Source organism: Corvus cornix, chromosome 1 (assembly GCF_000738735.6).
Source record: "Corvus cornix cornix isolate S_Up_H32 chromosome 1, ASM73873v5, whole genome shotgun sequence".
NCBI classification, from domain to species: Eukaryota; Metazoa; Chordata; class Aves; order Passeriformes; family Corvidae; genus Corvus; species Corvus cornix.
The window spans coordinates 102,555,802-102,789,400 of NC_046332.1; the positions used below are offsets into that span (position 1 = coordinate 102,555,802).

The window sequence follows — 233,599 nt, forward strand, 5'->3', positions numbered from 1 at the left end:
ATTCTTTGGGGTAATTGGAAACAAACTGAGGAGTAGGGACCACTTTACCTGGGCCTCTCTTCTTCCCCTCTGAGCTCCAGCAAGACTTGCTGAAAGCCAGGACTTGCAGTCTGTTATATCCTTCTGAAACAGGTGCCTGATGGGTTGTACAGCCTTGGTGAGACCAGGCTGCTGCCAGTGCCTGCACTAAGCTGTGCCCATCACCTCCCCAAGAGGGAAATTTCCAGTTTGAGCTGATGGCTTCAACTTCCACCAGGACAAGCAGTCCAGCATTTTAACAGTTCCATCCAGAAATGGGGCTGAAATGCATTTCCTTGGGGTGCCCAGTGCTATGGGGGACTTGGCTTTACTCTTAAAACCTTACTTGGCTCTTACTCTTCCAAAAAATCTTGTTGGAGTAGTGTTGGCGATTGAATCATGAACCCAGACTGGCAAGGAATCTGAATCGTTTATGCAAAGGAGTGAGTTGCTTTTATACACTTTTCTAAGGCACAGTATTTCCTTATGTGGCCTGACCTATCCCATGTTGCCACATTAGCAACACCTTTCCATAGGGGTCTGCCCTGTGACACCTCTTCCCCCCAGGGCCCAGTGGAGATAAGCCTCCGTGTGCTGCCATGTGCCCCTTTGTTCTGCCATGTGCCTCTGCAGGCAGGTTTTACAGCTCACAACCCAATTCTATCTTAAAATTCTCCATAGAGTAACCCCTTTTCTGTACCCCCTTCAGAGCCCCAGATATTGGAGTGGCCATCTCCTTGAAGAGGTCGAGCACTTCAGTGTGGTAGCTCCAGTGTTGTTACAGTGGGGATTCTGTAACACGATGCATCAAACAAGGAGGCCCGTGGAAGAGAAATATATATGGACTGATTCTTGATAGCTGTTTCAGAGGGATGTTTATTTCTCCAGCCGCATGGCCGGGGCTCTGCCAAGGAACTGAGGCAATCACGGGACCCGAGGGTCCTTGCCCGCGCAGGGGAACACAAAACATCCAATGGGGAACGAGGCTGACCAGGGGCAGGGAAGCCCCGTGCCTCCCCTGAGGGCCCCTCTCCCAGGGCTACATGGCAGGGGGGAAGGCCCCAACACAGTGTAGTCAGTCCCCCATGGGATGGAGGGCAGAGTGGACATTTTTCTCTGGATGGAAGAGAAGGGATAATTCCTGCATGTACCCATTAAGATAAAGGGACTATTTACTTACAAATGAAGTGGCTGATCTGGAAGCCTGAGGCAGTCTCTGATCAGATAACTTAGATTGGACAAGTTTGACTTCTCAGGACCACTGGTGCCCTCACTTCTCTGTAAGCATCCCATCCTAAAAATCCAGGTCATAAAGCTGAAGGCAGTTCTTAGTCCTACTCCCTATTTCAAACCCCTTGTGTTTTATGCAGTTACAAAGCCATACATTGGTCTCCCTATCTCTGCAGGTAAAGACCGCAGGATTGTTTAACATCTTTGTCAGCAACGTGGACAGTGGCATTGGGTGCACTCTCACCAACCCCTGTTGTGCAGTCAACATGCTGGAGGGAAGGGAAGCCATCCAGAGGGACCTGGGCAGGGCTTGGGAGCTGGGCCTGTGCAAACTTCATGAAGTTCAACAAGGCCAAGTGCAAGGTCCTGCATGTGGGTCAAGAAAGTCACAAGCAAAAATACAGATTGGAGGAGGAACAGATCACGAGCACCCCTGAGCAGAAGGACTTGGGGCTGCTGGTGAATGAAAAGTTCAGCATGAAAAAGTGCACCTGCAGCCCAGAAGGCCGATTGTATCCTGGACTGCATCAAAAGCAGTGTGGGCAGCAGGGTGAGGGAGGGGATTATCTCCCTCTGCTCTGCTCTGCTCTGCTCTGCTCTGCTCTGCTCTGATGAGACTCCGGCTGGAGTGCTGTGTCCAGGTCTGGGCCTCCAACATGAGAAAGATGTGAACCTATTAGAGCAAGTCCAGAGGCAGGTCACTAAGGTGATCACAGGGCTGGCACACCTCTCCTATGAAAACAGGCTGAGAGATTTGGGCCTGGAAGAGAAGGCTCTAGTGAGACCTTACAGCACCCTCCAGTACATAAAGGGGGCTGCAATAGAGCTGGAGAGGGACTTTTCACAAGGGCATGTAGTGATAAGACAAGGGGGAATGGCTGTAAGCTAAACTAGGGCAGGTTTAGTTTAGATATTACGAAGAAACTCTTTTCTGTGAGGGTGGTAAGGCACTGGGACAGAGTGCCCAGAGAAGCTGTGGACTCCCCATCCCTAGAGGTGTTCAAGGCTATGTTGGATGGGGCTCTGAGAAACCTGGTCTAGTGGAAGATGCCCCTGCCCATGGCAGGGATATTGGAGCTAAGTGATCTTTAAGGTTCCTTCCAACCCAAACCATTCTGTGATTCTGTGATTATGAGGAAAAGCTTTTGTATTTATGTCATTATACTTTGGCTGGTGCTGTCTGACTTTCATAATGGCTTCAGTCACACTGTTACTGCAATGTGCTGAATTTATGCAGAAGTGGAAGTTGAATGCAATTCTAAAAGCATTTTAGGACCACTTAATTAATTAAGCCTCTCAGCACTCTTCTTTTTATATAAGAGGCAGAGGTTAAGTGAATTTCCAGAGGTCAATTAGCAAGTGAGCTGCATAGCAAGGATCAGAACAGAAACTCCTGCTTTAGCAGGAACCATTTAGTTGCAAGTCAGAAGTAGGTCCCTTCCCCATGCAAGCTGGTGAACTGCAGGCAAAGGACAGGGCAAAGCAAGAGGCAAATGAACTGTGAAATGCACTGTGTGGCAGTTAGTTCCATGTTATTTGTTGTCATACATTTCAATCTAGAAAAAGTTCTAGTGATTTCTTTGAAGGTGGGAGGCTGGAAGAGTAGCACAGGTCCTTTCTACCTAGACAGTATTTTCTTCCCCCAAGGTTTTATTATATCCTCTGTGTAGGATCGGTCATGTGCAGATACGTAATTTAGTGTGGTATCTTGGCATATAGTGGCGTGTGGTCCATCCATTCAGGCTGTTCATTAAGCCTGCCAGCTCTTCCAAATCTCACAGGAGCTTCTGGTCTTTGCCACGGGGTGCATTTCTGAAACCAGACAACTGAAAAACCCTGGACTGTGCATAGAAGCTTGTCAGAGGCCAGTCACAGACAAGGCTTTGACTAGCTACTGTCAAGCTTAACTGCTTTGGGGTGATACAAATATTCACCAGCTCGTGCCCAGTCCATCCTTCTGCCCCTCACAGCCACCCCTCCGCTCCTCAGTCATGCAGCAAAACATCAGCGCCAAGGCTCCATCCCCCATTACCATCCACCAGGACATGGAGCAGAGCTGCCTGTGCTGCTTTTAGGGCAGGGAGAGCTGTGTGTTAACATGTTGGGAACTGCATCCAGGGCCTGGAAATGCTTCAGCTTTCAGTGTTGGTGTTAGCAAGATGAACTGCAATGGCTGGTGGGGAGCCCTTGTCTCCCTGTTGCTGGATGTGCAGTGCCTCCAGGGAGGCTGCTCTACCACACTGGTCCCACAGCTTGGCTGCCAAGGAAGTGCCTCGAGCTCAGTGGATCTTCTCAGTAGATCTTGCCTCTACTGTTCAGCATTAAGAGAACCACACAGTGATTCCTTATTAAGAAAATATGTCCCTAGACCAATTTGTGGATAGGCAAGAATCCTATCCACAGATGAGGAGGTGGGAGGGAAGCAAGGGAGTACTGGTGTATAGCAATCATCTCAGCACATGGGAATTGGTCTTTTCTACATCTCTGTGGACTTCATATTGTTGGTTAGTGGAGCAGCTTTCAGACTTGCCAGAAGAGCTTATTTTCCTGACAGCTATTATTTGTCTCTATATACAAGAAAAAAACAAGGCAAAAACATCTGCTCTTGCAAATGAATGTGATGAATTGCACAGCCATCCAAAGGCTTTTCTCATGGTCTTGGTCACACCTCATTTGGTTTTAGTCACATCTGAACTCCTGCCCTGCACACCAAGCATTCACCTCCCTGCCCATAGGGAGAGGACAGGAGAGGCAGACGGGCTGCCTCAGTGCCACTGTCTTCATGCCTCACCTCTCTTCCCTGAGACAGTTCAGGTTCTGATGCTGTGACTCTTTGGAGAGATGCACAGATTGTTAGAAAATAGGGAAAAGGCCTCTGGTGCCTGCCAGGTTTGTGCTACAGGTTTGTGGGAAGGCAAACCAAAGCTGGCACTCCAGAGCTCCCCAGAACCCTCCCTCATGGGAGCTGTGGGAGTTGCAGTTCCCACCTGGGCTGCGTTGGGCATTGGCTCCTGGGCCAAGGCAGGGACATGAACTTTAGTAATTGGGCCATCACCCCAGGAAGATGGGTTCATCATCCACGTGCCCCAAATTCCTTGGGTGCTAAACATCCACTGGAGATCAGGCCATGGAGATCAAACAGTTAATAAGAGTGAGTCCCTCTGTCTGTGCCCAAACATCCACAAGGAGCAAAAGTGCCCTGGGGTCCCCAAGATGTGTCAGTGCAAAAACCTAGAGGATACAGAGAGGGTTTGTCCACCTGGTGCTCAAGGCACTGATGTCTGTCCTAAAACCAGCCACAGCAGCTCAGGCCAGAGGGTTCCTGATACAAGCAGACTTGAGATAATTTGAGAGTGTGAAATTCAGATGTGCCCTTGTACTGGGGACGGGCCAGATCTGGCTCCAGCCCCATCTCAGAGCATGAAGGTGAGATGTCTGTCCTGACACACACCTGCCCACTCAAAGAGAATCCAAGCCCTGCCTTTGGACCCCATCTCAGGGCATGAAGGTGAGATGTCTGTCCTGACACACACCTGCCCACCCAAAGAGAATCCAAGCCCTGCCTTTGGACCCCATCTGCATTTATTTCAGTGTTCACAGCACATCATGGTGATCATTTCCCCAACCTAACACCCAGGGCCAGAAGCACCACATCTCATAGGATCCAAGCCATGGCCCTGAACCTTCCTCTTCCCCAGAGTGTGTCCCACAAGCCCCCATCAGCTGTATCACCAGGCGTGGTGTGAAGGAACATTTTATTCAGGACAGCCCCTCCCTTTGCAGGCTGGGCGTTTACACCGCAGGAGTGGCAGCAGAGCGAGGCAGGGCGGCTGCACCGGCAGACACCCACAGAGCCTCCCCCGGACACAGCGCTCAGCCGCACTTGCCCAGGCACTCGAGGAGCTCCATGCGGATGGCGATGCGCACGTGCCAGCCCAGCGGGATCAGGCGGATGTAGCGGGCCACGATGGGCGGCCGCAGCAGGTTCTGCACCGAGGATGAGCGGTCCGAGTTGCCATAGAAAACCTGTGAAGGGAGGGGTGGGTGGCTGGTTAGGGGGCTGGAAATTCTGTCCCACGAGTTTTAGGTGCCTGTGCAGAGCAGAGGAGGAGGAGGCTCCTTCCCCTCTACCCTCTAAACAAAATACTTTTAAAAATAGCCAGATGTAGACATTTTTGTCACACTGATTCAGTTTTCTAAGTAGGTCATTTTCCCCCATCGTTCCTGAACTTTTTATGGTTGGGCCAGAAAATCTTACCCCATTCTCCTCCCATTCTCTCACCTTCACCTTCCTGTAGCAAGGCACTGCTTGTTTGGAGTGAGCATGGCTGACTTTGGCTCTTTGAAGTTCATGAGCCAGGCTCCTACACATGCCAATATAGATTAAAAAATGTATTTGAGGGCCCTTTCTTCATTCCTTGGCCTGGATGTCACATCTGCTGCCATGACCTGTTTTCTTGGTAAAGTTCAGCATCTCCCTAGGGCTGCAGGAACTTCAGCAAAGCCAGCAGAACCTCCCATGCTAGGACAGTGCCATCCCCACAGATCAGCATTGAAGACACCTGGGAGGCAGCAGCTATGGCATCCCCAAGCCCAGCTGGGCTGCACAGGGATCACAGGCACCTCTAAGATCTCCCCAATGCAATTTTTTGCTTCAAATCAACCAGTAAGAAGTGCAGCGTGACAATGGTTTGGTGGGTTGTGACTTAACTAGTTGCAGATTTTGTCTGAGGGGTCTTTCTGCACCAGGATCATGCACTATCCCTGGACACAGCAATAAAAAGAATCCCCAGGCAGTGCCCAAGCAGGAATGGGGCTGTGTGGCCACAGCTGAGAAAGGGGTTTTATCATGGAGGTAATGCCTCCTCTGCAATGCCAGCTAATGCCTCTGAGCTTAATCTGGACTTCAGTATGATAATTAGAAAACACAAATAATGCATTTTGTCCTTCTGCGCTGGTCAGCATGACACTCACTCTCACAGGGGGAATGGCCCCTCTCTGCGCTGCTCCCTGACGCAGGGTGAGCACTGAGACCCATCCACCCTGCTGCTCCCGCAGGATCTCCCTTTTGGGGCACCTCCCACAGAGACCTGGTGTGTTCATGTCACCAAACACGTCACCCCTCCACCAGTGGCCAAAGAGCAAAGTCCACTGACCCGGTTGTTCCCAGTCTGGTCCTTGTAGTACACCCAGTTGAGGTTTTCATCGGTGCGGTACTGTATGCTGTACTTGGTCATCCACTCGTCGGCGTCACAGCGACCTTGCGTGAGGATCCCCGAAATCACCTTCACCTCCTTCAGGTCGACCTGCAGCCACTGTGCATTGTCCTGGTACTTGGAGAGCCACGCACACCTGGGGGGACACCACCAGCCCCGCTCTGTCCTGAACAGTGCCCTCCCGGGCAGACCCTCCTGCCCCCATACTGCCAGGTTTCCCCAGTCCCCACACCCACAGCCCGTGGGGCCCCTCAGGGAGGCACTTTTGAACTCACCCAAAGCCTTGGCCGTTGAGGCGGGCCTTGTTGGCTGTCCAGGAGGAGTACCAGCCCGTGTACTGCTCAGGGTTGGAGCAGCTGATCTGGTCGGGGGTGACGGCACCAGACTCAAAGCCCAGGGGCTTATGGTAGGGACACTCTGCAGAACAAGGGAAAAAACACCTTAAGGGACAGAAATGGCTCTGTTTCCTGGGTGTGTTTGCACACGTTGTCAACTCTTCCTGGGGTTTCACTGCTCTCTCTTCTCCCTGATTAGGATGCTGGGAATGCTCTTATCCCAGACCACAACCTGCCCTGGGGCCACAGGGTCTTCATTTCTAACCTTCACTCGTGTTAATTTCTAACTCTTCTTTCTCTCTCAAACTTACTAGACTTGTTCTGCCTGCAACATTTTGGGGGAAAGGCTTTATTCAGATGTTGCAGTCTGAATCTCCTTCTTGTAAGCATGTGGAAGAAGAGCCTGACTGGATGCATCAACCTGGATCCAGCCTCCAGGCTGTCAGCTTTTGCCTGGTCCTTGAGTAATGCTGGGCACTTCTTTGCTCGCAGAGCTTTACCTCCTTCTGTTCCTCCAATCACTGTCTTGACTTATGGCTCTACTTGCATGGCAGAATTGCTGAGCCAGCTCTGGTCATCTCTCCACAAGCACCCTCAGATCTGCATTTTCTGCTATGGGGACCTTCTTTGTGTCTGGAGGTGGCCTTGCCTTGTGGAAACTTGCAGGTGCCAGTGAGGTGTAATGTTCAGCCCTGCTGAGAGCTCAGGGATTTCCATCTCAGTTTTTGACTGCAGATCTTCAGGGTAACAATCCTGCCCCCACAGCTGTCTTCTGCAATAGCGAGAAATTCAACACGACTACCACTGGCTGCAAAACTACTGGAGAAAGAAATATTCATTCATCATTAAAACTTTCTGTGGTGGGTCACCGCACAGTGCTCTGGAAGGCAAGACTTTAGTGATGCTGAGCACCTGCATGCTACCTGGACCTAGTTGCAGGGGTTTTTGTTACAATCTTTTTTTATGTGATCAGGTTATAATTGTGTATCAAGATATACAGAAAGAAGGCACTCACAAGTGTCACATGGGGATTTCCTAGGCAAACATCTGTATCATGGGCAGCTTTCTGATTTTGCAGCCTGTGGAGCCTCTGCAGTCTCCAGTTTAGCATAGGCTGTTTCATGGGTCTCAGCAATAAAGGAGCAAGCAAAGTTCTGCGCAGCTTCACTTGTGGATAAGAGGTTTCCTTGCCTTAGCCATGCCTGAACAACCACCATGGTGCTCTGTGTTAAAAACAATCAACATATGGGGAGCATCAGTGGGTGCCCAGAACCTGGCATGACTGTGGCCTCCCCAGTGCAACTCCCCAGCACTGCAGCCATGTGGTCAATGTCTCATTAGCAAGCTCTACTAGGTCAATATTGCATGCATCAATATCTCATTAACATATCTTGCTTAGTTGGAACCTCATTAATACGTTTTTCCCCATGAAAACATACAGCCACTGTCCTGCCTTCCTCCAGGCATGGAAATATCATGCTTTCCCACCACATTAAAAGCCTTGCTCTCCTTGTGCAAGAGGGTACCCCGTGTGTTTACTAGTTGTCAGGCTTATCTCAAACACCACCCAACTTTACTTTTAGCAACACTAATCTGCAGACCACACAACGGTAATGCAATTAGCAGGTCACCTTCTGGTGAGTCTGTTTGTGCCATGCATAGGGACCTGCCAAAACAGATGCCTGGTGCCTGCCCAGCTAAAGCAGCTGAGCCATTTAACACTGTTACTGCCAAGCCAGAGAAAAGTCATTCAGTGTTTGCGAGGCTGGCTGCTCCCCTTGGCCATGCTAGAGGCAGCTCTGCATGGCTGCTCTGCAAACTGTCCCCGGGTAGCAGGGAATGCCAGGCCACACCACACTGGCTGGGCTGGGCTGGGCAAGGGGAGTGCAAAGCCCCTGTCTGGGGACAGGGACAGCTGGGAGTTACAGTGGAAACGTTCCTCATTCAGGAGAACAAGGAAAATGCCTTCATTACTCAGCTACATAATGCTAATGTAAGAGACACCCCCTCACGCCTGGCCAGGATATCCAGCATGACTCCTCGTTCACATGTCCCTTGGCTATGGACAGATCAACCAAACCTACCACCTTCCCTTCCCTTCCCTTCCCTTCCAAAAATATGCTGCAAAGAGGGAATAAATTGTTTTTCTTGATCCCTGCAGAGTCTAGGAGATGTCACAGGCTAAACTGCAGCAAGGGAGGATGAGCCTAGGTGGTACAAAAGGTTTCCTACAGCAAATCCTACACATGGCAGTAGCTGCCCCAGGCAGTTTCTGGAAGCACCAGCACCGAGATCTCCAGGGAGAGAAAGGCAAATGTCCACTGTTACTGGCCAGCAAGGACCACCCTGGGTGACCTCCCTAAGTCCAGGCATGGGGGCTGCCTCTGCCTGATGGCGCAGGGTCACCCCCTCACCTCACAGTGGTTCAGCTCCACCAGCCCGGATTTGGAACGTGCCAGCTCTGCCAAGCCGGGTGCAGAGGGGAAGCTGCTGAAGGGCACCAGACAAACATGGCTAAAGGCTCCCTCCGTTACCTGGCATGCACTCCAAGCCGTTAGACCCGCTGGACCACACCGAGTTAGGGCCTCCTTGGCAATCGCATTTGCAAGCCTTGCTGTGCCACAGCTCCAGTCTCTCATCCTAAAGGAAAGGTAAAAAATGAGTAATAAATCAATGTAGTCATCAAGAGTAGTGTCACGAGGCCAAATGTGAATTCTGAACCTTAGACAAATGCTTGTGCCTGTCTGGACTGCTGCACCTTGTCTGAGACCCTTTCCTGTTGCCAGCTCAGCAGGAAGCACAGAATGACCTGGATCCCTTGGATTCAGAGGTCAGAGCATGTGCCTGAGCTTGAAGGCCCAGGTGCCATCCTTCCCACCCCAAGGCACCAGGGCTGGGCAGTGTCAGACCCCCAGCATTTACCTGGCAGCCAAACTATCCAGAGAGACTTACCTCTCCCGGGGAAAGGGCCATCACAACTGGGCAGTGAGCATGGAGGGAAGAAGAGAGAGGGAGAGAAAGATCAGAAACAAAGATGCTGTAAGCAAACATCAGGAAATACAATCAACATTTACTCCTGAGGTAGGGACAAATAAATAGCAGAAGGACTGACGAATCTACCATATTTCCCCAAGCTTCTCTTGCCAGGAGAAGGCAAGAGAACATGGGCAGGAGCAGGGGACTGCATGTGCCCATGTTTGTGCTACTCCTCCACTGGGTTTTCCTTCAGATGCTTGTGGCATCTCCTCTTCCCAATCAGATACACCTGAATCACCCTGAGGAGAAACACATGTTGGACCTCTCAGTCTCTGCTTTACAGCTAATTTTGCCCATATCGATTTTTTTCTGTCTTTCTGCTCCACAGTCTCCCTGTCACATTTTCCCCTTAAAATCTGTAAGCTGATGAACTTCAAGGGTGAAATCCTAGCCTGCCACAGCAGATTGCAAGTGTCTTTGGAGGAGACAGGACACCTCACAAGGTGCTGGGCCTGAGATCACTCCCTCTGGATGTGAGGGAGAAAAAAAGAAGTGTAAATAGGTCTTCCTAATCTATCTCACAGAAAAGACTCCTTTTTTTCCTTTCTTAGGGAAAGCTAGTCATTGTGGCTATGGAGGAATAGACGCTATTTTTGCAACATCTGACCTGTTTTATCTCCTGCCTGCAATGGCTTTTTTATGAGCACTTTCCTTACTGAAAAGGCTCTTCTGGCTTCACAGTGAGGTCCAAAGCAGAGTATGTAAATAGCTTTTAGACTGGGAGAATATTTCCCAAACAGCTAGGAAAATAAATATTAAAAAAGTAATACCATGACTGCTGCTAACTCATCAAAACAAGTCAAATGTCAGACATCAGGTTTTCAAAGCCTGTAGGGCCAGAGGTTTTGTGAATACGAAAAGAGGATTTTTTCACCAATAAATTAGACTCTGAATTATTCACTGAAATCTAGTTATGATTTATTCATTCATACACTGTCACTTTGCTGAGCCTAGGAAGCTACATCTAATGCTGGGAATTTACATCTCACATTTCTATAGCAAGTTTCATCTCAAAAGACTCACAAACACAGAGCAATTATAATCAGCTGAAATATAAACTATATACAAAGTTTATTACTGAAATGCAACTGCTCCTTGGTTGTGACAATGAGTCTAAATGTATCAAGAGTCTAAAAGAAAGGCCCCCAAAAACAAAATGATAAAGACATTTTTAAAAATTCCTTTCTCTAACACAGGGATGGTCTCCTGTGCTTCAGAATCCCAGAGCAGCATTTCTGCCATCAGGAACTTACCACATTAACCCAAGGCATTGGCCCTGGAAGAAGAAGTAAACGTCAGTCTACAATAAAAAGATGTGGCTTCTAGTCATGCCCAAGAGGGAAGCAGGGGGCACCCAGAGCCCAATATGTTCAGGAGGAAAACATGCTTGCACATCTCCAGACATCTTGGAAAGCATAGTCTGGGGATCCCACACAACACTGCACTACACCTTTCCCAGCACAAATGTTACCAAGCCAAGCCCTGGGACTCCATTGTGCAATGAGAAAATCAAGGTAGAGGGGCAAACCCAAGGACACCCCTGTGCTGTGCCACATGGGGCAAAGAGGTTTGACTTAAATGAGTGTGAAAGTGGTTTAAGTTAATGCTGTCTGTCAATACAATAGAAATCAGGATTTTATCACTTAAGAAAACTGTGCCAATAAAAGCAATGCAGTGCCTGCCTCTCCTGCCTGCCCTGTTCTCTGTTTGATGCCAGTGCTGGAGGGGCATTGGCACCTGGGGCATGAGATCCAGGCTGGCAGGTGTCTCTCCTGCCCCTCTGACCCATAGAGCGGTGTCCTTTCCCAGCAGGACAGGTGCCCTGCTCCAGGAGCACCAGCTGCAAGGGCTTCCTTACCCTGACATCTGGGATCCCAGCTCCCCAGCCAGCACAGCCTGCTGTGTTCCCATTGCCCAGCAATCCCTGGCTCACGGGGCTGCAGGCTCGGTTCCTTCCATCTGTTTAACCACTTTATTTTCATCTTTAGGAGACTGATTTTGTGGAGAAAAGTTTTTTGTGTTGTTTTGGGTTTTTCTTTTGGTGGTATAATACACTTTGGCCTGGAACAGGGGCTGGAAAAGGCCACTATGATCATCAAGTCCAGCCATTAACCTGAGGAAGTTAAGTAAGTAGTGTGGTGAGGCCTATTCTTGAGCACCGCATGCCTGGGGTGAGGAAAGGGGATGTGAGTTACCAGGATGATATAGAGTATTGCTCTGTGGCCATGCTGAGCCCTTCAGTAGGCCACCCCTTTGAGAGCCAAGATCAAAATTTAATATGCCATTGACACATGCAGCTGGAAACTCAACAGCTGTGAGTGAAACAACAGGAAAAAATGAACAGATTTCAGGTGGGTGGATGTGTGGTAGCATCCATTCAACCACCAGGAATAAATTGACCTCCCCAGGTCACCCAGCGTTGCGTGGGTGGCTGCACTTGGCCAGTGGTGCCTGCTCCTGAGCTATGAGAGTGGCTTCAAGGGCTTTTAGCCTCATCTCCCAGGGGACACAACTGCAAATTAAGCAAGGGAGGGAATTTCAAGCACAAAAGCCCTTTTGTCAATGCAATGTTTCATTGGGTCAGCCCCACAACACACAGTGGTGCAAAGGCAGCGCCAGGGCACAGGTGCTGGCGTGCTGCCCCTCTGGCTGTCCCAGCTGGGCTGGGCACCTGCACCCCTCACAGCAAAACTTGCTGATTAAAACACCTCAAACAGGAGCTCAGCTTCGCCTTTTTCAGCTCGGACAGGTGAACTGCTAAGGGCTCACTCCCGCAGGGGGCTCAGCCATCCAACCATGGCACAGAGGAGCAGCAGGCTTGGCTTGGGGTAAGCACAGCAGTGGATGGTCAAATGCCCTGCCTGGGCAGTGCAGCCTGATAACCCCTGGCCTTGTGAGAGGAAAGCAAACAAAAGATGCCCTTGCCTGCAGTTGGCCACAAAACATAGTAATTGATATATTGGTGTGTTTACAGCTGTAGGCCCTGTCCTACAAAGGAAATGAAGAGGAAAGCTGGCTGCCAATAGTCCAAAAATGTGATGGGCAGCATGCTTTTATAGCGAGCATGTTTGCCTTCAAGGAAGGTTACAAAGATAATTGGTAATTGTAGGTCAGACAGAACGAATTGCTGCAATTCAAGGGAGAGTCGTAAGTCCTGCACGGCCGCCAGGGGCTGTTGTTTTAAAAGCACAGGACTGAAAAAACCCCCAAAACACTAAAAAGGAAAGAGCTCTATTTACAGCCCCCCAGGACATTTGACAAACCATCAGTTCAGTGAAATAAATTATTATCTGTGTTTGTGGGAGGCAGGGTAATAAGGAATGCGCCTTTCCTGTCCCTTCGTCCCACCCTGCAGTGTGCTGTGTCCAGAGCACTGCCATGCACAAATGCTATCCCATAGCGCAGGACTTAGGAACCAGGGCTTGGAACAAGATCCAGGGGATGATTTTGTGCCAGGGAACCTGTCCTGGTGAGGCTGGGCTGGAGCCCAGGTCCTGGGATGTCTCCACTTGGCACCTCCTGCTGAGCAGGATGGAGGGGAGCGGTACACCAGGAACTGGTCCAGGTTTGGGGCAGAAAGAAAAGAGCTGGCAGAGGTAGCCCTGGAGTGCCAAGGTGAGGTGGAAGTTGGATAAAGCAGCAGCCACAGCTTAGGGCTACTTTGGAAAAGGGGCGATCAATAGCAAGAAAACTTACTGCTGGCATTTTAATGACAGGAACAGGTAATTGTGTGTCTCAGAAAAATTGTAATCATTAGGAATGTGATTAAACAAGAGAAAGAAAGGAGGAAGATAAGTGTGGGCAGAAGTAACACAGCCAAAGGCTGAGCACATTTCAATACAGTAACTCTGAGAAATCATATTCACTATCCTGACCATAAAGTCACAGCAGCAAGTCATCTTTTAGTGTAGGAATTAATGACAGATATACAAGCATGAGAAAGCACATTATAAATATGAAAAGAGAGAAATAAAATAGAACACAGAATAAATGTCAGTCACTCGATTTACTGGAATAAGTTCACATAAACCTGATCATTGCAGGAAAAGTATGGGGAAATTTCTGATGACTTTATTATATAGATGTTCTAGAAGCTTCAGCTGGAAAATAGTTAACTTTTTCTCTCATCTCTGTAAGCAACATCTCAGTTTAACAGCACTCAGACAGTAAAATTATTTTCTCTCCTCCCAGTGGAGAGCAATCCCCCCATGGTGCAGCCGTGCTTTCTGGGCACAATGACTCCTTTTGCATAGATAGGCACCTGCTTCCCTTCAGCACCTGAGGGTTATGGGGTAGGGGAAAGGAAAACAGCTTGAACCCCAGGAAAATAAGACTGGAGCCCCAGAAAAGCTCCAGAAAGTCACAAAAATGAAAGGCATGGCTGGAATGAGTGGCAGTGGTTTTATCATGCTTTCTGAAAGGCCCTCTTTAACCTGAGCACCACATTAGACAGCAGAGTTAGGAAGCAGAGTTAGGTAACAGCCTGTACGCAATACAGAGGGTTGAGACACTGAAAAAAGCATTGCAGCGCCTCTGTGCCCATTGGGTGCTAGTTTGTGTCTTGCTATATTATTAACTGAGGCTATTTTTACATCCCAGCCCTGAAAATCGTGCCAGGCGAGTGAGGTGACTCACATCAGGTGGCACCAGCCTCCGTAAGAAGGTGCATTTCGGGAAGCTGCCACATTCGTGGCCGTTCTCCCCATCTCTCCCTGCCCCTGTGCCAGAGGCAATGGCCCCTGGGGCCCCTGCTGCAGCTGTGGCCAGTCTCCAGGTACCCTTGGCAAGCACAGCTCCCCTGCCCACACACTTCGTGATTGCTTTTGTTGATTTTCCCCCGGGGCTTTTTCCATGGCCACACTAGGCAGGCTCCATGGGACCGTGTGTTGTGCAAGCAGCGCTTTTATCTCTAAAAAGCGTGGGCTTTAAATGATCCTTGGGAGCTGTGCCGGCAGGCAGGGACCCCCAGGACACGTGCAGATCTGTGTCCACCCAAAGACATCGGAAGCCAGGCTGGCCTGGTGAAAGCAGGGTGCCCATCCAGGGACTCCAACACCTAAAGCTGGGCCAAAAGCTCAGCCCGCATCTCCTGTAGATGATACTGTGGCCCCAGCAGCACACCAACACCCCGGCACACACCAGCCTGCGAGCACTGATCTCTGCTAATCACCAGCAGGCTCGGTCAGAGCCAGAAACTGAGGGCAAGAGAACCAGCACCAGCATCAGCTTGCGCAGGGGAGGTCTCATACTTTGTCTTAACCTTCTGTCTCAAGCTTTAAATCAGCTGTTCTTTTCCTCCTTCGTTTTATGGGGAATTTTCACAGTTGTATTATTTTAATTTCCATTTAATTTTCCTTATTCGAATGATTTTCATTAGGTTTTGATTTTCATTCATTTGTATTGTGGTTCATTTAATATTTACTGGTATTTATTTGAAGGCAATAAAAACACATTTAAGTAATCACAATTGCACCTATTTAATTCATATTAATTTCTCTTTTTCCATAATGTTTCCACTAATTTTTTTACGTTGTGACAATATTTGAAAAAAGCTTAAATAATTTGGAAAAAAAAAAAATCAACCTTTTCCCCTTTTTTCCTTAAGAGATATATAATTAATTATCTTTTTTCCCCAAGTGTTCCTTAGAAAACTTTCAGCATTTTCTGATCTTATTGACGTTTGTTCCTTCTTGCTTGGAACTACGCAGAACATTGCCTGCATAGTAATTTCATTAGATGCATTGATTATACTAAAGGGCAGCACTACTAAAGATACTATTTACTGTGATCCAAAGGCATGTTTGAGCCTTTAATTTTTTTTTTTTTTTTTTGGGGGGGGGGTGTTCTTGTTGTTTTTCAAAGCTACAAAAACAGAGGTGAAAAAAGAGAAATCCCGTCTCCCGAACGGCTGAGATGCGCTTGTTCCTCGAGGTGCAGCAGCGAGCACGGGCGGAGTCTGGCGGTGCGGGCGCGTCACTTTCAGCGCGCTAAAAGCGCGTTCGTGTCAGCCGGGGCTCGGGGCGCTCCCCCTCGCCATATGGAGGGGCCCCGCAGCTGCTGCGCTCTCGTCGCAGGAGCCTTCCTGCTGCACCATATGCTGCTGCTGCTGCTCTGGTGTGCCCCCAGCAAACACAAGCCCAGCCAAGGCGCGGGGGCTGCGGGTGCTCCTCTAAGCCACTTGCTCTGCCAGGGAAAATAAGCTAAGCGGCTTATCCTGGCATCAGTGCACGTAGCTCCGAGTGCTGACCTAGCGGCACCTTCGTGCTGGGAGAGGCAGGAGTGTGAGGGGCACCTGGGCTGCTCTCGTTTTATCTGCAGGAGGACACCACGAAGCAGAAAAAACGAGTAAATTAAGAAATACAATAAATTAAGAAAATAAATTAAATACCAAAGGAGTGATGCCTGGAAAGTGATCTTGCAACTTATTTTTCACTGCAGGCTCTCCAAAAATATCCTGATGTGTGGGTGTCTATTAAAAGCAAGCTGTGTCTGGGATTCAGAGCAAGGTACATGAACTTATTCCAAGGACTAATTGCAGTTATGCCACCCATAGGGGAAAAAATGCTGGAGCCTGTATAAAAACGCTCTTCCTAGAAGCTCAGGCACCAGTAATCTTCACAAGTGAAACAAAGGAGAGTGAAGAGATAAGGTACAAGGAGAGTGTACAAATATTTGCAGGGAGATGAACAGAAAGACCTATTAATTAGACAGAGCTGTGTACAGCCAAACATAACAAGATGAAATGAAGGCATGGCTAGTGGAGGAGCACTTATGTTACTACCATGAAGTTTGATAGAGCAAAATATTCAATGGAAACAGACAAAGATAGAAAAAACCAGACATACCAAAACACTCGGAATTCAACACCCACAGGAGACAAGTTGGACTGTCTGATTAATCTGTTCTTCACCCTGACAGATCATACTTGATTCACACATTCGTGTCGGTAGACACTGCCCAGCATTTACCAAGAGCAACCCGCAGCCTGATTTAAGAAGAAAGCAGCTTTGCCATTGGCTTCGATGAAGCCAGAAATTTAAATATGAACCAGGAAATTATCTCCTTGTTCTCCACAGCTGGGTGAATTAAAATGGAAGGAGATTGTGACCCTAAATTTTCTGGCTCCTTCTAGCTCCCACTTACCTACTTATGTTGCTACTTTTCTGAAAAATGAGTATGAGAAAGCCTCAAAACTGATGAATACCTTCCCCATTTTCTAGACTTAAGGATTGCTTTTTTGTTCTAAAAGTGTCTTTGGAAGCCTTTCCCGGGCCAAAATACCTGGAAAGGCCTTAAGAAAAAAGGCAGTCTTCATCAGCAATGTCTGCTGCTAGAGAAAATCATCAGTTTTTGATTAATCAAGAGTTTTGATTAATGAAGGGCCAGTCTTTCATGTTATACTGTACCTCATTTTTCAAATCAGCATTATTATTTACACACTGGCTCAGCTGCACTACAATTTTCTTTGCAAATTCATATTTTGACAAATTATATGGCAATTTTTTTACACTGCAATTATTTTTTTGAAACAGAGTTTTACTACTGAATATTCATAGATCTGTAAGAATGCTGCTCACTCATGTGCATAAATTACACATCTCCTCCACATTTTGCCTTTCCCTGAATTATTATGTTTCCATGAGAATGTAGAGAAGAGCTTGCTCTGTACCCCACAGCCCCTGGCAGAAGAAAGAGTGGCTGAAACAGGAAACACAAAGAGGGATATCTGAAAGCGCCTCTCAGGAGGCAAAGTGCATACCTTTGTACCAGAAAAGAAGAGACAGCAGGACGCTTCCCATCTTGAACTGCATCTTTCCCTTCCTCTGTTGTGAATAGCTCCTTAGTGTAATGCTTGGCTTGATGGGAAGGCATGAGATTAACTTAAGCATTGCCTAAGCACCTTACTCTCCTCCGTTCTCATGATTTTATCAAGCACCATCAAGCCAACCACACAATTGTTGCTGTCAAACTCCATCCTAGAGGATGTGCCATCTGTAACAGTTTTTAAAGGCAACATGTACTGAGGTACTGACACTCTGAGTGTGAATCTGACTGTATTTGCAGACATATGTCCAAATAAACCAGGACATACCTACATACAAACCACATACACACCCTACAGAAATGCAGATGCCTAATGCTTATAAAAGATGGGTAGTATATATTGTCTATTGTATATAGCATGTGTTCATTATCTTCCATCCCAATTATTTACCTCTACACTATCCATGCCTTTCCTAACAATAGCTGTGTGTAGAAATCTGTCCTGGCCTTACTGCTCTTCCAGTCACCTAATTGCACAGGGCTGAAAACTGCAATTAGTAGATCAAACAAAAATAGTGTTTCTCAGTTGTTTACTTGCTAGGCTGCAAAAATCTCAAACCAAAAATGCAAACCTCTCTTTGCTAACAATTCTACCTAGAGTATCCTCTCAACCAGCCTACATCAAAGATTTGATTTTGGAATGACTGATTCAAGATAAAAAGAGACTGCTAGTGATTCCAGTGGATCTTGCACCTGTTCCTCCAATCTCTGTTGATTATTTGCAATTAGCAATGAATTTTTAATGGACACTTTTGAAAGCAATTGCTTCAGAAGCAGCTTGCTTCGTTTCAAGAGATCTCAGATTATATGCACTGGGAATAGATTAAAGCACTGCTTAGATCACTAGCTGCTGTTGAGCTAAGATAGTTGTGCCTCTACTCTTCTGGTCTATATTCATTCAAAAATGCTGTGCAAACAAGGATGCTAGCTTTTCAAAAACAGTCCCCTGGGCAGCATTCATCTCACTTGCTGTAGGATACCCACAAATTTGGAATGCCCTGTAAATGTGTTGCCAGGTACAGCATCTCACCGCAGTCGCACCTCCAGCGTCAACACATGCCAGACTCACCAGGGTACGTGACATGGATGGGAGGAGTCTCCCACCAAGGGGGCTCACTGCTTTGCTCAGCCTCAAGGTGTTAAACCTCCTCAATCCAACACTTTTCCCACTTTACCCCACCTATATGGAGAGGAGGGTTGTCACAGGCATGGCCTTTCTGCTTCATGGACCTGAGCCAGCTCACCCCAAACCCTGGGGGAGAATCAATGCATGGCAGGGCAAGCACACAGGGCAGCACATCCCAGGTACCAGGAGGTGCAGGGGGCAGGGGGCTGCTCCTGATTTTTTGCCAGAGGCCTTATGCTCATATGCTGTTCCCATCTCAGGGCAGTGAGACCCACCAGAAGGTCCAGCCAGGAATTAAAGAAATATGAGATTCATTGAGGGTACCAGGGCAGGCTCTGGGCATCTGTTGCAGTGCAGCATCTCACTTCAGACTCTAAGTATATTCCTTATATTGTTCAGTGTAAAATGGGCTGCGATGGAAACAGAGATTTCCAGAGCTGCTGAGGACACTCAGATTCCCTCTTTGCATTGATGAGCAGTTGGTATTTAAATCTCGTGGGTTTGAAAATACCAGCTTAAAAATCCCTAAATACCTTCATCCACATATCTCTTGGAAAACCAGACCTGAGCTTCAGCCTCTCACCTTATGGTCTCATAAGGACAGGTCACAGTGAAGGAAAGCTACTCACACAGAGAGAAATCACCTACCATGTTTTAAAGAAAAATAAAGCCAAATTCTCTCCCATCACCACATGCATTTTTAAATCAGCTTGGTTTATGGTCAACCTCACCCTTCAAATACGTTTTGATTTTGTGTAAGAAAAGCACAGTAGCTCAGGGAATGTGTTCAGAAATAGCACAGCTCTTATCAAAGAACATTTCGTCCAAAGGGATACTCTTAAGACTGGTGGCTGCCCAGTTATAAAACTCCCTCCACACAAAAGAAAGGGAAGCCTTTGTTTAAAAAAGTGTCTATAGCATTAAGAAAACCAAACTGTTTTACATGAAGATTAGAAGAGCATTAGAATTAAAGTCTCTATATAAATAGTATGCAGTTCAGATAGTCTGTGTCTAATGGTGTTGATAGTCCCTCATTTTAATAACTGTAAACAGCAAAACCATGCTGCCAGTGCAGACAGCATTGCTAAATGAATCATGTAGTTAATTCTTAGCAAGCATTGAAATATTTTCAGGTACAGAAGGCAGAAAAAATTTAATGGTCAGTACATAACATAGCACCAGAAATGGCTACATTTACCCTGAATAAAAAAGAAAAATAAAATTTTAAAAAGGATAAAGATTAGTCTGGCACTGATTACAGAACAGAACTGAGACTAGTACAAATGGCCCAGATTAAGACAGTTTGGTAACATTCCCACAGCGATGCAAAATAGGAACTGCCTGGGCAGGTTCACTCTTCTGTCTATACATCTTTTCCAGCTGTAGCTCACGTCCCATTAGCCCTAAGACATTTTGTTATGTTTTCATAGCCCTCAGAAATCTTGATGTGTTTCATTCTGCCAGATTGTGGAAAAAAAGCCAGAGATCACCCCGTACCATGGAGATGCTTTTAGTCTGACTGGCAGCATGTGTGTGAGGCCTCGGAGGGGAAGCGGGAGGCAAAAGTACTCGTGTGTGAGAGAGAAGTGCAACTCCACATAGCAGTGTCATGTTTCTCCCCAAGTTGGAGTGCCAGACGGCTCAATCAGAGCAGCACACACAGATCCATGCGCCTGGAAGAGGAACACAAACAATGAGCAGTGTCTCAGCAGGAATATGTGACTGGCACACTTTTGTTTTAGCACAGTAAGGGAACGTACAAAACACACATTTAGACGTGTACACGTGAACCAGGGACATCTCTCAGAAGCAGGATACTGATGTGCGGAGAGGGCAAGACTGCCAATGCTTTTAGAATCGGAGTCAGAGCTGGATCCCCTTCAAATGGACAGAGTTGCAGTGGTCAATACACATTTAAGATATGGCTTTAGGAATAAAATATTTTTTTACAAGTCTCAAGTGTGAGCTGAAGTCGTCTTCTGAAATAGAGACCTTTTCCCAAATGTAAGAAAACGTGAGGCAGATAATTATACAGCGCTGACCACCAGGCCCAGGCCCATTCCCTGTAACTCATGCACTTGGGGTGCTTTGGCCATTGATGGCAGCATAGGCACCATGGGATCACCATCCCTATTAGATGGGAGGTACCTACACCAAAGGCTTGCATATCCTACATTAGGAGAAGTCTAGCTATGTCTGACTCAGCTTTGAGCCTGTATCCTGGAAGCAGCAGTCTGTGGAAGACAGTTTACCCCAGACACGGGACCACATTGCTTTAGCTTCACCTCTTGTGGACTGCACACACACTGCTGTCCTGGGTTGCAGTGTATTCTATTACCATCCTCATGAGCTGTTGAAACCAGGTGGGGCAGTGTTTCCTTGCCTCCTCCCCCCAGACTATCTTTCTGTTAATTGCCCATCATTGTCCTGCCGCCTGACTCAGAGATAACTCCCTCTGGACTATCTTCTGTTAATGAGCCTAATCAACACTTTGCCTCATGACTCATTACCCCATTGTGAGATGCTCCACCCAGAGGGAGGAACCAAGCATCCCATCGTGGATATAATCTGGGACTCTGACCACCAGAGACCCCCCTTCCCACTGGATTTCCAGAGGACAGGAGCTACACAGCCACCATTGGACTTTCTGAGGAAGAGCAGACCCTTTTACTACAGGATCACTGCTTCAGAGGACTGCAGCCACCATTCTACCAGACTGCTACCACCACCCTGCCTAACAGGGTGTCAGGTTGTACCTTGACTCTGTCAGTTTGACAGTGTTTTTCTTTTACTTTTTTTTTCCTTTTCTTTAATTTCCATTAAATTGTTATTCTGACTTGGTGCCTCCCACTGGTTTGTTTTCAAACTAGTACAACTGCTAAGCAAAATAGGCAGAGGAAAGCCAGACCCGTGTACTTCTGCACTTTCAGGTTGCAGGTTGCACAGGCCCTTAGCATCAGTATGGTGTAATCTTATGACTTTGGCCTGCCAGGTCTCACTATGGGATGTGTGGCTGCTTTCCACCCAAAAAAAGCTTCTGCAACCTGGCCCAGGTATCCCTGCATTGGTCTGCAATCTCTATCTGCAATCTAACTGCACCTTGTCTGTACCCCAGAGTGTTTTTTTAGTGAGAACAAGCACTGACAAAGGTTAATAGTTTTCTTAATATGATGATGATGAAGGTAAGTTTCTTAATAAGTCTCTGATTAAAGTAAGTTAAGCCAATTTTTTCTCTTTAATCTTTAAGATAGGTAAATCACACCCTCCCACTCTGATCCTGCAAAGATACTAAAGAGCTGACTCCAGGTCAGCAGAGCTCAGGGAGTCTTCTCCTCCTCCTGCAGAGACGTTTTAGCCTCAGCACTCAACAGGGCTCCCACGCAGACAGATGCCGTGCCAGCAGCCATGCCCAGAGGGTACCCTTTTCTAAAGCCTTGCACGTGCAAAATGAGACAGCATAATTTAAAAGTGAAGCTGCTCCGAGGCAAGCTGAGATGGCTCTTTCTTTCCCGATTAATAAAGACGATACACACAGTACAGGGGAAAACACGGATGGAGTTAACCGTGTTTGCTAGCTGTCTGCTGTGAAAAGCACTGGCCTTTCCCCAGAGCTCAAACACTTCTCCAAACACAGGGATGAAAGGACCCATGCTCCAGTCTGTCCCGGTGAGACTCCTCGGGGATGCATGGGGCTGCAGACTTCGCCACTGCCTTTGTCCCTCGCTGCATGGGAGCAGGCACGGGCTGCTGCTTCTCCCCACGGCCTCTGCTCTCTGTGGCCTCCTCGGTTACCCCTCCGAGGGACCAAGGTAAGGTGGGGATTCCTCTCCCGCGCTGGCAGGGAAAGGCTCCTCTTGAAGGCGGGCGTTTCCTGCCAAGGTGGCAGCCTGTGGAAAGGATCCCGTGTGGCAGGGTTTCCCACATGAGGTGCCTTTCTGCTCCCGTGGAAACACCGTGCTCCGCCTCTGCCGCAGGCCGGGCCCGCGCTTTCTTTAACTGGTTAGGAGGTTCCCCGTCTTGTGGAGGAAACAGCTAAACCGTAAACCGATCGCGTTAAAGGAAATTACGAAAAACTCAGTGTTAGCCAAGAAAAAAAAAAAAAAAAAAAAAAAAACGAACAGCTGGCGCTGGTTCCACTGGGGCTCGAACCCAGGACCTTCTGCGTGTAAAGCAGACGTGATAACCACTACACTATGGAACCGCCACGCGAAACCGTCCTCCCCACACTGCCCCTATCGACGACACGCTGGCCATGCCTCCCTTCGTGAGTGAGGAGGGAAGTCTGGTATTCTCTTTTTAATTGCTGGCTGATTACAAACAAATGTAGTAATTAAAAAATACCCTAATGCGTTTTCTGTCCTTCTGAGACCTACAGAAGGGCAGTGACGGGGGTAAATCAACTCTAGGTAAGGCTTCTGTGCCACCGTGTTGGGGCAGCGGCGGGCCCCGCTCTGCCCGGCCGAACGCGGCGCACAGGGGCAGGTACCGACCCAGGGTGGGGCACGGGCCACGTTACAGGGAGCGCTCCCTTCCCCTGCACGTATTCGGCACATGCATACGAATGTGTTCCGTAAATCTTTTGCCTTCAGCGCGTGTGCTCCGAACGCCATTGCCACTAGCCCCGCTTCGGGAAGGGCTGCCAGCCTTCCTGCGCATCCCGCTGCTCCTGGGACATGCTCAACTGTTGGGCTGGGGTGTCACATCACGTTGGCCCGAGTGTGGGGAGGGCAGGCTGAGCTCCGGAGAGCTGCAGCAACTCCGCCTCTGCTCCGGGGGAGCCCGGCTGCGCGGACTTCCTCTAAAGCCACCATAGCGAGGTGCTTCAGCTCTCTTTTCAGCGGGGCCGGGAGGTGTAGATGATTTCCTCGGTACTGGAGGTTGTTTAAGAAACATAAGGCAGTGAGAGGCAGAACGCCCGGCTCTTTCCAACCCCGTGGAGAGGACGAAGGGTTTTCCGCCCGTGTGTGGCCGCCCGGGCCCGGCGCCCCGCAGTCCCCGCCGCCGGCAGGGGGCGCCCCGCGCTCGCCCACCGCCCCAGGCCCCGCTCGGGCCCGGAGCCTGTGCGGGAAACAGCTCCTTGAGTAGGTGTTTTGGGTATCCATCCATCCATCCATCCATCCATCCATCCATCCATGGACCTTCTTGTCACCTCTTACACCCCACCATAATTGCCATCTTCCCCCTGTTATGTTTTACCTGGGTTTTTGCACTACTCGCGCCACCTCAGTCCTCACCATATTGCATCTTGCCTCACATCTCAAAGGGAGTGGCTTGTAGGAGCACAAATTAAGGCACGTGTACAATGTTTACAGGTTAAAAGTTACAAACAGAAGCTATTATTTGGAATCTAAAAGGTAAGTTTGGGAGTTTTCAGAAGTGTGGCGCTTGTAAGCAAAACAGTGTATTTTTTGTGGCTAAATAGTGTAGTTTCCAGGACTCCTGAAATTAATAACATTTTGCTGAAGCAGCAGATTTATTTACTGTAATAAAGTAGAAAATGTTGTCCTTTTTTTCATTAGAAGCAGTTTAATAAGCATTAGATGACTATACAGGTGAAGAAAATTATTTCCAGAGACTTGCTGCCCTCCACCATGGATGTGATGGTTGCAGTTATTAGTTGGTAGTTTCTAGTCTTTAAAAAACAATCAAAATTTTTTTAAAAAATCCTTTTACATACTGATCATTAGCGTGTGAGTCAAATCTGTGCGCTCTCCTGACCTGGAGAGCCTGATTTAACCTGGAGAGCCTGATTTAAAGGCTTTAACCCTTTGGGGAAGAGACAGTCTGGTGGGCCTGAGGCATCAGGACGTAGGATTTGCAGTGTGTGTATAGCTTCTGGTTCACCAGACCAACAAAATGCACATCAAGCTTTTGTTAGGCAATTCTTATGCCCATTTCTTTTTCCTCATGTTGCTCTACTAAGATCTGTCAAACTCTTGGTGCTGTAGATAGATAGATAGTTATCATTTCTATACGCTCTAAGTGGAGGTTGAAGCTAAAGTGAGGGAGGTAGAGTTGTGCAAATTAGGTCATTAGTCATTGCTTCCCAGAATAATCTGCATTCATCTGATAATTTGGGAAAGTTTCTTTAAAAAAAAAAAATGTTCTCATTTTTTACAGAGGGTATCCTTATGGTTTCATAGTGTTCTGGTCTAGTTTCTTGGTCTTCAGGAGCTTTGAGGCCCTACCGCTGCCTTTCTTTCACATTTCTGATTTTGTATGCTTTTTGCCAAGGATGCTACTTTTGATGTCTTTTATTCACCTTCTCACCCAGAATTGTCAGTGGGGGAACATTTCTTTTTCTGTTCACACAAATTAACCTACTTCTTCTAATGTGTGAGCACAGATTTCTGTCATCTCACTGACTGAGACAGAGTTTAGATTTGTTCTGGACATTAATGTCTCACTTCATTTTTTTCTATTTGTCTTTTTTTTTTCTTTCTGTCTCTGATTGGCCATCCACGTCTCTCAGTTAGGGACTTGTCCCCTGGCTAGTACTTTAAAATACTTTGCTGGGTCATATAAAAATACTTCGTTAAGCTTGGTAGGGCAAGAGGAGGGAAACCATGGTCAGAGCTTAGAAGGAGTACATTCACTTCAACTATGATTATCTTCATTCTTTTTGAAAAATATTGGTTACATCACTTTGTAGTGGGTGCATCTGAGAAATAAGCCTGAAGCAGAATTTGAATTATGTATGTGGAACGCCTGCATGAAGACTTGCTCGGGAGGTTAATGTTTCCAAAGTATTTGGAAAACAGAATATGTGCTATTACATCAAGAAGGGCTGCTTTTAGAGGGATGCCCTGATTTCTACAGTAGCACCATCACTGGGTTTTTTCTTGTCTAGAGCTAGACTGCTCAACCATATATTCCCAGAATTTTTTGGCCTACTTTCTGTTGCAGCTGTTGATGATCACTAAAACTCTATTCAGCATATTAAGTGTGTGTGTGATACATGACTGCTGAGCATAAAAGCAGTAGTATGTGTGACCTTGTTGATGGGACTGGTATGTTCTCTTTGCCCTTTGTGGAAAGGAAAGTGGTGTTGTCTCCTTGGACTTGATAGGGAAAGGTTAATTTGGAAAGGACATTTGTGTTTCCTCAAGTTGCATGTTATTGTGATCCCCACAAGTAACTGGAGAGGTGGCTCAGTCCAGCAACACGGACTCTTTATCAGGTTGCTTAGTCATGTCAGATCACTGAGACAGAGGACAAAGAACTTCCCTGAGAAACAAAACATGTCCTAAAGAACCTAATTGCTAAGGTTATCTCTCTCCCACTGATCTTGGATGAAATGTTTCTGATGGATTTATTGGCAATTGGAGCAAACCTTGTAGCCTCTCATTATGCAGAGATCTTGGTAAATGCCAGTATAGATGAACTTATCAGGTACAGTAAATGTTTATAAATAATGTGTATCCCGGGAGTGCAGTGGAAAGAGGTTGTGATGTATTTTTGCTTGCACGCATTTTGGCAGAGCAGCATGATCATACATAAAAGATTAGCTACTGTAACTAAGATCAGGGAAAGTGCATCCTGCCAGAAAAGCAAACATCAAAACTCTTCTGGGTCATGCGGAATTATTGCGCTTGGTATGCTTTCCATTTACTGCCTCGTCTCACAGGAGAGAACAGCTTTGAAAGTGGAAACTTGTGTCCTGGACTCCAGAACCTCAGAGGACTAGCTCAGTCAATCAAATGTCTTCTGCCTCGCTGGTTTGGCATTTTAAGTGTCTTTTGTACCTTAATAAAAATCTGTCTCAAAAGGGTATTTGATCACTTTGTCCTTCAGAGTGGTGGTTGATGCCTTTAGAACTGTCACCCCACAGATGGCAAAAAAATTCTGCAAATAGCAAGTTATGGTATTAGTAGACCTTTGGGGAGGGACAGGAGGATGAAGATATTACTGTATTTGCCTCTATTCTCAGAAATCTTTTGCCTCCCATCCAGTCCTGGTGGGGCTCCATCACCTGGAGAGGCTTCAGAGGAAGGGGCACAGTGAACTTCATCTTGTGCCCAGGCACATGGAGCTTTCTCCCACCCCAGCATGCTTTATAACCTGTGGTTCTCTTTGGACCCACAGGCCCCCGCCCTGACCCCACAAAAGTGGCTGCTGTGCTCTTTTCCATCACTGCACAGCAGCACACAATCTCTCCCTGGCTTTTGGAGTGGGGCAAAGGTGGCCTGATGAGCATAAGTGATGCTGAGGAGTGGGCCCAAAACTGTAGTGGTGATATTACAATATCATGCTTCCAGTGACACCTCCTAGTTTTGAGTGGTTTGGTGGGGTATGCATTCAAAATCAGTGTCCCTGTGCTATCCATACACTGCCAGTGGAGCAGATTGTTCAGGGGCTGTTGTGTGAGCAGTGGGCAGTAACAAATCGCCATGATGGCTCTGCCCTTCCATAGGGATCCTGTGCAGTGACTGAGAGTCAGGGGTCAGTGTGGCCAGGAGCTGGGGCAGAGATGCAGGACCTGCTGCCAGGGGTCAGGGGGCTCAGGGTTTGATTTCAAAGCACGGCTTTCTGACTGGAGCAAGGCTGCAGTGTTCTCAGCTTGTTCAATCCCTTCCCAGCAGTCACACAAGGAAAAGACGAGCCAAAACATGAACTGAGTCCACGGAATTCCAGTCACACACTTATGGTGAGAACATGTGCATGCGCATGAAGAAACTGAAGGCATTAGCGCAGTGCTTCCCACCACAAGATCTGAGTGCTTCATACTTGTCCCATTATCTGGGTATGACTGAGTGATTTGGAGAACACCTATATTACTTGCATGCAGATGCAATGCCTTGCAGTAAATTCAGTGCTCCTTTCCTTAAAAGCTTTCATAACCATGCCAGTCACATCAGATAACCAAAGAACCTGGACAGCCTTATGTTTTTTTCCAGTGTGCTAGATCTGCTAAAATGCAAATCATTGCCTCAACACAGCAGAAAGGCCGAAAGAGATCATGTGACTTCAGATGCGAGGCAGATAACTTCAGCCCATCCCTTTCTCTGCCTGAGATTCAGGAGGCATGGTGACAAAACAGCTCTTCAACACGCAAACAGCACAGCTGGAGGGCTGCAGCCATGAGCTTTCACATCAGGTTGGAGGATGAAAACAGCATTTTCCCCTGACTGTTTCTGAAGAGCAGCATTCAAGAAATTTCCTCTTGGGAAGCTGTATAAATAGGTGGAGAGCAAGTGCATTGGAGCTCCAGAGCCCCAGAGAGAATTGGAGCACCTGTTCTGCAGAGCTGCACCCCCCAGGGGTTGCTTTATCTTAAAAAAAAGAATCTTCTAAAGGTACTCTTGTACAAAAAATCTCGGTATTGCTGAAGCCGAAAGAAAAAAAGGTAATATCTTTGGGTGGGATATATATATATTTAGCTCGCATTTAAAGAGCAAATTGACAAAATGACAGATGTATGTGGCATTATTTATGATCTTACCCTGAGAAAAATCACTGTGCTTCAAATTATAACGTTTGACCTGGACTGAGTCAGTTATCCAGAACTTCTGAGTACAGATGAGATCAAATAGCTTTCAGACTACTGTATTTCATGTACTTTCTGTTTCAAGAAATATAATTTTTATTATATTTTTGAACCTTCTTCTGATGCTTAACTTAAACTTTATGAAAACCATGCTGAAGCATGAATTTAATTTTTAAACTGGCTCAGATTTCAATGCATATTTATTCTGAATATTTGCTTTTTCAGGATGTCATTAAGAACCTGCTTATTAACTGCAGGACAGTGTGATCCAGCTTTTTGCTTAAAGGGTGTTAACTTCTATGCTCCAGTTGGGTTCAGTTTACTAGAACCAACTTTCCTTCAGGATTTTCAGTTTTCCCCTTGTTGCCCAAAGGAATCTCCCCCTAGAGGCGTTTAACATTTCTGGAAAGTGATATGATGGGTTTGTTCATTCTTCAAGGTGATCTGCACCCCATTTGTACACCTGCATTTGCTACTCCCCCTCTTTTTAAAAACAATTCTGCCCAAAGTCTTGCTGCACGAAAAAATGAGGCTGCTTGCTTTGTTTATTTTTTGCACCAAAAGGAAAAAAAAAAAAAGGTTAAAATGTTTTGTGTAAATGTACCCTTTAATGATATAAATAACATGAACTGGTATTCTCCCACTAATTTTTCTACAGATTCTCTTTGGGTTGCATGCAGTTCCTGAGCTAAGGGATTGCTTGAACTATCTACATGTTCACACCTTGGCCACTCTTGCTTTTATTGCTTTTTGCAGTGCATTTTTTGGTTCAGGAATATGAGTCCACCTTAAAACTTCATCCTATTCTTCATCCTATTCTCTTTCAGGCTTTGCTGGCTTTCTGGTATCTTGCTGCATCCCATTCCCTATTGATTCCTGGCCCCAACACTAAGGTCTATCAACATGGTCACTGATAGCAATCATTCCATCAGCTCTATATTGAGCTTAGCCTTGCTTCTCTGAGCGGGCTAAAGAAATTGTCTGTTAACAAAGAGGCTTTCTCATTTCTTTCTTTCACATGTATATAATCACTGAAAATCATTTAATAGAAATGTTAGTTTGTTCCACGGATGTAAAACAATGGAGACCTTATCACATATTGATTTGTCTATGTTTGATGTTCTTATATCAACCCCTTGGCAGATCAAATTCAGTGTTGGTGTCAAACTTACAGCTCTTGTGCCATAGCCAGGTTCCATTTCACCCTGCTAGTTGACTGTGACAGCTTCATCCTACTTTCTGCAGGGTGGGTATTTTAGCTAATGAGATCTTTAATTCATCTCCAGATTCCCCTCCTTGACAATCCCAACAAGACAGTTTTGGAGAGCTGTCCTACTGCAGGTCCTGACCTGAGTGTTGTGATTGATGTCTGGATTCTCTTATCTAGGGTGTTTTACTTTTGCCAGCTTCATGTCCGAAGCAATGCACAGAAGCAAATCCATCACAAAACCAGGTTATGGCTTCTCTATGGTAGCTGCAGTTTTCATATCCAAATGAAAACAATTCTGAAGGAAATCTGTGAGTCACAGTAAAATAAGAAAATTATAGCAAGATGACTTCAATTGAAAGTCTCTGTCATTAGAACCATCCATCCATTCATCTGATCTTTATGCAGAAAACTCTCCAAGTACATGTACCTCCTAAGACATGTTATGGGAGGAGATCATAGCTACCTATTCACAAATATGATTGAGAAAGGGGTGATAGCAAAAGGAGGCACATTGCTGGAGAGAGCTGTTGAAACAACTTCTAGGGGAAGTAGCATAATTATGGAAACCCCATCCCAACAAAAATAAAAGGAGGAGCCTTTCATTTTTGTTTATCAAAGGTAAGAAACAAATGAAAAGACAGAAAAGTAAGAACTTAAGTCCTGGTGGCTCTTATTCATATGGCTCCCATATCCTCAGGTTTAGCCCAGCTTACACTTGTCTGCCAGTGGGACAGCTCAAATAGTTTTAAAAGATAAGGTGTGCTTTAAAGGATGGCTCTCTGCCCAAAGAACCTGCCATCTGATTTCATTAAAAGTCAGCTATAAATCTTTACAGGATGGTCTTTATGTGACTGACAAACTGGAGGCATGATTGATTTGGGGCAGCAGCTATTAGATCCTGACCAAATGATGCTGAGCCATAATCTCTGTAAATCAGGCTCTCAATAGCTTGGGTTCTCAACCCCAAATTTCTGAGCACTTGCTGTGTGTAACCTTCAGTGACTCCTGTCCAGGAAAGAGCAGCATGTGCTACTCTGGCTTAGCTTTGTGCACATCCATTGGCATGACTGCAAAGACATTTTATTTTGTTTCAGTGGATGGGTTGTACTTTTAGTGCCTGTCTATAACAAAACTGGCTTTTTTGCTAAGCTGAGACAAATCTAGCATTTTTTAAAGTTATGTCTAAAAGTGGGGAAGATCACTGACTTGTAGAAATTGAATGCATGCTTTTTAGTCAACATGACAGATTCTCTCTTAAAGGTAAATCAGTGGTATAGTATCCAGTATGTTAACACAGTGTTATATTTCAAATTCTCATCCAGCTACCTTGTGTCTCTTGCAATACCTTGGTAAAAGCTCAGCTTTCCCTTTCATCGGCCAACATTTGGGGGGAGTTTTGTAATGGCAAATGATTCTTCACCAGACACTGCTACACTGTATAGTAAGTAGCTCACAGAAATTACTCTCCTGGCCTGGAGTCTGGACATACTTGTTGGCAGTGAGGATGGCTCTGTAGCCACTTGAGAAGCCATCATGAAAAGTTGTCCATTTTTGAATGCAGATATTTGGGACTGAAGGTGATGACTATTCCCCTGGACTACCTCTTTGACAGCCAGATTTGGCCTTTTAGGAAGTTTAATGATAGGATATATCTGTGCAAGTTTTCCTCCAAGCTCTGAGTGTATGTTTGAGTTTTCATTTACTGCTGTCACAATAAAATTTCTGTCCCTATGCCTCTTTTAATTTCTTTGCTCAAGGAGGTTCTAGAAGTCCATGAGTTTAGAGGTATGTGGAGGAGAGTGGTAATGATTGGGGGAAAGATGAAGTCACTGAAAGCAGGGTATGATCACGATTCAGCCCCCCATTTCTTGGGTCAGCCCATTGTTTGCTGTGGTTTGAATGGAGGCCTGAGAGGTGTGATGGTTCTATTTGGGGCTCCCATTGCCCACTTGCTGGGCACAGGCTGAGTTGCCCTTTAATCAAGAATCTCACTGCAGTAGAACTTGGATTGTAAGATCTTTTTTGCTCTTAGTGCCAGTCTTCAGACCACAATTCAAGTCATGGCTGGCTTGTTTGAGATGGAGTAATGAAGGCTTGAGATCCTCTTAAGAAGGAAAGTGAGTAGATGGTATGCAGGAGAGCAAGAATTGTTTGGAGAGAAGACAAATTTGAGCTATTAGCAATATCAGTGCTGTATTTGATGCTGCCAAAGCCATTGAGTGGCTCAAAATTAATGTAAGAGCACTTTTAAAAAATTTCATTATACCTCCTTCAGAGAGAAGTAAAGCAGTCCATTGCAGGGAAAAAACCTTAAACTCCTTCTTTCCTGAAATAATTACTCATAAGGAGTCAGACCCAGCTGAAGTGTAGGGTACCCTTGTTTTGTGGGACCCTGAAAAACAGTCCCAGAACTACAAAGAGTTGTGTGACATTAACATGACATGACAGGATATCATACATAATAATAAATGTAGAAAACTGCACATATAGTCCCACAATTATAAATGTTTTCTAATTATTGAAATTGCAAATCACCTAGTTACGCATTTATGAGTTCTTTTCTTTTGTATCCTTCTTTTATTTTGATTTCTGCTAGTAAAGCCAAAGGAAAATAGTAGCTAAGGATTCATTTTATGCTGATGAATTTCTTTGTTTTAAAACTCAGGTTAAAAGAAAAGGGATATCAATGAAACAGAACAACAAATGAAATAATTCAGATGTGAGACGTATCCCTGGAGATGGAGAGAGAGGGGTCAACATGATCATATAAGAAATCTTTAGCTAAAATAAAGTTCAGTATCTAAGAGCATCAGTGAATTTCTTGTTGCTTAGAAATTGATCCATTTTGTATCTCAGAGGAACTGTATTAATTTGAATTTGTTGATTAGAGAGTGTATTGCATTAGCAAATGATACTATTTAGTGAAGAGTTGAGCAAGTGCCAGGAGAAAAACCCAAAAGACTTCACTTCAAAATGTATTTTGTTCACTTATTTAATGAAACAAAATCTTTTGCTTGGATTGTTTCAATAGAAATGCAACAGAAAACTGGATATTTTATTTAAATGAAATCTGATTATGAAGTGATTTGCTATGGTATTGTCTGTCCTGGTAAATTTGGTGGTAGTGATAAAGAGAGATAAAGTGATAAATGGGGTGGGGTAAGGCAACTTTTCAAATCAATGGAGTGTTAGGAGGGTTGAGGGTTGGGGTTTTTTTAGCAGTACTATCAGATGTAATTTAAAATCTTTAAAATCCTGCAGTTCCAATTTTCAAATCACAGAAATGAAGAGTAATGTGTTGCCATAGTCCCTTGTCCCTAGTAATAAGGTTTTAAATAGCTATTCTTCAGATTAAGAAATCACTGCTGCACATTAACTTTAAGCTAACATGTAAGGAGTAAACTGTATTAATTACTGAGTTAATTTCTCTTGGCTGCAAGTTGATAGTAATCAGATGTGAAAAAGAAATCCAGTGTGCTCCAGTTTGTGTAGGATGTGCTGTACAGTAATTTGTTATGTGCTGAAGGTACTTCAGATTCTTTGTTGTCAAGCACCTTTTTTTTTTTTTCTCCCTGTCCCTTCCTCCCAATCTCACCCCTGTTAGGGGTACTAGGACGAGCCCAGGAGCCCAAAGGAGTATAGCCCTCATCACTGAAGGAACAACACAGGAAATGTATCTAATGCTAACAGCTGAGGGAAACATGCTTCGTATCAGCAGCAATTAAAACGGATGGGCAGCATCATTGGAACCATGGGGTGCAGCAATTCTGTAGCTGACAGAAGGTCAGAGAATGGTGAGTGTTGCTTTTGTCTTCAGGGCAAGCGGTTGTTCTCTCTCTAACACCAGAAGAGGATTGCAAGGTAATGTTTCCCCCCTATCCTGTTGTCAAAATACTTGTTCAGGGAAAATTATTTTCTAATTATTTTCTTTTTAAAAGAGTGCATAGTTTTTAGATGCTGGCTGAGGTCAGGAAGCAGCTTTAGACCACCTCTAACACTGACAGATTGGGTTGTAAAAGATTCACAGCACCTGGGACAGAAGCTAAATTTCAGAGGTGTCTGTGCTCGCTCTGTCACTGGCAAAGCTTAAGGGGTAAGGTACTGAGTGGGACTTTTTATGGCTTTTCACACCACAGGACTCCTGGGCAAACCACCCCAATTTCCCTGCTGTTGGGTGACCCCAATTATAAAACAAGTGTAATAAAGCAGAGCTATTACAGTGACTTCAAAATCAGTTTTCTGGCCTGCCAAGTGCCTGGCCTGGCATTCTCCCTGACAATTACTGAGGCTGTCAGCTGAAAGTCCCCACAGGACCTGGTTAAATGTTCAATTAAACTAATGGATCATCACCCTCCTTTTAATCATACCGCACCTTGATATGAACTCAGCAGTCTTTGCACAGGCAGGTGGGTTCCAGGATTCACTCAGACCTTTGTTCAGACCCTTTGTGTTCTCTTTCAAGATTTTTCATTAAAGCACAATTTGTTGGTCAGCAGAGAGCCATGTTACATGGTACTGTGCATAATCTTAGGACATTATTATGCTGAACAGCCATGGTTGAAGAGGAAGGCTCTTTCTGACTACCAAGCCAGGACCCAAGTCACAGGAAGCTGGTGACTATGAAGCAGGAGCACTTAGTCATAGCTACAGGGATCCCAGCTGACTGGTTTGAGAGCAGTCCTCAGCTTTGTGTACCCTACTCCATAGCAGCATCAGTGCTGTATCACAGCAATGAAAATACAACGCAATCAGCCGGACTCCCAGACCTACCTGTAACTCGGAGGCAGCCCTTCTGCTTTGGGTTTGCATGCTGTGCCTACGTGTGCCTTGCAAGACCTTGGATATGTGCTACTTGGGAATATTTCTGAGTGTGTAAAAGCTTGGAGTGGGCATGAGTGTCGGTGACTGAATGACGGACTCAGACCGCCAGGGAATCTGAATCGTTTACGCAAAGGAGCGAGTTGGTTTTATACACTTTTCTAAGGCACAGTATCTCCTTAAATGGCGTGACCTATCCCATGTTGCCACATCAGCAACACACTTTCTCAATGTCCTTTAATGGGGTGGTCAGTCACTGTTCACTCCTCTGGCAGCTCCTGGCAGGCTCCTCTCCGTAGGGGTCTGCTGTGTGACACCTCCTCCCCCCAGGGTCCGGGGGAGATAAGCCTCTGTGTGCTGCCATGTGCTCCCTTGTGCTGCCATGTGCCTCCGCAGGCAGGTTTTACAGCTCACAGCTCAATTCTCTCTTGTAATTCCCCATACATGAGGAGCTGTACTCTTTCTTGATCAACAACCATTAGCACACATTGATGTGGGGCATTAGCCCAAAGATGGCTTATGATTTTGTGTGCTTGTTGGACTGCGTTTTGTCTTCTGGAATTGCTGGATGGTTTTCTTTCTGCTCTTCAGCAGTAGTCAAGTGATGTTGAACCATCGTTCTATCTGCAGCCTGAGGCTGTACATTTCTCTAATGCATTAATAACATTAATTTAACAGATACTTGTTGGTGTAGAGACCTTCTGCAACTGATAACAATTTCTTTTAGAGATGCAGTTTAGCCTAGTGTGAAAATAATGTTCTGGTTCAGTCCTGAGAATAACAGTGCTGTAATAAGTACAATTAAAAAAAAAGACAGGAAACATTCTGTTAGATTTGCAACATTAACCACAGTGATTGATATGTTTCTGTCTTATGTGATAGCAATGGAACTGTGCCATGTTAAGTGCTCAGGACCATTAAGCAACCCAGGGGGGGCTTTAATGGGAAGTTTAATGGGTCTGATGCTGAAAATCAGTTTCTGTGCTGGTGACTGCGCTTTGCCCCTTAGGTACTCTTCTAAACAGAAATGTTGGTGACAGCCTCGCTGTGATATGTCAGGCTTTCAGGTCTGTAGTGGTGGAGACTGAAAGGACCAAAAATAATAGAGATGTCATAGTTTTTGTAGGGTCTGAGAGATGCTGTTAGTCATATAAGGATCACATTTCCTTCAGTCAGGATTTTTCTAGGGTGGATGCAATATCTACAGGATGGGAGTCTCTATGGATTTTAGTTTTGTCTAGACTAGAAAATTTTATCACTTTAACTATACTGTATAATCATTAATGGTAAAATGAGCAAACAAGGTGTTGTTATGGTATCTGTAAGAGTTGTTATAAAAAGGTTTCCTTAATGTTATACATCTATTAATAGAATCACTTTCCCATTAATGTTTGTCCTTACCTGCATAACTATCAGTTTAAGAAAAAAAATCATTCTCACTCAGGTTCCACTCATCTTAGTAGAAAAATTCCTGGTATTTGAGATCAGTTACAATAATTGACTGGTGTAAACTGTTGTCCCTGTAGTACAGAGCTTTTCTTTACTGTTTTGCAGTGCAGGACAGTGTCAACCCCAGGACCCCTTTGTGCCAGCAGATGTTGCTCTGCTTAATAAACTTTTATCTGAGCAGTTAAAGGAATGTGCTCTCTTTCTGGCATGAATGAGGCCTATAGGCAACAGGCTTTTTCCTCCAGCCTGCAGTCTTGATGACTGTCCTTCAGTGAAGTTTCCAGCAGTTTTCCAGTCTGAGATCATTGTAGACACAGCTTCTTAAAATGCTGAGTGGAATGCATATTCAGCACATAGTCAAAAATCGTCTTCTGGCATGTTCCCTTGAATTTTTGGGGTGAGTGTTCTTTTGTTAACCAAATTAGCCAAAGATATACCTGATTGCCTTTTGGCTTGTCTGTTTAAGTAACATATTCTGCCCCTCAATACCATTTGTTAACTTTTTATCCTAGGATTTGAATTTTGCTGGCTTGCTGATGCAGCTCTGCAGGCAAAGACTTTCTGGTAGAAGAGGTTGTTGAAAATACTGTCATTATATGGCTGTTCATGTTGCAGCTTGCAAAATCAAAGCTTTTTACTGCAGCTTGGTAAAGAAAGACATTCTACTGATAGGCTAAACTGTTCTTCCTTTCCTCACCTTCCCAAAACTCATATAGTGCCCATCAGCTGAACAAGACTGACTTCTTACCTGAGTACTGTCTTCAAGGCAATTAAATGGGGAAGGTTACTAACAACTTAGGCCTGAGCAAGTCAGCCAGCTTGGGATCTGTGTCTAAAGAAAGAAACAGTAAAGGCATCATGTAATTTTTTTTCAGTCTCACTTTTACTGGGTACCATCTTATTGTTGACTGTGCACAATGGACTGAATTTGTCATCTGTCTGAAATTCTGCAAAGGCAGCATGCATATTTCCCTTGTAGATTACCCTGCATCCATGTGTACTCCACTGCTTTCTGTTTTGACAGTCATTAGAGCTGCAATCCTCATCCAGAAGTGGTACCGCTTTACCATGGCCCGGCTGGAGATGAGGCGCCGCTATTCCCTCAGTATCTTTCAGTCAATCGAATATGCTGATGAACAGGATCAACTACAGGTTTGTAATCTTCCATTCTTCCTGTACAAACAGTTAAGTTATCCCCAGGACTGTGTCTGGACAAACAAAATGGGTATGTGGTGATTTCTTCCTACAAAGTTGGGTCCTGATCAATAAAACTATTTCCCTGCCTGACACATGAACTAAGTTGTGTGTATTCATACACAGACATACAGGTGAATGTAACTACATGGGCATCAGGACACCTTCCTGCCCATACAGCACATCTAGGGTATAGGCTCCTGTATAGCAGCTCTGTTAGCCAGGGATTGCAGGTCATTTGCAGATCACTATGGTTGATCTTAACTGTGTCTGTGAGGCAACATATGTGCAACAGAGATATCAGTGTTTCAGCATGTCAGCCCAGGCTTCCTTTAGGGTCAATACAGTAAATTTGGAACTTACAGGCCTTTGTGTTCATCCTAGCACCTGTGTGTAAAGTCAGTTCAATGCATTGTAGCAGTTGTTTCTATTGACTACGAAGGAAGTCTAGGCAAATAGTCTGGGTGATGGGCAAGATGAATTACACCCAAAAATATCAGCAGCACTGACACAGCCCTGAAATATTTTATGTATTCATAAAGTGTCAATTGTGAATTCATAGCAAAGAAGGAAAGGAAGCTATTTTTGTAGTAGGACACAAATTGTGTAATTGCAGGCTGATAATTTGGGAATATACAGTAGTGACTTAGATCCCTCTAAATGGGAAATTGCAAGTAATTGAGTAAGAAAGACGTTAATGCTTGTTGGATCACCTAAACTCATCAGTGTGTTTGTTCTTTTCTTTTTCATACTCAGCTATCCAGCTTCTTTACATTCATGCTGGATCACTGTACTCATCCTGATTCAGGTAACGATAAAAATAAAAGTAATGTAGAGATTCTGTTTGAAATACTTGATATGAGGAAAGTTAATTTTCAATGTGATCTTTACAGCCTATGGCATGTGCTGGGGTTGAGGTTTGATAATGTAATATGAGTTTGATCTTCGAAGTGTTGACACTGCTTACTATCTATTCAGTGAATCAGGGCAGTCAGTAAGTCAGAACAGGTGCTTTTGTCCTCACGAGAATATTCAGAGGTGCTCAGAGTGCTTTCTTATGTTACTGCCCTTCCTACAGAATCCAATTTTCACAGCTTTCTATGCATGTTTTCTTAAGCTATGAGATCTGATTATTCAGAAAGATTGTGTTCAGTTGGTTTAAGGCAGGTATAATCAAAGAGGTTGCTCTTCCCCCCACCTCCCCCTTCCTCTCCCTCCTGGCGGTTCTGGACCACTTTTTAATTTAATTTGTTCTAGATTTCACTGCAACATGTATCAGTATGTGAATGATAAAAAATGAAATAAATTTAAACTGCTGGAGATAAATCTTCGGAAACCATCTCAATTAAGTTTCAGTTATTCAATGAATAACCTTTAATTTTTGAAGTATTTTGGGATCCTTGAACATAACTTACTTTTGAGGTCAAGCTCAACAGAAGGACAGAAAGTGATTCTTAAGTCCAGAAAACAAACATGACTTCCCTGAACAAATTCAGAATAGATCTAATCCCAGCGGAGTTAAAAATGAGGCTGTCCCCTTCTTACTGCATTACAAGAAAATGCCCTTTCTCTTTCATCTGGCCTAGCCACGGGTTATTCCAATTAAAATTTGCACAAGATACTTTGATAGCAGGATAAAACCACCATCAAAACCTTAAGTGGTTCAGCATTCTAATGACAACCGGTAGAAATGGTAATTTTTCTCTCTTAAATACTTTAGAGTGCCTAATGCTCTCTGTGCTCTGCAGAAAAATAAATTACGTTTGAGCCTTGGTCCAAAGTCAAGACAGATGATGCAACAGTCCTTCCTTTGATTTTTTTTTTTCCATTACTGCCATATTCTGTAAAAAAAAATCTGCTTTAGTCATTTAACTTCCTGGAAAGGAATTGGCAAACTTAAAGAAGATCAGATACTGCTCACTTCTACTACTTCTTCATGCTGATAATGCACCTCTGTTCAGCTTTTCCATCTGAATGGGGAAGAAAACAGTAGTGCTAGGTCTGAAATTTGGAAAAATATTGTTAATCTCTATTTTTAGTATTAAAATGGAATTTTTTAGCTGCTTGTTGTAGATATGGTTTATCCACCTTTATTAATTGTGTCTGCTGACAGAAGGAACAAAGGTGAGGTGTCTCAGGTGACTTTCTAGGGCTCAGGACATTGCAGAGCACACTGCTACATGCATAGGTTTATATGCAGGTGGAGATTCAAGCCTCACCTGTGCACAGGGAGATGGAGGGTCCTGTGGGCTGCCCCTCATCACCACTGCAGGTGACCTGTTTCTTGGTCTTGTAGATACTGGGAATTGCAGATGCGGTTAAGGCTGAAACACATGATAAAGTGCAGATGGGTTATGATAAAGCATTCTTTTGTCTTGCTAGCTTAAAACTTCCATTTTTAGGACTGATTTTGTTAAGACTTGATGACTGCTCCAAAGGCTTTATTTTTCTCTTGGTTTGTTCCCCCTTTCTAACACCATGTGTTGCAGATACCAGAACCCTAAACAAAACCAAAAAATTCTGGTGTATGTTTAGTAAAGAGATGGCCAAGGCTGCCTATCTATGCAAGAACTGACTTAGACTTTTTTGAGGGATTGCATATCAAATGTCTGTTGTGTGGGTTGTGGTTATTTTGTCCAACTACTGGCTGTGTCCATTCTTTGCTTTAAGCTCTTGATTGCTTGCCCCTGGAAGTGACCTTTGCAGCACCCATGCTAGCCCCACTGATGTAAGCAAAATCAGTGCTGAATAGAGGGATTCTTAAAGAACTGCTTCCACTTTTGCTGAATCACCATCTTAAGAAACGAACTACCACGAACGTAAACATAACAACCAGAGAGGCTTCAAATCGACTTTGCTATTCTCTGGTGGTTTTTTTTTTTTTCATCAGTGTGTGCTCACTTAAATTAGAGTGATTGCATATGGTTCAAAAGCTGTCTCCAAGAAGACAGCATATAATATTCTTACCAGAGAATAAGTTGCCTGTTCTTCTCAGTATGATAAGAAAGTTACCTGAAAATTCTGTGATCTGTGGTTTTCCTTACATTATAAACCCCTCGGTCTCCACTATTAATCTTGTTGCTTTCCTCTTTTTAATCTGTTTTTGCAGATTATGTTTTTAAAAGAAAGGAAGCAGCTGCCATCTCATTAACACAGTAGTGCTTTTGATGTGATTGTTTATCTGTTATACCCTAAAGCTTTTTTCATTCTCTCATTCTCCTTAAGATGCCAGTGTAGTTTGTGATTGGGATATTATGTAGTTTATGTCTTGTTCTGCTTCTTATTAAAGGCTATTTTGCAAGGGTTTATGGAAAATAAGAATAAAAACCTTTTCTACCATACATTTTTCTCCCTCGTTTCCTGAAAAATTTTACTACATTCTCAGCTTTCAATGGAAAGTTCTCTGGTCAGAGAAAACTGGAAACTGCCTTTCCGGCAAAAGGTGACCTATTTACTCACTCTTTTATGGGCACATTGAGGGTGAGAAGACTGCAAACACATCCTGGGAAAAATGGTGGGACTGGGAATCTAAGCCTGTTCCTCTCAAGGTCACCAGGGCACCTCCTGGAGCCTTTCTTCAAAGGGGAACAAAAGAAAAAACGTGTTGTTTTCTGCAGTTTCCTTCCCCATGATGCCTCCCTTACAGCTTTAGTGCCCTTCCAAGATATTTTGCACAGTGATTCTTGCAGTGGAGAGAAAGTTATAGCTGCTTGTAGTTTGTAACGCCCAGGAATGGAGTGAAAGAAGAAATGTCTGAAGTGTTATAGAAACCTCCTCCCTCCTCTTTGTAGGCTCAGTGTCCATTTGGCTTTGGCCTGAGGGCTGTGAATCAGTATCTGGCATATGTAAGAGCCCTTCTCAGGAGTCAGAGGTGCTCTCAGATACCCCAATGGTCAGGCTGAAGGCACACAGATGGTGGCAGAACAGAGAACTGATTTCAGAGCTGCAGAAGTAGCTGATTCCTGGTTACCCTGATTGTGAGCACATCCTTGGCAGTGGCAACTTTGACTTGCCTCTAACAACTCCCCTGGCAAGACGATCTTGTCAGGAGAATCAGGTCCTTGGGCTTTCTGTAGCCAAATTGACTCCACCTAGGTCTGGGCCTTTGTGTTTAACACTGAATATGGCTGTAGGGTAGTTGTGTGGGCTCTCTTAATGGTGAAGGCTCAACTCCCTGACCTCTGGTGTCAGAGTACAAAGCAGGTCATTGCCTGTGCTCCCTCTAGTCAGTGGAGAGATGCAGATGCTGGCAGAGGGCATTTCATTCTGTCTTGACACATGTGCCTGAACTAGGCAGGCCTAGACTTTTCATCTGTCTTTCAGTATGGACTGAAAGAGCCTTGATAGCTTCAACTAGAACAGGAGAATGTGAGGGGTGCTGAATCCTTCAGAATTAGTCCTGCATGGGGCATGTGGTGAGCTGGTGTACTTGCTGGCCACCACGGTGATCCCCAGGCTGCTTTAGGTCATCCATTACTGACTGTTCAGAGATGGGACAATCATTGCTGTGCAGGAAGAAGCCTTAAAATCCAGCTGAAAGACTGCCTGAGGAGCTGTAAGCACACTCTAAGGGTAATGACAATGACTGGCTTTTGACAACTCATCCAGAAGTGGAAACTGGGGTGTACTTTGCAGAGATACGCCCTACAGGGAAAGAGATTGCATTTCCCAGCCTCAGCATGTGCCAAAATGGAAGCAAGTCTGTGAGGAAGGCAAGTTCATGTTCAAAGGTAAAGTGATGGATGGATGGCTTCCTGTGTGCAGGAAGGGAAGGCAGGAGTAGGAGCAGGCATGGGCAGGTGTCTGCCTGGCTTGAAGCGCTGAGAAGATCACTGACTTTGAAGGAGTCATGTCAGATGAGGACAGCTGGCTAGAACAGGCAAGAAATGAGGAATCTGGGTGGTCTGAGGAGCTGGTTCTGCAGTTGCCCACTTCCTGGGAAGTAGGGTGCAGAGGGAGATACTGTCCAGAGGCCTGCTGCTAGAGCTGGAGCAAGAACTGGTGCAAATGTGCTTGGCTAATCACTATGTGGGAATCAGCAATTTCAGCCCATGGTGACATTCTGGTGTCCAGCCAGACAAAGCTGTAACTGTGGTAGAAGGCTGCAAATCAAACTGTACTTGGTGGAAACAGCGAACCTTGCTGTTATTTGATGCCTTAGTCCATTTACATGGCTGAGTATAACATTGCATTAGCACTGAATGTGCTAATCAGCTCACAGCTGAAGTGCTGATAGTAAAAGGGGACTTTTAAAAATCCAGATTACATTTTTATCTATTTATTTCTTTAATATGGACTTTATCCAGTTGCAAGACAAACTGGCCTTTATGAATCTCATAATTTAGGAGGCCACATGCTGGTTTTGGCTACTGTGAGTTTTGAGTCACAGCCACAGGTCAGCTGTAAATCAGCAATAAATAATACAGCTACGTGGCTGTAAATAATACATTTTTATTTGCAGTTGCAGGAAATCAGGGTTACAGAAAATTTACCTGTAGCCCAGCAAACAGTGTTTACAACAATCATCTCACAAGACCAACTCTGCAACAGCATCTGCTAGAACACTTTTGTTTAGGGCCTGGTTCTCTCTTTTCGAATAATATATGATCAAGACAATCTGCAAGAAGAAAACACTGAAGTCTGGTGATCAGTCAGTTACATTTCAAGGTTACATCAAGAAAAATATTGGATTGAAGCAATTAGCCGTGTTCCTCCTTTCTCCATGTTCCAGAAGAATTAGAAGCTATACTCTTCTTTCACCACTCTGTTTTTGTTTACTTTATTTCATCCAATAGTTTTATGGCAGCAAACCAACAGCTGGCATTGTTTCCTAGCTGTATCAGAAAGGAGTGATTTGCAATCCACTATGAATAAATAGAATTTTGTTGGTGACTTTTAAAATAATCGCTGACCTTCTGGTATTTTAAGTAGAAAATAAAAGTAATAGAAGTGAATCTCCAAAACCTGTATCAAAAGTGTAATATTGAACTTTAAACAGATGATGCTCATTAAAGATCAGCCACTACTTTTGTGTCTCCTTGCATCAGGGGGAGGGAGAAGGAAGTTTGTACCAGGTGATGGTTCTCGTTACCTATGTGAGCAGACTGCTCCACAACTTCAGTGTAAAATTTTTTGCACCCTGACCACAGCTACCAGCAGTTGGAAAAGAGTTTTCGCCTGGTTTTAACTTTGCTTTGGTCTTTTTTACCTTGTTTTGGTTGATTGGTTGGTTGGTTTTAGTATTGTGGAACAATCTGTGGAGACCTGGAGCTTTTCCACGATACGAGGCAGGAGTCAGCCACTGTAATACTGCAGCAGTTAAAGCAGTTACATTCAACCAGTTCTGGCCATGCTGGTACAGCTCTATGGGGGACTGGTGGAGTTTCTACAGTTTTGTTTTTCTTCCCTCTTGTTCCAGTGTCTCAAATTTTTACCAGCCCTAGTGCTCCTCAGGTGATGGATGAAGGCTTATGTTTAAAAGAATTTGAAAAGAAGATTGATGTTCCAGACTCCTATTATGGACCACGACTCTCATTCCCCCTTACTGTTGAAGATGCCAATGCTCTCCTTCATGCTTTCAGGAATGAACAGGTAATTTGCAACTAGCTTGGTTTTGTTTTTTACTTATTTTACATCTGTCAAGTTGTAGTTTCACAATCCAATGCAAGGCTAAACTGGTGCCCAAAGAGATATTTCACCCTTCTTTTACATCCCATTACTTTTTCCTGCTAGCCCAGTGTGAGCATAAATGTGCATGGTGAGCCGCCTTGGGAAATTGATCTGGCTGGAAGTTAACACAATAAAATCAAAAGCAGACAGTTCTCAGACAGACGAGTTCCCAGATTTGATTCACTACTTTGCTGCACGACCACCAGGCCCAGCACTGGGGAGGAGGCAGGGAGTAGTGAGATGAAATGAGAACACTTAAGCAGCTGCAAGTCAGGAGATCTCAGTGAGAGTACAGAACTGGGAAAGGTGTTCTAAGCTAAAATAGAAACTAATTATCATCTTTTTCTGGGTTAAAAGTGCTCATTGTTTGGTCCTCTGTCTTTTGTCCCCCCACCTCATTCTTTTAGAGGAATTGAGGTGTAAGGGTTAATCACCTCATTCCAGGCTGCAAGACTCTACCATAACAGTGGGAGTGACCATAAAGCAGTGCTAATGTAGCAGAACACAGTGACAGCACAAATCTCTGGAGCTCGGGCTGCAGCTTCCAAGGCACTGAGGAGGCTGTCCCTCATTCTCTGTATTCCTGAGCCAGCCCTTTTGTTGCCCACAAGATGAGGGTGGAGCAGGGAGGCATTACATGGCACAGCTCTGTTTGAACTTGTAATTATTTGTGCTTAACAATATGTTGTATATAAAGGTTAAGGGTCTATCTTGCTTTTTAATTTTCTAAATAAGAATTTTTTTTTCTGAGTCAGTTTCTGTGGAGGCTGATTGTAAAAGTACCAAATATAAAGCAGATGATAAATGAGCCAACCCACACTTCACCTTACTGTCCACTCTCCCTTCTCTTATAAGGCTGGCATTTTATTAAAGAAATGATCATATGTAATTGGCCTTTTTGTTTGCTTAAAAACATGAATCTTGAAAAGTTGTTCTGTAGCTCATCTATCTCCTCTACCAAGATTCCTCAGAGCTGTTGGAATTAAAAGCTTTAAAAATCACCAACTAAAAATTTTTTCATAAAAAACCTTAGGAGAGAAGACTGGAAGCTTCAGTGTTGCATTGTTATAACGTCTTCACTGTGAACAAGAAGATAACCCTTACCAAGGCAGCCCTTGCTGGAGTTTTCCTGTCATTGTTTTTGCAGTTTGCTGAAATATCATTTATGGCCTTCGGGGTTTTTTTTTGTTAGCTTGTGGGATTTTTTTTTGTTTGTTTGTTTGTATTTTACTCACATCTAGAATGACATCCTTTTATTTTTTTCCCAGTTACTTTAAACAGATGGCCTTATGCAATGATTCTGAGTGCTCTCTAAGTCTTATATTTTCTGAAAAATAGGAAGAGTAGAAACAGTACAGTATAAATAAAGTGGGAAAATCTGTAAAATAAAGTCAGTCAGGGCTCCATATCCATTCACTGGGAAGCAGAAGCAAAGCTCTGAACACACCAGCACTAGGCCATACAGCCTGAACTGATGTCCGGAGGTCTGCACTATAAATAACTTTGGCAATACATGTCTGATATTAATAAAGCAGACAGACCTATTGCTAATTTGAAGGAGTCTTCCTTTTCTACCTGCTTTTTTTTTTTCTCACAGCTGCTTCATGCCCGCTATGTACTGCAGCTACTAAGTGAAACTAGGAGGGTTCTCAAGGAGATGCCAAATATCACCCATCTTTCAACTTCCTACTCCAAGGAGATAACTGTCTGTGGTAACGTGCCAGAGAATATAACTGCTTTGGGTTATGGGTTGATATTATAAGTGGTTATAGAGTGATACTTTTCCAAATTTTGCCATCACAAGAGAGTTCTCAATGCCCTTTAAAAAATTTATTTATTTACTTTCCCCCACAAATGCATAAATTGGAACAAACAAACAAACAGACAAAAAGTTCCTGAGTCATAATAAGTATATTTTAAGAAATTCCCTCACCTCCTCTTTCCTGTTCTTGTTTAACATTTCTGAATGAGTCAGTATTAATTCAGCTAACACTGCAGTGCAGCTTAAATACTCCTGCACTTCCACCTCTAAAATGTTACCAAGTATTTTGATCGCTGGCTGTAAGTCTCACCTCTTTCTCCTCTCACTGGGATAAAGACCTTACTCAGTAATGATTTTAATGATTTTAATCATAATTTAATCGGTAATGATTTTAATGAGGGCTTAATATGGGTGGCAAAAAAGACCTTTCATTGACAGCATGACTATTTAGAATAAATTGAAATGATAATAACCCCTCTTTTCTAAGGAGACCCAAGAGGATAGATAAGTCTCTATACAACCAACAAATTAGTCTCACAGAATGGTGTGTCACATAGTAAAGAACTAAGAGCTCTTTGCCCATCTATTTTGTTACACTTTTGTAAATTATGGATAATGGGATGCGGTATCCTGACTCGACACAGAATGCAGTAGCTGCAAAACAGAACAATAATGGTGACATAACTCTTGACATCTATAAGTGCGTGCTGTGTGTAATAGTAAAGTGGTATAAGGGAGGTACTGTGAGACATGCAAAACAAACAATGTTTTTAAAGATGTGGTTATGGACCTACTTTGATTGCCAGGAAAGGGTTTGTTTAAATGAGGTTTGTATAAACAATAATTTGTTAACCAAACCAACAAGACCCCTTTCCAAACCAAGGGAACACAGATTCATGCTTGTTCACAACACAACATGTTCGTGTTAAACAAACATTCCTCTTCGCGTTTCTATTGCATTTGTACTATGTAAGCAGCATCTAAAGGGAACCCAGTCCTGTACTGAAATGAAAAGCTTTTGTAACCAGAAAGAGCCTCTGCAGAAGACAGATAACCCATTTTTAAGCATAATCGGTCCAAAATGTTGATTTCCTTAAAATAAGGTATCCCTCTCTCCATTTCTTATAATTTCAAATTAATAATGCAGATTAAATATATGCCTGAAATGTTTGCTTCCACATATGTGATGAATACCTATCATAGCTTGAAAGATCCCTCAGAATTAATTCAGCAGGCTCATAATTAATCAAAAGTTGTGCAGAAAACATGTACACAGGGCAAAAATGTCACTTCTCTTTTCCTAATCGTTGGTGGTAAAAGCATATTTTCACAAGATAGGTTTTGAAACTGTTTTGCAGCTTTGTGGTGGTGAGTCACAGACATGAGAAGGTTGGCTTCAGCTGCAGCTACAGCTGCATGAAATGCAGTCAGATGCACATGGAATCTCTGCTCCAGTGATCCTTTGTGTTGGGGTGAAATTCCCCTGCCTGTTCCAAACAAACCTCTCAAAAAGGGCCCAATCTGTCATTCCTGTGGCCTTAGCATTGAGGCACCCAGGCATGGATAGTTCTTGACACTCTCCATCACTTCCTGCTGGTAGTAAGCAAAACCTGTCCCTGAAACACGTTCTGTTGTGCAGTATAAAGAGGGCTACTTGGTAAATTTAAACCCATTTGTATGTAGAAGTCTATTATATTTCAAAATGTCTTTCAGTGACATTTTCTGGGTTTATATACGTAAGGAAAACATGGGGGAAAACTTATTATGCCTAACCAATTCCAGTTTTATAATTCCAGTTTCTTCCTCTGTGAGAAAATTTTTTAAAAAATGTTTTTGTTTCCTGTAGGAGATTTGCATGGAAACCTGGATGATCTTTTGCTGATATTCTATAAGGTAAGTAGGTACTCCGAGATATGGCATTTTCACTTTATGACTTGTTATTAATAACACATATTTGTGTGTGACAGATTTATCACCATTAGAACTGTTCATGTGGTGTGCATACACCACACACACAAGTTCTGGAACAATTTGGTGTCTTTGTCAGAGCTTTTCCTTCTTCATATCCTCCTGTTCACTGGGAAGGAGAAGATCGAGGAGATGATTGTTTTCCTGAATGATGAACTGCAGCATGAGCCAAAACTTAAGAGAACTCCTTGCAAAATCTCCAAAGTTCTGCCACTGTTTTAAATTCCATATTGACTGAAGTCTGCTAAAATCAGGAGCTAAATTAGTTCCTGATGTAACACTACACCATGGATAATTTTGACTCACAAGAAAAATGCAGAAGCTTTCATTTAGGCCTTCCACGGATACCTACAGGTTTTTTGGTTTGGTTTTGGGTTGGGTTTTTTGGTTTGTTTTTGGGTTTTTTTAACAGGAAACAAGAAAGTGCTGTTTAAAAGCTTTTTAAGCCTTGGAAGCAATCACATGATCTGCACAAAATAGAAGTACTTTGGGCACACTTTACATATCCTTTTTTATCATGCTAAAAAAGCATTTCTCAGTTTTACTGATGTGTAAAACAAATTAAGCTCCAGGCTATCTTTTCCACAATTGTATGTTTAACTGAAGATGCAGGAAATGTTGTGTATTTAGTTTCACGTTTATCTTCAGTATGAATCACCACCTTTGATTTAGCAGGTACTCTCTTTGATTTGAGCTTTCCGGGGAGAGGGGGGGAAAAGGTTTGTGTCAGATCCTTACACATTCATCTGCACTGAATGGAGACTGAAGTGAGGTAAACCAGGTGTTTAAATGATGTCATTCTCCCCCTGCTTCCAGCTTTGTTACCCTTCATCTGACACTTGTTGAATGTAAATGTAGTTGTTTTGCCCAAGTGCATACCTGAAGTCTGTTGAAGTATAGTTAAAGTATAATCAGACCTTTTTATGGAGTTCTGCTTTTCTTATTAATCAACCATCTTTAACTGGTCATTGGCTCGCAGTCTTTTAGTTGTTTAGCTCTCTTTTTGAAACTGAAATAAGATATATGTTGGTTTCATACACAGAACCTGGAACGGGAAATTTATTTTGAAGATAAATGCTCAGATATAATTGTATTTACAGCTGCAGTAAGCCTGCATTTTACTCTACAGATGCCGATTCTTTCCCCCCTGCCTAACAGATGTTATAAAGAGAAAAAAAAAAGCAACTCTAATCCTGATTTCAGTAAATTTAGAGCCAAAACTCCCACTGACTTCAGACTAGAGATAACACCCAGTTGTTCTCTGTTAAACTTCTAGGGAAGTCCCTTCCACCAAACCGAATAAAATGGGCAAGTATTTTGTCACTTCAAAGTAGTTGAGAATATAGAGAACATATGATAGAGCTGATTAGTTATTTAGAAGCAAATTAAATGACACTATTTTCTGTCCCCTCTGAGCAGTTTACTCGATAAGCAGCAAACCCAGTCAGCTTCTGGGATCCATTTTTTTTCTCCTTCCCAAACTCTGTTTCGGTTGGAAGGGATTTCATCCTCCGAATTGGTACGAACTACCTTAAACAAGAGGGTGCAATCCTAAAGAGTGCCATAGGAGTGATCTCAGTGTTCACAGGGCTGTGCAGAGCTGAATGGATTCTGGAGGCCTGCATGCAGACCAGGCTTGTCACAGCACTTCCACAAACCAAGCCCCGCAAACACACAGAGCTGGCAATCTACAGCATATGGATACAGTGCTGCAGATGGTGTATAATCCTTACACCTGGTTTGGCTGAAGCTAAGACAGTTACTTATTTTTCCTCAATAACCAGTTTGTAAGGTTCATTCAGTCCCTGCATTAATCTTTATTAAATTACAGCATTTCCTGATATTCCTTGAAACACTTGAATTTTAAATTATGTATTCCTAAATTAGATTGTTAAAGGGATGCTATAGATAGAAATAGCCTGAAGCAGTAGAAAATGCCAACAACAAACGGAAGTTAATTAATAACTAACCCAGGAGATACAGTAATGATGCCCAGCAGCAAGTTGCTAATCATTACAGGGCCTTGTTTACCTCTCCAACATGTCAGAGGCTGCAACAGCCTTTAATTTAGTTTTGCTCTCATCGTTGGTTGAAACCACAGAAAAGGAAACTACATGTCTGTGGAGCAAAACTAAAATGTCACTTTGAAGTTGGAAGTCCAAACGAAACTTGCTTAAAACTCAAACTGTGTGTAAGCTTTTCCAAAAGAAGGGTGATAGAGTCTGGAGAGTGCTCCAGTAGATCTGTCTTTACATGCGGACTGTAGTTAGAGTGGTTGTGTGTATACTCACAATCTGCTGGTGAATTCACATGCCTATTGGTTTTAAGGCAAAGCTTTTATTTATCTTTCCAGAAACTGCTGCTGAGTTTCTGCGTCTCTTCTACTCCTGAAATCCATCCTATCCTTTTTAAAATCACTTCAACCCACTGCATTAGCAGAGTCTCATACATTGCCACTCCTGTGAGCACAGAGCAAGCACAGGCCCCTTCTAAGTTACCTTGGAAAGGGCTCAGGACAGACTAGAGCAAAAACCAAGGAAGTTGTATTTACAGCAGCCAGGATGGAGAGACCAGGGTTCACTTCTGCATCCTGAAAACACAGGACACTGATTGGGACAAAAAAAGATATTCTTGTATGGATTCAAATTACAAGTTTCATTGAGTCCCTGGCCAAATCATGTATCCTACAATAAACCTGCTAAGGCAGTACACCTGCAATGCCATAGGAACACAAGAAAGGCTTGACACTGACACAGTAGATATATTCAAGAAGTGGATGTGCATGTCTTGCAATGCTGCCAAAAAATGCTGCCAAAACTGTTAAGAGTGGCTTCCACAGTTATAATGTCATTTTATAGATGTCCTATTGATATTTCTTGTACATATCAATTGAGAAAACAGAGGTTTCTCTTTTCTGGGAAGTCAAAGTTAAAATACTATTTCTGATACTCATGACTGGAAATGGTGAAGCTACATATAGTTGGTGCTGTATTTTATGTAAGCTGATGGCACCCATTGAAGTGGTGGTAATTAATCTAATCTAAAACATATCATCAGTTCAAAATACTTGTTTTTAATAAGTCACCATTTATAATAAAGCATTTCTCTGTATCTTCAGAAAAAAAAAAGGTAACAAATAGCTGTATGTTCAGCCTCTCAGGTTTGTGAGCTTTCAAGTATATCTTTGCCCTCATGAGTAAAATTCAAGTAGTGTTTTCAGGATTAAAACAGCTGAAATCAAACTCTTCAAAGTTCTGTCTTAAGATTTTATATCCTCTGGACTATAGTCTTTCTCAGGAGTTCTGGAATTATACACTGCAAACAATGTAAATGTATGAAATTCATTCAAACTTACGTCAGAAGATAATTTTTCATGGATTTCTTATCTTCCATTCCAAGTGAATGACTCCCTTCTGTTTGCAAGTGCATAATTTCCTGGCAACAGTTGCATTAACAAAAATGTATCTTTTACTACAAGACTGATGTTCCTTTTGGTCCCTTTCAATTTAATATAATACATTGAGGAAAGGATTAGAGATGGCATTGTAAGAATAGCTAGAGAGGTCATCTCTAATGGCTCAGGTTGTCTGATATGGAGGTTTTTATTCTAAGCAGTGGAAATAAATGCTGCATTTTAGATCTCTGTATTACGTAGGATTTTTTTTCAGAATTTCTAGCAATGGGATCTCATTTAAATGCTATTTCCTTTTTTACAGTAGCAAAGCAGCCTCTCTAAATGCTCCCCCCCCTTTTTTTTTCTTTCTGCAGAATGGTCTGCCTTCAGAACAAAACCGCTATGTCTTTAATGGTGATTTTGTCGACAGAGGGAAAAACTCTATGGAAATACTTATAATCCTATTTGCATTTCTTCTTATCTATCCCAACGATTTACACTTGAATAGAGGAAACCATGAAGACTACATCATGAACCTGAGGTAGATTTTGGGGGTGGGGCAGGTAGTATCTGGCCTTTCACTAGAAATGTTTGAGCTTTTGAATGCTACTTTAACCACTGTGACACCCTAAAACAGAAATAATGTTTTATTAAGTAGTCAGGTGAAGAGCTTTGCCTCTTCAACGTGTGGGGGGGAAGGAACATCCTCACTACACACAGACATTTGAATGGGAATCATGTCTTGTTTTTGATCTAATCATAATCCATTGAAGTCAGAGGGCTTAGTACAGCTTCCAGAGTATCAAAGTTGGGGAAGGACAGATGGAAGGATGATATTTTAATTAAAGAACATATTTAGCTAAAGCTGATATTTTAGTTAACTTTGAACTAAGATGTCACTTCTCAAACACAAGGCACAGGTAAATATCCTACCTTCTACTCAGTGGAGCTTCATTAGTTGGAGGTGTCAATGCAGGAAAGCTGACACTCTTTTCTAACACAGACATTTGCACTCAGCTGTGCAGTGTTGCCAAGGGAGTGAACACAGCCAGTGGCTCTGGCTGTAGTCAAAGTGTGACTTGGAGACAAAATCATCTCACAGATGTAAGAACTCCTCGGTCCTACTCCCTACAATTCTAAGCCACCCCAGAAAGTCTTTGGGTGACTGACTGGTGGGTAACCTGCTATACCCCTTGGATCATTTGATGTGTGCACACAGGATGTATTGCTGTTTTAATGCAGAAGCCTGTGTTAACATCTAGGTTAGAGGCCCATAGTCAAGTCCTATTAATGATCCACATAGGAGAATCAGTTTCACATGACAGTTACTTTTTCAGCACTTAATTAAAAAAACAAAAAACAAAAAGCCCAAACATAAACCAAGATCAGTTACTTAATCTACAAGGCAGAAAAATTCCTACCCAGAACAGTAGAAAATATTAACTAAGTCTGTGATGATATGGAGTGCACAGATGTAGTCCTGTGTATCACTCTTTCCTGGGCATTTTGATTAGCAGTGCTGCACATTGCTAAATTTGAAAGCTGAGTGTTGTGAAAATGCCCCTTGATGAAGGATATCTTGGTGTTAAAAGAATGAGCTCTCAAAATCCTTGTCCCTTGTGGGGGAAAAGACATGACAGATGACATTGTTTAAGAAAGTAATATGTTCAAGGCCAGGCTGGATGAAGCTCTGGGCAATCTGATCTAGTGGAAGGTGTCCATGCCTATGGCAGGGAGTTGAAATGAGGTAATCTTTTAGGTCCATTCTATAATATGATTCTATGGTGATATGATATTTAAGACAAAAAACTCTGTGAAGGTTTTGTGGGAATTTTTGCCCATTATCAGTTAGCTTCCTTTGGAATTTCTCTCTGGTATCTAAAAGGTAGAGCTGGCAAAAAGGCCTCTTAATAATTATTGGGCTGGATTCGGTTCCTGACCTCTATTATGTACAAGAAACCGGTTTAACTGAATTCTCAAGACAGAGTGGAGGAAAGCACATTTCAACTGAAGTGAGATGGAATGGCAGGTGAAAAAGGGGGCTAGAAAACTCCTGGAAAACACCATAGCACAGGAAGCCATGCAGAAGGGGCATACTGAAAATCAGTTCATTATGCTGTCCTGTTTTCAGATATGGCTTCACAAAAGAAGTTTCGAAGAAGTACAAGGTAAGACTCCTCCTCCTTCCCCTATATCTTTTTGTACTCTTGCACATGTAAAATGAAACCTGTGTAAACAAGAAAACTTCCAACCAATTTATTTAGGTGTAGCAGAGAATTACTTTAATGATGTAGCTGAAATTATTTTGGCCTATCAGTGGAATAACTGGCAAAACAATTTTAACTGCTAGTCTCTTATGCCCAGAGATCTGTGGGACAAAGTAAGTAACATCCATAAGACTAATCAAGAACACAAAAAGAGGTGAACATGAAAGAAAAACTAAATGCTACAGAGACAATCAAATGGCCCTAAAGTAAATGTCAGAACATGTTTGTCAGGATTGCAGTTCAGGATATCACCTGGACACCACTGTTCATGTAAACTGTCGCAGACATTTTAGCAAAACCTTGAACTTAGAAGCAACAGATTCTGCCAGAAACAGGATCTAATGTAAGAGTATATTTTACAGGACCATTGGAAACAGATTTTGTGTCTTCTGCGAGATGTCTTTAGCTGGCTTCCCCTTGCCACTATAATTGATAGCAAAGTTCTTATCCTACATGGGGGGATATCAGACACCACAGATTTGGATTTTCTGAATGCACTTGAGAGAAATAAGGTAAGAGATCATATTCATATGAGGGTAATTTTGTTTTCTTTTAAAAATTTTGCAGTACAAATGCTAGGATCAAGTTGTTTACATTAGGAAAGGAAATGGCAGCAGTATAAGGCATGTAAAAAAAATAATAGTCCAATTTTTCTTCAAAATCAGGGCTTAGGAAAGAAGGCTGCAGTAGATGTGAGAGCCAGTTGTTTGGCTTTCTGCATAACATGGGTCTTTTGACCTTAAAATAGCTAAAACCACTTTAGATGCCTCCTCCTGCAGTGATTAGCCAGAAAGTATTTAAACTACTTGATTCTCAGGTATTTCCAAACACTGTAGAAATCAATCTAGCCACATATTTCTTGCACTGCCTTTTGTCCTGGGGCTGTGCTTCTGCCATCTGTTGTGTGTGGGAAGTTCTCTACCTGTGAGGCACTCCCTTGGCAGCAGCTGAGCATTGTACACGTGGGAGAGCCTTTCCAGAAGGATCAGACTTCAAGAACTGGCCTTGATAAAACAGAATCTACTGCTTTTCATGGATTTAGAAGACAGAAATGTTCATGCTTTTTTTTTGAAATGGTGAGCAAACACAGATCTTCCAAATGAGTGGAAAGTGGTGTTGCTGCCTGTTCCGAGCTTCCCCTGCCCCTCCCAAAGACACGTGCTCCTGCCCATGTGCTCCGAGCTCCTTTGTTCCAAGCGCGGGCAAAGCCAAATGTAACTCAGGCTCTTTAGCAGTGTTTGATTGGCCGCTCACCCCGGGTCCGCCCCCAGTCCTCCCCTTTCCCCTTCTCCCAATAAAAGATGGTCGAGGGGAGGCTCCGCCTCTCACTCAGCTCAGCTACTTTCCTGTGAACATCTCTTGTCGTCTGTCTCATTTGAAAGCTTCTAACTGCAGGGAATTGAGCGAGCAGGGAGCTATATTTCTCCCTCTTTGCTTCTGCTGATGGTATTTGTTCTGCAGCTGATACAGGTACCGATTTTAGAGCTACTAAAGTGCTAGATCGCCCTTGCTACCTCTCAAGGCTGCTCGAGGCTTTCTAAGGCATTGAAATACAAGCGCTAGCCGGTATAAAGCTGAAAAGATACCTTCCACAAAGTGGTGTGGGATTTGGTCTCGATTTGGACAACTAAATCAAGATGTCTGCTTGTGATCAGGGTGCTGAGACTCCTTATAGTCAGTGGAGATCCAGGGGACCTGATGGAGATCATTGCTTAGGCACGTGTCTGCAGTGCTGTTGAAGGAAGTGCCCCATAGGCTAGGGATGTCCCCTCTGGCCTTTGCCTGCCTCTGAAGAAAGTCTTCTTTGTAGGTCTCCTCCACCAGTCCCCTTTAGGCCAGATTTGTGTCTGTCCCCCTCAGACTAATTCACAGACACAGTGGAGCATCTCAGATGGCATAGGAGACCAATGTTTATGCAACCTAGTGTACCCTGTCATCAGTGTCTGTGGAATCTAGAGCTGTCATCCCCATATTTCCTAATGCAGAAATAAATGCTTTACAGGACAGTCAGTTCTGTCTCTGTTTCAAAGACATGAAAAGAGCATGAACACTCCTGATCATTGGAGTGTTAGGCTCCATTGGCTGTACCACGGTGCACTAAAACTGGGTGCCTAGCTACAGATAGAGGTGTCCTAACTGTGAGATGAGTTCTGCCCATGCTTTCACCAGGGCTCAGCTCTGCATGTTTCTGAGGCAGTATCTGTAAAATGCAGAATTAACAGGTCAAAGTTGCTGCCACAGGAGAGCATTGCTAATGAGACATGTGTGGGCCACAACCCAGGGTGGTGTCATTCAAGGCCAAGTGATGTATTTTAATTGGTACAGCTGGCAGCTGACAGGTCTCTCATATTGGTCAGTGCTCTGGAGAATAACCCAGTGTTGTGCACTTTGTTTTGAATTAGTCCTTTTCTTTGTTAAAAAGTAAAATTCAGGCATCTGTGGACTGTGTATGTTTTATTGGTGGGTGGTTTTGGTTTGGGTTTTTTTGTTTTGGTTTGGGTTTTTTGGGTTGGTTGGTTGGTTTGGTTTCGAGGTTTATTTTGGCTTTGTTCTGGAAATAAGCTAGTATGAGAGTATTTCAAATGAGAAGACATTCCCTGGAGAAGAGTCCATGTTAGTGGTCATCCATGGAGCCATAGCACACCACTCCAAAAAAGCAAATGCCCATGCATGTTGGAGGAGTTTGATCTAACAGTGTAAAGCCTGATGTAATACTTCATCAATTTCACTGCCATCTTCCTGATACTCTATTTGTTTTAGCCAAATTAATCTAACAGCATGGTAGTGTGTCAGAACAGAAGTGAATGGACTTTCACCTTCAATAGAATATGAATGTATATTTTGTTTCCAGGGAAGCTGGGCACTGAAGCATCTTCCCTGAGCCCAGGCCCTACTTGCTGTATAGTGAGACCTTAAGATTGACTGTGTTTGGAATGAGTCTGTGTGTCTGGATAAGAATATGAAAGCAGCTCTGAAGAGCCTGGTTACTGATAGGTATAAAGCAAAATTTCTGCAAGTGCCAAACACCTGCAGCTTCTCTGAAACCTGTGAGTTCAGGACATTATGAGAGTTAACATTAGTCAAACTCTCTGAGTTTTCCTGAGTGCAAGAAACATGAGCTGGTGTGCCTTTCAGCCAGCATCTCTGTATCAACTTTTGTTGTTGGGGTGGTAACTTTTTTTTTTCTTAAAGTTGAAATCTTTGATGCGGCCACCAAAGTCAGTGAGAGACAGACAGGACCAAACAAACAAGAGAATTCCCACGACCAAATCCAGTAAACACACTGCCAACCAGCATCTTGCAGAGAAGACACAACACACCTCTTCATCGGGCTCCACTCAGCCTTCAGGCTCAAATTTGCCTCCAGACCCCGCCCTGAAGGAATGGAAACAAGTAGGTGAAACCAAAGACACACTGATAACAAACCCCTCCCGCACAAACTCGGCAGGCGTTCTGTTTAGGCAGTGTGGTTATGAGTTCGAGAGAATGGTCTCTTATTAAGAAAACAGTCATTCTAAGGAGTGTATTAAATACCTAACGGTTTTTGGATGCTTTTTGTAGACCTGGTAATAAAGGCTTGGGATTTTATTCCTTACAAGTAAAATTTGCCCAGTGTTTTGTTTTCTTAGCCCTTAGGAGGAGGAAACTGCTCAGTACGAAATGGGTTTGCCTGCCCTCACGTGGTTGGATCTGTTGGTACAGAACGGGTTGTTGGTTTAGACAGGTCAGACTTTGCAATTGTTGGTGAGATAAAGCACCTTTCTTTGTCTGTGCTTTTGGCAGCTGAATGCTGATATAGCCCCAAAAAGTCGCCCAGATCCTGAGACCTACAGGCAGATTATTCAGAAGTGGGAAGTTTTTGTCCTCTGGCTGTTCATTTCCTCTTGAATATTAGAGCCAATATGGAGCTTTAGTTATACTGTAATTTAATAAATTGTGGCAATTTGGAAAGCTTAATTTCTCTGAAAATCTGATTTCCCAAGATACCTCTCTGACCTACAAACTAACACAGTGGGCACAAGCAAGGCCCTCTTTCCCCCAAAAATCTGACACTCCCCCAGCTAATCAAGCATCCACTAAGGCATGCTCATGAACATGAAGTGGAATGTGTTAATGCAAACCTTGCCCAGCAAGGTTTAAACAAACACATTTTGACTAATGTTTTCTACTGACTAGAATTAAACCATGATAATTCACCTTCATGTCTGAATCCTGCTAAAATGTGAAATGTTGGTTTGAAACGTGAGCTAACTGAAGACAATAAAGCCAAAGGTAACTCTTACCATGTTGAGAGCAGGTACTCCCAAGCTTAGGTAAAACCACTGACCCATGTGGTTATCCAGTCTGTGCTGGGAAATAGAAATTACCTCTCCTACCTATATGTGAAGAAGGCAGCTCGTGTTCTCTTTGAAATAGCCCAGGTACTGCTCCTGATGCACCTGCCCAAGTCTGAAAACCTCAGCTGTGAAAGGAGGTACATTGCTAAAAAGATATCTCTTCTGGAAAAAAAAAAAAATTCATCCAAAATCTAGAAAGTGTTTCTTAAAAAGGATAAGAAAAGTCTCAGCACAAAAGAATATGCTCCTGAAAGGAAGGAAAAAACCCAAGACTTACATTTTAGCAAAGATGTGTTTTCTCCCTGTACTGTGGGGCTTTTGCTGTGGCCAGGATTTTAGACAGCCATAGCCTGTCAGTCTTCCCCCACTGTTAGTCCTCACTTGCTTGAGTTTGCTCTTTATAGATCCTTGACATTCTGTGGAGTGATCCAAGAAGCCAAAATGGCTGTACACCAAACAAGTGTCGAGGAGGAGGCTGTTACTTTGGTCCCGATGTCACTGCCAAGCTGTTTGAGAGGTATAATCTGAAGATGCTCATCAGGTCTCATGAATTTAAGCCAGAAGGTTATGAGATCAGTCATGATGGGAAGGTAAGATGCTTCCATGTAAAGTAGAATTCTCCTGTGAATTTCACAGGAACATCCACAGTAGATTTGTCCACAAAATTTATTCTAAAAAGGGAGAGTGACTTCGGGTTTGGGGGAACTTTGTCCTAGATAGATGTTACAACAAATTACTGAGTTCTGAGTAACAAAATTCTTTACAGCTTTAGGGAGTGGGGACCAGCTTATTACTGACATGAAAAAAATGGACATCAACAAAATCCCCAAGAAGAGTTGTGTGTAAATACAGTTCAAGAGATGCTATAAGGCTCTAGTTGTCTTTAATTTACGGATTTCTCTTCTGGCCCTGCTTTCTTACATGCTGTGTTGGGAGGCCAACAAGAATCCTGAAAAACAGGTCTCTCTTAGAAAGAGGTTTCTGTTAAAACAGCATGTTGTATCTCACTGCCCTCTGAAGTGTGACAGGTCAAAAATAAAGGCCCAGAGCTCTGACTCTAAAGGCAAGAGCAATTTGGTGACACAGTTTTATATGTAGACACATAATTTTGTAACTTGGAATTTTTTTTAAGATCAGTTTCAGAAATCAGTGTCAAGAAGAGCTGTTCTGGCCAATCCAGTTTCTCTGTTTCCTATGATCAGGTTATCACCATATTCTCTGCCTCTAACTATTATGAAGAGGGCAGTAACCGGGGTGCTTACATCAAGCTAAATCCTGAACTGACCCCTCGGTTTGTGCAGTACCAAGTCAGCAAGTACACGCGCAGGCAGAATCTCCGTGAGAGGTAAAGCTGTGTGTTGCATGCTGTGAGGGGTGGACTCTCCTCACATGTGAGTGTACCTGCCACAAATCTCGAGCTTGATGGAATAACTGAATAGGCATCCATTTTCCTTGATTCTCCCTGGTTTTTTGTTTTACAATTTAAAAATTAATACAGTAAACTAAACATGTTCTAAGTGTTCAAACTTGGTTTCCTGAGAAATTCACAAAGGTAATTAGATGAGGTAAGCAGTTTGAACAGACAATTGCCAGGGACTCATAAATGGCCTGCACCTGCTTTAAGGCTGCAGTGTTAATCTGGACAAATCCTGTTATGAATTGAGTCTCAAGAGTTTATCATGACAGCTTTGCCATGCCTAGTACTGTGGTCAGATTAGTAAAGGAAAGCAGCTTAGAATTACCTGCATAAACTCAATTATCTCATAAACGCAGATTATTCTTATGGAGCATCGTTGGTTTTGTTTTTTGGGGGGTTTTCCCCCTCTGAATGTTGTCTTGCTCCCCCACCCCCTCCAGTGTTCCAGTATGTTTTGGGTCATCCTACTTAAACATACTAGACCCTAAACTTACTACATGTTAAAGGATAGAAGCATTTGATAATGAATGTTGAAAAGCATAAAATGCTTGAGGATTTTAATCCTTTAATAATCTGCTGATTTTTTTCTTCCTAGGGTAGGTACAATTGAATCATCTGCCTTAAAGTCCTTACGAGAGAAGATTTATGCTCACAGGTCTGAACTCACCAGTGCTTTTGCACAATACGACGTCAATGGGACAGGTACTACTTCTCTGTCCAGCTGCCACCGTGGGGAAAACAGCTTCCATGCGTCTGTGGGGCAGAGGGGACAAACTCCATGGAGAGGAGTCCTGTCTGCCTGCCACTGTCAGGCTGAGGACAGCAGAGGCTAGTTGACCTTGTTCTCCCTGACCACAGAGGAGAATAGATGTTGGCAAGGGTTTAGCCCCAGACAACAACTTGAGGGGATGAAGCTTGAAGTAGAAAAAAGAAAGCTGAAAGACATGGGCAAATAGAGAAATGGTGTTTGCTGTTGGGTAGAGAGTTTGGGCAGGCAAATCCAGTTCCAGAAGCTCAAAAGTCACCACCACCTTCATATAGGAGGGTCTTCAGAAGGTGTCAGACAGGGAACTGGGGTCTCAGGTTGGAGGGAACTGGTCTCCTTTTGAGCCTGGGAGGTATCTGAGGAAAGTTGGCTGCCTATGCCTCCAGCAGACACACAGCCTTGTCTATGCCTCCAGCAAAAACACACTCACCCCTCAGCTGAAGAAAAGTCAGTGCTAAGTTAATAGATTAACCTTTAATGTAGAAGCAAGAAGTTGATTTCTACCACAAATACAACTTTTCCTCAGGATGGCTACTCACTTGACTGTGTCCTGTGCCCTTACAAGGGCACTCAATAACATGATGGTGTTTCTTTGGCCACTGAACAGCTGTTTCACATATTTCTGTCTGGTTTTCAGCCACATGTCACTCTAATTGCAGCTCAGCTGAAATCTGAAGTACACCTTCATGGCATAATCTGGCTTTGTCAAAAGGTGTTAAAATATGCTGAACGTCATAATAGCATCACAACTTTGTGTCAGGAAGGGACCTGTGGAAATGCCTAGTTCAACCCCACAGCTCCTTTGTTATGAGGGCTTTCATCCCAGGGTTCAGAGAAAATCCTTGTGTTTTGTAACCCTTTGTGCTGGTGACTGATGTGTGCTGTGTCCTGTTCCACTTGTAACCATGACCTGACCCCTTCTGGCAGGCAGGATTTCTGTCAACGACTGGGCTGCAGCGATGGAGTCTGTCCTACAGCTGGAACTGCCCTGGAGGATGCTGCGGTCTCAGTTAGCACAGATGAATCCAGATGGAGAAGTTGACTTCATGTCATGTTTTTATGATTTGAAAATGGGTCAACCTATAAAAGAGGTAAAGAGAAAAACACCTCCTTGCAGTTCTTGGAGGAACAACTTTCGGTGCAAATTAAAGCACAAGACAGTGGTTTGGCCCATCAAGTAGACATCTGAACTAGTTGCTGAGCTTCCTTTTATAGTTAGTGGAGGAAAATGAGCACTGCTGGGGTACGAATCATCATCCCCTGCTAAGGTAGATGCTTAAAATAGGTTGGATGAATCACATGCAAGAACTGCTTCTTACTTTCTGTTGGCTTTTGAGGGCGTTTAGATAACAGAGAAGAGGAGATATGACAAATTCTGCCCAGAGCACTCAACCCTTACTCTTTGAAATGAGCTTTTCAAACAAGCTCCAGAGGCAGTTCAGGCCCCTGTGGGAGGAAGTCACATTTGTAGATGGACTTTTAGATGTTTATAATGGTATCTGAGGTCAGTTGTTACTGAGTGGCTGAACAGTGCTTTGGGACTGAGGTATAACCATCATTTTCCTAAACAGCGGGATCCATTCACATACGTACAGTAAGTGCTTTGTATGAGTGCATGGTCTACACCATCCCTAGATTATCCATATTTCCTCAAATAATTACTGAAGGTAGGGGGTGTGAAGGGCTCCTTTCCCCCTTGCCCTGCCATCTGAAAGTGACGGGTTTTATCTGATTATTCCTCAGGACAAGACATAGAAGTGTCATTCCAGAGAACTCAAGCATAAAGTTTTTTTTTTTAACATTTGACAAGTTAAACTGGGAAAATGGAAATTGGATAGTAGATATTCTGTTGGTTAAATTAACTCAAACCAATATCTGAGTAGCTTTCTTGTATGTGATTTCAAAACCAGGCTCAGCCAGCTTTGGCAGAAACACTGTGCAGATACAGAAAAGATCTGGAGATCATCTTTAACATCATTGACAAAGACCACTCAGGTAAGTCCAGGTACCTCCCCTGTGTCAGCTGAATGGAGCCTATACCAGTTATCTTTTCCCCACTGTGTTTCCTCCTTAAGGCTTCTAAATATAGGGGAACCAGAGGTGATGTCATTTCTCCAGTTTAGTGGAGACTATTTTAAGCAGTCAGGCTGCAACCATATAAGGGACAGTGCACAGAGCTTAACAAGAAAAAAATTCTCACATACCCCAGCTCCAGTATTGGCTTCCCTCTTGTAGGGGCTTTTTCTCCCTTCCACTGTCTCTTTACTGCTTTCTCAATTCCACTGTCAGAAGCATTCAATCATTACGTAAAGTAAAAACGTGTTTCAATTATGAAAGCACTAACCCCCCCACCATGGTAGGCAGATAACTGTCTTGCAGTGAAGGAGTGTGCATATGTGTGTTTATGCAGGAAGGGGAAACAGCACTGCAAAAAGCAGCCTACCGTCTGTCTCCTTTAGGTTTGATTTCTCTTGAGGAATTCAGCCAGACATGGAGACTCTTCACCTCTCACCTGGGCATTGATGTACAGGATGACTCCATTGACAAGTTAGTCCTCAGCATAGACTACAACAAAGATGGCCACATCGACTTCAATGAATTTTTAGAGGCCTTTCACATTGTTCACAGACTCGAGAAAAAGGCAACCTCATGAAAAGGCAGAACTTCTTGTGAGTTGTCTTGGAAGCTCAGCTTGCTGTCATTAGTCATAAAAGGGCTGCTTGATAGGGTCACTGCTCAAGTCTTTATTTAGCCCCTCCTGGTTAATCTGTACCTGCTAATAATGGGACAGAGGAGATGAAAACTCACACTTAACAGTATTACTGTGTCATTGCCACACACTGCCAGAACCTTACAATTCACTTCTGCCCTCTTGGTGGCATCATCCCCATCAGTCTAATCCCTCAGCATTGCCAAGGTCATGCCTAGAGCTGTGTAGGAAGAGAGACTTTGGTATGTGTCTGTCAACAGTCCTTAGTGACAGCTGAGAGCATTGATGACTACAAGGAACATATCAGACCCTCCCTGGTGATGGAACAGGCACAAGAGAGTCTGGCTGTGGGTTTTCCATTGCAGGAGAGGAAAACAGGGAAGAAGCATCTAGTTAAAATGGGTAGGCCTGCATTTAATCTTGCTCTTTGCATGATGCAGAGGAATTAAATCATTCCAGGTCACTAACTTATCCTTTCAAAAGTTTACAGGCACAACTTAGAGGACCTTGGCTGAAAGGTATTTACACTTGCACTGGATTTCCTCTTGCCACTGGTTACTTTCCCCCACATTTGTTGGGATTTAGAGTTCTGAATCAATCATAACTGTTTCTGAGATGGAGCCAGGCTCTTCTCAGTGGTGCTGAGCGATAGGACAAGAGGCAATGGACAGAAACTGATGCACAGGAAATTCCACCTGAACATGAGGATGAACTTTTTTCCTGTGCAGTGACCAAGCACTGGAACAGAAGGCCCAGAGAGGGTGTGGAGTTTCCCTCATTGGAGATATTCAAGAACCATCTGGAGGTAGTCCTGTGCTATGTGTTATGGGATGACCCTGTCTGAGCAGGGAGGTTGGACCAGATGAGCCATTGTGGTCTCTTCCAACATGACCCCTTCTGGGATTCGGTGATTCTGTGATAACTTGTCACCTTAATGAAGGCTAAATCCATAGCATGTTAATGCAGAACATGATAGATCACAAAATAAAGCTTTGGCTTTCTGAGCAATGCCTAAGTGGGGTGTCTCTGCTTATGTTTTGGTATCCTGCTCCCATCACCATAGAATGCACTGTTCTGAAGACAAACAGGGTTTTTTAAAAACAGAGATGAGTAAGAACACAATAGTAAACATATTTTGATACTACCAAACCTAAATATTCTTGCATATAGTTAAACATAAATTCTTTACCAAGAAAAGGAACTGAGAAATCCTGAAACTGAGTTTTTGGAAGGTAGCAAGATGGAAGAGTCTCTTGCCTTCACATGCCTCTCTCCTTCCCCTGACTGCAAGCCAATATTCCCATTCCTGCCAGTACCACCCTGGCAATTCCCAAGGGGGAGAAGTCAGGAGATCTGGACTTAATTTTCTTGCATCTTACACCCTGAAAGCAACATCAGGTCAGGAGCTCTTTGGTAACTGTATTCTTTATTCAGCCTCAGTAAATCCAATGCACATAAAGCCATAAAGTGCTTTTTGGGTAGGAAAAGGTTCCAACCTAGTCCACCTTTAAATTTTAATAGCTAAAGATGAGCTAAGTAAAACAGCTCAGTTTCATTTAACAGAAGTGTTGAAAGTAGAAAAGAAGCATCCTTCCAAGTTTATCATCCCAGAATGTAACAGCAGCCCAAGCTGTCTCTCTTAAATCTTACTTTCTACATTTAAATACAGAACACTTTTCCAGAAGTATTTTGTAACTTGAAAGATGAATGAACAAACATGCACACACTTATTTCTACCGCCTTGGAGAAAAGAAAAATCTTTAATAGTGCAAACAAAATTTACAGTAAAACTTCAATGGCATTGGTAATACACAATGTATATTTTTAGCATGCAGTTAATCTGATCAGTCCCACCTTATTCCAGTGGAGTGACAAAAAGGCTCCACTTACGATGGCCAAACACCACTGTGTGTGGTGGGATCTTGCTTCCCACTGTTGCTTCCATGCAGTGGGTGTGAAATGACAAGGTGGAACTGGACACCACAGCTCTGGAGTCCTCCTTTGCCACCTGCCCCAGTAAAGAGGACAAAGCCAGGGTGTGCAACGAGAGAGCAGCTCTGAAGGATGGCTGGCAGCCTCCAGTGTGGATCTTCCCCACTAGGGACACATTCCTGAACCTGGCATGAAGGGGACTGGCCTTGAGGGATCACTTCCTGAGAGGGGATGCCAAGGTACAGTTGCAGCACAGGTTCACTTGGCAGGCAGTGAGAGCCTTTTGGGGATACAGGACTGAGGAGCTGAATCATTGAGCCAAAAAAGAAGGTGCTGTCCTGTCAGCTGCTGGTGGCACAAAAAGCCCCCTTACCCCTGACAGGAGGGTGGCAGGGGGGTAACTGAAACATCTAATGCTGGAATGCATGCCACTTGAGACTGGAACTGGGAGTGGGAAAAAGCCCTGCTGCTTTTACTTAAATCCAAACTGTTTGACCCGAAGCTCTTCTTCTATAACCCCCATCCTCAATCCCTTTTTTCAGTCATGATTCTATGCAGCAGCTACTTAATATTCCAGACGTGAGTGGTCCTTTGAGCAGCACCTGAATCAACCTGCAGATGAGTGCCCAAACTCTTACCCTACAGCTACAGATGGCACCAGGGGTGGCATCTCTCTCCTGCTTCCTGGGCAACTCTGCTCCTACCTGCAGACCACTCCAAAAAGTGCCCAAGGTTGGACGTGGACTGACTCAAGCTCCCACCTCACTCAAGGCCCTGGCTACTGCCAGAGGGGTGACACATTCCTGCAGTGTCCTGTGCCCACATGGGGCAGCCCAGGTGTTTCACTACCCCACAGAAAGTGGCTGCCCCTTTGCAGGGCAGCTAAGGACTTTGTGGCTCACCTGCACCTTTCTGGGAACAAGCAAGACTCCTTCCCTGAGAAAGGAGACTACAATTAGCAGCAGAGAAATCAGACAGACTTTGTACTCCACCCATTCAGTTTTCACAGTTACCTGTGGGACCAGCAGCTAAGGGAGATCAGTGGTGCTTTTGATCTGTCTAGTTTGACAAACCCATGTCCCTGTCGGCAGCAGGGAGAAGGCAACAGCTGTGAGCAGGGAGGGCACTGACCTGGGGGAGCAGGGTTGGGGCCAGCGTGTGGTGTGAGCTCTGAGCTGGACACAGATCCTTATTCTGCCAGTTGCCCCCCACCCCAGCCCTGCACCTGTCTCCAGGTGCACCCAGCTGCCCCCAGCACTGTGTGGGTGCTCCTGACCTCACAGCTGCAAACTGGTTGGGGCAGCAGTGCTGGTCAGGCTGGCACAAGCAGCTCTCAGGTGAGTCTATTTTAATTCACTAATGCCCTTGTTTCACAGGATGTGTCTGTTCACCTTTGCCTTCTTTCCATAAGTGAGTTTCCAGGGGCTGGGAGCTGGCAGTGTCATCTGGTGGCTCCCCAGGGAGGCTGCACAGCCAAGGAGAGCCTCTGCCAATTAGCTCAGCCCTGCACAAACTGCAAAGTCGTCCTGTATTTTATCTGGGAGCACACCCTGGTCACTGCCAGTGCCAGCTCTGCTTTGCAGCAGCCTCACACACCCAGGGGATCTTCAGGAAAGCAGGGGGTCTGTGTAAAACCTTAGTTGCATAATTGGGTTTGCACTGCAAGGCAACTCTCCAGTTGCAATGGTTCTTCGCTCTGAGCAGTAACACAGCAGCAAGGTGGTGCAGCTGTGCCTGACCCTGTAAGTAATAATAGTTTGCCTTCCACTGGCCTTGTGTTTGAGTCCCACCCTTCACCACCAGCTACCTAAACTCTTCAAATTACTACATAAATACTTTTCAATTGCCTGCATTCCACGTGGTAATTCATTATGACCATCATGAATATACCATAACCTAGGTCATATTGTGAATTTGATATTAAAAACACCAATGACACTCCCATTAAAAAAAGTAAGTGTTAAGGGGTGTCCAGGTATGTTAGTCCATACATTTAATTGCCTTAGACTTCAATGCAGCTGCATGTAAAACCAACATCAGCCTTCTTGTTTCTGCAAAAAGTCATTTGCATCTCTCACAGTCTAGGATTCAAGAAGAAAAGCAAAAATAACTGCTACTACTTTTTGTATGATACCGGGTAAAATAAAAAACTATCACCTTGCTGTTGTGTGCTTATGCTCTGCACTGTCACATCTGCTTAAAGGAGACAAAGGATTTTACTTCCTTTTACTGGGAAACAAGCCAAGTGAGCTCTCACAATACATACGAAAAGTTAAAAAAACCAAACTAAACAATAACAAAGGCAAACCCTTACAAAACAGGCACCACACCAATAAAATGACTTCTACACCCAAGTGCTAATTGTACCTGAACTGTCACTTTGTACTGGCCCCTGCACAGGCCCATGGTTCCCATGGTGGTTTAACACAGGGCTCCTGGTCCTCTGGACTACCAAACTCCTCTGTCTCTGAAAAAAACATTACATCACCTCACACTAAGGCCTCCCACACCTTCACTCTCTTGAGCCAGTTCCCAGATACTGCTACAGCAGCAGTGACTCTGTAGAGGGACAGCAGGCAGGGTGTCATGGCCTTTGGAGCTCAGACCTGCTGGGACCATGAGGGCTGGCAACTGGCAAGTGAGACAGGACATTACTTCTACTGGAAACAAAAACCTCACTCTCAAAAGCACCACACACTATTGTTACAAAAAAAAAAAAAAATTCAAATCCTATACAAATGGCACAGTTATGTTCTGAAAGAGTGGAGGGGAGGCTTACAGAAATACTCTTACCAGGTTTATTAGCTCAGAAAGTACTTTTTACAGGCCTATCTGCTCTTTTCCCCTCTGCCTGGCAAGACAGAATTGCTCTGATCCTTTCTGCTCACATGGCAGCAGTGCTGCTGAGGGAACCTGTGTGTGGCCATGGAGAGGCTGAAGCTACTGCCACTTTCCTAAGCTGTCAGCCAGGTGCTGACATGTGGCTGGTGGCAAAGCCAGCAGCACAGGCACAAGGAAAACCACTGCCAATGCCTGGGGACACACCTATTCTCCCTGCAGCATCTCAGAGCTTCCAGTGGACAGCATTAACCTGGGAACTGTCTGCAGGGAGACTTCCAGGCAGCCCAACCCCTAACTACATGAGACCAGTGTGACTTCAAATTAAAAAGAAAAAAAAAGAAAAAGAAAAAATGGAAAAGGAAAAAAAGAAAAGAAAAAAAAAAAGAGAAACATCAAAGCCTTCCATAAACTCACGCTACACTGGAAAGGCCACAATAATGCCATTCTTAACTCTGAGGCTGTTTGCAAGGGAAATGATCAGGAGACTTGGAAAGGGTGCTCAAGGGGAAAAGGTTTATCTTGCTCCATTCAGAGGAAAGGATTACAGGCATAAAACTGTCTGTCACATTGGAGAAGCTGGAGTCTTGAGATTTTGCCTCCAAAGTCTTGGGGATGCAGGGAAGGAAGCTATTTTGTTCAGATTAAAGACAGATGCAGCTTCCTGACAGAGGCTATCCACTCAAATTAGTGGATATTGTAGGAAGTTTGTCCCTACTGGCCTTAGCCTTGCACTGACTAGGTGCAAATGAGAAGAGAATCAGGGTAAAAGTGTATTAAAAATACCACCACGTTATTTCAAGTTATTCTTACTCCTCTATTTTCCCTGGATGTTTCACACTGTGCATTAGTGATTCACAATGATGTACATTTACACACAGCAGGAGAAAAATTAATGAATTCCATCACTTCCCTTATTTGTGAGACCGTCCCCAAGATGCAGCTCCCTCATTTTATTATGCCTTTTGATCTCCACAGAGTAATCTGTTTTCCCCTTGGCAGAACTGTATAATCCTTGCTAATTTAATACAAATTACATTTATGCACTTTGGGCAGAATAAGCCTCGTTATTTGTTATTTCTTGCACACTCTCCTAAAACCAGGCCAAATTCCAGCTCCCTGTCCCCAGCAGGTCAGTGTGCACACAGCATCCCCAGCAGGGCCAAATGCTGGGGGAGTGGATGGCACACACGGGCAGCAACCACAGCCAAGGGGTTTGTGACAGGGAACTGGGGAGGAAGAGCCTCCGAGCCTTCCCTCCGCTTGAGGCATCACTTACTGCATTGCACAGCCTGTGCTGGGCAGGAAATCGTGTAAATAAATAATTATAGCTTTTGTTAGGTAAGTCATGGTGCCATAGGCTCCACTGGGAGCACTGTCATAAAAAAAGTGGCAAATTCCCGTGGCTACGTCTTTCTCCAAGATACTACCAGTAGCTCCAAATGATTTCTGTAAAGAGACAAGCAAAGAAGTAGGGCAAGTTAGGCATGCATGCTTATTTATTGGAAAAAACAAACCCCATTATGATTTTCTATTTGTGCTGAATACTGAAAATTCTCTTTCCCCTCATGAAAATCTTAATCAGGATTACTATAGGGCCCACATGACTTAGTTGGATCAGTGCAAGTAAATGAATATATAAATTCACACAGATTTGTGTCCGTTGGGGGGAATGGGTGGGATTACTCAAATATTGGTAATACTAACGCCTTGATAAAGCAGAACTTCAATCTACCCTTGCACTTCAGAGCTTGTTAGACACTACAATTTTATTCCCTTTAAATCTCCCGCAGTTCTTGCATTAGTTCTCCCAAATATATTTCCAGAAGATACTTAAGTGATTTGGTCTGTCTTTGTAGGAGAAAGGGCCAGGACAAAATCAAGTTCATCACACACATTAAAAAAAGAGCAGGGAATAATTTTGAAAGGAGGAGGCTTTCCCCCACTGCCCTTTGAGCTCACCAGCTCCTGCAGAAACAGGTCATTGGCCATGTGCACAATTCTGTCCACGTGGATGATGCCCCCGATGCTGTTCACCTCGATGTCAGAGAGGAACGTGAGGACCAGAATAGCTTCCACCAGGAGCTGCCTGTACTCAGGCTGGGGGACGTGGTTCAGCACCGACTCCACGTGCACTGCAAACTTGATTTCGCATGGGGTCATCTGGCAAGTTTGAGTGGAAATGGAAAGACAAACTGACAAATCCAAAAGACTAGCTCCTCACATCCTGCAAGCACTGAGACATATGCTCCTCTCCGCACATAGGGGCAGACTGACTGAAGCGAACAAAATGTTTGTGCAGCTTTAACACTTACAGAAAGTTTTTGTGTTGCTAGACCCTGATTCTGCAAACAGTTACACAACTTCCAGAAGCCTGCTCCAGCCCTGCAACCCATCTCACACACATCTCACTTACATACAGTGCTGTTGATGCTTAGCTGGCACATTAACTCTTTGCTCCTCAGGCTGTGGTCTCACACACTCTGCCTTGTACGTATCTTTCTGGCATTGCAGGTTAGTTGCAAAGCCAAATGTACTGCTGAGTTTTAAAAGCAACCACCTGCTTAGAGGGGTGATTTTTAAATAACCCCTGAGCTTTGCCATGCAGGAATATCACTATTCTGTTTGTAGAACAGCTTAATTTGCACTGGCATAGCTCTGTGGATGTTATGCTGCCTTAGGAGGTTTGTGCTTATTTAATTTGATTGCCTCAAACAGCAAAATTAGATCCTGTCCAGGTCTGACAGGCTAAAAATAGAAGTCTGTTTATCTACCCAATAGGGATAAATAAAGCTCTCCTTTCTGAAAATAACCACAAACCCCAACATTTAAATTTGGCAGAAAATTCCAACTCCTCTCTTCAGCTGTTACCACAGTCCCTCAGAAAAGAAGGAAGCCAGAGACAAGTCTGAGAGAAACAGTCAGGAAAACAGTCTTGGGCACACAAGCACAGCTCTTGCACTGATGGATTACTATTCACAAGAGTTTGTTTTATAGATGCGAATTCAAAATTTGCCAGAGCACCTAAAGACAGAATCCAGCTAAGAAAAAAATGCAAGAAAATGTTATGGATTTAAAGAACCAAAGCTTTAGTTAGAAACAATCATCCTTAACTGGTATTTACTTTTGAGCCAAAATACACTGCCTGCTGTTGCAGCATATTAAAAAAAGTAAGTGGCAAGCAATGTGTCTGCTTTATTCCAACAAGTCTGTGCTGCCTCACCTTCCCCCCAAAGGGCTGCTGTCCCCCACCCTCTCTGGAGTCTCCCAGTGGGCACAAGGGGACAGTGAAGGTGTGCAGAAGGCAGGCTCAGCAAAGGGAAAACCTGTTACAAGCCTCCTCTCAGGCCTGCCTGGCAGGAACTCACCTGCACAGACCCAGGGAAACTAGCAGAGGTGCTGGGGGAAGGTCCAGATGTTCTAAACATAAAACCAAGGATCTGTAACAGCAGCCCTGCTGCATTTTACACTGTCAAACCAAACATTCAGACATGTGGCTAGAAAATCATTGGCATTTTACTGTACCTCTCTGGTGGTTGAAGAAGGAAGGACATACCCATCAATGGACAGACCATGGCACTGAAACATTTCAAGAGTGAACAGAAATTACACTTCTTGCAAGTCAATCTGAGGGTTCTCTGTTCTAAGCCAATATGTAACAACTTGCAGTTGGAAAAAAAAAAAAAAAAGGCAAAGCAAAAACCCCCAATAACACAGAAAAAAATCTGTTCAAAAATATTATTTCATCCTTCCTGAAGAAGTTATTATGTAACTGGCAAAGATTAGAAGCAGCCTGACATGACACACCAGAGCATGCTGTGCTCCAGTCCAGCTAACGAAGCAAAGCACTTTGAGAGCCACTAAAGCAAAAGCAAACAAAGGAGGGAAACAAATCCATGAGAGCATTCTGTTGGAAAGGATTTGGAAATAAAAGATAACAAAAAAGCAAGACAACAGACCACAAAAGCAAGAATCTTTTTAAATTTTTGCTAGAACAACATTAAGTTATGTGTTTCAGATCCGGGACAGCACACCGCAGGGTGTCAACCACTGGGGGAGAGAAATACCAAGTGGTATAAAGAAAACAGTGACAAAACCTAAATGGTGAAAAGGCAGGTTAAGGACAGACACATCTGGGTACCTGAGGTATAGAATGGAAACACACTAGGAAGAGGAGACACATTTTATGATTTGTCCAAAGAGATTTTAAGAATGAAATATTGAAGACAAGCACAATTCATTTTAACAGCCAGAAAAACCATACAATTACTCCCAGCTATTACATTAGGCCAGAAGTGATGCTCACTCTACTGAAAGATCCTATTAGTATATAGCCAAGAGGTCATATATGATTTGTCTTGGCTGACATCAACACTAACAGCTTCAGTGTAAGTGATTTTAGAAGGACAAACCAGCCTAAATTGGTGATGCACTCTTTTTCCAACTAAGCAAGCACGAACAGCTCAGTGCTGCAGGGTGCCAAATGCTGGCCTGTATCCAGCAAAGCAGAAAAACAGGTGCATAATCACTTTGAAATAAGTTAAAATTTGTAATTCCTTTCCCCTTCTTCTGGGAGGGTTGCTTCAACACATTTCTATACCCCTGATATCCAATGTGCTGGCAAGGACTTACTTGTCACTTAAAAACAAACTAACTAACAAACAAAAAACATTAAGAATGCCATACAACTCAGAACAGCCAGCAAGAGGTCTCAACACATTCTGGAAGAGTTAGAGCAGTTTCCTACTTCATTCCTCACAGCCTTTCTGACCCAGAGCACAGAGCTGCATTGCACTGCAGTGCCCTTTAGCTGCACTGACAATGTGCATTAGGCCAGGGGATGCACAACGGGCAATGGTGGAACAGAATCATTCAGCCAAAATTCAGCATTGGTGGTTTGAGAGAAAAAACCACTTTCAAAGAAACACATGAACTTGTGTTAATGGAGCCCTTTTATGTTCAAGAGACACACTTCTACCAGTGACTCTGGTTTCCACCTGTTGACCAACTTCCACTCCTGGCAAGATGCCACCCCTGGACCACCACCTCCCTGAGTTACTGCAGAGCTTGCTTGCATCCTCCACAGTGGTCAGCTTACCTTCTGAAGGATTTTCCACACTTTCTCATAAAAGCCAACAGGAACTCTGTTAATAGCACCGTCAAGCCTCCTCCTGCGCAGCCACTGCCCTTTTCTGTCACCCCAGCTCATGTCTCCACCGGAGCCAGTTGGAGAAGTACTGGTGGGAGATGATGGAGTACTGCCCCTCTGTAGGGACATTAAAGCCTTGGTTAGTACTCACACAAGTGCCACTCCTGGCCAACACATGTTATAATGCTACCTCAGAACCAGGGAAGAAATACAGGCTCTGGTGTCATATAGGATGGGATTGATCCTTCATCCTCATCTCTCCCCTTTGCAACAAGCTTCATTTCTCAAGTACTTCCATCGTTTCTCAACAAAACAGGCAAGCACTTCAACATAGCATAACCCAGTGATGTCCACTGCTTGGTTTAATGCAATGTCTGACTATTTTAACAAGCATGAGCTGCTTCCAGGGCAGTGTCACTGGTGTGCAAGGTGGGGGGATCTGCAGGTATGTCCAATTCACTTGGGCATGGTGCTGTAAAAGTATCAGAGTAAAAGTATCAGAGTCCAGCAAGAGAGGGCCTCATACAAAAGCTCTATTAAAGTAAGTAGATTAAAATTTGACTTAATGAAGCCATGCAATCATCATGCTTGCCTTTCTGTTAAGTGTTAGTCTTGTTTCCTTTATTACCCTTGTTGGACTATTATTTTACCCTACCAGGCCTGGACACTAAATTAGGCAGCAAATCATCTTCAAAGTTGTTGCAATACCACCAAATTGCTGTTGTGATTTGCACACACACAGTCTGCCCATTCCTTGCACTCCCAGAGACTGTGCTCTTCTGTTTTCTCCTTCCTTTTGGATACCTGTTACTTTCAGCCCAGAAACGACTTCACTGAAAGTGCCATCTTAAATCCCCTTACCTCCAAGTAAGAAGCCATCTGAGCAATATAATGGGGAAGGAGGAAAATGATTGAAAACTGCATGTTTGGAAAGCACAGGCTCATAGACTCTACACAGCTCTGCAAAAAAAATCCCCAGCAAACAGTCCATTTCCACTGCTCCTGGTGTCCACGAGGCAGAGGTGGTGTTCCTTCGATGTTCCAGTGCTTGCTGTTCCTTTCCACTGCTCACTGACTATGACAGATAGAACTTCCTGCTCTATAGCTGTGTTTTTAGGGCATTTGGGAGGTGTGGAATTGACAATAAGTGAGGATGCAGCGAATCACAAACCACCTGTTCAAAGGGCATGTGTAGCTGGAAACTTCCTGTCTCTCCATGACACATTTGGAGCTTCAGACTTACTTGGAATTGCTGAAGTCTCTGTTGGTAAAATATTTAAGCAATTATATTCCTTCTTTAACAGTGAGAGCTTAAGAAGAGCTACAGTTCTCTGCCTTGAAAGAAGATGACTTCTTGAAGAGATACCCATGCAACCCCTGTCTCAGCAACTTGTAGCTATTCTGGGTTCCTCGCTGTCCAGAGGCTGCCAGCATTTATCAACACTACCTTACTTTTAAATACTAAAGACACCTGTAACATAATCCAGTATCAAGTAGCTAAATCTGCTAGAGTACTTTATCTGCTACAACTGCTTAAGCTTCAGAAGAACTAAGTGGATCTAAATGCGAGACTCAACTTCTTTTAAAAGATTACTAATGAGAATTGGTTCCCAATGGGGACAAACAAGACAAAGAGGCAGGGTTTGAAAACAAGGTTTTAGGCAGAAGACGGAGGAGGTGTCTAGAGCCAAGACCCTTGCAGACAAACACACACAGGGTGAAGAGCAGGTGCAGAGCTACAGATAGTGTTTTACCGTGGAAGCAAACATGCTGTTGGACGTGGAGTACCCCTCATGAAAAAACTACAAAACAAAACCAGACACCAACATGTCAGACAGACAGCCACGAGAACAGAACACAAACAAGATTAATTAACCCATCTGTGCAAAGGCAAGAAATACAGAATAACCTCAGGTACTCAGGGAAAAACTGCAGCGATCCATGGCCTGTTGAAGTGTTGCACTTCAGCTGATACCAGGGCAGCTGCTGCTGATTCCCAGGGTCACCATGAGGCAGAGCCTGCCATGCCAGGAGCCTGTTTGGCAGCCACAAGGTGCCCATGCCATCCACAGTGCTCCCAGCATGGCCAGCACAAACCACCAGTTTAAGATGCAAGCTAAAGCTTCCCCCTGTGACTCAGGGCTGGGGTAAAAGCCAAGCTCCCCACTTCCGTTCCCCAGTTGTTGCAATGCCACCAGCTTCTCTTTGCACAAGAAGGTCATCTTGCTGGAACGCTGCAAACTGAATGGGCAGCACTAAACAAACAGCTGCAAGGCCAAATGTTTGCTGAAATGTGGATGCAGCATTTAAGCACTCAGGCTTTAAGCGTTTTTCTCTAACTGCCCATCCCAAGCCATGCCTCCACATTCAGTGTTAATGGCTCAGGCAAAGGTTTGATGTTCAGACTCAGGAAAGAACAGCCACAAAAGAGGGAGCTGCAGTTGCTCAACACGTCCAGAGATGTTAGTACAAGTACTTGAAATATTCCTTGTAACAACAGAGTGTATCCTGCACCACCCCACCCAACCCCCTGCCAAAATGACATTACATCAGCTGCTGGTCAATTATTCACAGAATGCAGTTGTATGTGGCAGGAAACAGCAGGAATGGCAAAGTGGGGGGGTACAAAAATAAACCCAGCCAACTCCTCCTCTGTGCAAAATACCCAGTTTCCATGGAATAAAAAAGCAACAAAGGAACTATGTTTCTAATGTCAACAGAGATCCACATATTCCAGCTACGGCCCACCGCTGTATTTCAAACAAAATAATGCTGCCATCTAGTGCCTTGTCCCTCCTCCTTCCTGGAAAGGCCCCGAATCCAGACACTGCCCTGTGAATGGGAGCCCTGCTCAGACTGACCTCCAAGGCCACCTCAGGGCCGGTGCAGCACAGTCGGCAGCACCTTCACAGCCACTCCTGAGCCTTGTCCACGATGGTGCTCCGGCAGTGGCACAGCTCAAACGCAGCAACCAGGTCTTACGAGACAGACACCATGTGCTCCTCAGGGGTCTCTGCTTCCCTGCCTGACCATTTCCCATGAAGAATCATTAACTGATCTTTGCTGCCACCAGCAAATGCTTCATGTTAAGACCACGTCAAAATGCCACTCCTTTCTGAAGGCTTATTCAACCTGTTTTACACAATCCAAGGAAAACATCAAATGCTTCCTTAGATGAGGCTGCTTAAAGCCCTTATCCAATCTGACCGTACACATTTCCAGGGGCGGGGCATCCACAACTTCATTGGGCAACCTGTTTACTGCCTCTTCCCCTTCATTGTAAAAAGTAGTCCTTGTATCTAACCTAAACCTACCCTTTCAGTTTAAAACTGTTGTCCCTTGTCTTGTCACTACAGGCCTTGGCAAAAAGCATCTCTTCATCTTTCTTGTAAGCCTTCTTTATATATTGCAAGGCTGCAGTTAGGTCTCTTGGAGCCTTCCCTTCTCTAGTTTGAATAACCCATGAGGAAAAACAGAACCATTCTTACAAATGTATTTTATTTGACCACTATCTTCCTATTTATTTAAAGCAAAAGAAAATTGCTAATAGAGACACAAAATATAGCAATCAAACCACTCATAACAAAACCATCAGTCATATTCATTCAGAGTATTTTGGTTGTGTTTTCTGTGATCTCACCATATACTCAGTTGAAGTGTAATTTAAAGTATTGAAGTTGAACATATATGTATAAATTCTAGCAGTAATCATCCTCCATTCCTGAAGAAACAGAACTGGAAGAAAACAAACCAAGATTCCTTTTCCACCTGTATCTTTTCCAAATGGCATGTGGTCCACTTTTGCAACTTAGGCCAAGTGCAAGAACAAACACTGCATAAAAGCTTCTCTTTGTACCTCCGACTTTTCCTTAGCTAAACATGATAAAAGAGCTGTTTTTACAGTGGATGCCATGAATGCATTAGAGTTTGTTCAAGTTCTTCTACATCCAGAACATAAAACAAGAACAGAAGAGGAAGCACATTTTTAGAGGAAACATCTCTTAACTGCCTTCTATTTAGTGATCAGTTTTAAAATCAAAGCAACTTCGAAAATTTCTGTCATTTAGCAAGAACAAAACCTAACATAACACAGTTCCAGAACAGCTGTACTTTCTGATGAGCATTGACAGAAAACCCTCACCTGCTTCATCTCACTCTTCAATTTAGTAATACCACTTCTTTCTGTTTTGGTTGCTCCAGAATGCCCCATCTCATGAATAGAAATTGCAGGGCTGGATGAAGAAGAATCTACAGGTCGCACTAAAGAAGCAAATGGACATTTTTAACATTCTATGGGTAGAAAAATAGATGAAACTGTATCTAAGAAGTTAAACGCAAATTGTTTCAGAAATATGCAATGTTCTTGGTGACAGCATCCTTTCAAATCACATCAAGAGTTCAAACCTGATTGTATAAGGGGCCTAAATCCCTAGTTGGGTATCAGAAACTGATTTTCCAAGACAGTGAGCAATTGTAACTTTTAGTGAGAATTGTGACAAGACTCTGAGCGCCTACAGAGGAGCCTCAAAGAGAGCTGATGTGCCAGTCAGGAATATGTGGGCATCAAAGACATGCTTCTTGAAGGCAGGTTAGATATCACCTTTTAATGACTTTTGTTCTGGTTCCACAAAATTTCATTTTAAAAGTTTGCCTTCATGTTACTGAAACTCGATACAATCTTATTTCAGTGCAGGATAGCTTCCCTCATATGTGTTTTGTTTATTCTACAGCAAACATACACATGTACTCGTCATCCATGATTAATATGTTACCTATACTTTTATTTTACATGCAGAAGGAATAGATCCCTACTTATAAGACAATCTAACTTAACACATAAAAGTGAAAAACTTACAGCTTCTTTCCACTCCAAACTCTTTCCCACTGAGAATATGATGTAGGAGACTTTTCATATCAAAGGGGCTTAGATTCATCAAGCTCTCTGAAGCTTCTTCACCTAGTTAAACAAAATAAAACAAAACAAAATGACAAATGTCACACAACAAGCTATAAAGCCAGCTAAGGAAACTGAATGAAGTCCAATCACATGTAACTTTTTGGCTAGCTGTTCCTTTAAAAAAATTAATATGTAGTCACATTCCAAGGAAAATACATTTCAGGACTAAACAACAAACACTGAATGGAAATAATACTACTTGCATTAATGAATATTGTCATAGCTTGTGCAAAATTTCACTGAAGCTCATGATGAGAAAGCAGTTGCTCCCTTGTAGAGCATCACTTGGAATGGCATTACAACCATCTCCCAACAGCAGATGACGTGAATCTAAATTACAGAGCCAGAATTATTCCATAAAGAACATCCTTTGATATTCTTCGAATAACTGGGTGCCAGGGGGAGAGAAGTCTTTCAATAAGTCAAAAAAAAAAAAAAAAAAAAGTGATTTCCAAAGTTTGTAACTGCACATATGAACTAAGAGGTTAATAAAAGGATTTAACACATATAAATGAAAAGATCAACCATGAAGGGTGAAGCAAAAATGACACCAGAAATACCCTCATGATAAAATTGTCTCCTACCTGAGCATTTCAGACTTCGTGCCAGCTCAGTGGCCATCACCTGGATTATCAGACCAATGCGGAGCCTGAGCATCTCCACAAAAAGACTGGGCTGTGACCGGACGTACATCGCCAAGTACATAATTATTTCCTGTAAGGACAAATCCATAAAGGCACCCATCAGAGTGGGTCTTCACGGCTTTCCCAGTCTCAGAGCAAACACTGGCACAGCACTGGGCACAGCCAAAGAAGCCTTTCTGCACAGGCTGCATACCTGAGTCAGGACTGCAATACTGATGTCTTGGCCACTGGCTTCGTAAATGAGATCTGTGAGCTCCTCAGGTGGCAGTGGGCTGCAAGAAGACAAACCACAGGCAGCAGTGACTCAGCACAACCAGCACAACAAGCACTGGGATCGAGTCACCCAGAACAAAGGTGCCTACAATTCTACCTGGGTGGCTGCAAATCCTTTTGAGGGCAAGGAGTAAGGTTTAAAAGAAGGTAACAGCAGCAGAATGGTACCAGCAGGAAGATGAAGGGCAATCTGTACCTGAGGCAGAGCTCCAACTTACGTGGTAATGATTTTCTCACGGGGTTCTGGTGGCAGGCCCACTGTAAGTTGCTTGTGGTGTGACAGAAGGTCTGTGCATGCCTATCATAAGGGGACAAAAAGGAAGAGACCTTTCTCTGAATCATGTGGAAGTGATATGACTTTTAATTCCCAAAATTAAATTAATTCCATTTCTTTAGCAATTTTAAATGCATTTCTATTATTTACCAGACATACAGATCCAGAAGAATGCTGTTAAATAGTTTCCAAAGATCTCCTGAGGTCAACAGGGCTATGAGAGTCTACCCAGGCTAAAAGTGGCCTGTTTCCCAGCTCAGTGAAATCAGCAGCAAAATTGTTAGATTAGGAACTCCAGTGGGGCTGACAGATCAATAAAGGCTTTCATCCTTTATCATATGATAAACTTTTGTTCTTTATTTAAGAAAAAAAAAAATTTAATCAATGAAAAGTTTGGCAGCATTAGCTAAAAAAAAATCCTATGTCCTAATACATCTCCTAAAACAAACACCCAGCATACTGCATCACATTCCTAATGCATTCTGAAATAGGTACTTTCCCCAGTACCACAGTGTTCAACCTCCTTTAAAAGTGGGTGTTCAGTTTACCTGTTTTAATATCCTGAATCAAAAAACATCACAGAGCAGTGTTCCTCTGACTTCCAAGAGTCTATTTTCACTCCCTTAACATGGAAGAAAACAGATCATCTCCATTCTCCTCCTCCCCAATTCTTTGTCAATACCTTCTCAAGTTAACATACATGGCTTTCTGTGAGCATGTCTGTACTGCTCATCCATTGTGTGTTGAGAAGGGAAAAAGTTCAGTGCTTAATGAAGTACCATGCACAGTGATTATCACAAATTGCTCCCAAGAAGACAGGACTGTCACTAAAATAAGGCATCCTAAATGTGACAGTCAGAGCCTTGAAAATGGCGAGGAATTACAGAAAGAGCTCCTCAGAAATATCCAGAGGATTACTAGAAAATTAAACAAATACTTTTAGAGTACTTGAGAGGAAACCTTTCTGTAATGTTCAAAATCATATCTGTACTCTTACAGTGGATTTTTCTTGCTACCACTTAATCGTCACAGATATTTAAACAGTTCCAAACATCCATTCACAGGGCAGACCGTCCACCCAAGGGGATGGAAATGGGCAGAACATGTTTTTGTGTCATCACTAGCACCTTGACATCGCAGTGCTCCAAAGGTGTTCATACCTTCACGACAGCAATAGACAACTACCAGTGACAACTGTAGCTTTCAAAGCACACAATTCAGCTTCTCTGATTAACAGAGGTAAAATGAAGCCTTCACAACTATTACAGTGTGGCATTCTCAGTCCATGCCAACTTTAGCACAGTTCACAGTACAGATGAAAGATAAAGATGTAGTAAGACTCTAGATCAGAAAATCAACCAATATTTAATTAAAAATGCTGCACTATGTATGTTGTAAAGTAAAACTAGAAGAAGGGCAAGAACAAACCCCAACAACAAACCAGTAGTTTTCTCTCTGTTCCCAGGCAGGAAGCTGAACCAGGATTATTTGTATTTCATACCTCAGCCAGGACTTCAACTCTCTTTTTGAGTATGCCAGAAATGTAGCGGATTAAGCCCCATTCTTGATTGAGACCTGCCTTTCTGTAGAGCTCGTTGAGGAGGCAATGAACAGTGACACCATACTGTCCATCCAGCTCTGTGTCCCAGTCAGCACCTCTGCCACAAAAGAAACAGGAGGTAATTGTCATCAGGCAAGATGCTAAACTTTACCACACAGCCGGATTTTGACTGCCTTGCTCATGTTGGTGACAGAATTAAATACCAAATGGGACATCTGTGCCTTCACCACAGATTGATTATATGTGGACAAAATCTTCTTGATACCAGGAACTTTCATACTAATCTGAGCACTCACTCAGCTGTGAGTGACTTGAAAAGAAACCACCTGAAGGACTTCCTACTATACTTCAAATTGAGCGTTCACATGCACAGTTTTCTGGAGGAACACTCTATGTAGTGCTTTTTCAGAGCAGAATGCAACATCTTCAGTACTGCTGGAGACAACACCCATTTTTCAGATGCTTCAGGGGAATTTTTTAGCCTTGCTTCTTTCTTAGCTATTAACTAAACTTCCGTGTTGCTTATGCCATTACTGAAAAAGCAAAGGAGATTTCTGTTCCTCTCCTGGTTTTGAAATTCACTGCATTATGGCTTCTCTTTGGTAATGTTTTGAAGTGTCACAGAATGACTCTTCAACTCCTGCTGACAGAGTCCACTAGAGGTCCATCTGCCTGCCCAAGAGAAACTCCCTTGGTGAAATTACTGGTGTTAGATGCAGTTAAACAACAAAACATATTTTTTATAGGATTTCCTTTACTCTTTAAGAGAGGATGCTAAACGTTTTGTTTGGGAAATCAAGAAGATCAAAGAAGAGGTCCTCACGGGAGACAGACTAAAATAAACAAAAATGCAATCTTTGTAGCAGTAGGGAAGACCATCTGTGATTAACACATACTTGTCTTTGCACCAAAAGCTAACTGCCTGACAGGTTCCAGCAGTATTCTCCTGCACAGGAAAAAAAAGCTCAATAAACACACTTCAGAAGATGATTCTGTTGTTTGTATTCGCATTTTGTTCCCATCAAACCAATTTAAATAGCAGGTGTTTACTAACCTCAGCAGATGGGTCTAGACTGCTTCCAAGAATGTTTTAAAAAGTACCAAATTTTTGCCAGTTGTGTACTTAAATATGTAGACAGATTAGAGGAAAAATAGTGAACACTCATTAAAATTGCATTTTGCTTTTAGTTAGAAAGTGACAAGATGAATTTTCCCTCCACTTTCATTCTTGTGTATAAAAATCACACCAAATCTTTGTGAACTTTATGGAGTGCCACAAATATAGCAGGGTGTGTTCTCATTCATGGAAAGGATTTGTGCATCTAATTTGTGAGCCATGGAGACTTCATGTATTTGCAACTTTGTGCCAATCAACTCTAAAATTTGCACAAGTCTTCTTTTGTATCCAAATAATTTCTGTAATCAAACTAACCGAAAACATGCTTGTTAAAGCACAAAATATTTCCATTCTCCCCTCAAAACACAACCTGAACAGTGGAAACCTTTTGCACAAGAATAATCAGATAGTTGTGAACAAACTTAAAGATGCTGAAGTTCATACTCAGGCAACTTACTTGAGTATATGCAAGATATACAAGATATCTGCTTGATCATGGAGTGTTGGACATTCCTTCAGCTGATCAACAAGCTTCCTGCAATCCAAATCACCATGAGCATCTTTAGGTAAGTGCAAAACATTTTCACGGTCCTGATAACAAAGATGGATGAAAAATCAAAAGACATGACCTTGTGAAAGTAGCAGATCTGTAACTTCCTGTAACTTCAAACTTCCCATTAAAAAATTCACAACAGACTTGCAACAAAGCTCTGCACTTGAAATACAGACACATCACTTAGTTCTTGCCAGGGTACTGCAGGCACAGAAAGGAGACTTATACCAAGAAACACAACCCTCAGAATGGAACCTTGTATCTTTTTTTTTTTTTTTTAACAAAACAAAGAAGCCGAATTATCTGCATGCTTTTCCTGTCATCTTATGTTACTTGTAAAGAGAAAAGCAGAGATACTATCCTTTTTTTCATTTGAAATAATTTAGAGCTTTTTGAGTTCCATCACTAACCTGTATATAAATGGTGCCTTACGAATGCAAATATTGCCATTATAAATTTTCCAGGCTTATTAAAGTAAAATGTTAACTAATCAGATGATGCAATCCTATGGTGAGTTCTTGGATGAAAAGAAGTTTTTTTTAACAAGCAATATAATCAAATATCAGCAATTTATATAATCCTAAAATACCATTTCCACAAACGAAGCCTTGTGCAGAGCAGAATCTTTCAGGAGGCGGGATACAACCTCTTCTAGCCATTCTCAGCAGCTGGTCACATATACCAAGACAAAACAAGTGCCCAGCACAACCCCAGTGCCTTAAGGACATTCACACATTCCCAGTTGCCCAGATGTTACTATAAGTAGCATTTCTTGGAAAACAACTCTAAAGGCTGCGAACATCCTGTCCTTCCCCTTGTGTTCAGCCAGAACTAAAGATGATGACTTAACTTCTGGATTTTAAAAATAAAGCAACTATTATGTTCTTTTCTGTTTTGCACATGCAATTAAAAACTTTCCACTTGATAGTGTCTATTTGACTAAAAAACCTTAATCCAGCCAAAAAAATAATTTCCAAAACAAGGGAGTACCTGGGATAGAATGGCTTGTCTGTGAAGAAAAATGAGACCTGGCATAGGGTTTGGAAGGAAAACATGAGGAAAGGCTACAGCATTGCATCCAAAAACCACAAACAGCATAAAAATTCCCACACCTTACCTTTGTCTCAAATAAATGAGGATTATCAACAAGATTCAGAGACTTCCGGTGTGTGTTCAGAACTTTAGTGGGAAGAGACATAGACACGGCTGGAAAGCAAAGCCACCAGAACACAAAGAAGAAAAGGTCTGTTTCAGTAACATGAAAATCAAAAACACCTGCATGAAGCAGCTTGACTAGGTAAAAACAACAGAAATACCTCCAAGGGTCAAAATACAAAGGCAGTGCTTCTGATATGCTGTGCATGGAACTCTGACAGAAGCTCATGTTCTGAACCTTTTCTCCTTGCAGGTTTGCTCTGAGAGTTTCTGAGATCAGCATGTCAAAGGCTCAGGGGCTACATGCTCAACTGATACCTCTTATTTGGCCCATGACTCAGAAATCCTGCAGCCCAATGACCTGACCCTGCCAAGTGTTTTAAACATTTCAACAGCAAATAAGTGGAGAAAATGGCCTAATTGATAAGATTTCATAATTAAAATTATAATGCTAAATGCAGGTTAATGCTCTGATAATTTCATTTGCTGAATTCAATGGAGGATCAGATGATGTGGTACATGAAAGACAGCAGAAAAGACTAACAGAAAAGCTTGGAAATTATTAATTTACACTGAAGTTAAAGGAAGTCTTCCATTGACCAGGACATTGAATACTACATATCTCCATATAAAACAATACATATGTTGGAATTTATTTACAAACTCAGCCAAAGTGTTGTTTTGGTGTATATCTTCCAATCAGGCTATTAGAAATGTAGCATAATTAGAAAGACTTTGCTCCCTCTCTACTCCATTTGTTCTTACAAATTTAGAAAGTACATGTGAATATTTATGTTTTTCTTGCATTGAAACATTTCATTTCACAGCAACTTCATTAAAATAAAAAAGTATATTTTGTCTGCCTTTACATAAGCAAAGACAATTAACTGATTTGGGTTCTAAAATTCTATCCAACTAAGAAGCTGTAGCAGCTTCCACAACATTTAACTTTGATTAAATGTTACATTCATTGCGGGTTTTCTATGTATACACCATGACATGGGGTACTGTGGGAACATGACAGCAACAGCTTCAGAGTCATTCTTACTTCTTAAGGAATTTCTCATTTCTTCTCTATACAGAAAGAACTAGTGGCACAAGTATGTCAAAAGATATAATTTTTAAATACTTGAACTTACTCCTTCTAGCATCCAAACCAGTTTTTCTATTATTATCACTAAAAAAATAATAGGGAGAAATACCTGGAACTTCCAAGCCCTTTGTCTTGGCCATTATTGACAGTATCTCTTCTGTGGAATGGTTTGCACTGAACACAGGTGGTTGACTCGTTGTCTTTGAAGTTGGAGGCAGGTATGACTTCAGTGCTGTGCTCTGCAGAACATCATTTATATACTGATCCAGCTCATCCTGGCTATCTAGTGTAATATACATTAAAAAAAGGTTTCTTAAAGGTAAGAATCACTATTTATCATCATCACTTTCTTATTCAAACACACTACTCTATTCTTGCTTATTTAGAAGGGCACTCAAATATGCAAGAATAGCGTAAGGAAGAGATTTTTAAGCCAAACAAACTGGAAACAAAAGAAAAAACCACATTTTTTGACATTGAAAACAGATTAAGAAGCTAGCTTTGCCTGTGAAAGGAATCAAAAGGGGTTTTATCTTGCTGGTAGATCAGAGAACACAGCTGGACTTGATGATCATAAAAGTCTCTTCCAACCTGTATGCTTCTAAGACTCTATCATCTCTTCCACACAAGCTCTTGTCCATGGCTCCTCATAGCCCTCTTCCCTCTAACCTCTTCCACACCTCCCCACCTGCTCACTCTCCAGACTCAGCTTTACTGTAGCAGTTACCATTCAATGCCATACTACAAATGCAGGAAGAACATAGAATGAATGAATTCATTCTCCAAACTGAGTCATGCAGGTCCTGTCCTCAGGTGGATGCATGAGGACCCAAATGACCATCAGCTGTGCACAGAATAGACTCTGCACTGTAGGCAAACCCAGGCTCTGTTGATAGAACTTGATAGAGAAAAAAATACCAAGTGAAAAAACACTACTACCTTTTTCACAGAAGTCTGCTGGGTAGTCTCCATATTCACTGTCAGGACTATTGCAGTCTTCATTACGGTCATCAAACAGTTTTAGGTCACAGTCTGGATCCAGGAAGCTCAGATATGTATGAAAAGAGGTGGTAAGAAATTCTGATAGTTTGCCTATCTTCACCCTGCAAAAGGGGATACATGCCAAAGAGCATTAACATCCACCATTCTGGTACAGATTAATGCTCACTGAGCTTTCAACAACTCCTCCAAAATTTATGAAACCTACTGCTCAATCCACCTTTGGTAACTGTGAAACCACAGAAAATGACACTGAAAAATAAAAAAGGAAAACACCAGTTGCAGATCCAGCTGGGTAGTTACTGCTGTAGGTACTAATTGATTTTAACTGTGTTATGGTAACACTCACAGGCCTAACTCAAAGCCTAATTATGCAGGGTGCTGTATGTTCATATGAAGAGAGACCCTGAAAAAGACCTGAGCTCCAAGGACAATGCATGAGAAACTGGGGCTGAGAAGGCCCCATGAATGGCAGTGTCTTTTCACAGAACTGGAGGCTACTAAACCATCTGTGTTGGTTTTAGCTGGGATAAGAGTTAATTATGGGGCTATGCTTTGGATTTGTGCTGGAAACAGTGCTGATAGCACAGGGATGTATTAGTTACTGCTGAGCAGGGCTTACACAGCATCCCAGCCTTTTCTGCTTCTTACCTCACCCCAGCAGCACAGGCTGGGGGTGCACAAGGAGCTGAGAGGGGACACTCTCAGCTGACCCCTGCTGACCACAGGGACATTCCATACCATAGGGTGTCATGCTCAGCATATAAAGCTGGGGGAAGAAGGAGGAAGGGGAGGATGTTCAGGGATACAGGAGTTTGTCTTCCCAAGCCACAGTTACATTTGACGCTTTCCTGAAGATGGTTGAACAACTGCCTGCCCATGGGAAGTGGTGAATGAATTCCCTGTTTTGCTTTGCTTGCATGCGTGGTTTTTGCTTTACTTACTAAACTCTCTTTATCTCAACCCATGAGCTTTCTCGCTTGTATTCTTCCAATTCTCTCCCTGATCCCACTAAGGGGAGGGTGGGTGAGTGGCCATGTGGGGCTGAGTTTTTGACTGGAGTTAAACCATGACAGTATGTGACTGTCAAAGGAAGATACTGATTGAGAGGGCAAGTAGGAAGAGCATAGGGAGGTACTGTGGCATCATATTTTACACATAGATGAATGGAACACACAAGCTTACAAGTACTAAATGCAATTTATGTTTAAATCATGTCCAGTAACTGTGAAAGTAATTTACTTTTTAATAACAGAATCCCAGCCAGAGTCAAGATTTCATATTTCCAAAGACTTGACATTGTTTTTGTTGTCCATTAATGGAAGTCAGAGATGGTACACTTTTTGGGAGACATCTTTTTCATTGCATCTGAGGTCCAGCTACCATTTGATTGTCACATAATAATTAAAGCTGAAACTTCCTTCTCTGTGGAGTTCTAGTACAAGGCCTGTGCACTATCACAAGTTCAAAACTGAGACTTCTTTAGGATTTAATTTTTAAAATCATGGAGATAATAATTTGGTATTTCTGACATTACCTTGCACCTCCAAAATAACCATCCTCTAATTTTCTTATTGTGGCAAGAACTGCTGGATGAATGTCAGTACCATCATCAACTAAAAAAGAATAATGGAAGAGTTGAAACTCACCAACACATTCTTAAATTATCATGTCCAAATACAGTGAATTATTGGGTGTTGTCTACAGTGTAAATTAGACAAATTTAAAACAGAACCCTCAACTGCTATCAATACTAGCTTATTCAAAAATCCCAGAAAAACAAGCATACAAAACACAACCCCTAGACAAGTTCTAAAGACAAACACCAACCCACTCAAGACAAGTTCCAAAGGGATTTCTATGAAATTTCTTTAGACAGAAATAGCATGGAGATGATGAGGTGATGGAAGCACATAAAGGGGGAGTAAAACCAAAATTAAATACTACCATGTCACCCAAATTCAGCATACACATGAGAAAATTAACTGTACTTCTGATGTTAGAAGTCCTGCTACCTGCCTCCTCTCCAACCAATGTCCCTCCTATTCCTCTGCATTACTCTACTCTGCTTGAAACAGAAAAAATTAAATTTACCAAGCATTGTGTGGGTGATGGGAAATGTCAAGGTTGGTCTCCCTGTCATCCTCCAGCAAGAAGTGAGGTAAGCCAGCTCTGTCTTGAGCATCTCCACAATCATCTGATTGTCTAGAGCCAGATAGAAGTGATGCTGGTCAGTAAACTAGAGAAGAGAAAAATACAACATAGGGGTAGTTGTCAGTGCTTTCCTTATTTTTTTTTATTTCTTCCCTTAAATCATTCACAAATGCCATATGAGCTACTCCTGACCACAACACAAACCACCTGAATTAACCTAACAAGGCCTCAGACTGTAAAAAAGAAATCCATGCTTGTGCAAGAGTCCATTTTCTTACACTTGTAGACTGACCATCAGGTAAGCCATAGAAACAAAACCTAGGCAATCACACCCATGAAGCAGAATCTTCCCAATGACCAGTTACACTAACCTATGATCTGGAAGATGGAAATACTCTAAATGTGGAAGAAAAAGCTAACAACAGCAACAAAAACAATAAACAGGCTCAAGCGCGCACTGGGGACTGGGAGCCAGTAACTGTATGTCCCTTGGGAACTATCTGAAAGTCAAGCACAATACAGAAAAGCTGGCAGTTACTGAGGGCAAAAGGTACATGAAATGTGCAATGGCAAAGTGTGCTGCTCCCACTACAGCAGGAAGCCAAGAACCACAGTAAGAGACTATTATGGCTACTTCAGGAGCTGGAACCAAAGAAACAGGACAAATAATGGAAAGTATGTCAAAGCAGCCACAACAAAAGTTAAGGAAGCCCGTAAGCCTTCTGGAGGAGTAAGTGCAGAAAGAATATGTTAAGTTCAAGCTGGCAAAGTCCAGAGAAATTTCTTCACAGAAGGAATCAGGAACTAGCCAAAACAATCCTTGAGCCACTTGCAGTTAGCTTTGGTAATTCAGGAAGAACAAGTCCCAGAAATCCAGAGAGAAGGAAACACACTGCCTGTCTTTAAAAAGGAAGAGCCATTTAAAAAGTCAGGCCAATTCCAGTGCCTGAAAGCTAGGGAAAACAAAACCAATTTGAGACAGCCAAGAAAATTACAAAATTATAAAGTAGGATGGTCAAAAACCAGTCTCAGCAGATTAGTCCAATTTTCTTCTTTGGAGCAATTAGATTAGAAAATGGCTGACACGTGCCAACTTCTGCAAATTTTCACATTAGTGAGCTGAACAAAAACATCCTAAGAAGCACAACTACTTTTAAAATTGTTCTCAAAAGGTAGTTATTAACCATTTTTTCAGAATGACTGTATCTAAATGAAGTCAGCCTTTGCCCCACACCTAATCAATGCTTTCACTAGAAAAGAGAATGAAATACAAATGACAAAATCACAAAATTTGTGGACGCTAGTCAAGATCAACAAGATGATTTAACTGCTAACCTTAGGAAGGTGACATTAAACATTAACTCCATCCACCTCAAAAAAAAAAAGTCAAGGGAAGTGTCTGGCTTCAAAGTACAATGGAAAATGTTATGGAGATTTTAGTAAAACATGGAATATGCAGGAACTGTCACTGTGTTGCTAATGTAAAGATAAATGCCATTTTGGAATATACTAACAAGTATGTCCTTATTTGATACATGACAAGATTTTAGCTGGAATGTTGGGTCCTGCTTACATAGTAAGATGTGAACAAAGACACCTTTTGAAAAAAATCACATCTCTAAGGAATTTTTCCCTTATTTGCAAAAGTGAAAATTGGTACAGGGAAGTAACACAACAAATAACATTTTATAAAGCTGCTTGTGATCAACTGACATGGGGAAGAATGAGAAGGGACCTACAATTTTTGCAGTAAATCTGATTTGTTTGGGCATTATGAAGCAGTACAGAAGCTTTCTACAGAGTCCACTGAATGCCTTCAGCTGGAGTTCAAAGACTTCATTAGTCAAACACCTATTTAGAAGGGTGGATGCATTCTTTTTCCTGCATCAGTTGTACATGCTTGGAGCAGGTGACTCCCTGGCCATCTAGTACCAACCGTTGGAATAATTCTATTGGAGTAAGTGTGTTGCATTTCATTAAATGTATAAATAAGAGCCATTGATTCTATGAGGATCCAAACTTCCAGCAACACTGAAAAAACACACTAAAGACAAAAAAGACAGAACATCCATTTCTCAGCACTATTGGCCCTTTCAACAATATAATGAAAAGATCACACCTTCACCTCCTAGGGGGTTACAGTATTTGGCACACTTATGTGGTACTAAATTTTTCATCAAAGTTTTCAGTAGAAAGATATATTAAGTGATTTATTTCTGCAGAAACTATTTCATTAATTAGTGTTGGTAGAGATCAGTAACAACTTTGTACTATTGATTTGCTGTGTTCTGTTAAGCCAGAAGCCAAAGAAACCAGACTCTGTATGACAGAAAAGAGATTTATTAGCAGTTCTACCACGCCGATCATCCCATGCTCTTAAAAACCCTATAAAGTAAAGTACATCTGCTGTGTCAGCCCTGTTCTACCTAAAGTACAATGAGAGCAGGGAAAAGCAAAGTGCTTCACTAATGATTCACCATTAAGAAAGGAGTGACTTTCCTGCCAGCTTTACATGCTTACCTGAGGGGTGAAAGCAAATATTTGATTTCTTATCACGTAGAGCTTGGAGGTGCCCAACACCCCAATGTGTCGGTGTGGCCGGCCACTTAATTTCATGCTCTTGTTCCGGCCTGGAAAGAAAAGAATCTCAGCTAACATTTTCTGCATTGTTTTCCAAAATAACCACTTTAGACAGGAAAATCTATTCCACTAATACCAGTAAGGCAGAAAACAGGTAACATAGTGTGAGGCTACAAATTGGTTGGTTTTGTAGCAAGCACCAATGTAATAGCCAGAGTCCTTCAAAGGCCTGATTAAAAATTAAAATTTTGGCTTCACTGACTATGGATTTGGTCTTATAATTATAGTAATGGTTCAGCACCCAAAGCTTCCCCACTAAGAAAGACAAGAGATGTGACATTACAAAAACAAGGCCATCAACGTAACACAGAAATTGCAGCGTTTTCAATACAGGACCTTAAAAATTTGTGCCTGCAGGCTAAATCAACACACAAAGTACATCCAAATACAACGACAGACTTTCATCGGGCTTTAATAAGCTCCACTTTTCTCAGTGGAGCTTATTAGCAAATCATCCATACTACAACCTTTGCACCAGCAGCCAGGAGCTGACTTGAGTCTTTCTGACATGGAATATAACCCAAACCATGTGCCTAGAAAAATAATACTGTGAACATTCCCAAAGAAGTCACTGTTAAAAACAATGTATCAAACCATCCTACTCACATCCCCCCACTAGTGAAAGAAAGCCATTATGAATTACAATACAATAAATGTAAGCTTCAGCAAAGCCCTGCAAATGTTTCATTTTTTTATAGGACTTTGAGATGAAGAGCCAGATTCTTTCCCAAAAGCAACATATACAGTTTCCTTTCTCTGTGTAAAGGGCATACTTTCTAAAACTTACCTGAAGGCCCCATTAATTTGAATGATTCCAAAATAAGCTCCCTGTTAGAACAGAAAAACCAAACCCTACAAACAAAAAACCACCACTACAACAAAAAAATGTTTGTTCTCCCCATGAGCAGCCTCAGCATTATCTGTAACCAAACTGCCATGGGAACATGCTCCAGACTGACAGAGAAGAAGGATACAGCTCCCCTTTATCCACACAGCAAAGGAATCTACCAGTGCTGAGTCACCTCACCTCAATTTTATTTTATAACAGTATCCACAATTTTGAGTAATGAGTTGCTGGCATTCCTGAAGAAGTAAAACTAAGGTAAATTAGGAATACATGTAACAAACTTTCCACCAAGACCCAAATAATTCCAGCAAGGATTATCAAGAACCAGTTATAAAAAGACTTAACAACTAGAACCAGTCAGAGCTTTGGGGCATTTATTTAAATCAATTCAGGCTTTGAGGAAAACAGGACTTGAGGGCCACTGCTGAGGAACTGGAATGTATTTAAAATCCTGTGTTTAGAAAAGCCGTAGAGGTTTCTGGGTTTGCAAGAGACAGAGAGCTTCAGCAGCTCAACTCAGCTCAAGGCTGGAAGGAACTTTAGCAAGAACCTGACAGCCCAAAGATACTGTGCTAGCAGCTTCCCTGATTTGGAGCAGAAAACTTCCCTGATTGCCTGATAAAAATCATACTGCCCAGTTTCCAGACTTAAAAGAGAAATATTCTGAATTCTCAAAGGAAAAAATATTTTACTTTTTCTTCTGTGTTTTTCCAGGCATTTTTTCAAAAACCAGTTTCTCTGTGGAAGTAGTTTCCGGGGGACAAAAGAAGAGTCAGTTCTTGTCTAACTCCAAGGACACAGGGAAACTTGTATTTTTGCCACCATTTCTAACAAGGCAATTTTTTCCCCTGTTTGAGTCCCTCATTAAGACAGAAGTTCTAAGTTGGTTAAGCTTCTTAAAAAAGTACCTTTCCTGGCAGTAGAGAGGCTTCCATGTTGAAATACTTACCCAGCATGGTGTAGAGGTTGCTGAGGATGCGAGCTGGCTGCACTCTGAGTGGATGGATATCAGCAATGCTCTGAACATTGATTCCATGGTCTTGCAAGAGATTCTTGATTTGATTAGATTCCGCCAAAACAGTTACTGAGTAACAGAAGACAAAAACACAAATAAAAACCAGTGTTCTATTCTTTTTAACTGTCTCTACTGTCACCTCTCAACAAATGCATTTAGCTAACTAAAAAGGCACAAAGAGCTTGCTTTTTTCATAATCTATGGCTTCATGGAACCAAAAGGGATTGCAAGAGGGCATCTGACAGATTTTGATTCTCTATTTCTCAGTATTTCTTGACATTCCTGTCCACTTTGGACCACAGTGGTGGTCAGAAGGGTCCTGTGAGGTCTCTACTCAAACCTCCTGCTCAAAGCAGGGTCAGACCTGCTGAGGTTAAAGCAGGTTCTTGGGGACTTAATCAGTGTCTTCTGATTTCTTTCAGTACCGCCAGTTTGGATCACACAGTCTCTTTTAGGAGAGAGTCTCTTCTGGGGTTTTCCCCCATAGAACAAGGAGAAACATGACTTGAAAATCTTTGTTATTTTAACACAGCACACTATAAAAATACAGTCAAGTCACTGAGGAGCAAGTGCTGTCACTTGTGTAGCAATAAATGTTTCAGAGGCTATAAAATGGCAGAGGTAAGGAGAAAAAGAAGTTCTCTAATCAGAGGAATTTACAATCCAGGCCTGGAACCCATTTCTTGTCCCACTTGAGGTTTTGCCCATAATAAGTGGCTTATTGGTTTGGGACTAAAAATGCAGTATTCTTTGTATTGCAAATACTTGCTAAAGAATGCTAAAAATAAGCAAGCACTTCTATTTCTATTGGAAATTATGCACTTCAGAATAATGAAATGCTACTCCTATGACACCAACAGAGGGTAAACGAGCACCAGCCCAGGTCACAGGATCATTGACAAAGGCTGCTCCTGATAAATGAGCTGGTTGCTCTTTCAGAGCAGTCTAGGTCTTGGAAAAATCTTAAAGACTGACCTACTGGTGTTTGCTCTCTACTTAATTTTCTGGTTTTGGCTGTTCTTGCACAAACTAAAGAGGCCACTCCCTGCAGCAGCCAAAACCTGGTAACTCTGGCTGCCTCACCTCTGTGTACAGGGATCCTCTTCACTCAGTGCTCTCTGGTTCCTCTGAAAAGGGGCTGCAAGAAACCTGCTTAACCTGATCCATCTCCTGTCAGTCCTGCTGCTTCTTTCTAAAAGCTGCCAAGATTTTCCTTTTCACTACAAAATTAAGGTGGCCACTCTCCAATTCCTGACAAGTCTTAAAATTGTAACAAATATATATTTTTTAAAAAGAGTCTTAAAACTGCTCTTCCCTCCTAGAAAAAGGTAACTAGGAAAACAAACCCTTTCTCCTTCTCACAGTGTCATCAAAGCATCTATGTCCCATGCAAAAAAATCCACATTATTTTTAAAAACATCTTTCATCTCTCCTGTACACAGGGACTTTGCTACCACATGATTCAATTCACATAGAATGTTCACAAAATTCCCTCACCTTGTACCACAACATCAGGTTTAAATCCAGTGGAAAATCTCCTGTTTAAGGGATCAATTTCACCTGCAGCAAGAAATCCCTAGAACAAATGCAAAAGAAAGAAAAAAAGTAAGGAAACAAGCAGAATTTAAGCAAAAGGCTTATAGAATAAATCCTAACCAATTTTTGTATTTTTTCAGGACAGCAGGACTTGAAGCCTGGTTTATCTACTCTGTCCGCTAAGTAGTACATTCAATAAAAACAATGGCTGGAATATTTTTTGGAAAAACAAGAAAATGGTTCTGACTGACACAGTCTGCACATTCAGAATTCCTATTTCAAAGTTACAGCAACTGACATAATTTCACCAGGAAAGTGATTTTTTTTGTAGCTCCACAGAGATATCTGTGCTTCTCTTAACTCATCTGACTTTATTGTGTCTGACTTGTAGACACATCATGCTATAGAGCAAGGAATAGCCTAGTGGAGCCGAAATGGCACAAAATTCTGGCTCTGGAACAGCCAAGTCAGCCTGGGCATACTCCTCTCTTCTAACCATATATCCAGACCATCTGACAACTTACTCAGCTTGATTAGAAACAGACAACTGCATATCTATATTAAAAAATAAAAGAGAAGTTCCTGAAAGCTCAGAGTCAGCGTTTCATGGTTCATGTACATGTTTCTACTGGAAAACACACTATCCCCTACCTGTCAACCAAACTGTACTTGAAACCCAAGCTATCTCAAACAAAATGAAATATAAGTTTATCTACCATACAAGAAATAATTACCTCTGCTAACAGGCAGCTCAGGACATACAATGACTGGCCCCAAAGATGTGGTAACTTTCCCACTGGGACACGATCCACTGAGTGAGGATTTTCATACTCCTCATCCACCTGAAAATAAATACATACGCAAGAAAAATTACCCTAAAGTTGTGAAGAACAATCAATAACATGTAAGTACTTGCAGACATACAGTCTAACATCAACCCTTTCTAGCCTGCCTTTACTACTGACATAGAAAAGTCTTGGTTTCACTTTTAAGGCTACACATTTTCTGGGACAAGAACTATGCTTCCTTTTTGTACTTTTTCCCACCCTTCAAAGCTGGAGGATGCATGGGGACTCCGCATGCAATTATAGCTTTGGTATTTAGCTCTTCCACTTTCTTCTCACTGTGCCTTTGCTGCCTTCCCTCTGGGCTGCTCATAGGTAACTGGGTATCTGTTTTCCAACCCCTTCCAAGATGACACTTTAACTTCACTGATGTCTACCCAGCCTTCTGAAGCAAAGGTGCTTTCCAACATTAAGACTATTCCATCTTTCCTGTGTTAGCAAGGATGGTCAATAGAAAAATTAAGAGTAGACTTACTAATTTAGAATAACTGCCTTTGTTTTGTGGTATACAGATCTATTGAGGGAAGGGAAAAAACCCCTCCCAGATTACATTTTCAGGAAGCCATTTCATATTTTTTTATAGACAGACAAAATCGACCCTGTTTAAGTGGCATGTTTGTCAGATCATTATCATCATATCAAAATTCACAAGAAGGCTCTGGACTCTTACACGCTTGTTCCCACTAGGAAGGCAATTCAGTTTCCACCTCAGATCTGCGAGCAAGGCATCAGCTGTCGGCTGAGCAACTCAGACCAACCCAGGAGGCTCCACACCCTTAGTGAGTGAGGGCTGAGAAGTCTGGAGTGGGAGAAGAAGTTGGCAGGGGGGGATACAAAGGCAAATAGCATGGAAGAGCACATAAGCTCATGTGAATTGCTTTGTCACAATGGGAGAATGACATAAACAGTAACAGCAAAGGTGGGGGAAAAGAAAATACCCAAACAAACCAAACAAAAATCCCAGCCCAAACCCTAATCCATTTGAAACCTGTCTCCCATACATGCTCTGGAAAAGGGCAGCACAATCAATCAATCAACTACACAGGCAGGACAGTCTATGCTTTATTTCTTCTTTGAGCTTCAGTTCCTAAGTCAGTATCAATACTTCTTAAATATATGTCTTGCTCTAAGGATGTAAAATTTTAGACCTGCTGTAATATTTCCACAGACATTCAAATTTAAAGTAAAAAATTTGACCATTTGGAAGCTAAAGTTTACCAGTTCTCAGCAGGAGCTGTGAGAAGTCTCTTACTTTTTAAAATAATGTGGAATAGTCTTTTTTAATTGTTTATTTAGATTCACCAGAAACACAAAAACTGTAAGACTGATATTCCTCTTGCTCTCTCTCCTTTACATACTGAAGTGGATACTGCATTTTCACAATACCTTTTCTGAAGGGACTGCATACAATTCAGGCATTAGCACTAATCCATTCTTCTCTCTAATAAGTATTCCTTCCAGAGCCTCTCTGTACTCTTGCACCTGGAATTATTTTTAAGAGAGTGAGAATTCACATTACAGTCAGCAAAACTGAAACAATAAAGTTAAAGTACTTTTGAATAGTACTCTTCTGCTGAAAGTTCATACATTTTAAAAAAATAAAAAAAGGGTGGAGGAATCATGACTTGCTGATGGAAGAACAGTGTTCAAATTATCAGAGACTGTTCCAGCATCTCAGTGTTACCAGAAACATGAACACTTGTCTTCAATCTGTAATACATTGCTGCAGTACAAAACTTCCAGTATACTCCTATTGAGAAGTCACTGGAACAGATCCTACATGGAATTTTCAATGGATGACAGTGCAGTGACACAGACATCAGACTGCCAGTATCTGTCAGAATGTAAGGTGTATAAATGGTTAGCTGTATGCCATGCACATTTGTCTGTAGCTTACTGAATTCTGCTTTGCAGGATTGGGAAATCAGTTTCTCTTAACTGATTCGATCGAAATTTTGTCACAAGGAAAGCTTCAAATAGATTTAAACGTTTAAAAGTATCTAAGTTCACTGAAAAGCAAATCCTCTTCTTGTGTTATGAGACAACATACTAAGAACAGGAATAGCAGATTGCTAAGAACGTGTAATACATTTTCTTTTTATCAGATTCCTTAGTTTGTTCCATTTATTAACTATCCATTCCAAGTTTTTACTTAAAGGGGAAATTTTCAAGCACTACCAGCACTTGCCTCAGAAATCCTGTTTCTGCTATTCCTGAGTAGAGTGGATCACTCAAAGGAAGGTACCCACAAGTTCATGTTATAGTACACTGACATTGTCAGTATCCTGTCCCTCTCTTTTTGAGTCCTCAGGGTGCTTACTTTTCTGGCAAAACCATTTGTTTGCAGCAGTAACTGGGGATTAGGCACTGACCTGAGTGTCTCAGTGACTCATTCAGCTATGTTTAAACAGTGGAAACTGGGAGCAATTGCCCTGACCATGCTCTAGAACAGTCAGTCTGCACACCGTAAAAGCAGCCAGGTACATACTGTCCCAGATAATCCAACTAAGGTCTAGAGACTGCTTCATGAAGTGGTATTTAATTGGCAGGACTGAAGTTTCAGTAAACTTTCTGATTTTCCCCCTCACTAAATAATCCCATTTCTCTCTTCATCAGACTACTTTTAGTGTGTTCAGGGAAACATTTTATTTGTCTAGTGTCAGTAAGAATTTCACTTGATTTGCAACATCTGATACAGAAAGAGGGCTCTTCGGTCTGAAATCCTCTGAATTGTTTCTGACGGGACATTTCGATTTTTTAAGGAGTTTAGCAATCTCCTATCCCTCTGCATACTAGGCAATTTTAAATCACATATATTTTTTATTTCTTTCAAGCTACCAATCTGCAGAAGTTCTGGTATGAATGCATTTAGTCCTGACTACTTGCTGCTCTTTAACTCACCAATACTCCCCAGGTGCCACCATAACCTTTGGAGGGCTACAATCAATTTAGTACCACTGTCCACTGGATGTCTGGCACAGTAATGGCATGAAGTGACTTAGGGAATTAGTGAAAATGAAATTGCTCCACATAAGCCAACCCCAAATCTCTCTAAATGTACAAAAAGACTGAAAGTGCTACGAATGTTGTTTTCAGCAGCCAAGCCAGAGAGGCTGGGGAAAAAGAAACTTGTCTCATCCTGAAGTAATTGTAAAAGAGGCATCAAGGTTGGTGATAAGACAAAACCAGGCAAATAAACCCTGTTCAGCCCAGTTTTACCACCCCAGCTAACAGAGCCACTCCAGCTGGTAAGGGGAAGGCAACCAGGCCCCAGTGTGCACAACCCTTCTGCCTCTACCATGTCATGAACTCCCCAGGAAGGTGAAAATGGCTGAAGACTATTTCACTCTGCTAATGGGGTATCCAAATGATACCCAAAACAAACAAGGAACAAAGTTACAAAATAGTGTGGGTAAATGGTTTTGCAATTTGAAAGCAGTTTCTTCTTTCCTCACCTGGATTTTGTCCTCATTAAATATTCCATCAATTAGGAAGTATGTCCAGAATACTGGCCACTCACATTCAATATTCTCAAAGAGCTTGAGCTCAGCAGGATCATAGTGCAGCCTGCTTGGATCCTAAAAAATTCAACCACACTTGTTTAGTCACAGTGCTAAATTAGTCACTTATATTCCAATCATAATCATAGTCTATTTTATACAAATTAAAACATAGAAACCAATAAATCCACCAGAAATAGTTTCCATGCAGTCTCTTGACTTCTTCGACACATTCACTCTCAAACTCATTTAATGGTTCTCTAGACAAGCTGATCCTTCCTGGTCTCAGAATCTAAGTGTCTCCCAAATGATCTTGGCTCTGCCTCAGTTTAAAGATATTTTGGGATGTTTCAGAGACACCACTTCATCTTAGACACCATAAGCATATCAAAGGGTTAATTTCTTACAGAATTATGAATTAAGTTCTGTCCTTAATAACTGGTTTTCAAACCCTTAGCCACCGTCAAATATGTGTCCTTTCCAGGGTGGATACCTGGATTACCTCCAAATCCACTAAGATGTCTTAGCAGTGGTGGAGAACTTCACCCCTTCACGTAAATAAAACAAAATTTATCTATAAGGAAGAGAGAAAATTCTTCCCGTGTGCCTACTGAAAATATACATCATAAATATACATCAGAAGTACCTCTCTGGGTGTCTTGTAACCATCTCGGAGAAAGCGACAGCAGCCATAGCGGCCCTGTAAAAACAGACAACATTACCAAAAATTTCACATACACTTTTCCCTCACAGACTAACATCAGCAAAAAAGTATGTGCTGAGTTTTAAAGGTCACTCAGGGATTTTTCTCCCTCTCTTCCTCATGCATAGATGAACCAAGTCTGGCAACCCTTGTTTAAATAGGATTTTTGATTTATAAAGAGGTTCTGCTTCTCTCTTTGGAAAAAAAAAACAAAGTAAATCCTTACCTGCAATTTGGATATGATTTCACTCTTGGTTACATTAACAAGGTTTACATCCTCCACTGCAAAAGCTGGGTAAGAAATAATAGAGAGAAGGCCAGCATCTATCTCCTTTGAAGTGGACGCCCTTGGCAGCATGGAGTACAGAATAGACTGAGCAAAACAAGAACAGGAGAGAGGGATGTAAAACAATTTGCCTACTTCAAAAAACTATGTCAAGTGCAAATGAGACTACACTATTTGCAAGCTGACAGAGAACTCTGTGCAGTTATTTTTAACTGAGTTAGAATGAGAATGCTTCACACTACTCAGTTTCACATATCAACTAGAAAAAGGGTGAGCAGCATAGCCTGAAGCCATCCTTATTACGTTACATCCTTGGCTTAGTTAATCAACATTTCATTTAAAAGCAAAAGGGAGAGGGTGTTAGGTTTTCCCCTCGTAATTTTTACCTGGCAGTGTTCTACTTCATCAGGAAGAACATGAATCACTGATTTGTGTCCTCCATGAGCTCCAAAAAGATCAAGTTCATCAATTGCTTCCAAAGCAGCCTTCAAAGAAAACCAAACCACAACCCAAAATCATTAAACACCTTTTAAGCCAAGTATACACCCTAGCACCTGTGCTTAACCTCTGAAAGAAATTACATAAGACAGAAGTTTGCTTCACAGACTTTTTTTTTAATCTTTAAAGGGAAGCTTGGCAATATTTTTAAAAAAGTAACTATGGTTTTATTTTCTGGTTATTTCTGATGTGCTCATGCTCCTTCCTACAATTTAAAGCCAATGCAAAAAAATCAGGAGCTGGGTTTCCACTGAGACATCATCTAAATAATGACGTACTTAATACAAAGTGCTTCTCCTGTCCTATATTCCAAAATAAGCCTCCTATATCAGTGTGGGGCCAAGACCAGCAGTTTCTCCCTCTTGCAGTGCACACAAGAGCTAACAAATCCTGCTGAAAGGCAAATATACCTTTGACCTTAATGATGTTTGTCCTCTGTCTGTCCCTCAGATACCATGTAATAAGGTAGCTGTCAATTACACATTTACATTTATGGCCTTCTAAGCTTCATTTAGTATCTCTGTGACCTTGTGCTATGAGGGAAATAGAAATATCCACTTTTTTTTAAGTATATCTTCATTTATTTTTCTCTCTAAAATACTTGTAGAAAATTTCTTAAACTGATATTCTGTTGTGTTTTAGAATTTACATCTGACTTTATCTTACCATGAGAACATCACATATGACACTGAGGCTGGAGAACTGAGGAGGGAAAGAAAACCAGAGGCCTGCCTCTTTATGAGATTGCATCTTACTGAATCTGTCAGATTCATGGTTCAATTAACCTGGTACCCTTCTTGCGATCCCTGGAACAACTGTGCTGAGGTCCTTCAATGAGAGCCATTATCACAAAGATTTTGCACTAAAGAATACTCACTCATATCTAAACAAAAATTCTTATACAATCAGCTAGTTATTGCCAAGAAGACATACAAAGGAAGCCATCAGGTTTGTCAGAGCCCTTAAGCATAACACAGCAGCCATGAAGGAGGTGTGAGGAAGACATTCTCACTTTGGCCATCCCTACGGAGCTCGCGTTCAGTTCAGGGATTCCTTGGTTTGTCTTATCACCACGTTCCCAAATTCCATAATCCTGCAACAACACCACAAGAAAAACACATCAGGAAAAAGGCATGATTATATGCAAAAGGAATGTTTCCCCACCTTGTCCCACAACAAATCCACACTGCTACATGAAATTAGTTTATTATTTGTTTTCAAAAAAAAGAAAAAAGAAAAGGGGCTCCAAGTCTCCAAAGAGACCCTACTCATGTTTGAAAAGCAGCACATAAAAATATACCCCAGCAGGATCAGGTGCCTTCACAGAACACACAAAGCCCTTTATCCCTCCCCCTGTGCATGTTTCTCCCCATGCCCCTTCAACTTGGTTTGCTAACAACCTGCCCTTTTTAGAAAGGCCCACAAGACTTTTAATTAGACATCAGGAAACATTATTAATTATCAATAAAAGCCACTGTTATTATGATAGAACAAGTATACCTCACCCACGCAGCAGTAAATCCTCCACAGCCCTCTCAACATCTCCAAAGATGCTGCTCACAATGTAAAGTACTGACAGGCTGATACCTTTCCATGGAAAAAACAAGTCCCTATTTTACTTCTCCAGCAAGAAATAATTTTCCACCCACACTTGAGCAGTGTTCAGATGATTTACATATAAATAACTACTTACAGCAACTTTGTAGGCAGCTTCTATGTAAAAAACAAGATTCTGGATAAAGGTAACTTCATCGAGAGTGAAGATAATACGTAGCCCTGATCAAAAGAAGGGAAGAGAATAATTATACTGTATCAGAACTGCAATAGTTACTCTTCAGTGAGTTTCATGTTTTTGTTTGTTTGCTACCAGCTCCTGCCCACTGAAATCAAAGGAAAAACTCAAACTAATTTCCAAAGGTCAAGCAGCAAGCCTCAATACTTGCTGCTGACAAAATACTTCAAACCCCACCAATATCCACTGTTTCAAAGACCAACCAAAAACCACCTCTGTGAGGGTGACACTCAGACCATGGGTCTAAAGCAGAGACATCTGAGCCAGCTCTGGCTCTCCAGAGCAGTGCATGCCAATTCCTGCAGCTCCCCAGCCCTCTAGCTGCTTAGTGCTCTACCTAGGAACCTTCAAGATGAACAGGTGCCTGTTCTGCAGGGCTCCACTGCAAGGGGCTCCAAGGACAGGAAAACATGTAAGGAAACAAATCCTTATCCTCACAGGAGGAGTATGATTAAAAAGAACACAAGATAAAATAGCACCACTGAGACAAGAAACACTGATGGCACAAGTGGCACCTGACTTGATGTTGCCACACTCTGAAGAAATGTGGCTGTCCAGTAGGATGCCCTATGAAGTCTGTAAACATGAGACTTCTCTGACATAACTCTAAATATCTCATGTATTTGATGCCAATAAACATTAAGGGAATAGACACTGCCAGTTACTATAAACATGAAATTCCAAGTAAGTCATATCTCTTTTCCAGAGAAATATTACTTGCTTCTGAGCAATAATTATGTGAAGATCTTTGAAGCTAGTTACTACTTTTCTTTCCTTTTTAAAGAAAAGTTGGAATAGAAAAGGCTGCAACAAAAGGCAAAAATATCTTCTGCTTACCTGATGCAGTCATCTGTGCCAAGAAGAGCAGATAAAGGGAAGTTGCATCCACTTGCAGATGCCCCCACTGGTCGTCCCCAACCACCGTGGCACAAGTTGCAGAGTTATACTTGGCATGGAGGCAGTCTTTGGTACTCTGAGTGCGTTTGAACTTCTCTACCTTATCTACCTAAAAAACATCACAAATCTCAAATCTGAAACATTTTGGAAGAACTTCTCCAAACTATTTCAAAATTAACAACTTTTCTTAGGTGAGGAGAAACTTGAGGTCTTAATTCCTGTTACCTCACTTCAGTGTGTTTTGATTAACCAGAGGGTTAAACACAATTCTGACTTTAGACTCCAGTTAAATCCACATCTCTACAGGAAAGAATAAGATTAAATTACCTCGTTAAGTTCAGATCTAAACTACAGGCATGCATCTTGGTGAAAATCAGTTTTCAAAGGCAAAACTCTGCTTTGCTACAAGTACAATCTCAAAACATTACTTGGACAAGAAGTGGAAGTAAAGTCAGAGTTTTGCTCAAGAGTTTTAAGAACATTCCCCACACTATCATCTGCACACACGTAAAAAACCTCACTCCACAGAAGACACAAGAACCACACACTTCAACGAAGTGCTTTGTAAATACAACATCTACTAATTCAACTCGATTCTATGGCATTACCTGTCTCATCATGCACTGCAGGAGTCCCCGCATCAGCTTCACAACATTCTGCAGGAACAAAACAAACCAGTGACACTTTCAGCCTCATCAGCTCTTACAAACAACATTCAAAATGGCAAAGTTCACACCCTCTGCTAATGTCCTGCCAAAGGTAAAAAAAAAAGCATATTTGCTATTTTTTTTTAAAATAACTAATCAGATTTTATTCCTTCATCCCTGTGTAGAAGAAGAAATATTTTCCCAAATGTCCTCTCTAAAGAGTGGAACAGCTCTCTGCGGTCCTTCTATCCAGCTAAAGGAAGTAAGGAATGCTATGTCTTATAATAATACCAATACTAATCTTTTGAGTGACAGATCTGGGGAACACTGGTGGGTGACTTCAAGACATTGACACGACTGCAAGACCTGTAGAGCTTCTTCCACTCTTTATACAGTACAACAAAAAGCAAGTGATTAGTCGAGAAATGGCCTTAAGTGTGAATGTAGAGAAGTGCAAGATTGTGCCTTAAACAAACAAATCAATCCCATCTTTTTACTCCCAAAATATAGCCTCAAAATATGATCATGCAAACTGAGTCAAGGTTATTCTGTCACCAGGATCTCCCTGGTTTGAGCAGGACATACCAGCAAAAAATTTACCCAGTGACTCCAAAACAACAGCAGGACACCAACAGTCCCTCACTTCCCATTTAACCCACCTCTGGCTACACTCTCATTTCTGATACTCACTTACCCAGCTGCAGATTTTAGCATTTAACTGTGTGAGTTATGTCCCCTTCCAATTCTCCAGCACAGATCTTATCAGTTTGGAGATCGTTATCTTCTCTGCTTTGATCAAACACGCCTACACACCATGTACAACCTCTGTGCACATTCTAAGGGCTACTACTTTAAATGGCATGTTTCTCTTTACAGGGAAGAATGGTCTAGCAGATAATTTGCTGCAAGATCCAAGCAGCCTAGGCCTGATTTTCTGCTCCATAATACACCTCATGAGGGACCTCAAGGTCTAATCAGAGAGAAGCTTGTAAATCTGGGCACAAAACCTCTCAGAAGCCTAATCTTCAACAATCAGCCAACTGATGGAAGTTTGACTTATACAGATTTTTGTTTCATTTGTAGTTTAATTCAGATGTTAGCCTCTCTGCCATCCAGTTCCTCAAATCCTCCTTGCCAGAAGGTTGCCAAAGATACTGCACACCACACACTGCACGGATGTTGCTGTCTTTGGAACAAGATGTACTCCAAGCTGGAAAAACCCTGTCAGATACCCGGGACAGCAGCAGCGCGAATGCACTCTCCAGAAACACTACTGTAAGAAAACCCAAACAGTGGAACTGGTTTATGCTGAGCCTTGACGCACCTGCTCGAGCTCATAGGCTTTGGCTTTATCCTCATCCCGGTCCGCATTCTTCCGATACGCCATTCCCAGCCCCCACACGGCCAGGATGCTGTAGATGTTGTCCCGTACCCAGGCATCCTTATGGTCTGTCCCAGCTGAAAGCAGCCCTGTCACTGGGTTCTAACCATGGCAGAAGGAATAAAGAACAAACATTACCACCTCGAGTCCCACCTGTTAAGAAGCATCACTTCTTCCTGTATTAACGGGTAACAAACTAAAGATGATTTCACACTAAGTGCACATTGTGGCTGCTCATGATTTCACAACAGAAGTGAGATTCCATCCTTCTTTCCCAAATCCACACAAGTGAAATGCAAAATTTATTTGAACACTTCAGATTGTAAAGTTTAGAGCATCCAGCTGGAAATCTCCATCCACACAGGATTAGTAGCTAAGTCACTGAGTGAAATTCAGAATAGATCAAAGAAATGGAAAATTAAATTTTACATATTTATGAGGAAAAGAGGGTACTGAGTTAATGCTAGAAACTGAGTATGGGATATATGTTTCTCTATGTAACTGGTCTGTGGCATAATCTTGAGAAAGTTAAAAAACCACTAGTTATCTTCTAGGAGATTAAAAAAGTTATTTCTGTATGTCTGCCCACTGGATTTATGACAGCTAAATTAATGCAAAAACCTTTTTATATACTCCTTTGGAAAATGGACAGGAAAAAAATTCTGAAGGTGTTGAAAAGCAGCACTGTCTGAAAAGCAGTACAATGAGTAGTCTCCTGCATCCTAACTACTCCATTAAATTTTTCATTGCATCATTAATTCCTATCACTTCACTACCCTTAATTTTTTTAGACCATCTTTCTTGGCTGTACATTCTTGACTAAAAAATGAGGCAAAGAGGCAAAAGGTCAATAGAACTTTCAATCAAATCAAGCCTTTATAGAAAATTTCAGTGAATGAAGACCAGTTGCTGGGGCTGGTGTGACAACGGGCAAAGACTACAGTAGTAAAGATAAGTAAAATTTAAAAGGATACATCCACCAATTTTTCATTTCTCCCACACACTGGTTCACTCAACTCATTATTTTTAAGAAAGCTGGTTTGAGGGGGAGGGGCTTTAGTTACAGTTTCCTGGGCTTTGTGTGTGACCACTGAGCACCACAGGGGTGACAGCCTGACAGACAGGCACAGTTGGCCCTATTGCTGTGGTTTAATACAGCAACTCTTAGTGGCTCACTCAGAGTAGAAATGAAGTTCTGCTGCAACAACCCCACCTCAGCAAGGTCTTCACAAACCAAATAACAGCTGAAGGACCACCTCCTCATCTGTTTGATGAGGAATGTAGCACATATGAATGCAAACAGCTTAAAAAACTTCTTTTTGATCTTGAAAAGTCAAACAAGGAGTAACAGAAGTCCCAGTTCAGTACTGTGCCCACTTGACAAAACCCAGGGTCTCAAAAGGCAGACTGCATACTCCCAACATTTGTAGAGGACACTTTGTATCCCTCCCTCCTATGCAGGACAACAAATATCTATTCACCTGCAGCCCTGGCTTGATAAAGATCACTCTGCTGTCTGAGAAATGATCATTTTGGTTTATTTTTCCCTACTCTCCATGCTGGGCTGGCTCCCAGCTGAAAAATAAAAATCTCTCTGGGTACCAAAATGGAAATCCCACATAAATGGCCTATCCAAGACTTTAAAAGCCTATTTAGCTCCCAGGGAGGGACTTGCCTACCTCAAGAGGCTGTATTAAACACCTCCAAGGGCAGCTATCACTATTTCAGCACCTTTGATTCCTCTAAAAGTTGGTCCCAGCTTTTGGGACGCACCGGGGCTGGCTCTCATGGACTGACAACATGTTAATGTCTTTCCCCATGCACATTCAGAATGTTAGGAGAACAACATAATATACTAATTAATATTTTCAGTGGTTTTGGTTTAGCTTTTTTAGAAGTGTTTACTCTTAAAAACTACAATTACTTTCTTCTGTTACCTGCTGACATCATATGAAAACTACAACCCTTACAAGGTGCTTAAGAACCCAGAGAAGCACTGAGTGCACTTAATCCCACTAATGTCAGAGATTTTCGCTTAAATAGTACTTTACAGCATTACTTCTATGCAGTGATGGCTAGTTAGACTAGCAGATCTCATCCTGCAAATCACACTGCACATAAGATCCACGGAGCAAAGAATTTTATCAGCACCATGGGCTGCCAGCTGAGAGCACTGCAACAGAAAGCTGATGGCTGGACTAAGATTTTAAACTGTTGTATCATGCCCAATCCTATTTTTAAATCTATTTGTCCATCTGGAGACAACCCCCCCTCCCAACAACCCAAACCACAAAACATACCAGTTCCTACAGGGCAGCAGGTGCTAATAAGAACTTCAGCAGTACAGGCACAAAAGCAGTGGAGATCTAACTGGAGCAGCAAAGCAAGTAAGCCCACATTTAGCATCTTGCTGAAAAGTGGAAATTAAACAGATTGTCTTATTGATCTGTCAGATGAAAACTGAGGTAAGCTCTAGCAAATCTTGCAGATTTGCTTGTGGAGCCGGATGTAACATGATGTGAATCTTGGGGATGGCCCCACGCAGGGCCAGGAGTTGGATTTGATGATCCTTGTGGGTCCCTTCCAACTCAGCATATTCTGTGATTCTGTAATACAGTTGGGGTTACTCATAAAGGTATGAGCTTTCCTTATCAGGTCCATTTTCTTTTCACTTACAGTACTCTAGCAATATTTAAAATGTACATAGATGTTAAGTTTTATTATTTCCTAATCTTAAGATTCGCATTTTTTTCTTATCTCATTCAATTTAACAGGTGTAATAAGCAGCTGAGAACATCCCTCTGTCCCCGGTCCCTGAGGGTATATGCAACAGCTGGAAGACCCCACACAGACAGGAGCCAATAGTCTGGTCTCAGCCTCCTTTTACAACCTTTAACAGGATCATAACTATCCCTGGGCATGCTGCAGGGACTGACCAGCACAATTCATCATCTGCAACACAGGAAAAAGTTTGCTACTGACCTGATCCTACAAGGTGCCACACAGAGAAAACTGTCAACCCTGGTGCGAGGTCTGGACCTGTTGTCTGAACACATCAGTCTGGTAGCACAGATATCATCCATTAAAAACTGCCTCTAAAATCATATTGATCTAGAGTGATTGGAATGAAAGCAAGATCAATTACTGCTACTGAGAAGCCTGGCTCCTGGAGTATTAAACACCTGATGAAAGCCCAATGTCCCGTGCACACTCCGTGTTCCCCTTGCTGCACCTCACAGAGGTGAGCATGTCACTGCCCTCCCTCAGAGCACTGCAGCTGATGTGCCAAGGCTGCATTCCAGCAGCTGTGGATGTGAGGTGCAGGGTCACAGTCACACATCACTCCCTCTGCTGAGCAGCGGCACCTCAGAAGCATTTTAAACACCTTCTGGTTCTTCTGCCAGGCTGCTCCTGGGCAAACCCATGGCTAAAACTCACCTCCCTGTCTCCTTCCTGAGAGGCCCTAAAAAGGCACCAGCAGCAGTGAAGCAGCAGCCCAGCCCATCCAGCCATAGACTATTCTGCTCCCAAGGAAGACATGGTTGCATGTGGTCCAAAGACAACCATCCTAACTTGCCCAACTAAGCACTGCACCTCTTCCACATTTTCAATCTATTGCAATGAAAAAACCAGAAGGAGTATAAATATACAGAAAAAACCCTAGAAATGTGCCTTGAGCATCTCTGTGGGCCCTCTTGAAATACCACTGATCCTCTGCCTCACTGCTAGCCTGTGACTCGCTTTCCACACAAAGAAGAAAACGTACTTATCTCCTTTCCCCACCTCTGAATTCTCCCAGACATTGAGCCCTTAGTGGAAAAGGCAATACACAGTCATGAACACTCATCCTAGTGTTTTAAATGGCAATTACAAAATTTTGAGTCACCAACATAAACTCCTGTATTACCATTTACTTATCCTCTTTACTATTGTTAAATATTAATAACATCAAGGCGCAGCTTTCATGGGGCATGTTTGAGCTCTGCATCTCAGAGGCTCCATGTCTCCCCTAATGGAAGCTGCTATCAGCATCCTCATAAACAAGGAAATCAAGGCAGGCACTGGAAGCCAAAGTGACTTGCCCAAGGTCATCCTGCTGACAAAAGGCAGAGATGGGAACACAATCCAAAGCATCTCCTGCACCCCAGCACAGCAAGAGTGAAAAATTAACTTCTCACCACTTCTCACACCACATATACCAGTTCTTGCATTCATGTCTACTGGTTTACAATAATTAGTACACAAACTCCAATTCACAGGTGTTTGGACCCTGTACCCAAAAGAACTGCCAGTGACAAAAATCTTACTGACCAAAGTGCATTTAGGTCCCAGCCTCTTCTTTCACTGCTTTCCAGTTTCACTGGAACTCCGATCAACAAAACATATTTGGTAACTGATCTGTGCAAAAACCCCTGGTGCTTATCTTTATGTACCGGATTGTTTTAACCAAAGCATGACACTGCCAAACACCTTCTGAGTCCTCAGTGCCCACCTGGGTGAAGCGAGCACGCTAACAAGAGAGCACTGTGCTGACCAAAAAACGCAAGCTGGCTTTTGCCAACCACCCCCGCTATCTTCGTTCTTTCACTGCTCGCCTGTGCAGGCAGCCCCGCCTGTCGCTCCAGAGCCTCAGCAGTGGAGAATAGTGCGGACAGTGGGAGAATAGCCTGGAATCTCTGGGACGTGCCCCGCCGCACACACGTGCGCGGGGAGCACACAGGGATCCGCACCGCGCTGTGCTGACAGGCGCGGCACAAAGTCCTGCTCGGAGCTCTTATGTCACCGGGGCGTAATGCTGCTGTTACCATGTGTGCGTATATATATATATACACACATATATATAGTGTGCACAACGGGTGGGTGTGTATCACAGGGCCACGAACACATTGCATACACTGTATTATAATTATCTGCAAGCTCAGACTCGCTGTGTTTTCCACACGGTTTCCAAGGTGCACTGATACAAGCACCCCCGGGATCCGCACCGCCTCAGCATTCCCGGCGCTGCTCCGCAGGCGGGGGCGGGAGATGCGGACAGGCGGCCGTGCGCCGGCCGGAGAAGGGATGTTCGTGTCCCTCCTGCAGCCCCCGGCCCCGGTAGCCGCCCCACGCCCCGGCACGGCCCCACTGCGCCCGGTGCTCCCAGCCCCGAGCAGGCGTCCCGGGGCGGCGGCTGCTCCTCACCTGGTGGCAGAGGATGGTCCGCTGGACCAGGCGGGCGTAGCCATCCAGGCGCACCCCCGAGTTGCTGCGGCTCCTCATGGCCCCACGGCCGGCCCGACTCCCCGACCCGGCCGCGCCCGGGGCGGCGGTACCCGGAGATGGCGGCGGCCTCTCCCCGCCCACACGGCGGAGCGGGGCGGGGCGGGGCGGGGCGGGCAGCGGCCTCCGCCCTCAGGCGCCGCGGGAACACCGCGGGTGCACAAGGGTGCGCAAGGGACCGAGCAGAGGAGGGGCCACATGGCATGACAAAAGCCCGTCTGCTTTTGTAAAAAATAAAGTCGATTTTATACAACCTCTTCGTAATTTCCTAAAATAAAGCTGAGCAGGCCAGAATACTTGTTGGAAGCTTTTCTTTCCCCCAGCTTTAAAAAACCCCATCGTTTTGAGATCTGATCGAATGAAAGAAAAAAAAAGCAGCAAGACTTTACCATGTTTTCACACCCCTTGGCTTTCCCACTTAGCAAAGAAACAAGACGTGGAGATTTCCACGGGAAATGAACCTGCTACTCCCACAGACACTCCCGAGAGGCACCGAGCAAGGCAGGGTTCTGACTCGATTCGCCCTTGCCTGACTGCAGGCTGCAGCTCCCCAACGAGAGCGAGCAGGAACAAGGGATGACGGGCAAAGAGAACCCAGATCTAGAAATTTACAAACACTTAAAAAATCCACAAACCAACAAACTTGTTACATACAGTTGCAAACCCTTCACATTCCGTCTGTGCTCCTGGCAGCAGGAAGAAAACGTGGATGCTGAAGCAGGGAGCAAATGTTGCAGAGTAGCCGAAGGTGTGGAATTCACTCAGAAGTCGGAAAGGATTTTTTTCCGTTTTTTTTGGTTTTGCTTTTGTTTTTTTTTTTCTCATGTGAAATTGTAGCATTAACAGAGTTACTACTGTCTCTTTTCCTTGCTGTGCTTCCTTCATTGACTGCATTACTGACAGTCGTGGTTGAGAAAGCAGCTTTCAGAGACGCGTTCGTTCCCTTGGCGGCCGTCGGACAGCACCTCTGTAGGTTCTGCACAGCAGTTAAAGAGGACAGAGCTCGCAGGTTCATCATCTCCATCTGCCAGAGCCGCGCGGCGAAATCTGCACCGTGCCAAAACATGGACCAGGCTCCCTCTTTCCCTGAACTCCGCACCATCTTCCTCCTTCAGGACACTACTTTTTAGAGACACTGGACTTAGGGACCAGGTTTGCTGAGCAGGGTGGTGCCAGCTGCACAGGACAGGTTGCTGTTAATCTTTGACTAAGCTTAAAACCTCCTTACAGATCCCCCGAGTTAGCTTTGCAGCCACAAGTTAATGCACAGCATCTTACTTTGTGCTCTGGGCAGGTGTTTGCAGATTGCCCCGAGTTCTGGGTGTCGTGCCTAAACAATGCCCGAGAGACCAAGTACCAAAAAGATACTGTAACACACAATGTAAAAACACGTTTTCAGCTCGAGTATGATAATTTTTTACTGAGCTAAAATAATATGCTGGTGTAAGTGCAAAATTTTACCACAATACGTGCGTGCTTTTAAGTGGCAAAGTCAGAAAGGACTCCCCACCCCTAGGAATATATAAAATAAAATTATTTAAAGAATCCTAACATAATTTTAGTGTGAAAAAAAAAAAAAAAGGAATACTCTGAGCAGGTCAGAGATAATGGAGTATGTGTATCCATAGGGAATTTAATTACTGAAGCCAAACTCAGCTATGTGCTTTTGCTTACAGCATTCTTGTGGGAGAGCTTCAGCAGACTTTAGGGCAGGCACTGACTGGACAGACTTAGGTCAGGGTTTTCTGTGCTAAAATCCAGATCTGCTAGAACCATGAAAGGTAAAATATGTAGCAGACAAATGCAAAAGCTGGGTCAGTTTTTTCTCCAAGAGGTTATGCACTGTAGATCCTGTAATCCGAAGAATTGTAATGCAGCCTAGAATTAACAACACATTTGTCTAAAAACCAAAGTTCCTATATTTCGTGTTGTACTTGCTGCAAATTTATTGCTTTTTTTACAGTTGAAAATATAAATATAAGAACATTAAATAAATTTACAAGAAACACCGCAAAGGCAATTAGCCAAATAGTTAAAGCATTCACAGAAATGTATTCCAGCTACTAGCATTCCAGGAAGGGCTTTACAAACATGCAGCTAAAACCCTGTGGATAAACACAACAAACACTTTAAATTCTCACCTTTAAAGCATAGTCAGAGTAATCTTAGACATAAGTGACTGAAAGAACTGAAAGAACCCATGTGTTGCCCACAGAACCACAACAGGGTTTGAGTACTGAAGAGGCTCAACTGCGAACCACAAGAGAGCCCCAGATAAGAGGCATGTAATTCATGCTTTTTGTTGAGGAGAGTGTTTCAGGGCTCCCCACCAAGACCTCTGGGAAACCAAAGCCTTTGCTCCCCTTCAGCCTGCACCTGCTTCATGCAGCCCCCTTTACAAGGCCTGGTGGTCCACAGCCCAGCACCAGTTTGTCCTAGTTTACTCTGGGAGCATCCAACCTCTGCCCAAGAATGCAAATTAAAAAAGCAGTGGCCACAGCTCCACGTGTGTGAGGAAGAAGAGGTAAAACCAGGGCATAGGCCAATTTCTGTTCAGGAGGAATCTTCACAATGTTGTATGGGCTTTCAGCTTTACACGAAGAGCCAAAATCCATTTTTTTCAGGTAAATATCACAAGGGGAATGAAATTTTCCTTCAGCAATTACTGAGCTAGCACCTCAGTGTTTGGTTTGCCAAGCAAGAGCCAAAGCACAAGCAGAAAAACTCACTAGAATAGTTCAAGAGCTGCCCCTTAAAAAACAGCCATGCAATGAAACAAACAGTTTCTCAGCTACTAAATATAGCAGCTGTCATTTATTATTTCTATTTTTTCTCCAACTCCCCCCTCCTTCCCCTGCAAACTTCTCTACTTTCATCATTGCAAATGAGAAATGGCAGTGTGTTTAATCTCACCATTCAAGATAAATACTGACCCTGGTGAAATCAATGGCAAAACCTGATGAATTTACTCAAGCCACCAACACGACTTAGTTGTATACTTAACCTACTGACTATTTTATTCAGCACTCCATTCACGGCACTCTACTTGAATTATACCCAGTTTCTATCCCTCTGTGGTGTACTAAAAGGGAGCTAAAGGTTCAAGACCAATTGTGTTTGTTATTTACATTTCTGTATCCAGTGAATATATTCAAACCACTGTAGGTGATCCACTTACTGGACAAATTAACTTTTGTATTATTGTATGTTAAAGTTAATTAACTAATGAAAAATGCAAACTTACAATAACAGTTGCAAACAAAATATCAATTACTTTTCTATACATAGGAATATTTAAATTTATATTACAAGAAATAAATACAAAAAGTATCATTGAGATGCTTAAAGGTTGATATTTTTCTGCTTCTGTACATCACTGCAGAGTTTGCTACTAAAACATATAAAAAGTTGAAGACAGCATAGCTAACATTTTAAAAGTTAACATCGTTTGTATGTATGTATAACTTTCTACATTTATACAATACTACTAAGCATTATATCCAGATAAACGTAATTGTAATGAAAAAAGTCTAAATAAAAGTTTTGTTTAAATGCAAAAAAAAAACCCTCAAAAAAACCCACTCTCTGATGAAGAATCAAAATGGAAATGTGACAGCTGTAATCTGATATCCAAGACCTTCTCAAAATAGTAAGTTCCTTTTTTTTTTTCAATAATTGTCCTTGTCAATCCACTGCATGGCTGCCTTGAAGTTCCAGTACCATATATTTTAAATAAAACCAGTTCTTGGTCTGCTCATATTATGTAAAACTGCTAAAGTAAAACTCTACTTCACACTGTAAAACAATGTGCTGTTTAAAAGGAAATCACATTTTCTCCATAGAACTTAGGCTTCCTCTCTTTGAAGTCCTTCTGAGTGAGATTTGGCTTTCTTGGCTGCTGGTATCATCCTTGTCTTGAAATACAAGTTGTTTGCCTGAAAAGTCATGGAGACACACATCACCATTCTGTACACTGAAACAAACACCATTCTTCTCACTGGAAAGATGGCCTGTTGAAACAAAAAAAGTGCATCTCCTCTCAGAAAGGTTCAGAATCAAGCCTCCCATGCTTTTTTAGTCACTATAGAGAGTTCACACACACTCATTTTATCCCTGCAACAATTTTAAAATGTGGATTTTTTGGTAAATATTTTGTATACATTTCTTTTCCTCTGTGAAATCCTAGATTTGAGAGATGTTAATATATTCATGCACAACAGGATTTCATATTTTAAGCAATGAAGGTCACAATTCTCAAAATGTAGACTTGACTTGGAATAAGTATCACTAGACAAGATGCAAAATACTCCTCATTTTAATGTTTTGCTTTATGAAATTGAGTTTTAAAGGTATCTCAGGTATGCCATGCAACTGAAAGAAGAAAGTGTTTGAGAAAACAAGGAATTTTTTTGCCTTTGAAAGGAATTCAACTTACAGCATTTACTTCTGAAGGACAATCAGAATACGGCCTAGGTCTAATCATGGGTCAAAACCATATTTAGACTGCAGAGCATCTTACACATTTAGGTGAATCCACAATGAACACATATAATACCACTGCTGACTGAAGCCTTTTACAAATGTTTAGTTCACCGGACAAATCTCCTGCCTTTATGTATCACATTCTAAATATTTTTAATGAGAATTTGGATTTTTTTATTCTAAGTATTTGTGTAGATGCTTCAGTTTGGATTTAAAGTTTAGTTATTAATTCAAGCAGCCATCAAGCAGTTAAACAGGCACAAATGTAGACAGGGTAAGACAATCAGAAGAGCTTTGTTCATCAACTCAAATAAGGAAAAGGCTGAAATTACAGAAAACAACCATGCTTGCTGACAATGTGACTGTTGTTTAACCCTCTGCTTGACTACAACTGTTTCATTTTAGGAGTTTTCAAAATAGCTGTGCCCTAATGTTAGGGCAAAAGCTGAGAAGAAAATAATGCAGTTCTGTGAACAAATTCAGAAAGGTGGTTTGTATTCCTCAGTGAGGAAATCTGCAGGTTTGGCCATGTGATACCTAATGGTAGTTTTCCAAACATGCAAATCTGCAAGAGAGAAACTGAAAATAAGGAAATACTAGAATGCCATGAAAAAATGAAGTCCAGTAGGAAAGCAAAGCCACAGGCTATACAGACATCCCAAACTTACCACAGTAAGTCATTCAGTCCTGAATCTGGAATAACATTTCAGTGGAAGCAGTGAGGCCAAAACCATAAACAGTTTATAGTTCAGTATATTTATGACATGGGTCTTCATTTCTAGAGAGTTTTTGGTTTTGGAGGGCACTTTTTAAAATGAAGCCTTGCAATGTTATTTTCAAGCTCCAGCTTTGAGAGCAGAGCAATGACGTGCAGCAGATTAGAAGGTCCCATGCTAAGTGCAGCCTAATGCCTTTTGGAGGCACTAGCCCAGCTCCTCTGAGATACCACTGCCCCATGTTCGGAAGATCATATGTAAGGAATTGCCTCAGAGCTTTGCTGGGAGCTATCCAAGCATAGGTTTAGCCTCTTCTCATGGAAGTCCTAAGGACCCAGAAGAATTATTTTGTCAAACTATGCAGGCAAGGTATCATACAGGCCTCTTGATATGAATGGGGGATGTGGTATGAGGTTCACAGCATTCAAAATACACAATAAAATAGGAAATGAGGTGGATCACCTGAGCTATCCATGCTTGAGAGTGCACAGGAACAAGATTCTATCAAAGTTCTTTCAGCTGCTTTTGTCTGAGAAGCTTTTGGCACAGGGCTCACAGACCCTCACACTGGAAAAGTCTGATTATGTGATTGAAGTAGGACAGAAGTGGAGCACATCCAACAGAATTGGCATCACTCAATGGTTTAGACCATCAATTTAGCATCTCATTCTAAAATACCCAAAAGAAAAAACTTTTTCCAGAAAGCCACAACAGGCTCATTCACTCAGTTGCTACAACAAACAAGTTCAATAGAACATTTCTGCTATCTTTCTTTCTGTTGAGAAGAGCAGTCAAATGCTTTTGTAGCTGTGTATAAGCATTTCAAATGTTGCAGGGAGAGATGGCTTCTTTCATCAGAGCAATTAACACAGCAGGGAAAAAAGAACCCTACAAGACATGCAGGCTTTTGCGCCTGAAAATTTCTCTCTTTGAAAGGAAATCCTTCTACCTAAAAATATTGCCTTACTTTGTATTTAATGATAGTGAGAGTTACTGGATTCTGGTTCTCAATTGACCTGTTAGGTAAAAAGTATGTTAATCATTGCATTATGTGGTGTCCAAACAGGGATATTTTGCAAAGGAATGTGAAAAAAAACCAAAAAACAAACTCAATTTGGAAAGCTGTTCAGGGCATGTCCCAATGCCATCTCCTGAAGTGTTGTGATTTCTCTGCAACATGCGGTTAGTACACTCAAAGGAACAGTAACCTCTAACCCACATATGAATTCCATAGCTTTTATTCTGTACATCTGAGAGGTTATCAGCTGATATTATCCTGTTGATTATGTGCTGCCTTCTGACAGCATAGGCCAAGAAATGAGGACAACACAGCCTCTCCAAGCATGTTCATCAACTTCATAATAAACATTCTAGTTGATGACATGACTTCTTAGCCTCAGCTCTTGATCAGTTGGGAAAAATACCTCAGGCGCACAGGAGTAATGTTCTCTGAGTTTTGCTTGACTTAGGGTTTTATACGTTACAGATTCGTAAGTTATTTTTCAGTTTGAAAAACTGATTGTCTTTACTGAGAGCTCAAGTCAGCAGCATGACGTGCCCTGCAAGAATGTGAAGAACTAGATTATGTTCACCGAAAAAAAGATCATTTTTCAGTAAGTATAATCAGTGGTGATTCATATCTAGTTTTCTCAGCAGACAAATAAGCCACAGCAAATTGCAAGTGAAATTGAGCACAGTGCTACTTGCACCTGCATTTCAACTTCTCTGGAACAGAGCAGAGGGCAGTAATTCAGAGGATAGTACTATGTTAGAACAAGAAGGATGGAGAATTTTGCCTCTGAAGAAATACTGTTTTGCAGTATACTTACCATTTCCATTTGCATGGACTGAATAATCATTATTCATTAGCAGTGTTGTAGAGTTAGTGGAGTTACTGTTTGATTGTAAGGAATTGGAAGAACTGGATACTCCTTGATTTACAGTCTGCTTCTTTAAACCATTTGTAGCAGTTCTACTCCAGTCTACAACAGATACATGACACCGAAAATAACACAACTCATACAAGCACTATATAAAAATATAGTTAATAATGCAACTGAATTGATATAAAACCAAGACTTTACACACTTCTTGCAGTATTCTAGACAGAATTATACTCTCCTAAGAATTTAATGACTCTTGATGTTTAAAATTATTTAAATCTAGTTCCTTTTCTCCTGTCCCTTTTTAAAATACAAGCAGACAACTGTCACAGCTTTACAACTGCAGATCAGATCAGAAAAATAACTAAAGTGCAGTTGATCCTCTAAGCGAAAGTGTGTAAAAAGTATATAGCTTTACAAGATGACAACTACTGAGTAACAAAATAACAAAAAGTAATTAATGTCTTTTTTGGTTTAAACCATGTTTCACTTTGTTTCTGTGGAAGCCACTGGTAAAACTACTGCTGATCCAGAAGCTGGAACAAATCTTACCGTTTCTAACTGACCAAAATCTTCTGCAAAGACATGACTTTACCCTGCAGTGGAAGAGGTCAACTCTTAGCAGTTAACAGCTTAAGGCAACAGCATGTAAACATGCAAGAACTGCACCAGCTACCCCCTTTAAAGAGTATCATTTTGGAGGTTTATTGTATCTTGGATAATAAACTGGAACTGCAACTGCAGCAATGTGATTATTTGCCCTCCCTTTTTTTTTTTTTTTTTTTTTTGGGTAACTATTACAAAATACCAGGAACTTAACACTGAATATAAGGATTCAGAAGTTAAAAAAAAAAATTACCTGAGTTTTCAGCCAGCCTGAATTTCCCACAACAAAGATATCTTCTCCACTGTTTGCGGACATTCTCTTTCGTTACACAATAGAAGATGAAAATGAAGAACCCTGCAAAGGAATAACATAGAAGACTGTTGCAAAATTCACTTTTACTACTTCTTAATGAACAACGCTTTCATTTTCTTTCATTTCTTTTTAATTTCTACTAAAAAGTAATGATACCTTTCTTTGCTGAAAAAGTTTACAACTCTGAACACTGCAGCGTACTTTTTCCTCACATAGATTAGAGGAATCATACACACAAAAGAAAAAACAAAAAATACAATCAAATGCATAAAATGCATACAGTTTCCTTCTATCAAATAAGAGGGGAACAATTCTGTTGATCTTGAAATTTACTTAATGCTTTTGGAAAAGAATTCATAATGTCAAAGAGAAGGTGTGATACAACACTGTCAGATTTCTATGAAGCTTTTTTAGCACATGGTGTGACACTGTTACATCTTTTATTAGCAGCTAACCTGTTACCACCAATGCTACAAAATTTTGAGCACTCATACAAAGAAAATAACTAATTTCTAAAATAATAACAATAAATGGTACCCCCTTTACCACAATTTCAAATATTTTCTAGAAGGGATGGTGCTCATCCATTTACAGTCTCCTTGTCTTTTTCTCATTCACTACTAACTGACACAGGGTGGCATCTAACTTTCCCTGCTTAAAAGTTCATCATAATTGTCCCCCTTTAAGGGAAAGCGGCACTCAGTCTTTGCACAATTTCCAATCTGCAGGGGGAAACAGCTGTATTAGGTTTAACATGAATAATAAATAATAGTAAATCAACACAGCAAATAGGGGAGAGGTGTATACACTGAACTGCAATTTTCATTGCTTTAGTCTCTCTGGGAAATCGTACAGTCAGTCATCTAAGTGCCATTTAAGCAGTTTGGATCCGAACTTCAGAAGTGCAATTCAGGTATATTTAGATAACTGTGGACAGCTACAATATCTTCTATTTATATAAAAGCCTTTGCAGCAACTCTGCTTTTGGATATGTCCAGTAGCACCCTGGCCTTTGCAAAACTTTATGTTTTCATATCTACTTCCCTTATGTTCTTAAGGACTATATAAGCCATGCTTAGAAGTTGGGTCACTAACTTTCAGATGTTGCAGCCTTGCCTGTCTCAATGACCCTTTGGTGAATGTCAAACCTCCCCCAGAAGCTTTAGGGGAACTGAAGAAATGATAGAATTTTCACTACATTAATTGCATTATAACATGAACACTTAGAGTAACTGAGTATTCAAAATTCATCTGTTTATTAGTGAAACACAGTCACTTCCAGGGATATCTGGTTTCCATACACTTTTAAAACGATAATATTTATAAATATACCATATGTATATAAATAGTACCTAGTTTTTCGGTACCTTATCATAATTGCATAAACTGCATTTTAGTATTACAGTAAATAATTAACATGTTACAGTACATACCAGAGTTAAATTTGTATTGCTGAATCAAGAAAATGGGATTACAAAATGTTTGGTTTGTTATATTATACTTAGGAGGCTGTTACATGGAGGACAAACTTACCTTGCAAAGTGTTGAAAATGGTAAAGAGGTAAGTAAATACCTCATTTACTGTGAAGAAAGCAAACCCCCAAGTAATTCCCAACAAGAAAGTGAGGCCAGCAACACTCCTAAGGTCTTGGATGCTGGTTTTCCTTTGAGCACCGAGTTGTTTTTTCTTTTTGATACGACAGAGCTGGATCAGCACAACAATGAACATGCTGATATTGATCAGGAATATCAGGCAAAAGTATCCCACAGCAGTAATATAGAAGACAATTCGATTTTTGATCCAACAGCTAGAACAAAAGAACAGTCTGTCAACTGTTATGAGAAATAGAAATTAAGTGAAATGAACATAGACAAACTTTTTGTTTGTTGCACATGCAAACCATTTTTGCCTTTTTAGAAAAAAAGTATTTTTTTGGCCAAAGGATCCAGGCCTTCATATAGGCAATAAACCTAAAACACATGAGATATTGTAGAGTTATGCCATTTCAAAGGACTACCATTGCTTCCTTCCCTTCCCCACCTTTACTCTAAAGAAAAGCAGTTTGGAGGATCTTCTTCCATCCCCCACCCCCACGTCCCCAAAAGCACCTCCCTTTAACTCACAATTCATCAGGTCCATTTATTGAAACCTTTCCAGTGGTTATAAGTCCATAATTATCTGGTGATACGGCCAACACAATGGACACAACTACTGCTGGTAACCCTAAAAGATTATGAACAAACACATACGTAAAAATCCTAACAGAGACAGTATTATGAGGACTTGAAATTATTATATTTTTCTATGAAATCTACAACTTGTTTCTGAAATTTATCTGTTGAGTTCTGCTGACTATTAGCTGTCTGAAAAATTGCAGCATTCAAACTGCTCAGGAGCACAACTTGCAAACAAACAAGAACAGTCCTCCACAGCCAGCTCCAAAACTTTCTGAATAAACCAACAAATACCATTAGTCTTGAAACTGATTTAAAATCTCTTACAGCATGACAGATTTTCTTTCTTACATATGCTTTAAGAAACATTTAAGAGATAAAAATCAGGCCCAGAATCTCTTCATCCTCTATCCAGTTAGATCTGGTTTTGCTGATTTTTGTTAGTGTAGTGGTTTGGTCCTGCTAACCCATGACAGTTAGCAACGGTGCTATTCCAGAAAGGGAATATATATACTCATTGGCATTTATTCTCAAAATAATGGAAGCGTGCACGCTCAAAATTGGTTCTATTGTACTAGCACAAGGAACACTTATTATCACTTTGCATTGCAGAAGCTTCATTTCTGCAGCTGGGGGGACTCCATGACTCAGAAAGGTGGAACACATATAACATTTAATGATTGCCTAATTTTCATTTCTGACCTGTGTCACACTCACTGCAATACTTGATAAGAGGATTTATCTATTTAGCATACAAATGGAAAAAAAAATACATACCCCAACCAACAATGCAAAATTTAAGAATATATTTCCGTACATAGGTGTTAAAGACTTTCACAAGGGCCAGATACATGTGGAAAGCTTCCAGGCCCATCCAGGTGAAGGAAACCAAGAGGAAATAGTGAAGTAACACTGCAACTGCAATGCATAGACCTCGGGTATCATACAGTGCAATCCATGAGTCAAGGAGAAAAACTAAGTTGAGTAGAAGTAATGCAGCACACAGCTGAATAAGTATTTTGGAGGGGTAGTCTCTCCGGATTTTCCTAAAAAAAAAAAGCAAATTAGTGAGATGACATCAATTGTCCGTGGATCCCTGGCTTACTTCCTCTCTTGCAGTCCTTGGCATTCACAAAGGCCAGGAAAAAGAAAATGTTACATTTTCTTTCATATACAATGCTTTGTGTGTTGCATTTATACACGGAGAGAATAATTCACAACATATTTCCAAATTCACGGTCTGTATAAATAACGTTTTTAGAAAAGGTTACATAAATACCAACAATAACTTGGAGATTAAGTGTTTAGTGCCATGGTTATTTTTTTGTTTTACATTGTATGTTGGAATTCTTGTTACATTGCTACCCAAACCCAAAATGTTCCTTATTGCTAAACTAGATCAAGCTTTTGACTGGACATCTAAAGCCTTGATAGACACAAGTCCCAGTCTTAGAAAAATGAGAGAATAAAGAAAGAATACAAATGCTTTTAAAAATGATAAAATTCTGCACTGCTTTTTATATGTTGTATCTTAAATACATTCCTTCACACTTCTACTATGATAATCCATTATAAAATATTTCAGAGTGATACTTCTTCACGTCTTACTGCATAGAGCCTCATGATAATTCACTTGTTCGTAAGAATAACGTTTCTGAAGACTGAATCAACACCTTCCTGGTGAACTGGACAAATCTGTGCTGTTGGAGTGAGAGCTCCTCTGGACCCAGGCCCAGAGGAAAGCCAAAGCACAGGGATTGAATTAAAACCTTTGGATAAGCTGAGATACATGAAGTCACACCAAAGTGAAACAGAAATACAGATTTTTAACTTTTAGTAGAAATATATGCAAAGTGCTTTAAACATTGAAAAGCTGCAGCAAAGAAATCTTAAACACAGTTCTTACTGCAGCAGAGTTACCTTTTCACAGAATTTCTTTACTTTAGACAAAACACAGATAGAACTATACTGTTCACATGTTTTAGATAAACAATTAGATTGTTCACATAAACAAGAAGAGCTGATAGAAACTATATACACAAATCTGGGTAATAGCTGTGTAATAATTGTGTAAGATTTATGACTATTAGAATTAGACCAGGATAAGTTAAGAAAAGAAAAACTAGAATCATGTGTCAATTTTATTGGTCAATTAACAAATATAATCCACACTTCTGTAAGTTTAGAAAAGAAGAAAAAGAAGAAGCTGTTTTTCTACTTGTTTGCCTGCTGCTGCTGCTGTTATTGCTTGGCCTTATTATGTAACCCCTTTGAACTCTGCCTTCAGAAGACTATGAGACTATGAAATAAAGAACTTCAGCAGGACAGCAGCCTCCTGCTCTTTCACCCTCATCAGCAAAGAGAGAGTATCCCATCAAAAGCTCAACGCTGTGCATTGTTTGCGGAGACAGAATCCTTAATTTTTGAAAAGGATTTCGCAATGAAGGCTATAATCAATCCCAGTTGAAGAATAATGGGAGCTTAGTCGAATGGGTACTTACTCAAAGGCTATGTAGGTCACAAGAGTAACAGAAAGAAAAATTGCAGAGAGGCCACAGCCTATATATGATATAAAAGTCAGTACCAATTCTTGTGTGGGATTCAAAGGAGTCTTTCCATACAAGTCCTAAAACAGAAACAGAAGTTAATTTCAGAGAACATGTTGATTTAATGGAAAAAGATAAAAAACCACCAAAATAACAAAAATACAACTTTTCCTCTGCACTTAAAAATAATTTTAAAAAAGGAATTCACTCTTTTCATCATGGCTCTTATAAAAAGTTAGATGAAAAACAAAAAAGCCAATCTAGTCTTGTAAAGAGCAGGGAGCTGGACTCCATGATCCTTATGGGTCCCTTCCAACTTGAGATACTATTTTATTATTCTATTACTCTAATTGTGAAAACCCATTTGATTAAAACCCTGTTTTAAATTTGATTTATCCTAAATTTTATTTCCTAGAATATAAACAGCTGTCTAAATGTAAAAGCTGCAGCACTTGAGAATTTTTTTTCCTCCAGTGGAAGTCATGGACTCCCATTTAACAAACAGTTTAAGCATAGTACAAATAGCATACAATTAGTCATAACACTGAAGCCAGCAGAACTGTGTATTATTTATTAGGTAGTATGTGCTTATTGAGTCCTCACTTACTTAAGACAACAGAAGGTTAAATGTGTTCTTAAATAAGGGTAAGATTGCATAATTTTTAAAATACTTACCATCAAAACTGCAAAACTTGTGAGATGGTTGCATGAACAGACTGTTTCATTTACCCTACTTTCTTTAACTATGCAACCTGCATATGACCAGCCTCCATGTCCATCTGTTAAAAAAAGCAGCTTTGTTATTCATTAAAGGCTTTACTTATATTAACATGAATTAACATAGCTAAAACACCACAGCATCTTGGGTGATCTCAAGTACTTACCATTTTTATTGAAGTCCCAGAAAACACATCTAACCGTTGAATTATCCTGTTTAGGAGTAAAAAGAATAAAAAATCTTACTAAACTGTGAGTTTAGGATTGAATGATTTCTGAATTATCTACAAAATGCTGTCAAGAATAAACACTGTATACAGCAAATCTGCCTGATCTACGTGAATGCAAAATTAATTTAGGTGCATAAAATGGATTAATATTGCAAACTGCATGTAAAAATATGCTGAACAAATTTGAAGTCACCATACAGGAGCTAGCTCTTGTGCTTATGCAAAGATTCTGCTCCTGGTAGAACCTTTTGAATGCTCTTTCATTGTCTTCCCACACTATACAACTTCTTGGGATTTCTCATCCTTCTGGACTTCATAACTTTTGAAGTCACGACCACACAGAAAAGGGAAAACCTTTTCATTTACAAATATTTGATCACTTCCTACTATCATGATGTTAAACATTTACATATTGATTTCCCCACACACATACAAATTCCATAAATACCAGCAGTAATACACATTGTTACTGTTATAAACACTGATACTTCTACAGTTATATCTCAAAACTCATTATTATGTCAAAACAAGTAAAGATGTCACTAAGCCAGCTCCTGAAAAAAGCTTCAGGTGCATTAGTGGAATCCCTACATTTTTTAGTTTATAGTAATTTAGGATTTTAAACTCTGTTAAGATATAGAAGACTTTAATCCTTGATGCTCCTTTCAGAAAGAGATGGTGTATAAGAGTCCTAATACGTCTAGATGACACAATCCTGTGCCATTTTCTTAGGGAAAATTTCAGTTTCCCTTATTTTCTGGCCATGTGGCACCCACAAATGTCATGACTGAAACATCTTCTCTAACAAACCACACTGTCAGTCTTCCATCTAAGAGTTTTTATTCTTTGTAGAATAAAACAAAAGTGTAAGTAAGAAAGATAAAAACTGGATGCATACGTGATAGAGCAAAATTACCTTATCTTATTTGAGAACTAAAATGTATACCAGTGGTAAATAAGCAAAAAAGAGTGATTTTTAATGTCCAGATGAAGATGAAATGCCCACACTAGTAAAGCAGAACAAACTCACTGGTATTCTTAGTACAGTGTTTCCACTACAACAGCTTCAGTGGAGGAAACAAAACTGTACTTTAAGTCTGCCAAAATGTAAATCATACCTGATTAGGCTTGATATTCTGCAAAATGACAGTAACATTTGCCTTTAAGTTGCTAATGCTGAGGTTAGCAACACTTGATGATACTACACTGCTGATTAAAGATGCATTCTTCAAGGACAGATCCTGGAATGACAAAAAATGTGCCAGATTTTAAAATCTTAAAGGAAACAATAGTAGAGTACAGCATCCACAAGCTCATTTACTATGTGGAGTAAGCACTGGACAAAAATAATTACTTTTTAAGTCAGAAGTTTTAAAACATGTTTTGTGGGGAAAAAAGATATTTTGCTCTAAGCTTGAGTTTAAAAGCCTTATGAACAGTGGGCCAAAAAAATACCTGAAACACAGTGGTCTTTTTAAAGAAGTTGAATATAATTCTAGAAGCCAAGTCCAACTCCTCAGTGGGCAAATTTGCCAGCAATGATGAAGGAAGTGTAATTGATCCAAGAGTATTTAAATTCTGAATTGCTTGAACTCCTAGAGAGATCTGAAAAATAAACACCAGGATTACGCTTCGTTTCAGTCTCCAAATAAATAAATTATGACTTACTTTCAGTTTAAAACTTCAAAATAAACATCTCTTTAATCACTGTCACAAACTCACTGCTGCTTTCATTCCTCTCCTGCTCCAATGCATGAATAGCATTGACAGGACTGAAAAGGATGCATCCCATTTCAGGTCTGCCTACCGTTGAAAATAATCTGGCTTTAAGCATTTGCCTACACGGACATGACACACCACTCTGTGTTTTGCATTGATTTGGAAAAGGTGAAGAGCAACAACCCCGGTAGGTTTATGTAACTGTGTAGGGAGATCAACATTTCACAGCATGAAAGCCTGCTAAGGCCAAGAATTTTTATACCCTGCAGGAAGTATGTCAGAATTCAGAAAAAGTGTAAATAGCCATTATTTGTCAATACATTTTTAAGTTCAGTAGGTTATGTTTATGTGTAGGTAAGAACATAAACCCTAACTTTTTGATCATCTGGCAAAAATTAAAAATAAACTGGATAAGCTACAATTCAGATAACTCAAGAACTTAGTGAACTAATATTGTACAGAAAGGGATCTGAACTTTCACCCATTTTATGTGCTGTGCTTACAGGCCAGGGTGCTTTGTTTAGTGCAAAATCTCTCAACATTCTTGTCTCACATTAGTCCTTTACACACAAATATCATCACCTCAGTGTTCCTGGGAGATGTGAAACCTTAGTAGTACTGCAGAAAGAAATTATCTGAGTATTCAAAGAATGGCTGTAATAAGAGTAACAGTGTGAACTCCCCACAGTGCCCTAACAACTTGGTTTAACTCTTCTGTTTAGAACAGCACACTCCAAATGTTTTTCACCATGCATCCCCTAAAAGTTTTTGAGCATGAACCCCAATATATACTCATCCAGAAGTTACATGTATGTACTACTGTACTAATATATTACTTAAGTTATAAAACTTTTTAAAGGAGATAAAAAATTATTTTTGGAAATGTATTTTTTATTTATTGATCATATAAATAACATTTTCCCACACTGCAATGGACTGTTGTGTGCACACCCTGAGTACTCAAACCCCACTTTGGAGATCACCGGTGTAGACAGACCCCAAAGAAATCCTGAATCAATTCCACAAAAGCACTCCTGTTGCTCTAGTTTGAAGTAGATGATACTTATTGAAAATTTTCAGTGTTTCATTGCCAGTGCCATGCAATAAAAAATCATTCCTTAGCAAATACCTGTATGTCAGCACTACCACCTCCTAGTCACCTCACATTCATGCACTATATATTGCTAAGAAATAGAAAATAACTCAAATGTTAAACATTTACATCATTTTCAGTAACACAGAAAAGTTTCAGTACTACTTATGTCTCACAATACATTAAGCTATTTTCTTCTCTGAGGAGGCAGAATATCCCAAAAATCTGTCCAAAACTTTCCATCTCTCCTTGATTAAGCCTCCTAGGCTGGTATTGTCCAAATTGTTATTTTCTCTGTCAGGAGGGAGGTTTTGAATGAGGTAAAGGGGATCCGACAAAACTTTCGAAGCACTTCTTTCTTGGTGAGATGCCATCAGTGACAAACATCTGAGCATCATTATCCAAGCAACATACATGGTAGTTCTTTCCTGGAACCCTCTGCAATTATTTCTTTCAAACAGATGAAGCCATCTGGCAACATTCCTTGACAAATTTCAGCACTGTCATGGTGGCTGAACAAATGACTCATAATTCAGGGGATTTGAGGCAAAGTTATTCTGCCAAGCACTTTGTCCATTCTGGTGTTCTAGCTGTAACCTCTCCAACAGCTTATTAGTTCTGCCAGTTTCTGCTAAGTCAGCTGCTGTTTTACACCTACTTACACAGTTGAAAATTAAAGGAAAAATTATGGAGGGCTTAAAAAAAAGTCTGAAAATAACACGAACTAAATATCCTGAAACTGACATAAACAAATAACAAACTCATGTTCATATAAATATAAGACCATAAACACTTTAAAAAAAATATTTGAAAATTTGTAAGTATTGTAAGCATTTTGTAACCTGGAGATCAGCTGAGTCCTGGACAGCAAAAGACATTTGGTTGGAGCGGATTCTGTTGGTTTTGACAACTGCCAGAGCCAAGGAAGGGGAGACAAATTCAGCAGATGATGTCGATAAGTTCAGTTTTAAGCCAATATAGTCCACCAGTTTTATAATTCTGTCAAATAAAAAGTATACTTAGTATTACCAAGCACATACATCCAAAATTCTGAGGCAAGTTATGGTTATGGAGCAATAATCCAAGTGTAGTGTAAAATGCTCACTTATTATGGTGTCAACACAAAAAAACCCCAACGTTTTCCATGGCATTATATTATAGTACAGCTGGTAACATTAGAATGCTTGTCCTTCCATTTTGAATAACTACATTAAAGAACAAGAAAAATTCTTCTGGATTATGAAAAAGCGAAACTTGCTGAAGACATTTTATCAAGACATCCTGTAATCTATTGCCAAAATGACCTACCTGTTAGAAATTCGCAGTGGTAATGGCTGAGAAGCAGTGAGGATACCGCTCACCTCACTAACCATCCTTTCTACATCTTTTGGCTCTACTTTTCCAGCTGCTAAATCATTTTCTATTTTGGACACAATTTGCTCAGCTGTGGCAATACTAATGGTAGTGTGTTCGGGAGTTGTATTTGTAGTAGCTGAGAGAGTTTTTCCTGTGACAAACAAAAAGTTAAACATTCTGTTCAACAAATGAAGTAAGCTTGGAAAAGCAGAAAAATTAAACAGTTCTGTTGATCAAAAAACCATATAACTACTTGTAAGGTTTCTCAACGAGTTATATAATTCCTCCCTATCAGCTACTTTGCAGCGAGCAGTAATTTAAATCTCATGAAAACATAAGGCAAGGTTTCAAATTGCCAACATTAATTTCACATTTTATTGATTTCAAAGTTCCTCACATCAGACCATTAATATATTAAATAACCTATTATTTTGAATTTTTAGCCACTGAATTTCTGAGAGTGTCAGAAATTTGAAAAGAAGCTTATAAAGATGTGTACAATCTTCATATGAAAATACATAGCCAGTAACAATATTTCCCATCAGTAATAATATTTTAAGGACGATCCAACATTATTTTGCGGTATTTTAAATATTAGAATAGTTTAAAAAAAAAAATCTGCCTTTCTCTCTGACTTATTTTTTTTCTGTCCAAAAAGCATTTGTTCTATTGGGAACTTAGCACAGTACCTCCCTATGACAGTTATAAACCAGTGTGTAGGGTGAGGTATTACCACAGCCAAAGGCATCAGAATGTATTTTAAAATACATGCACATCAAATGAGAGTTGTCTCAGGGTTTTCACATAGAACAGAATCACAGAATCATTAAGATTGGAAAAGACCTCCAAGATCATTGAGTCCAGCCTTTGACTGAACATCACCTTGTGAACTAGACCAGAGCACTGAGTGCCATGTCCAGTCGTTTCTTGAACATCCCCAGAGATGGGGACTCCACCACACCCCTGGGCAGCCCATTCCAATGTTTAACAACCCTTTCAGTGAAGAAATTCTTCCTGAATTCTTCCTGATGTCCAACCTGAACCTCCCCTGGGCACTCCTATCCTGTCACTGGTTGCCTGGGAGAAGAGGCCGACCCTCACCTGGCTACAATCTCCTTTCAGGGAGTTGTACAGAGTGATAAGGTCATCCCTGAGTCTCCTCTTCTCCAGACCCTTCCCCAGCTCCATTGCCCTTCTCTGGATACACTCCAGCACCTCAATGTCTTTCTTGTAGTGAGGGGTCCAGAAATGGACATGGGATTGGAGGTGCGGCATCACCAGTGCCCAGTACAGAGGGACAATCGCTGTCCTGATCCTGCTGGCCACACTATTGCTAATCCAGGCTAGGTGCCACTGGCCTTCTTGGCCACCTGGGCACCGCTGGCTCATGTTCAGCCACTGTCAGCCAGAACTACCAGGTCCTTTTCCTTCGGGCAGCTTTCCAGACACTATTCCCCAAGCCTGGACTGCTTCCCAGGGTTTCTGTGACCCACGTGCAGGACCCTGCACTTGGCCTCGTTGAGCCTCTCATACAACTGGCCTTGGCTCATCGATCCAGCCTGTCCAGATCCCTCTGTAGAGTCTTCTTACCCTTCAGCAGATCAACACCCCCACCCAAAGGAATTCACAATAATTGCAAGGTCACCTCTCATATATATAATGTTGTTTAATGAAGTTTCAAAGCAAATCCAGAATATGGCATTCAAAACAAAGAATTATTTATTTGTCATATTTACCTGGGGTCCCACGGCCATCAGCAGTAGAATGAGGACGAGAAGCTGAGACAGAATGGTTGACAGGACTAACAGTAGGGGTCAAAGATATTGTGAAAGGAGTAAGGGGAACAATAGGTACCGTACTAACATTTTTGCTACCAGATATAAGTTGGGTTGTAGCAGGAGGAATTTGTGCAACAGATTTGGTTATAGCCTCAAAGTGGCGATTTATAATTGGAAGTTTGTGGGGCTCAGAAGAAGAAAGTGCAGAATGTTTAGTGAAACCTACAGAAGGAGAAAGTATTGTAAAAGTTTTGTTAAGGTGTACAGCATCAGATTTAATTGAGAAGGCACCACTAGTGACAGATTCTGTTGCAGCTGTGGGAACAGTGATGGATTTACTGGAAGTTATGGAAGAAACAGTTGGCATGGTAGGTGGAGTAGGAGATTCAGAAGAGGAACGTGTAGGGGTAACACTGGTGGAAGACATAGAAGTTTCAGAGAAAGGGTTTGTAAGGGGAGGTGTGGAGAGAGTTCCAGAAAAATAAATTTCTGTGAATGGTGGGATCAGTGGTCTAACTGTGGGGCTTTGTTTAGCAGAAAGTATAGTGGGGGGAATAAAAGAATTAGATTTGAGGAAAGTCTTTTTAGGGAGAGAAAGAGAATGAGGGGAAGGAACCCATATGGAATGAGGTGGCACTTGTATAGTACTGTAAAAGAAAAAAAGGTTAAAAAAATCCATGTTAAATTTAGCATTGTTTCTACTTTAAAGAAAATGAATTATAATAGAGGAATATATATGAATTATATGGACATAATACTAATAATGTGTATTTTAAAACCAATCAGATTGGATGTTTCATGCTCTAATATTTAGAGGGTTCTTACATTCTATTTTGCTGTAGTTGTTAACTAGCAAGTCCATAAATAAATACTGCTACTGTCTTTGCTGCCTGTTCTGAAGGTGAGCTGTTGTTGAACACAAAAGCTAGATGCATCAGGGAAAAAAGTGAAAAAAACAAAGGGATAAGAAGGGAGGGAAGGGAAAAAGGGAAAAAGGGAAGAAACAGAAGTGAGCTACACTGGGAAATGCTGGTCAGCTTTTTCTTGTGGAGTCCTTTCTGCCTATTACACTAAAGCATGGAAGTTTACTCTAGCAAAGTATTAGAAAATTTAGGAAATTAGCAAGTCAAATTTTGTATTTATACTTACTACATCTGTAATTCTTCAGCAGTCAAGGAACAATACTTCAGTGATGAACAGCAGCATTGATCTGAGATGACAAAGAACCATTATCCTTAAGCATAACAACTGCTAACATCATTAAGTAGAATATTTAACCATGTGTATTAGGTCTTTAAACAACATAATTTATTTTGAAGTTTGTTATGAAATTAGTTTTGCAAAACAAAAGAACTCTTGACCAGTCAGAATATTGTCATACCCCTAGATTTTTGTTCAATGCCTGACAAGTTCAGAGTTCTCTTTTTTTTTTAATTTTAAACAAACCAAAAAGCAACACTTTTGAAACAGAGACAAATGGTATGAGCCACTACTCCATCCTGTCACAACATCACTAAGAAAATTTGGCTACTTAACAATCCCTTCAATTCAGATTGTCATTTCAGCAAGACATGTTCTCAGCTTATTTTACACCTAATCCTTTCAAAGTGCACTCTATTAAACCCAGTATTTTATACCAAAATATTTTTGTAAGTTATTTCTATCACACACACCCCCAAAAATCAGAAGGCTGCATTTTTATGTATTTATATTGCTCAAAACAGAAAATATTTTGATCTAAAAGTAAGTAACTACCTTGTCTTTTTAGCTACTTGAAGACCACATGTAAAGACATTAAATTGTGATGAGATTGTGTTTAAAGCACAACTTACCAAGTTGGCTTATTTTTGCTTTGTCTGTTAAACTGCTTATATTCTTTCTCTCAGCCAGCTTCATTATGAAATTGCAGTGTGTACTATAATAAGAAGAAAAAAGCTTAAGGCTCAAGAAACAGAGCTGCCTCCTCTTTACAACACATGAAACGAACATCAAATGCTAAGTGAAAGCACACTAGCACAAATGCTAAGTGTGAAAGCACATTTTTCCTAGGCTCTATCAGATTTGGGCATATTTTTAATGCACATAAACCCCTATTCCAGGCTAATTAGAAGCATAATACATCAGTTTGTGGCACTTGTCCCTTACCTCTACTATGGCGATTCTTAAATGGGGTCCTCCCTAATCAATGTTGGCCATTAAAGAGTTGATAATTTTGTAAAGATAATAATGTAATCTCCACTGCTAGTGTAAATATGCCGGTGTTTATGAAACTTCCACCACCTGGGGAAGACAGCATTCTTTCTTGACTTTAGAGAGAAATTCAGTGACTCATTCAACCATGTAACTCCACCTTTACGACTACAGTTCGACAACTTGAAGCCCTGCCCAAACTAGTGAAGCTCCAGTAAAAATTCTTCATGTTCAGAAAATGCAAACACAGAGATGAATGAAAAGGCTTCCTTCCAGCACATAATAATGAAAAGACTACCCTAGCAACTGCCAGTACATGACATGAGGGTGTGATCTGAATACTTTCTGTCTCTATTATTTGAGTGTTTTGGACTTTTCTTTCACCCTAATCTAGGAAGATAAAGTCCAGATTCAAGTATTTGGGGAAATAAAGTTTCACATTTTGTTTTAGAATACAGTGTTTCCAAGCTGATAATTTTAAAGGACAATTTAATGGTGAGTAGCAATTAAACTGAGAGATTTTATTTTTGTTTCAGGGCTTCCAGGATCACCTCTCCGTAACGGCTTTGCCATTCTGATAACCCATGGTTTCCAGACTCTGAACTGGTTATTTCCTCAGGCTTCCCTACCCCAAGGATGGTTGGTTGCTCAAGCTGAAGAACAGCAACTTGGGAAGTCTCAAGCAAACCCCTCATAAAGATTGCACTGCATTCACAAGTTCTGTAATTCTGGTGCTCTCAGTTATGTGACTCAGCTAATAGCAAGATGCAGAAGAAATACGACAGGAAAGCCTGTGCTTCAGCAGAAGACTGATGAGAAGTACATCAAATACATTTGGGTTAAATGAAACCAACAAACTCTAAACGGTTTTTTCAACATCACGAATGCCAGGAGAATAATGAAATCAGAATTTGTTAACCTATATATATATTTCTCCAGCCTGTTTCTTGAACTCCTGAACTTCCTAGAAAGTTTGTCTTTTTCTTCTGTTACAGAGCCATGCATACTTCACAGATCACAAGACAATATATGAGCTTTTAAATATTTGATCTTTAAAAATTTAGAAACAAACCTCTGGTTTTCTGCACTGCATTCCATAACAGAGGACTGTAATGACAAACAAAAATAGAAAAAAATTGGTTTATAAGGAGAAATCAGGAATGATGCGTTTTCATAAGTAAGTTGAAAAAAAGTTTTCCAAACAGTAACAACAATTGGTAATCTTACCTCACTTACTGCTCGCAAGGTTTTGTTGAACTCTGAAATGCTTTAAAAGGAAAGGTTACTGTTAGGGAGGATTTTTAGTTATGTTTCTAAAAACAATTACAACAATTTAATAAAAAAAAACAATTACAGACAAAAAAAAATTTCCAGTTAATCAGTGATTTTTTTGAAGTCAGGCCAGTTCTAATACTGTAAAACCACATTTCAAAGCATTAAACATTTGAAGAGCTGACTTTTATTAGTCACTACACAAACTAAATTTAAGCCTCTGTCATCACATTTGAACATCAACCCACTGTAAATGTTATTTAAAAGAACAAAAGATAAATCTTAATGCTGCATTTTGACAAGCATTACTTAGAATAGAATTCTAAATTTATATTCAAAGCCACAGAAATAGAACGAGTAAAAAAAAAGCATTTCTTCCACAAACAAGATTTGTCCTGAAAAATCACATCTTTGTGATTTTCAGGACAAGTTTGGGAAATATTCACTCATTCAAACCTCTTCTTATAAAGACAGGGAAAGAAAAAACTCACCAAAATAAAGTCATAGCTATGACTTCAAGAATGTTTATTGGAGAACATGCAGCTAGGAAAGTTCTCTTCTTAATTTCCTACCAGATAGACTGGAATCCTTAAATTATAACAAACATTTGGTGTACCATTTTTTAAAAGAAACTCCAGTGGTACATAAACTAACTAAGAGTATTCTAAAAAATATTAACCTTATGTTAAGGAGCAAGAACATACAACTTGTGAAATTTTTAATGTGCAGGAACAACACAAAATCTGCTCAACACACGGAAGGTCTCACTTCATCTTTTTCAAATATAACAAAGATGTCAATCCTTATTCAGAATTACTTACCTCAGTTCTTGTGGGGCATGTGCTGGAATTTCAATTAATTTTCTGACTTGAGTGTGGGTGGTTATGTTATTAATCTGTTAGAAAAAAGATCCCACGGCTAAGTACAGCCAGTAATTTTTAGTCTTAAAAGAAAATTGTTCATTTCACACATTTTAATAGGCTGAAATTACAAAGATAAGAAGCACATTTTCTCATGAATACCCTGCAACAAATATTTACCATGACATTGTTGTCACAACTTATGGAAGGAACTGTTGATCTAGTATAGACCAAATCCCAAAATCTGATTTGTGAAAGATAGGGGCAAGAGGACAGTGAACTCACCATGTCGTATGTTGGAAAAAGAGGAATTTGGCTTAGTTTGCAACAAAGACAGCTTAGACCAGACACTGAATGAATTTTTTAACTCTAAGTGCAACAATGAGACACGCTCCATAACAGACGTAAGTAACAGATGACAGAATACTGCCAGTGAGAAGTCAAGAACTGCACGAAAGACATGGCAGAACTGAGCTAAATAAGTATGATCTAGCATTAGTGTCTGGGGATGCACTGAGGTTTATCTAAGGGCCCTTTCTATATATGCATTCTTATGCTCTTCTGGTTGCCAGCATTACAGGTTATTTTTACATTTCGTGCAAGCAGCAAGTGCCATGAGGCAAAACATCATCTAACATATGTGGTATTGACTTCCCCTAAGAAATACTCTTCTAAAAAGCAAGAGTTTCAAGACATGGAAACCAGTTTTTCCAGAAGCTGTAGGCATAACGTTACCACGCTAGGACAGTCTCAGTAGGCATTATCACCAGTGAAACACAACATAATGTTGAGGTGGGGCATATCCCTGCCCAAACTCGATGCTCCATGTGCAGCTGTGCAGTAGCTCTCCATGCATATGTTGTTGACTACTCTCATGCTTCCAGGGACTGGCATGTGAAATCTCAGACTGAGGACTAACAAGGATGTGTAGGATAAAGATACAAGGTCCTTTTTTCCTTCCCTCAGTTTCCATCTGTAACAATTAAGCATTGTTGTCCTCATAGTATTATCTTGATACTGAATCATCTATATGGTCCTTGCTGTGCATGACACTGTCCTCTCAAAACTCTCTTCTGTTGTAAAAATGGACACACTCATGTCAGATAACCCTATTGCAAAATTAATAACTCAGTAACCACAAGCCAAAGAACATAGAATGATCATGCAAAAGCATAATTGACAATAAACACAAAAAAATAGAACTATTTATGAGAGTCTCAACATGAATTATTCCAGGATATAATCCAACTTTAATTATGCCCAAATAGTTGCCATCTAACGATGCTCATCTTCTAAAGGCAAGTGCCTGAATTAAACTCCAAAGGAAGATCCCGTGTGCCTAAAGGTAAATTCTTGAGATTACCCAGAGCTTCCCCCTCCTTTCAGTGGCCATGCAGAGAATACAGGTCCTTACTGTAGGAAGTTAACTTAGCTGGAATTTTAAAATCTAGCTGCAAAGCAGCTTTTAAAACAGAGCTGTTGCATCCACTGCAAACAGTATCTTGTACTGCAAACACAGTAAGAATCATGTTATGGTATCAGTATTTTAAGTGTAGACAAAAAAACTCATTTCAACCTTCCTCACAATAAAGTTTTAAAAGAAAGAATACTTACTATTTCTACATTTAGTGATGCATTATTTTCTTCACTTGCCCGAAGCTTTACCTTGCCCACATAGAACACTAAAAGCAAAAGTAAAAAAAGTTAGGAAAATCAATGCTAAAACACAGGATGCAAAATTTTTTGAGAATTGAAGATTTTACTGTCTTGTGTTTTGATACGAAGGAAATAAGAATACTTTCACTAGCTTATCTAGTGTGCAATTGTTCTTCCATCTTATCACCTATTTCAACAAACAAACTCACCCAATAGCTCCATTATTTTCTATATATTTAATTTTGATGGCTGTCCCTAAATTCCTTCTAGTTAATCTATTCCCAAAACAGAAAAACTGCACTGTGTGTTACTATTAATAGAACTCCATAGCATACTTGTTTCTTGGGGTTTTTTTGTAATTGTTATCTGCAATTGTGTGCCTTTGATGAGAAACCAAAGATCAAAAGTACAATAGTCTCAACACTACTTAACCTTCCCCCGTTTAATATTTTTAGAATTCATATAAAATCTCTCTAAATTTACAAGGAAATTTATTACAGACCTAGCTTTTACATGGCAACTAAATGCTGCTTCATTACTCAGAGTATAAAATAGTTGGACAAGATTTTTATAAAAAAAATGGGAAAAGAAAACCACTAACCTGAATAATTACAGGTACGTGTTACGTTGCATACAATGGTTTCTCCTGCTATAGATTTTTCGGGGAAAAAACCAAACAACCACTGAGTAAAAAAGTTAAACATAAATCCAATATTAACACATGTATTTACAATCATTCCAGTGTTTGAAATGTAAATGTCTTTATCTTGTGGAAGTATTTGACATACTGTCTAGGCTTCACCTCTATACAGCTCTTACCATGACATTTTCCAAGACTTAGTATTCAGAAGTATTCATGCTGCCTTTGATTAATAATTTTGAATAATTTTCTGCAACAGTTTTGACAGAAGACTTACATGCAAGTGGTCTTCATTTTTTTTCTTTTTAAAAAATTTAAATAGAAATTAGCATATAATTAATAAGCTCTTCAAATATCACAGAATTCAACCACTAGGCAGCACATTATCTGCTTCTGAGGATCCTACTATGGCTCCATATGATAGCATGAAGCTAAAACTGCTCTACCTGATGGAATTCAAACTATGATGACAGCAACCATGTACACTCATCTAGTAGAGCATGCCTTCATTTAGTTACAGCAAGCTTTTGGCTGCTCCATATTTGCTATATTTTTAATACTACCTACACTGCTGAGAAATAACACTGATACTAAATTAGGGTACTGTAAACAGATGGCTCTGTTGTATAATATAAAAATAAAGCATATTTGCATCCAAGACAAAACTCCTACACTTGTTCATTAAAACAAAGTGGCAGCATGACTTTCCTTACTTAAGCAGATGGATTGGCCCCCATTAATGGAAAAAAACTAAATCCTATTTTTTCTGCTGTTATCATTAGTTAGTACCAAATGAGAAGGGAATTTTTTTTTCCACTTTCTCTGTGGTACAAACATGTGACTGTAAAAGTTTGATGCTTCATCAATTTTATCACCATCAATAAATAAGCCATCAGAAGGTACAGACTGTAAGCTGGTGGTAATATTCAAATTATTAGAAAAAACCCCAGTTTTTCAGACAGCAGTTTAGAGTAAAATAAAGTTGATGGTTGGACTTGATGATCTTAGAGGTCTTTTGCAAATTTTATGATTCTGTGATCCTAAAAACTTAAAACTTGATGTTTTGTGTTTGAAGCACAAAAACATATCAGTGGTGATAGATGAAACCTACCTGGTGTTATGGTGGAGTAATAATCAGTGGTTGTAAGTGCTTCTGTTAAAAAAAATAAAAAGAAAGTCTAAAGTTTTCACTTTTTAACTTCAAAAAACTATAAAACACTGTTGCAGAGGGGGGTCCCGTGAGCAGGGGAATCCAGCCAGAGTCACGATACGAACACCGATACGATTTGAGCATTGTGCTCCAGTTTTATTATCCCGTTACACCAAATTATACTTTTTCCCCAAGTTCACGCCCCTTTCCCATGAGAAAGCCTCTAAGCAGCGGGGGAGCTGACCAGTGTGTACCTTTTCCCAAGGCTGTTCAAGGCTGCTGGCTGGCAGGTACTTAGCAAGCCTATCTTCAGCCTGAGGCCCCGTCAGGGGTACTTCTGCAACAGCCCTGGGATGCCCAAGCCCTCCTGGGGTATCCTATATTCCACAAGGAATCCCTCTACACAACACACGTCACAAAAATTATTTCTATTTCAGACTCTGTGTTTCCAGGAAAAGTGTAAATACATGACAATTTACAAGAAAATGAAGTTACTTTCAGTGTGGGAAATGCAAAACCAGCAACTGGAGTAAGATCCATCCAATGTTTATATCCCCATCTGAGCCAGCAACTCCTGGCTCCCTACTGTTCAGAGGAGAAAGGGGTGCTTTTACAGTGGTTCCCATTTATCCTATTCTACATGAGCAATCCAGTGTAAGATCAATCTTGTTCTACAAATGTGTTTTTCAATTAACAACGAAGAATAGCAGGATGTCCAGCTCCTATACAGGCATGGAGGAATCTGTACTGATGTGGAATAAACCTACTCCTTTTTTCAAATGGCAAAATCAGGAAAGGAAGGGGTAGCAAGTTCTTCTGATTGAGTCTTCCCTGATACAACCTGGCAACTCTTTGCAAGAACACGTATCATGTAAGTGTCATGTATTTAAGGAACGGGGTGTACATTTTAGTTCCGTTAAATAACTTAAATAGTTATCGGAAAGCATAGAAAACATTTCATATAGATATACAAAACCCCCTATATACGTGCTAAAAATACATCTGCCCTGTTTGAGTTTTGGTAAGCAATACAATATTTTGAATGAAAAAGAAAGGTTTACAGGTCAGTTAAGTGCACCTCGGAGCCCTAACCATACAGACTTAAAATACAGACTGCAGATAAATACAAATTTTAAGATCATGTATGAAAATAATTTGGAATAAACGAACCCCAATTACTAAAAAACCCAACAAAAAAGCAACAAACACAAATGCAACAAACATCTCCCTTGAAACCTTGCTCTCTTCGTGCAAATTCTCACCTGTACTTTGTGTAGTTTCCTCTGAAGACATATCTGAAATAGAAAAATTCATAACAGTAAAACCTATAAAAATAAAACATAAAAAATCCTAAAAGTCTAAATCCAACAAAATCTAAATTAGAGAAACAGTAAGAACATCTTGCCTGAAAAATTAATTGGATATGTGATAAAAATAACAATAGAGAATTCTAGGGAAAAAAAGATAAAAGTAAAAATTGTATTAATAAAGTATCCTACCTCTATGAATTTTTGAGAAAAAAGATCAAGCCTGCAAAATGCTGAACATAAACTGAATATTATTTACCTAAATTTCATTTTAAGAACAACTTCAAAGCTTGTTAAGAGTGTTCACGTTATTCAATACTAATAATTGAAATAATGTTCACATTATTTCAAAAATCTGAGTATCTGAATACAACCAGCTTGGAATCAAATGTCCTCCTTTTACTGGTTTCATTCTTTCAGAAGATGCAGATAAATTTTGCATATCCAATTGCAATAACTGCTTAACCTCAAGGACCTTTTCCTGCAGGAACTCACAGCATTCATAAGCAGACATGACACACTGGGTTTGGCAAACTGTCTCTCCAAAAAAGCTATTTTTGTCAGTAAACATATATAAATAAAATAGAGTAATGATGCAAAGTTCTTTTCAGCAAAATTAAGACAATAGACAAATATCTGTGCTTAGTAAGAATATTTTAGGTGTCAACACAAGAATAGAAAGTGGTTAGAAGACCACTTTATATCACTTCAATATGACAACTTAGTAACTTTTTTTAAATGGGCCAGAGCAGATTCACAACAGAAGAAGAATTTTCCAAGGCAACTAACAAGCAGCCAAAATATGAGCAATCAGAGTGAAAAGTAATGCTGGTTTCATCTTCTTGGCCTTGCATATACTACACAAATACTGAATGTGATGCAGTTGTTAAAGATGAACCATTCCCAAAGAGTGACTACATCTGCAAAACAACAAGATCTTTTGTGTCTTTTATCCAGAACACTCTATGTCAGTATACATTAAGCAAGAAAGCAACTGGCTTTCACACAGCTTATTTTGGTGTGTCTCATTCTGAATTTTTTAAAAATGCTTTCATAGATGATGCTTATCATCTCCAGTTCCAGAAGTTTTTAGAGCCTTGTGTGTATGCACGCATGTGTGTAGTGTAATCTACTGCATGAAATAACATCTGCCAGGGTGGGAGGAGATGCAAAGGAGCTCTCATTACAGTTTTCCTCCTCTGCCATCTCAGCAAACTCTTCACTGTTCAGATAACTCAACAAAAGGCTCCTGATCAAGCAACTTGCACCTAACTTCACCCCCAAGTACCACAGCCACAAGCCATGAGTGATCCTATAAGGTAAGGTATTTCATTACAATGTAGAGTGAAACAATTAATTTTAAATGAAAACATTTTAGTGTTGGAACTCTGTTACATTACAACGTTCCTGCATTACCACAGATAAAAGCAGATTTACATAAAAGGAAATAAAAAACATTGCAGAAATCAGTAAAGTCCTGACTTTCTTACCAGAAACTGTTGTTGCAGCTGATTCTTCTGAATCTGTAAATTCTGTTTCAGGTTAAAAAAACAAACAAACAAACCCATTATGAAGTTCTAGACACATACACGATCATCCTCAGCAGGCTTTTCTTATATTATCAGAAGTTCACTGCATTCACCAGAAGAGGGCAACACCTGCTCTTTCAGAACAACACTTCCAGGTTGCCAAAAAAGGCAGATATAGCAACCTCTGGTTAAAAAAAAAAAAATTACAATTTTTATGCACTCAAATAGAATTCAGTGCAAGAAATTTTTTTTTCGAGAAATTCTGGACAGTTTGAACAGTATAATGCTAAGAAACCAAAAATTATTGACCCAAGATATGTGCCACACTAGCCTGAAAGCTACATGCTTATCCTGAGCGCCTTGCTAATTGTGGGAATGGGAATCAAGCATACACAAGATGGCTCTAGCTGGGTATGAAGAGCTCTTCTCAGACTTTTTGCAATAACAGTGATACTTGCCACTTAAAATTTATCCCATTCGTATGTATTTTCTTTTCTATCCTGCAAAAAGCAGCGATTAAAAAACCCCTAATTCATTTCAAGTTTGAACCTCTGATTTCAACAGGAACCAGCCAACTGTTTATATAGCAACCACTAGGTATTAGATTTTTGATATTGTTACAGTCAGTATTTTGATCAAAAATAATTTAGGAAATTTGATATCTCATTCACATAGCAACTTTAAAGTTGGCCCTTTCAGTCACTGAGTGGTTTTTGATACTGTCAGAGACATATCAAGTTACAGGCCACAGTTATCATAGAAACAAAATCTAAAGAACAGCTGGATGCAAACATGAAGCACTATTCAAAAAGTATACTTAAGTTATTTCAACACCTCTCAAAGGTCAAAAGTCATCCTATAATGTTGCTTACAATACACTAATTATACTGTAAGGCCTTTTCTACTGCTGCAGAAGACTTAAATCAGATATACCAAAAGTCCCTGAAGAAAACTAGATTTTTTAAATTAAAAATCGTAGACAAGGAGTTTCTGAAATGCTAATCACTAATTAATTCCTTGCTCTAGTAAGACTATTTTGCTTGCCTTACTGAAAACTAGCAATAGCTTCTTTCCAAAGGATAAATACAATTTCTGTAATGAAGGGAGAATCAGAATCATCTGAGAGACTTTATTTTCATTTTCTCTGGAAAACTACTGATGCTATTTGCACCACAAAATTAGCTAATAAGCCACAAGGATGATACAAAAAATTAATTTGCAAATGTTTGCACATGCTTAACTATCTCCATGAATTACAAAGTAACAGCAGCGGCCATCTTCCTACACACTTTCTAAAATAGAAGAACAATGGGGCAAAATCCCACAGAACCCCAACATACCTGTAACTTGTTTTTTGCCACGCAGCATAGCAGTAGTTTCAGCTGCAAAATAAGATCATCTTTTAGGAGCAGAAGATTTAAATATATTTGTACACATGCATACACACACACACACTTTTTTAAACACAACTATTTTAGATGTGGTACTCACCTCACTTCAAAATAGTTTGCACAACTACTTTGCATCCATTAAGAAATATTTGTCAAGACTTTTTGAAAGCTGAAAGTTGAACTCTTTTGAGTTCAGTTTTCCACTCAGATTATCTTTTTATACTTATGGAAGATACAAATTAGGCCATGAGCTTTCCCACTTCTCTTCCATTGCCAGTGTCTTCAGAAACCTATTCAGCACATTTGCTTGAGTGAAGATGAAGCAGACTAAAATAGCAACAACTAAAAATGTAACATGTATATGCACATCATGATGTGCATGCACATCATGTAGACACACATCCAAGAGCTGCACCACCAAAAAACATCTAAACAATGAAAGATCAGGCTGCCAGAAATGAAGCAGCTCAGGTGGACCTGGGCTGGGATGAAAAGGTGAGCTATTTCCAGCTCAATGGACCCATGAAACATGTCTGCAGGGAGAGATGCAAGACACAGATGGGCTTTTGATCAAGGGGTGGATCTGACAATTGAAGCCATCACACTCATGAAAGTGAAATGTGACATCATCAAGTCAGCCAAGTGACTAAAGCCTCCCTGGAAAAGAAGATGGTGTCTGGACTATCAATGAGGAGGCCCAGCAGATCCATTAAATCACACTACTGCAGCAAACCTGCCACCAAGGCAAGTGCTATGTGCTTCCTGTGGCGGACAAAAAGCAGCAGATGACTCCAGATGTTGCCTGCACCCTGTCACCACTCAAAACACCACCCCGGGCCTCTAAAAACAAGTGGCAACACAGCATCACCTATACTTAAGACACTGTTACCTACTTCAGCATCTTGAATAGGTGAGACCCTGTCTGTTGGGCAAAGAGGAAGAAAAGCTCTTCTCAAGTCACTGAACCTGGTGGGTCACTAGGCACAGTCATGATTCAAGCCCACAGGGTAGCAGAAGACGAGAGATTCTCTCTGAATTGCTGGAGTTGGTGGGACAGTTTCTCCACAGGTAATGCCTTGATACCTGGCCAGTCCATCACTGCCATGGCACACTGGTGGATACTGAACTGTGCCACAAAGCCCATGTACAATGGACATCACCCAGATTCTTGGGGACCTCGTTGTTGTCTAGGTTGCTGTAGACTACCCCCACCCCTACTAATGCCCTCAGATACTGGACACCTTCCTTCTTCCATCAGTGGTGGTCCACTTGCACCTGTAGTCTACCTGACCATCCTCAGACTCTGAATCCAGTCATCCAAGCTCCAGTCTCTGTGGGACCTCCAGTAACCAATCACTTGGAGACGACACACAGGAAAGTGTTCTGAGGGAACAAATTCCTGGGTAGCAAGGTATGTGGGAGAATTTGGGCAGCTGCCTCGAGCAGTATTCACCTCTGATGGCATGGGAGTTTACACCCAAACAGGCAAGAAATCCTGGTGAACTGGCACACCACTGGAAGGATGTCTTGCTTACACCGAAGACAGAGACTTTTGGTCTTGTGTTGGGTCCTGGCATACGCCCACCAGGCCTGTGTCCCATGCCCTGGAAGGGGCAAGAGGACCTCTGGATGTAAGGACAAACAAATGGATGCTGCAGCTAAATCAGAGACACAACCCTAACCATAACAGTCAAGGGGAAACTATGGAAGTGGAGGTTGACACAGTTAGGGAAGGAAGAAGAAGATCCTCTTGAGGTGATGTAGGAAGACAACTCAGAAGAGGTAGCCTGTTCTGCAGCAGGACAGCCACAAGAACAGGTGAGGGAAATGACAGAAATCAAAAAAGAGACAGAAATTATCCAGTCCCTACTCCTGAGCAAGGTGTGAGATGCACACAGATGACAGCTGCCAGCCAGGTAAGCAGATTGCTGCCTGGCTACCCCAATGCTGGGATACTGAGACCAATGATCTGAAGTCAGAGACAACATGAGAGCTTGACAAGATGAAAAATGTCAGTTCATTTTTGTTGAATATCATACACTGCATGAAGTTAAAAGCAGAAACTCTGAAATATGGCAGGATGAATACATGGGAATTGGATTCATTGCACTACAATTTTTTAGGAGTTTTCCATGCAACTGTAAGTTTTAGTTAATTTGCATCCTGAGTAGAAATTTTCTCATGTAGAAGAAAGAGGGAGAGAGAATCAATATTCTTAGTAAAGTAATACATATCCATTAAGTAAAAGGTACAAGTAAAAATTCACACTTTTTTACATACCAGTCTACTGAACTTAAACTCCTTCAGTAAAGATAAGACCAAGTTACATCAAACGTCTCATTTGAGACAACTAGGCTTCTGCTTACAGAGAAGTACAATTGCTTTTTTTTTTTGACATCTAGAACTGTATGAACTTGATAGATCATAAAAATCTGGATATAACCTTAATTTTTATAGTCAATTTTCAGGAAAATTAGGACTTCTCACTATATTGTAAGTCCAGATAAAATACATATTCCTGTAAGGAATATATTCTAGAGCTCTTACGTTGAAGTGCTGTTACTTTAACACTGTAAAGTGATTAGGAATTACAGATACCATAAAATTATTTTCTTAACACCTAGTGTAGGCTTGGGGAAGACCCTTAAAATACAATACCAACTTAAATAATATGCAGAACTGAAGCAGTAGCCAGATAAAATTATTCTGTATTGTTTAAACAGTAAATACTTTTAAAGGTAGAATGGTGCGAATAAAAATAATTGAGTGAAATTCTGGTTAGAGAAGGAAGCACCCTTCCACAGGTGGGCAGTCTGACTTTCCTACCACAAAAAGTGAATTCTATCTCCAAAAGTTTACCTGTCACTAGTCCTGTCCTAATCAGTGGTTAGGACCTTGTGCAAAAGCCCTTATCTCCAAAAATAGCTCTGGAGGAAATTAAATTCTCAAAAGGAGCCCACTTCTTGAATATGCAGCAGCTCAGAGCAAACACCACCACACTGCTTCTTCTGCCCACTTGAAAATGAAATCTGTACAGGGAATCTAACTTTAAGATCTTTCTCACAAACTCTTTTGGATTCAGTGTAGACAGTCTTGTTGTATACAAGCTGCCTTTTGCATCCTCCATACCCCTTCAACTTGCCTTGCAAATTTTTGTGGATACAAGTGGTACCCTGAGGTAGGTACAAAAACTGTACATTAACATATTTAGTTTTGTAGATTAGGAAAAAGACAGTGAACCCTAAAAATGCCAAATGTTTTTAATAACACATCCAGCAGTACAGGGAGTAAAATAAGCTAAACGTGAGCCATGCATATGGAGCTGGCAAATGCAGCAACTGATGATGGCATACATAATCTGAGGGACAATTTTTTTATGGACACCAGTCTAACCACGACTCCTCTTATAGTACAATAGTCACATGCCTACAGTTGCTAGAAATCGTCCATGAGTATGAGACTTGTCATTTATCAAGGTGCAGCATTAAGTTCATTAATCAAGCCTTTCACCAGAATCATCACTGCATACAGAAAGGAGGAAGGAGGAGAGACGTACATATTAATTTATTTGTTAACCCCGTGTTTAAGAACAAGAAAAGAAAGTGAATAGGGTTTATTTGGAGAAGGATTAGGGCTCAATCTAAAATATCCCTAAAGTTGACATGTAAAAAGGAAAGTAAAGTAACTTAAGATGTGTTAGTTAAAAGCTAACAGAAAATTTATTGCTCTTAGGTTGTTTACTATTGATAAGAGCATGAAAATCCTTACCTGTGTGAAACTTCCATTTATTTGCTCTATGGATTTTCATTTGCAACACTGTTAGTTTAGGATCACCAAATCAATATACCTAACATATCCTATTCCAAAACAAGGGATTACACATCATAATAACACTTTGCTACATTTTCTCTAATAGAAAACACTCTTGAAGATTCAAACAGTAATTAAATAGGCAAAACCCAGTATTATTTTTTGCTTTTGTTGCAAGGGAGATAGAATAGGCCCCCACAAGAACTGTTTGGTTTCTTTTCTGAGGGAAAAGGCAACTTGATTAAATGAGATAAGCACCAGTTTCTGTTACTAACATGCATCATTAGAAACAAAAGCAGCAAGTCCCTTACTGTCTTCATATCACTTTGTACTGTTCCAACACAAATAGCTAGCTAAGCCACGACTTGGGAATCCCATCTGTGTAGGCAGAGGAAACTCTTCCACGGGTTTGAAACCTGTTTAGCAACTCTCACCATAGCTACATACCACAGCTGCAAAAATTGTGACAACCTTCATTTCCCAATGACTTCGTCTCACAATGGGAACCAGTGTAACTTCAGCAGCTCCAGTCAGGAGACTAAACCTATTAACAGTACTTAAGGTTAGGTGCACAAACCAATATAGCTCTGAGAGAAACCAGGTACCTGGCCTAGTCTAAAAAAACAGCCTTGTGTTTACAGCATTCCTTAGCATGACAGCTTTTAATTCTCAGGCTACTGGACCTTTTAGGATGAGATGGTCTCCACATGTCCTGCTGAAGCTGTTCCACCAAGAAAAGCAGAGTTGAAAAATCAATTCAGCCAAAGGGAAAGAAAGGCAGAAGGAGGATTTGTAACACAGTGGTCAAGATGGGACAGATGGTTCTGGTCCCTTCACCAAAGGCACTGTCACTCAAAGTACACCATTTGTTCAGTAGCTCAGGCACAGGATAGAGAAAAAGCCCTTAAAGCATGAAAGGTGTACAGTGTTCTATCTCCAACTGTGATAATGAAAAAAAAATCCTTTTCTTCTCCCTACCTTCAATCTAACTTAGGAGCAGTACAGTCTTTCTTAAAATTTTTGGAAAGGCAACACCCTTTCTGATTCACCTGTCTTCAGACAACCTGGTCTGTGAGAAGCAGTTCAGTTTTTCCAGGGTGGAGAAGTGAGAAGCAGCTGGAATCTGGCTGCTGATAACAATTTCGTGCAAGAACGACATTACTGGCGGCAGTTTCTTGTCCTCCTGTCTCAGGGGAACATTGCTGCTGCTGACTAACGCTGTTTTACCTAACACTTCATGATCTCCTTTAAACCTTTGCAGAAAGCATCCTCTGAGCAAGCCACTACTGGGCTTTCCCAGGAGGAGAAAAACAGTCTGAACTTTAGTGAACTAGAGCCTCCCTATGGACTCTCCCCCTGCCCAGCCTGTGCGATAGGTGAGGAGGGGCAGGGGACAGCACAGTGAGAAGGGCTCTGTCAGCTGGCCTCTGTGTCAGGAAACACGTGAGAGAATGCAAGGGCAGCTGCTTTCTAGTCAGCTCCAGACACCAAACAGGCACTGAATGTAAGGAGCAGTAACAGCCCTGCCAAGCTGTAGAAGTACAACATTCCTGGCAGAGAAACATACATTTATGAACTTACACATGTAGGGCCTAGATGAGAGGTTTATGGAATGAAGTTACTAAAATTTTACTTATATTAATTGAAAAACATGACAAAAATGAGAACAGTTTGTATTAGCACCCAAGACCATTCTTTCAAAGCACAGGTAGTCTTGATTATGTTCAGCTTTCACAAAACAAATCAACAGCAAATGGAAGAATCCCAAAGGACAGTTTGGTGGTTATGTAATTTGGTCTCCTCAAGCCACAGTACTCGGCTGTCACCACAGAATGACATGAGATAACCACGACTGTATGTTGCTGCTAAGATCAGTTTTGACTTACAAATAAAAATAAAAATACAAGGAAATTTATAAAAATTGTATTTTCTAAATAAGAAATTACAGCACACTTATAGTGCTGAAAGTTTTTTCACCAAAAATTCAACTCATTCAGTCAGTGGAATTGATTTGCGTGAAAAATTCCCACGAGAAAGGCCAAAGCCAAGCTTTTAATTCCAAACAGAAACCTAGTATCATTTCCTGGGTTAGGTAATTACAAGCATTTAACATTTAAAATGTCAATTCCACATTGCAATTTTTAAATCTATACACATCCTCTTCTAAACATTTTTACAGGCAACAGTTACCTGTTTATTACAGCGGTTACCAGAACTGTGCAGCATCCACTGCACTCCATTTGCATTCAGTGAAATGAAAATGCCCAGCATTGATACCTTTCACAAGACTTGCTCATGAACAAAACTGAGTAGCTCACACTGCAAAATTTCAAAATGGTGCTCTTCTTTTTTTTGCAGAAACAGGCACTGAAAATATGACATTCAATTCTCCTATTCAAATTAAATCCATATTTTCCATTAAGAGATTGGGTTCCTTTAACATCTGACAAACCTTTCAGCTGAATAAACGTTCTGCCAAAATGAACCATTCTGTCACACAAGGCATTTGTAACAATAACACAAAAAAATCCTCCACAAGTTAATAGTTGTTAGTTAGTTGCACACTGGAAACATTAGCCTATCTTGATTTTCTACGTAAGGTAGATTTTGAGCACATTGTATATAAGTTTACAGGATAAAACTTAAGTGCAATCTTAGTTTTATATTTTGGTGCCCCTCGTGACACCGTGTATTTGCTCTGACTCCCTGTGGTGGCACCATGGAAGAAAGGATGAATTATCACTGGCCATTAGACAGAAACAAATGTCAGCTTGTTCGCAGCAGGCTCGGTCACTTTGGCCAGTTCATTTTTAGTATCCTTAACAGAAAATTTAGGCTTAGTATTTTTAACTCAGCTTTGATGTTATACCGGTTGTAAGAAATTAGGTTATAAATTGTTTTTATCTGTTTGTGGAAAGCTGTACATTAGATACTGAGGTGAATCAAATTACCACTTCTCTGGATGGCTGATTACCAAAAAGCCACTTTGTTTGGTATCACAGAAGAGGGAGGGAACAAGAGCAAAAAAGGGAAGGTCAAATACGCGTTCTGTTAATAGGTACAAAGTAAAGTGCCACTTGACTCATCAAAAAGGCACTCCAGAGCTAGGTATTTTTTTCACATCACAGTTTCTTCAAGAACTTCTAGAGGTTTCTTTAGTATCCTGTCCTTACAGTTTTAGGGAAAAAAAATTGCATTGGGGCAAATAATTTCCTTTTTCATCTTCTGCTTTCATGATCCACTCAGTAAGCATAATAATACAGCCCAAGGTTTGGTACCCAGCAGGCTGGGATGCAGACCGGATGAGTGACGACTACATTTCCACTTTCTCCCTAAGGATGTAAAGCCTTGGGACTTCACCCTCCCTTCCAGGAAAGGTGATCCTGTCATCAGATGGGCACACAGTTGGGAAATCTTTAAATGGGATTACATGAGCCTAAAACAATCCTTATACCGCCCACATCTGCAACTGGAACAAAAGTCCAAACTGAAGTTTTCCTCTTCCTTGAGAATGCAGAGGTAAAACAGTCACACTGAGCACTGGTCACTCCCCATTTCTCCCATCAGCATTAAATTGCTCTGTACCCAGAAGCGTGGAAATGCCCTCCAGCAACACCTGCAGCAGGCTTAGCAATATTGAGTCAAAAGAGTACATGAAAAAGAGAGGGCAACATCTTAATCTTGAAGGTTGGACAGGACAGTTTAGAAAAATCATAAATGCTACAATATACTCACTAAATTTCAATTAGGAAGCAGCAGAAAGCAACAGGCTAAAAGTTAGAGCACCAATATCACAAATGAGATGGCAGTGCTTTATGATCAGTGATCCTATTTATGCCCCAAATCATCTATTTTATTTATTCATTGAAATTTGCTACAGATGTCCCATCATATCTGTGCTCCTTGCATAAATGCACAGTGTAACAGTTTGTATATTTCTATTTGGATTAAGAAAGTTACTGTTTAATGTATAACTGAATGATTAATGTTTAAACAGTACATTTCACAGTGAAGTTATTATTAAAGGCAACTTGAAAGTATCACATGTAAAAATGACAACTGAAGAGCCGGTACTCATAGATGATTAAAGTTTCTTTTCAAGCATTTAGCACTTTAACCTCATTTATTTTCTTGTGTGTTTGTTCTCTTAAATCACCCCAAACTTTAGATTATTTAGTAGACTCTTTACTTGGATTATATAGAGACAATAGTGGTATCATTCATATTGTCCACATTAAAGTATGTTGCTACAAAGGAATCATTAATTAAGGAACAAGATAAAGAAATTTTCCAAGGTTAGAATTTGGAAGGGTGAGCACATCTTTCTTCAATTACATATTTTTAAATACCAGGAGGTTATCTGTAAAGTGAGACACATTCAACTTGTGGCACTCTTCTCTGCATATCACAGCTGTTATGCTACTTCTCTCTCACCAAGAGGGGAATTATCAAAGGAACATGAAGAATGTACATGGAAGGCCAGTAACGCACCAAGTGTGTGACCTCCTTCCCTGTCTGGCCCTGCCTGCAGTATTTACACCTGCTCAGTGTGCAGTGGCCACACCAAGAAAGAGAACCAGAAGACTGTCACTGGAAGGAGCAAGAGTGTCATCTTTAACACAGATCTAAAGGTTTCACTATTGAGAACCATTAGTCCAAGAAATGTGAGCGGCTTCATCCCAAAGTGGGAAGCAGTCAGATATGTCCTTTCTTGCATATTTCAGATGCATAAAACACGCAGCTACTGCAAAGGTAATCCCAGCCACTTCTGGGGAGTGAGCTACTTGGTTAAAGTTAAGCATACCTTTAAATGCTAAGCATGTGTGTGAATCTCACCAGAGTCAGGATTTTGATCCTTATTAGACCTCAAACTGTTAAGAAAAAAATTAAACAAATCTTTGGTAATTTGAAAAATATTCATGAAAATAAATTATAAAAACTAAAGTAAACGAATCAGAAGAGTCAATAAACAGAAAGGCAGGAAAAGTGATGCTAAGTAAACCTAGACCTATTAATGGAGTGGATCACTGCCTATGAGACACCAATTAGACAATGGCTTACACTGCACAAAGACTTTGAGTGGTTAAGCAAAGAAGAAATCATAGAAATTACGGTAGCCTTTGACAGAACATTTTACACATAATTGTTTTACGTAGGCACAAAATGCCAACCATGTCACAAAAAAAAATCTGAAACTTGTCCTCCAGCACAATTATGACTAATGAACCACTTCCTTTTCACCTTTTGTGCCTACAAAGTTTAGGACTTTCCAAAACTTTTGCCCTTTGCCAGTTACGTTCATTGCAGATGTAAAATTATATCCTTCTGCAGACTTACTACTCAAAGTTACTCTGTTTTAACAAAAAACCAGAGAAGCTTCCCAAATCAGGTGATTTTTACACAGGAGTTTGGAGGAACTCACTGAAAGAAATCAGATTGTAACAGTAGTAGCAACAACAATTAAAATCACCTGACACGGACTGTTAGATATTCCTACTGTAAAAGCTTTGTTATCTATTGGACTATATTTGCTAAATATATGCTTTTTACAGCACAGCTTGGGGGAGATAATCAGCTAAAATGCATCTATTAGTGAAGAGAGGCCAATAAACTGTAAAAGAATTCCAGTAAGCTTCTCTTTGAAAAGCTGTTAATGCCCCCAGTTATCTAGAGGAGATAACTTATATTTGGCAGTAGAGATGGTCTCTGCACTGAAACAAACCCTGTTAGAATAGTTACTGCTTAGTCAGTTTGGCTAAGCAACAGAGCTTTGAAAACCACGCATCTTACACACTCACTAGAGATTCCACAAGCCACTAAATCGTGAATTCTAAACCCATTAATCACTTGGGGCTGGAGCTGGGCATTTCCTGATCAAGCTGTCCTGTGATGTTCAAGGATGCTCTATATTCAGGGCAGAAATTGCTGGAACAGAAAACAAGGAGGTTGTGCTTTCTGTGCATCAGTAGAAGACAATCAGATCCTCCACTGTGACCAAGATTTTCCCCACCATCCAGACATACCTCTCTCAGACTTTCTTTGTACCAAACTTATGTCTGGTAGCCAGAATGTTCCCCCTTTCAGCCTTAGGACTGTGTTCCTTCAAGCACAGCAACATATGAGTAAAAGAAAGACATTCTTTCTTCAGCTCCTTTCCCAAGTCACAATCCATCAAAGATGATGTTCTCCCAACTACAGCATCAGGGACAGCAAAGGCATTTCATTCATTACAAACCAGTGCTGGCAGCATTCTCCATGAGTCCTGGTTTGTTGGACAGATTTCTTTCTCTCCCAGAAAAAGAAATCTGATCACCTTATTTTACTGCCCTTACTAAGGCACTTTGAATCTGGTCCAGTCAGGCAGTGGTTATAAGATTATACAAATAAAAGATATTTTTGAATCAGCATGAAATAGATAGGTACATTTTTTAAGGATAAAGATTATGAAGACTGGTGCCACAGTTAAACTGAATCACTGATGCTATATAAAAATTTAAGGAAACAATAATTGAGGTAGTCACATTAAAATCTCTTAGGGGATAATATAATTTCCTATGATTGATAAATTGTATACCATCAAAGCTTGATTCAAGTTTGTCTTTTTTGCCAACAGATGTGATAGCAAAAGCTAAAAATAGGATTATCCTCTTGCTTGAACTCAGTTTCTCTAAAAATAAAATCTTGGTTTGGTTTGATTCAAAGGTTTTTGTGGTTCTTTTTCAGGGCAGAGGGGAATTTTGAGAAATGTGTGAGAAACCATTTGGTCATTTTAATAAAGGAGGCATTACTGATACTGATAAAGAAATTGGATCATCCTATAATTCTTGCAGACCCTAGCTGCTGAATATGGTGTAATGCACCAGTGAAGCACTGAAAGCTGCACTCACTGAAATTTTGGCCCAGCAAATGAGAATGTGGAATGAGAACCAGCAATGCTTTCCTCTGTATTTATTCCCTGAACAGAAGATGTGCAAATTAACTATTTTAAGATGAAATTGATACATGCCCCAATGCTCCAAGGAGTTTTAGTCGCATACATCCTGCTCCCATATTACACTAACGGTTGATAGACAAAAAAGTTGAAGCAAGTTGAAAATCTTTAAAGGACTGATGCTATACTTTTTCATTTGGATAAAAACTAGTGAAAGCTGCAGGTCCTCACATGATCTCATCAAGAATTTAGCTAGGAATGATTAATAGATTGACACTTCATAAAATCTGGAAGAGAAATGCTAAACATACTCAGATCAACTTTTGACTGAATTACTATTTCAAAAGCAATGCAGCGGTACTTACCACATTGTAAAGAGTTATCCTCTTCTACTGTCGTATTATAGGTCCAATCCTCCTTTCTCCAGCGTATAACACCGCTATCCTGGCAGTCCTTAGATTGTGTCATATTTGCCTTGTCCCACATTCTGAACAGGTACAGCTCCCCAGTCATTCCCTGGTGAGGTGACGCAGATGTACCTTGCAGCTTTGAACAGCCAAGTAAGAACTGGCCTTTTCCAGGCAAATTAAATTTCCCATTTAGTTTCTTGCGTGATTCTTGTTTTCCATTTATGAATACCTTCATCTCCTCATTGTCACTTTTCCACTGGATACATATTTGGTTCCAAGTGTTTTTACGAAGTCTTACAGTTGCATTTATTTGTTCTCTGAACAACCATATCTTCAATTTACCATGATCTCCTGTAAGTCCAAGATCATACTTATTTGCAGACAGATTGGTGTGAAGAGGTTTTTCAACATATACATATGCTGTCCATGGACTATTTGAGGAATACAGCTTGAGGTGCACACAGACAAGGAATTCTCTCAAGGGACGCAGAGAAATTCTTGATGACATACTCCACGGATCTTCACATGCAGTCTTAAAGACAGCTTTGTATCGCCCTAGGAAATCCTCCTGATCTAAATAAAGAAAAGGTGATTTGTAAAATGATTTAGTTTTAAAAAAGATCTTTCATACGAAAGTTATTCTTCAATATACTACTGTTTCTAGGCATTTTCCTAGGAGTTTTCAAAACAACACATTAAGAAACAATCTTGTAACCTACTCCTTTGGATTTATTTTTGTGATGGGGAAGTAACAAATTTGGAGGCAGTCAATAAATCCTAGCTGCTGATGAAAACTCTGAGGTAAAACTTATGCACAAGACCAAGGATGACCATGTAGACTCACAGAATCATTTAAGCTGGAAAAGACCTCCAAGATCATTGAGTCCAACTGTAAACCCAGCACTGCCAAGTCCACCACTAAACCATGTCCCCAAGTGCCACATCTACACATCTTTTAGGCACCTCCAGGGACAGACTCAATCACTTCTCTCCACAACTTAGTTCAACGCTTAGCAACCCTTTCCACGAAGAAATGTTTCCTAGTATCCAATCTAAACCTCCTCTGATGCAACTTGAGGCCATTTCTTCTTGTCCTGTCACTGGTTACTTAGGAGAAGGGACTGACCCCTATTTTGGTACAACCTCCCTTAAGGGAGAGAGCAATAGGGTCTCCCATGAGCCTTCTTTTCTCCAGGCTAAACAATCCCAGGTCCCTCAGCTGCTCCTCACAGGACTTGTGCTCCAGACTCTTCATCAGCTTCATTGCCCTTCTCTGGTCTTGCTCCAGCACCTCAATCTCTTTCTTGAAATGAGGGGCCCATAACTGAACACAGGATTTGAGATGTGGCCTCACCAGTGCCCAGTATAGGGGGACAATCACTGCCCTGGTCCTGCTGGCCACACTACTGCTGATCCAGGCCAGGATGCCATTGGCTTCTTGGCCACCCGGGCAAACATTGGCTCATGTTCAGCAGCTGTTGATCAACACCTCCAGATCCTTTCCGGTCATGCAGTTTTCCAGCCACTCTTCTGCAAGCCTTTAGTGCTGCATGGGGTTGTCGTGACTCAAGTGCAGGACCTGGCACTTGGCCTTGTTGAACCTCATACAACTGAGGCTTCATTTTGCTCCCCATCCCTGTCTTCCAGCTCGGAGCACTGGGTACTCTGAGACTGAGGCAAAGAACACATGAAGTACACCAGCCTTTTCCTCATCCTTTGTCACTATGTTTCCCCCTTCAGCCAACAAAGGCTAGAGATTCTCCTTAGCCCTTTTGTTGCTAATGTTTTTGTGGAGACATTTTTGGCTTTTATGGCAGTAGCCAGATTAAATTTTAGTTGGGTTTTGGCCCTTCTGATTTTCTCCCTGCCTAATCTTAAGACATCCTTGTAGTCCTCCCGAGTTTCCTGCCCTTTCTTCCAAAGCTCATAATCTCTTCTTTCATTCCTGAGTTCCAGCCAAAGCTCTCTGTTCAGCCAGGCTGTCATCTTCCCCACTGGCTCATCTTTAAGCACGGGATGACCTGCTCCTTCTTGAAGAATAATGTGCAGCCTTCCTGGACTCCTTTGCCCTTCAGGACTGCTCCCCAAGGGACTCCGTCAACCAGTCCCCTAAACATGCCAAAGTCTCCCTTCCAGAATCCAAGGTGGCAGTTCTGCTGACTCCTCTCCTTACTTCGCCAAAAATTGAAAACTCATCATTTAGTGATTGCTGAGGCCTCCAACCGTCACATCATCTACCAGCCCCCTCTGTTCATAAACAACAGCTCCAGCAGGGCACCTTCCCTATAAAACAAGTAGCTCCAGACAATGCCCCAAACACTGAAACTTGATCATAACTGTTCAGTTCTTGTAGGTGCCTTGTTTCCTCGATAGTCCCAGTACAGGAAAGGACAGACTTTTGTGGCTGTAGATATAAACTCTTTGGAGCTCTTATTTTGTGGAAATATCCACACTCCATTTGCATAATCATTATCATAGTTGCTTGCTTTATGGTGTACATAAGCACCAAAATAAGAAAAAGTTCCTTTGGAACTTGAAATGGAACAACAGAAAAATGAAACAGGCTGGCAGATGCTCAGCCAGTGCAAGAGAACACATTACTGACACCTTTAAGGAGGTCATTATTTGTCCATCTATGCAGAGCTTTTATGTATGCTCCAGAGGACTTGTGGGATTAATGATGATTGGTCAGGGGTCAGACAAGCAGAAAATGATCAGCCAACATAGGAAAAAATCCTTTTCCATTAGCTCCTCTGTAAGAAGACAAACTTCCAGGCAACTTGGATCAGGGGTTTTTTTCCAGGGTAGGTTACATTCATAGTCCTAGTTAGTTGTCAAGATTGCAGCCAGCTCTTCCGTGATGTTCTCAAGCAACCAGAGCACCAGCTTTCATCAGGCCAGTTCCAACAATTTTTCTGTCTCTTGACCTCCAGGCTCTCAAATTTCTTTTTCAATAGCAACACGTGAAAACAATGAGAAAGTTCCTAACTTCCAAGTGCAGCTTGATAGGTACAAGCTACCAGAAAAAGTCTGAAACACAAAATATATCAATCCAGTTTCATGGAAAGTCATTGATATCTATTCTTGTTGCATCCTATAGCTCTGTGATGCTAACTAGCAGAAACGCACAGGTTTTTTTCACAACCCTGAATCATTCCTGAAGTTCAGCATACATCATGGAAGTACTATGCAAGGCTATAGACCAAACAAAAAACTCCCTGGGTACAGGCTGAATTAGGTGAAAATCCTAACTCACAGACAATGGATTTTGAATGGTGAGTTAATACTTAGATTGGATTTAAATGGCAATGGAGAAGGAAAGACGTACTTGACCCAACAGCAAACCTCCCCCGCCTAACCCTGCAGCATGAATTCACTGATTCCGTTTGGCCACTTGTCAGAGTCTGAAAGCAAAATCTGGGATACTCAGCTAAGAACACTTCAGCATGGAAAACTAATTTTTAAAATTACTTAAAAGCTGGGTGAGGAAGACTGGATGGGAGGGGAAAGTGTCATAGAAGATGAGATTTTTAGATACAGACTCAAATGTACCTACCTTTTTAACTAAAACTAAAATAGATCTACCACCTTACAGCATGGACAGATCATAAGGAAACTGCTTTTATAAAGGAAACAGCCATCTAATAACATGCCAACACTGGTGACACAGTCTTCCCAAATTAAAAAAATTGCTCAAGTCTTTCATTATTAAGCAGAAATTTTGCTGAAGGTTTTGGAAGACTTGATGCAGCAGCTGTTCCTCAGACAGTGTATGTCAGAAGTATATTTGCATGACTCATATTGCCTCCAAAATTCCTCTAAGCAGTCTTGAACGTGCAGAGATGGCCAAATTGACTGGTAAAGGCAGTTTCCTGACACAGCTTCAAAACTTGAAGTCACTGTTAACTATCCAAATTGACAGACTAGAATTCCACTCCTGAGCAAAAATACTAATCAAAACTTGAAGTCTCATCATCAGACTTGGTTTTGGAAATGAACAAATTCTGAGAGAGGCTTGATTTCATGTTAAGCATTAAATCAGTGTTGATGTGCCAACAGTGATTTAAAGGGCTGCTAAATTCTCTTACGTTCTTTAGGGAAATTGTCACTTCAAAATTGTCAATGGAGCCAGAGTGAACATAAACTTGCAGATGAAAACAGTCATAAGACAAGTAGCCAACAAAAATTACACAAAATGAGATCAATCTGCTGATGAGTTCTCCTGGTCTGCTTTATATAATCCAAAAAGATTGCTGTTGATCAATACGCAAGGCCTGAAGAATTAATTTAAACTAAGAAAAGTGTTTACATAGAGAGGTCTACACTTCTGGAAACTGGAAAGCTGGCCCACTTTGCTCTAAACAGTCATAAAAAAGAAAGTGCCAAAAAGGGATGCCAAAGTTAATAAAGTAGATACCAATACTATCTGAATTGTTACAAGACAGGGTTGGAAATTTTAATACAGTTTATCTACCCAAAGAATGCTGAAAAAGCACAAAGGAAATCATAATCATAGTCAGAAAATGCACTTTGCTGTTCCAAGTGAGTGCAGTACAGCCTTACATTAGAAATTAATTATCAGTATTATCTTGACTAAGTCTCCTCGATATGTGAGTGGATGCAATGTAGGTAGGAGATGACATTACAGTAAAGCCTTTGGAAGATCTGTTAATCGTCACTTATTATCTCTAGCAATGGTGCTTGTGGGCTGCAACCCACCCTTGACCACAGAACTGAGGAGCTGGAACTGGCTGTGCTCTGACAGTGGCATTTCTGTCTTATAATTAGTCTCCATGCATCCAGACTACACAATACATTCAGAAAAGTAGCCATGAACACACCTTTATCACGACAGCACAGAAGGGGTAGCACAGTGGAAAGAATGCTTCAAACATCTCCAGAGTAAGAAAACTCAGGAAAAAATAAATAATGATAATAACTTTAAAAAAAATTCAAAAAACCCCACAATTTGGAGCGAAGGAGTTGCCATGCAATAGTAATCGTGGGCTGACTTTTCAATGTCTTTTGCTGTATTTGGGCACATAAGCCTTTTCAGAAACGCGAATTTTTTCTTCTTACTATACTTATTTCTAATAGATGCAAAACCTGGGGGTTTTACCCTCAGTAAAACTAAAAGCATGTACTTAGTAAGCATGTTCTCTTAAGCCCTAAAAGAAATCCTGAAATGCATGCACACACTTCCAACAGTTTAAAATAAACTTTCTGAGAATGACAACATAAACCAAAAAAGCAATCTCCTTCTTTTTTCTAAACATTCTTAGATAATGATAACTGATACCTTTACAAGAGGTAGCCAACCGTAGGTATTAAGAATTAGACCTACAGGAGCAGATTCTCTCAGCACATAAGCAGCAGTGTTATTTTCCTTATATTACAAATAACCACTCTATCAGCATTACTACACTCAGGTATTCTCTTGAATAAAAATAGTCACAAGTTTATGTGTCTGCACACTCTGGCTTTTAACTAGTAACAACAATAGTCATTAACTTCCTTGCAAGTGTTTGTCACCTGTGACAAATTTGGCTCACTACAGTCCATTGAAATGATGTCAAAAGACTCTTGTATACTCAAGTATTCCATCTACAGCTTGTAACTGTTCTTTATAAAAAGTTTAAAACTCTAAACGTTCTGCATGTGGGTCACTTGATTCTGTTGAGTATTTTGAAAATCTGAAGCTAAGAACTGTTTCCTCAAAATCAACGTCATCCCTCCTTTTCATTCACAGTTCTATTTGTTTAGCTGGGGATAAACAACATCACATTATCCAGCATTCTGAGCATCAGAAAGAACACAGGAAGTTCTTCTCTCTTCATATTTTTTGGAGAACACAAACATATTTTGGCATCTCAGATGAGGAGAGAACTGAGTAGAAATGGTGCTGGTAGTACTAAAACCCTAAAACCAAAAACCCCCAATAATATAGGGGGAAAACATAAACACACTCTTGTGTCAGTTTAGCTTTTCTTGAAGATTACTGAGTTTTAAGTGATTCAAAGGTGAAAAATGAAATCCCTCTTTGCTTGCTTCCTCAGAACTTTAGACACAATCAAATTTTCCCTGAAAAACTCTTCTATGACATCCGTCCATATGCTGAGCAGCTCTGTCTTTCTTACTATTTAATGAACAAGAAATTAAAACCTCTCCATCTTAGTAGCAGGTCTATCACCTGAATCTCAGACATGCCTCAATAGAAACATTTTGTGAAAATTACTATATTTGGAGAATTAGAGTAAGAAATAGCCTAGTTTGTAACCTGTGAAATCTCATTGCTTGTACAATGTCGTAAAGCAGGCATACTTAAATTTAAAAAAATCAGGCAGTAAATCTGAACTGCAAGAAATTCTGACCTTCTAGACTAAGATAACATGCCACAAATGCAGCTTCTGAAATTAGCCATTAAGTACATGGCAAAAAGCACTATCAATTTTTTAATACTCTAAGCACATTATTAACATGATAAATGTATGTAGTGGGTTCGGTATTACACACCATTGATACAAGGAAACTTTATGAATGACAAGCACTGTTATCTTTATCACCTGAGGTCCAGAGCAGTGACAGACTAACCATTAGTTTACAGAATAGCCATGAAGAAACACAGATTATTTTACCCCACTTTATTCTACTTTATGTCACAGAAAAGCATCACCACATTAGTTATCCAATTTGTACAAGAACCTTACGGATTTATTTTTTTACTGTTACATAAAGAGCATAAACTGCCAAGTTCAAATACATCATTTCTGTTACATGTTTTGGACCTTATTACCTTTTCCTTAGCCATATTCAGATCCACAACCAAGATCATATTCTACACTCACACATGCCCAAAAAAGCTCAAAGGATCTTATGGTGATTTTGCAAGAGGAGTATAAAAGATTTAACAACATGTTCTGAAAATAGTAACACTTTCAGTTAAAAAAAAACCCAGCAATAAAATAATTTGTCTTGTTACTACAAATTGCGTCTTGGTTCTCTCCTCATGCATAGCCTAGAAGTTACTACCAATGATTTTTTATGAAAACATGAAAGGCATCCAAAATGCTAAGCACCAACTGTTTCATTTCTTGTTATTGACAGTTCTTCCTCTTGATTGCAAGAGGCAAAACTTGCCTGTCCTGAATATGTTCAAAAGTCCTATTCATCAAGACTAATGTTATTTATTTGGAATACCAACACTAGACAAATGAGGAAAAAATTCTCTTACCTTTGCTTGCTGTAGCCAGGAATAACTGAAGTAAAAGGACTGCTTGAACAATCCTGAATCTCAAGAAAATGTCCTGTATTCTGCCAACACAGCAGTGCTGTTTTCCCCAGACAACCATTCTAGAAGAAATAATTAAATAAATAAACCACGACTAGAAAACGTGTAGGTGTGTGGACATTATGACAAAATATGTTTCCAATGTGAGCATAAATCTTCCCAACCCTGTTATACTATTGGGTATATATTGCAGAGAAATGCACAGATACTCTGTATATTGCCAAGACACTAAGAGAGAAAGAGATGTTTGCTGAAAGGAAAAAAAAAACCCCAAAACCAAAAAACCCATTCAAGCTCTAATTCTCCAAAGACTACAAATACATCAGAGCATGGCCATGGCTCCTTGCACAAGTAAGACTTTCAAGATTTGAAAAACAAACACCTCCAAAATATTCGCACACAACAACAACAAACTACCCAACCAAAAGCTGACAGAGAAAGCATGGAAAGGTTATCCAAAAGCTTTATTAATCTCAGTAAGTATGCAAGAAAGCATCTCTTCAGTCCATTACCCACATGTTCTCTCATGTAACACTTTAACAGCAAGACTGTGAATGCCTAAGTAAGAAGCAAGATTTTGATTCCCAATCCTTGTCCTATTATCAAGGCAAGAAGCTACACCAAAAAAAAAAAAAAAAAAAAAAAAGATAAATTCCACAAATCACTGTGGGCAGCAAGTTCACAAACAGTATCATGAAAATCTGGTTTGTCTACCTTTCCTCCTAGTGATGGTTGTCTAATGTGAGCAACAGGACAAAAGAAAATGCGTTGAAAAAAAGGATGTGCCTTCTATTATAAGAGATATCGTTCTATGAAATAATTTTTTTAAGATCTATTCAAAAAAGCGTACATCTGAGTATTTTGCACGCCGAAAGAAACATTCAGATGCTTGTTGCATGCATTAATTCTTAAATAAAAAGGTTTAGATACATAGTGGCAAGTGATTCTATAGCTGATTCTTGAAACATGCACAGCAGTAAACTTTACACATTGACTACCTTTCATGTATCACCTTTAGGGTATAACAGAGCATTCTGCCTGACAGCACAACTTTTCCATCACAAGCTGGGTGCATGTGCAAGTACGCTGGTCAGCACTCACACTGCTCACAAACTGCACTGTGCTTCTGCTCATGCTGTGTCAGGCTGCAGTAGATTCCCTTCTTTTCAGGCACTGTAAATGGTGAACTCTTTCAGGAATTTTACATTTTTTTAAGGTTAGGGCTAAAATGCCATTTTTTGGCAAGCATTCACACAAATGTAAATATTTATTAATTTACAATGGTTACTATTGGCTGAACTCTGCAAGAGAAGTGCCACAGGAATAAACTGAGAAACAGTGAAGTTGCTAAGCAAATGAAGCTTTGGAAATTGATTAAACATACATGCAAATAAATTATACACATATAACAACATAACATAGAAAGCATAAAGCAAAGGCTTTTTAAAAATTAAGAGCACTGCAACATTGTTGCCAGTGTTTTCAAGAATTATGCAATGTGCAATACTTCTAACAAATATAAAAAAGCTGACAGAAAATAAATCATATGCTAAAACAATGGTCTTACCTAATATACACAATCCTATGCAGGAACAGATCGAAACCAAACAAAAACAAGTTTAAAATGGGAACAAATGTCAAAGGTGGGCTAGCTTTCTAAAGATCCCCAGGAAACATGTTCAAACCTGTACTCGGCTTGCTTCTCAGAATGTCTAAAAACCATGTATTAATAAAGTTGTTCCATCAGCAAACTGAGTAGCAGAATTACATTAATTATCCTAAGAACCTGATAATGAAAACTGTTGTGCTTAAATACATCTGACAACTTCAAGACTGTTCATCTACAATATAATTTCCTAGGATTAAAAGAGATGCTTATCCAAAAACTGCGTTTCCTTTCTTTGCTTACTCACACTTCCCATTCTAGTCTCAAATTAGGTTACTTCCAAGCAAAACCAAGCTGCCATTCTATTCTTACATTTTATGGGGAAATCTCTTCTTTAGTACCCAAACCATCTATCCACAGTGAGGTATTTAGACAACAAAACAAACACAACTGCCAGCATCCCTTGTCTCTACTACCTAGACACCAAGAGTTGAAATGTGAATGGGATGGAGCCCAAAAATACTCAGTGGCATCCACAAGTGTAGCCACCAATGCTAGCAAGTAATGAGGCAAGCTGCTTGCTTTGTGTCACTAATACTGATTCAGAATGCTCCTACATTCCCTGCTTTTAGTTTTCTCCTTAAGCCTCAGTCCTGCACACAGATACACATGAAATGAGATGACTAGGACAGAGGTTTTCTCCTCAACCACCAAGCATGCCTTCTATTTTGTTTGGCAGACCTCATTAGACAATGATGTTAGTGTCCCATCCCCCAGAAATAAAAACTGCATTACAAAAGTCTAAATTTGAGTACAGGAGCCAAGAAATTCCTGGTACTGACTCCAGACCTGTCTGAGCACTTTGTAGCCCTGAGGAGTTTGAATGGACTTTCCTCTAACTCTGGCACTTCAGAGCGAGCTTTGCTAATATTTGTCCAGTGTTTAAACAAAAGGCTGTAATAAATACTTTCTGTACATTTAGGTTTTTATCTCATCTGGGCTTTTTTGACATTGATCTCACTTCCTGAGATGGGCCTGGCAAAGACAAATAGGGACAGAGGCAGAGCTTCTTGTTGATTGAACACAGTCACATCAAGAACTCCAAAACTATTCAAAGCTATGAATGAAAATTAATGATCCCAGGCAAAGCAATAAAATCCAGATAGCAGGAAACTGAGTAAATGTATAAAGTGAAATACTGACATGGTCACAGCTCAACTGACTTTTTGCAAGACTTTGGACAGTTACACTGCTCAAGATCTGTTCCAATGTCCAGATAAAATACACAATTAAAAGAGAATTACCTAAGAGAGGTAAAATAACATTTGTGTTCCTTTTTTTTTTGCAACAATGTTGTTTAAGCACTACCAAAGAAAAAGATGCTGCTAGCTTTGGTATATTTTTAAAGGAAAAAAAGCAAGATATAAAACACAATTTCACCATATCTATTCAAATGAAGATCATATGATACATTCCAAAACATTTGGCCATTATGTTCTTCTTAAATTTATTTAAGTTTTTTCCTGTATTAGAATCCTAAATCTTTACTCTTAATGATCCTGAGCACTAATGTAATTGCAATATATAATTGTGGACATTATAGAATTAGGCATAAGGGATTATTTTCATTTGGTTTTAATTTTGCTCATTTGCTCAAATGAACACTTGTATTGTTCTTTATAATAGAAGAATACAGCATGACTGAGAGATCTCTGCATGAATATGCATAGTTTTTGCAGTAGGATGAAAAATTTTCACTTGTATATTACGCAAATCTAATCAAGTACAACAGTTACTGAGCCGCCCAAATGTGGGGAAAGAATTCTATGCACAGACTACAGGTAAAGATGCAACCAGCTGTCTTCAATTTCTCAGTTACAACTAAGTCATTTTTATTTACAAAGAGCTAAGTGTCTGAAGAAGATGACAATATAAAACATTTCTTTATGGTCAGCAGAAAAAAAGAAAATTCAGAAAATATAAATTAAAGGCTCAGGCATAAATCTGTTACCTCTTGTTTTCTCTCCACGAAGAGTGTTCTATTTTGACCAATTACAACCTTGTAGCATTGGTACCCAGGTCTCACAACATTTCACACCATCTTACTAATTTGAAAGTCAAATTAGAATTGACAGAGATTTTCTTAAATGAACAAACATACTTTGAAAAACTAAATTTTTTTGTCTGTTGTGTTATACATGTTCCAGTTCTGCATTAATATCACATTCTTTGCAAATTAAAGGGGTTAGTGGAAACAAAGACAGAAAAATGGTATAAAAGGAGTTTGTATTCTTATTATTAATACTAATTAGCTCATGCCATGCTAGTTTACTACTTTCCAAGTGTGCACCCATGGGTGATAGATCAAGACATTTAGGACTTACCTTCAGCAACTGCTTGCCTTGTACTACAGCAGATATACTTTCATAGGATTAAAGATGAAGAAAGTGCAAAACATAAAAACAGCTGTTGTGTTCTCTAAAGTATTTTGCTAAATCACTTTTGGAAAAATACATACGAATTTCACAATTCCTGTTGAAAATACATATTTACTAGCAGTATTTAACATTTTATAAACTATTAGTTCTTTTATGCAAAGTTTTAGGCAGAGCAGGTTTTCACTGCCAATGTATAAACAGTGGATTACAGAAACTTACGTTGGAAATCATGGCCCAAAACAATAATTCATTTACTTCAAATAATGCTGTCCATCTACTGCTGCACTTCAAACTGCTTTGTTCAAGCCACACTTATTTCATCCGTATTCTCTGGGTCTCATTCTGTCCTCTGTAGTCATCCCCTACTAAGATTTTGGATTTCAATAAAAATATTTCTCAAATTTATAGAAGTTACTGCTGAGGAGAAGGGTAATAATGAATGGTAAGCTTCTGGCTGCTGTTCTGTGATATTCTGCCTTATTCAAGTCTATACCAGGTGATAAAAGGCTAAAAAGAGCAAGAGAAACACATCATACTGCCCAGGTATGAGAACTCCTTGATGTCTTTCCTTTCAGAAATGTAAGGCTGAAGACTTCTTCCATCAACCCCTTATATTTTCCAGACTGGAACCAAAATGCAGTAAAGTTTTAATGTTATTTTTAAATTTTGGCTGGAGCAACTTAGATGTAATAGGGAGGACGTTTATGTTGGAAACTCTTGTGTCACAGTTAATCTTGGCACACACAGTATTCGCTGACTTAACAGCAGAAGTAGCGCCATTGATTTTAAAATGTTGTTCCATGGGGGGTTTTTTAATGTGTTTTTCCAAAATACAGTAACAGGATTATTACTGTCTGATAATAATTTGGTTTTCATTAATTTTCTCCAGTGTTAATCATGTCTGTAAAAACTGTATTCTTTATGGTCACTGTGTTCATACAGTTACTTTATGTAGAACACTAGCTTTTTCTAAGACTGTAATGGTAATGTGTTCAAGTACCTTCCTCCTGACATAAATCTTTACTGTTTTCAAAGACATTAAATATTTTACTTTTTAATAAGTTGGCTTACAGATAGCAACCAGCCACTTTTGTACAGACATCAATCATCTACAAAACTCATAGCTGGTTGATTGAGTTCTTATGAGAACTGAACAGGAAGACGAACTCTCTGAGAAATCCATTCTTTTGTTTAGCCTTTCAACTGTTGCAGGATAGTGCCATTAGAAAGACTTTTTAATATATTTTATTTCACAAATACCAAGCTGTGCAAGCCAAGGTCTGCCTTCAGTTCAACTCACAGATCTCCCCTTAGATTCATCTAAAAGTGCTAACTTAATCACTCAGACCTGTGTAAGTGGATTCAGGAATGGAATGTGCTATTGGATGGCTCTCCATTACTGACCTCAGTGCCAAAAATACTGCACTTTTGGTACTTAATTGTCTTGTACAGCAACTTGTGTCCTATATAGTGCAAAAACAGGGCAGGGGACAATTACAAGCAAGTTTTGTTCCCTCTTATCCAGACTGGAAATGTTTCACCTCCTCATATCCAATTGTCACCTGGGAGATGAGCAAGAGGCCTTTCTCTAGCTTTTATAAAAGTTTTACACTATCCAGGAAATCCTTATCTGCACGATGTATTCCCTCAAGAGCACAGTATTGCCCACACCCTCTATTAATCCTAGAGCAAACTAAAAAGCCCTTCAGTGACAATGCCTGAGCAGGTTTCCTCTCAAAAGAGTTTACAGAGTACTGATGAAGCATGGCAAGCAGAGATGCAATGAAAGTAGTTGTTTGTCACAAGTCTGATTATTTCAACTACAGACAGGCTGTTTACATTTTCCTTAATACTTTGGGGTATGGACGTATATAGGTTTAATGGAGGGGGAAACAACAAGACGTGTTCTGCAGAGAAGACGACCACACAAAGGTTGGCACATCAGAAAAGATTAAAAGAACACTACGCGTGCACCTTGAGCCATATAAGAACATGAGAAAAGGTATACAGAGATATAAGCACAAAAAAGTAGACAAAAAGTTTTCAAAAGCCTTTGTATTCAGTTACAGGACTTGATTTGATGCAGAGAGAAAGAGGGAAGGACAAAGACTTTTATAAACCTCAAGTATTCATATTAGTGAACAATGCAAGCAGACTGTGAGGAGTCAGGTGAGGACCAGGCACGCCAAAAAAGAAGACCATCCAGCTCATGCTTTCAATTTTCCTACTTTTCAGAAAAATAAGACTTCTAAAAGTTTCATCTTACTGTAAGTGGGGGAAAATAAAAAGCAAATAGTTGTTTCTGCTCAGTTTACACTTTTCTTCCCCACTCTCCTTTTCAAGCTCTCTTGGCTTGAACAGCAACACCTTAGAAAAGAAATTATACTGTGATTTCATCCTAAGCTTCACTTTATGGACTTAACAGGTGTCTTGGATCCTGCTCTTGGAGCTCTTAAAATTTCTCTGGAAGCTAAGAAGCACAGTATTTGGTGGTGGTTTTTGGTTGAAAGAGGGGGTGTGGGGGTGGTTTATAACAGTCTCTCAGGCTTTTTCAGTCAACAGCCCAATGACCAAAACTAATAGTTTGTACCACAGAAATAAAACTCATCAGTTTGGAAAGATGGATGCACTAAAGCAAGCATCTTCCAAAGTCCCACTAAAACTCTGATAAAGAATATGTCATCACTACCCTACACAGCCTAAGGAAATACAGTCATGTTGGCACTTCAGCCTTCACATGGGGTAAACACTTAGGGAACCTCTATTAAGACATTCTAGGAAACAGGGTTATGCCAGAACTGCATTCTGGGCCTCCTTTAGCACTTCTCAGGGTTCAATGTAAGTCTCTGCAGGGGGACAGGAAATGGTACCATTGCCTGCATTAGACTGCATGACAAGTTAGTCAATAGCAAACATCTCTAAATACTTGAAAGTCATCACACAGGTGAGTAGATGACTCGAAAGCAACTTCAGAAAAGTTTATTTAAATCGGAGCCATTCCTGTGTGCAATCCCCACAAATGTATCAGCTCAAAAAATTTACGTTGTACAACTAGATTCCACATGGCTTTTTTCAACATCACCACCTCTATTAAAAAAAAAAAATATTTGCCTTCCCAGAAATAAACCACAATCACCACATTGCTGACTTGTTGAAACATAGATGAGGGTGAAAAAAAGAAAGCATTTTTAATTCAACTTATATGAACACTGGGACTATGCTATGAATAAGTAATGGTGGAACAAAGTCACCTCAAAACATGAAGAAACCCATCAGAAACCCATTCAGTCAGCTTATGTCCATAATGAATTTGGTGCAAAAGAAACAAAGATATTCAAAGTCTTGTTGGGAACTCAGAACCTAAACATGGAATTTGGCAGCATTCATAGTCATGCATGCCCAGATGTCTAATAAATTCAGGCAGAGAGGCACAGTAATTTTTTCTCTAAAGAAAGGGAGTTATTAAAGGAATATTTTGAACACTAAAAGCATCAGTAAAAGTGCTAAGTTTTGTTATGTGTGCAAAATAACATTTCCATAATTATAATAATCACATTACTTCTTGTCTTTCTAGTTCTACCATTTCTAAACATGTCACATATTATCAAACATGACAACTTCTGGCAAACCTTCTGATGGATCTCTTAGACCTTAACTCCTGAATGATTCCTTTAAGGAACACCATAAATGAGAACATAGTGCTTAATTTGTGAAGTGTGGTGGCCGGTGAACCTACGTTACAAGGGACAGAGAGTTCTCAGTAAGACAAGTCCCCAGTACCACAAGAACCACTTTATGTTAGGGTGACCAGAAAGGCTTCTCCCAGGATGCTTGTTCTGTTATGTTAATCTATCCCAGTTTGGATTCCCCGGTTGGCTGTCAGCCTCTATCCCTTGTCACTCCCCCAGAGCTTCCCCATTAGTCCCTCTTCCCTAGTCCCATCTTTTCCCCACCCCCGGATAAGCCCCCGGATCGCCAGCGTTCTCTCATCTTTGCCCCTGAATCTTCGGCAGTGTAGAGGCAATAAATGCTCCTGCTGGAACTCATGCAAAGGCCCTTCCCATCTCCTTGCAACCATCTTTATACTGAAGCAAGCTGTGCGTTTGTGCCTGCACGCATGTGAGCTACAGGGCCAGACAGAGACAGTAATAGTGAAAGGTTGTTCTTTTTTGGTAACTAAGGCATCACTTGAGGTACTCATGCAAATTTCAGAAAATATAAATAATGTGGTAAGTTCTAGTAATTTTCTATAAATTCTACAGATTGAAGAAGTATTTTAAGTAGATTGGGGAACTTTATTAAGTATTTCTTTTCTATATACTGTCTCATCTAGTATAACTGACATTCTACAGTCTTCTTTTAAAACAAACAAAAATAAGCTAATCATGTTCCTAACTATACTTTTTCTATGAGCTGGTAAGAACACTGTATTTAAGCAGCCAGCAGAAGATGACCTAGAACAGAACAACAAAATCACATTTTTATAAGGCACTAGCTGAAAAGCAGCTGTTGTGTCAAACAGTATTTATATTTCTGTGCTACAGAACTCCTCAATAAAAGAAAGACAGAAAACACCGAGTCTGGGACTTGAACTGCCAGATACACTTCTAAAATCTTGTATTAGTTCCACTGCATAACACCTGCAATAAAACTGTCCTGAAGCTGACGTAGGTAGCACTCACAGGTTGAGTACCTGTGGCATACAAAATATTCAGCTCACAGCTGAAGACAAATCCATGTGACTCATGAAGGGAGGAGTTTGAGATCCACTTTTTTTGTCTTTGATTTAATGTCAGCTAGCAAAGACTCTTTGTCCATCCTGAACAACAATAAATTTCAAAGGTATTTTGTCACAAAAGGAATGCAAGACTCCCAAGTAATTGAGTCCTATTAATTACCATATAGTTATACAAGCCTATCTTTTTCATAGAGCAATTATAGATCCTTTCCAAACTGTAACTCCACCAGGAATTTATGACTGGAAAGAGTAAGACCCTCATAATCATGAGCACCTATCTAACAAACGAAATGATCAACTCTATTCATGTTCACAAGCTGAGTAGCATCTACCAACAAATTAATATTCTCTAAATCCTTGCATCTGGAAAAGAGCAAAGCTTTTAATTGAACCTAGATACAAAACTACTGGTAGACTTACCATTTATCAGAAAGCTAACATTTCAGGCCAAATAACATGACTTATTAATGCTAATTCTTACATTGACGTCTATGAGATTACTTGCACGAGCTACCCTTTGGCCTTCAAATAATCTAATCTATTATTCCACTGAAAACATAAAACTTCAAACTCAAGTGTAGTGATCAGTTTTAAAGCTAAACTGCATTTGCCAAGGCCACTGATCATGTTACATGCTAGGAACTAAGAATTGTCCCAATTTAACAAGAGTTATTCCCCCATGAACTCCCAAACTTTCTCAATCTGCCAACACTCTACAGTTACTAGTGGAAGACCTGACTAAAAGCACTCACAGCACAAAAACTGTATATATTGGGTAATTAACTTGAGAAAGGGAATTTAGTCCTTCATCTCTCTCCAACTGGCCCTAATCTGAGCCAATTTGTGTTGATGTATTAGAAACAGAAGTTTAACATTAAATTTGGAAGGCACTGAAGAAAAATGAACATGCTAACAAACTCCATTTGATCTATAGAATTACCTTAAGATACTAAAGTAATATTAATAAAGATACCAATAACACTAGTTCACTTGGTACCATAGTAGAAATAAAATAATATTATCTTACAGTGTAGGCAGAAAATTTTGTGGCCCCAATTCGTATCTGAGCAAATTCTGTTTATGTGCAATTTCTTTCCTGCATCTTTTTTCAAAGCATTCCACTTCAGAGCTTTGTCTTCATCATTAAATTATAAGTGTGCTTCCTCAGTGAAGACAAGTACTTGGAGATCCTCCTAAGCAAAGACATGTTTTTTGTTCTTTAGTTTAATTCAACAAACACACTACTGGTCACCTAGCAGAGGAACAAATCTTGCTTGTTTCCCCCATGGAAACAGTTACAGAAGTATGCTTTCCACTTGGGAATACCCTTAACGTTGAAAGCTTAAGATCAGGAATATCAGCTTGTGCAGCTCTCTTCTAGTGATGATGTACACTGTTAGCCTATACAACCAAAAAGGAGGAACATGTTCTGAGTGGACGCACATAATGCCAGATTTACTTTTTCAGTAAAAGTGACAGAACTGGAGACACAACTAATTTGCTTTGGGATTGATAACGCTTAGGTCTGGAGGTTGTAAACTCTGTTTTTGCTCATGTTGAAGCCAATTCCACCACACCTTCAGGGTTACTCTGATTGTAGGGAGGTTGGCCCAGATAACCCACTGTGGCTCCTCCTAACCTTACCAATTCTGGGATTTCATGTAAGTCAAAACTAGACAAGGCTTGCACAATCACACATTTAATTTGCTGGATAAGCACACATTGAACTAGTGTACAAACATTTATTCCCTGTTTTTACATGAATCAATGCAAGAAAATAACACAGTAAAAGCAAGAGAGTTCAGTACTGTTACAAATACTACCCACGAATGACTAAATCTATATATTTGCAAAGCAAAAATAAAGTCAGTCAAGAAAGGCTGCTTCCAGTACACTTAGCCAGTGGACATGACAAAAAAATCCCCAGACAAACCCCCGTCTCGAAATAAGTATTGTGCACAAAAGGCGACTGAAGACATCACTTTTAGTGATACAGGTTTCCTTGCAGAATGTATGCGAAAGAAGCAGGGAAAACCTTTAAGCTGAATACATTCTCTGCACCCGTTCCCACAGAAAACGGGTGTGAGAGCAAACCCCGATCCAGTCTAGCAATACCGTCCCAACGGGATGCTACCCTGTCTCTTCGTCTAAACCGCATTCAAACGCCACCAACGCCTCTGTCAAAACCACTCACTTTTCAGGCCAATTTAAACGCGCTACTAAATGTTTCTCGCCGTTGACTAATTAAGCGCCTAAAATAATGCCAGAAAGCTGAAGGAGAGCTTTCCGCCAGCAGCACCGAGAGCTGTACCTGATGCGCAGCGCGGCGCCGCTCAGGACGAAGCCCGGCCGCCCTCCCCGCAGCCCCTCACGGCGGCCTCACCCCGCACCGGCCCGGCGCGAGTCCCAACGGGCCCGGCCCCGCCCGCGGGACCTCCCCGCTCAGCCGCGCTCCCCCCGGCCGGGCGAGACCCGCAATGCCACGCCAGGGCACTGCGTGACTAAGCGGGAGCCGCTGGACTTGCCCGCGGAGGTCGGAGCTCCCCGACCTGCGCTCCTCCACCCACCACCGCGGGACCTCCCCGCCCTAACCTCGTTCGTCCCTCCGGGGAGAGTCGGCGGAAAAACCCATCCCAAGGGAGCCGCGCACCTCTGCCGCCCGGCGCCGCAGAGTCGCTCACCTCCACCCGGCTCAGGGCGACTCCCACCCCCGCAGCCCGCCGCGCTGCCGGCCCCTCCCGCCCTCGGGAGCCCCCCGCCTCCGGCCGCCTCTGCTCCCGCGAGCCTGCAGCCGCTCACCTGGCGCCGGGCGGCCGCCCGTCCCGTCTTGTCCCGTCCCGTCCCGTCCGTCCCGTCTTGTCCTGTCCCGTCCCGTCTTGTCCTGTCCCGTCTGTCCCGTCCCCTCCCGTCCCTCCTGCCCCGCGCCGCAGCTCCCCCGCGCCGCTCGCTCAGCACTGGGCACAGCAGGCGCGCCGGCGGCTGCGGCAGCTGGGACAGCCACTGGACGGGGGCGGAGGCCGGCGAGGGAGGTGCTGCGAAAAGCTGAGGGAAGCCGGCGCGGCGGCGGCCAGCGGAGCCGCCCGGGAGCGGCCCCCGCCGCCCCTCAGCAAGGCGGGCTCGGCAGCCCCGGCGGCCCCGGCCCCTCCCGCCCGGCGGCCCCGCGGGTGCGGGCGCGGTCCGGGCTCCGCGGCAGCGTCTGGGGCGCGAGGCCGGCCCGGCGCGGGGTGCGGGCAGCGAGCAGTGCCGGCTGCGCTGGGACAATGCGTGCGGACACTCGGTGGCTGCACACAACCAGCTCGGGGAAAGGAACTACTGCGAATAAACTGTTTCACATTCCTTGGTGGGCATAGTGCTCACGGTCAAATCAGCCTTCTCTCTTGCATAGCTTACTTGACCTTTAAAACAGACTTAACTACCTGAAGCCCTACTGTAAACGTAGTTTTTCACAATTAGCAACCTTCATTGAATTTCAATGAGATTCATACTTTCAGTCCGTTCAGATTATTGGTAGTGTAAATGAGCTTCACTATCAGGACAGCAGAAAGCTGCAGCTGTGGCCCTCCTTCTTTTCAATTGCTTGAAATGAAGCATATTCTGAAAATGCAGCATTTTCAGTTACTCATTTTATACCAAATGTTAAGGAACGGCTCCTTGCATGTGGGCTGGAGCTTTGGTCACTAGGCACTGCTGAAAAGAGACAAAAGCCTGGCTCCAGGGCATAGCTGGCAAAAGCACATACAAAGGCAAAGGCCAGAGCTGTAGGCAACAACTCTTCTCAGTGTTACTGAAAAGATAAGACAAGACACGGACAAATTCTAGGAACTCCACAGACGGTAGGTCTTCCTGAGGATACAAGGTGTGATGAGTCCACATGATGAGCATAGTTTTGTAAACAAATACTTGTGAAAAACAGATGGGGGTAGATGGAGAAACTTGTTTCATTTTGCTTAGATCAGTGGTGTCTTTGGCTACTTTGGAGCTGGCATCTAGTGGAACACAAGGCCAGTGCTTTTGCAGTTCCTCACACGGGAAAAAAACAGGAGGCATTGGTCTTTTTCTGCCTCGCTTAGTGGAATATCTTTCACTTCCTCAAAGGCTTAAGGACCACAAACTTTGTTCTCTTCCTCGCTTAAACCACCTGTGAGAATTATAATTCCTCCTTCACTGCTGATCTGGATGTCTGAGGTCAATGAGGAAGAAAAGAAAAATTGTCCTAAAGTTAGTGCTAAGGGTGTGAATATCATTTGTCTACGAAAAGACTTGCCTCGTGATTCTACACCAGTGATCTTCTGACACATCCACAAACAGTGCACTTTACCAATATAGCTTAGCAATGTCTCCTCAGAAAGGCTAAAATGTTGAATAAGGATGGAAACTGAAGCCCAGCTTACCCCTGGACACCTTACCTGTTGGTAGTGCAGGGTCAGGAAGCTTTCTGTATTGCTTTTTGTGTGAACAGTTACTTGTGTACAGATACATGGAAGTCTGTCTCTGTCTATCCAACACACCTCTGACAAATAATACAATGTTTTGGATAAAAATCAGCCAGCTGCTGAATTTTCAAGTACTGAAATGTAATTGCAGGCAGGGGATTTACCTCAAAATACCTATTCTCTTTTCACTCAGACCAAATTAATTTACTAGGAGAAATTACCTTGCAGCCCACAAAAGGAAAACACTCAATTTATATTTCTGTTTATTTAAACTGTGTATTACATACAACTGGATGTTGTCCAGTAACTCTCAGAGAAACTACACCATATTGATTTGTAATGACCTAAAAACTAAGTAAAGAACTTAATTCCCAATGTATATGTGTTGCTGTGCTTAATTGGAAAAGTCCCTGGAATCTTTCTATAGTCACTCATATACCAGTGTGCCATCTATACAGTTCTAGGATTACACTGGATCTGGGCAGCGTTTCATGGAAGCCAAAGGCAAACTCCTATGCACTTACCAAGAAGACATAGACTTGAGCAGGTCTGAGGAACAAGCATGGATAATTGAGGAACAAAGATCTTTTCTCAGTAGTTCTGTCATATTTTTGAGAAAATGCCAAAAAAAAAAGGTTACGCTAATTCAGATTGCTCAATGCCTCCTTTATTGTGCTTGTGCAATACTGAGCACTGGTTTAGTAGGAACAGCAGGTGAAAAATGCGGGTTTAAGAGAATGATACTTCCTTGAAGAGAAGGAGTCTAACCTTCCCTCCCCAAGCAAAATGATCCTATGAAAACATCTTAAATAAAATGAATTTTTTCTGGATCTGGAAGACTCTCCAGAAAATGGGAGCACAGGTAGCATAAACTGGTGTTGATATCCAGTTTGGCCATGCATTCTTCTAGTGGGAAAATACTGGATTTCAAGGGTTTAACAACTGAAGCGTTTTATTTTCACCTATGTGCAACAAGATTGAATGTAGAAACCCCAACAACAACTCTGACAAAGTCAGTGACTGAATTCCCATTAGCTTAATCTTAACCAGAATTTCACATTATACTTTCTAAATGGTTTGGGATTTATTTTTATTATTATTATTGCTTTAAATTCTTTCTGTCTTTATTTATATTTGTGTATGTATATATGTTTCTTAGGAAGATAAGACATTACCATGACGTGTTGAGGTATTAATTTCATGTTTGGAATTTATGTATCCATATGGAATTTGTTCTGATTATATAATTCATGTCTTGGTAGGAAAGAAACATATGTAACTGACAAGGGAAAGAGGAGAGGGAGGTAGTGGGAGAAGTAAGTATGTTTGCCTTTTCACTTATGCTTGTGAAGGTTTGAAGCTGTTGTTTCACAAAGCTGCTTGACAGGACTTCACTATTCCTTAGTGGGCAGGATTGGGAGGTTGCTTTGCCTTGTGATGTGTATATGGTTGACCCCAGGGAGCATGAAGTTAGGGGAATGACTATTTCAATGAATCAAATTAACATAATACCTTTTATGTCGAATCTAATTGGTCTAAAAACAAAGCAAAAAAGAGAATTTCCATGGCTCTTGATTTTGTGGGGTTCTGTCTTCTTCTCTGCCATGTGATGTATTTCTGTGAACTTCAGAAACTGATTGGAGGTACAAAAAGCAGTTAAAATGGTTACACTTCTCTGTTTCATATATATAGTCCTTCCCCAAAATCACTCCTGTTCTATAATATCAGTTATCACACACATAAATTACAGATCTTTATTTAAAAACTATGTTAGGGATTTTGTTTTAACTGATGGTAGCACTGAAGATTAAATAAAATTATCTATGAGTCCTTTGGTCTATTTTCTGCTTTCAGCATTACAAAGACATAAACAACAAGTGAGCAATTTTAGGATAAGGAAGTGATATAGCCTAGCTGTGATGCTGAAAGGATTTAAATGTATCAAGGAAGGAGGATCTAAAGCCTAATCTTAAAACTGCACATATTAGGTGCAATGTTGAGAGCTTGATTTGTGAAAAATGGACAGCCTCCCATAAAAATTTGTGCCTGACCAATAAATCTGTATCTTACAAAAGAGTCCTTGGTGTAGATACACCTATCTAGCGTTCTAATAGGATAACTACTTATTAATATTCTCTTGTCAGAAAGTAGCATATAGGTGTGGGTACCATGAGCACAGTGTTTGCTGAATGTTAACTGAACCAATATGTAAAAGAAATCTCTTAGATATGTAATCATTCAATAAGGAGGTTTAGTCTATCCAGCTGTGATTTTACATAAGTTGTCAAATACTAAATACAACACCCAGGGTAAGATTTCCTCTTGACTGTAGTAGTTTCTTCATAAAAAAAGAAATATGTAGTATCTTCCTTACTGAAAGTCCAGGAAGGATATTAAAATAGTAATAATAACAACAACTGTGTATCTGTGGTTAAATTCTAAGCCTCAACTCACCAATGGAATATGCATTTCACTACTTGTATCATTACTGATGACAAGTGATGTTTATGTTCACCATGTTATTTGGCACTGCTGAATTCCATGTTGCAGGCTGTCCTGCTTGCAAACACACAGCCATGTCCTGTCAGACTGTATTCCAGCTCAGCGTCCCTATTGCATTTACGTTCCAAAATCGGGTAGAGGTGGAAGGCAATTTGTTAGGTATTGAGGCCAAAAGAAATGAGAAATCCTTGATACTGCTTTCTTTAAAAAAATTCCATGTTACTTACGTGAAGAATGGATGATTATACGTAGCAGCAGGATGAGCGTTCTGTTCTATCGGGTGGTCAGCCCTTCAATACTTTACCTTCTGCAAATGTTCTCGTGCAACACTCATTCTGTGGAATTGAGAGCCTTCATTATTACCTGTTGCAGTAAAAAGTGAACAGAGCACAAACTGAAATGCAAGAAATGCCATTTAAACATAAGAAAAAGATATTTTGTAGTGAGTCATTGAACACTGAAGCAGGTTACCCAGAGAGATTGTGGAGCCTCTACCCTTGGAGATGTTCAGAAGAAGTTCAGATACGGTCCTGATACAGCCCCTGCTCTGACCAAGAGTTTGGACTGGACTATCTCCAGAGGTCCCCTCCAGCCTCATCTGGTCTATCACACTGTGGGAAGAAGTTCTGCTAACACTCTGCTTTCCCTTAGAATAAAATACACTTTTGGCCAAGCAAAGGACAATGATCCTCAAATTGTAAAAAACCTGAGGGTGATGAAAGGCTCACATACCCAAGAGCCCAAAAGCCTACGGTGCTAATCAACATTGTGGGAAACTACAAGGAAGGGTTGCCAAGAAAAGCAATTCTGAAGAGAGCACCTGGAAAGGACAATTAAACCTTTCAATTCTCTTTAAATGGTACTCGATCTCTTTAAATTGTACTGAAATTTATATTTCCATTAAATAAGCATTTTAAAGGAGTTGTAACTTGTCCATAAAAAGTAAGTCTGTGTGGATCTTGGCAGGCAAATTCTCATTCTGGGAACGTTTCACATTTTTACTTTTCTTTTTTTAAAACTTATTTTACAAAAAAAGCTCTGTTAACTTCTGAAAATTGACACTGACTCTAATGGTTCCACATTAAATGCTCTTGTTAGTAAGACTTTTATCGTAGCATGAATGGTTAAAGTAAAGCCAAGGAGATTACTATACCCCAGTTGATTTCTATGTCTGTGTAACTGGTAAAGCAACAGAGAAGGATCCTTTTTTATCATGGAACTCTTTTCCAGTGTATGGTCTGCAGTGTATATCTTTCACGTACTAGGGAAAAGATTTTAGCTTTCATGCCAAGTCCTTTCACTCCTGACAACACTTTTTTTTCTTCTTTTCCTAAGAGGAAAACTTGTGTTCATAGTTGTCCTTTCTTAACTCTGTTCTTGGCTTTGCTGTATCTTTTAAGCAAAGTGTGCATATCTCAGCTGCAAAATAAGAGATGGATGGTGCAAAGGCGGAATAAATTGTAAGATGCCATCATGTTTTGAGAAAGGCAATCTGCTTTTGGTGTGTCAAAGGAGAGGAGATTTCCTTCCCCAGTTTAACTCTATAATTTACTCCTTTGTTTTGCAATGTTGATCTCTGCCCACTTTACTGGGAGTGACTGAATCGGGGAGTGTGGGGTGACCCTTGGAAACTGTTGCAGTACTTCTTGAAGACTGTTCTGCTGAAGTTTCAGCTTCCTTTTCAACCTTGTCCATTTTCAATTTTTTGCTAGTTTGGAAGAGAGGAAAGTTGTTCTTAAGAGGTCAACTAATCCACACTGCCTTTGATTTTACGCCAGCATAGATCCATTTCACAAAGTTTCTTTTTAATCATACTAAAACACTTGGGAGGAAAAACAGAGTTTGAAAAATTTTTTCAGAAGAAACATTTCTCCCTGGCTCTGCCAGGGATGCAGGAGTATATACACATGGAAGTCACAAACCTGACTGTTAATACTGGTGTTCTGCAGAGGATTAAGACACAAGAGACATCAAATTTTCCAAACACTTCAGTGTATGTAGACTTTGCAATAAATGATTTCTGCATTGAAGACTGGAATTTCAAATACTATTAAGTGGCAGCTTCTGGGACAAGCTATGGGCAGCTAGACAACCTACTACAGGCTGACTATGCTTCAACAAGTCTTGTATGTGGTTGCAGGCAGATACTCTGCATGGTAAGAGCCATCACATATCATATGGCTTGTTATCTTCACCTAGGATGCATTGAAAACACTAGTGGCATGTCTGATGGAAAGGGACAATAAAATGGTAGACAGCAATTAGATTGTTCATCTATAGAATAGAGATAATATTCAACCTTTTACTGTATATATCTGTTGTTTGATACTAAACATCTTTTTATTTAGTTTTTTAAAATGTTAACAGTGATGCTAATGTGGTGGTGCCAGAAATCTCTTTGTCTAAGTGTACCACAGGAGTTTTAATAAACCTCAGCACTGCCATTAGTTGTATTTGACTGAATTCTGAATGCTCTGTGCAGAAAATGCACTTCTAGCTAGGTCATGTAATTATCAATATTAAATATTAAACAAACTATAATACTGATGATTAAGGTAAGAAAAGAAGAGCATAAAGCCTCAAGTGCCAGGAAATTAATGTTTCTTTTACTCTTCTATGCCTGTCTCAGCAAATAGTTTGGAATGTATTTTTAAAAGTTGTCTTTGACAAAACTTGTTTTTATTTTTAAAAAATAGATTTTCCGACTGGAATTACTCAATAGAAGAAAACATGTTTTCGTAATAGAAGTATTACATTTTGTGTCATTGGGTAACCTTGTTCTGCCAGGGTTACCTTTCTGTAGTCCCTAAACTTGTCTGGGATGTTTATTTTGGGGGGGGAGTTGTTTCCTCAGTGTTTTGTTTTTTTTTCTTGTGAATTACCTTTTATCACTTTCAAACTTAGGCAGGCTCTGCCACAAGTTTGGATGCTACATAACTTTCTGAAATAAATTACCTCCAATATTAAATTAAAATTTATCAAGGTCCTGAATGTTTACATTTTTCAGGGTAAACAAATCCCAAATAATAGCATCTGTATTTCAAGTATAGTTCATTCCTGTTCAAAAGGTTAGGAGAAAGTCTACACATAGTTTGCGGAGTTAAATGTTTTGAGGATTTAGGTATTATTTGAGTGATTAATAGGTTTTGTGCAAGTCTTCTGAACATAGGTGAAATTCATTCTTTGTCTTTTGGATGTCAGATTGGACCTAGTCCTGTCTCTTGGAAAGACCGTGACTTTATTTTTAAGATCTTTTCTGTGTGATAAATTATTTTCTCTTAATTATTGCATCCTTAGGTTACTGTACTGATTATAGGTTAATTTTTGCAAAGACACAAAATGCCAATTCTTAATGTTGACAGAAATTTGTTCTGCCTTTCAGTAAAGGCCATATGGTGGTCCCTTGTACCTTCAGGAAAGTACTGAGCAGGAACTTCTTAATTCCAATTTTTATTAATCTATTTGCCAAAGAATCACTAAGGTCTTAAGAGAAGTTTTATTTAGTCCTCTTTATTCAGAAAGTCTATTCGAATGGAAATGGATTGGAAATGTAGCTGATTATACTGTGTTCTTGGGTCAGAAAATGCTTATAGCCATGGCCACAAAAGCAAGTAAACAAACAAAAAGGACAAAAGACAACTGTGTTACTTGTCTGAAAATAGTATTGCCAAACAAAGTCAATGACCAGCTGAGATCATCATGTCAGCTGACACCTGGAACTTGCTTCAGTAAGATGCAGTTTTGCTGAGCTTGGCGTAAGGAAAGTTGCTTGAAGCAGACCAGGATGGATCTAACAATGGTCCTCAGTTCTCCAAGAATACTTCGGAATAAAAGGATAGTATAGTGAAAAAATAAGCAAGAATATGGATGTCTGTGTTCATACAGTAGAATCTAATTATTTTTCTCAGTAGTTGTGTTTGGCCTTACATTCCCAATTATTATTAAATTCATTACACACTGAGATTCATATACGATCTTTGGGGACCACATATGACATTTCATGAAGTCTGGTCTTGGCAGAAGTTTTCCACAGGTAATATAAGGGCTAACCTTATATCTTCCAGTAACTTCAGGAAAATTGTATTTGCAAAGTCTTTGGGCAATACAGTCTTGGGTACCTTGCCTGTTTTTTATCTTCTAAACTTTTATTTAGCCACTTATTAGCTGTGGTTTCTTTGTTTGCTTATATGTACATTTTTCATTTTATTCAATGGTTTAGTGCATTAAAATATTAACCCACAGAAATATTTCCATTTCAAAATAATTAGTCACATTAAATTAATGACTGGTTCTTTAAAATAATAATTCAGCTTTATCATATCTTCAAAGTGTTGTCTTCAAGGTTTGTCTTTCACAATATTAAAATATTTTAATCTGAATAATTTGATTGCAAATGTATGACATCTGTGAGGTAACTTCTGGGATCTCTTGGTTCCAGAGATTGTATCAGGTGTAGGAAGTGCAAGAATGATTAAAGTCACTAAGGACAAGATAAACCAGAAGTCACAAAGAGCATCTGGCATGTGTTTTTCTCTGCCGTATCTGCATAGTTCTCAAGTTCCATATTTTGCCATACTGTGGAATGAGAACATTGTCTGAGCTGCACTAAAAACATTTAAGAAGTGGCAGTATATTGTAAAAGAAAACAGATATTGTTGCTTATAAAATGGAACAGAAACTATCCTAGAGCACATGGTGGGTTGGCCTCCTCCAGCTGCCAGGCATCCACCGAGCTGCTCTCTCATTCCCCCTCCACAGCAGGACATGAAGAGAAAATACCATGGAAAAGCTCATGGTCAAGATAAAGGCAAAGACATCAGTTACCAATTACCATCACAGGCAAAACAGACTCAGCTCGAGTCAGGAAAATGCGTTTTATTGCCAAGTAACTTCAAGTTGGATGGTGACAAACAAAGGAAAAAACTGAAATATCTTCTTCCCATCCCCCATTATTCCCAGGCTCAAATTTACTTCTTCATTCCTGACTCCTCTCCATTTTTCCCCCAGGTGGTGCTGGGAATGGGGCATGGGGCTCATGGGCAGTTCAGGACAGTTCTTCTTCACTGCCGCATCCTCCTCACACTTCCCTGCTGCAGTGTGGGTCCTCTCCTTGGGCTACAGTCCTTCAGGATAAACCTTCTCCAACATGGGTCCACCAAAGGATGCAGTTCCCATCAGAACCCGCTCCACTGTGGGCTTTCCATAGACTGCCATGGATGTACCTGCCTCTACAGGATATCTGCTCGACCATCACATTCTCCGTGGGCTGCAGGGGCACGCTGCCTCACCATGGTCCTCACCATGGGCTGCAGGGTAATCTCAGCTTCAGCCCCTGGAGCACCTCCTCTCCTCCTTTTTCACAGTCCTTTGCAGTCTGCAGGGCTGTTTGTCTCACTGGTTTTCCTCATTCCTCACACTACTGTGTGGCATTTTGCCCTTTCTTGCACACTTTTCCCCAGAGGTGCCACCACGTTGGCTGTGAGGCTCCACCTTGTCCTGTGGTGGGTTGGTCGGAGCCGTCTGGAGCTGTCGGTGCCTGGCGCGGGGCAGCTCCAGCTGCTCCTCACATGGGCCATCCACAGTCCCCCTTGCCACTAAAACCTCTCCACCAACACCCAAGTCATCGCATTAAACTCAGCATTGCTTTTCAGACTGTGGTAAATCAGGGTTTTCTGAGCCCTGTGGAGTTGTGTCAGTTTGAGAACAGCTTTGAATGAGGACAGACCCCCAGAAGTCCTCTAGTGAGTAGCTGACACTTTGGAGTACAGATTGTCCCCCAATGCCATAAGATGTTGCTGAGATAACAGATATATTTATGGTTCATGTGGCAGTTGCACACTTCACTGGTAATAAAGTTCCACCATTGACTGGTGAAGTATTTTCACAAATTACCTAAGTTAAAAAAACATGATTTGCACATCCTAGCTTGATCATTTTGCCAGGAAAATATGTCAAATTCCAGTAATTTTGCATGAAAGAAAATGGCCTTTTGTTTTACACGAAGCCAGAAAAAATTGGCCATTTAGCTACAAAGCTGATAAAAATATATTTCTCTCAATTTAGTGAGCTATCTCTAATTCCATTTACTTTAAATATGCTGACACTTCAAATTTCTTTTATGTGTACTGGTTCTCCTATTAAAGATATAATTGTGGCTTAAAAGATGCAGTTATTGAAATATAAAGATGTTGTAAGAATACAGATAATGTAGATTCTTTAGGCCCTCGTAACTCATCTAATCATTGTAGCAGATGTTTCAGTTCTGTCTTCAAGCTATTGTGATGTTCCTCGTGGGACAAAAGCAGACTTCAAGCCTTCCTGTATTACTGGAATTTATTTTCACAGTTGATAGTTGGAAACCAAAAAATCTTGGAAGTGCTTATCTGAAGATACAAATAACATAATGACAGAAAAGTAATTTGCTGGGAAAAATAGAATTTGCCACCTGGATTCTTTTACTGACTTGTTTTACAATATTCTAGCTCTTGACTTGTAAATATCTCTCCACATGTAATGTATATTTATCTAATATGTAGTATATAATACATAATATATGAAAATATGATAATATAGCAAAATGTCTCTATCAGTCTGCAGAATCCGCTCTTAATGCCTGATTCTCTTCTCAGTTTGCTTTTGTAAAAATGTGAATTTATCCTGAGTTGCAACCATAAAACCTATCACTCCTTGTACATCCTTGGGATAGGTACAGTATTTAATATCTATACAAATTTGTGTTTTAATAGTATTTAATATCTATACAAATTACATGTTTTAGACATGTAAATAATAAATTATAATCATCAATGTGATTAAAAATCTGTTTTGGCTTGAATTATTTAGCACCATAAGACCAGAAATTCATCAACTTTTTCAGAAATGTAAAAACAAAGTTAGTTTGATTACGTTTGTAGCCAACAGTGTATTCACCAAACTTGAATTGAGAAGTACCCTTGAGTGATTGTTCTCAGCAAGTAATTTATCTGAAAACATTTACTTTGGTACAAAAAGTACTTTTTAATTTGCTTTTGAATTCTTTTCAATTATTAAGTCACTATGATTCAAAAGAAGTAAAAGAGAGTGCCTGATTGTTGAGTAATGGCATTCAGTTTGTTTGGACAAATCCATTGTCCTTGCAGCAGTTTTAAGTATTGCTGGTGAAAGAAGGAAGCAAATTCCTCTGTCTGTTATCAGTGTGTGGGCTGAATGTCCAGGTCTTCACTGGCTGAGATCCACTTAACTCTCATATCTGCACTGACTTCATCGTCAGTGTAAACTGGATTACCATGCCAAATACTTACATGTGTGATAGTTTCAGGTACACTATTAACAGAGAGCTTAAGGGTCAGAGCAAGAAAATGAAAATTAAAGCCTGTCTTACATATCTCAGTAAAATATTTAACTGTTCTTGGTTCATTTTGTTTTCAGGTAAAACAGGTATATGATACTCAGCCCTTTGTTGAGCAAATCAGGGCCTAATTCTTTTCAGATACTGAAGCAATCTGGCATGACACTTGACTAGACGTTATGCTCACCCCTCTTCATCCTCTTCCACTGAAAAACAAGCTAAAGCTTCGGAATTTGCTATCAGACATGATTGAGTGAAAGCTTTTTCACAGCTGTAGTTCTTGCAGGCTCTAGATATTTTCCAATAGTGTTCTAGTGAAGGAAAAGGCAATGGCTACTCTCTGCAGTCCATAACAGATTATAGCATGGGTACAGTCAATGATTTTATCAGCATTATTAGGAACTACCGTGCTCAAACAGTTTTAATCTGAAAGATGCTCACATTTCCTTGTAATTTACAACCCCAGTGTATTTTACTCTTTCCTTGAAACATGAAAAATATTCCCTTGCTGTTTGCATACACATTGATAACCAACTACCATCTGAGCTTAATCTGCTCTGCACCTTAGTCAGACCCCACGTTTTTTGACTAACTGTAGTTTGAAGAAGAGGATGAAGCATTTCCTGGAGTTGCCTAAATACCCCTTTGACACACATAGTTTTGAGAAATTTTTTTGGACATTGAATTACAGTAGTTTGGATTGCAAGCAACATGGGTGGAGCTGGGATAGGAATAAATGACCTGGTTTCTTTCTAGTGATCTGCTAATGGTAGATTAATGTATCTTGGCATCATTCAAAGTGTAGGAGAGAAAATCTCTTTTTGGTTCTGGCAGGTTCAGACAAGATCTTGTAGCAGAGGCACAAGAGAGCAAAAATCTGAATGAGAAGCTGCCCAAGATACTCCCTGGACATAAAGAGATGTGGGCAACACAGTACTTACAGGTCTTGTTGCTGTGAACTTATTTCAGTTTGGGAGGAGAAAAGGGCATGAAATATGTCCCAATGTCAAATCATCAGAGCAAACAGGAAAAGGATGATTCTCACTCTGCAGACAATAAGCTACACGGAAGCAGGATTTACAGAAAATTCACAAGGGAAACAGAGGGATCATTCATCCCTCCTGTCCCCCAGCCGTGTGTTTGGGTGCAAGAGAATTATTCTTCATTTATGCATTTCTGAGTGAACAAACTATTTTCCTACCAAAAAAAAAAAAAAAAGTACTTATTTGCTCTTTGTTCATTAAAAATCTGCTGCTATCCTATGCCAAAATTTGTCATATATTGAGTCAGAAGCTTGGCAGCTGTCTCTGATCTGTCCCCCTGAATATTCTCCCCATTGTTAAATTATTTGAGCAGCAATGAAATAGAGAGCTGGTAGCTAATACTGCTGCTTTCAACTACACTTTGAATGAGAATCAGAGCTAATGGCATTTTTACAGATGAATGAATAAATGAGGATTAATAGAGACATAGCTGTGAGGATTAAATAATCAAGAATCTCAACTGGATGGAGAAAACTCATAAAATGTGCTAGGATAATGTAATAAGCATTTTAAATAATGATTGTCACAGATAAAGCATGTTTTAACCACAGAGCCTGGAAATTCATCCAGGTTTATTAATATGAGTTATTCCGTATACCCACCTTAGATACTGTGGTCTCCCACAAGAACAGTAGGTAACTGTAAAGGGTGAAGGTCCTCACAAAGTTTTCTGCAGGGAAAAGTAAGCAATGAGAAGCCATTACCACTGAGGACTGTTTAGAAAGTCTCTGGGGGTAAGTTCATTAAGAAGGGCAGGTGTAAATTCCCAGGCATAGCCGCTCCCTATTCATGGATATTCAGGCTGATCATACTGTAGAGTCCTCTGTCAATGGATGCTAACCAAAAACTACATGATTTTCAGATGCAAAATTGCATTTTGAATGGTACTAATGTTATTGCTCCATAATAAATAACTGTGAAAGTGCCAAATACACCTGAACTTCCTCAGCAATAAATAGAAATATCTGATTATAAAGAAGTCAATTATAAAGCAATTCAGTCCCTGTGCATGTGTGAAGCAGAAGCCAATGTTTGCTGCTGCAGTTTCCCGTGATGAAATAGACAGGCTAAAGCAAGTGTATCACATCCTCCACTTTTCTCCATGGTTCCTCCTCCTCTTTTCAGGTCATGTCCTGCTTTGTACCAGCACAGCTATTCGTGTGTCCACCCAGTCAGCTGGGGTTGTTTGCAAGGGTAGCTCTCACCCAGGTTTGTGCCTCAGCCCAGGGGATGAGGGACCACAAAGGATACTCCTGTGTGAAGAGTGGAGGATAGCTCTGGGGCAGGAGCAGGGGGCAGCAGGGATGAGGGTGTTGCAGGGCCACTCCTTTCAGTGGCAGTCTCAGCCTGACGTGCTCATGAGACTGCTGTGTCGGTTAATGCAATCATTTCCTGCTCTAAATTTAGTGAAAGGGGTGATGCCAGATATTGCTGTGTGGTAACTGCTAGCAAATAATTAACACCAAATGTCAACCAGTTAGGTGTTTGTTGTTATATATTCAAATTCTGCTGAGGGCTCAGTCACAGAAACGGACATTCTTAGCAAGCTAATGGCCCTTATTTTCATTTTGATTTTGGTGATGAAACTGCATTATGTCTTTCTCAGGACCTGGTGTTTATGTCTCAATATTTAGAATACAGACTTTTCGTATGGAGATTCAGTTTAGAGGCCACAAGATATCCCATCACAAAAGGTGTGCAAATACTACCATTCAGTTATTGTATGAATGAGTGATTGAAAGGTGACAAAATTCCCCCTCTCATCTGTGTGCCATGCATATACATCCCAAAGAAGCAGTGCCAAATTTCAAACCCTGTAAATCACTACTGAGTGCTTAGAAACTTTATCATCTCCATGGAAGAAGAAGTCAGGAAGGACCTGATGCCTGAGTAGAACAAGTTTACTAATATCAGAAAAACAGAAGTACATTTTCTCCTGTAAGACACAGTGGTCTAGATCATGGGTGGTTAAAAAGAAGATGCTTACAATATCACAGTTTTTACCACATCTCTTTCCACTTAGCATGGTTCTTTTTCTGTGAAAAGGTGGGATTTGAGAGGGTTTTCATTCATTTGACTTCAGTAAACTAAAAGTGGAAGGAGAAAATACATGTTGTTCAGGTTTCCTGTCTAAAGATATCTGGGTCTTTATTTGATTGCTTAAGTCAGTGGTTCCCAAAGTAAGGTTACAAATCAGTAACAACTTACCACATAATAATAAGAGGCTGGAACTGTATATTGCTAGGTTAATAGGTAGAATAGACAGAATTTTAGATTATTTGTGACAAAAGGATGGGAAGATTAAAGACAGTCTGAGCTTGTCTTTCAGTTTGTGGATGCGGTCATAAGAAAAATGTTCATGGGAAACAATAGTTTCTTAGGGATCTATTGAAAATACTTTAATTAGTTCACAGTAAAGTCACTTCAAATCACATGTATATAGACTATACGTCAGGGTCCTCTCCTCTCCTCTCCTCTCCTCTCCTCTCCTCTCCTCTCCTCTCCTCTCCTCTCCTCTCCTCTCCTCTCCTCTCCTCTCCTCTCCTCTCCTCTCCTCTCCTCTCCTCTCCTCTCCTCTCCTCTCCTCTCCTCTCCTCTCCTCTCCTCTCCTCTCCTCTCCTCTCCTCTCCCTCTCCTCTCCTCTCCTCTCCTCTCCTCTCTCTCCTCTCCTCTCCTCTCCTCTCCTCTCCTCTCCTCTCCTCTCCTCTCCTCTCCTCTCCTCTCCTCTCTTCTCTTCTCTTCTCTTCTCTTCTCTTCTCTTCTCTTCTCTTCTCTTCTCTTCTCTTCTCTTCTCTTCTCTTCTCTTCTCTTCTCTTCTCTTCTCTTCTCTTCTCTTCTCTCACATTTCTCATCCTTTACAAGATAAAGACTGTTTCCAGGAGCTCATTGTATGGGTTGGTGACCTGAATCCTGGTACTTCTGGTCTGTACCCATAGAACTCTACCCCACTGTATTACGGTAGATTGTAATTCTGTGTTGATTCCGGTTTTTGCTAAAGTGGGACACTTTGTTGGGAAACTTCCGTGAAGCCTATTTTTATAATATCTGAATCATCACATGTACCTGGGAAGGTAAAGAGCAACGTTAGTAATATATTTTCTCATGCACAGCCCTGCCCATGCAGTATGTACACAAGAAATCAAAAGCAGAAAGGATTAAAGACAAGGAGCCACTGGGATAAGAAAAACAGGTTGGGGCAAATCGGAGGCAAGGAGGCTACTGGAGATAAGGAGGTTCTGGAATAAAGTTCCCCTTTACTTCCATGTTTGTAGTCCTCAAAGTACTGAATGTTGTGAGGGGAGAGGAGCTACTGCAACCTACTGGTTTTTTCCCATGGGCATCTGTTAGGCAGAAGCACAGCACTGGGAAGCCAGTCAGTCCCCTCTGAGAAGAGGTACACCTCCCAGACGAGGTTGTCAGCATATGGATTGATGCCAAGTTGCAGAGACAGTAAGATCTTACCTACATGGTTTAAGACCATGGTCAAGGGTGGCAGGCCTGGACACTGTAGTCCAAAGAGTGCCTAGTGAGGGAAGCTTTACTGTGGGACTGGAACTGTTGCCAAAGTTTCACAAAACTCATATCAAACTTCACCATAAGGCCATGTAAAAACCTAGAATTCTTACACAAAAGGTCTACAGTCAGTATAAACTCAGCTGGTTTTTTCTTAAATAATGGGATCTTTATGTTTTGATGACTTCCTTGTCCTCTAAATTAAAGTTTTTAAGAAGTGCAATTTGCAAACTTTTTTTCAATAACTGATGACTGTTCCAAAAGGTATTGTGAAACTAACTGGGATCTGCACAAAATACCAGTTAGTTTATTTCCAATGTATTCCAATTATGACATCTTCTTGGCGTAGTGATATCTAATGATGCCAAGATAACTGCTAACATTTTTTGAATAACTGGATGATTTCACAGTAGTATCTAAAGTCATCTGATTTTTCTTGGACAACAGCCCAAGATTTTTCAAGTGACAGAATAATGACCTATCTGCAGATGTAATGTATGTTGCCTGCTTATAGACTGTATTCAAAAACCTTACTAAACCCCACTATCTTGAATTACTTATAGTTTTTAGGAGACTGGGGAAATTGTTTTACATACAGGATAAGTTCTACTCCCTCAGTAGAATTCATTTCTGAGAAAGCAGTAAGTCCCCAGGTATTTCTATGATTACTTGTGCATATTAGTCAAGGAAAAGGACTATTAACCTGATCCACACATGAAGCAGAACTGGTTTTCAGTGGAAGAGCTGTGAGAATGTTGAAGAAGTCAACAAGTTGGACAAGTCTTTTGGCATTTGCACCTGGTAGACCAGACGGTCATCTAAAATAAAACGGTCAAGATAAGCACCATGGCAATTCTAACAGAGGCAAATAATATACTCTGCTGAACAGTGATCTGACTTTTCAGCTCTGTGTGCCTAATCTAAACAAAGGTGGATCTTTGAAATGGCGAATGCTCACTCTTGCCATTGACCTTCTCCCATGCAAAAAACCAGGCTATTTGACTTAGACATCAAAATCCACACGTGATTCCTTAAGTCTGTTTTAGGAATATGACTTCGGAAACTAATTCTGAAAATGGAATTTTTTTTTCTTACTTTTAGGATTTTCAGGATTTTAGGAGTTAAAATCCTGAGAGGACTTAAAATGTCCAGCCCAAAGAAGGACATTACAGTTCCATCAGCTCATCAGATACACATGAAAGGGAGATAACAAGTCACATGAGCTACCTGGATGTTATTAAAGCCTGCAATAAATAATGGTGAAACCATTAGATATTTTTAAAGGCCTCTCTTTTATGTGGCATTGAAAAGAAAGCTTTATGAAAAAATGAGAAACTTCTTTTTTTACCTCTTCGATCAATAAAAAAGTAAAGGATGGTAAGATTGGACCTATGGTTCCTGTAAGATGTGGTGCTCTGAAATAATTGTTTCAGTTACCTAACTACATGTACACATTGTTTAATAAATCAATCATTTAAAATTAAAATAATATTTTTGTAATATTTTAATTTAGTTTACTATTTTAAAAAATCACTTGATCATAATATTTAAAATTTTTTTTAGGCATGTTAATTGTATTTCAATGTTTATCTAAATGCACCTTGACGTAATTCACCATTAATGAAAATAGCAGAAGAAACGTCACAGAAGATTTGTGGTACTTTCTCTTCTGAGCACCACCAGAAGATCCAGCTGCAGAGGGGGCTACTAAAGATGGGGGTGGTTCAGAACAGGGGATTATTTTACAGAGCTTTAAATTATATCTTTGCTTTCTGTAATGTAGGGATAATAACCATAATTTTACGTAATTGACATTTTGGTGAAATAAGAAGATCATATAATTCCTTTTGGAAATATTAAATGTGCTGTGTCTTTCTTGACCTCTGCAAAAGTTCCCAAAAACATAAAAGTGGGAGAAGTGTTTCATGGCTTATTATGATCACACTGGTGAAGTATTAAAGAAAGTGATTGTCTGATCTGGAAATTTTAAAATATGTATAATTTAACCTACATCTTAGCATGCCAGAATGTCTGAATTCTAAGTGCTGCAGCTTTCTACTACTATAAATAAAATAGGAGTTGCTAAAATGCAGTTTATTTCCTAGTGAGTTACCAGCAGCATCCCTTATGAACAGTAAAAGTTTATTAAAAGACCTTTCCATTTCTGAAACTAAGCAAATTGTGTTTGAAATCTGATTAGGTTAAAGTAAAGCATCCCATAATTACCAAACGAAAATATTTTCAGAGACTTTGCAGTGTTTTCTGGTTACATCAGAATATGTAAATAAAAGCTGTGAGCCAACATAAAAATATTGATACAAAAATGTTGCAATAAGAAGGAAAAACTATTACATGAGATCACAGACACTATAATTATCAAATCATATTTACAACTCAAATGTGTCAACTTCGGCTCTTGTTTCTCTAAAGCTGTTAAAACTTCCGCATCACAAACACAGCTGCAAAACTCCAGCCTTTCAATGATTTTAGGAGAGTGAGACTTCAGCTGCTCTGTGAAACTGGATCTCTGACTCCAGAACTTTGGAAATTAAATATATAGTCAGTGTTCAACTTCAATGATCTTGATGAGACCATTTCATTTGGAAAGAGAAGTAGTATAAGAGCAGAGCCCCTGGAATTTTTAGCATCGGTGTATCAGTCTTTCCACTATAAACTTTGAGGTGTTTTTTTAGTATACTATAACATTTGGAAAAGAAACTTTTAGGGCAGGGGAGATTTTTTTTTTCATAAAAAAGTATAAAACTAATTTGTCTGTTCTATATTACAGGACACAGTAAATGAAATGAAGTCTGTGCCCAAGCTGATTGCCTTAAAAAGAGTCATGTTTTCAACATGTTATAAATCTCTGTCATATGGGCTAAGATATTTAATGTTTGTAGACAATGAAAAAGGATAAATGACGAGACCAAAAGAGAACTACATTTGTAATAAGCAGCTATTTCCTGTATTTGAAATGAATAAATGAATTAATTTATTCAACATGTATCCATGATTTGAAGTGAATCAACATTTGATAAGGGCCCAGAGTCAGTGTATCATATCTGAGTTAGGAACATGTTTTCCAAAGCCTGGGGAGCTGCAGCAATCTCTGGGATGCATTAAGGAGTGGCAGAGCAGAGCTTGCCACTGGACATAGCAGCTGCATCTTATTCCATTTCCCTTGGACGGCGCAGCTGCTGCCTTTGCAAAAGCAGCCCCAGGGTGTGGTGTCCCAGACCCTGGAAACTCTGGCCAGCCCATGCACTCCCCCAAACAAACGAGGCCCTTTCAACACCTACTTAGCATCAGCCAGAGCCCTCCCTGGTGGCCTCGTGGCCGGAATCCCACACACTCATCACTGGGCTTCGCTTCTTCTTGGGGATGGTTCACAAAGATGCTCTAGGCAGTGTCCAGCGACAGGGAGAGATGGACCAGCTCATGAACAACGCTGAAACTGAGCTCATAAAACACTACACAGATGTAGAGTGGCACCCAGAGGAGTGGCTTGAAGCCAGTTGACCACTTGCTGCATGATTGTTGCAGCCAACACTGGCATTATGGTAGGAAACTGTAGCCAGGGCAACGGGAAAGGAAGGGACCATCCCCATCAACCACAGCATGGCCACAGGTCAGCTGGATGAATGGGAAGACTTAGCCTGGGGGGCTTCTCATCCCGCCTTTCCTGACAGCCTCAGGAAAGAAACTGAGTGTACTTTTGTTTGCATTAACTGCAAAAAAACTTCGCTGAAATGAGAATGTAAAAATCATCAATGGTATTTGTCTGGTTGAAGAAATTGAAATACTAGATTTTTATGCTTTTAAACCTTTAAATTGTTATGCTAACTTATTATGTGACATAGAATTGTTATCAGCTTGGCGTAAACATATAAACATTGAGATATCCTGTGGCTAAGTAGATAGCAACAATAAATTACTGCAATAAAAAACTACTTGTAATAAAGATGTTAAAGCCCAAACTCACCATGATCCAAGAAGTTTCAAATGCATTATGGATCAGAAACTGAGTGTTGAGAAAACTGTTCAAAAGTGAGCAATCTGTGCCAAGGTCTGAGGGACTGTCCTTTCTACAGATTTATTTTTTCTCTTTACCTGATTGGCCAAAAATGGAAGAAGCTGGCCCTCAAAAATGTTGTATAAACAAATTTTTCCAGTGTTTCTTCAAGAACATACATAAATGTGATATTTCAGGGGGAAATATTGTAAGAAACCCAATACTCCAGCCTAAAATACCCAAGTTTACAACACTTTTATTCCATTAAGATGCACTTTCAGCTAACAATTTGAAAGAAAATAATCACCTCTATGTTTTTAGGCCAACACAAGGAAATGAAAAACTAACATGGTGTAATGGAGTTGGGAATATGGGAAATTAAATACCAGTCTGGTTCCAAGAAAACCCAAACACCATTCCAGCTTAGTACTGGCAGATTTATTTTAAAATTCTCTCTGGAAAGGTGGTGAGAAATCTTTTCACCTTGGGCAGGCCACCCAATAACTGGCTTTGTGCTATCACTGGTGTTATCACGTGACCTTAACCTGTATCTTTCTGGTCTTTCTTTGCCAGTTTTGCTTACCTTTCATGCTTTTGTATCTAAAGTTACAGCTCAAGTGTTTCTCTGGCACCGTTCTCATTCACCAGGCAGTATCTCTTACTAAGCACTAGTTAAACTGAAGGTAGGTGGGCATCAGGTGATGCTTGAACCTGGGGATGATGTTTAATCCAATTTCAGGCAGATCAGCTGCACTCATGGTCAGATCAGGATGCAGCTCTTTGCCCAGCTGGGATGGCTCACACTCCCACTGAGCTAAGCCAAGTGAATTGAGATAACTGCTGAACACACAGGATACTGCTCTTACTGTCTGGGAGGTTCTCACCCTTACAAGACTTATGAAGCCAGGTTTCTGGCAAAAAAATCTTCTACCTACCTGTAAATAATTCACACAGGTAAAAAGGTACTTGTGAATAATTCACAGGTTCACCATGATCACTGTAAACATATTTTGCTGTCCTTAATCTTGTGCCAGAGAGCTTAGGAAATAAATTTCAGGTTGGCCTTTTTTTTTTTTTTCCAAAGTGTATCTCATGTGACTATTGGCTCTTCACTGTTAATGGTGATTAATGATTAGTCACATACGTCTAACAACTTTTTCAGTTCTGCCCAGATGTCTGAGAGCTTTAAAGCAGGAGAAAAAAGGAAGGATGATTATTAAATACTGAATAATCAACAAAAGTGCATTCTTGAGGTTCTTGATGCTGTATGTCAGACTATATTAGAGCAGGTACTCTGTAAAACAGAACACTGTTTGTGAATCAGAATATATCTAAAGTTACATTCTACTGTAAAAGAAATTTAAGTTACAGCTGAAGTTACTTAAAAGAGTATTTTCAGCATTTCACTCTACGTAAAAATTGCATTGTGTGTGTTTTATAACACACCAATACCCGTGCTCTTTGTCTTTCCATCTGAGTGTGCACAGCCTATTTGGGTGTTCCCAATTTTGACTAAATGGCTTGCTCATGTTGATTATATAATGACACATATTTCCAAGGCTGTGGTTGGGTGCAGGTGCTAAGGTCAACTTCTTGTGTTTTGATTCTCAGGAGGATCTTCAGAAAATGAAGCATCTGTGGTTACATTTATAATTATAAATCATGCAATGAGATCACTGTAGACCTCTTTGTTTTCATAACAACAGCATGTAACATTTTAAAGCACACAGATTGTATACTGAAAACAACGTTTAACAGGAAACATCCAAAGGTGAAGCGCCCAGAAAATTTCTCAGGCACTTATTTTTATACACTTGGAGTTAGTTCTAAAGTCCTCACTTCTTTTTTAAGGCAAGTCCTTCACAGATTTTTTCCAACAGTTTTCAAAAGAAGTATACAAACTGTACTGCAAACAAAGGCAATACCTAAACTATGCAGTAGTAGAAGAGTCCTTATGTGATAAGTGAAGCTAAAGCATGAAAAATATGCAACCTATTCTGTAATAAAAATCACCTTCTGTTGGCATTACTACCTTTTCCCCTTATTAAGGAAGTGGCAGTTGCTACACAGTACAGTTTGCTCTACACGATACGAATGGAAATAATAAGCTAGTGGCTAAATATTTACTTATTACATTCTTCTCCTATATGCTATTCACCAAGTCATGCGACTTACAGTTTTGCATAGGAAGATGATCAATGATTAACCACAGGTTACAACAAATTCCCTGGACAATCTCATAGAGATTTCTGCAAAATGGCTACTGTTTATTAAGGTGGATACACACACAAAGATTATGTCCTCTTTTTTAGGTGAATTCATTTGTGTCCAAATTAATGGGGTTTTTTTTCAAATTTTTTTCTGTTCTGCATTATTTGGTCGATACTGGGAGAGAAACTTGGTAGTCCATGTGTCAGAGCATCAAAAATATTCACAAAATCATTTAAAAAGTAGAAATACTTTTTCATTATCCCCAAATATTTTCAGCCAAAACAAGTAATTGTTTAGGCTTGCAGTATTCTGAAAAATTTCTGATTTTCTTGAGCAAATATTTCCCACAAAATACTTTGTTCATCTGTACTATTTTGTATGGAAAATAGACAAACAGACAACAGTTTTAATTCATATTTCATGCCCTAGAGGGTAGGAACAGCTGATAAAGGACAAGGTGTGACTCTGCAGCGTGACTCACGTTGCAGGGACTCCTGTGTGCCAGGCAGTGGACACCTCAATTGAATTTCTGTAGGCAAGGACTGTTGTGCCACAAACTGTGCCTCTGGGAGGCATGTCAGTGGTGAGAGCAAAGGGGAAAGGACAGAAACATGTCTTAAGATAATTTGGAGAGGAATGGGAGTCCAGCACAGGCAGGTGATAGTGTTGCAGAGAACAGAGACAGAATTTAGTCCTCTGCACTCTATGCATTCTAGCTGGCTTCACTGTGCCACTCAGTCTGGGGAAAAAAGATGAATGTGCTCTGCATCATCAGGCAGGGATAAGGTCTCTGCTGAGCCAGAAAGGAATAGAATAGGAGAATCATAGAATATCCTGAGCTGGAAGGGACACACAAGGTTCATCAAGTCTGGCTCCTGGCTCTGCACAGGACACCACCAGAAATGACACTGTGTGTCTGAATATACAAATTTAGTCTCACCAAAAAATGTCAGCTCTGCAGAGTTTGTTGAGAAGCTTGGCACATCTTTCCCTGAGTACCCTGTCTGGGACTTCATTTGCCATTAAGGATGTGCAGGCCAAAAACTTGTCACCGTGAATTTCCCAGCTACCTGAGCGCAGTACCATGATCCGCAGATCACTTTCCCTCGGTGCATCTAGGAGTAAATCATCATCATCTTTTTCATGGAGTGATCCATTGGAAAGCTGAAACTTTTATTTGCTTCATGTCGGCATGCATGCTTCACTCACTTCACTGATGCCTCTGTAACTCTTTATATATGACTGTACTGTACCATGAATACTACAGAACATTCCTTCTGAAACCAAACTAACCCCTTAGTTTCTTAATTTTGCCTTCACTTAAAAGTCAAGGCAAAATGCAGGAACATGATTGCAGACTTTTTCATATGAAAATGAAACACCTTTCATCTCCTTCTGTACATGCACCCACATTTTAATATACCACACTAAACCACCACTGATCTTACTTCTAAAGAGGTTGTTCCATGTCTACTCTCATCACAGCAGTCTCTGTGCCACAACTGCAAATCAACTAGTGATGGCAAAGGCGATTCTGAAATTAGTATTTTGCTTCCTCTGTGATTTCTACATTACGTACTTGTCATATCACTCTTGGGAGAAAAAGGATGCTAAAAATACCTAGAGTTAAAAAATAATTATTTTAAGAGGCTACAGGAAGAAAGCAAGAAGCAACTGACTGTTACGTAGAGTTCTAGACATTTATCTGATTCACTGAGCCAGAGAGTTAATGGACTTACAAGAAAGCTCATCATTTCAGCATCACTGCTAGTGTGAAACTATTTTTATACTACTTTCTCCAGTGCTTAAATCCACTCCTATATTAGTATTTTCTATTTATACTTATTTTCCTTAAGTACATTGATTTTTGCATTTCAGCACACCACAAAGACCCCTATCATCATTATGGTACAAACTAAGCATGCAAAAAATCCTACAGAGTCCCAAATTTAGAGGTTACAAAGTAAAGCCTCAAAATGCCATGTAGAATTGTAGATAATTATCTGAGAGATCCACTGAGTCACAGACTTATTAATGTGTTAAGTAGCCCTGTGTATAATGAGAATGCTCATCTTGGTTCTAGAAGGTGCTGGTGTTTAAAATACTGCTTTATTTTCTTTGATTCTGAAATCACAGAGAACATCCTCCTTCTGGCAATCAGTACCTACACTCCCCTGCAAAATTATCTGCATTTTCATATTATGAAACTGCTGCCATGAATTTTCTAGTAAGTTCTAACTCTAACAACTGAATTTCTCTTATCGGTAGTTTTCTTCCACGATGTTTCCAGTTTAGTTACCAAGAATAATAAGGATAAGCAGTCTGTGTGTTTTTTCTAATGTTTTCATTGGATGATTCCTAAAACGGCTTACAAATTACTTAGCACCAACTGAAATGTTAGGCCCTAAGAATGACTCAGTTTGCAATCACAACTCATTAGTAAGATTCCAGGGAGACAAACTATCATAGGAAAATAAATGTGTTTCCATGTGAAGTTTTCCACTTGGAAAATCTTGAATTTTAACAGTGTTTTCCAGAATAGCTCCTAAGGGTTTCTGTTGACAGCTCCAGCTCTCAACAAGGTGTGTTATGCACTCATTGTGCTATTCTAATTAGAAGCCATCATAGTTTGCAAAGAATAAATTTTTCATTTTCATTCAAATTAAGTCTGTATTTTTTTCTTTTTTTAATAAAAACATTAGGTTCATAATGTCATAGTGACTAGCTAAACATCTGAGCTGATTTTCTGCAACACTTAGTATAATTATACAACTTATTTGAAGCTGATGTACAGTACACCAGATTTAGTCAGTGAAAAATAGGATTGGCACTTGCTGGAGTTCTGTTTGTCTATAATTTCCACTGGTGTTTTCCTCAAGAATAAAATTGGATTATCCTTAATTCTTCCATATCTGTGCAAAGAATTAAACCCCACAGAAATCACTGAAGTAATTAATTTCTTCCTGTAATGGTCAAGAGGTTCAGTCTATCAGAAAGGTGACTTTCACTTCATCATTTGTTTTGTAACTACCCAGAGAAGAGGCACAAGGCTGAAGGACAAACACACAGTGTGCTTATCTGGGGAATAACAACACCTTGAATGACCTCCTCTCCAGCTAAACCTTGTGCTTGGAAGCATTCTGCCATCTTCTTATGATGTGCAAGTGTCCCTGGCATGTGCATCTGTTGTACAAGAGGTGTGCATTTCTGCTGAAAACATTTAAGTGTGGAATGCAGCGGAGGAACACCAGTCAGGAGGTAAACTCAGGGTTACTTCTCTTAACTTATTCCTGCAGCCCAAGCCCTGTGAACAATCAAAAGGATTTCTCATCTTCCTGGAAGGACTTCCCATCTCCTGTTGCTTGTCTTCCTGGAGAAATTTCCAGTGTTTGGCAAAGGTATGTATACTGACATCATGTATACTCACTCATCCTTTCATCTAGGATATATTTACACATTGACATCTCTCCTTGGGAACTGGAATATAAAAAAGGTGTCCCTAGAATAATGCATATTATTTTCTCCCTTTTCTACATATTCCTAAACCCAGAAATATAAATTACTATGTCATGATTTGCAAACAGGTTGGTTTGTTCATTTTTATACTTTACTCTGTTTTTAAAACCCAGATTTAAAATAAAAAAAAAAGGAAAAAAAAATACAGAATAAGTAGCATTTACAAGACAACTGGGAAAATCAGATAAATACTAAAAGTTTGGTGGATACATTGTCAGAAACATACAGACTACCATTTGACCAATAGCTACTGCTATTTAGTTTTAACAATAACACATTTAAATCAATAGCTCTTTTTAATATTTGATGTCCTCCTACCATTAGCCTGTTCTTGTGTCCCTTTTTCATTGCTAATCAAAGCTATTGGCAATGACCTTGACATTTTTCTAGGTTTTTAGTGGCTCAGGTTTCACTTAAATTAGCAATTATGGAAACCGTTTTTTGTTGATTTACAACCCACCTACATTTAAAAAATTTTGGTTGCATTTTGTTATTCCACTTGCAAGCAATTCTATAATTTTTATCTGAGAGACAAGGCTTAAATTAAAGTGCTTTTGACTTTTCTGTTTTCATTGTATATAGTATCCAGAATATATCAAACTGACTTCTTATATATATCTGATTATGTGTTATGACGGCAGGATGCCGAAAACCAATTTCAGTCTTCCATTGTAATAATCCAGAGAAGCCAATGTCACTTTGGGTCCCTAGTTTGGGTTTGCAGGGTATTTTTGAAAGGATATTTGGAACATTTTCTTATTTCACGATTATTCTGTAGCTGTGGTAGAAGGCATAGAAATTCAACGATGAGTTTTTCTGTGTTTCATTAAAAGTGGAACATACTTTTAACTCAAAAATCATAATTTTTAGGAGCATAGTTACTGCACAGTTAACTACATCTCAAGCATTTCCTTCTATATTGAGACCAGCATGTGGTAATGTTTTCTGTGACACAGAAAAGCACACAGAATCTCATTATTTAAATTAGGCAGGTAAGGTTAATAAACAAGGGTCCAGAACTGAAGTCACACAGCAATTAAATAAGCATCAATCCAACACTGCTTTTTCACACAGACTACTTTCCTGTAAAAGGCGTTTTAGCAATTATCTTATCAATTGTTACTACCTCAGCAGTGATTTATATAATTCTGCCTGTGTAATTAAGCTGGTGTTAGATTATAGCCATTGAAATGAATGTAGCAGTTGCATTAAATAGCTCATTTACTTTTCAATGAGTCACAGGAAATACTTAAACCAGTTTACCTTGTACTAGTAAAAGCTTTGTACCCAAAGTTAAAAAAATTGATGATCTGATCCAAAGCTTGCTGAAGTCCTTTAAATCTTTCCACTAACAGCAAGCAGTCTCTTACATACATGTATAATATATATATATAATATGTACATGTGCTCTCCTTGTGTAATATCTCGTGTCTGCAATGACTCCTGCAGTTTTCAGCGTGTCTCACTGGAGTTCATCAGATCCCTACCTGGAGCTCAGCTGAGAGCTCGAGGTACATGTGCAGCTAATCTTCCTCTATGCTCAGGGCTGCACCTGTGCAAATGGAGTCCAGAGGGGTCTTTCAAAGTAGGCTTGGCTGCAGGCAGACTTGGCAGTCTTCCTAGTGTTATGCAGTGCTTTAGCAAGACACTGAACAAAGCAGAGGGAAACCTAGGTGCTGTTTGCTTAGAGCAGAATTGCGCATACCCTGTAGGAAGGCATCAGAGAAGCATGGAAGCATTAAATGCCAAGGTCATGATTTTGTCTTGCCAGCCACTGTTTACATCAGCCACCCTTGTATATGTGAGCCCACTGAGAGAGGTGTATTCTCTGCCCAAAGACACACAGGGGCATTGTTAGCATTGTTATTACAGACCAGAGCCAAAGAAAAAGCTGCCCACAAAAGTTACTGAAATTTTTGACAAGGAAGTAATTCTGGAATCAATACCATCATATATACTGGGAGAAAAATATTATATACATCTGAACAATTCCTTTCACACAGAGATCTCAAGATGTCTTCCCACACATGGATAAATATTTTCTTTATCTGTGGGCAGATGTGAAAATTAATTGCAAAATAGTGGCTTCCCACAAATGACAGTGAGGGTGCATGGTAGACCTAAACAAAATTGTGTTGAACTACCTTTAAAGCAGTCCTTACTGCAAACTGAGTGCCTTTTATTTCTGTTATATTGTCTGCTTTTGATTATTTTTTCAGAAATATGCATACCCCCTTTTCACGCTGGTCAATGCTAACAAGCGAAGCTTCACCTAAGTTCCTCTTGCAAGAAAATACCAGCAAGACACCTGTATAAAGCTGCCCTTTAACAGGAAGATTATTTCTGTCCACCAAGAGCCTACATTATCCCCTCCTGCAAAGGGAAATTTCTTTTGTTATTAAGGTTATGCTATAAATGAATTTCTGTAAAACTTGCCCATTTTAGAGGTACATTCTCAAATCCGTGACACATACAAGTGCTGCCTAATGAATCCTGTGAGTTAACCTTAAACAAGTAAAATAATCAATATTTTTGGAGCATGGATCATCCTCTGTACCATCATGGTTTGGTAGGCAACATCACTATCCTAATATTAGAAGTGCTAAGAAATTTCAGGGGGTTATTATATGACTCAAATACCCAATACAGGAAAAGGAAAGATCTGATTACTGTGTGCTCAGCATTTCTTGGACATTGGACTTTGTTCAGGTGTCTCACTCCCAAAACAAAATGTTAAAAACTATAACTCAGCCTCGAAAATATTGGCTGAATTTTGTAGATGCCCCAACCAATGGCTCAGTTAAATTCAAAGAGTTTTAAGGTTAAGTTTATTAACTGTTGAAATGTGCAAAATGTATGCTCAAGACTCAGTTTCTGCAGACTTCTGGCACGCTAGTGACATATAAAGGAGCAAATTATTTGTAAGGCTTATTGCTGGTTGTGTAACAGCTTAGGAATTTTCAAAAAAGCAGCATATAGAGACAATGGTGACACTGGGCTAGGTCTGAAAAATTGGAGCTGTTCTTAGATATGTAAATTCATCTATATACCTATATTCATCTTTATATACCTGTATTCATCTTTAAAGTAGGATTTTAATCTAGGACTTCCATGTTTAGATAATGAGACATCTTGGGTATATTTTATATTAACATTCATTTTATAAGAAAGACATAATATATAATAGATTTAAAGGTCATGTTCTAAATTGTTACAAGCACCATACTACAGTATGGGCCAGTCCTAAGAGAGAGGCCAAGGATAGAAATATTAACATTCTTAATTAAAAGATAGCAATGAAATTGATTTTATAACTTTAGCTCTTCTATTGAATTTCAACACTAGCACACACCCCGATAGTGTTTGATAGTGCCAGTGGAATTCTCTTTTCACTCTTGAGTTTCCATGTATGTCTTTCATTCCATATTTGCTGGGAGAGAACAGCACAGTATTTCTGACAATTCTTATTTAGATACCGTGCATCTGAGCTACCCCAGATTTCAGCTATATTTGGCTCCAGATCAGAATCATGTAACTTGGATTAATCTCTGTTATTGATAAAGTCCTCAGAATAATACTGAAAAAGCAAGTATTCAGGTTGCACTGAGTACAACAGGTTATGGTAGTCTATACAGCCTTTGCCTTGTATTTCACTACATGCTCTCAGCTTTCTAAAAATAGGTCTCCCACATAAAATTCTATAGGGTTTATAAATGCAGGAGTGCTTCGCAAATAATAATTTGTTTTTGAAGTGCCGCTTTGTGGTAAATAGGTACTGCTGTAGTCACTTTGGGTTTATACAGATGAACGCCCAATCAGACCATCTGCACACTCAAGGATAAGTGAAGTTAAGCTGCCCTGTTAGTTCATAGCAGAGCAATTTGTCATTGCTGCTGATACCCAGTATAATAACTGACAAGTATTGGTATGCAATGTCTTCATCCTGCAGTCATATCAGAAAAGGGATCAGTAGCAGAATGACATCGTGGGCCAACTGCTACATGCAGGCATATAACATCCCCATGTACATTCTGCCCATTGTAGAATTGGAAGGGCTGGAGTCACTGGCTCTTTCAGCACCACACAGGAACTGCATGTAATTGTATGAAGTTATGGAGGTTCAGGAGGGACAGACCAAGTACCTGGAAGGGAAATCCTGGGAGTTACTAAATAAGCCACAAAGAGAATCACTTGATTTTATAACCTTCAAGTGATTTCAAAGCTCAAGAAATCAATTGAGGTGCAAATGATGTCTAGGAGAGCACCGCTGCAGGAGAGAAAAGGGAGTTTGCTTTGACTCATTTTTCAAAGGAACCTACTTCTGGTTTTGAGAGAGAGAGAAAAAACTGAGCCAGATGGCCCATGGGCTGAATCAAAACTTCCTCTCTTATGGAAGCTGCCGTATAGCAATACATTAAAGGTATTTTCCCCTGCAACTCCCTGCCTCAAAGAACAGTCTTTCTCATGTCAGAGTTCACCTCTTTCACTTCTGTTGGGAAATGGGTGGACGGCTCTAGGTAGGGCCTGGCCAGCTACAGCTATTGCAGACCAAGAGATACAGGGGTTACAGAGCAAGAGAAGTGCCTGGACACTAACTGGGAGACTGAGTTGTCTATGGTCTGTTGTGTGTCCCACTGAGGAGATCAAGAAGAAAAAACAACACAGAAGCCTTCTGGATCTTTGTCAGCTAGAATATAGATGAGCAATACCAGGTCTGTACCTTAGTAATGAGATTGGTGGCAATCCAGGGAAGTTCCCACCGAGTGTGGTCACACTGCCTATGCAATGCTCTCCCTCAGCTGTCCCATATTTCAAACAGATTAAGTGCTGTCTTCCTCTCTTTTCTTCACCTTCCTCTTTTGTAAGCCTTTTAGGCTGCATGGTCTGCTTGGTTTCGATGAATTAATGCTTTTATTTGCATCTTTGGTTGACGTGCATTAAGAGTGATTTCAAGATGACTGAATAACAACAAAGCATTTTCCACCCAAATACTCAGTAAAAATATAAACCACAGCGCCTTAACAGTGCTGTAATGTGCACCTCCTGTGCATCAGAGAATAACAGCCTGTTCTTCACAGGGGCCAGGGCATGAGGAAATGCCTAGTGACTATTGAGTAACAGGAAAGGCTCTCTGCCAGGCCCTAGACACTGGGAGCCATGGCTGATTTCAGAGGGCAATCAAGCCATGTCTTCCAGAGGCACTTCTGAGACAGGATTCACAACTTTGATTATCCTGCCAGAAGAAGCCTGCGACAGAATTCAGGCTTCTAATTAGCAAAAACCTGTATTTGTCCTTGGCATCAGCAATAAAAGTTTCAGTGTTACAAAGACACTTTATTTCATGGAAGGCAGAGGCTGAGGAGTGGTTTTTGTTTTGTTGGTTGTTTTTTATAATTTGAGTATTATAAATTGTGGAATGAGAGACAGGACATTTCAAGCAACAGTGTTCTTGGAGGCTGGACTGTAATTTCATACTGATTCAGAAAAAGATTGGTGTGGAAACCACTGAATGTAGGGAAACAAACAAAAAAAAGCCTTTCTCTGGTGAGGGGCTTTTTACCAGTTTTTTTTTTGCATTTGAAGTTCAATGTATGCGCGGGTGTTTAGATTTTGCAGGGAGAGCCTCAAGAAATACCAAACGATGTCCATTCACCACTCTGAGGATCACACAGGTAGAGTAGGGCTGTTCCCAGGAGATCAGCTCTGTTCTGGGAAAATCAGGGGTATTCTTGAAGAATAAGTACAACTACTTGCTTAGACAATTGGGAAAGATGCAGAAGAAGAAGGGAGCTAGAAGAAAGGAAAAAGCAGCCAGAAGAGGGACTTCACAGCCATGATATGAGAATTTAGTGACCCAGGGACCCAGGGAGTCATTTGACTTCGAAAGATTCTGCCTCTAGACTTTCCATAAGGACAGTTTGTGTTAAGGCATATCTTGCAGTATTTGGAAGTTCATTGAAAAGCATAAAGTAGCAAAAGAGCACCAGATGTCTGCTTCACTATAAAGCTGCTGGAGAATGACGTTCTCTTTTCAACCTGCTCATTAAGAATGAGATTCAGATTACAGCCAGCCTAAAAAAGCTTTATTAAAAAAAAGAAAGAAAGGACTTGCAAGGAAAGGAAAACTGATTTATTCATGGATGTGGTTGAACTGCTGGAAAACCTGTATTAGATCAACCACAGACGTTAAGAAATTTAACCCATTTGGTTCACTTTTGTTAGCATAAAATATTTGACTGTAAATAGGTTTTGTGAAGCTGTCTCTGTAAGGATTGCAGACCTTAGCTCTGCCTTTGCTATGCCTGGAGGTTTTGCATCGCTTCAGATTTACTCTGCAGCCACAGACCTGAACTAAGAGATTCCTCAGCGCTATATGCCACTGTTCTCTTTTCTGTGAAAAACAACAGAATAGCACTTAGTTGTTTAGTGTGAATGCTGAAATGGTTGGGTTAGGCAGCCTCAGACCCTTAAAAGAAGGATGTCACAAAAGTTCTACAGTATTGGTAACATTTTTGTTGATGTTGAAAATTTGCTTGGATACTACAGCAGTGGGCTCTACAGAACATGCTCCAGAAAAAGAAAGAAACCAAATATTTGCACATGCTGGAAAGAGAGTGAGTCAGCAACTGAGTGGGAACATTAATCAAAACTCAACAATGAGCAACATTGTGATGAGTCTTGCTTCAAGCATGGCATTCACTAGAAATTTCGCCGAAAATTAAGTTTTAAGAAGTGGATTTGTCTGGAAATGCTTTTGCTCAAAAGAAGTGCAAAAAATAGTGTAAAATTGTTATTATTTTAAATTGCCGCTTAAAATAATATTCAAAGGACTAGAAAGAAAATTTCTCATTCACTCCTGAGACCTCATTTGGCTGCATGTATGCTATAGAGAGAGGTTAATTAGCTAAAATCTTGGGCCATGGTATAACTCCTGCCTGGAAAACCATTGTTGTCCATGCAAAAAGAAAGAAGGCAGTGAATGGAATCAGAGAGGGACAAGCCAGGAGAAATATTTTTTAAAGAATTCCAAGAGTTTAGACTAATCAAACAACTCAGTTTTCATGGTTATCTGGGTAGTCATTTTGATACCGTGCCACAGTGCACATGCAACCTAGTAAAATTAATATATCTTGTTTATAAAACAAAGCCATCAGTCACACAGTTGTTTCTCCAAAAACCAGAAAAACAACATTGTTCAAAAATTAGCCAGTGTCAGAAATTACACAGCCTTCTGTATCAATAGCATTCTGGAAGAAGTCCAGACCTGTCAACACGGAAACATGCAATATGATTTAATAAGTACAGCAAAAAAGTTTGTGTCCAACCCACCCTTAGTGAAGATGGAAATCTGTTTGTGTTCCCACACAGAATATAACATGTTTAGTTGCATGTGATTTTATCCTGAAAACACGTATCGTTATTGTGAAATCCATCAGCAAACGTATGCTAAAGAGGGAGAACATTGTTGAAATTTTTACTGTTTATTCACTAAAAAGTTCTGAACAGTGGTCCTGCTTGACTGACCCAATCTCCTTCTATGACAAGGTGATCCACTTCACAGAGAGGAGAGAGGCTGAGAACATTGTCTACCTTTAGTAAAGCCTTTGACACCATGTCCCACAGCATTCTCCTGAAGAAACTGACCGCTTGTGGCCTGGATGGGTGTGCTCTTGGCTGGGTGAAAAACTGGCTGGCTAGTGTGGCACGGATTGGTGGTGAACGGAACAAAATCCAGCTGGTGACCGGGCACTAGCGGTGTTCCCCAGGGCTCAGTACTGGGGCCAGTCCTGTTTAGTATCTTTATTGATGATCTGGATGAGGGGATCGAAGGCACCCTCAGTCTGTTTGTAGGTGACAACAAGTTGGTTGTGTGTGTTGGCCGGCTGGAGGGTAGAAAGGCTCTGCAGAGGGATCTGGATAGCATGGATTGATGGGATAAAGCAAACTGTATGATGTGCAACAAAGAAAAGTGCTGAGTCCTGCACTTGGGTCACAACAATCCTAGGCAGTGCTACAGGCTGGGAAAAGAGTGGCTGGAAATGTGCCCTGGGGAAAAGGGCCCGAGGGTGCTGAACATGAGCCAGCGTGTGCCCAGGCCAATGGCATCCTGGTCTGTATCAGGAATAGTGTGGCCAGCAGGACCACATTGTCCCCCTGTACTCAGCACTGATGAGGTCACATCTCAAATCCTGTGTACAGTTTTGGGCCTCTCATTTCAAGAAAGACACTGAGGTACTGGAGCGAGTCCAGAGAAGGGCAACAGAGCTGGTGAAGAGTCTGGAGCACAAGTCCTGTGAGGAACAGCTGATAGAGCTGGAGTTGTTTAGCCTGGAGAAGAGGGCTGGGACAAGACCTTATCTCTCTCTACAACTGCCTGAAAGGAGGTTCTAGCAAAGTGGAGGTCAGCCTCTTCTCCCAGGTAACACACCATAGAGCAAGAAGAAATGGCCTCAAGTTGTGCCACAGGAATTTTAGTTTGGATATTAGGAAAAATTTCTTCATGGAAATGGTTGTCATACGTTGGAACAGGTTGTACAGGGTAGTGGTTGAGTCACCATCCCTGGAGGTATTTGAAGGATGTATAGATATGGCACCCGGGGACATGGTTTAGTGGCGGACTTGGCAGTGCTGAGTGCTCGATAACCACGTTTTCTTTCAGCAGCTTAAAAGTTCATGTTTTATATTTGAGAAAAATAAGTTTTCTCCTATAGAGTAGACAATTGTTTTTGCAGCTTATGGATGAAGATTACACAAGATCAAGTCTGGAATGGCCCCACAGACATCAGAGCAAGCTACCACAGCACTCGGTACTTACAACCATTGGAACTAGAAGTATAAGTATTAGTTTATCTGGAACAGTCTCAGTCTTTCTCGTACTTAATTAATTGACTTAAACCCCAGTAAAGTGTTCTTTCTGAATGAGTATATTGTATCTGATCAAATGTCACTACTGGTGCCTTCTAGTTAACAAGAAATAAATAGACTTACATTCCAAAATAAATTGTGATGAAATATTTCATATGTAGGAATTAAAAAGTTGGGAAAGAATTCCTATTTCCTATATTAATTTGAAATCTTTTGGAAGCTGCAGCTATGTGGTAGTGATGTAAAGTGACAATTGATCCATCCTATATTCCTGGCAAGCTTTACCATTATATAACATTTGGAGAACTACTTCATTCACCTCTCTTTCACACACATTTCCACACACAAGACAGACATTTTTAAAAATTTTTATTTTGTTTTTTGTTTTGTTTTGTTTTGGAGCATGAATTGTTTTTTATTGTTGTGTTGTGTTTTGGTTTGGTTTTAAGAGGCTATGTTTGGCTGTTCCTCATTTTCAACAAAACCAGAGCAGTCAAAATGACTTGTTCAAACTTGTAAATGGAAAAAGTAGAGCACAGACAATTTTTGGTGTCCTGTTACTTTTGATCTAAAAGAGGAGGTAAGAGGCTTGTTACAGTGTAAGTCAGGTGTCACCCACCTGTTCAAGCAGCTGAAATGCAGACCACTAAGTTATCTAAATCCCCATCTCCAGGAGAAGCCATCAGAGGCTGTGGGGTGTTTTCCTGAGGCTTCCATCCATGCCCCTGTGAAGTGCTGCCCCCAGCACTCACCCACACTCACCCACACTGGGTCACTGCCACTCCTGGGAGCCACAGGCAACTTCTGCTCGTGATTCCTGAGCAAAGCCTCCTTTCCCCTCGAGTTTCTGTGGTACAGGGAGCTCTTCTCACGGGAGGATTTCTGATGCACAGCTAAGAAGGGACAGTTCCTTCTGATGAATTTCACCTCTCCCAGCACCTACTCTCCTCTGCAACATCAGAGGAGGACCCTGATGATCTCTGGAAGTCTGCTGTGCACATTTCCAGAAATTTGATACAGTTTATTTTCTTACAGTAGAAGGAAAGGGAAAGGGAAAGGAAAAAAGGAAAGGAAAGGAAAGGAAAGGAAAGGAAAGGAAAGGAAAGGAAAGGAAAGGAAAGGAAAGGAAAGGAAAGGAAAGGAAAGGAAAGGAAAGGAAAGGAAAGAAGGAAAGGAAAGGAAAGGAAAGGAAAGGAAAGGAAAGGAAAGGAAAGGAAAGGAAAGGAAAGGAAAGGAAAGGAAAGGAAAGGAAAGGAAAGGAAAGGAAAGGAAAGGAAAGGAAAGGAAAGGAAAGGAAAGGAAAGGAAGGAAAGGAAAGGAAAGGAAAGGAAAGGAAAGGAAAGGAAAGGAAAGGAAAGGAAAGGAAAGGAAAGGAAAGGAAAGGAAAGGAAAGGAAAGGAAAGGAAAGGAAAGGAAAGGAAAGGAAAGGAAAGGAAAGGAAGGAGGAGGGGAGGGGAGGGGAGGGTGATAACACAAAAGAGTGAGCATGAACATGTGACTCCAGGAAAACTCAGTTAAATTTGCTGCTATTAATGGGTTTTGAACCCTGTGGGACTGGAACATCAACAGCTAAATAATTTTGTGAAGTGCAGCTTTAATAAGAGGTTAGTACTGCAATGGCTTTCGTGGGTATAGAGGAAAAATAAGAGATCTGGAAAATAAGAGAGACACTGTTCCCAGTTGTTTGTTCCACCAACTATTTTATTTTGCCCAAGGAACTCTCCAAATATCTCAGCCCTGGCTAGTAAAAGTAGCTGTCAAAAAAACCACTAGCAGAGCTGTGGGCAACAATGAACCAGAGGTTTTTGTCACAGCAGAGAATGGATGGCATTCTGGGAGGTGTTTTCTGCTTCACTTTATGGAGTTCATCACTATGGTAGTTATGTTTGTTGATATCAGTAAAGGGTGGGAGATGTGATGAGGGAATAGTTTGTATTTGGTTATTTGTGCTGTGCCTTCCAGTGAGAGAACACAGCCAACTAAAAGGAGAGCAATAGAACAAAGGAAGACATAAATCCCATGTAAGGAAAGAAAAATCCACAAATTTTTCAGTGCATAAGGAAGGAGAAAAAAAGCCCATATTCTCACCAGTACAGATAGCTCTTCATGTTGATTAATATCAAAATGGGAAAAAAGAAACTGCAAACAGCTTTTAGTAATGGCAAAATTAGATATATTATCTTTAGATATAACTAGTATTTTGCTTCTCCATCATAGGTGCTATCACATTTTCATTTTGATCTTCTGAAAATATGGATGAATGAAATAGAGATCCACAACAAATCTGGTACTGATTGTTTCCAGCCTTTTTCAAGCATTTGTAGATGTGAAACTCTGATAGCCTAAAGCAATACTGAAGGTTTATGGAGCAGAAATAACCAAGAATCTAAGAGGACTTCTCTCTGTGGTAACCCAGATATTAAAATTGTAGTTGTATGTGGAATGTGCCCTCTGCCACAAGCCAATATGCATTAAAATGGTGAAAAAGCACTGACAAAACTTTTGCTGGTGTTGCAAAGAAAAGAGTTTGAGAAATATTGGGACAGTATTTTCAACAGACACAGAACTGCAAAGCAACAACACCTCTTCTTTGCTGGCATCTTATTTCCTCTGATAAGCACAGCCCTATCTGTAACCCCTTCACGGAAATCAAATTACACACTCCAAGAGTTTTTGGATCCTCAGATGAGGACTACCATAGACTTCTCAATATCTCTGTCAATGCACCTTTCTGGCACTCATGTCTTGTCTGTGCTCTGAATTACAATGCCAAACATGGCAACTGAAAAAATTCTGTAATGGTTCCAAAATGCCAATTTCTATCTTTTTTTTAGTAGCATGACAAATGTAAAAGTTAGGCAATACTATAAATAATTGCATTCAAGTCTTTTCGTCGCCAGTCTCATAAACCCTGTCGTAAGTATCCTCCCAGGATTTTTCTTTCCACACTTGCCTTCTCCATTAATTCACAAATTCATAAACAGCAGGGATGAAAGGATTATGAAGAAATCATCTGGTGTACTTCGGCCCAAAGTAATATCAAATACACCTAAATCATTCTAAATGGATGTTTGTCTGACATCTGTTGTAGATTTTTATACTATCCAAACAAAATATTCCAGTTCTTCAGTGTTCTATTAGAAAGGTTCTCAGTGTCTCTAACTTACGCTTCCCTCCCTGAAAGTCCATTGCTCTTACACAGAAGAAATGTGTAGACTATGCTATAGATGCTGTAGAATTTTTCTTTTTTATATTTAGATATTTTTATATTGTGTATCCCATCTCCCTCTCTCTAAACTGAGTCTTTTTCTCTCCTGTAAGTCTCCTAGAGTTCATCTAGTCCAGCTGACAAACCAAAGAAGGCTCTCCTATATTTGCCATTTGTGTTTATCTGATCAGTGTTCATCTGTTTTCTTAATAGGACAGATTCCATGTCACGTGAAGTAAAGTTGTGTAGTTTTTGGCTTATGTCTGGTCTTTCTCTAGTAGTGTACCTTCTGACTTACCCAATGTCCAGTAAACACTTCCTAAATGTGTAGTGGAATATCTCTGCCTACATGCTTCTCAGTGTGTTTTATGTAAGGAGGTGTGTGTGAAGCTCCTTTATGGCCAAATAAGATAGAACAACAGGTGCCTGTCACTTTTAATGTAATTTATAAACACTTCCAAAGTGAATGTGGTATTTCATCTAGAGCCCACTTCAGAAGCAATTCAGACTCTGTATTTCCCTCTCTCACAGTGCCCTGTGACATTACACTGTGTTAAAGAAAAGTGAGTTTTACCTTTAGTGATACAAACCCAATTTCAGTGCTTTCAAAAAGACTCCACAAAGAATTTTGCTGTAATTTGTGATGATGGAAAAAGCATGATAGTGATATGTGACATATATGGTGTTTTTTGTAGGATGGAGCTGACAGATGGCTTAGCCATTCATCTTACACATGCAGCCCTAAAACAGAGACACTCACACAATATTCCTAAAAACTGCTTAGCACCTTCTGCGCCTTTCTGGTAAGTGGGGATAAGTATAATGACATGGACATACACTGTGCTCTGGTAAGCAGTTGTAAGAAAATAAGCATTGTTAACATTGAGTAATCTACAGTAACAAACCATAAAATAATACAGGCTAGAGAGGGAAAAGACTGATTAAGTCATCCACTCCATCTCCTGCCAAGGCAGGCTTCTTTGCTGCCATATATTATTAAGGGCTTTGTCCAGCCTAGTTTTAAATTATTGAAGCAATTTGATGTCCACTATTTCCTTTGGGAGGCTACTCTCCAATTCAATTCAGAGGTATGTTTGTTTATTCCTAGCTCTATAAATAAAATGTTCTTTGCCTATCTGCACTACTTCAAAAATTTGTTTTCAAATTCTTTTTTTTTTTTAACTTTATTACTATTGGAGCTGAGACATAAAATGGGGCATGTAGAGGACTTTGGATGAAACAAAGACATGAGGTTCTCCTGGAAAACTAAATAAAGGGAAGGTGTTTTCTCTGGGTTTGTTTGCTTGTTTGTTTAATCTTGCATCATATCTTTATACACCTCATAAACCAGAGCCAAATAAAATAGCAGCTGTTGCACACTGTTGAATAACTTCTCATCCAGCCAGTAACTGTCCTGTGACAGTAAGCATCCCAAGCAGCAGAGTGGGAGATATTTTGGGATCCATGCAAGAAACAAGGAGTCAGGAAGGCAGAGAGGGACAACTGCCCAGCACCCTGACAAGCGAGCACACTGCCCCACAGATTGTCCTCTGCAGCAGCAGCTTCCTGCAGAGCTGCCCATGTGGCGGTGTGGTTCTTACTCAAGTATGCCAAGGGTTTCTAAACTTTTGGGCTGCTCAGAAATGTAAGATCAGGTCAGGAAAGCCCTGTAGACCTCGTTGGGTCGTGTGGATTGCTGGGTGAGGCGTTGCAAGGGGAACGACCAAGCACTAAATGTGCAGGACAGCAGAAAACACAGGTAAATGATTACAAGGATTGATTAAAAGGCATGTGCATGGCATAAAAAGATAAAGAGCAAAGAAAGACATTCTTAATCCCAGGTGTTCATCTGTGCCTTGTCAAGTGCTCCAGCAAGCTCGTCCCTGGCCTTATGCTCCAGTACACTTTACAAGAAGTTTTCAGGTAATGGGAGTTTAAAAATTAACTGGTGCACTCTGTGCTGCACGCTCATGAGCCAGGGCCCTTTGAAGTGGGTAGAAAAATCCCCACAATTTCAAAGGGCTTTGAAGTTGGCCCTGGGCACACAGAGACAGTGGTTAATTTTACATTTGGACGCAGAGGCGCCCTGCAAGCAAGTGGTGCAGTGGCTGGGACAGCGATGGGCGTTGGGACAGTGGGAACATCTGCGACAGCGGGGAATGGCTGCTGGGGACACGGCAGGGGCAGAGCCCAGGCATGGATGTCAGCCAGCCAGCACAACATCCATCCTGCAGCTGTGCCTCTGGCAGGCACCTACCTCCTGCTAGCCAGAATAAGGCAATGCAGAAGGACACGGGAAAAATAATCTGCCCTTCCTCTAAGCAGGTACAAATGTTGAGTCTTGGGATAAGCAGCAACAGCAAAGTACTCCCCTGGGAAGCCACCTTCAGCTGGCAGTGGGAATGTAGTGCAAGTTTGGCGTGGAATAGCTGAAAAGACTGTGAATACTCAGAAAAACACTAAAGGGGAAACCAGAACTGGAGCAAAGAGGCCACAATGTGGCATCGAACTGCTGCTCTCCCTGCAACCGCAAAAGAAAATGAAGGTTCCCTTTGAGCAATCATACAGAAAACCCTGAGGTCTGGCAGCAGACAACAGCAGCAGCTCCTTTATCCAGATCTCCTTTTCCAATCTTTTGACAAAAGAAGAAGGGATCAACCCATGCCTGGTAGCACAAAAGTACAAAGTCTTGCTCCTGAGCACCCAGAGGGCACTGCAGAGGGAGAAGGCAGTTTCCCAGCCAGCACTGAGGCGCAGACCTAGCGAGGCGTCACCCAATGGGGCTGTCAGCCTGACACATCCTCCTGCCAGACCAGGTCCTGCCTCACTCAGCAGCTCCTGCTGGGTACAAGCCAGGGAGCCTACCAATTGCTGAGACACCCCAACCTCCCCCTGTGGCTCTTGGGGAGCAGGACAACAAGGGCTCCTTCTACACTGGCCCACCTGGGCCTCCCTCCCCATGGTTCTGCATCTCAGCCCCAGCCCGGCATCCCTGGGGTGGCCTCACTCCAATGTGGTGGCACTGCTGAGATGAACAATCCCAGCTCCAAGGCTGGTGAGGGACTAACCAAGGCCAGGGAGCAAAACCTCCGCATCCCCATATGGATATCGTATTTGGACTCCATTGTCAGAAAAGATTCCTTGTGGACTCCTCCTGGTCCCCCTGCCCAACAACAAGGCTGCCCCAGGGTCTGAGCACACCCACCTTGAGACTCAAGGCTTTTTGTAAGCTGTTCTTCCTCATTTTGAATCACTTACAGTGTTATAAGAAGGTCATTTGAATTGTGCTGTGCTGTTGCTAGTGTCTGATTGTACCTCTTAGAATAGTTTTAGAAGAAAAAAAATGTAAGAAATAACAGCATATTAAAAAATCAATTCATAGCATAAAATTCAAAGGCACATGAAGTATTATGCCATATATCTTCAAAATATTGTTATGTATTACTAGCTTCCAGTTGGTAAGAAACCACAGATATTGCTAAGGAACTCAGTAATTTTTCCAATTTTGTTCCTGAGCACATTAATCACAATGGTGGATTTTATTCAAACAATATCTTCTTCTTCTAACCCTCTGAGCTCTATTTAGCATTATCCATCTGGATCAACGAATCACCACAATTCGGTGTGTGATTCTACTAGGATGGTCACCACTTCTGGCACACGACAGGAGCAGCTGCGTTTAAACAATCCCAGTTGGGATTCAGGCAAGTAAAATTCCCTGAACAAGGTGTTGCCCATTCCAGCACCTGAGTTGAAGATTAATAAGCACTTCAGGCTGTTTTAACTATAGTCAAGTCTTGCTTCCTTGGCAACTATTCTAACTCCATTTATGTGAAAAACACACAGCATAGTATAAAGTGGTGGAAAAATTTATTTGGTAAACTAAGAATGGGACTGGAAATAAGAACTCCATAGGAAGCTCACACATGACATGTAAAGATTTCCAATTATTAATGAGTGTATTCAAAGTAGTCCCTCAGAAATAGTTTGAGAATAGCTCATCTTGTCCTGGGAGGGGAGGATGGACAACTGTGGTGCCTTCTTGGCACCTTGGGCTCTCTGTGGGACACAAAACCTGACACCAGAACAGTGTTCAGGTGAGGAGAGTTCAGTGGTTGATGGGCCTTAGCAAAAGGAGTAGAATACTTTGCAAAAGATGTTTATTTCTACTTGATCATTAAACTTCTCTACTCACACATTTGTCTCGATTCAAATATGTTTAACCATTTCACCAAAATAATTACATAAAATGTATTCCTGGATTGGTTTGTGATTTTATATTACTGACAGGCTATCCATAACTTGCTTTGTAATTTTAAATATGTAAAATAGGCACCCCTTAGATGACATAAAAGCCATTTTCAGAGACCAGTTGAAAAAGAGGTCATATTTGCGGTACTGTGTTTTAAAAGAAAAAAGTATTTAGTTCCCAAATAGTCAAGATGCTCATTACTTTGTCTTTTACAGTTGGATAAATATTTAGAGCTGTTGTAATTAAAGATTTACCTCACAGTATCATTCTTATGACTCTGTGTGGCACCTTTATATCAGCTTCAATGATTTCCTGTGCTATACAAATGTGGGAAGTAGTCACTTATTTTTTATGGTGCCTGTACATAAAGAGAAGAAAACAACTTTTTACTCTTGACTGGAGTCTGCCACAATGCTAAGTAACACCTTGCCCCTGGCACAGGAAGTGCTTTTATGTGGAGTAATATTTAATATTAACATTACAAAATCCAGCTCTGAGACTGAGGGAGGTGAAGGTGTACAAATGACTTGGCCATTTGAATACTTTAAGGTGTCACCGCACATCACTGCGCACTCTTTGGGACTGAAGGGCAATGTCTGTGCTGTGCCATATGGTATGGAGCAAAAGCCTCTAAACTAGCTCTCAGCATTTCTAATGCAGGGGTGTGGCATCACAGGCTCCATAAAGCTCTTTAGCTTGCAACACTGCCCCTGAGCTAAATTAGCTCCACTTCTTAGCACAGCTAATTAACCTGAGTCCACATTGACACAATACTGTCTTTGGTCCCAAAGCCGGCTGGGTTGCTGATGGCCTGAGGATGTCCAACAGCCATGCTCCATCATACAGTTTATATGGACCTGGATGTGGATGTTTTCAAACAAGAATATCTAAATCCAGTGCCAGGATTTAGCTGGTGGGTTGGGAGATGGAGCTGAGAGGCTCCCATCAGGCCAGGGGCAGCTGTAGGCTGGGATATGAGATGAAGGAAGTATTTGCAATGCTATATCCAGACACGATAGAAATCATTACTTTTTCCCTGCAAATTAATTTACAGTCACCTGGTCAAATGCATTTGTGGAGAGTGAAACAACTCAAGTGTACTGGCCAATGGCTCTGTCTAACCCAGTACTGCACTGATACCAGGGGACTTTCTATCAGGGTTAGGCGACAACGGGAACTGTGCTCTGAGCAGGAGGGCCCAGCCACCGGGTGGGAAGAGTGCCACCTTCAGACTAACGCATTTCTTTCCCTTCCATTATTCCTCCTGAGTGGGGAAGCTGTCCCAGAGTATCCAGAAGAAGACAAACCCAGGCCAGTGGCTTACTTGTGTACTCCAAGGGCATCCTCATCTGCTAAGTTACATGTGTGTAAGAACGCAGTTAAAGAAAATATACATGCTTTGTAGCTGGAAGAGAGATGCAAATAATTTTAAATGAAAAACGTGAGCTGGTGGATTCTACTAAAGAAAGAGGCTTTTCATTAACAGGAAAGTTTCCAGTTAAATATAATTCCACCCTTTTTTTTTTATTAAACACCATTTTCAGTGATTTTGTATGGATGATTTATGTTCTAAAATATCTTGCTCTCCTTTAACCTCCATTGTAGTCAAACTTGATACATCATATTTTGCTATAGCAACAGTTTGCTTTCAGAAAAACAAAATTTGTCAGGGATATTTCACTTCCCTACAGAATTAAGGATTTGGTAAAGACTGAAACAGGAACATCTGAAATCACAGGTTAGGGAATACAGAAGCATGATGTGCTGCAAACTTCTTATTCCTGAGTATTGCCAACTGTCATAATTATTTAATATCTGAAATCCCCAACACTTGGCATCCTTCTAGTTGAACTTTTCTTATTATTATTTTTTTAAAAAATCAAAAAAACAGTTTGAGGAGAAGATAAATAGATGATCTTTTGTAATGGAATTTGCTGTTTATAGTGAAATATTTGCCTTGTTAAACTACCTGAACAAGCACCTTGGAAGTACTAGTATGCAATGATGACTATGAAATAAAGGATAAATATAATATAAATGTGTTTAAAAAACTGAGGGCTTCACTGGGAAGTTGATAGATGGTGTGAGAGAAACTGTTGAAATTAATTCTGGTGGTTTATACAAAACCACACAACTGACAACGTGATTCATGCATATAAAATACTTGATACATTACTTATGGAGAGTGAATGTGGATGTCATGCACATAAAATGCATGCCACAGAGTTGAATACTTCAACCTTATGTACCTTTCTCACCCAAAAAATAAACACTATATAACCTAGTAACAGATTTATTTTTCTTTTCAATTACAAATGTCTGTAAACGGAGCACAGTATTGGTGTTAGAAAGCTGGAGTTTATAGAGACAACTTTCAGGCACTGGTACACAGGACAAAGCACATTTTGACTATAATATGTCACCTGGTAATCAGTTGTAAAAAGCCAGCAGTGAAAAAACAACCTTGCCTGAGAAAATGTAGACTGGGTGCCAGAGCTACTGCTGAGGATGAGACACAGTAGCAAGGAATGGAGCAAACATTGGCAGAACAAGGAGCTCGCACAGTGTCTTCACAGACCCCTGTCAGACAGAGGAGGAACAGTCAGTCCTAGCCGGAGTCCCAGTTAAAACCACCACGGTGCTGATGACTCATTGCTGCAATATTAAAACGCCCACAACCATGTTTTAGGGAAAAAAAAGCATAGCTAAGAATGGCCATGTGTACACCTATGTATACATCTATCCACATGTATGCTAGGCTTCATATGAGCATTGTGAACAGCTTCTCTCATGTTAAAAAAAAAAAAGTAAGGGATGAGGTAAAGGAACTCAGAGAATTCAGTGTCTCTGATAGATTTTGGATACATTTTATCCCTGTATGCATAGGGACTGTGAACAATCCTGTATTTAGTTGTATTTCCAAATTGGTTAGTAGCTTTGTTTTGGATTACATGTGTTCTGCGGTTTGCTGACTGACAGTGTATTCTCCAACTTCAAAATCAAGTCCAAAAAAAATAGATCATTTTAAGCCCCGTGCTCCAGGCTGTCAAACAGCCTCCAAATCACCATAGACTCTCCTTTCTAGTAAGGCCAGGGAAAAGCCTTTTCATAATCTGGGTCATGATGGAGTTTTATGTTTTTGAGAAAAGTATTCTTGGCTTCCAGAACAAAATGCATCTTTAAACTTCCTAACAATACACCATACGTAAGCAAAATAACTTTCTCCAAGCTCTCCTCTTCTGTATCAGTCTTTCTTCTATGATTCTTTTCATTAGTTATATATATCATTTCTTTAATTTATGTTTTCTATTTAAAAAAGATCTGGGCAATAAAACTTTGGTATTCAGTCTTCTAAATTCTTCCTCTTTCTGGTTTTGACTACATTATTTTCTCTGCTGGAAAAGATAAAGATAAGCAGATCTCCAAAGCCAATCAACATTTATTTTTCCTTCATTGTCCTCACATTGTAGGATACATAAGCAATCATGAAGGAAAGTGTAGCAGTTAGAGTAACAGGCGAGGCCCATCTGCCCATGTGGTAGTAGAGTGAGGTACAGAGTGGAAACAACAAGATGTTGCCAAAACCCTGTCAAATGTAGAGACAGAGCCAGGCTGTGAAACAGCAGAGATTGAAGCGTCCCACAATGCAATGTGGGATCTTCCAAGCTGGGATTGACAATGAAAGGAGAGAGATGAAGCAGGTAGCTTCGCTTCAGAAAGAAGGGATGGGATGGAAATAGCAGGGAACAGATCTTGTTGGAAATGTGTGGGGATTTTCTTGGGTTTTCTCTTTAATTTTAGCTAAGCTCTTCTACCCAAACACCTCCTGCGCAGCCCTGGAGGGGACAGATGTAGTGGTTTGGCCCAAAATACTCATTACTGTTTACCTTCTGTGAGGTAAGAATTAGGAGAAATGCAAAGCAGGTACCAAACTTGAAAGAATATAAAGAAGTTTATTAACAGACCTAAAAGAAGAAAAAAATTATACCACACTTTCAGAACTTTTCTCCTCCCCCCACCTTTCTCCCTTCTCCAAAGTGACAATGTAAAAAGACAACCCTTGAGATGTTCAGCCTGTTTACCACTTCCATAACAACCTTGTTCAGTCCATTTAGGAAGAGGAGTCTCTCTTGCCCATGCTATGAACACATTATCACAACGAGACAGCCACCCACTTCCGAATAACTTTGTTCAGTCCATTTAGGAAGAGGAGTCTCTCTGCTTGCATGTGAGTCCCTTCCCCCGACTTGCAGCTTTTCCCACAACTGCTTTCAAGGGTCCACTCTTGAAGTTTTTGGGGTACAAATTTAAGGTTGAGCCATTCAGAAACAAAAGTTCTCTTCACCCATCTCTGGGAGCATTTCATCTCTAAGAACAGAGGCCCTTCTCCTTCCCTGGGAGCAAAGGGTCTTCCTCATCTTCATCTTTAGGACTATCTCTGGGAGCCTCTCTAGGAACTGAGGTTTTCTCCTTTCCCATTTGGAGCAAAAGTCCTCATTGCTTCCATCTCTCCCTGTCCAAACTTCTCATGAAATTACAGCTGCGTCAGCATCTGCCTATCTCAGCACAGGTGCTGAGATCACAGGTACAAGCTGAACACTCCACCCCCCATACCTTCATGAAATTACAATGGGATACTCTGATATATCATAGCTTCACAACAGAATTTCAGCCTTAAGCATCTCCTCTCTCTCTTCCCTCAGGTTTTCAGCTCTTCACAGCACTAAAAGGGTTAATCTCACCTAGGCCTTGCAGCTGGAACGTGGCTTAACGCTGTTGGTCACCTGGCCTCTGCTGGACAGTGGTGCAGCTTTAGCTGATCTTGGCCGAACTGGAGAGGGGGGGAGCCGAGCTGCTCCGGCTGCCCACAGCCCTGCTGTGGGGGGGTTCCGCGGGTGGAACAGGGCCCGTCGGCTCCAGGATGGCCGTGGCCCGGCCCGGCCTGGCCTGAGCAGGGCCTGGGCCGGACCTGCTGGCCCCGGCACGGGGCCCACAGCCACCTGTCCCAGCGCCAGAAACGAGACAGAGAGACTCTGCCTGGGAGTTTCTATTCTTAAGTGTGCATCACAGAGGCGGTCACAACTTTAAGTGGCTCAAAGAATTGTCTGTATTCAAACTGGCCAGCTGATAGGTTCTGTAAGGTCATAGAGGAAGCTGTAAGCATCCCTTTGCAGAACAGCACTTCCGGGACTATGCTTGCTAACCCATGACAACAGAGTAGTTAGTATGAACCAGTACTGAGTATCTTGACAATGTTATTTGTTGCTGACTCAGACGAGTTTCACTCAGCTCAATCTTCCTAAGTATGGAAACTTTTAAAAACCTCTTTATCTACTGACATATATAAATATATATATACGCACCTTTTCTACCTCACTGTCTTCTGGACTTCTTCACTAACATATCCTTCCTCTTGTCTCCGAACTGCCCTTTAATCTTCCATTCTTCTCTTCTCTTGATGTTTTCCCATGACAATCTTTTGACTTAGCCAGACTTCATTCACAAATCTCAGATCCTCTTCATAGAAGACACCTTGATGTAAATAACTTTGAAGAGATGAGAGAAAAAAAATCAAGACACAAGTCTGAAAAGAGAGCTGTCCTCCCATTAGTTCTCCTGTTGCAGCAGTTATGATAGGAGTGATGCAGCAGGATATTTTGTCTGGTGGTTTGGTAGGAACTCAAACAAGATTTTTACTATAATGATCGTCTCTGACCTAGAATTTATGCACCCCTGCATCTTCCCTGGATTATGTTGCCCACACAGAAATAGCCCAAGTTTTTGCTTTGTTCTTTTTCTGCTGTCCAAAGAGTTCTTTTCAAAATAGTGTAGGATTTCCATACTGTTCAACTGATGTGATTTTTTTTCATTTGCAATGAAAAGTCCTAGAGACTTAACATTCCTAGTTTATTTTCAAACCCACAATATTAAATTGGCTTTGATGTTAGGCAGGGAGAGTCTGCCCAGCCATCTGTAAATACATGTAAAATGCTTACACTTATTCCGTTACAGCACACATTTGTTATTATATTAAATAGTTAATAAAGTTACATTAAAAGGCTTGTAAGAGTGAGGCAGAAAATTCCCACAGAAGGAAAATATTGAGTAAGTATTTCTGTCGTTAATTCCTTTTGTCTAGACATCACAACAGCCATCAGGCTTATCCTGCCAGTGTCAATATAGTCCCTTGAGGATATGTAAATTAACAAATTTAGCAATAAAAGTAATGGCTGAGAATTACCTAACTATAGCAATAATACAGCATATATTAATGAAATACACAGACACACACATGCATAAAAATATATGTCCTTGCAGGCACCTATATGCACATGTATTACTCCTGAGACAAATTCTCCAACTCATACCATAGCCAGCTGTTTTTTTCCACATTTATGTTTACATGCACAGTTTTTTATGGCAGATGGATCTGACATAAGGCCATTAAAATGACAATGAATGAGAACAACAACACGTACGTATAGTGCCAGATCCATGCACAACCATGAAAGTGCCCACAAATGCTGCCACAGCTGCCCACCTCTGAGGTGAGTGAGCCCAGGCACCCCCTAACTCGCAGCAGGTACCTGCATGAAGGTACCCCATATTCATACTTTTGTATTCTGTCCCAGCTATGTCTGAGCTCAGGTGGCCCACTAATCCCAGGTACCCTCCGTGCAGATGGAGCAGAGAAGCACAGGAAGAGTGCTCTGCCATCTCTGTGGGGCTGGCATTGACATGGCAGGACATTCAGATGAGCCCCTGAGCATTTGTGACCACATGTTGCTGGCATCTCTGGTGGGGTTACCTAGAGCCCCCCCACAGGTGCTACTGCAAGCAGGCAGGAACCAAAGAGCCCCTCTGAATGCTTCAGGACTGGGTGGATGAAACAAGGGAATGGCACCGTTTTAGACTGAACATTTTCCTGTTAGAAACAGACAGTGGCTCTCACTTCACAAGGAGATACATGGAAAATATGGGGGTGGGGGGGACAGGATGGGACACACAAGTTGTTCCAGCACAGGTTCCATCTTCAATTAGGGAAAAACTTTTTATAGTGAGAACTATCAATCACTGGAACAGCCTCCCCAGGGATGTGGTGAAGTATCCACAAATGGAGAGTTTTAACATGCAATTGGACAGGGTGCTAGATAATCTCATCCAGACTCCCTCTCCCATGAAAGATTGGGCCAGATAATCTTTCAAGATCCTTTTTAGCCTGGACTGTGGTGTGGTTCTGTAGTTTGGCTGGAAATCTGCTTGAGTTCTCCTAACACTTCCAGGATATCTGTGAGTCTCACAGCCAGAAAGCATTTTTCATTAACAGCTTTAACTACGACACCCTTCTAAATCAAAATGCATTAAGTGGTGAAACTCAATTCCGTCACAGTGAAATGGACAAAACTGTATTCCCAGATTTTATCAGTCCTTGTAGCTGGTGAGTGGATTGAACAAAAAGGCCAAACTCGCTTGTAGTGAGATCTTTCCCTTGGTTCTTCATTCATCAAACTGAAAAAAGTGATCTGATGGAAGAGAACACAGTAATCTCCTCCCAATACACAAACTCCTCCTCTTCTAGAGGAGTCATAAATAACCTTTTCCCCCAGCTCCATCTCTTTTGACCCAGAGCATGTAACAACTCAGCATCTTTGCAGTAACTTGAATCACACTTTACACCCACCTCCTTTTCGCTGGATGATACCTGCAGATCTAAACATTACCAAGATCAAAACTGAACAATGGACTTGTAAAATACTTTTTAAAATAAGAAATCTCTACCTTTTCATAGAGAGCATCCCACATGTCTTGGGGTGACTTTATGATGTGTATCCCATATTGCTGCCCTAAGCCCAGAAATTAATACTTGTGCCTTTCTATGCCTTTAAACTGAGTCTGAGAGGGGGAAGGAAAAACTGAGCAAAACTTTCTCAAAGCAGTTTGCAGCTTGTTCAAGGTCACACAGAGATAGAGACTTTTTTTTCAGCTGTGGCAGGGAAGCAAGGAGGCACCCGGCTTGCTGTTTTCCAGTCAGCTTTTGGCCAGTTGTTCAGTTTCTTTTTCTCTGAAGAGAGATTGAGAGTTGAACTTTTTTTCCTTCCCTGGAATTTCGGATTGTCTCCCTTTTCTACTGGACTGCTTCAATATCAGAACACATTGGAAGGACTTCCACGGAGCACAGAGGGCTTGGCCCTGGGCCAAGCCCCAGCTCCGAGGAGACCAAAAGGAGGACTCTAACACTTTCCCAGGTTTTTTCTCCACAGTGAAAGATTTTATTATTTAGCATTATTTTCCTTTCCCCATGTGTTTGTTAAATAAATAGTTTTTATCTCCTTCACTTTCCTTTGAGGAAAATTTATTTTTCCCGAACCTGTTGGGGGAGGGGTGGTGACCTGCCTTCTCTCAGAAGATATATTTCTAAATTTGGCCAAACCAGAACACCACACTATACCTTTCTTGAAATTGTTAATAAGGTCAAATATTAAAGCAATAATGAAGATAGTTATGACTTTTATTTTTTGTGAATTTTAGGTGAGTTCGTACCTCTCTTAACTTAATGCAATGCAATATTTATCCTACATTATTTTTCAAACACCCCCATTGAATTTTACAGCAAATTTCAGGTTATAAAAGTATTATACCGATTTCAGCACTAGATGAGTATTATGCACACCAACAAGCCCAAATTCGGTCTTCACATTCCTCTCCAAAAGACAGTGAGGTTTCACCAAGTTTAACTGTGGATCAGTTTGTTATTAGGGAGATAAACTCCAGGTTTTCTTGAAAGAATGGCTACAGATTACAGTCTCTACAGCTTCAAAAACTCAACAGTATCACAGGAGGAAACATAAATGGCCTTAGGATGATATTACACATTAAGTCTCCTTTTAAATTAGAGCAAAACAAGAAAGTTTTACACTTTTAAGCATGGATGCTATCATTAAACTGCTCTGACCAGTCCTGAAAGAGTTCATGATTTTTTTCTGTTTGTTGGTTGCTGTCACCACAGCAACTAACTGGTTCTGTGTGAAGTTACAGTGCAAGCCAGCAAAGCTGTAATGGAATACATTCCTTAGCATGAGTCAATGCCTGCACTGAAAGGAAAGTACACTGTTTTGGAAATAGGCTCTAAAATGGTGTGCTGTGGTCAGACTGGAAATAAGACACTGTCTGAAATCAGATTTCTCCCTCTTCCATGTATTTTTAATTATAAGTACTTTAGTTATGCTTTGTGGTGGATTGGGAGTCCTGGTCTTTCAGCATGACTGCAGCAGTAGAGAGGAGGGAGCTGAAGCCAGGGCTGTTTTGTGCCCTGCAGAACACACACACACAGATCTCTATCGCTCACAGTGGAGGCTGGCAAACATTTCCTTTGGTGTGGTGATTTCCACACTGCATCCCACATACCCCATGGGATTTGCTGACTGCTTCTGAAAGGTCTTTCAAACGGGACTGTAAAACACAAGACTACTGGCATTATAATTTTAATTCACTATCCTGGGATCTGTCTTTCCCTTGGAAAATTATAGAAGGTCAACAACTCATAAAGTGTTGAAATTCACAGATATGTATAATGGAATAACACCTGCTGTGTAAAGTGAGTCTCCTTCAGCCTCTATAAAACCAGCATCAGAGAAATTCTGATTGCACTGATAATTATACTGCTGCAGATGCAGAAGGCCAAAACTTTTCACTGGATAAGCTGCTTCTGTTCACGTTATATGAAAAACAGTAGACATTGATTTAAAAAGAATCAAATATATTTTGTCATGTGATTTTCAGGGGAGAGTTATGTATCAAATCATTAATTATAAAGGCAAATCCAATGAAAAGTAAATTCAAATTATATTCCAAAAGGCAAATCACAGTAATGATTAAAATCAAGTAAATTATTAACACAGTACATTTAATAAGATGCATTTGAGGTTACCAGTCTGTGAAGGGAGTTGCATGAATTTTAGATTTCTGTTTTAAAGCAATATTGCATTGTCCAGGTTCATGAATCAGAGAAAACCTAAGAGCGGATTATTTTTTCACCAGTGTAATTCTCTGTGCAGTCAAAGCTTCTTTGGACATTTTTCTTTTCTTAGAACAGAATGAGAGCTTACTTTGCATTATAAATATTATGTCATCTGCTTTAAAAAAAAAATTTCTAGAACTCCAACCACAGGCTGGTAACCCCAAATGTAACCTGTCACATTTGTCTTAATAACCACAACACATTAATTATCAGCAATTTAATAATTATTTCTTCCTGGAATTCCTTTCTGTAGTATGATTTACTGTTACTTTCATTCAACCTTTCCTTAAAAACGTTTATTATAGATGTCTTAAAATTAACCCATAACTTCCTTATAATAAATCCAAATGACAAAATACATTTTTCCCCTAACAGTGAAGCTTATTAAAGGTTTATGTGAGATGTCAGAGTTAGAAATAAATTGGTCAGGAAATATTTTTGTTTTCAGTTTAAAGTGACTGCTTGATCTCATTTTCTGACTCCCTCCCCTCTCCCCAGATATATTTTCACATACGACTACAGATCTTGACAGCTGTGAAGCTTATTTTTATCCTACCACTAATGGGCAGATTGCAACCACTGAAATCTCATTAATATTTTGAAGCAGACTTGCAGGGGCCACCCTAACAAGCTATGATTCATCAACACTCTCGAGTAGAACAGTTGCTCAGAAAATGAAATGCAGTAATGACTTACTTACAACAGACAATACACAGTGCTAAAGAGTAGAAAATAATTTGTAATTTATTTCTGTCACTTTGATAAATATTAATAATTTTATTGAAATCTGCAAGAAGGTACACAGGAATAGCAGAGTTCATCCAATAAAATCTTGTAGATTCATAGATTAGTAAAATTATTACACCACCAGCCTGATTTCCTGCATAATGTCATCTGGGGAATGGCATCCAACAATTCATATATTGAGTTTAGAAACTTTTGCTCAGCTCTGGAATCACTTCAGGCAATTTCAGCCCCACATTTCTCTTGGTAATTTTGGGTATCATTATCACCACTATTAAGCATGTGTGATTTTTTTCTAGTAGCTCAAATTTTCTGGACATTGCTCTCATTATGCTTTTTTCTGAGACTTCCTGGAGTGAAAGTATCAAGGATGACATTTTACGTATGAAAAGCTTATTTTGTGTATATAAACAGGTTGTACTCTTTAAATTTATGACTGTAAAGCATTAGAACCATTTTGAGATACTTGTGTTTTTCTTTCTACAAAAGGGTTTCAGAACAGTACACAGTATTCTAGTATAAACACTATAAACAAAGATAAAATAATTTTCCTGATTCTTCACACTACTTCCCATTTTATACAAGCAGGGATTATTGTAAGTATTTCTTAATACTTACCTGTATTTACACAGTCATGAATTAAACCTTTCTCAAGCCTTCAAGGTCACTGCTCCATAGTACAAAATTTGCAAGAGTAACAATTTTCTAACACTACATTAACATTACTTCTGAGTCTTGACACTGGTTTTGCACATTTCTTTGCTTCTAGAATTGGTTTAAAAATCTGGACTCAAAGCTTTAACAAGCTACAAAATACTAGATATTCCCACAGTTCTGCTCAGTCAACCAAGATGATGCTCGAGTCCGTTCTGTACCAATTTCTGAATTTCCTCTTACAAAAGCCAGGATGTTCCCTATTCAAAAGGACAGCTGGCTCGTCTGTGTATCATTTCTGAAAATGAACACTAAATCATAACTAGATGGGAGCTCTCCAATTGTACATAACTTCTTTTTTCAGGTAAGAGCACCAAATGTCAGGAGTTTCTTAGAGAATGTTACCTTGTGCCAATTCACACATGTAGAACAAACAGGACTTCTTGTAGGTGTTGTTGAAATTCATCCTGTTGCAAATTAGACCATATGACACATGAAAAGCTCCCTCCAACCCAATTTGTAAATTACACAGTGAAGGGGACTGAACTAATTTAGGATTTTCTTTCATCCTGCCTCTCTCCTTTCCTGCAACTGTTGCAATCACCAGACATACACTTGGTTTTGCTAAAATGACCGGGCCTATAACGGGGTCTGCTTTGCTGTATGTAAAGCTTAGCTACTGCAAAAGTATTTGCAGGATTGTTGCCAGTTTGACTGGCAAGTAGAAAACTTTGCTCTGATTTCCTTTATACTTCTTATCTATCAGAGGGTGGAAACATAAAGATTTTTTTATGGTGTAATCATCAGTAAAAAAATACTGGTAGCACAGCTTCATCAAATTGGAAAGCCATGAACCACACATATCCTGATCTCTTGCTTACTGTCCCTCTGTGAATGGAATGAGTTTATTTCACAAAGTACAAGCCTAAGGAGCCAGGTCCAGATTCCAAACAGGAGAGTTACCAGAATAATAGTGATTCAATATATTTATTTTGGAGAGGGAAACCTACATGTTGTAAAATGTACTTCAAGAATATCTCAACTGCAAAGTGCGAAATAAAAGCAACAAGTTGGAGATAAATGTAGACTCTTGCCCTTGGCTACATGGAGAAGAGACTGTTTCAAAAGCAGTGGACAGAAGTCCAAGGAACCAAGATTACCTTAGCTCAGCCTTCCATAAACCTATTTTCCGTTGTGGGTTGGATATGGAGGATAATTGCAGTAATATTTTTAATTATAATAAAGAATGAACAAGATTTCCACATGCCTAAGAACTAAACCAAACTGCTGTGCAAATTTCAGCCTGTGTAGAATTTGGCAGGGTCAGAGCAGGAAGAGATGGCAGAATTCCCCTCTTTTTAAAAAATCCACTAGAGATATCTGCATTATTTCAGCACTGGCCACACCAAAGAAAAATAATCTCTGAAATCCATTGGGAGTGCAGTTAAAAAGTCACTGCCAGTTTTGCTTGTTTAATAGGAGCTATGGAAAAGGCAAAGAAAATGAGATTTCACAAGCTCTTAGAATAGGTAAGAGATCAGTATCACCAAATTTCTGGATTTGTTTTCTGCTTCTGTTTCTCCTTAAATGAAAAAAAGAAATTGACAGCAAAAAACATAAAATCCTCTGATACTTTAATGGGTTCAAATGCACCAATGAACTGAGGTGGGGGAAGCACTGGGACAGGTTGCCCAAAGAAGTTGTGAATGCCACATCCCTGAAAGTATTCAAGGCCAGGTTGGATGGACTTTGAGCAGCCTGGTCTAGTGGAAGGCTCCCTGCCCATAGCAAGGGTTTGCAACTAGATGATCTTTAAGGTCCCTTTCAACCCAAACCATCCCATGATTCTGCAATTCCCCCAACTAATCTTTCTTTACTCTGAACTTGCATCTAATCCTAGATGCATAGCAGGCATGCATTGCTTTGAAGCTAAAGATCTTTGTTTTCATGGTTGAGAAGGTCCCTCTAATATTTGCTGGTTTATTCTACTTAGTACAAACACTTAACACCTGCCTTTCTTTTCTATCATGATCATTGTTGCACATGATTCTTCTCACTTACGTATGGCCATTTCAGAGTGAGTACATAGTCAAAGACAGTCTTTTCCATAGGTCCATTTATTTTACTGGTCATAGTTCTGTAGGATTGTTTAACTCTCTTCAGTGGCCATGAAGTCTAAATAATGAGCTCAGACAGCATGACTCACTTCTATGCCTCACCTCCTATAAATGAAACTATGAAAGATGACTCCACCATTTTTCAGGTAAACCTCTGAATTCTTTCATTTGACCTTATCATTCTGATTTCTCATTTGCATGTGTTTTGTTCCTATTCTTAAATTGTTGTCCATAAGTAATTTTGAATTTATTTTATATTTCACTCCCATTTAAATCTCAGTTCTAGGATGAGCTTCTGCATGAAATCACAGGCTTTTAGTGTCCGCAGTGGATGGATGGCTGCGGTCACAGAATGACCCCCAAGAAAGAACATATCATGGCTGCTGACCTTTTGTCCTTGGAGATGGTCTGTGATTTCATGCACCCTACACCCTGTACACTGCTGCGTCTGGCAATGCAGCATCTCATCTACATGTTTTTTTTGAGGCACATTTTGTAGGTGTTTTTAATACTGGCATTTTTTCTGTTTTGCATGACTGACATGTAATAGAAACCTGTTCTCCCTGTGCCTTTGCTCTGACTTTATGCTCTCTCTGGATGGGACCCTGTTCTTGCTTCCTTTTTCTGTTTTTGTCTGTGTTGGATTCTTCTTTGAGAAAGTTTGTCTACAAAAGTCGGAAAGTCCTCATTATTTAATTAATACATAATGACACCTTCAAACAATTTCTCAGAGGAAGATTTATACTTTTTGTGAACCATTTTATGTACTCACACTTGTACACACAAGTAAAGCACAAATGTTATGCAGAAATGCCCAGGCTAACTCAAACAAGCAAGATAGGGAACCATTTTATCATATCTGAATTTCTTCTGGCATGCAGATTACTTGATATAACTGTAGCTCAGTATCTCTCCATGATGCTGCTTTTCCATGACAGAAGATCTTATTAAAAAATCTATTCAAAATATGGATTTTCTAAATTATTCTTAATGGATCTCCATTTGAGGGAACAATATAAATCAAGACATGCCAGCATTACCTGCATAAAATCTCATAACACTTATTCCCACCAGCAAAAGTCCAAAAGCATTCCCCTGAGTGAAATTTGATAGATGTGAAACCACTAAAAGAAAGAACATCTAAAAAAGTCAGTAATGTCAAAATCAATTTTCAGTAAGATCTGAGTTTCTCCCCACTCTCTGAAATATATGGATTCAGGTATGCTGCTTTTACTTCCCCAGGTACTCATTTCTCCTAGAACTGGTCAAATTAGCATCATTATGGCCTTAATTGCAAAGTGGCTGTTTGCACTGAGAATTCTACATGATTATATGGCTTTCCAAAACATGCATGGTCACTTTTATATTGATTTTAATTATGCAAAATTTCAGTTTGACAACATTAAATGTTCAAATTTATTAGGAACCTAATCAACTGGCTGCCTAGTTATTTTTCAAGAAGCCTTCAGGGCAAGCTGAAAGATCCATAGCTTTTTTTTGCATATAAGCATCCCACTGATAACAATGCAGGTTTGTGCATGCAAAAAGAGGATGCAAGCCTTTGTTTTCAGAATTAATGTCCTTGTGGACAATGGCCTGCAAAGAAGTATTGTCAGAAACTCTCATTTTGCGGTCCTCGAGATTCATTATATTCTAAGATTGGTGATCTCATACTACAAAGAGTTACAATTAACTGCAACTTCTCTAATGCTGAATGACAGTCTGGTTAACAGGAATCTTTCCTCTTCCACTCAGTTACAGCAGTTTTCCAGCTATGAAAGGAATAACAGCATTTCAGAAATGATGTCTGGTAAGAAATAGTACCAGAATAACAGTCTAGATGAGAGAAAGCAGCTGGCAGCCTGTGGGATGATTTTTCTCAGCCTCTGATGGCTCAAACTTCTCCTACTGTGGTTGCAAATGCTTGGGCCCTTTCTTTGATCAGCAAGAATTCCGTCTGAGCTGAGAGAGCAGCACAAGTGGACAGCAGATGTGCCCAAAACTGGCATCTGTCCCACTAAACTGTTAAGAAGCCCTGATCTAAGAGCCAGTGAATCTCAGAAGGTGACAGTGTCTCATTCTGGCTTTCATGGGGCCAATATTTTTTTTTAAAACAATAAAATCAGATCTTTAATATAAAATGCTACTGATGCCATTAAGATTTTTGCCTTTTCTTTTATACCCCTGTTATACCTTTTACAACTTCTGTATTCCTAGTGCTTTTTGCCTACATTCTTGGACTTGTTTGTCAAGCTGAGAGACTAAACATTTTAAAAGCTTCGTAGTGCCCCAGACCCCAAGGTCCTCTCCAGAACACATTCTGTAAACTAAGATAGAACCATCCAGGGGAAGGTTCCTTGGGGAGGGGGGCTCACTTGAGCCTCTCATTGGGGAATCTTTGATAGATATGCTAATTAGTAAAACCTATAATGTTATACCCAATGTTATACCTTTTACAACTTCTGTATTCCTAGTGCTTTTTGCCTACATTCTTGGACTTGTTTGTCAAGCTAAGAGACTAAACATTTTAAAAGCTTCGTAGTTAGGGGTCAGTGTGCCCCAGACCCCAAGGTCCTCTCCAGAACACATTCTGTAAACCAAGATAGAACCATCCAGGGGAAGGTTCCTTGGGGAGGGGGGCTCACTTGAGCCTCTCATTGGGGAATCTTTGATAGATATGCTAATTAGTAAAACCTATAATATTATACCCAGTGTTGGGGGCGGAGACAGAGACACAGAGACACAGGGAAAGACTCGGCGGGGTGCATCTCGATGCATATGACCTGGACATGTACACCTAAGGATCCTTAAAAATAAATACCAAGGTAAAATCCCTTTTCCCCTTCTAACCGTGTATGCCTTTTGATTTTAAGACCAGGAAAAGGCATCACTACCATAGTTCAAGTGCTCAGCAAAAATAGCTCAAGTGCTTATTTCAGAGTCATTGTGGGACTTACATTAATTGTAATATATTAACAAGAAAATTAATCACACTTATGAGGGCAAGATGGTACCTTTAGTGTCAAACATTTCATTTGATCCACGGCATACTGTTCCCTGCAATATGTTTTGGTCTTCCTAGTGATACATCTTTTGCTGGCATGGGCAATCTGCAACAGAGGCATGGCTGAGTCAAAACTACATGCACTGGGAGAAATGAAGAAGTTATTCCTATCTACTGTCCAGGAAAAGTCAATCCAGAAGTAATTTGTTAAGTATTTTATTCCATTTCCTTCCTGGAATAATTTATGCTCTTGAACATTTTTTAACGTATAGCTAACAAGAAGCTTCAGACTATGTAAGACTTTATAAATATTTCAGTTATAGGCAGGCCAAGTGCATAATCTAATTACTAAAATCAGTATCATACTAAGGCAAACCAGAAAAAAAATCAGTTGAATACAGCTCCCTGAAGCGCCACCATTTTATATTTCAAACTCTGGCCTTTCCTCTGCTGTACAAGAGGAACGAAGTATGCAGGACAAATGAGGGAGTTCTTTAGCTGACTGAATGTGCGTGTTCAAAAAAGTTTGGAAAAATAACAGGAAAACTCACACTGGCTCAAATTTCATTTGCTTCTATTTTCTGATCTGTTCCTTCAACTAAACTTCTCCTAGAAGAGCTATAAAAAAATCCACACTGGAAATATACAACATTCATACCACATTTTGGGTCAGCCAGCTGGGTCACTTGTCTCAAACACTTTTCCAGCCACTGAGAAATGTTCTCTTACAAATTCTGTAGGTCCACCTTTCCAGGTCTTGTCTTCTGCTGTCCAAGTGAAAAAAAAGTAAAAATAATATTCTAATATTGTGCATCCCTTGGTTTCATGGCTACCTACTCCTCACAAGTACCCATGACTACCATCACTGAGTTACCCCTCTTAGGACTCTCTCTGGATAAACATTTGTACTGGAAATTGATGTGAAGTCATAATGGTTCTGAAATAGGCTTACCCAATTCTTTTTTCCAACACAGATCTTCAGATTCTTTAAAGCATTGATCAAGCTGAATATCTAAATAGCTCACTATATGTTGCAATTAGAATGGCTTAAAATCTTTAAGGAGTTAAATTCTGCTGAAGAAAAAAAACATATAAGGTGTATATAAAAAACAAGCAAGATGTATCTATGCAGCCACCCTGCAATCTTAAAAATGTCTATTCCAGCCTTTGTGGAAACCAGATACTCAGTCTGTGTGTCTACTGAAAAATTGATGAAAAATTAATGCAAAAAAGAGAACCCATTTCACAGGAAACTAAAACAAACTGCTATGAATCTTGCTGAAAATTACTGTTAGGCAGTAGTATAAAAATGTAACAGATGAATTTTCCTTATCTGTACCCATTCCATCCAACTCACACCGTGCCCTTCCTCAGCAAAATGTTACTTGCTTCAGGTAGATGGGCTAGCAGAATTTTACCAGCTTGTTTTAATTGCCTAATACGTAAATTAAAATAGCTGACTCACTTGAAACATCAGTTTTGTTTGAGGATTAAAAACCATTCACCTGCAAAAACAACAGGAAATATCCCAAGAAACATAATTTTGTTTTGACTACAGAGGTTTCTAAAGGAGAAGAAAATTTGCTGTCAATTGCATTATATAGCATCAGCTAGAGAATACTGGATTCTAGCTGGTGAGGGATCTGGAAGAACACTGCTTCTCATATGAAATAGGAGACAGATGATTAAAGTAGAGCAAAGGGACATGGTACACAAAAGATCCAAGAAATAATTGTATGAAGTTTATGGGACTCTAAAGTAGTTGAAGTTAGTCAGACAAAAGTAAATAAATTCTGCCTTACTTGGCAGAGACTGTAAAATTAACGAACACTTAAAAATAGTTCCAAACATGAACTCTTCCTCATGTTTACTCATTGTTTAAGTGCAGCTGAAGTTAATCATGCTTCCAAATTCTGAACATAGGATACACAGTCTTTAGATCTTGTAATGATTTGTCTGGTTTTTAAAAAGTATTATAGGTTTGTATTTTTGACTGCAAATATGCAGATATTGATATATTTGAAAGCTAATACACAGTGGGGTTGACTGAAAACATACAGAAACAATCTCATTGATTTTTATTGAGTGTGGAGAAGATCACTAATCTGAAAACCAGTATGATAAATCTTGTTCTCTTCAAGATGGTAGATACACAGACAACCCTTCCTAGCCTTCACCAGCTGCTTGCTGGAGAGACATTCCCTTCTTCCTCCCTCTCCTGTGGCTTTAAACGGAGTGAATTACTCTTTAGCAAATATTTTTGCAAGCAAGTCTATGTTTGCAGCACACCATGGCTCTCCAGGCAAAGACTCCTAGATTTTGCAGGCAAGGTAAACGCATCAAGGAGATACACAGCTGGAATAAAAATCCTCTCTGTGCAGGGTCAACTAGAACCATGGGCAAAGCTGAGATTTGCCTAGAGCAGCTAACAGACAGAGGCAACAGCATTTTGATGGCTCTACTGCTTATACTGCTTGTGCCAGGTCCCTGGAAAGTCCTGCTGGTGGCTGCTGCCGCCAGAGGTCCTTGGGGCTGCAGTGCTGCTCAGGAAGGCATGGTGTCTGTGCTCCCCATCTCCACCCAGGCCTCAGGAGCCACAAACCCAGCTCCACAGAGCTCTCCTCACAGTTTTATAGCTCTCCCCACTCCTTTCTGCCTCCGGCCCACGACACCGATCCAAATGTTCCTTAGCCAGCTCAGCCTCCCCAAAACTGCTGAGAAGTTTTGGATCAGTGCTATCTTTGGCCTCTTGTTCAGGACTTGCCTGACTAATAGCAAAGCAAGAAAAATCTAATATCCAAATGTAAAGCAATAATACAGTTAAAATATTCTGAGTTTTTAGGACAAAATTGTAAGGAAGAGTCCATTTAATACCAAGAGAATAATATTTAGAAAAAGCTGTGTAGCCAGTACCCATTGCCTTGTAATGCTCAGGACCAGGTGATACTGAATTGATCTCTAACAAAGCTGTACTTAATTTTAAAACCTAGTAAAAAAAAATAATAATACAGGGTTCATTCTACTCATGCAGATTACCAGAAGAGATTCAGCAGTCTGGTGAAAGATAGCCAAGTTACCTTAACAAATCCTGACATTTAAATATTTTTCAACCTTCCTCAAGAAAAGAAAAAACCTGGATGGAAAGTTGTCAGGCTGAAGGGACTACTCTTCACCTCTCTGAAGTTTGTTTTCTTTTAAAGTCATTCCCCACTCCCCATTCTATTTGAATGCATTTAGAGCAGTCTTAGTTGCATAATTGAACACAATTTTGAATGCCCTTAATCACATGGAAGAAAAGAATTTCTGAAAGTGTGGGAGTAGAGAAACAAGTTTTATTCCAGAGTCCTCCACAAAGGGGTCAGAGGGTATTTTAGTATCAAAGCTCAGGAAGTGAAATTAAAGAATGTCATTAATTATGTAATTGTATTGATCTGCTTTCATAAATGTTCTCTGCTATAATTATTTGCAGGGTTTCTGCACATGGATCCAGAACACATGCTAAAGCAAGTGGCATCATATCATCCCAAACTAGAGTAAGGAAGGGATGAATCACAGTCCACTAAGGCCTGTCAGGATCAACGTGGCTTAGTGCAAAAAAGCTTCTTATCAAAAGAGTTTGGTATGGCATGGTCATGACACGTCCCTCAGGGTGGGGTTTTTGTGATACATGACCCTTTCTGTACACCATAGGACTGGCTTGGATTTTGCAGAGGTTCAAAAACCTTTGCAACCAGTACAGCTGTGTTTCTCTGGTGCAGGGAGGAGGGCTGCATAGATTTGATTCCACTCAGATGTATGAGCTTCATTCAAACCAGATAAATATCAAAATTATTGAAGGACAAATCTAAACTAGGCACTCCTTCCCCTGAGGGAGCCAGGGGACTGTGGGCAATAGGAACAGACCAGGTACTGAGACATCCCCTTTCTTGTGCTCAGGGAAAAGAAATAAACACCACACACACAACTGGGGAAGCAACACCAAGTGGTCACACCCATTCTAGTGCAACCAGTTTATTTTCAGTTTGTTCCCTTAATGTTATCCTAAGACAACTTTCCCAAGTAACTAGGCAACCTCCAGCGCCCCACTGCTGAAATGGTTGGCTATTGACTGCAGGGGAAAGCACAGAGGCACTTCCACCCCAGGAGAGAAGTGCGGATGCACTTCCATCCCTGGGCTACACTGCCGCCTCACGGCACTTCTGCCACACAGCTCTCGTTTCCTCCCTCTAAAACACCAAAAAGCCCACGATCAAAGAACAGTTATCTGTGATGCTGCTGGTAACACAATTCTGACAAATTGTGCCTGTTCTATTCAATTGTATTATTAGGAGATATAAGGAAGGACAGAATCTCCAATTTAGTTCTGGAGAGAGACAAACCTGAGAGGGGCAGAGAAGCAGAACTCAGTTATTTGTAAAATTGGAAGAGTGGTCTGAAAGACAGGAGGTAAATCAGTGGTTTAGAGCTAGCAGCAGAGAGCAGGACCCAGCAAACAGAAGGCAGGCAGTGAGCAACGGAGCTGACAAAAACCCTGCAGGAAAGAATTTG

General features: G+C 40.7%; 4 protein-coding genes and 1 non-coding gene across 17 annotated transcripts; 1 reads left to right on the plus strand and 4 right to left on the minus strand.

Moving 5' to 3' along the window:
• Nucleotides 1-4,986: 4,986 nt before the first annotated feature.
• Nucleotides 4,987-17,684, minus strand: RS1 (retinoschisin 1). Its single transcript, XM_010394461.4, has 6 exons — nt 17,595-17,684; nt 9,752-9,777; nt 9,334-9,439; nt 6,740-6,881; nt 6,405-6,600; nt 4,987-5,274 (listed from the first exon to the last, which is right to left on the minus strand). The coding sequence occupies exons 1-6, from the start codon at nt 17,644-17,646 to the stop codon at nt 5,122-5,124; spliced, it is 675 nt and encodes a 224-aa protein (XP_010392763.1). The 5' UTR covers nt 17,647-17,684; the 3' UTR covers nt 4,987-5,121.
• A 5,229-nt stretch (nt 17,685-22,913) lies between these two features.
• Nucleotides 22,914-22,986, minus strand: TRNAV-UAC. Its single transcript has one exon. It is a non-coding gene; the product is annotated as a tRNA-Val (tRNA).
• A 4,690-nt stretch (nt 22,987-27,676) lies between these two features.
• Nucleotides 27,677-62,922, plus strand: PPEF1 (protein phosphatase with EF-hand domain 1). 2 transcript variants are annotated; one of them, XM_010394462.4, is made up of 17 exons: nt 27,677-28,131; nt 33,087-33,276; nt 36,774-36,901; nt 37,700-37,751; nt 43,362-43,534; nt 45,210-45,324; nt 47,221-47,267; nt 51,111-51,277; nt 52,868-52,904; nt 53,366-53,515; nt 56,196-56,396; nt 57,745-57,930; nt 58,543-58,685; nt 59,353-59,459; nt 60,451-60,614; nt 61,434-61,518; nt 61,983-62,922. In XM_010394462.4, exons 2-17 carry the CDS (start codon nt 33,213-33,215, stop codon nt 62,174-62,176), a joined length of 2,013 nt encoding a protein of 670 aa, XP_010392764.1. In that variant the 5' UTR covers nt 27,677-28,131; nt 33,087-33,212; the 3' UTR covers nt 62,177-62,922. The 2 variants fall into 2 exon arrangements, with proteins under 2 accessions (XP_010392764.1, XP_039407062.1); XM_039551128.1 differs by lacking the exons at nt 27,677-28,131; nt 33,087-33,276; nt 37,700-37,751 and having other exon boundaries at nt 36,832-36,901.
• Nucleotides 62,923-63,963: 1,041 nt separating this feature from the next.
• On the minus strand, nt 63,964-108,854 carry PHKA2 (phosphorylase kinase regulatory subunit alpha 2). Of its 8 annotated transcripts, XM_019282959.3 has the most exons (34): nt 108,704-108,777; nt 105,820-105,929; nt 103,463-103,621; nt 102,100-102,147; nt 101,432-101,600; nt 100,496-100,578; nt 99,815-99,895; nt 98,691-98,789; nt 98,245-98,391; nt 97,962-98,015; nt 97,271-97,393; nt 95,202-95,297; nt 93,705-93,812; nt 92,932-93,010; nt 91,369-91,503; nt 89,453-89,562; nt 86,873-87,017; nt 86,316-86,394; nt 84,719-84,882; nt 83,889-84,062; nt 82,649-82,737; nt 81,436-81,569; nt 79,802-79,958; nt 78,245-78,324; nt 77,947-78,025; nt 77,694-77,823; nt 77,008-77,109; nt 76,294-76,412; nt 73,907-73,954; nt 73,327-73,413; nt 72,102-72,269; nt 70,529-70,582; nt 68,966-69,166; nt 63,964-68,452 (listed from the first exon to the last, which is right to left on the minus strand). In XM_019282959.3, exons 3-34 carry the CDS (start codon nt 103,523-103,525, stop codon nt 68,279-68,281), a joined length of 3,579 nt encoding a protein of 1,192 aa, XP_019138504.1. In that variant the 5' UTR covers nt 103,526-103,621; nt 105,820-105,929; nt 108,704-108,777; the 3' UTR covers nt 63,964-68,278. The 8 variants fall into 8 exon arrangements, with proteins under 8 accessions (XP_019138504.1, XP_019138503.1, XP_019138506.1 ...); XM_019282958.3 differs by lacking the exon at nt 105,820-105,929 and having other exon boundaries at nt 108,704-108,854; XM_019282961.3 differs by lacking the exons at nt 105,820-105,929; nt 108,704-108,777 and having other exon boundaries at nt 101,432-101,596; nt 103,463-103,490.
• Nucleotides 108,855-110,694: 1,840 nt separating this feature from the next.
• Nucleotides 110,695-170,469, minus strand: ADGRG2 (adhesion G protein-coupled receptor G2). 5 transcript variants are annotated; one of them, XM_039551195.1, is made up of 28 exons: nt 170,411-170,469; nt 158,773-158,891; nt 151,497-152,114; nt 140,340-140,381; nt 138,961-139,002; nt 137,426-137,458; nt 136,125-136,166; nt 134,975-135,019; nt 134,332-134,399; nt 132,679-132,752; nt 131,813-131,852; nt 131,658-131,692; nt 130,228-130,310; nt 129,545-129,605; nt 128,354-129,042; nt 126,570-126,768; nt 126,104-126,260; nt 123,905-124,054; nt 123,568-123,690; nt 122,387-122,432; nt 122,178-122,281; nt 121,458-121,582; nt 119,734-120,002; nt 118,906-119,005; nt 118,315-118,589; nt 116,722-116,823; nt 115,809-115,961; nt 110,695-112,791 (listed from the first exon to the last, which is right to left on the minus strand). In XM_039551195.1, exons 2-28 carry the CDS (start codon nt 158,888-158,890, stop codon nt 112,607-112,609), a joined length of 3,978 nt encoding a protein of 1,325 aa, XP_039407129.1. In that variant the 5' UTR covers nt 158,891; nt 170,411-170,469; the 3' UTR covers nt 110,695-112,606. The 5 variants fall into 5 exon arrangements, with proteins under 5 accessions (XP_039407129.1, XP_039407136.1, XP_039407111.1 ...); XM_039551202.1 differs by having other exon boundaries at nt 110,695-112,716; nt 134,975-135,022; XM_039551177.1 differs by having other exon boundaries at nt 134,975-135,022.
• Between the last annotated feature and the right edge of the window lie 63,130 nt (nt 170,470-233,599).

Coding starts and splice junctions, on each gene's coding strand:
- PHKA2 (XM_019282958.3), bottom strand. CDS start 108,781: ATGAGGAGCCGCAGCAACTCGGGGGTGCGCCTGGATGGCTACGCCCGC. Junction 84,883..86,315: donor GGTTATTTTGGAGGTGCAAG/GTAATGTCAGAA, acceptor CCCCTTTTGCAG/GGTGAAGATAGGCAAACTAT. Junction 79,959..81,435: donor TATATCTTGCATATACTCAA/GTAAGTTGCCTG, acceptor CTTTTGTGGCAG/AGGTGCTGACTGGGACACAG.
- PPEF1 (XM_010394462.4), top strand. CDS start 33,213: ATGGGCAGCATCATTGGAACCATGGGGTGCAGCAATTCTGTAGCTGAC. Junction 52,905..53,365: donor AAGTTTCGAAGAAGTACAAG/GTAAGACTCCTC, acceptor TATATTTTACAG/GACCATTGGAAACAGATTTT. Junction 53,516..56,195: donor ATGCACTTGAGAGAAATAAG/GTAAGAGATCAT, acceptor TTTTTCTTAAAG/TTGAAATCTTTGATGCGGCC.
- ADGRG2 (XM_039551177.1), bottom strand. CDS start 158,890: ATGGTTGTCTGGGGAAAACAGCACTGCTGTGTTGGCAGAATACAGGAC. Junction 134,400..134,974: donor ACGTACCTGTAATTATTCAG/GTTAGTGGTTTT, acceptor TTTTGCTTTTAG/TGTTCTATGTGGGCAAGGTA. Junction 119,006..119,733: donor ATTTTGCATTGTTGGTTGGG/GTATGTATTTTT, acceptor ATAATCTTTTAG/GGTTACCAGCAGTAGTTGTG.
- RS1 (XM_010394461.4), bottom strand. CDS start 17,646: ATGCAGTTCAAGATGGGAAGCGTCCTGCTGTCTCTTCTTTTCTGGTAC. Junction 9,440..9,751: donor TGGCCCTTTCCCCGGGAGAG/GTAAGTCTCTCT, acceptor CCTTTCCTTTAG/GATGAGAGACTGGAGCTGTG. Junction 5,275..6,404: donor ACCAGACTGGGAACAACCGG/GTCAGTGGACTT, acceptor CTCCCTTCACAG/GTTTTCTATGGCAACTCGGA.